The 280,000-nt window shown below is 45.5% G+C and overlaps 4 protein-coding genes across 15 annotated transcripts; 3 read left to right on the forward strand and 1 right to left on the reverse strand.

Annotated features, from left to right (window-relative positions):
• Positions 1 to 21,811: 21,811 nt before the first annotated feature.
• On the forward strand, positions 21,812 to 163,934 carry LOC142498794 (putative methyltransferase DDB_G0268948). Of its 4 annotated transcripts, XM_075607254.1 has the most exons (8): positions 80,651 to 80,867; positions 116,724 to 116,810; positions 117,145 to 117,252; positions 140,516 to 140,676; positions 140,889 to 141,102; positions 153,241 to 153,341; positions 162,273 to 162,410; positions 163,680 to 163,934. In XM_075607254.1, the coding sequence occupies exons 3-8, from the start codon at positions 117,145 to 117,147 to the stop codon at positions 163,765 to 163,767; spliced, it is 810 nt and encodes a 269-aa protein (XP_075463369.1). In that variant the 5' UTR covers positions 80,651 to 80,867; positions 116,724 to 116,810; the 3' UTR covers positions 163,768 to 163,934. The 4 variants fall into 4 exon arrangements, with proteins under 4 accessions (XP_075463370.1, XP_075463368.1, XP_075463371.1 ...); XM_075607255.1 differs by lacking the exons at positions 80,651 to 80,867; positions 116,724 to 116,810; positions 117,145 to 117,252 and adding an exon at positions 21,812 to 21,961; XM_075607253.1 differs by lacking the exons at positions 80,651 to 80,867; positions 116,724 to 116,810; positions 117,145 to 117,252; ... (3 more) ...; positions 162,273 to 162,410; positions 163,680 to 163,934 and adding exons at positions 21,821 to 21,961; positions 40,319 to 40,479; positions 40,694 to 40,907; ... (1 more) ...; positions 60,492 to 60,629; positions 61,587 to 62,278.
• Positions 30,785 to 34,064, reverse strand: LOC142498591 (uncharacterized). The gene is made up of 3 exons (XM_075606799.1): positions 33,669 to 34,064; positions 32,200 to 32,277; positions 30,785 to 31,836 (listed from the first exon to the last, which is right to left on the reverse strand). The coding sequence occupies exons 1-3, from the start codon at positions 33,943 to 33,945 to the stop codon at positions 30,785 to 30,787; spliced, it is 1,407 nt and encodes a 468-aa protein (XP_075462914.1). The 5' UTR covers positions 33,946 to 34,064.
• Positions 163,935 to 213,281: 49,347 nt separating the features above from the next.
• LOC142498793 (putative methyltransferase DDB_G0268948) lies at positions 213,282 to 238,190 on the forward strand. 5 transcript variants are annotated; one of them, XM_075607250.1, is made up of 8 exons: positions 213,282 to 213,502; positions 214,701 to 214,807; positions 215,144 to 215,251; positions 226,394 to 226,554; positions 226,787 to 227,000; positions 232,994 to 233,094; positions 236,361 to 236,498; positions 237,497 to 238,190. In XM_075607250.1, exons 3-8 carry the CDS (start codon positions 215,144 to 215,146, stop codon positions 237,582 to 237,584), a joined length of 810 nt encoding a protein of 269 aa, XP_075463365.1. In that variant the 5' UTR covers positions 213,282 to 213,502; positions 214,701 to 214,807; the 3' UTR covers positions 237,585 to 238,190. The 5 variants fall into 5 exon arrangements, with proteins under 5 accessions (XP_075463365.1, XP_075463367.1, XP_075463366.1 ...); XM_075607252.1 differs by having other exon boundaries at positions 214,720 to 214,807; XM_075607251.1 differs by having other exon boundaries at positions 214,774 to 214,807.
• Positions 238,191 to 248,349: 10,159 nt separating this feature from the next.
• LOC142498795 (putative methyltransferase DDB_G0268948) lies at positions 248,350 to 269,430 on the forward strand. Of its 5 annotated transcripts, XM_075607260.1 has the most exons (9): positions 248,353 to 248,544; positions 250,766 to 250,920; positions 251,899 to 251,984; positions 252,257 to 252,364; positions 257,944 to 258,104; positions 258,316 to 258,529; positions 262,339 to 262,439; positions 265,278 to 265,415; positions 268,149 to 269,430. In XM_075607260.1, the coding sequence occupies exons 4-9, from the start codon at positions 252,257 to 252,259 to the stop codon at positions 268,234 to 268,236; spliced, it is 810 nt and encodes a 269-aa protein (XP_075463375.1). In that variant the 5' UTR covers positions 248,353 to 248,544; positions 250,766 to 250,920; positions 251,899 to 251,984; the 3' UTR covers positions 268,237 to 269,430. The 5 variants fall into 5 exon arrangements, with proteins under 5 accessions (XP_075463377.1, XP_075463376.1, XP_075463375.1 ...); XM_075607261.1 differs by lacking the exon at positions 250,766 to 250,920 and having other exon boundaries at positions 248,351 to 248,544; positions 251,951 to 251,984; XM_075607257.1 differs by lacking the exon at positions 250,766 to 250,920 and having other exon boundaries at positions 251,880 to 251,984.
• Positions 269,431 to 280,000: the final 10,570 nt, after the last annotated feature.

Below are 280,000 nucleotides of genomic sequence, written 5' to 3' on the forward strand. Positions count from 1 at the left end.
TCGTGCGGCTGTCAGGGGTTGTGTGCGTTGCGTCAGTTCGTGTGTGTGTGAGTCAGTCAGTGTGTGCATGCGTCAGGTCAGTTTGTGTGTGTCAGTCAGTGTGTGTGTGTGTGTGTGTGTGTGTGTGTGTGTGTGTGTGTGTGTGTGCGCGCGTGCGTCAGTCAGGGTGTGTGTGCGTGCGTCAGTCAGGGTGTGTGCGTGCGCCTGTCAGGGGTTTGTGTGCGGTGCGTCAGTCAGGGTGTGCGTGCGTCAGTCAGGGTTTGTGTGCGTGTGTCAGTCAGGGTGTGTGTGTGCGCCTGTCAGGGTTTGTGTGGTGCGTGCGTCAGTCAGGGTGGTGCTGTGCGTCAGTCAGGGTTTGTGTGCGTGTGTCAGTCAGGGTGTGTGTGTGCGCCTGTCAGGGTTTGTGTGCGTGCGTCAGTCAGGGTGGTGTGTGCGTGCGTCAGGGTGTGTGCATGCATCAGTCAGGGTGTGTGTGCGTGCGTCAGTCAGGGTGTGCGTGCGTGTGTCAGTCAGGGTGTGTGAGTGCGTCAGTCAGGATGTGTGTGCGTGCGTCAGTCAGGGGGTGTGTGCGTGTGTCAGTCATGGGGTGTGTGCGTGCGTCAGTCATGGGGTGTGTGCGTGCGCATGGCAGGCAGTCGGTGTGTGTGTAAGTCACTCTGTGTGTGCGTCAGTAAGGGGTTGTGTGTGTGTGCGTGGCAGTCAGTCAGTGTGTGTGTGCATCAGTCAGTATGTGTGTGCGGGCGCCATTCAGTGTGTGTCAGGCAGTCAGTGTGTGTGTGTGTGTGTGTGTGTGTGTGCGCCCTCAGTCAGTGTGTGCGTGGTGTGCATCAGTCATTTTGTGCATGTGCGTCAGTCAGTGTGTGCGTGCGTGGGTGCGGCAGTCAGTGTGTGTGTGTGCGTCAGTCAGTCAGTGTGTGTGTGTGCGCTGTGCGTGTGCGCGTCAGTCAGTGTGTGTGTGTGTGTAACTGAGTGTGTGTCAGTGTGTGTGTCAGGTGTGTGTCAGTGTGTGTGTGCGCCAGTCAGTGTGTGTGTGTGTGTGTGTAAGTGTGTGCATCAGTCAGTGTGTGTGTGCGCCAGTCAGTGTGTGTGTGTGTGTGTGTGTGCACGTCAGTTAGTGTGTGTGTGTGTGTGTGTGTGTGTGTGTGTCACTCAGTGTGTGTGTGTGTGTCAGTCAGTGTGTGTGTGCGTGTGGATGTCAGGGGTTGTGTGCGTGCGGCTGTCAGGGGTTGTGTGCGTGCGTCAGTACGTGTGTGTGTGCGTGCATGCGTCAGTCAGTGTGTGTGTGTGTGGTGTGCGTGTGTCATTCAGTGTGTGCATGCGCCTGTCAGGGTTTGTGTGTGGGCGCCTGTCAGGGTTTGTGTGCGTGAGTTAGTCAGGGTGTGTGCATGCGTCAGTCAGGGGGTGTTTGCGTGCGTCAGTCATGGGGTGTGTGCGTGCGTCAGTCATGGGGTGTGTGCGTGCGTCAGTCATGGGGTGTGTGCGTGCGTCAGTCATGGGGTGTGTGCGTGCACGTGGCAGGCAGGCGGTGTGTGTGTGCACGTCAGTCACTCTGTGTGTGTGCACGTCAGTCACTCTGTGTGTGTGTGCATCAGTAACGGGTTGTGTGTGAGCATGGCAGCCAGTCAGTGCTTGTGTGCGCGTCAGTCAGTGTGTGTGTGTGCGTCAGTCAGTATGTGTGTCTCAGGTGTGTGCGTTAGTCAGGGTGTGTGTACGCGCGCCATTCAGTGTGTGTCAGCCAGTCAGTGTGTGTGTGTACCTCCTTGCGCCAGCCGGTGCTCCCGGCTGCGGGGGGGGGTGGGTTGTGGGGGGGGAGGTTACCTCCTTGCACCACCCAGTGCTCCCGGCCGCAGGGGGGGTTGTGGGGGGGGTTACCTCCTTGCGCCACCTGGTGCTCCCGGCTGCGGGGGGGGGGGGGTTGTGGGGTGGGAGATTACATCCAAGCGCCACCCGGTGCTCCCGGCCGCGAGGTTTGTGGGGGGGAGGTTACCTCCTTGTGCCACACGGTGCTCCCGGCCGCGGGGGGGTGTGAGGGGGGGAGGTTACCTCCTTGCGCCACCCGGTGCTCCTGGCTCAGCCGCGGGGGGCTTAACTGCTTGCTGGTGCTCCCGGCGGTAATACGGGGCCCCGATGAGAAGAGCTGAGTGGCAGGCGGCGGCGTGTGAGAGGCGGCGGGAGTTTTGCTGGCGGCGTGGAGGTGTGGAGGAGGCTTGGCGCCGGGGAGGCTGAGGTTTGCGGTGAGGGGTGGTGGGGGTTTTGCAGTGAGGGGAGGCTGGGAATTGTGGTGAGGGGGGGGTTTGCGGTGAGGGGTGGCGGGGGGTTTGCGGTGAGGCGGGGTGGGGGGTTTGCGGTGAGGGGAGGCTGAGGTTTGCGGTGAGGGGGGGTTTGCGGTGAGGGGGGGGTGGGGAGTTTGTGGTGAGGAGGGGCGGGGAGTTTGCGGTGAGGGGGGCAAAGGGGTGTGTGTGAAACACTGTTAGAGCACACCAGCCAATGAGAGGTGTGAAGGGCAGGGGTAGGGGTGAAGGGCAGGTGTGGGGGGGGGGTGAAGGGCAGGCGTGGGGGGGGTGAAGGGCAGGTGTGTGGGGGGGTGAAAGGCAGGTGTGGGGGGGGTGAAGGGCAGGCGGGGGGGGTGAAGGGCAGGCGTGGGGGGGGGGTGGAGGGCAGGCATGGGGGGTGGAGGGCAGGCATGGGGGTGTGTGGAGGGCAGGGGTAGGGGGGTGAAGGGCAGGGGTAGGGGGGGTGAAAGGCAGGGGTGGGGGGTGATGGGCTGTGGTAGGGGGGGTGAAGGGCAGGGGTAGGGGGGTGAAGGGTAGGGGTAGGGGGGGTGAAGGGTAGGGGTAGGGGGGGGTGAAGGGCAGGGGTAGGGGGGTGAAGGGCAGGGGTAGGGGGGGTGAAGGGCAGTGGTAGGTGGGGTGAAGGGCAGGGGTAGGGGTGAAAGTGAGGTACAAATTGTTGGCAGAAGTAAAATGTCACTCTCCACACACACACACACACACACACGACGGGAGTAAGAGGGGGTGGAGAGTGTTACTGGTGCAGATCCGAGGAAGCTGCTTGGCCCCCCAGCGGCCGGGGAGGTAAGGGAGCGCCGGGGAGGTAAGGGAGTGCCGGGGAGATAGCGCCGGGGAGGTAGCGCCGGGGAGGTAGCGCCGGGGAGGTAGCGCCGGGGAGGTAGCGCCGGGGAGGTAAGGGAGCGCCGGGGAGGTAAGGGAGTGCCGGGGAGGTAAGGGAGCGCCAGGGAGGTAATGGAGCACCGGGGAAGTAGCGCCGGGGAGGTAGCGCTGGGGAGGTAGCGCCGGGGAGGTAGCGCCGGGGAGGTAAGGTAGCGCCGGGGAGGTAATGGAGCGCCGGGGAGGTAAGGGAGTGCCGGGGAGGTAAGGGAGCGCCAGGGAGGTAATGGAGCGCCGGGGAAGTAGCGCCGGGGAGGTAGAACCGGGGAGGTAAGGGGGCATTGGCGGCTGGGGTAGGAGGGCCGCGCCACGCTTCCCCTCCATCCGGGAGCCGGTGCAGGGCAGCGCACGTGATGGGGGGGGACAGAGGGAGAGTGTGTGTGTGTGTGTGTGTGTGTGTGTGTGTGTGTGTGTGTGTGTGTGTGTGTGTGTGTGTGTGTGTGTGTGTGTGTGTGTGTGTGTGTGTGTGTGTGTGTGTGACCTTTGGCCCGTCACTCCGCCTCAGGCCAATGAGAGGTGTATGGGGGCGGGCCAAGGGAGCCATCTCATTGGCCTGAGGCGGAGTGACGGGCCAAAGGTCCAATGTGATTCCCGCTAGGGACAGGGAGACACATACAGACAGGGGAGACACATACGACGGTTTGAGAAATATATATATATATATATATATATATATATATGTAGAGGTATCAGTACCGTGTTAGCCGAGAGCTTCAATAATCAAAAAATAAATAGATGATACCGTTCTGTGGCTAACGAAATGCTTTTATTTGTGCGAGCTTTCGAGATACACTGATCTCTTCTTCCGGCGATGTTACAATGAATGAAGCAAGGATTACTTAAAAACAGTGTCTCTTGGAATGTTATCTGTGCTGGTCCTTCCTTGCTTCATTCATTGTAACATCGCCGGAAGAAGAGATCAGTGTATCTCGAAAGCTCGCACAAATAAAAGCATTTCGTTAGCCACAGAACGGTATCATCTATTTATTTTTTTATTTTTTTGATTATATATATATATATATATTTGGCATGGAAGCATCAGATAGATCATTCACACATGAGAAATCCTATGCTGTTTAGTTCACATGTATGCACGTGAAATATGTTCTCATACACACTTGATTATTGCACATTGTTCAGTATGTTTGGTGAACATTAATGAACGGAACTAATTGAATAAAAAGAAGAATAAGAAGAATGAGAAGAAATTGCCTAATTTTTTTTGGCTAATCTTTGTGATGAACGTCTGGTTGATCTTGCAGTAGGCTCATGTGCACGGTTTCTTGATCGTTGCCTTGTTCTTGACGTTGGATGCTGGGCCAGTGCCAATGGTTGATTCGGTGCCGGGGGTTGGGCCAATGGTTGATCCGGTGCCGGGGGTTGGGCCAATGGTTGAACCAGTGGCGAGGTTGGGCCAATGGTTGAGCCAGTGGTGGGGTTGGGCCAATGGTTGAGCCAGTGGCGGGGGTTGGGCCAATGGTTGAGCCAGTGCCAGGATTTGGCCCAGGGGAATAGCCTGTGCCATTTGATCCTGCTGTACCATTGCCTGTGTCTCTGGCTCTCTTTGTGTCTCTGGCTCTCTTTGTGTCTCTGGCTCGGATAGTAGCTCTAGATCGGATAGTAGGTCTAGATCGTATTGTTCCTCTGGCTCGCTTTGTGGCTGGGATTGTAGCTGTGGTGGTGGCTGTGCCTGGACATGTTCCACAACCCGTTCCATACATTTGGCTATGATCGAGAGGCTATTTGCCATGTTGTCCAGTGTCTCCTGTTGTTTAGTCATAAGGAGTGTCATGTGTTTCATTTCCTTATATATGTTTTGATTTGTTTTAGCCTGTCTGTCAGCAATATCTTGTTGCTTGGTCAAAAACCATGCCTCTAGGCTGGTGAAATTTGACAATGCTTCCGAACAAACCTGGTATCCCTGGCCCACTTGGATCTCACCATTGTCATCACTTTCTGGATTTTGTGTATCCTGGAATGCCATAAAATCAGGACTGGAATCTTCTACATCTGGGACAGGAATATGTGGGGTATCGACTAACATCGACTAAGTCATCATCACTTATGACACGTTGTTGTTGTTGTGTTGCTGACTCATCTGAATCCATGTCCTCAGCAATCACTTTATAATAAAAAACAAAATTTTACAATCAACATAATGACTAAGTAATTCTGTGCTCCTCTTTATTTGCCTGTACATCCAATGTTAATGCACATATTGTTAATCTATTTATTTGATATGTGCATCAACTTAATTACAAGCATGCTTTTTATAAACTGAGCAGTGACATGTGTAATGTTGCCATTTCCTGATCACATCATCTAAACAGATGATTGTAGTTTTATGTCTGTCTAAATGCTTGCATTTCTCAGTATTTCAGAATGAAATATTGATGTTAAAGCATACCTGTACGACTCACCTGGTGTCGAATGTGAGAGAGATGGCCCAATGTCTCTGTTCCACCCAATTCCAAAAATAAGGTGGGGAGTCATGATTGAATACATCTTTTCCTCGTACGAATGTAAATTCAATGATGCTGGAGGTCCGCCTCCTGTCCCACATGCAATGCGTCCGGCCAGTGACATCTTCCTCTTCAGTCGATGTTTAATGTCCCAAATCTTTTCTCACATGTCTCTGGGGTCCTTTTAAAGACACCTGATTCTGGCACTGCTCGGCATATCTCAGCCCACAATTTTGTTTTATGACTGGTCTTGGTTTTAGCTGTGTATATGTAAAAGTGTTAATATACATTTAAGTAGTGATTTTAATAATATATGGTAATATATTGCACAGTTTTACAACATGTACATATCATTACAGACACATATTAGGCTATGTCATGCGCGCATTCGTGACAAATTCAATGTGCCGGATCAGCTGCACACCACCATTATAGCATAAATGTTTATCAGCTCAATGTTACGTTACCCATGTCTTGCATAAACATTTATGTAATTTTTTATAGCATTTCTGTTAACACTGGGAGGAATTTACTGTGAGGGAGTCGGTAAGTACCATAGTCCCACTTTGTGGTGACTAGGAGAATGGGCCTGTAGAAGGGGTAAGTGACCACAACACGTTACGTTTCCCCTGCGTCTCACCGCACACACTTCCTTCCCTTTTAGGGATTTGCTTATCATATCCCTCACTTTTTAGTGATGTCACATTTCCCCCTTCCCTCACCATCCCAACCCCCTCCTGTAAATTGTATGTGATTAGAGTTTTTTGCCACATTGTCAATTAATGTTCTTCACTTATGCTCATTCATATATATCAGCATTTCAAGTATCATTGATTGTTTAGTATTCATTATGAGTGCGGGGAACACTTTTTATGTTCTATATGTACTTAGGAGACATTAGAGGTCTCTTCATTGTTCCCCAGCACCCACAACTTACCTATGTCAAATATGGTTCATACATTCAATAGTGCGGCCTATACAACATACTTTCTATATTATAATATAATAATTGTTAAAAAAATTCTTACATGATAATGATCCATAGAGTTGGTCAAAGGAAGACATGACACCTTCAACACGGATGTCATTTTCCCTATGGGTAAATCGGGGGTTTCTTAGGCCCTCCGTCCGCGCCTGGCGTGTTGATGGCCCTTCATCACTTCCATCCTCCTCCACATCACTGTTCGTATGGTGGACAGTGTCCCTCTCTCCCTGTCCAGTACTCCTGCTACCCTCACCCACCTGCACTCCCCCACCTGGAGTATCATCACGGGACATCCCGGCAAGGGACGTACCTGCCCTGGCAGGACAGACCGTATCTGTACATCCCACTTCTCTCCCATGCTCCCCCACTCCCACCAGCTACCGCACCTCCTCCACTCCCATGCTCCACCACTCCACCACTCCACCGCACCTCCTCCACTCCCACGCTCCACCACTCCACCAGCCACCGCACCTTCTCCACTCCCACGCTAAACCACTCCACTAGCCACCGCACCTCCTCCACTCCCACGCTCCACCACTCCACCAGCCACCGCACTTCCTCCACTCCCACACTCCACCACTCCACCACTCCACCAGCCACCGCACCTCCTCCACTCCCACGCCCCACCACTCCACCAGCCACCACACCTCCTCCACTACCATGCTCCACCACTCCACCAGCCTCTGCACCACTCCCACGTCCACTCCCACATCCACGTCCACTCCTACGTCCACGTCCACTCCCACGTCCACTCCTCTCTATTTCACTCAGTCACTCACAAATAACAAATATAAACCAAAATGACACACTAACAAAGTTCTTTCACAATAATAATACATAAATGTAGAGAAACAAAATATAATAACACAAGACAACTCACTCAATAATCACCAACAAATCACCAACTCTCTCCTCCTACTACCACCAAGTCCACTCTATCTCTCCTCACAACAACACCCACACTGGCTGAACAGAATGGACGCTTTATATAGGGTGTCCCTCCAAAACAGTGGCGCGAAAGTGTGATTATAATTGTTGTCATGTGCTTGGCTAAATTCATCACTTAACCATTTCAGCATTTAACCCCTACACTACCATATCCCCCAAAAAATATATATGACACACACACACAGTAATTTCCAACGATATTATATTGAATGGATTCACTCCTTCCATGGACTCTCCCACAAATACCCCCAGGAAACTAAGGGGATATACACGAACCATAATTGCCTTAGCGTGGAGATTACCAAATTAGTAACAAATGGTAATGTTTGCTTTTATAATACTGTCAATGAGCATGGGGTCTTCGGACCTGAACCGCATTGGTTTCAGCCTCGGGGACCCCCAACTTCAGGAAATACAGGCCCCTTTATAGGGTGCTGGTATCCCCTGCAGAATGTAAATGTCCCGGTCACGTGATGCGGAAGCTTTCAAACTGCAGGGGATACTGGCACCCCATAACTGGGCCTGTATCTCCTGAAGTAGGGGGTCCCCTTACCTGAAACCAATGCGGTTCAGCTCCGGAGACCCTCTGCTCATGTACACTATTATTAAAATGTATTTGTTTTGTGTACGATCGCCTGTAACAGCCTTGCATGGAGATGGCAAATCTCCATGCAAATGTTACATGTGCCTTTTTTTCTATCAGCTAGCATACGTAAAGTTAAAGAACGCTTGCAGGGGGAAAAAGCTTGCACGTACGATAAGCCAGTTTTTGGCCCGTCTGAGAGAAAATGGCCTCAAGGCCTTAGTGAATCGCGTCTCCGGCTTCACTTTGTATCGGACGTGATTTTTTATTTCAAACAGACGCAAAAGCACGGAGCTTAGTGCATAGTCCCCTATTTGTTTAAACCTATAAAACACACAACTATCCTATATACAGTGCAAAATATATCCAACCTCTGTGAAAAGTGCACTTACATAAACAAATGTCCAAATGAAAATGTCCTGCAAAGTAAGTCCACTTTGGAGAAAGTATCCACAGGTTAACTTGATCCAGATGATAGGTGTGTCTCTTAACACTTGTTCCAAATCGTGCTATACAGCAGTGCATTGCTGCATAGCTTGCCAGCTCCTGTTGTCTTTGTTAGGCAGATCTTCCTTCACTTGTCCTCTGTTGATTTCCTTGCAGGGGGGGGGGGGGTGTTTCACCAGCCTCTCTACTTCCAGCAGGCTGCGTCTCCTCTCCTGCTCCAGACGTGCACGAGCGGACGTGACCAGGCTCCAACAGCTGCGTGAGAATTGTGTGAGGAATTAGCTCTGCTCTCAGACAACTATGGTGGCTGTGAGTGCCCAAAACACATCAGACGCGTTTCGGCAATGCCATCCTCAGTGAGGAAGGACCTCAAAGAGGACCTCAAAGTCAAGAAGCACCTCCCGGAGAAGCTACGTGTAGAGGGTCCTGACAACCATCGCCTACCAGGCTGACTCAGAGTCAACCTCTGGATCCTAGAAGCTCATATTTCGTGCCCCAGAGAGACTATTCAGAGACATTTATACCCTCAATGGAAGAGGCTGAACTTCAGGACTTTGTTTATTACTCACCAGAGGGAGCTGCGGAAGAGCCGCTCCGACAGAGCCAAAGAATTAGACATCCTCCAAATAGGATGACCTACGATTCAATTGGGACACTTCATTATGAGGCTCAGCAGCAGGCTTGTAGCAAAGTGAAATCCGTTATAGTTATGTTTACGGAAATGAACAACCTCATATAGAGTCATATTGTGTTAAGTTGTACATAGTTTATTGTATTTTTATTATATAACTTTCTGTATTGTTGTGTTCCACGTTCCCAAGCGGAGACGTTGTTCTTTTCACCATGGGGAGAGTATCACCCAGGTCCCCTCTGGGCTTTCCCCTTGGGCCTCGGTCCCCCCCCCCCCTGGTTCCCTACTAACCTCCGCTGTCGTGTTGGAGGCTGCGGCTGGTGCGGGTGTCGCCAGACATCAGGGAGTGTGGTGTCGGACGTGCTGGTGATCCGCTCGCCGAGACTCTGCAGTGGCGCGGGTCAGCGGAGCACCACCATCTTAATGTGGCCACAGCCTTGCAATGCGGCTGGAGGCAGCGGCGGCGATAAAGGCGATGTGAGGATGCACAGAGTGCCCCTTGGAGCGGTGGCCACCAGGGGAATAGGTTTCAAGGGAACTACAGTTCCCAGCAGCATCCGGGGCTTATTACATTAGTATTAAATTGTTTATGGTGTATTGTATTGTATGACTTTATACAGCGCCAAAAGTGTACTCAGCGCTTCACAAAGAATACAGTACAGGGAATTATAATAATACAATAAGCGCAGCAAAATCAGACAATAGGAAAGGAAATCCCTGCCCCAAAGAGCTTACAATCTAAGTGGTATGATGGGAGACTTACAAAGACAGTGGGCGAGGCAATAAGTGCTGTAGATGGCAGTGCTTGGCCACAATGGGTGGTAGGAGTGACTGTGGGTGTGGGACAATAGCATGATGCTAATGGGATGCTTGATTTGTGGGGTGAGTTTTAATTTAGTCAGTATTAAATCAGAAGGTTAACACCATTTACAGGGGATGAGATGGCATGGAGGTGAGGGTGAGAGCAGGTGTGTATGTCTGGGTTCAGGCTTTGGGGAGATCCCCAGCAGCAGGAAGGAGTAGATAGAGGGTGTGAATAGAGGCTGTGTGTGGGTGCTTTTTATTGAGGGGTAAAGAAGTTGTTGGGAGAGAGGTGTAGAAATAATGGTGCAGTGTATGGGCACATGCATAGGTGGAGGGGAGGAGAGATAAAGAAATGTTGATTGGACGGAGTGGGAAAGTTGGAGAGAACAGAAACGTTCACAAAGGAGTGAGGAAACAAAAATCAGAAAAGGCAATAGGGAGGGCACAGTGAGATGCAGGAGGAGAGACTTCCCAGATATTGGAGGATAGGAAGATTACAAATAATCACAGCATTTAGCAAGTGAAGTTCTCACAGTTCCAAAGCTGTTGTTGTTATGGTGATCCACTCTCAATGATCCTGCTATTTTTTATATTGCTTTGTGATCAAATCTGGTGGATGGTGGTGTAATTTAGCATTTAAGTTATGGGGTCTCAGCTTAGTGCAGCTATACTGTTATGCAGCCATTTTAGGATTCACTACAGAGAATGAGTGTGCAATTTCACAATAGTATTAGAAAAAAAACACCATATGGGACCTGAAACTTTGTCTTTCCACTGTTCTTGGCTGTCACATTAAAGGAGAATTTAATTATGAACTTGTGAGTAGATCTCTACTTTGTATCTCTATTTTTGAGGAGACCTGCACTTTGGTGATGTCATTAAGCACTTAGGTAGGTTGTGGCGCCTCACCATAGTGCAGCGATCCTGTTAAGCAGCCATTTAAAAAAATTGTATTTGGCTTTATACTGTAGCGTTACTGATACATTCTGTTATAGAGGCAGGTCTTACCTCATCTGGTTCTGTTTTGTTAAAAAGTTCTTTAGAGGTGCCTGGCCCCTGCTTTCAGGTTCTGAGCTACTTACCAATTCTCCAATTAGCAACTATCTACCTGTTTACTTAGTCTATCTATTTATCTTACTTATTATTTTCGCTATCTTGCTCTCTATCTATCTATCTCTAGACTATATTTATGAATACATCTCTATTTTATTTGTCTTCTCTTTCTTTCTGCTCTCAGGGTGGCAATATAGCAATATAATACTTATCCCAATGGGAAACCCAACAATTCTATCAAAAACATGTTTCAGCACCTGCTACGCTGTCCTCCCACTGCGGAAATTGTATTGTATTGTATGTCTTTATTTATATAGCGCCATAAATATACATAGCGCTTCACAGTAGTAATAAATGTTGTAATCATATAAATAACAAATAATATAAATAATAGGTCATGGGAATACGTGCTTCACACATAAGAGTAACATTAAGGAAGAGGAGTCTCTGCTCCGAGGCGCTTACAATCTAATTGGTAGGTAGGGAGAACGTACAGAGAGAGTAGGAGGGAATTCTAGTAAGTGCGTCTGCAGGGGTCTGTATCATGTGTCCAGGATTATCCACAGTGCTATTCATATGCTTCTTTAAGCAAATGTGTCTTAATGTGGGTCTTAAAGGTGGATAGAGAGGGTGCTAGTCGGGTAGTGAGGGGAAGGGCATTCCAGAGGCGTGGGACAGTCAACGAGAAAGGTTTAAGGCGGGAGAGGGCTTTAGATACAGAGGGGGTAGAAAGAAGACATCCTTGAGAAGACCGCAAGAGTCGGGATGGTGCATAGCGAGAAATTAGGGCTGAGATGTAAGGAGGGGCAGAGAAGTGTAAAGCTTTAAAAGTGAGGAGGAGAATTGAGTGTGAGATGCGGGATTTGATCGGAAGCCAGGAGAGGGATTTCAGGAGGGGAGACACGGAGACAGATTTAGGAAAGAGTAGAGTGATTCTGGCAGCAGCGTTTAGTATAGATTGTAGGGGAGACAGGTGAGAGGCAGGGAGGCCGGACAGCAGGAGGTTGCAGTAATCGAGACGGGAGAGAATGAGGGCCTGAGTCAGAGTTTTGGCAGACGAGTAACAGAGGAAAGGGCGTATCTTTGTGATATTGCGGAGGAAAAAGCGAAACGTTTTGAATGTGAGAGGAGAATGTGAGAGAGGAATCGAGTGTGACCCCTAGGCAGCGTGCTTGGGCTACTGGGTGAATGATCGTATTTCCAACAGTAATGAGGTAGTAGGGCCAGGTTTGGGAGGAAGAATAAGGAGCTCTGTTTTTGCCATGTTAAGTTTCAGTCGGCGGATGGCCATCCAGGATGATATTCCAGAGAGACATTCAGAAACTTTGGTCTGTATAGCAGGTGTAAGGTCAGGGGTTGAAAGGTAAATTTGTGTCTCGTCAGCATAGAGGTGATATTTAAACCCAAAAGATGTGATTAGGTCACCTAGAGAGAGTGTGTAAAGAGAGAAGAGAAGGGGTCCCAGGACAGAGCCCTGGTGTACACCCACAGAGAGATCGATAGAGGAGGAGGAGGTGTTAGCAAAAGAGACACTGAAAGTACGATAGGAGAGGTAAGAGGAGAACCAGGATAGAGCTTTGTTCCGAATACCAAGAGTATGGAGAATGTGGAGGAGAAGAGGGTGATCCACGGTGTCAAATGCTGCAGAGAGGTCGAGTAATATGAGCAGAGTGTAATGACCTCTGTCTTTGGCAGCATGGAGGTCGTCGGTTGTTTTAGTGAGGGCTGTTTCAGTAGAGTGAGCAGTGCGGAAGCCAGATTGTAGAGGGTCTAGAAGAGAATAGGTGTTGAGAAAGCAATCGAGAGAATACAAGATGTTCAAGAAGTTTGGAGGCAAAAGGCAGGAGGGAGACAGGTCGATAGTTAGAAGGACAGGTAAGGTCAAGCTTGCTGTTTTTGAGCAATGGTATCACGGTTGCATGCTTGAAGGAGGATGGAAAAGTACCAGAGTAGAGGGAAGAGTTAAAGATCTGTGTGAGCATAGGGATTATAGAAGGAGCAAGAGGTTTTAGGAGATGGGAAGGAATGGGATCAAGAGGCAGGTGGTAGAGGGAGAAGAGGAGATCAGCAGTGACACATCCTCCTCCGAGATAGCAGAAAAAGAGTCCAGAAAGGCAGGAGGAGAGTTAGGATGCGGTGTGGGATGGAAGGAGGCAACAGATGGGATGTTCTGACGTATGGATTCCACCTTTTCCTTAAAAAAGTCAGCAAAGTCCTGAGGTAAGATGGAGGAAGAAGAGGAGGCAGCCGACAATGGTCTGAGTAGAGAGTCAAAGACAGAAAAGAGTCGACGTGGGTTAGACTTGTGCGTGTTGATTAGTGATGAAAAGTAGGTTTGTTTATCCTGAGAGGGCAGAAATGAAACAGGACAGCATAAATTTGTAGTGAAGGAAGTCTGCGAACGTATGAGATTTCCTCCAAAGGCGTTCAGAGGAGTGAGTGGAGGAATGCAGCATGCGTGTGTTGGAATTTAGCCAGGGTCTGGTGTGAGAAAGGCGAGGACGGCAGGGAGAAAGCGGGGCATGTAGATTAAGAGAGGAGGATAAGGCAGAGTTGCGGTTCCTGACCAGGTTGTCAGGGTCTGAAGTAGAACTGAGAGAGGAGAGGGAGGAGCGTAAAGTGGAATCAAAAGCTGGTAGGTTAATAGAGCGCAGGTTTCTGCAAAAACGAGGGCGAGATGGAGAGGGGAAGAAGCGTGATAGAGAAAATGAGATGAGGTGATGGTCAGAGAGAGGAAAATGAGAAATTGAGAAATCGGTGAGAGAAAAGTTTTTAGTGAAAACCAGGTCTAGGTAGTGGCCATCCTTGTGGGTGCTGGCTGCAGTCCACTGTTGCAGGCCAAAAGAAGAGGTTAGAGAGAGAAAGCGGGAGGCCCAAGGAAGAGAGGGGTCATCAATGTGGCAGTTGAATTCCCCAAGGAGAGGAACAGGGGAGTCTGAGGAGAGAAAGAAAGAGAGCCAAGATTCAAAGTGAGAGAGAAATGCAGAGGGGGGATGAGTGGAGGTAGGTGGGTGATAGATGACCGCCATGTGGAGTGGGAGAGGCAAGAAGATCTGGACTGTGTGAACCTCAAAGGAGGGAAAAGCAAGAGAGGGGGGAATAGGAAGGGTTCTGTAACGGCAGAGAGAGGAGAGCAGGAGCCCCACGCCTCCACCCCTGCCATCAGGATATGCAAATACTCAACCCTGTGACTTTTCAGAGCACACAGAACTTGGTGTAAACAACAAAAAAACGTGGACTGGACAATTCCACTAACTGCTGCCACTGAACTTTGACAAGACCCTGGGGCTAAATAATGAAATGAATACAGCTTTTACACCAGACTAGAAACAGCATGCCCTTTGCAAAGGCGTGGCACCAAATCTGCTCTTAACCTGCCTTTAAAGCATTATCCTAAGTGTGTGTTGTTTTTTAAATAAATCAGTTCTGTACTGAGACCAAGCATTATCCTACGTGTGTGTTGTTTTTTAAATAAATCAGTTCTGTACTATGAGAAAATACTTGTAGCATTTAAAAAAAAAAAACTATGATTGACTTTTTAATGTATTATAATGTAAGAAGCATTTTTTCTATAGAAACCATTTACAAAGTCACACCCCCATTCTCTTCTGGAACAGGCTCTGGCACAATCCTTTTGAGTCTTCTCTCTTGCAGTGCACCAATTGTATCTAGTAACTGCCTCGTCACATGATCTTCCCCACAGAACTTTGCATCTTTGGTCTTCTTCTGTTGCACTGAAGCCATTTAGTGAACCCCGAGACGAATCTTCGCCGATTGATCACAGGAGAACGGATCAATCAGCAACGTAGCTAATTACTTATCATTGTGTAGATTGTATTGATGTACATATTAAAGGTTAAAAAAATTCAAATTGACAAAAAAATGCAGCTTGGACTGCTGCTTTAACAGTCGTAATTAGGGCTCAAGTAAAAATAAACCAATCCCCCTGTAGCAGGGTTGATACTCTGTCTGACAGCTATACCTGGGCAACATATGTGTAGCTGCTGAGTCCAGCAGAGCAGTAGTGTTAAATCATCTTCAATACATTTTCACAGCTGCATATAATAATTCCACATCTGGTTTAGCACACAAAATAAATGATTATTTGTCTGAAGTTAATACATACATATACAGTATCATGTATATGGTAATTCACATTAAATATGACATATGCTTTTCAAAGAGGTTGCATCATCTGCTGTTCCTTCCACTCTCCATCCATAGAATCCTTTCTGATGTTATGCTGTCTCTCAGCTCCCTCAGCTAACTAATCTGACAATTCTGTTTTTCATATATAGAGTAAAACCTCATACACAGCCTCCTGTTTTCAGTATTATGACTGAATATGGTATCACAAATGTCTTTCTAGAAGCTTGGTCTACGTGACACAAAGTCACACCACCTTATCTTTCACATAAGGAGCTCAAACTATTATCAGAAATTATTTCGTCATAGTACTCAAATGTCTCAGAAACAGCTAACATTGAATGCTACTGTAGTGGATGAGAAGAGTACACAACACCCCTTCCCCACTGTGCTTCAGCTGGTTCGCCGGATTGTATGCACAAATAACCTCTTAAACTAATTAGAAATTAATATTTAAATTGAGAATATATGCACAATATGGCTAGAATTGATTATAAATGCCTAAAATAATCTGCTATACTACATTATGCCCTATCTTTTAGGCAGAGTATGGTTATTAGTAATATAGGGGATGTATGTATATCCATCTTTCACTCCATCCTTTTCTTGTAGCCAATAAAACTATATTAATTTTATTATTATTATCATTTAATTTTACTATTTATTGTAAACATTCAATTGTAATAGTGTCTTCAGGGATTGTAAATGTTTCTATCCCACTTTGTATCATGGACAATTGTAGCTATTTATAAGTGATTGCAACAGGGCCGCCAACAACGGGGGACAGAGGGCACTGGCGTCCCGGGCCCCGTTCCGATTCTGTTCCGATCCCCCCTGTTCCGATTCCCACCGTTCTGATTTCCCCCGTGTGTGTGTGCCTGGGAGTCAGAGTGTTGAGAGAGAGAGAGTCAGAGAGTTGAGAGAGAGAGTCAGAGAGTTGAGAGAAAGAGTCAGAGAGAGAGTCAGAGAGAGAGAGAGTCAGAGAGAGAGAGAGAGAGAGAGAGAGTCAAAGAGAGAGAGAGAGGGAGTCAAAGAGAGAGAGAGGGAGTCAAAGAGAGAGAGGGGGAGTCAGAGAGAGAGAAGGAGTCAGAGAGAGAGAGGGAGTCATAGAGAGGGAGTCAGGGAGAGTAGGAGAGAGTCCGGGAGAGTGGGAGAGAGTGGGAGAGAGTCAGAGAGAGAGGGAGAGAGTCAGGGAGAGAGTGTCTGAGAGAGCGTAGGAGAGTGTCTGAGAGAGAGGGGGAGAGTGTCTGAGAGGGAGTGTGTGTCTGTGAATGAATACAGACACCAATCCAAAGTCAGTCATAGTCACCCACTCACTCATCAGTCACCCACCCACCCAAGTGTCAGTCAGTGTTGTGTGTCTGCAGACAAAAATAATAAAGAATGGATACAGAGAACAAGAAGAGACAATATAAATATGTTTTGTTGGCCAATGAATACACATGCAAGTCCCAGTGAAAAACATGCCACCCCAATGAAAAAAGTTTGTTTGCAATAAATTACTATAGAAGGAAGCGTGAACCTATGAGCAGCCGCACCGGTTTTCTTATTCATAAGAATGCGAACGCAAGGGCTCATAGTGGAACCTTCTAACTTTCAGTAATCCCTGTGTGTCTGTGGTAGTATAAATCTTTGGATTTTATGAGGTTTTTGTGGCTAAAGTCAAGCATGGCGTGACCGGCTGGCGAACGCCGCAGAAATCAGTTGTGAACGTATAAGCTTTTCCTTCCATTTCCCCACATGCAATAAGTGGTTATAAATCATTTCCTGATATAAACTCAAGTTTCGGTGCCGGCAAGTAAAATTGTTGCACCCTTAATGCAGAGTGGCTAGATGGATTTGATACCCTAATACCCTAATTTTTCCTGAATGATTACCTGTGTGAAAGATAAACCATGCTAAGTATCACCTGTGTGCACAAATCACCATCCAAAAACTTGCAAGTACGTACGAAAACATGAATATTATTTGCTCACAGTGAAGTCAAAGGTCTGAAAGAAAGAGAATCAGAATCGCAGCAGCACAGAGCGTGCCCCAACTTTTTTCTCCAGCGCGAAGAATGTGCCAAGATAAGAAAGTTAACTCAAAAGCTCCAGAGCATCAGAGTAGTTTTCAATTCAGGTTATTTATGAGAATAAAGAAAGAGAAGGGAACTTTTATTAATATAGTTGAAGGGTAAAATTGTTGGGTAATAGGGGAGAAATGTTTTTTTCTTTTATTTGTTTGTTATTTTTGTGATGTTGTTTGGCTGTGTATGAGTGAAGTTTTTTGTATTGTGTGTGTTCTGTATTGTGTTTAACGAGTAAAAACACATTTCAATTTTATTTCTATAGGATAAGGAAATGTTTGGGAATATTTTGTGTTCAAAAATGCAGGTAAAAACTCATAAGCATTGTTTGAAGTATATATTGTATTGTATGCTTTTATGTAAATAACGCCATTAATATGCACAGCGCTTCACAGCAGTGGTGCACGTCGTAATCATATAGGTATCAAACGTAAAGGTAAGAGGTCATGAAATAAGTGATCCAGACATAAAAGTAACCGTTGAGCAAAGAGAAGTCCCTGCTCTGATGAGCTTACAATCTAATTGGTAGGTAGGGAGAGCATACAGAAACAGTAGGATTTGATTAGAAGCCAGGAGAGGAATTTCAGGAAGGGAAACGCAGAATCAGAGTTTAAAGAGTAGAGTGATTCTGGCAACAGCGTTTGGGATAGATAGTACGAAAGACAGGTGAAAGTCAGGAAGGCGGGATAGCAGGGGATTACAGTTATCAAGATGGGAGAGAATGAGGGTCTGTATCAGAGTTTTTAATAGTTGAGCAACAGAGGAACAGGTGTATCTTTGTGATATTGTGGAGGGAAAAGCGACAGTTATAGAAATGTTTTGAATGAAAGAGGAGAATATGAGAGAGGAGTTGGGAGTGACCCCTAAGCAGCGTGCTTAGGCTACTGGATGGAAGAGTCAAGAGTAATGTGGAAGGAGATAATAGGGTCAGGTTTGGGAGGAAGTATGAGGAACTCTGTTTTTGCCATGTTAAGTTTAAAGCGAAAATGGGCCTTCCAGGATGAGATAACAGAGAGACATTCAGAAACTTAGGTTTGTATGGCAGGTGTAAGGTCAGGGGTTGAAAAGTAAATGAGGGTGTTGTCAGCATAGTGGTGATATTTAAACCCAAGAGATGTTATTAGGTCACCTAGAGAGAGTGTGTACAGAGAAAAGAGAAGAGTGTGGTCCACAGAGTCAAATGCTGCAGAGAGTAATATGAGCAGAGTGTAATAACCTCTGTCTTGGGCAGCATATAGGTCATCAGTTATTTTAGTGGGAATTGTCTCCGTGGAGGGAGCAGTGCAGAAGTCAGATTGTAGAGGGTTAAGGAGAGAATGGGTGTTGAGAAAATGGAGCAAGCAAGAGAATACAAGACAAGTTCAGTAGTTAGAAAGACAGGTAGGGTCAAGCTTACTATTTTTGAGTCATGGTATAACTATTACATGTTTGAAGGAGAATGGAAATGTAGCAGAGTAGAGGGAGAAAGGAGATCAACAGTGATGGTGACACTCTTTTGAGACAGTGGAAAAAGAGTCAAGGAGAGCAGGAAGAGAGCAGGAAGCGGAGTAGGATAGGATGAAACAGAGGGAGTGTTCTGGTGTATGGATTCATCCTCTTTCTTAAAATAGTCAGCAAAAGTCCTGAGGTGAGATGAAGGAAGAGTTTGTGTGGGTTAGACTTGTGAGTGTTGATTAATGGAGAGAAATAGGTGTGTGTAGCGTGAGAAAGGACAGAATTGCAACAGGATAACATAAATTTGTAGTGAATGAAGTCAGTGAAACTATGAAAGTTCAAACAGAAGGCATTAAAAAGAACTGAGTGGAGGGAAATAGCATGAGCGTGTGGAGTTATTTGTGTGTTAAGAAGCTATATAAACCTCAGCTATATAAAAGCCCGTGGGTTAATTTTTGAGAGGCCATAAAAAATGTAGTTCTTAGGGCTCTGGATAAAGCTCCACGTATTTAAACGTTAAGCAAAAGTTCCAATCCAATTATTATTTTCAGGAAGAAGCCGTGGTGTGCCGTTATCTTATCTGTTCAGGGTCAATTGGCGAAACGCCCAGAAACAAAATGGCTCTTTGCCCGGAAACAAGCTTTGAAAATCATTTGTCTTTAGTCAGATGAATATGCAGAGTGTCTTTAGAATCATAAAGCTGACTGTGTGCTCAGCACTGTGCAAAGAGATTATATAAAGCAAGACATTAGTGTGAAGTCTTATACAAAATCATTTGTCTATTAACTGAATATGTGATGTATGTTATAACTTTTAACCATTTATTTTTTCCAAAAGGTGTCCGTAAGCAGTGGTTATTGTCAAAAGTGCTGTGTAATCTAGAATGGGTTTACCAGGAAGGGGGGAATTTGGGAGTCACCTCTCATTTGTGGGTGTGTCTTGTGCATAGGGTTAAATACAGGGGATACATAGTGGCAAAAGCAGTTACATAAGTGAACAAGGTATGCATTATATACAAGGCATTTCAAATTTTTTAGCAGAATAGTTACAGTGGAGTGTTGGGGTAAAAGCCAGATAGGGATTGGCTAGGGAAATTTGTATGGGTAAAATAATTGCTTAATTGGGAGGGAATATTTTTTCCATGACTGTGGATAGTATTGGGAGAAGAGAGATTGGCCTGTAGTTTGAGACAGTATTTTTTTGTCCCCACTTTTAAAGATTGGGACAAACTCTGGCAGTTTCCCAGGTCTTAGAGATATGGCCTGCAGACAGGATAGAATTAATTATGGAAGCAAGTGGTTTGGCAAGGGATGAGGCCCCAAAGTTTCAGGAACTTAGATTGTATCAAAGTCAGGTTCACATTGGCTACTTAGTTTTAATTTGAGGAACGAATTAGGAACATTAATATGGAATACCTCTGTCTATATGCGGATGCTAAGACAGGAGTAAACACATTGATACAAGAATTTATTCCTAGGTATAAATTATCTCCCTATGAGACACATATGGGATGACTTGTGACTATCAGCAGTGCAAAGGAACGAATTAAAGACCATGTTATTGGTAATAAAACAATAAGTTGTATGCAACTAAAAAAAAATTTTGAGTCTCTCTAGGCAACGTTGAAAGTGCACCTACTCGAGATGGGGTTAATAGTCACATATTTCCTGCGCAAGCATGCTCTTCATCCCAGGTGAAAAGGCCTAAAGTAGCCACCAATACAGCAATTAAAGTGGCAGAGTTCTTTTCCTGGACCCGAAGCACGTAAAGCTCGTTCCAGTTCCACCAAACGTTCCAGCGCCACCAAAGACCAAAGTCACCTAAAGCACAGCCGCAGCAAGTTAACGTCTTGCCGAGTCAAAACTCTAACCGTTAACCAACGAGCAAAATAAGACACCAGGCTAAGGCCCGGTTTTATCAGAACATTTCATTTTTTCAGAGACTCAATATTTTTATTCTTTAGAGTGTGTTAAGTTAGAAATTTAAGGTGTATGTACAATTGAGCCTTGATGGGAGGATTGGTTTCATGGAAGCGTGGCTTGTGAAAGCTCTTGTATGTGTTTTGGCAGTACTCATCACTCTCTATGTATGTGTCATGTGCAGCAAAACTTTGATCCAGAAGTGTGTTGCACCTCCACCGAAAGGAGGGGGTCACCCAGGGGCGTGTGTCAGCCACAAGGAAAGGATCATAAGTCAGCCATGTTGACCATCGCAGACATTGTCTGTTCTGATATTCTGAGTGAATGATGTATGCAATGCGTGCAGGGGTGAGGATCATGCATTTCGCTTCCACAGATACCAAACCCCCTCAATTCTCAGTAATAGAATGTTGTGATGATTCTGAAAGTATATGATGATAGATATAGATGCCATTTCCTTTATCTAGCAACTGCATATCCAAAGAAAGGTTGCTTGAATAAAATAAGGTTTGTAGTATTATGTGTATAATTTCTGTATTTTTCCAATTTTTTTAAGGGAACCTCTTTAAAGGGTGTATCACACTAGGAACAAGAATTGTTTCGAGTGTCTCCACCAACCAATGAAACCTGTGTAAAAATGTATGTTTAGTTAGATAACAATTTACAGGAAGGATGTAGCCTTAATTTTGCAGTTTTTAATTTCATCATTAAACCAAGAACAGGTTCAGATTAGGCTTATGGCCTTACAAAACAGGATTGCTTTAGACTATGTTTTAGCTTCAAAAGGAGGGGTATGTGTCCTAATTGAGGAACAATGTTGTGTTTTTATTGCAGATCAGAGTAGCAATGTGCAGCATGAACTAGATAAAATAGAAGGGATTCAAAAGAGGCTTAGAAAGGAAGTGGGGTGCTGTTTAAGACTTTTTGGGATGTGCATGCTCATCCTATTGCGCTGTGGGGAGACGAGAGACAATTGGGCAGCCAGTTTATGTTATCGCTTTCACACCCTATTCATATGTGAGCCAGTGTGTACGTGACACTGATACAATAATCAACTTAGATTGTTAGCTCTGCGGATGTGGCTTACATAGCTCAGTGTGCACTATCACTGTCTGAGCTATATAAGATTACAGTAAGAACATTTTAAGCTTTGTGAAACAGAATGCACTTTTATATTTTATCTACCAATCTTTGAAACTCTTTTAGATGGCGCTAATATTCTCAGACACAGAATATTCTGCTCATTATCAGAAATACATGCTCCCAGCTTCCGAAAAGATGGTGCAAATGATGCTATCTTATTTGATAACAAAGGTGAGTGGTTACCAGATTTGAGCTCTCTAATTGCTATATTCACTGCTCTTTCTCTGTTCCTTTGGATGGAGTAGGGCTCATTATATATCTTTGGCAGAGAGGGACACAGTCAAAGGTTACAAACCACGCCTTCTTCCTGGGGTGACCTCACAGCGCTAGTGCCTGCCCCTTTATACCGACAGCACGTTGCCATAGCAACTTCTTAGCGCTTCACGTTAAAGACATACTCATACATCCAAGCGGGAAGCAGCACTTAAAACTCCAGGGGTTAGACTTAAAGAACGGCAGAATATACAAAACCCTCATGGAGCCCAGAGGGACTAAAAGTATTAAAGGTGTATTATCCATCTTGCCTCCAGGCGCAACAGGGCTTTGTCCCAGTCCCCCCTTCTGATTGTTTGAGGGATACTATCTATTGCCTGGAACATTATACTTTCTGTGTCGCCTCCATGTTTCTCTCTCACATGGCGGGATAGTGGTGTATCAATAGCATTCCGGATTGTGCAAAGGTGTTCTAGCACTAATTCTAAACTCTCTTCAGGTTTTCCCCACATATTAAGACCGCAAATGCAGGTTGCCAAATAAATGATTCCCTTGGATCCACAGTTCATAAATTGTTTTTGTACAAATTGTTTGGTATCCGCCGAATTGCTGAAAGCACTGCTATTTTGCACAGATGGACAGGCTTTGCATCTATGGCACTTATAGCAGCCTTTGGTATTTTTCCCAGCCATGTTGTTTTACTTTTTTTAGTTGTTCTTGAGAAATGGTTGCTTACTAAAGTGTTCTTTAGATTTTTCGTCCTTCGCCAGGTGTTGTTCGGGTGTTTTTTCAGCACTTTTTTAAGATCTGTGTCGTTCAACAAGATATGCCAGTGTCTTTCAAGTGTACCAACTATATCTTTCCACTGTGCATTGAATGACGTAATGCATCTAAGCTCTCTTTGTGTATCTACTTTCTTTTGGTTGGTTAGCAGGGTATCCCTATTCGTTGTTAATGCCCTATGGTAGGCCTTTTCTATACAACTATTGCTGTAGCCACGTTCAGCAAAATTGGATCTCATTATTTTCGCCTGAGCTTTAAAGTCATCCAGATTCGTACAGTTACGACGTATCCTTAGGAACTTAGGGCCTCATGCAGTAAGCGTTGATAAGGGAAATATGGCCATGTTATAGCCAAAATTGGGTTTGAGATTCAGTAAGCGCCGATAAGTGCTTCATATCGCCAGGTTTCGGAGCCGATAATTTGGTTATGGCCAGTCGCCTGCCGATAAGCCTGTTTTCGACACTGATCGCCACTTTTTTAAATCGGCTGGATTCAACAAAAAAAAACAGCTTATCGGGGCTGATCGGCACTACGAAATTGAGATGTTATGGCCGATTTCTCCCGCCAACTAAAGTTGGCATTTTGGACGGGAGAACGATCGCTAAGGCTGCCGGAACGGCACTTAGAAAAAAAAAATCTTCTGTACATCAATGGAAGTCAATGGAGCGGGGACGTATAACAGTATAGTACTGTTTACGTTTCATTGCTCACAATACAAGGGGGATTTGCATTACAGTGTGGGGGCATTCCCTGCATTGTGTCACAGCTGACGTGTCTTATTTGCATAACATTCGACTTTTACATGTTTTCAGCATTTGCGGGTCACATTACTCATCATGTGATGATGTGGCAAGGGAAAATACTATACTACACTCTTAAAGGAGAACCTCACATCATATCACACATTTTACTCAACTCAGCGACAATTATTTACATGATGTCACACATGTCACACATGTCACACATACACAGTATATTCATCTTCCTTTACATTACACAATGCTTGTAATGTGACACGCATCTTTAAACGTTCATGTACATCTGTATTCTCATGTTTACATATACTTTTGGGTCCTCCCTATTTTCATGACGTCACTTATTGGACGCTCAATCACATTGCATGTTTACATTGTAACCGTTGCATTACAAGCACTTCAACCTAACTTATACGCACATGTACAGTAATTCATCATTGGGACACCTTGTAAACTCATTCTATACCAACTATCCTCCTTACACAAATGCATGCATATGCACACGACTATTCATTGTTGCCAACATGTCACAATAACATGGATAATTACACATGTTACACAAAACTTTTCCCACGTCAATCTCAGCCTTTTTGTCTCATTACATGACTGACTCTTGCGTTCACAAGTGTTACATGCATTGCACATGCAACTATTTATTTGCAAGCAATCTTTGTACAAAGCTTCACGTCACATCATTGCCAAATATCATCATTCCCTGCAGAATACACACAACAAATACTTAGAACAACAAGTGCACACAGCTTGCCACAGAAGTACTTTATTATGTTAATGTAACACCTTGCATTTTACTATGTCACCTGACATCATCACATACCTATTTAAAGGACGCACATTACCTGCTCATTCACAGCTACTCATTTCAAAATGTTGCGAATGTTTAGGAGACGCAGGAACATTCTTTTCTATGACATGCTTGCTGATCAAGAGAATGATATAGGGCAAGGTAGGGACACACCGAGGGACAGTGACAGTGACGCGGATACGACAGGGACAGGGAGAGGGACAGGCCGAGGGACAGGTAGAGGGACAGGAGATCAGAGGAGAAGACAGAGGAGACAAGTTGTGCCTCGTCCGCGTCTGTACAGGGAGAGAACCCTGTTAGATGGGATGAGTGAGGAGGAGATTGTAAGTCGCTATCGTTTGAGTTCAGCAGCAATCTTAGCTCTTTATGAGGAGATAAGGGGGGATTTAGATTTTTTCACAGCCAGAGGTCGTGCAGTCCCTGGGCTTGTTAAAATGCTGTGCTCATTACATTATCTTGCTTCCGCGTCATACCAGACAACTGTGGGCATAGTGGGCGGGGTCTCGCAATCTACATTCTCGCGGGCCTTGACCCAGTTTCTCTATGCACTCAATAGACGCGCTAGGAATTATATTCATTTTCCTACAGAGGCAACAGAGTGGCTGGAAGTCAGGACTGGCTTTTATAATATAGCAGGGATACCATCTGTGCTGGGTGCAATCGATTGCACACATGTTGCTTTGATTGCACCTAGTCAGAGTGAGCATGTGTACCGCAATCGGAAGCACTACCATTCACTCAATGTACAGGTGGTATGTGATGCCACGATGAGGATAATGCATGTGGTACCCAAGTTCCCTGGTTCCAGTCACGATTCCTCTATCCTGAGGAACTCTTCAGTCTTCCATGCGTTCGAAGAGGGACATTTTGAACCTGGTTGGCTGCTGGGTGAGTACATATTTACATGTTCTAACACAAAACACATGTTGATTTAGGAATGTTGGCATTGTACAATTTGATCACTAATGTCAGCTTATGTGTGCTCCATTCATTATAGGTGACTCAGGATACGGAATTAGGCCGTGGCTCTTGACTCCGGTGCTAAACCCTCAAACTGAAGCAGAGGACAGGTACAATGCAGCCCATATATCTACAAGATCTGTTATAGAGAGGACATTTAGCCTACTCAAGACCAGGTTTAGGTGTCTGGACAGAACTGGTGGGGCTCTTCTATACAAGCCTCAAAAAGTGTCTGATATTATCCTTGCCTGTTGCATTTTGCACAATGTTGCACTCAGGCACAATGTACAGTCAGACCTAGCTGAGGCTTTGGTAGACGAGCATCCCACCCATGTAGCTGCTGAAAATGAACAAACAGCCAGTGGTGGCCAGACACGACAGAATCTCATCAATTCATTTTTTTCTTGTAAGTACAAACTCATATGTTCCTAGTACTACTTTTATAGTTTAATTATGTTATATTAACAATAATGTTTCTTTATATAACCTTCTGTTAGGACACAGATGAATATGGGTTGCACACCTTTCTTTTCTCTGCTGTGTGCACAAAGGGATGTGGCACCGGTATGTTATTGTTGCACAGGTTATATAATCCCTCTTCAATTGTACTTTAGTTGTGTGTATGTGAATACAACTTGGGTAACAAAGCAATAATATTTTAGCATTGTGTTATTCCTTATGCTAAGACAAAACACATATTATGCCCATAATCATTCATGCTTCTAGTATGCTTACATACAATGTTATTGGTGCAGTGTAACATGTACATCCATATGATGTGTACACCAGGCTGATTTACATTTTGAATGTCATGAAATATACATGGTGTTGTACATTTAACACCAAATACACACTTTGCTGTGTTGTTTACGGTACTGAAGATGGCATGTCAATGTTTGCAATTTATATATTGTTCCTTTGCATTATAGGTATATCTCCAGTATGACTGATCATGGTATGTATATTTGCTGACATCTCTCATAAGATGTGGCTACCTCAATCTTCCTATAATTATTGGAACTAAAAACCCAACATATTGGTTTAAACACAAATGTTACATATATGTACTTTCTGTATCATGTATATGCATTTAGCTACTCTTGAGCTTTCATGTGCATTGTATTACAAAATGATTACTCACATTTCATCACATTTTATGTATGTTTCCTTATAATTTCCATTAATGTAATATAGAGGTGGTTGGAGAAAAGGGGATAACTGTACTTATTTGTTTACTTACGGGAGCACATTCATCACTAGCATAGACACACTTTTTAAGACAACTGTTTGTGTCTCTATCAATTGGTGTAGGATCCATGTATAACACCGACAAATGATAACACCAGCTTTATTATGGTAGCTTATATCATCATATTGACTATACTATGTATTTCTAAACGATTAATAAACACAGTAAACTATAGTTAGTTAGGTTAATGAAATATACACAGAAACGTACTTCATAACATGATGGTGATGTCATATTCAGAACATCATGCATTGGAGGGGACCATAACATCTGGCCAGTAACATTATTTGCTACAGTCCCAAACCATTTTATCTACATACCCATGTAACAAGAGATTTTAAAAATAAATGGCTACTTGGTTGTAAGTGTCCTTTACATTGGGAGAAGGAGTGGCTCACTGAGTAAAGACACACACTGGCACTGATAGTTTGAAGCAGGGGAGTCTGGTTCAATTCCCGGTGTGGGCTCCTTGTGACCTTGGCCAAGTCACTTTATCTCCCTGTGCCTCATGCGGCAAAAAAACATTTGTACGTTCCACGGGCCAGGGACCTCAGGCTGAAACATGTGTCTGTAAATCGCTGCGTACAACTAGTAGCCCTATACATGAACATGCTCATATTATTATTATTATTGTTACATAGTTTCGACAGTCATACGTTCCATTACATATTAGAATACACAAATGTGTTAGCAGAGTGGGAATGGTTGTTATATATAAAACACACCATGTCATAAAATGTTAGTAGTCATTAAAGAACACTCAATAAAAATTCATGAGGCACTCTTTTGCAACATCATTATGTTAATTAAGTGCTTATGCAATATAGGCATAAGGGTATCACATTTTTAATTGTTTGTTAATAAGCGCTGCAAGCAATATAAAATTAGTTCCATATGTAGTATAGTAGTCGGTGGCTCCTCCTCACAATCATCTCATATAAAGGTAGACTCTTCTGAAATCATACATTGATCCGATTGTATCTTCCCCGACATCTCTGAAATACAGCAAACACATGATGGTCAAAGATGGCACCTTACTAGATATGCATCCGTGACAACGCGTTACGCAGCTCTATATGATTGTGTAGATACACACGTCAGTCACTTATATGTTAGAAGTAAAACTGTTCATCAGTATGTAATGTTTCTTTAAATTTGTAGCAGGCATAACTATGTATAAGAAGTGAACGTTGCCTGTATACTGAAAGATGTGCGCGCACATCTTTGTGTGCGCACGCACTTCACGCTTGGCTCCACTAACTGTTAGCGCATGCGCAAAACAAAGCGTACGTTGTGCGTTCAATACATGTTGAAAATACCAGTAAACATAACATCTTTATTTCAAATACAATGAAGACGAAACTACATTCGTTCTAAACGAGTACATCTGTATTCTTTTTAAACAGACGTGTTTGAACAGAAAGCACGGCCGATAACACAATGCGCAAATGCAATACGTGTGACGTCATGTTAAGCCAGCGTGAAACGCACGCTAACACTCCTCCCACTCAATTAACATTCGGCTAACGCCCAGGGTACGCCTACAAACACTGAGCCGCACGCATCACACACTGCAGTTACCGTTACTATAACAAAACATGACAGCCAATAGGCTTTGAGGCGCGCACGTCGCTTGGGGGCGGGACTTACATCACTAATCATTTTTAAGGACGCCTTGGCCCATGACAAGGGTCCCACGTCATACGTGGTGGACCCGGTTTTCAATGTTGTAGATGTTGCATGATAACAAAACAGGTATGTGTTAGAGTAATGGTAAAATGTTGCTAATATGTTTAAAGGGATAGGAAAGTACGTATATTTATTCCGTCAGCAATGTGTACTACTCTTTCAGGTCCTACTATATTGTATTAGGAAACAATTTGTTTGTGATCGCTACATGTTATGCAGTCTGCAATGTTACGCTGTATCCACGCATTGAAAGTGAAAATGGTGGTTACAAAAAAAAAAAAAATTTAAACGCAGAGTCAACGCATAACGATTGTTATATTTACCATTCTTCTAGAATTAACTCTTCGCCTGGCTGCAACTGGTCGCTCCAGAAATGCAAGGCATTTTCATCCACGCTTAACCCAACCGCTGAATCCAGTATGGCACATATCTCCTCCAGGATGCGCTCATAGGAATCGCCACTGCTTTCTTCAAATAATTGGTCGGGAGGTAGGTTCATTTCTTCCGGTTCCCATTCCAATGCAATTTCAGCTGAAAGGCTTGGTACATAATCATAGTACTTTTGTTCTTGTACAATGTGGGTTTCAGGAATGGAGGCTGCAGATATTGCAGCACGTATCGATTCAAACGGATCAGTAGTAGCGGATACATTGCTATTGCCATTAGGAATAAATATGCCTTTCACGACAATATAAGTGCCGTCTTTCAGGAGAAATTGTTTTTCCGGGGCAATCTTCCAGAAACCATAGGTGTGTTGTAGCTTATCCTGGTCACGTTCAAAAAAGTCATTACTTGATAAAGTGAATCTTATTGAGGAATTAAAATTCCGTGCATGCTTACGGTCTTGGTAATAAGGATATTTTGCTCGAATGAAATCATCGATTTGGCGTGTGCTTGCTTTCTGTCCGCGACTGTTCAAGATGGCTTCACAGATCATGTACTTATACCCTAAAAGGGGATTAATATTGTTAACGAATTCATCAGCCATGTCTGAGTAGCACAAAAGCTGTGTGCAGGTCTGTGTTATTTGCTCATCAAAATGAATGTGCTGAATGGCTAACAAACTCCTGTTTTTCCTTGTCAAGGTCAACAAAACTAACTACTTTGACTCCTTATTTCAAACGCCAATTGGATTTGTTTGTCTAATTGGGTTAACAGTTGTGGTTCGTGATATGGGACTGTGGGAGAAACATTTCTCCTTCTTTTATCTCGTTTGTGAAAAACATCCCTAGACTGTGAATGCGTTCACATAGTGTTTTTTTGAAAACTAACAAAGACCAGTGTGTGAAAATATTTCTTAGCCAGGCATATCAGTAAAAACACACCTGCAAAAAGAAATGTTTTTTCCCCGCTTACATTTCTGTGTGTATGTGAAAGTCTGGTTAACTCCCTGTCTACATGAGTTTAAATACGTGTGTATATATATATATATATATATATATATATATATATATATATATATATATATATATATATATATATATATATATATATAAATATATCTCTTATAAAAATATATATATATTTATATATAATATTTTATTTTTTTTTATATTGCAGGAGTACACACAACATTGATGGCATTAAGTATACCTTGTATGAAACCTATTTAAATGGTGAGAAACATGATTGAATTAAGTAATAAACATTTGTTTAAGCACAATACTGTTAGAGTCTCATACTTAGGATATTTCTCAAACATTAGGCCTGTATTATTAAAATAGTGTTTTCACAAGGAAGCATGAAGTGTATTAGTTTGTGTATACCAGTTTATATAGTACTATATATATATATATATATATATATATATATATATAGTACTATATATATATATATATATAGTACTATATATATATATATATAGTACTATATATATATATATATATATATAGTACTATATATATATATATATATATAGTACTATATATATATATATATATATATATATATATATATATATATATATATATATATATATATATATATACATATATATATATATACTCACACACTCACACACTCACACACTCAGTGTGTGTGTGTATATATATTATTATACATTCTGAGATGTTATAGAAACGAACACACAACTGATTAAAGGACAAAATTACAATGGCCAAGCAAGGCAAAGGTAAGTAATAATTTACACATAATCCTGCTGTACACGTACAAGAAAGATGTTTGCACTTACTTAGGTGTTTTAATAATTGCATGTGACTAATATGCATATGCAATTCTTACATCAATTAACACACCCAAATGCAATGTTTTGCTGCAAAGTCAATGGCAGCTTCTCTAAACTTAGCAACTGGCTCCTGGTGGACCATTACTGAACAGACGATTACAACATAAATATTTATAACACAATTAATTATGAGTGTTAACATTTCCAAAACTTCACGTGTACAAGAACATAGTTGAAAGTTTGGAAACAACACAGTCTTCAGCATACATACAATAGTAATTAGATAATCTGAAGTCAACAAAACAAGGCCAAAGACATATTTTCTGAATTATAACATTTATTTTTTTTGTTCCTTTTGCGAGCGAGTAACAGGCCTGCTTGTTGTCTCTTGAATTTTCCTTTTTCTTTTGCCACCAACTTTAGGCACAACAGAGCCACTTTGAGTGGCCTCTGGCACTTCACAGGCAGGGCTTGTGGCCAGTGACTGTTCACCTACGGGGCTTGTGGCCAGTGACTCACCTACAGGGCTTGTGGCCAGTGACTCACCTACAGGGCTTTTGGGCAGTGATTCACCTACAGGGCTTTTGGGCAGCGATTCACCTACAGGGCTTTTGGGCAGCGATTCACCTACAGGGCTTTTGGGCAGCGACTCACCTACAGGGCTTTTGGGCAGCGATTCACCTACAGGGCTTTTGGGCAGCGACTCACCTACAGGGCTTTTGGGTAGTGACTGTTCACGGACAGGGCTTATGCCCAGTGACACATGTGAGCAAGTTGGTAGACACTGCACAAGTGATGGTTGGTCTGTTTCATGTGTGTCTTGTTTTGTTTTTGTCGCCTCCTTTGTAGGTGTCTGCTGCTGAATTTGTACAGATGGCAGCGGTAGGATGTCATCAGGAACCTGCACAGCAATGTCTGCTACTTGACCGGTAACATTTGGGCCTGGTGAATGAATATCAGATGAATGTGGTGAAAACTGACCTGCATGAACAGATCCTGGCTGGGAGGTGTTGAATTGTGGTACATTAGTCATTCTCCAGTAATTAGCTTGTGTTTGCTGAACAACTAATGCTTCGAATGAGGTGTTGATTTTTTGCAACTGTTTAGGCACTTCAATGAAGACTCTGTGGAGATGTGCCAATTGTGATACTGTTTCTTCCTGCAGTCCAATCATCCTTTCCAGCACTGTCATCATGTCTGAATGGCGACGATTTTCTGCGTCCACTATTTTTCCCTCTGAAGCTACAATTGCATCGTATGTGGAAGTTGATGGACGATTTGGCGGTACAACAGTTTCTATTGGCACCTCTTCATGGTCACATGATTGTATTTCAGTCTCTTCTGTGGCGTCATCCTCATCATACTCATCATCCTCATCACCATGATGTTCTAAAAAGAAATGTACACATTATTAAATGGCATGTTAATGTATGCTGTGTTACTATGTAATTGTACTGTGTCCTAAGTAACACCTAACATGTTAGCATACGTTTTATAACCTCATTAAAAACTACCTTGACTTACGAATAATGTTTGGACTCAGTATGAAATATGAATGAATGAAAAGTTGCTCTAAACTCAGAAGTCCTACATGATAATTAACATCACTAACACAATACATGTTGCCTTACACTTAATTTTCACTGACACTAAGTAATCCTATTTAAAGAAGATGTGCAAAACAAATAATGCACATGACAACATAACATATAGAAGAGCACATATTATATGGCCAGCAAATGATACACTCACCTTCTAGTAGTGTTGAGCTGGCTGACCCAGGTGAAGACACTTGTTCCATCTCAGGTGACACATGTCCTCCAGGGGCAACTATATATAACAATAACATAAGTTTTACATTTACATGTGTAAATATTGAACAAACACTTATTGTATGTTCTGTATTTATGATTAACTAACAACATCAGTTCCTTAACCGAAAATGTGTGTGAAAGTGAACATAAATAGTTGTAATAACACTGTACATGCCTGTGTACTTAGAATTTTTGAGTTCCCTAACATACAACATACTATGTTTCTGCAGTAATGCGTGAGGATAAATAGATTAAATGAGTACATAAAAATCATATGTTGTGTAGTGATATCAGTATCATAATGTACATAACTATCATGAGATGACCATTCACAATGGTTATCATGAAGGTGGTCATATTGCAAAAAGTGTTGTTTTTGGTAGAGGATATGTGTGGTACATTAATCGAAGATGTGGCACACCTGAATGTGGCTGTGACTCAACAAGACAACACATGCAGTGTGTGATAATGTGTCTTTCATAGTAGTTCAACTATAGATATGAGTGAACTAATGTGTGACGTACGCTTTGATAAGTAATGAGTTGTTGGGGCATTTAGTAGCTAGAGTTAAGCTTTCAAATGAGTGTGATTAACTTCAGTTGTGCTATTCAGGTTGTAAGAAAGGTATTCCCTTCCCCAAAAAGCCTAATCAGCCACACCTTTCAATGACTTGAAACAGGTGCAAATGGTGTGAACTAAGTTGACCGTGAAATGAGGCTGTAATTAGTGTGTGTGCTGAACCCCACCCCCTCTGTTGAAGTGTATGCTGTGATGAGATATTAATTGCAGCTGCTTTAACACAATGGTAGATGAGCTAAGTAGTCATCTGCAGTGTTTAAGTTATGAAAACAATGACATAACATATGATACGTGTGCCTCATTATGCTGTCTGTATATGACATAAAGCAAAAATGGACCTTTTCATAAGCAACTATAGATGTGTTAGTGCCAGTGATGTTTGTAGGCCGTTACATGCAATTTCTTTGATGCATGCTTAAAATAGGCAGTAATGTCATGTTTGTCGGAGTAAAATCAATAAAATACACAATAATATGATACATATTTCTGTTCTGTACCTGTAGCTACTAATAATTTCTCATGAACATGTGTTACACATGTGTACTACCCTGTTGTTCCCCATCTTCGCCCACCATCAATTGCTTCCACTGCAGCTATGCATTTTGGGAATTCACATGTAAATGAGCACGCAATGGCACGTGCTATATTAGTTACTGCTTTTAGTAGGACTACTACATATATGTCTATTTTGAGATATATATATACAGAATCAGACATATACATATATAGATGCAGGTATGCTTATATTGTGAAGACAGTATAAAAAGCAGTGTAAATATGCAAAATAACTGTAAGCAACGACACGCCTAGTACAGTAATATTTATCACCTGCTGGAAATTGTGACGGATAAATTCCAATGTCACGGTCACCAGCCAAGCCTTCCACGACGACGGTAAGTAATTTTGGCCGAAGCAGCTCCTCCAATGGAGTCAATATGAGACGTTGTGGTGTGGGCCCACCTCCAGTGCCAGTAGCATGCACGCGTTGGTCTTGTATTTTCTTTTTCAATTTGGACCTAATATCATCAAATCTTTTCCGACAATGATACTTGTCCCTGACACTATTCCCACAGGCATTGACACCAATGACTATTGTGTCCCACATTTCTTTTTTGCTTGCTGCACTTGTCCGCCCTTGAAAAACATATAAAAGATATGAGGTAAATTAATAATAATATAAGCACCAGTTTCCTACACTGCTAGCTGTTCCAAGAGATAGCAAACATGCTGTTTTATGTGTAATATGTGCAGCACATGAGCATTCACTACTAAACCTATACATGTAAGCAAGGTTGCATTCATATTGTATGCAGTTCTGGCAAATTGACCGCCTGTGTTTATTTGTCCTTGTAAGGCATGATAAAAAGCTGTGTTTCCACACTAATGAACATAGAAAGATATTGTGTACCCATATTTGCATATGAACAAAACTCAGATGACCTAGGATCACATGTATTTGAATAATAAATGTAAAGTTACACTTACCTACTAAATGTCCATAGAGACTGTCATAGTGCTCCAGAATGCCAGTGACAAGAGCCCTATTTTCCTGGTCATTGAAGCGAGGATTACGTGGCTTCTCCACACGTTTTTTCCGAGCAGGTTTAGGGTCAGAGCTTGGCTGGTGCTGACTGGACTCTCCTTCTTCCAATGGAAGAGCCTCCAAAAGCTGGCCACCAGCAAGCACGCCACCACCAGACACCCCATCAGCAACTGCGCCACCAGCAGCACTCCCAGCACCAGCACTCCCACTCCTAGCACCAGCACTCACACTCCTAGCACCAGCACTCACACTCCTAGCACCAGCACTCACACTCCTAGCACCAGCACTCCCACTCCCAGCAACAGCACTCCCACTCCCAGCAACAGCACTCCCACTCCCAGCAACAGCACTCCCACTCCCAGCAACAGCACTCCCACTCCCAGCAACAGCACTCCCACTCCCAGCAACAGCACTCCCACTCCCAGCAACACCACTCGGTGCACCAGCAACATCACTCCCCTGAACAGTACGTTCACTCCGACGCGTACTCCCACGAGTAGCACTCCCACTCCCACCAGCATCACTCTTCCCACGCTTTGCGGGCATACTTCCAGCACTCACAAAAAACAGACAAGAAATGTACAGGCAATCACACGACCCACTTCCACATATAAAACAAGACAAAGATGTAAACAAAACAACAAAGGACAAAGCTCACCCAATACACAACAAGTCTCTCAGTCAATATGCAAATCTTCAATCGTCCAGCTCTGTGCGTCTCTCTCTCTCTCTCACTCCCAACAACACAGAGAATGATTAGCAGTACACGTTGCCTTTAAATATGGCGCGCAATCAAAAACATGCTTGTTTCGCCTGATTCAGCAAGATTTGTGATTGTGCAACCTAACAGCACCCCGCCACGCACGCCGATACACCTGTGTGTGATCGGCTCATCATCGTGAGAGTGGGCGGATTTGTTTTCTGGTTGATTTTGCATGTATTCGGCACTTACTGCATACGGAGAGGGAAAAACGCCAATAACATGACTAATCGATAAGCTTGCCGATTTCACATAATCGTCGCTTACTGCATGAGGCCCTTAGTGTTCAAATCCTTAAAGCAATGTTCTACAATATGTGACACATTAACTTAAGATGTGTGTTTAAACCTATGAATGATTAGGTCTGTTGTTTTGCTGTAGACATTTAGTGCAACTTGACTCTCTTAAAGACATACTTACTTTGTTCTCTGTGCAATGTATTTATACTGGGACTAGTTGTTTCATATACTCACCTGAGCAGGTGATTTTGGTACACCTTTGAAACCTTGATTGCAGGTATCCAGCCAGAGTAGGTTGTTTTTCATGAGATGTTTTTCATCCCTTGTTCATTACCCGCCAGGTATATACTGTATAGTTGACGCCTAGAACTGTTTTTTTTTAACCTAAGTTTGGTCTACTTATTATTACAAGCGGTTATTTTATATTGGTCATTATTAAATGTTATGTTTTAACTTAATTTCACAAATCATCTATGGTGCGCCAAATAGGGAGACTTTCCTGTGGTATTTCTTTGTATTATATGCTTTGAACATTGAACATTGTACTGTGTTTCTTGAGTTAACAACATATCCATAAAGATAAACAAAAACAGCAGTTGTTACTAGGCTCATGGGCATTAAGGTAATGTCATGTTACTTCAGGATAATGCTATGTTAAATTAAAATAATGTGACAATACTTTTATCCCTTCAATACATGAAAAAAGTTATTTCAATTATCTTTTATACATTTTAAAATATATTACCCCCTTAGAAGCCCAATTACTCGATAACCATGGGCTAATGGTGTGATATACCTAGCGACATGCATATGTGGACTCAAGTATGTTGCCTAACAGCTGTGGAAATTTATACTTGAACGCATAGGGTGTATCAGGAATGAATTGGATACCTCGATCTCGTGTCACATCAGAGATCAACATGGAGATGCCAAAGCCCTAATTTTTACGGGAATAGATCAGATCATGCCAAATATCAGTAGAGGTAAATGGGATAAAAAAAACTCCTATTGAGGGAATCTCGGTGGATATACCATATACATACCATGTCCCTAAATGGACTAAATGAAGGGTTTATGTACAGTACACTCCCTTCATTCACTGATTTATATCCACTAAAGCTGATTATCTTTACATGCCACACTACAACTGTCCCTCATATATGGGATCACTAGTCTTTGTCACACAGAGGGAACAACGCACCCTTCAGTATGTGAATAAATACAAGTCACTGAGAAGCATCTCTAACATCGCTGTTTGAGCAAAGAGGAGGTGCAACAAACTTTGCATACTCATCTATATATACACTTTATATATATATTTTTTTTTAAGAGGCATCATAGTAATATTAGCCAAAACTTCTCTTAGTGATTTGTATTTATTCACATACTGTAGGGTATGATGTTTTCATTGTGGGCCAGTTATAGTGTGGCATGTAAAGATAATCAGCCTTAGTGGATATAAATCAGTGAATGAAGGGTGTGTACTGTACATTGAAGCTTTTATTAACCTGTACATTACCAGGAAAAGCACTCTGTATTAGATTTGTCACAATCATACTGCAAGCAAGCAAGTTCCCCTGAGAGTGCGAGATGCAATGGAGTGAGCTGTTAACCATTTAAAAGTGGGAGGGGGTGAGCTTCAAACTAGGTAGGAGGAGCCACCCTCCAATCAGCTAAGACCAGCTGAACAAGAATTGTAAAACATACAGCTCATATTGAACCCCCAAAATAACCACAACATATATATAAGCATATAAGTGCTTTTTTTCTGGTAATGTACAGGTTAATAAAAGCTTCAATCAGACTTAGAACTATGCAACTAATTTTGACAGATTTATTATAAATCATTCTTCCTGGTAATGCACAGGTTATTAAGAATTTATATTAGTGTTAGGGACCCTTGAGATGTGGTCTGCCGTGTAGTGGCTCAGGGGCTTACAACAATTTGGCCAAAATGTTAAACTAAAAGACCATTTTATTTAATAGATATCTATACAAATATATTTAGGCACTGTACCGTGTATAAGTTTCACTGAATGTGCACTGAGCTCTGTCTGTGTTTTATGGTATGTCTCTGGTTTTAAATATATATTGCCATGCTCAGTAGCACTCCTCTGTGACACTTATATGCGTATATATATGTTGTGGTTATTTTGGGGGTTCAATATGAGCTTGTAGGTGTCCTGTATGTTTGGTAACTTTATGGACCAGGATTTCACACTCATGAACCAGATTCCTTTGACCATCGGCCTCGAGGCCATAGACGGCCATCCCCTCCAGCTAGCGTTCATCTATCTGAAGACTGTTCCCTTCACACTTTCCACCTCGGATGGTCACACTGAGCGTATTATTTTTGGCGTCTTTCACTTGCCCACGGTCCAGGTCATTCTGGAATTACCCTGACTCCAGCTGCACAATCCGTGTGTTGATTGGATGGACAAATTGCCTATCGAGTGGGGTTCCTCGGTGAAGGATTCAGGGAAACTCTCAGTGACAACCCTCGCCGGCGTTGAGACGTCTGTCCCGTCTCTCTCCACTCTTCCTGGTGTTTACTACGATTTCAAGGATGTCTTTAATAAGACCCAGGCTGAGGTTCTATCGCCACATTGCTCGTTTGACTGCCCCATAGAACTAATTCCCAGAGCCACACTTCCAAGTCTAAATCTTACCCCCTTTCCGTGCCTGAGACCAAGGCTATGTCATCTTATATCCAAAAAAATCTCAAAAGAGGTTTTATCCGGAATTCCACCTCCCCAGCCGGGGCTGGGTTCTTTTTCGTGAAAAAAAAAGATGGCTCATTAAGACCTTGTATTGATTTCCGGGGTCTCAACAAGATCACAATTAAGAACCGGTACCCCATTCCAATAATCTCGGAGCTATTCGATCGGCTACAAGGAGCCACTATATTCTCCAAACTCGACCTCAGAGGGGCGTACAATCTGATTCATATCCAGGGAAGATGACGAGTGGAAAACCGCTTTCAATACACGCAGCGGCCATTATGAATATCTCGTGATGCCGTTTGGCCTCAGTAATGCCCCGGCCGTATACCAGGAGTCCATGAATTAGGTCTTTCGGGATGTTCTGGATATGTTCGTCATAGTATACTTGGATGACATACTTATTTTTTCCAAAAACCTAGAGGAGCATATCCGCCACACCAGGGTGGTCCTTTCTCGTCTTCGCGCAAACAAGCTCTATGCTAAGATGGAGAAGTGTCTCTTCCCCCAATATTCCCCAGCCTTTCTGGGCTATATCATTTCTGATAAAGGCTTCACCATGGATCCGGAGAAATTGAAAGCAATTCTGGACTGGCCGCAACTTAATTCCCTGAAAGCAATTCAACGCTTCCTCGGGTTTTTGAATTATTACCGGAAATTCATTCGCAATTTTTCTACCACAGTCTCTCCCATTACCGCCCTTACCAAAAAAGGGGCCAACCCCACTTCTTGGTCCCCTGACAGGGAGCTGTGTACCATTGGTAACTGTATCCCTCAGGAGGCTGCTACAAGCTTGCTGTGTGATGTTCGGCAATTTCGTGCCTACAGAGTTTTCCATCTTATCTGGCACCGCCGTGTGCATTCTCTGTATACATTCTGCTGATGGCCTATTAGTTCCACACTGCTGCCGACCATATTTAATCTGGTTTCACGCTGTTTACCATTCTGTGCTGTACCATATATGTAGCGGTGAACATATAGCTAGCATTACGCTATACTTCCCTGTGGATATATTACTATCATACATTAGGGTTGTGGATACCATTAATCCGCACTATATTATTGCTGAGAAGGGATTGTCCCGCTACTAATTCAGCTACAGTAAATAGCAGCAATCTTTACATTATACAGAGCACCTCACTATACACGTTAATGGATATTCTATTTGTAGGTAGATTTTGATGTACTATACCATTTCTAGTGTATACTGTAGATGTTGTCCTGCACAGGCTCAATCCACATACCACCAACCTGTGATTGTGTTGAACTTTACCTGTATGTACTATGATCTCCACCATTCAGTAGTTAGGAGTTAGATCAATCTATAGGTTAGAGTTGAACCAGGGTTAGGCTAATCCTTATGTCGAACCCAGGTCTGTTATTACTTCAACATCTGTTTTGGACCATCTCATATTAGAATTAGCTGGTTGGTTCCACGTACAGCAATCATAGGTTGGTTTGATGGGTATGCTGTGCCAGCGATTACATTCTATTACAGCACCAGCAGGCTTTATACTAGTAACATCATTGTAGAGGCACTCACTAGGTTCAGTTACTCTATCATGAGATAGGTCCCTTTAGGTGGTTATTTTGCATATTTACCTCCTATTATATAATGTGGTAATCAGCAACTATTTTGCATTACACCTTTAGTTCAACCTTACCACTCCTGTCCCACTCCCACCCTATTTTTATTACACCACACACATATTCATCATTATATATCTTTTATGTGTAGACTTTTTTTTAGCATTATACCTATTAAATGTTATGTTTTAATAGTCCCGGAGTGCATCTACCAATGAGCTTCTAGCTAGAGAGAGGGTGACAACACACCTTTCCCTCTAATTTCGGATAAATACTTTATTCAGCTCATCTGATGCACCCAATGCCAATCTAGGTATTTGTGGGCGCAACTCATAATTACAAACTACAGAAACTATCATCAGTGAGCAGTATATTCTTTTTGTGTCTCCAGGTTTTATAACTGCAATATTTTTTACTTTTTCTGACTTGTTTGTTAAAATATCCCAATGTGTTTCGAGCAGGCTGAACATTATGTTACTGATTTTAGTTAATACCCCATTAGCATTGAGGTTAACTGAGGCTAACCTCACGTAAAATGGCATAACGGAGCTTAGTGCATTAAGGTTCACGAGTTACAGACTCTACTCCCACCTCACTAGATGTCCCATTTTACATTCTCTGTATTCCAGAAAGGGAAACCATTTGAGCTGGCAGTGGATGTTGGCTGTGGGACAGGGAGATACACTCGACCAGTGGCCCCCCATTTTGAAAAGGTGATTGGACTAGACATCAGTGAGTCTCAGTTAAACAAGGCCAGAAGATCCACTTCAGAGAAGAATGTCTTATACCAGTGAGTCCTCTCATATGTCTTTTATTTGTACCCAGCGACTTGTTTACAGCGGCCTTTATCATCACAACAATGAGTTTCTCTACAAGTAGCTCCATGAATGTTATATAGTTATTTGTGTGACAACCTTTATTATTCTTGTGCTGTAAGATGCACGCCTCTGCGCTAATTATTGTTCCAAGTTTCACCTTTTACAGTGGGTCATTTCTCTCTGCAGCACATCACCAGCTGAGGAGATGCCACTGAAAGATGCCTCTGTGGACTTAGTGTTTGCAGGGCTTGCTGCTCATTGGTTCATCATAGACAAATTCATGCAGGAAGCAGCTCGAGTGCTGAAGCCTGGTGGCTGTCTGGCCTTGCATGCTTTCATCCCAATATTTGAGATTCAATATCAGGACGTCTCTGAGACACTGACAGCCATCATTACTGAGGTGGTTGGAGACTATCTGTTCTGGTTCCTTTATATCATTTGTTTCAGGTTTTGCAAATCCTCATTGTATTTGTTTTTTACTGACTTTAATGAGAAATGTACTTTTAACAGTACTACATGGTGAATGAGACATTGCCGTACTTGGTGTTCAGTGGTTAGCGAGAGGAATGTAAAACCCCCTTAGTCAATTCCCTTTGATTTATAACACAGATTTGTTAAGGATAACTATGAAAACGGAAGGAACCCTCTGACTCACTTAACCAAGTACAGAGATATACGTTATTTCTGTTACATTTACATGAATGTAATCTAGAATGGACAACTGCTTAAATAAGGGTTGTAACTCTTACATTTACTAAAGAACATAAGACTCTTCCTCAGAGTGATTCAGCTAAATGGATTCCTCTGTCAAATTAACTCTAATAATAGGCTAAAGCTGTACAATTCTGGGCATTATTGAAATCCCTGCTCTTTGATTGGTTAGAATTCCGGGCATTATTCATTCAGTAATGCCCGGAATTTTTGGCAACTTGCCAATTCACATTTCAGAGATGCAGGGGGCACGCTGAGAATTTGAAATAAAAAAACTGCCAAATTTAAAACTGCTAACAGTAAATACCTCTCCTGGTCCAAGCTCCAGCTGCATCCCTCTTCCTCTCCTCACACACAGCACAGCAGCATATGCAGGCTCTCTCACAGCTGCTAGTGCTGTCAGAAGCTGGTGGGTTCTAACTAGTAACTTTGTTACATGCAACAAAGTAATATTGTTTCCACAACTTGTATAGCTTGTGCTAAGGTAATTTTTATCTGGTTTTTATTTAGTTTGTAGTTAAAATCACTGTCCCCCAACTTCTCTTCCCCATCACCCCTTCACCCACCTCTCCCCCTCCCCTCCACTCCCCCCATACCCCCAACTTCTCCCCCCTCATCCCTTTCCTCCCCTCACCTGCCCCCTAACCTCACACCTCTCTTTATCTCCCCCACTAACCTCTCTCTCCCACCTCACCTCTCCCCCCACCTCTTTCTCTCCCCTCAACTCTCTCTTTCCCCCCTCACCTCTCTCTCTTCTGCTTTCCTGCACCTCCCCCTCTTTCTATATCACCCTCTCTATCTTCTCCCCCTCTCTTCTCCCCCTCTTTCCTCACCTCTGTTCTCCTCCCCCTCACCTCTCTCTTCTCCCCCCATCTCTCTTTTCTCCCCCTCACCACTCTTCCCCCCCTCACCACTCTTCCCCCCCTCACCACTCTCTTTCCCCCATCACCTCGCTCTCCCCCATCCCCTCACCTTGCTCCCCCCACCCCCTCACCTCGCTCCCCCCACCCCATCACCTCGCTCCCCCCCCACCCCCTCACCTCGCTCTTCCCCCACCTCGCTCCCACCCCCTCACCTCGCTCCCACCCCCTCACCTCACTCCTCGCTCCCCCCTCACCTCACTCTCCCCTACCCTCACCCCTCTTTTTCCCCTAACCTCTCTCTCCCTCCCCTCACCTCTCTCTCCCCCTTCACCTCTCTATCCCCCTCACTTCTCTCTGCCCCCTCACCTTTCTCTTTCCCCTCTCACCCCTCAGCTATTTCTCTCCCCCTCACCTCTCTTCTCCCCCTCATCTCTCTCTCTTGTCCCCCTCACTTCTCTCTCTTGTCCCACTCACTTCTCTCTCTTGTCCCCTTCACTTCTCTCTCTTGTCACCCTCACCTCTCTCTCTTCTCCCCCTCACCTCTTTCTCTTCCCCCCTCCTGCACCTCCACCCCTCTCTCTATCTCCCCCGCCTCTCTCTTCTCCACCCCCCCTCTCTTCTCCACCCCGCACCCCCTCTCTTCTCCCCTCGCCTCGGACCTTCAACTCTTCCAGCCAGCGTATTATTGGCCAGTAATGCCCTGTTCTTCTGGGATTATTACTTAATTATTCATTTTATTTATTGAAAGTACTCTCAATTCCAGACTCCTGGTTACTATCATACCTCATCTTATCACTGATATAATGCAGTATGGCACTTAATAGATTTGGGAGTATTTATTATGTTGCATTTCAGCAATACCTACAGTACACTGATACTTGTGGTTCATAATGAGAATACAATCTCCAATGACTGTCTCATTCCTTTGGAAGCATTATCTTTACCAAGCAGCATCGGTTGCCTGGAATTAAAGCACCGCCTTTCATCACCCTGTTCCCTTCTGCCTGCATTCATTATTGGGAGTTTTTTCAATGTCACTTACTTAACTACTCTCACTTTGCAGACCATGAACGTTCTTTTCAAATATCGAGATAAAACCAGTGACGTCATGAATAACCAGTACCGAGAGTTATTTGAGGCTGTACCATTTGCAGACAAACAGAGGTAAGAACATTATATCAGAAAAACAAGTCGGATAATTCTGTCTCAAATTAATAAAATGAAAATGTATAACAGGCAGCTTGTTGATATACAATGCCCAGGGTATTATTGGGAAGGATGAAGGATGCAGTTATTCCCTCAGAGCCCAAATTGTCTATATTCAATACAGTATGATGAAAATTTGGGTAATGCAATTAAAAAGGAACGCCACCCACCTAAAGTTGATATTTCTGGTGGCGGCTTTGATGCTGAGGGAACGTCACAAGCGTCAGCCCTCTAGTGTCCTTTGTGATATTCCCTTAATGTCATGGCTTTTTTGCTCTTCTCTTGGAAAGATAAAGGATCTGAGATCAAAGTCTCCCGTTAGTTAATTGGGGGAATGGGGGAAGGGAAGGAATAACTGTTGCAACAGTCTGATAGTGGTGAACAGGTGGCTGGGGCTAATGGTTGATACTGTACAGAAACTTGCCAAGACAAGAACAGGAGCCCTTTTAAACTACTGTAGCACTCTGTTCACTGAATAGTGACTGAATTAAAATATAACCTTTATTTAGTATGTACTTAGAATAAATGGGACATAAACAGACATGAAATACTAAGTGAACAAACACAAATAATAATAGGGATAATGTGTGTGTTCCACAATTGTAGGTATAGCCCTTAAAGAGTTATAGTTCAGCTCCAGCAACCACTGTCCTAAGACCTATATATAGTACAGTGGTTACTGGGGTTAGCCTACAGTTGGCAAAGACAGGTTTACCTGGCAAACATGTATTGCCTATATTGGTAAACCTGTGAGATAACATACGGCTTTTTTAAAGAATGGATACATCTAATCTCTCCCAATTTAAAGATCATATTCTTCAAAATTATGTAATTAAATTACCATCATATCTCAGAGACACGACGCATGTCTTGAATATGATCAAATCCTCCACTGGCAAGATGATTTCATCTGGGTCACGTGTGATGTGACCTCTTTATACTGTAATTAAACATGATCTAGGTGTTAAGATTATTGGATCAGGATAGTAACATAATGTATAATTTGAAAATATTTTTAATAGAAAGTATTAGATACATACTGACCCATAACAACTTTTGTTATGATAGTAAGTTCTTTCTCCAGACATGTGGCACAGCCATGGGACAAGTTTCGCACCAAGCAATAGCAAAAAAAGTCAGTGTGCGCTGTCCCTATAAATCCTCTCTCTTCTAAGTCTGCAGTTTTCCTCTTTGCTGCTCCCAATCTCATAATCAGCAGGGCACTTTCAAACACATAAATACACAAAAGGGGTGCAAAAAGAGAAAAAACAAAGACAATATTAATATTAAAATAGTACTTTATATGTCAAAAATAAAAAACATATAATATCCAAATATAAAAGAAACAGGATCAGATAGATCAAAAGGTAAGAGTACACACAAAGAGCATAAAGCTCTATGTTGAGAAACCCCCACACTGAAAGTGTCCTTAGATGTTATAAGGCAAAAAAGGATCCAACAGCACAGATAGAATATAGCTACCAGCCTTAACTTGCTTTGCAGTTATGCCTTACCCTCTTGTCTGTTTTGATTTCCTGTTGCTGACCCCAGACCATGACCCCGACCTCGCTGCTTTCTGCCTTCCCTGACCTCCACTTACCTCATCGACTTTGCACCTCTGCTGCCAGCCCTGACCTCTGCTTCCTTAGTGATAATGGTTACTCTTACAGGACTCTGTCCCTGGGTTGTGGTCAGTTTATTTGCATCCCTACCTCAGCCCTGCGGGTCCGCCTCTTAATTTGAGACGAGCACTGTCACAGTGATAAATGGGACTAAATTTGCTCCATCCATCCCATTTTTAGCTTTGTTCTTACTTTTCAAGCTAATAAGTTCCTCTCTATATTTTTTACTGACCATTTTCATGGCTTCAGACATACAGGTTTTGCTATTGTCTCTATCTCTAAATTTGTTTTTCAGAATAAAAATTTCTAATACGAAAAGACCTATCCTAACACAGCAGATATGACACAATTACAAGATCTATATGTTCTCATAACCAAATCTGAAACATCCAGTATACCTATCCAGAAAAACTAATTACAGAACCACTAGAACAGAATATATTGGAATAATGGTTATTCATGTGTTTCCAATATGATAAGTTATATTGCCTTGCTATAACGCTATTTTCATTTTTCAGGAAGATCCTTTGTGGTTCTATATGAAGACATTCTCTCTTTTTCTTTATATTTGTGATATTTACTATTTTTATTTAAGACTAGCTTTTGTACCCGGCTTCGCCCGGGAAATGTATCTCCCCGCCCCAAACACATCCCTCCCCCACCCCCCCCCCCCCCCGCGGGTACATCTTCCCCCGCTGCCGGCACATCTCCCCGCGCTTCTTTCCCCCCCACTGCCACCACATCCCCCCTGCCCCCGCTACCAGCACATCTCCCCGCGCTGCTTTAGACTGCGGTCACGCTGCCACTGAGATCGCTCATGCTTGAGACCAGTGACGTCACCAGCTCTCCAAGCATGAGCGATCGGCTGTCCTGCAATTTTTTTTAGAGCAGGAGCAGGGGGCGTGTCATTAGCTGGATAGGGGCTGTCTCTGTGTCTGTATGTGTGTGTGTGTGTGTGTGTGTGTGTCTCTCTGTGTCTCCATTTTCCCTCTACAACCTTCCCTCTACAACCTTCCCTCCCCTCTCTCTCCCCCCATTGCTCTCTCTCTCTCCCCCCATTGCTCTCTCCCGCCCCCTCCCCCTCTCTCTCTCCCTTCCACATCTCTCTCTCCCTTCCCCTCTCTCCTTTCTCTCCCACCCTCTCTCTCTCTATCCCCCTTCTCTCAATATTCAACCCTCCAACTCCATGTCCCCCTCCCCCTCCGTGTCCTCCCTCCCACTCTGTTTTCTCCCCCCTCCCTCACTCACTCTGTTTTCTCCCCCACCCTCACTCACTCAGTTTCCCCCTCTCTCACTCTGTTTCCCCCTCCCTCACTCAGTTTCCCCCCCCCTCCCTCACTCTGTTTTCTCCCCCGCCACTCTCACTCCGTTTTCTCCCCCCCACCCTCACTCTGTTTTCTAACTCCATTTTCTCCCCCCCTCCCTCACTCCATTTTCTCCCCCTCCCTCACTCACTCCATTTTCTCCCCCTCACTCACTCCGTTTTCTCACCCCCCCTCTCACTCCATTTTCTCCCCCTCCCTCACTCACTCCATTTTCTCCCCCTCACTCACTCCATTTTCTCACCCCCTCTCTCACTCCATTTTCTCACCCCCTCTCACTCCGTTTTCTCCCCCCTCTCACTCCGTTTCCTCCCCTCCTCACTACATATTCTCCCCCTCACTCACTTCATTTTCTCTCCCCCCACTCACTCTGTTTTCTCCCCCCCACTCCATTTTCTCCCCCCGACTCCGTTTTCTCCCCCCCACTCTGTTTTCTCCCCCCTCACTCACTCTGTTTTCTCCCCACCTCTCACTCCATTTTCTCCCCCTCACTCTGTTGTCTCCCCCTCACTCCCTCCATATTCTCCCCCCCACTCTGTATTATCCCCCTCACTCACTCAGTTTTCCCCCCCCTCCAACTCACTCTGTTTTCTCCCCCCACTCAGTTTTCTCCCCCCTCATTCAGTTTTTCCCCTCCCCCACTCAGTTTTCTCCCCCCACTCACTCCCTTTTCTCCCCCTTCACTCACTCAATTTTCTCCCCCTCACTCACTCCCTTTTCTCCCCCCTCGCTCACTCCGTTTTCTCATTGCCCTCACTCTGTGACCCCCCACTCACTCAATTTTCTGCCCCCCCCCCCACTCACTCTGTTTTCTGCCCCCTACTCACTCCGTTTTCTGCCCCCTACTCACTCCATTTTCTCCCCCCCTACTCACTCCATTTTCTCCCCCCCACTCACTACATTTTCTCCCCCCACTCACTCCATTCCCTCCCCCCCACTCACTCCATTTTCTCCCCCCCACTCACTCCATTTTCTCCCACCTCACTCCGTTTTCTCTCCCCCCCACTCACTCAGTTTTCTCCCCCACTCACTCAGTTTTCCCCCACTCACTGTTTTCTCCCCCCACTCACTCCATTTTCTCCCCCCTCTCACTCCATTTCCCCCCCCACTCACTCTGTTTTCTCCCCTCCCTACTCACTCCGTTTTCTCCCACCACTCCATTTTCTCCCCCCACTCAATTTTCTCCCCCACTCCATTTTCTCTCCCCACTCCATTTTCTCCCCCACTCCATTTTCTCCCCCACTCCATTTTCTCCCCCACTCCATTTTCTCCCCCACTCACTCCATTTTCTCCCCACTTCATTTTCTCCCCACTCCATTTTCTCCCCCACTCCATTTTCTCCCCCACTCCATTTTCTCCCCCACTCCATTTTTCCGACCCACTCACTCCATTTTCCCAACCCCACTCACTCCATTTCCCCAACCCCACTCACTCTATTTTCCTGACCCCACTCACTCCATTTCCCCAACCCCACTCACTCGTTTTCCCAACCCCACTCACTCTGTTTTCCCAACCCCACTCACTCCGTTTTCTCCGACCCAACTCACTCCGTTTTCTCTGACCCACTCACTCCATTTTCTCCCCCTCACCCACTCCATTTTCTCCCCCTCACCCACTCAATTTTCTGCCCCCCCCCACTCACTCTGTTTTCTGCCCCCTACTCACTCCGTTTTCTGCCCCCTACTCACTCCATTTTCTCCCCCCCTACTCACTCCATTTTCTCCCCCCCACTCACTACATTTTCTCCCCCCACTCACTCCATTCCCTCCCCCCCACTCACTCCATTTTCTCCCCCCCACTCACTCCATTTTCTCCCACCTCACTCCGTTTTCTCTCCCCCCCACTCACTCAGTTTTCTCCCCCACTCACTCAGTTTTCCCCCACTCACTGTTTTCTCCCCCCACTCACTCCATTTTCTCCCCCCTCTCACTCCATTTCCCCCCCACTCACTCTGTTTTCTCCCCTCCCTACTCACTCCGTTTTCTCCCACCACTCCATTTTCTCCCCCCACTCAATTTTCTCCCCCACTCCATTTTCTCTCCCCACTCCATTTTCTCCCCCACTCCATTTTCTCCCCCACTCCATTTTCTCCCCCACTCACTCCATTTTCTCCCCACTTCATTTTCTCCCCACTCCATTTTCTCCCCCACTCCATTTTCTCCCCCACTCCATTTTCTCCCCCACTCCATTTTTCCGACCCACTCACTCCATTTTCCCAACCCCACTCACTCCATTTCCCCAACCCCACTCACTCTATTTTCCTGACCCCACTCACTCCATTTCCCCAACCCCACTCACTCGTTTTCCCAACCCCACTCACTCTGTTTTCCCAACCCCACTCACTCCGTTTTCTCTGACCCAACTCACTCCGTTTTCTCTGACCCACTCACTCCATTTTCTCCCCCTCACCCACTCCATTTTCTCCCCCTCACCCACTCCATTTTCTTCCCCCCTCACTCACTCTGTTTTCTTCCCCCCTCACTCACTCCGTTTTCTTTCCCCCCCCACTCACTCTGTTTTCTCCCCCCCCCCCCCCTCCACCCCCACCTGGCACATCTCACATCTGACACACACAGCACCAAGCAGGCACAAACGCGCCCCCTCCCTTAGTAGCCACGCCCCCCACCCCTCTGCTCCTACACCAAAAATTTGCTGGACATTAGAATGTCTATAACTTGGGGGGTGAGTGACATTGGAAGCTCAAAATAGTTGTGTTGACCTACAAATCCGCAGCAGAATGTACTGTGAAAGTTTTGTGGTGCTACGTGGTGCCGTTTGAGAGATTTCAATGCTTCTGACATACAAACAATTGGAAAACAGAATCCAACTTAGAATTATAGTATAGATATGTATTCATTTAAGGATCTACTGGTTATGCCCGTATATTCTTTATGCAGTCATCTATGTGGTTCTTACATTTTTCTGTGTTGGATATTTGGATATTTTTATTCATGTTTTTTCAATATGATAAGTTATATTGCTCTGCTATGAAGCCATTCTCTTTTTCTCTATATTTGTGATATTCACTATTTTTATATACAGTAAGAAGTATTCATTTAAGGATCAATTGGTTATGTCCGTATATTCTTTAGGCAGCTACATTTTTCTGTGTTGCTGTACTGTATATCAAATTTGCATATATTCTATACACATTTGTTCACATCCATATCTGTTAAGATATATCATTTTGAGTATCCTACATTACAATTTATATATATTTCTTGTTCACATGGGACATTATATATACTGAGCCCTAATTGAACTTGGTGAAATGTTTGATGTTTTTAAATTCTACTTTTTTAGTACGAGATTCAATTCATTGCATCTCTTTTAGTCTAGGAAACATTAGGGTGTTCATGTTACTGGGAGGAGATTATAGAGATATGCCTACAGCTCATTTCCTTTATTTATACCTATTTTTGTTTTCCTTTTAATATTTTATTTAGAATATTTTATTATCACACCATTACATGGTGTTTTTGATGTTCAATGTTTTATGTGTATTGTTATATGTGTATTAAGTGTAGTCTTATTATTACCTATTTTTTGGTTATTTCTTTGGTTGTCTTGTCATGTTTTTAACATGTATGTTAATGTGGTATATCTTTTTTCTTTTTTTCATTTTTATGTCCGCTTTTATGTACGTTTTGCATGGCTATTAGGAGTTAGTAGTTAGTTGTACAGTTAGTAAGGCAGCTAATTAATTATGTATACGGTAGTATTCCAATTGGATAACATACCTGTAGATCCAAGTTCGGGTACTTAAATAAGTGCCAAGGGATTCTAAGACCAATGCCCCTGATGAAGTGTCAAGGCGACACGAAACTAGTTGTGGTGAGGTCAGGACAGCAACGGGGTACACGTGACGACAGAGACCCGGAAGGTTCCCCCAGAGTACACCACGAGGACGCCTATTGAAAGTTAAGGCTGGGAGCTATACTCCATCTGTGCAGCTGGATCCTTTTTTGCCTTATAACATCTAAGGACACTTTCAGTGTGGGGGTTTCTCAATATAGAGCTTTATGCTCTTTGTGTATACTCTTACCTTTGGATCTATCAGATCCTGTTTCTTTTATATTTGGATATTATATGGTTTTTTTTTTTTTTTTGACATATAAAGTACTATTTTAATATGAATATTGTCTTTGTTTTTTCTTTTTTTATATTATTCGCACCAAGCTATGCCAATATCTTCATGGGGAGGTGGAAGGAGGCTTACAACTGGGCCCACGGCCCGTTTGGTGCGAACCTGGTGCTATGGAAACGCTACATTGATGACGTGCTATGTGTCTGGAGGGCCAGTGAGGAAGATCTTGTCAAATTTAAGGATTATCTTAATACCAATAATTGAAATCTCCAATTTACATTTAACAGTAATAAAGTTGCAGTAGATTTTTCAGACCTTAATCTATTTGTAGAAAAGGGAGCAATAAAAACAAAGACATTCTACAATACAGTTGATGCGAACACTTATCTTTTGGCATCAAGCCATCATTAGTCCCGGTAGATAGAAAATATCCCACAGTGAAATTGCTCGCAGGAACATAATTTTGTGAAACAGTCAATTGATCTGAAAAACAAATTTAGAGACAATAGCAAAACCTGTATATCTGAAGCCATGAAAATGGTCAGTAAGAAAAATAGAGAGGAACTCATTTGCATGAAAAGTAAGAACAAAGCTAAAAATGGGATGGATGGAGCAAATTTAGTCCCATTTATCTCTGTGACAGTGCTCATCTCAAATTAGGAGGCGGACCCGCAGGGCTGAGGTAGGGATGCAAATAAACCGACCACAACCCAGGGACACAGTCCTGTAAGAGTAACCATTGTCGCTAAGGAAGCAGAGGTCAGGGCTTTCGGCAGAGGTGCAAAGTCGAGGAGGTAAGTGGAGGTCAGGGAAAGCAGAAAGCAGCGAGGTCGGGGTTATGGTCTGGGGTCAGCAACAGGAAATCAAAACAGGCAAGAGGGTAAGGCTGAGTCCATGGTGACTCAGCCCGTGCAGAGGCACGCTGAGGCTGAGGGAAAGCGGGTGCTTTCCCTGGCCTTTGTTAGCGCGCCATCCGGGGGCGTGTCGGGGGGCAGGCCAGTGACGTCATGGAGCTGGTTCGCCCTCATTGGGCGAACCGCTCACGTGATCGGCCCTGCGCACCTGTGAGTGTTCGAATTTAAAATTTTCCTAAGACCTACACTTCCGCACACATGCAGAAGCGTATGCGAGCCCCTACTAAAGCCGCTCTCATTGCGGCTGCAGGGGCTCACAGGTAAGTGAGAGCGCGCCTCAGCATGGGTCAGCACATAAGCGCTGACCATGCCCAAGGCCTAAGGCCTAACTGCAAAGACCAGATACAAATAAAAACAAGAACTGGGGTGCTCCCTGAATAAAACACGTAGAGCTAAATACCCAAGATACTGGCAAAGCTCAATAACTAAATAAGGACCAAAAAATACAGTGACAAACTGGCCCAAATAAGATGATGATACTGCTCGACCGAGAGAGGATCTTCCCTTGATCTCCATGAGATATTGATAGCCAGAAGTAGTGGAATGCAAACAATAAGAGAAAAACAGATATTCAATCTGGTGCTAAGAGCAGTCTGCTACACATACACAGACACGGACAGTTAGATGCTATAAATGCAAAGATGGATGGAAGGGGGGAGGGAGGAAGAGGGTGCAGGAGGGGGACAGGTCAGGATGGTGCAAATAATGAGTAAAATACAATAACACTCACACGACCATGTGTGAGTGATATTCATATCACATCCACCTCTGGGAGTAGCTGCCTGGATGTCCTTTCTGTTATGTACTGGTGAACTTCCACAGCGCCACAATAGGATGACAGGTAACCATAAATGGGTATCATTTCAGTTTATTAAATGCAGTAGGTACAAATATGAACTTACATTTAAAATCACGCACTCTAGCTAGCCACAGACTCCTTCTGGCCTCGTTGCAGTTAACCCGCACCACCGCGTCCAGTAAGTGGGACTGACAGCGGGGCAATCGGGAAAACTACGGTGACTGGCGGCGGACACACTTCCTTCCCACAACAGAACTATGCGTTTCGCACGCGGACGTTGCTTCGTTAGGTTCCCTGTTTTTGTCTGGGAGCTCTTGTTGTTCTACAGGGAAAAGGGAAGTACCTAGATTTAACTTACTCTAGGGAACGGGTGAGAAGAAGGGGCTAGGAGTCCCAAAATGTTGCTACCCTCATTCCCCTGTTTTTCCTTTCTCTTATTTTCCCCACCTTCCCTCTTTTCCTTGTCTCCTGTTTTGATTATATTGTTCACGTTTGTATATGTTTTGATTGTAGAAAGCTACTTAGTTCTGTGAGTTCTTTAACTAGGCTTTGCTATTTTTTGCATCTCTTGTTGTGATAATTACCTTTTATTATTATTATTATTGATAGATAGATAGATAGATAGATAGATAGATAGATAGATAGATAGATAGATAAGATAGATAAGATAGATGTAGAGGTATCAGTACCGTGTTAGCCAAGCGTTAATAATCAAAAATTAATAGACAATACCGTTCTGTGGCTAACTAAATGCTTTTATTTGTGCGAGCTTTCGAGATACACTGATCTCTTCTTCCGGCGATGTTACAATGAATGAAGCCAAAAAAAGGCTTTTAACTTTAAAACAGTGCATCCTGGAATGTGATCTGTGATTGATGTCTATCCCTCCCCCCTGTGCAGTATGCTGTTTTATGACTTGAGGTGTTAAATGGTCCCTGAATGTTAGTGATGTAAGAGTTTCTGTGTGTGTGTGTGTGTGTGTGTGTGTGTGTGTGTGTGTGTGTGTGTGTGTGTGTGTGTGTGTGTGTGTGTGTGTATAAATAAAAATGGTAAAGAGCCCACAGTGTATACAGCGCTTTACAAAAGGTGTGTGTGGAGTGGGAGTGTATATCAATGGTGTGGGTAGGTGTGGAAATGTAAGAAGCTGTGGCATAACTAAAAATTTATGTGGATACTATGTGGTCTTTATTGGTATATAGGAATGGAATTATATATATATATATATATATATATATATATATATATATATATATATATATATATATCTGTGTGTAAGAGACAGCTGTGTATATCTCGCAGTATGTATAGACATGGCTTATAGCACTCATGGGAAGAGAGTTCTCTCATGTAAGTAGTGACTCATAAAACTTCGGTCTCGGTTTAGGCCATTGCTAAGTGTCCCGAACAGTTGCATAAATTTGTATTCATGCAACTGTCTCTCTTTCGGTGTTCAAAGATTACCTTTGAGTATAGCCACATTCAGATCGTTCATCTTGTGGCCAGATTAAGAGAAATGTTCGCCGACCGGACTGTCACTTGTTCCGCGTGTTATGCTGTAGCGATGCAGATTCATTCTCTTGTTTAGCGCCTGTCCCGTCTCACCTATGTAGTAGCAGCGCCCTTGGGATTTCATGCACATGATGAGGTACACGACATTGCTGGAGGAACAGGTGAACCTTCCTCTGATTTTGTACTCCAGATTCCTGTGTGGTATTTGTATTGTGCCCACTGTGTGGAGCCTTGCGCAGGTTTTGCATCTTGTGTCCTGGCATGGTCTTGTCCCGCATTCAGTTGCACTGTTGAATACTTTACTCCTCACTGTCACGGTAGCTTATGACAAGATATAATGAACACCAAATATCTGGGTTGAACTGAACGAGGCTTAGATATAATAAAATATCATTTATTCCTTGAAAAAGGTGAACACAGCAATATAGTACAATTAACAGACAAGAAGGTAACACTTACTTAGGGTTGGGGGATGGAGAAGTATCAGCTACCAATTCTCCATCAATCCGGTGACATTCCAGGTGGAATCAGAAGAACAACTAAAAACTGTAGGGTGGACACAGTTTATATACCTGGGTAACCCTATTCTTAACATTGAATACAGACTATTGGTGAACAATTATCTGTATCCAATCCCTAACGTGGAGACACAAATTAACCCATGCCCTCCAGCTAGTTAGCCCATGTGTACTGGCACTCTGAGGATCTTATTTCTGTAGCCCCATAATTAAATCAGGGGCGACGACCCGTCTACCAAATGAAGTATCTGGCAGGAGCTTCATTGTTTGTAGGTGTAGACATAACACTTACAAACCACTCCAGTTTGATGTTCCTCCGCCCTCAGGTAACAATTAGAGTCTGTTGATCAGGACTTGGTTTGTTGATTAGTACTTAGTGTAAACAATCAGGGCAGTTACCTTTTGATCACAGTGCTTAGGCTCAATCAGCCGGCTGCCCTTCATGACCTATTAGCATAGCAGATGGCGTCTGTATTTTCAGAACAGATCCAAAATACCATACATATACACTTTAATATCTACACATATTAATAAGTTCCATTCTGGTGGGCTCAGTGGGTCGAAATTTGCCAGTTTTTAACGCCTACAGTGACTCCACATATTGGCCAAATATCAACTCTCTGCGACCTCCAGAACTGGAGATACAGAAATGCACTTTAAAACATCTTTAAAATACAGGATTCTAATGAAACATGGGAACAGGGGAACATACATTTTCATGACATGCCAAGGTGTAAACCACATTCCTGGACCGCAGTCCAGTTAACCCCTTGCCTCCCTGGGGAGGTCTGGGGGTGGCCAAATGGGGTGCAACCCCTTTAATACCGGGCCAATCCCCCTCTCCCTCTAAACTCACCATCATTTTCTTGAGATTATGGGGTTGTCTGTATGATAATAAGGGTGTTTCAGGGAAGACCTGTTGTAGTCTTGTATCTTCCTGGAGAATGGGTTGTAGTTCCCTGGCGATCTTGCGAGGGCTTCTAGGTGTGGGTTATATATGACAGCCGAACCTAAAAATCGACTCGCCCTTTAGCCCTTCCCCCTATCCCCACTCCTAGCCCCGCCCCCACTTTTAAAAAATGGAATACATTCTTAATAGGAATTGAGTGGGTGACAAGTTTGGGTAGCTGACTGGCTGACTGGCTGACAGACTGACTGGGTGGGTGACTGACTGGGTGGGTGACTGACTAACTGGGTGGGTGACTGACTGACTGACTGGGTGGGTGACTGACTGACTGACTGGGTGGGTGGGTGACTGACCTTTGACTCACTGGGTGGTTGACTTACTGGGTGGGTGACTCACTGGGTGGGTGACTGGCTTACTCACTGGGTGGGTGACTGGCTGACTCACTGGGTGGGTGACTGGCTGACTCACTGGGTGGGTGACTGGCTGGCTCACTGGGTGGGTGACTGACTGGGTATAAGGAATCGGGGAACACGTCCCCTATGGCGTGTTACCTCCTTACATTCCACTGCTGCACCTTCCGCTCCAGTCTCTAGCCATGTGCTCACACTCGCAGCACTTCAAGGCGTACCATGGAGCATAGCTCCACCCCCCGGATGCACCACGCCTCCCTCGCGTGCACACGTGATGTCGTGCGCCGCTCCCCAGCTGCGTGTCAAGTATCTCTATACCCACTTGTCTCCTGCAGCCTATCCCTGCCTCCGCAGAGGCCGGGCCTCCACTCTGCCTCCAGCCTCATTGGTTCCTGTTTACATAAAAGACTTTCACTTTCACCTTGCTGAGCATAAACCTGTGTAGCCTTGTGTTCCTGCGTTTTCTGTGCCTAGCCTTGTGCCTTGTTGCTGTCTCTCTGTCGCTTTCTTGTGTACCGACCCGGCTTGATTATAGGACCCCCTCTGGATAAAGACCCCAGCTGGACTATTGGGCCCGCTCTGGGTAACGACCCCATCTTGCCTCTGACTACCCGCACCTCTCTATCCCTGATCATGGTTTACGGACACTCTACCAATCTCCTAGCTCCAACCCTCGACCGTGGCACAACAGCCTCCAACCATCCCACTTGCTCTGCCCCGGACTCTGGCTAGTATCTGAACTAACCCGATCTCTCCAATCCAGACCCGGCTACTCTGACAACCCACTCTCCAGACGTGACCCCGCTGCTGTGGGTGCGCAGTTTCATACCTTCCCACCTCAGTACCGGGGTCCCGTCTTGTTTGTGGATACAAATACACCCACCACCCCAATACATATAAAAAATACACCCACCCCCAAATACATATTAAATCCCCACCATGCATATTAAACTAAAAACAGACTTACCGAAGACATGTGGTGGGGGCCTGCAGCACCACTAACGGGAGGAGCCTGCTGGCTGCTTCAGGCGGCCCACGGAGGACTAATTTCTGGGAAGATAGGATAGGGGGGGGGCTGCGAATGCACCCGCAGGTCCTTGCTGCAGACGGCCCGACTGGGGGGCTGTGGATTCCCCCACATGGGGTGACAATGGGCTGCATGGGGTAGAAAAAAGGGGGCTGCAAGGGGTGGCAAGGGGGTCGTAGGAGGTGACAAGGGGGGGCGCAGGGGGTGACAAGGGGGGCACAGGGGGTGGCAAGGGGGCTGCAGGTGGTAAACAAGGGTGGCGCAACCAGGTACCCCCCCGCCGCCGAGCCGGGTGCACCGGGTGGCGCAAGCAGGTACCACCACCACCCCACAACCCCCCCCCCCCCCTGCACAGCTGGGAGCGCCGGGGGGCCCCAGCAGGTACCACCACCATTCCCCCCGCGGCCGGGCCGGGAAGCCGGGAGCGTGAGCAGGTATCATCATCATCACCACCACCACCCCCCCCCTCCCCTCCTTCGCAGCAGGGCAGAGGAAAAAGCAGAGGGGAGGGGGCACACAATAACAAAAAACTGACTGTCTGAAACACACACACACTGACTGACACACATACACTGACTGACACACACACACCACACACACACACCACACACACTGACTGACACACACACATACACTGACTGACACGCACACACACTGACTGATGCGCGCACACACCCTGACTAACGCGCGCACACACAGAGTGCCTGAGACACACATACTGATTGACGCACACTGACTGCCTGACACGCGCACACACCCTGACTGACGCACACACACACACACTGACTGACGCACACATACACTGCCTGCCACGCGCACACACATACACTGACTGGCTGACACACACTGCCTGACGCACACACACACTGAATGGCACGCGCACACACACTGACTGTCGCGCGTACACACACCCTGACTAACGCACACACACACAGAGTGCCTGAGACACACATACTGACTGACGCACGCACATACACACACACTGACTGACGCACACACAAGCAATGACTGACTGCCATGCGCACACACACAACCCCTTACTGACGCACACACACACAGAGTGACTGACGTGCGCACACACACACCGATTGCCTGCCACGCGCACGCACACACCCCCTGAATGACGCACGCACACACCCCCTGACTGACGCACGCACACACCCCCTGACTGACCCACGCACACATACCCTGACTGACGCACGCACGCACGCACACACACCCTGACTGACGCACGCACACACCCCCTGACTGACCCACGCACACACACCCTGACTGATGCACGCACGCACACACCCCCTGACTGACCCACGCACACACACCTGACTGACGCACGCACACACACCCTGACTGATGCACGCACACACCCCCTGACTGACGCACGCACACACCCCCTGACTGACCCACGCACACACACCCTGACTGACGCACGCACGCACACACACCCTGACTGACGCACGCACACACCCCCTGACTGACCCACGCACACACACCCTGACTGATGCACGCACGCACACACACCCTGATTGACGCACGCACACACACCCTGATTGACGCACGCACACACCCCCTGACTGACCCACGCACACACACCTGACTGACGCACGCACACACACCCTGACTGATGCACGCACACACATACTGACTGACGCACACACACACACACACACACACTGACTGACGCACGCACGCACACACACAACCCCTTACTGACGCACACACACACAGAGTGACTGACGTGCACACACACACACCGACTGCCTGCCACGCGCACGCACACACCCCCTGAATGACGCACGCACACACACCCTGACTGACGCACGCACACACCCCGACTGACCCACGCACACACACCCTGACTGACGCACGCACGCACACACACCCTGACTGACGCACGCACACACCCCCTGACTGACCCACGCACACACACCTGACTGACGCACGCACACACACCCTGACTGATGCACGCACACACCCCCTGACTGACGCACGCACACAACCCCTGACTGACCCACACACACACACCCTGACTGACGCACGCATGCACACACACCCTGACTGACGCACGCACACACCCCCTGACTGACCCACGCACACACACCCTGACTGATGCACGCACGCACACACACCCTGACTGACGCACGCACACACCCCCTGACTGACGCACGCACACACCCCCTGACTGACCCACGCACACACACCCTGACTGACGCACGCACGCACACACACCCTGACTGACGCACGCACACACCCCCTGACTGACCCACGCACACACACCCTGACTGATGCACGCACGCACACACACCCTGATTGACGCACGCACACACACCCTGATTGACGCACGCACACACCCCCTGACTGACCCACGCACACACACCTGACTGACGCACGCACACACACCCTGACTGATGCACGCACACACATACTGACTGACGCACACACACACACACACACACACACTGACTGACGCACGCACGCACGCACACACACAACCCCTTACTGACGCACACACACACAGAGTGACTGACGTGCACACACACACACCGACTGCCTGCCACGCGCACGCACACACCCCCTGAATGACGCACGCGCACACCCCCTGACTGACGCACGCACACACCCCGACTGACCCACGCACACACACCCTGACTGACGCACGCACGCACACACACCCTGACTGACGCACGCACACACCCCCTGACTGACCCACGCACACACACCTGACTGACGCACGCACACACACCCTGACTGATGCACGCACACACCCCCTGACTGACGCACGCACACACCCCCTGACTGACCCACGCACACACACCCTGACTGACGCACGCATGCACACACACCCTGACTGACGCACGCACACACCCCCTGACTGACCCACGCACACACACCCTGACTGATGCACGCACGCACACACACCCTGACTGACGCACGCACACACCCCCTGACTGACCCACGCACACACACCTGACTGACGCACGCACACACACCCTGACTGATGCACGCACACACATACTGACTGACGCACACACACACACACACACACTGACTGACGCACGCACGCACACACACCCAGAGACAGACTGACTGACTGACGCACACACAATGACTGACGCACACACACACACACACTGCATGAAGCTGTAAAGGGGAGTGAACGAGCTGTAAAGGTGGGAGGGGGGGACTGGATTGATGTGAACGGGGGACAAACAGAGAGGGGGGAGACAGGGGATAAGAGAGAGAGGGGGGAGGACAGAGGAGAGAGAGACAGAGGAGCGGGAACATTACATCCCGGGCAATGCCGGGTCTCTCAGCTAGTATGTATATATGTGTGTGTGTGTGTGTGTGTGTGTGTGTGTGTGTGTGTGTGTGTATGTGTGTGTGTGTGTGTGTGTGTGTGTGTGTGTGTGTGTGTGTGTGTGTGTGTGTGTGTGTGTGTGTGTGTGTGTGTGTATATATATATATATATATATATATATATACACACGTGTATTTTTGTTCTACAAAATTTCAACTATAAAAATTCTACATTTTTTTTGACAAACATCGTTGCCATTGTTATTAGAGTGCTGGGAACTTCCCCCGTGTTATGTGTTGTAACTTTGGAGGAAATTAGGGTTCCTCTCTGTTCCCGTGCACCATTTCCCTTTTGATCTTTCAGTATGTTTCATTTTTAGGTGCTGTTAAAAAATATATACACAATGCTATTATTATTATTATTATTATTAGAGATGCCCATGACCATCAGTATTCTTCCTTCCAGTTAGATGAATCAGTCCCTGGTAAAGGGGGTCTAAATGGAGAGAAAGAGGTGATGTTGTAAGAGAGAGGGTGAGAGGGTGGGGGTGTGAGGGAGAGCATGAGATTGAGGGGGAGATGTGAGGGTATGAGGAAGAGGGGATAGGTGTGGGTGTAAAAGAGGGAGGGAGAGAGGTAGGAGTATAAGAGAAGAAGGGGGAGATATTGGGGTGTAAAAGAGGGAGGGAGGGAGGGAGGTGGGGTTGTGAGAGAGGTAGAGGTGTAAGAGGGGAGGGGTCCCCGGGAAAGCTGTCTGCGGTCCTGCACTTATGTATCCAATTTTTTCTATTGCAGAATCACTGACATACCAGTTATGTATCCGTTATCTCTAGCAGATATATTGGCATTTATTCAGTCAATTTACATGTACCAGGAATTCCTGAAGCAGGACAGGGATGGAGCCACAGAATTCCTGCAAAGAGTGGAGAAGAGGTAAAAGAATGTGATACGCGAGCAGAAAGTGTATTTAATCCGGCAATCCATTTGCTGATTATTGATAATAGAGATGGACGCGTTCTGAAGGACTACATCTGATGCGGCTAAAGTGGAGATGAGATCAGACTTGAAAGAAATGCAGTCTGTGGCATAACCCTCATGCTGATAAACCCCCAAATACGGGGGGGGGGGGGCAAGAGCGCAGGGGGGGCCCTGCCAGCCGGTGTTGTAAATAGGGCCCGACGGATAGCACCAAATCCTTGCATCAGCAGTGTGAGAAGATTTTGAGATTATGGGGCGGGAAAGGGTACAGCCCCCAGTAAATCATCATTAGAGTGGCGCAGGACATGGCTCCCCCTGAATTGGCAGCTGGAGCAGAGTGGGAGGCACGGCACCCCTGAATTGGCAGCTGGAGCAGAGTGGGAGGCACGGCACCCCTGAATTGACAGTGTGAACCCTGGTTAGGTCTCAGGTGGAGTGAGGGTAGGCAATGCCAGCGCATTGATCAGGTCGGCTGGAGGTGGGGGACACAACCTCCCTTGATCGGTTTGTGGGTGGAGTAAAAGCCCTGGCAGGTGGGTCTGTGCTGGCTGGAAGGGGGCCCAAGTACTCACTGAACCTGGCTGGACGAAAGAGCAATGGGCACTTTAGAAGAAACACTCTTCACCTCCCTTTCTGAAGTGGCCGCACACTTCCGCCATGCTGAAGCAGGGAGGAGGTGAAGGAGCAGGAAGGCCTGCAGATCAGTGTCAGCAGCATTGGCCGGGCAGATATTAATACCGCGGTAACAGATAATTTGAGAAATCGTCTCACCAGTATTTTGTTATTACTATGGTATTATTATCAACCCCATATTTTGCCCATCTGTGCCTGGAACTAGTTAGCAGGGACGCTATTGTCTATTTCTCTATTGTCACTGAAGGACTCCGCCAATCTCTTCTCTCCTCCCTGCAGGTTTCGTGACACTTTGGGAGAATCTTCTCACCAAGTCACATTGGAGTTTCACATGACATGTTACTGCATTCTGGCTTGCAAATCATAAGTTGGATTGAAGTACAGTATGTGAAGCTGGCGGTGTGAGAGGATGGAGATGTACTGAATACATTTGTGGCGGATCAATGCCAGCGCTTCGAAATTCTTCCCCTGTGTTTGTCAGCCTTTAAACTGCTATTAAAATAATCATAGTGAAATACAATTGAAAATAACTATGTCCACAATTTAAAAGGTTAAAGACTAAGGGTCATATTTACTAAAATATAATGCAACTTGTTGCCCAGTCAAATTAGAAGCAGTAAACAATCTAATGATTCACTCAATTGACCGGGTTGCATAGTTAGCACTCCTTGGGAAACATGGCTTTAAATGCATCATATGGGAGAGAAACTATTTCAGTTCTGGATTCCCAACACTTTCTTCAGCAAAGCTCCTTAAAATGACACCTGTGATCCCCCAACCTATAAATGACAAAAAAAAAAATACTGCTGTCTGATTGTTTACCTGAGCAGAAAACCACTGTCTACTCCTCCTTCTCCACCACTATTCTCATCATTCTCATACAAGAAGCCATGCATAAAGAACGGTGGGGAAATGAATAGCCACAAATATTCAAATCAATAAACTATACAATAAATTACATTTTATCCATCCATTCACTTGTAAGCATGTTTTGTTACAGGAATTTATCAGGGATAATTTCTCAGTTTAGTATATGACCTAAAAAATATCATCCTGAATAGATCATCTATTTTTTTCCAAAGCTGAAATATATCACGAATAACAATGTATTACTAAAGGTATATATTTATTGTGGCACTTTCGCAATTCTGCATGTGTTGTCAGAATAGAATTGCCTCTTTCAAATTGTAATCCATTAGAGTATTTATTTCTGAATGCCATGGTAGAGGTCAGGTAGAGTGCGGTGCATCAATGTTAGAGAAAGAACTCCAAGAATGGGACAAAGCTCGTTGGGCAACATGTTTATTTTTCTGCTGTATTCATACTAAAGTTACTCAGAATTGTACCCATTCCCTTCAAATACATCCATTGCTTAACTCCTAATGATAGACCCCAAGATCTACGATATAATGAGTACTTCAGTATTAGGTGATCCCTTTATTATTTGGGCTAACAATTGATCATTATAAGACAAGTTTGAGAGTTTCCTCTCTCTCCTTCAGGTCAAGCAATTCCGATATACAAAGGTTCCATGAAAAAGAAAAGAGAGCCATCTAAGGCAGATGATGTAGGAAAGGAATGGCAGGGAGAATATCGCAGCTGGACTAACATGGCTATTTCTACTTAATTCATGATATCATGACACAGGGTTCAGGATACCATCACCGCACACATACTTCACTTCTTCATATCAATTCAATTATATTTCTATTTGCATCATGCAGGTTGACAGTGATCGCACAACGTTTCAGGGGAGAACCCCCTCATCAGGTGTATTGACTACTCTAAGCTGTGTGATATGGTGCAATAAATACCTTAACATAACATACACCTCCTCCTTTCTCTTTGCACCCTATGAAAATGAGTGACGTCGCCATTTCTATGAATATTCAACACGAGCTCCACTGACGTCACACCTATGTATGATTAACATCCCTCGGGTGAAAAACACAGCATACAGCACATGTTTACCAAATGGAGTGTATAACTACAGCTACTGTATGTAATATATTATTACAATAAGGACAAATATGCCAATACATAGAGATATAAAGTCTTCAAATTTGTCACACTTAGTTCATATGATAATCAAATATCCCCTCTCAGGTGCACTCCAAGGGCACCAAGAAAATGCAGACCGGATCAGTAAGTATCAAGGAATGTTTATTGAGTATTCTGAATGATCATAAAGGAGGGTCTACAAGTGACAAAAAAGTGAATCAAGGCGCTAATTGGTGTGATGAAAATAATAATACAAGTGATATGTAAAAGTTGCCTAAGTGCAGTGGAGATTCTCACAACTCCACAAAAGTGACTTGCAAAGGGAAAAAGACACTCTGGCGCATAAATGATGATTGTAAGTATTGTGGTATAGCAAGTTTTCTGAAATAAAAGATGATACAATGATGTAACATAAAACAAAAAGGTATTTATTAAAATATACTAAAATAAGCATAAAAGCTCCCAAAAATTGGAGGAAAAAATAAGGAGACCTGTAACTTGATTAAGCTTAATCAACCCGCATCAGTGTGTGAAAGTATAATAAAACACAAATGTCTAAAGTAAACCTTAAATCTGGTCTTTTATATTGCACCCCTTCTACTGAATAAACTAGTAAACTTAGTCACAGCAACAAATAGGAATAGGGTTAATATGACCCACAATAACTACCGCTTGTAATTAAATCTCATGCATTTAGAGAATGTTAAAGTCCGTATGTAATGGTATTGCAAAAGGTAGCTATGACCTGGTAGCTGGAAGTTTTCAATATGTTATCTTTTGACACAACATAGTAGAAATTTGCAAAGTACTGTATGATAAATGCAGTACAGAGTGCTGAATTATATGTACTGGTAAAAATGATAATCCTGGCAGCGATGAGTGGAATAGCTGGTATTCAGATATTAGTCCTCTGATGCTGCATATAAGGCAATCTGGTGGGTTTTTATTGAGATAACAATATGTGCACAGTTACACTGTATTTTACTCACAGGCTCACAATGGTGGGCGTGTAGACCTCCACCGCAGGATTCAGTGCGGTTTTGCACTGGAGTTTGCTTACAATGCCTGCAGGTTTCTCCCGGTTGTGATGTTAGTTTGTGTCTGGTTACCTTTTTTCCAACGATGTCCTTACACCACCAGAATTACCGCAGCTGTCACTCAGCTCTTCATGTCGCGCTGTATGCTCCACTATCACTGCAATTAGATTGAATGTCCGATATCAACTTTGACTTTTTCCAGGGTCTGCTCCGGTTCGTTGCGTGTCCACCGCCGGTACACTGAGCAAGTGTAGCAACTGTAGTGTCTTACTCACATTTATCATATGATGTCTCCATTATACGCAAAATCGACAAGCAAACCAGGATATGGACAGTTGTATATTTTTGATTCAGGAGAAGCAACTGCAAAACGTTTAGAGAACTAATTAAACAGAGGCTGTAGTGAAAATGTAATGCTACAACTGGACTTAATGTTATGAAAAACGAATCCATTTGCTGAATCCTATAAACAAATGCATGAAATGAATGAAACCAATCTAACTATAAAGGTAAAAATTGTATTCATGGAAGACAAAAAGTGAATCCCTGTGCTTCTCCCTTTGGGATAGCAGTCAATGGGGAGGAGGAGCATGCAGCTAGTGCAGCTAGTGTATGGTGTAAATACCTATAAGACTGCTATCCCAAAGGGAGAAGCGCAGGGATTCACTTTCTGTTTTGCACATTTGTATGGCCAAATCCTTCACTAGCTGCATGCTCCTCACACGGAGAAGCGCAGTGATTATATTTGTTTTACATGATTTGTTGGGCCGATTTTAATCCTTAGCAGCACGCTCCTAGATGGCATTGTCAGAGACAATGGTGAAGCTCCTTCTGAACGGGACATTTGTATTGATCCGGAAGGTGATACAGGTCAACCCAGTTATAGCGTGATCTGCTACAATGAGGATCTGCTTTTAACGCGGTCAGAGTATGGCTCCCGATTTAAAAACGTCTCCAAGGTTTTTTTTTGTTTTTTTAAATGACATTCAATGCTTTATTGCTAATGGACACACACATAGATGGACACACATGGAGATGGACACACACGGAGACGCATACATACACACACAGCCCCCTACACCATGCGGGAATTGAACCCCTGGTACAGTACTTCATATGCTAGTAAAATTCTCTAACTGCTACACCACAGGATTGGTGTGATAAATCTGACTCTATAAACAAACTACTGCACAGTGCAGTCCATCACCATGATGGTGTAGCAGCTAGAGAATTGCACCAGCATATTAAAGATCATGGGTCAAAAATTGCTCTCAAAAGTCAAATTGAACTGTTTCCCCAAGTACCAAGCTTGGGAGAGCGTAAGTAGGCGCTGCGCACGCTGTCTCATTATGTGGACCCCGAGCACCATGTTATAATGTGTTTCAGCTGTACTTACTCTATCTATTTATCTGACTAATTATTCGTCGCTATCTCGCTCTCTATCTATCTCTAGACCACCTTTATGAATACATCTCTATTTTATTTGTCTTCCCTTTCTTACCTCTCTTAGGGTGGTAATATAGAACTTATCTCGATAGGAAACCCAACAATTCTATCAGAAACATGTTTCAGCACCTGCTACGCTGTCCTCCCACTGCGGAAATGCAAATACTCAACCCTGTGACTTTTCAGAGCACACAGAAAACAACAAGAAATTGGGGACTGCACAATTCCACTGACTGCTGCCACAGAACTTTGACAAGACCCTGGGGCTAAATAATGTAATGAATACAGCATTGTCACCAGACCAGAAACAGCATGCCTCGTTGAAAGGCGTGGCTCCAAATCTGGTCTTAACCTGCCTGTAAAGCTGCAGACCAAGCATTATTCTACGTGGTTTTTTTTTTTTTTTTAAATAAATCAGTTCTGTACTATGAGAAAATACTTGAAGCATATTTTTTTTAAACAACTATGAATGGCATTTTTATGTATTATAATGTAACAAGCATTTTGTTTCTTGAACAGGCTCTGGCACACCCTCTGTCCTTTTCTTGTAGCCAATAAATCTATATTACTTTACAATTATTGTCCTTTAATTTTACTATTTATTGTAAACATTCAATTGTAATAGTGTCTTCAGGGATTGTAAATGTTTCTATCCCATGCAGCTGAATGTTTCATGGACAATTGTCTCTATATACCTTGTAGCTATTTATAAATGATTGCCATTTAGATTTGGGCAACTACAAATAAGGGACCTCTGTTAAGGGGGATAATCACACCCAAGGCCTTGATGAAGAAAAGTTTTTCAAAATGCTTAGGGCGACATCTGGGACCAGCGCAATCTCAGGACTTGAAAATGAACAAAAAATACAGCTCACTGAAATAATGATATTGGTGTGATATGGGTGTGCCCTAAACGCCTAGTATGGCGTTGGGTGCAATTGATGAGCTGATAATTACAATGACTCACAACAGCCGGGAAGCGAGAGCATATTAGTACCTACGCTTACCAACTAGAAGCTCATTTGCAAGCGCACTCCTGGGCGGTTAAAACTTAACGTTTCATTTTTCACATGATAAAATAAGTTCTACATACAGAATATTAATAATAAACATACAATGTACTTATGCAGGGAGGGAATGGGGAGATGGAGTTGGGCTGAGGTTTATAACACTATAGCATATGCCTGAAATAAACCGGCAAAGCTAATTAACACCTGATATAGCCTATACTGTAGATATAGAACACAGGATCTCTGATTAACAACTGCTGTTGAAACTCTAATCACTATACCTCTATAGATGTGTTGTGCGGCATGGGGCGTAGCATACCGATCAAACCAACCTGTATTGTTGAATATAGCACAAAACAGTGTATAAAAACAACAAAAGGTAGCGCTAACCAATATGTGATAATTTATAATACAATGTATAACACCTTATGTATGGACTAATATACACACGTAAGGGGCTACCTAGTGATACAAAAAAAAACTGACCCCCTGGTCAGAACAAGTACATGGAAAATGAATATGTATCTGAAGGCGCCTGCAAGATCAATAGAATATAAAAAGGATATAAAAACCAAGCCTGTTTGATGGTCAGGATGTGGCTCCTCAAGGTTTGCTTAAAAGAAAGAAAGCACAACACATAGCGTGATACTGTTATGTAAAAGGACAAACAACACTTAATACAACATAGATCAGCTGAGAGAACAGATAGGTGAAAAATTAAGATAAAAACATTTAATAACACAATTCATATAACATATATAGACATATAAAACAATATGGACAATAAAAGAAGATAATTTATGCACACTGCAGCATCGGTGGTTTCAGATGTAATGCCCACTCACCAGACAGATGATGTAAGCAGGCAGTGGATATATTAGAGAGTATCCCCTCTCGGTGCTGTTAGCTGCTTCCTGCTCCTAGGCGTCTCCGTTGATGTGTGCACGCCAGCCGGCGTGTGGAAGGAGGATCTCCCGCAGCGCACTGGAGGGGACGCTCAGCCAATCCAAATCGGCAGCAGTAGTTCGACTCACTCGCAAGAGCAACCAGCTAGCTGAGTAGCAACAAACGCTGATTCGTCTTTGTCCTGGAGGGGAATCGCCAAACACTGTGATGCTGAGGTGCTAAAATTACCACCCTACGCGTTTCGAAAGCTCTCCGCTTTCTTCCTCAGGGGTATATGATAATAAAAGTCCATCAGGGTCCTTAAATAGAGCGCCCATGAATTAATTGAATTCATTTCACCTGCAGGCTTATGCACATGCGCATATGGGCGAATGAGACAGATCTTAGTCAATGTTGTGTGCTCAGACACTTGCGCAGTGAGACAGTTCATGCCAGTATATAATTGTGCTGCTGCGGTCTGTGGACTCAGCTGAATGACATACAAGACATACAAATGACTGATACATAACTAACTAATACAAAACAACATAGTATAATATAAAAGTGTAATGATATAACTATAAACATGTGATTAAATATAATGTGACCACTTGAAATAATAAACAAATGTGTGTTAACTATGGGTAAGCAGTGCATATAAGCGCTGTATGTGTGAGTGATATATAACCTAAGATAGAAATAAACTATAAATACTAGATGTGAAAATGAAATAACATTAGTGAATATATTTTATAATAAAAGTGAGAGTACTTGGTGTTGTGCATACAATGAATAATTCAAGGAAAAATACCAAATATACATACACTATACTAAGCTTAATATTACATGTGTATAAAAGGAGTATCTAGCTAATATTCAATAACAATGGACAAATTGCAAAAAATGGATACCATATAAATAGAATGGGTTGATGCAGTGCAGGACTATCCAACCAGGAAAGCTTTCAGATCGAAGTCCACGTTTAAGCCTAGTGGGGATAAGGTACGTAATTCGTAGATCCAAAAGGATTCTCTCCTCCCCAGCAGGCTCACAGCGTTTCCTCCTCTCCAATGTGGAGTAATACTTTCTATTGCGATACATTTTAGACCCTTATTGCGATACATTTTAAACCCTTATTGCGATGCATTTTAAACCCTTATTGCGATGCATTTTAAACTGTGCACTTGAAGAAAATGATTTGACACACTATGTGTAACTAAACCAGTTTTAATATTATATAAATGTTCATACAGACGTCTTTTGATGGATCTAGTGTCATACCCACATACTGCAGACCACATGGACATTCAAGCAAATAAATAACGAAAGAACTATTACACGTGATGTGTTGTTTAATTTTATAATTTTTAAGAGTATTATTAGATGTAAATTCTGATTTTTTTAATACTGTACTGGCAAGCAGTACATCTGTTGCAAGTGAAGTATCCCCCACAGGGGGCCATCTTATGATGAGTGGGTTGCAGCGAAGGACAACTTGGTGCCAGTCTTTGTCCTATATTAGGGGCTTTGGTAAATACAATATGGGGATGTTCTGGTAATATACCTTCTAATTCTTTATCCTTTTTTAATATTGGCCAATACTTTTTGAAAATCTTACATATATTGGGTGCCATTTGGTTAAACTGGGTTATGAATGCCAAATTGTCTGTTTTATTAATATTTTTCTTTTTATATTTCAAAAGACTTGTTCTGTCCATCGCTGCAACTTCAGTGATCGCTTTATCTAAATCCTGTGGAGAATACTTCCTTTCTATGAATTTATTTTTTAGAACCGCTGCCTGGGTATTGAACGTGTCCAAATGTGAGCTATTTCTTTTTAATCGAATAAATTGACCCTTCGGTATATTTCTGACCCATGTAGGGTTATGGTGACTTTGTGCGTGAAGGTAATTATTAGATTGTACAGGTTTAAAATATGTGTTAGTGTGAATACAATTGTCTACAACTGTTATTTCAAAATCTAGGTATTCTATTTTAGTGGGACTAGTGACAAAAGTAAATGTAAGATTATTATTATTTTTATTCATATATAATTGAAAATCATGTAGCTGTGCTAGTGTGCCTGACCAAATAAAAAATAATATCATCGATGTAGCGCTGCCAGAGCACCAAACTTGCACCATATGGACAGCCGGACCATATATGTTGTTCCTCCCAGCTGCCCATAAATAAATTAGCATAGCTAGGTGCAAATTTGGTGCCCATGGCGGTGCCACATACCTGTAAATAATATGATTTATTAAAAAAAAAAGAAATTGTGTGAAAGTATAAATTTAATGCCTAAAATAAGAAGATCTTTGTGTCCCTAGAAATAGACGGATCATTATTTAAAGTATTCAGAACAGCTTCACATCCTTGTTCATGGTTTATGATTGTGTATAAAGAATTAACGTCTGCTGTTACAAAATAATAATGAGGTTGCCCCTGAATGTCCTGTAGGGTCTGCAGTATATGGGTAGTGTCCCTCAGATATGAAGGTAGTTGAATAACATACTGTTGTAACTGTCTATCAATGTACTGGGATAAATGAGATGTTAAGGACTGAATGCCCGAAATGATAGGGCGACCGGGGGGAAATTGTATATTTTTATGTATTTTGGGTATTATATAAAAAAGAGGTAATTTGGGATACATATTGTAAAGAAAATCATATTCTTGTTTTGTAATTATATGTTGATCTAAACCCAATGTTAAGTAATTGAAAAGTTCTTGTTGATACTGTATAGTGGGGTTTGAGGGGAGGAGTTGGTAAGTAGACCTGTCACCTAAAATTCTCAGTGACTCCTTAATATAATAGGATTTATCCATAATTACCACCCCCCCCCCCCTTATCAGCCGGTTTTATAATGATGGTGTCATTTTCTTCAAGTGCACGTACAGTATGGTCAGTTTTTCGTCCTTGCTCAAATCATCTGTTTTAATTTTGAAATTACGGCTCTGGGTCTCTAAATCGTCAGTCACCATTTGAGCAAATGTGTCTATGAAGGGACCACTTACAGATTTGGGGAAGAAGGTAGACGGATTGTTAAAGGTAGTATATGTAGAAGTGGTAGTTGTAATTGGTAAATTGGTATTGGGATCAATTTTGGACAAAGCATCTCTTAGAAAGTATTTGTTAAGACATAATTTGCGTACGTAGCGTTGGACGTCTACGTATAATTTGAAACTGTCAGGTCCTGTAACTGGTGCAAAGGATAATCCTTTGGACAGTAATTTGCTTTCTTTAATAGAAATAGGGTGCTGGCTTATATTAAAAATATTATTGTATACGCATTTATTTAATGTTTTACTACTTTGCCCAATTTTTCTCCATCCTCTTGTTCCTCTACGGTGTTTTTCCTTTTTCTGTTGTCTTTTGTAGAGTTCTCTTTTCCCAATAAGTCTCTTATCGCTTCTCTTGCTTGTTTGGGTTCCCTGGACTGTCTCCAATCTAAAAAAGAGAATGTGGTTTTCTCTTCTTCATGACTGTGACTGGGGAGATGTTGTTCCCTGTCTAAATCAATAAGGGGTTGATACTTATTGTGGTGATGATATTGGTCAAATATATTGTCAATATCATTTCCTGGTATATGAACTAATGGAGTAGGAGGAACAGAGGGGACAGAAATCTTTGATTTATTAACACAAGTGCCCAATTTTGTATTGGATAGTGTATGAGATCTCTTAGAAGTCCTAGGGGTTATGAACTGCACTGGATCAGAAGATGTTTCCTTAGTACTCACAATGTTTTTTTTGTAAGTGGATGGTATTTTATGAGAATAGTCTTTATTGCATTTTTCACTTTCATGTTTAGGTTTTTTCCAATTTCTGTACCGTCCAGTTACATAATCGATTTTATCCCGTTGGAATTTTGTTTGTTTTGAAATAATAGTTTCCTTCTGCAATTTGTCCATTCTATTTTTAATTCTAGCTTCTAGCATAGGTAATTCACAATTATCTTTATATTTATCAAAATATCCCTTCATATCATTAATTTCTTTGTCCAATGTCTGAAGGCAAATTTTGCGTTTAGATATTAGTAAACGCATTAACTCAAATGAGCAATTGTCGAGTATGCGATTCCACTCGAGAATCACTCTGGAAGTCAGTAGTTGACTTTTTAAATAGCCGAAGACCCCGAGGAATACGTTTTTGTTCTATATACTTCTCGATTGTAATCGCATCCCACAATTGCTTATTTTCATTTACAAGTAATTTTTCTAGTTTGTCAGCCATTTCTTGCATATCATTTGAAGCATTATCAACCACAATAGGGATTTCTTCGTCTGAAAATATACTATTGATATCGATGTTTCTGCTGACTCTCTGAGCAAACAATTGAGACATATTTGGCTTGGAAAGCTGCTAACCTGAAAAGGGGAACTCACATAGAAAAACAACAAAAAGGTAGCGCTAACCAATATATGATAATTTATAATACAATGTATAACACCTTATGTATGGACATACAAACAAAACTGACCCCCTGGTCAGAACAAGTACATGGAAAAGGAATATGTATCTGAAGGCGCCTGCAAGATCAATAGAATATAAAAAGGATATAAAAACCAAGCCTGTTTGATGGTCAGGATGTGGCTCCTCAAGATGTGCTTAAAAGAAAGAAAGCACAACACATAGCGTGATACTGTTATGTAAAAGGACAAACAACACTTAATACAACATAGATCAGCTGAGAGAACAGATAGGGGAAAATTAAGATCAAAACATTTAATAACACAATTCATATAACATATATAGACATATAAAACAATATGGACAATAAAAGAAGATAATTTATGCACACTGCAGCATCGGTGGTTTCAGATGTAATGCCCACTCACCAGACAGATGATGTAAGCAGGCAGTGGATATATTAGAGAGTATGCCCTCTCGGTGCTGTTAGCTGCTTCCTGCTCCTAGGCGTCTCCGTTGATGTGTGCACGCCAGCCGGCGTGTGGAAGGAGGATCTCACGCAGCGCACTGGAGGGGACGCTCAGCCAATCCAAATCGGCAGCAGTAGATTCGACTCACTCGCAAGAGCGACCAGCTAGCTGAGTAGCAACAAACGCTGATTCGTCTTTGTCCTGGAGGGGAATCACCAAACACTGTGATGCTGAGGTGCTAAAATCACCACCCTACGCGTTTCGAAAGCTCTCCGCTTTCTTCCTCAGGGGTATATGATAATAAAAGTCCATCAGGGTCCTTTAAATAGAGCGTCCATGAATTAATTGAATTCATTTCACCTGCAGGCTTATGCACATGCACATATGGGCGAATGAGACAGATCTTAGTCAATGTTGTGTGCTCAGACACTTGCGCAGTGAGACAGTTCATGCCAGTATATAATTGTGCTGCTGCGGTCTGTGGACTCAGCTGAATGACATACAAGACATACAAATGACTGATACATAACTAACTAATACAAAAAAAATAGTATAATATAAAAGTGTAATGATATAACTATAAACATGTGATTAAATATAATGTGACCACTTGAAATAATAAACAAATGTGTGTTAACTATGGGTAAACAGTGCATATAAGCGCTGTATGTGTGAGTGATATATAACCTAAGATAGAAATAAACTATAAATACTAGATGTGAAAATGAAATAACATTAGTGAATATATTTTATAATAAAAGTGAGAGTACTTGGTGTTGTGCATACAATGAATAATTCAAGAAAAAATACCAAATATACATACACTATACTAAGCTTAATATTACATGTGTATAAAAGAAGTATCTAGCTAATATTCAATAACAATGGACAAATTGCAAAAAATGGATACCATATAAATAGAATGGGTTGATGCAGTGCAGGACTATCCAACCAGGAAAGCTTTCAGATCGAAGTCCACGTTTAAGCCTAGTGGGGATAAGGTACGTAATTCGTAGATCCAAAAGGATTCTCTCCTCCCCAGCAGGCTCACAGCGTTTCCTCCTCTCCAATGTGGAATAATACTTTCTATTGCGATACATTTTAAACCCTTAGGATCCTGACTGTGCACTTGAAGAAAATGATTTGACACACTATGTGTAATTAAACCAGGGAGACTGTGGAGAAGCCCATCCGAGACGGCGGCGGTGCGGTGAGCTGCGGCAACCACCCTTACACTCCTTATCACTTATACAGTGAATAACGCTTATATTGATTTTTAACATTGTGAGTGCACATTTTAATACTATATAAAGTTTATCCCTATACCATTGATCTGCACCATGGAGGTCTGTTTTTATCTTTCCATGTACGTTTGCAACTGACATCCCAGTCCTAGCTGCTTCCTGTATATGTCCAGTGAGATCCACCTGACTTCACATATCCCGCCACTGCACTTATCCTACTAACTTTCTGTGAGTAGGGAGCACACAGGGGCCAAGCATCATACCTCACCCTTGAACAAAATTGTTTGCACTTAGTGTGTTTTTTTCTTTGTTGTTCTTTCCCTACATGCTCCCCCTGGGTTGAGAAAATACATATTGATCATCTGGGACCAGTGAAGACAGTCCCTTCCAGAGGGTCTGAGCAGGGGGTTACAACCCATATTATACTTTTTTCACTATTGCACTATTTTTAGGCACTATATTATTCTGATTCACTATATGTGTGTTATATAGTCACTGTATTTTAAGTGATCACTAGTATTTAATTAGCGCCAGATTTTTCACCAATCACGTTGTCACATTGCACCTTTCTTTCTTTTAAGCACATCTTGAGGAGCCACATCCTGACCATCAAACAGGCTTGGTTTTTATATCCTTTTTATATTCTATTGATCTTGCAGGTGCCTTCAGATACATATTTCTTTTCCACATAACAGTGTATGCCTAATGCGTGTACTGCCACTTTAACCTCATAAGATATCTATTATCACTGTTAGCGCAACACAATGACAGGTTGGTGGTACGTGGATTGACTCTACGCCCAATGACGTTGACATACACAGCACACAAGTGAATAACCGGTATAGCTAATAGTGAATAAAAAACCTGGAAGCGGCTATGACTAAACACTCTGCTAGTAAGAAATGAGCAGCATTCACATGAAACTGTGGTAAGTGGACATGCCGTCCAAATATAATCAATACTGTTAATGTTATGTCCCATGCAAAGCAACTAGAATCAAACAGTGATATATTTTCCTAAGCAGAAATATGCTTCAAAAATTGTAGGCATTTATCATTTAAATGTTTGAACAAAATTGCCCGCAAGCTGTCAGTATTGATAGTATATATCAGCATAGACATAACTCAATGCATATCATGCATACATAGAACTGACTGACAAACACAGAGCAGCATAGAGACAGGCTTAACCCTTAAGCACAGAGTGGTAGACAGCTGCTATACCAGGATACGAACGCAGTTAAAACGAGTCTATAGCAGAGACAGAGATACAATGTACCAACAATACCACTCTCTCACTGATCCCTCCCTGGAGACGTCACCACGCCAAACGCCCTACGCGTTTCCCTCCTACACGGAGATTCTTCAGGCGCCAGTGATGAACAGCTGATGTCGGAAGCGTGTTTTTATAGCGTCACGGGTTACCATGGCAACCGGCGGCCAATCAGATGGACGCATAGTGTGATACTGAGTTGCAGCAACGCTTATATCGATCAGAAAAATACTGCATGTCACAAACTGCAATACAAAGAAGTACACACTAGAGGATAAGGGGTATATATAAAAAGGGGAGTAGGAAAGTGCAAGTTCACCAGTCACGGGAGTCATGTACATGGGATGAGGCTTATTGAAATCTCCGATGGTAATACAGAGCTTGCAGGTACTAGATGGCAGCTCTGTGATAGGTGGCAAATACCAATGGGCTAATAAATATTATAACGTACTTGATGATATGCTTATCAAACTCCTCTTAGTACACAATTTAATGCTGTCAATGCTTTCTTGCCAATAAATGAATATATAACAGTCGTTGTCAGAGTATGTTTAATTGTATCATATTGGTGAATGTATATATATAATACATCTAAGATGATCAAATAAATGGTGTATATGTGAAGCCCTCATTAAGGCCATAGGGGTTCAATGTTTTTAATTTATATATCCATTCAGTTTCACGTTTTAACAATCTGTTATTAATATCACCACCACATATGTTGTTTTTAATGTGGTCAATGCCAATAAAAGATATGCATTTGATGTCTCCTTGGTGAATGTTATTTATATGGCGAGCGACAGGGGTGTCTAATTTATTGTGAACAGAGTTGATATGTTCGAGTACTCGTTTTTTAAATTCCCTTATGGTTTTGCCCACGTATCTGAGGCCACACACACAACTGATAAAATAGATAACATTTATGGTTTTGCAACTAATATGGTGTCTGATATCAAATGTTATGGAATTGTCGATGGAAGTAAAAAACTTAGCAGGTGTAATGTGCTGACACGCCTTACAGTTCTTGCATTGCTAAGTGCCTTTTGGTGGTGGTGTTAACCACATGGGTAAAGTATGGCGTCTAAAATGGCTGTGCACCAAGCCATCATGGAAATTGGCTGATCTTCTACTGGTGATGCAGGGAGTTTCTTTTAAGACTTTCGTTAAATCATCATCCAATTTCAGGATGTGCTAGTATTTTGAGAAGATCATTTTGATCTCAAGCCACCTATAATTATAGGTACCAATGCATCGGACTTGAGTGTTTTGTGGTCTGATGGTAGGACCCAGCAGTTGAGCTCTATCACTGTCTCGGGCTCGATGGTAAGCATATTTAAGTGTAGCCATTGAGTATCCCCTATTTAGAAAACGTTCTTTGAGGTCTTGGGCCTGTAGATGAAATTCCTTGAATGTGGAACAATTACGACGTAGTCGTAGATATTGGCCAATGGGAATGCTTTTGACTAGTGATGGAGGATGGTGGCTCATAGCTGCCAGAAGACTATTGGTAGCTGTCTTCTTCCTGAAGATTGTGGTGTGCACAATACCATCTGCATCCTTACTTGTTTTCAGATCTAAAAAGGTAATCTCAGTAGCATTACATTCAAATGTAAGTTTTGATTAAAATCATTAACATTCAATAGAGACACAAATTCGACAAGAGCAGGTGCAGGACCGTGCCAAATCAACAAAATGTCATCTATGAATCTAATCCAGAGATCAATATACCTAGTATATTGCGCAAGTTTGTCACTGAACACATATTTGTCTTCCCACCAGCCCAGGTACAGATTTGCATATGTGGGTGCACATGAAGAGCCCATAGCTGTTCGCTGGGTCTGGTGATAAAGAGTTCCATCAAATAGGAAATAATTGTGACATAGGACAAATTTGAGAAGGTCAAGCATAAAGTTGTTGTGTTCCGTGTAACCTTGTCCCCTTGAAAAGAGAACATGACTACATACCTTCAAACCGTTGACGTGGATAATGCTAGAGTAGAGAGATTCTACATCTAGTGTGGCAAACAGAGTTTCGCCGTCACAGTTGATTCCATTAAGTCTCAGTAAGGTGTCTTTCATATCCCTAACATGGGAAGGGAGGGTAGTCACAAAAGGACGCATGAGTTTATCTAAATAGACACTACAGTGTTCTGTTAGATTATTATTGCCAGAGACAATGGGCCTACCTGGTGGTCTCTTTTGGTCTTTGTGAATTTTAGGCAATATGTAGAATGTTGCGACTGTATGTGTTTTAGGTGACAAATACTCAAGTTCCTTCTGGTCAATAATTTTATTGTCATGGGCCCTAGTCAAGATAGTTTGAAGTTCATTAATGAACTTGATAGTAGGGTCTCGATCTAATATGGTATAGCTTGTTTTATCTTTAAGAATGCGTTTGCATTCTTTTACATATAGATCGGTATCCATCACAATAATATTGCCCCCCTTGTCTGAGGGCTTAATTGTGATTACTTTGTGCGTCATTAAATCCCTGAGTGCCATATTCTCGTTTCTGGTAATGTTGTTCTGCATGTGTATTTTTGTTTTCATTCTCTCGAGATCCCTTGTGACGAGGTTTGTGAAGACCTCTACCTGGGGACATATCGACATAAAGGGGTTAAATTTGCTTTTTGGTTTACAATTAGAGAACGGACCTTCTTTATTCTCTGGAGGACATTCATTATCGTCCAATAATGACATAAGGTTTTGAATGTTAGTCTGGTCGGTTGCTGTGAGGCCAGTATTGTCAATTTCTCGTCTAGATTTTTGTGCATGAAATTTGTGTAAAAGCAGTTTACGTGAAAACAGGTTCATATCCTTAACCCACTCAAAGAGATTGAAATCTCTGGTGGGGGAAAAAGATAGTCCCTTCTCTAATAGTGAGATATGATGACTAGTGAGATTGATCTTAGACAGATTAAGATCTTCAACCTGCTGTCATCAACTGCTGTCATGTTTACTTCTTGCGCTGTCCTCGGCCTGCTTTGTCTTTTTGTTTTTTTCCCACCTCGCCTGGTTGGTCTCTTACGAGGGGGTATTCTAAAAAAGCAATACTGTTCGTGTCAGTTGGTAAGATCCCACTTGTAGAGGGGGAAGGGGCAGATGGTCTAGGTTCAGAGCTGCTAGCGGTTTCTGACTCTGCTTCTGAGGAAGAGTAAATAATAGTATTCTGCCTTCTCTTTTGGGATTTTTTGTAACTATACACCTGATGGAGACTATAATCAAGAGCATCCCTCTGAAATTTTCTGTGTTTCCTCTCTTTGATTTCATTCCTAAACGTATCTACTTCTCTTTGAAGTTTGGATTCCATTTCATCAAAGTCTTTGTGGGATCTAAAATCATCTAGCTTGCGTAATTGAATATCCAACTCCTTCTGTATATTCAATAACCTAGTCTGTTGGGTCTCAACCAGCAATTTAATAAGAGATTGTGAGCATGTTGTCAAAGTTGCTTCCCATTGCTGGGTGAATTCAACAGTAGTAATATGATATTACAAGAGGCCTATCAGGACTTGCTGCATCTGCTGTTGCAGCCTCCTGTGATCTCTCCTTCTACAGTGGAGAACTACCCCGATGGAATTCGGAAGTTTTCGGACGAGTGCACGTGATCCAGCGAACCAGCTGAAGCACAGTGGGGAAGGATCAAGGAAGTGCAGAGGACAGAGACAACCAGAAGCAGAGAGCCTGATACCCAATTTTGTGGGGTATATCCTGAGTCCATGTGCTGATTGCAGCACCCAAGATTGTAAGTGGGAATTTGTGATGATGCCCGTCTCGAATCAGGAAGCCGAACCGCAGGGCAGATGTAGGGATGCAGAATTATCGACGATAGCCCAGGGACAGAGTCGGTAAGCAGGCAGGAGGTCAGGGCTGGTGGCAGTGTTGCAAAGTTCAAGAGGCAGGTAAAAGGTCAGGGCAGGCAGAAAGCAGTGAGGTCAGGGTCACAGTCTGGGGTCAGCCAGGGAATCCAATCAGGCAAAAGGGTAAAGCATGACAGCGTAGACAAACAGGAGCTGCAAAACTTAGAACTTTGCTTGGTGATTTCCACAAGGTACAGCAGCCTTATAGAGCAGGCTTCCAGTAACCAAAATGGCTGAACTGGCCACAAAGGACAGTCAAGCTGGAAAATCCGAACTGCAACAAAACCCATCACAGATCTGCAGAATCCTTAAATAATTTTTCTTGATTTTATTCTACACCTATTGTAATAAAATAATCTGCACCATAGAAGGGGTGTTGTGCGCTCTTCTCTTCCAATACAGTTAGATTTTCTTCACCTTATGAGAGTTTGAGAATATTCTTGAAGAGGTAGCACCCACCCCCGATGGACTTTTTTTGGCTTTTAACCTATGAATTGACTGAATGTTATTAAAATTAAAAAAATGTAACCCACTTTTTAGGTATTTTTGTGCAATCTTAGCACTTTGTTTTTTATTGTATGTATAACATCGAATCCTATTCAGATAGCCCAAGACAGCTGTATGTCATATCATAAATCCCTGAATCTAACTATAGAGTTAGTCACACCTCTCTACTTCAAATAATCTCTTTGTCACACTATCAATCAAACATTCCTTGCTGTTAGAATGAATCTTATGTAGCATCTGTTTTATTAATCAAACAAAAATTAATTACAATGTAATAAATCAAAAAGTCTAACAGCTAGTTAACATATCAAGCTGAGTTAATTAGGGCAGGTCGCATCTGTATCATTTAGGCTTTAAAAAGGACAGCCTATTTCACTATGGGCTGTCTGTGTTCAGGGAGGCAACTTCCCTGCAACGAAAGCTCCTTTCTGAACAAGGGAGACACGCTGAAGCTCTGTAGGGAGAGAAGCCTGGATAAAGGTCTGTTTAAATTGGCACTCTTGCTCTTCTGCATATTGGACTTGAACTGGCCTTTCTGGGGAAAAGGCAAAGTCCTTATCAATGGCTGATGTTTTAATGTCTAAATAAAAAGCCGATATTCAGAGCAATCCACGTGTAATTGCATTGTTACTGCAACACACCTCCTCTTTCTCTCTAAGGCTGCGTTTATAGTGCCGGCGACAGCGGAGCTACATCGCGTCAAAACAAATGCATTGCCACCGTCGCGTGCGCTTATAGTAAGTTCGATGCAATGCGTGACAGAGCGACGGCTTGGTCGCGATCGCTGGAGGTTATCTCAATTAGATTTTTCCAGCGACCTCAGCCTGACGTCACCGTCGCTGTCGCGTCACCGGTGCTGGCACTATTAGCTTTGGCTAAGGTCCCAAAAGGGCATGCCTTGACCTAAAAACTGTGGGCCACATAGGAGTCACCATTCTCTCCTGTCTCTTTAATATTAACTTCAATACAAACTCTCACATCCACACAAACTCAACTCCCACAACCCCACCAAAGATCTCTCCCACACCGGCACATCAAATCCCAAAACTCCCCAATCAAAGCCCTCTACCACAACCTCACCAAGTCCCCCACCAAAGCCCTCTAGGACACCCCCACCAACTCAATTTCCCACACCAACTAATTCACCACAGTACACACCCCACACTCCCATCAACTCCCACAGCCTCCCTCTGTGTCACTCTCTCCTCCCTCTTTCCCTTCTTCTGCTCTCCTCACTCTGTCATGCGGCAACCACAACATCTCTGCTATCTTGCCCAGTAACATGATTGATGCAGAACTTCCTTAACTCTAGCAAATTGGTCATTATCCAGTAATTGGATGACATAATTGGATAACGTAAAACAGAAGATTGAACAAGAACAGTTTTGAGAATTTGCCCAGGAGAATCTCCTACGAGGTAGTGTATGCGTTTTCCATAAATCCTGGTGTTAGAGGGGTAACTGAAGAGAATGGGGGACCACTGGGGTTATTTATTTTTAACTTAAGAGATACCTCTTTAATATGACGGTTAATGTAAAGTTATGTTAGTGAAGGTCAGTATGAATCTAATGCCAAGTTTGAGTATAATTTAAATATCATAACTTTAAGTCCTCGTGTTAATCTTAACATATTTTAGTGGATACGAGATGTTATGATAACAAGTAATTGGCATGTCATTATCACTAACATCCATTATAGTTAAACACAAGACAGAGCACACTGCTCACTCATTTATTTGTAATTAACATTATATCCTTATTTTGTCAAAAATGGGTGCTACCTATGTACTCAAGTTAATGGATTTAACACATAAATGAAAGGCTGACAAAGTCAATCAGACATTCACAGAAAGTACATTTATGGTGCACACCACACTAATTATTTTATATTTTATAGTGAATATATTGTAGTGAAAAAAACATGATTAAGGGATAAAAATAAAACTAATAAAATCTAACACGTGGTGCTAAGAACTATAATTACTGCTGCCTTAAATCATCCGCCATTGACAGTGGTATGTTTGAACAACAGTAAGAGCTTTGCAATGAATTAATGCTCAGAATAGAAATACTGAAGACAATATATGCCTACTTCTTTCTGGCAGAATCATTACCTATGTGCTCTAATACAATTGACAGAGAACATGATCACCGAATGTCATAGACCCTAAGTTGTACCCATACCACATACCACTTCATTACTCGTCTCATGTACATATAAAGTTAATGGCCACAATATTGAATCATATAATTCCTGATGAATTAAATGGCTCTAGAATAACTGTAAGTTCAAATGAAACACTATTGCTATGCTGTTGTATAATGCCAAACAACCGTATGATATGCATAAAATTCCATGATTCTCAAATCAGTCAATCAACCAAGAGACCATACTGACATATAGGTGTTTTGTAACATTGACAGCGCAATTCAACCAAACGACATAGTTAGTTAGCAGCTCGTACAATATCAGTTGATATACTGTACATGGATGTATGTGTACATGAGTCCCTCATATATGCTACAACGCAGGATTGCAAGTTAGTAACAGTGCTGTGGGATCCCTCATCTTGCTACACTCGCATATGAGAAAGCTGCATGAGAGTCTCCGAGTGCAATGGCGACGGCAGTCAGCAGATCGGCGGCACCACGTGACATGGCGTCACCACGTCACGGCGCCCTATGCTTTTCTCTCCAGGCGGAGCTTCGTCAGTGGCAGGTGAATACAGGCAAAATCCCCCTACTGTGTTTATATAGTGTTCCTTGATTGTTAATGATAAACGCAGCTACAGGCTCAAGGATCATGTGACTACACATTGGCCCATTCAATTACCTGGATTGGGGATGTACAGATGCACAGGCTATCATAGGGCATTGCTATAGCGTCCATTCGTATGCTAATTATCCATTTGATGGCCAATGAGAGATAGCAAATGTGCAAACCCTGTTGTTTAAATTAAAACACTCTAAAATTGTAAACACTATGGTGGTATCATACTACTTTAATAAACAGTTGTAAAGAAAATTGAAATAAAGTTACTAATTATTTAGGAGATAATTGAACTGCACTATATGAATACGTGTATAATACACTAACTGGTGATATCCTGTCCAGCTATGGTGGGCTAATGTGTGACTGATGAGACAATAGCAATTATTTACCAAACTTATACACTACTCCAGGTTGTCATAATATAACAGGGCAACCCATCTATGCCATAGATACAGATATTGATGTTGATCATGAGGCTATATCACAAGATAAGCCCAAATGTATGTTGAAGCAAATATCTGCTACACAATATGAATATTTAAAGGGTACTCCACAAATGACAAGCAACAATTATATGAAGGGAGTAAATGTAAATTTCTCATTTAGACCTGTTGGATATAAGGTTTTTAAATGATATATCCACTCAGCTTCACGTCTTAAAAGCTTTTGGTCAATATCACCCCCTCGCATGTTGTTCTTCAGATGATCTACATTATGCCAGCAAATCTAAGACATCTTGGATCGCCATTATATGCTGAGTTAATATGGCGTGCTACTGGTGTATCTGCTTTATTGATTACGGAGTTTATGTGCTCCAGTACGCGTCTTCTAAATTCCCGTATTGTTTTGCCTACATATCTTAGGCCACACGTGCAACTAATGAGATAAATAACATTAAAGGTTTTACAATGAATGAAATGTCTTATCTCAAATTGTTTAGATTTATCTGCATTGTCAAATGTTTTTGTTGACTGCATACAGTATATTGGCACGCCTTACAGCATTTGCATGGAAAACAACCTTTAGGTGGAGATGATAGTCATGTTTTAGGTAGCCTTTTTTGGTGATGCCTATGTACAAGTTCATCTTTGAGGTTTTTGGACCTTCTGTAATGCCGCCACCCACGGCGCCTGCTGCGGCTCTTACCTCCGCTGTCGGGGTGCGCGGCGTCTGGTCCCATGGTCTCTCCTCTCTCCCTGCAGCCCCTGCTGCGCGCCGCCGGGGCAGACCCCTATGCGCGTCTACAGTTCCAGCTTTTCCTCCCGGCAGACTCAATCCGCCCATTCCGTCGCGCGCGTTGCGCGCACACGCGCCACTATGTCCATCTCCACTGCCGCCAATGTACTTGTTCCTCCCACACCTGTCCTGCATCCTGCCTCAGCCTATCAGCGCTCTACCTTCATCTGACATCACCACTGGGGTTCTCATTGGCTCCTGTCAGTATATAGTGCTACCAGCCTTGAGCTGATTGCTGAGCATAGTCAGTCTCTAGTTGTGCTTGCTTCAAGCTACTTCGCAGTCTGCTCTTGTCTTCCGTTACAGACCCTTGCTTGAATCTGGACTCCCGATCTCTGGCACCCTCGAACCCGGGCTCGCCCTACCGACTTCTACCTTCTCCTCTCCTCGACTTTGGCTTTGGACCCAGACTACTCTTGATCTCTCCGACCCCGAATCTGGCAAGTACCTCTACGACTCTACACTCTCCGGTCCCGAGGTGGGTCGACGCTTAAGCGAACACGATGGCCTGTTCAAGGAAGTAGAGTCTTGTCTCTCTCAAAATAACCAGCATATGGAACTGCCTAGACTCCGGTTCTGGTGGGAACTTTGTCGATCAGGCTTTTGCGGAGAAGATTCAGATTCCTCTGGTAGCCAAGGATTGGCCCGTGGGCCTTGAAGCCATTGACGGTAGGCCTTTGCAGCCCGCATTCATTTCACAGCAGACCATTCCCCTCCATCTTAAGATGACTGGTCACCATTCCGAACATATTCAGTTGGATGCCATCCACATGCCAGCTGTAGACGTGATATTAGGTCTTCCCTGGCTCCAGCACCATAACCCTATGAGTACCATAACTATGAGTACCTCGTGATGCCCTTCGGTCTCTGTAACGCACCAGCCGTCTTCCAGGATTTCGTTAATGACGTTATCAGAGATCTTCTGGATCAACACGTGGTGGTCTACCTAGACGACATCCTTATATTCTCCCAGAATCCCCTGGAACATACTCGGCACGTCAAACAAGTACTTCAGAGGTTGCGGGAGAACCGTCTGTTCGCCAAACTTGAAAAATGCCAGTTCCACCCGTCATCCACGTCATTTTTGGGTTACATAATCTCGGACACGGGACTCGCGATGGATCCTACCAAGGTGGAAGCTGTCTTGAATTGGCCCCGACCACTCTCTCTGAAAGTGGTACAGAGGTTCTTAGGTTTTGCCAATTATTACCGCAGGTTCATAAAGAACTTTTCCACGTTGGTCGCACCCATCACAGCCCTCACTCAGAAGAGTGCCAATCCCGCACTGTGGTCCCCCGAGGCCATCATGGCTTTTCAGGTTCTCAAGGAAGCCTTTGTCACAGCACCTATCTTGGTGCATCCTGATCCAGCACAACCCTTCACTCTCAAGGTGGATGCTTCGGACATAGGGGCAGGGGCGATCTTATCCCAAAGGAAGAACCCACAGGCCAGATTGCATCCCTGTGCATTCTTTTCTAAAAATTTCTCCGCAGCAGAACGGAATTATGACGTGGGTAACCGTGAGCTCCTCGCGATCAAGATGGCCTTGGAGGAGTGGCGTCACCTACTGGAGGGCGCTGAGTACCCCGTCACCATCCTTACGGACCATAAAAACCTCTTATATATTGAGACTGCCCGCCGCCTGAGTTGGTCCTCTTCTTCACCCGGTTCAACTTCCTTATTTCATACCTCCCTGGTTCTAAAAATACTAAAGCTGATGCACTGTCTCGTCCATTCTCTGTAGAAGACAAAACCGAAGACCCTCAAGAGACTATCCTTCCTCCGAAATGTGTCCTGTCTGCCAATACCTTTGACACACTGACGGAGATCACCAAGGTTAAAGATATAATCCCTCAGGGTCTCAGGGTGCCAGTTGGACGACTCTTCACACCCCCTACCTTCCACCAGAAGGTAATGCAATGGGGGCACGCCGCCAAAATGGCAGGTCATCCAGGGATCAAAAGGACTATTGACATCTTGCAACGAACCTTTTGGTGGCCAGGCATGCGCAAGGACATTCAACATTTCGTCTCAGCATGTTCCACCTGCGCACAGAACAAGATTCCACGGAATAAACCTCCAGGACTCCTGCAACCCCTTCCCATTCCCAATCGACCATGAGAACATCTCTCGATGGACTTTATTGTCGACCTCCCCAAATCTAAGGGTATGGACACTATACTAGTAGTGGTCGACCACTTTTCTAAACAAGCGCACTTTATCCCACTCAAAGGCCTACCCAGTGCCCCTAAACTTGCCGAGGTATTTGTGAGGGAAGTCTTCAGGCTCCATGGATCACCCCAAACCATAGTCTCTGATCGTGGGTCGCAATTTTTTTCGAGATTCTGGAGGGCCTTCTGTAAGAAACTTAACGTGGCGCTTCACTTCTCCTCTGGATACCACCCACAGACCAATGGTCAAACTGAACGAACCAATCAGTCACTGGAGCAGTTCCTTCGTTGTTTCATATCTGACTCTCAGGACAATTGGCTTGACCTACTCCCCTGGGCAGAATTCGCTCATAATAATCTCAGGAATGAGTCCACACTACAGTCTCCATTCTTTTCTAATTTTGGCTTTCATCCCTCCGCCCTTCCTCTGTCTGGGCCTAGTACAGGAGTTCCGGCCGCAGAAGAGAGGATTCGGGATCTTAGAGCTTCCTGGTCTAGGATTCAGGATAATCTCAAATGGGCCACGGCTATGCAGAAGAGGCAGGCTGATCGCCATCGTCGGAAACCACACAATTATGCCCCAGGTCAGAAAGTATGGCTATCTACAAAGAACATACGGTTGAAAGTCACATCCCCAAAGCTGGCACCCCGATTTATCGGCCCATTCTCTATATTGGAGAGGATCAATCCGGTTACCTACCAACTGAAACTATCTACAACTATGAAGATTCCCTCTACCTTTCATTGATCTCTTTTAAAACAGTTTATACCCAATCCTCAAATCCAACACAACGCACCTCCCCCCAGACTGGTCAATGGACAAGAAGAGTTTGAGGTACAGTCCATCCTGGATTCTCGTATCTCAAGAGGAGGGCTCCAGTATTTGGTGCATTGGAGGGGTTTTGGACCCGAAGAGAGGGCATGAATTCCGCAAGTCCAGGTACACGCTCCCAGGCTGGTCCGGGCATTTCATCTCATATTTCCGCTTAAACCTGGTAGGGATCGTCCGGAGTCTGACCCTGAACGGGGGGGATATTGTAATGCCGCCACCCACGGCGCCCGCTGCAGCTCTTACCTCCGCTGTTGGGGTGTGCGGCGTCTGGTCCCGTGGTCTCTCCTCTCTCCCTGCAGCCCCTGCTGCTCATGCGCGCCACCGGGGCAGACCCCCGCGAGCGTCTACAGTTCCGGCTTTTCCTCCCGGCAGACTCAATCCGCCCCTTCCGTCGCGCGCTTCGCGTGCACACGCCACTATGTCCATCTTCACTGCCGTTAATGTACTTGTTCCTCCCACACCTGTCCTGCATCCTGCCTCAGCCTATCAGCGCTCTACCTTCATCTGACATCACCACTGGGGGTTCTCATTACCTTCTCCTCTCCTCGACTTTGGCTTTGGACCCCGACTACTCTTGATCTCTCCGACTCCGAATCTGGCAAGTACCTCTATGACTCTACACTCTCCTGTCCCGAACCAGGCTATCCACACGACTCTGCTTACTGGACCCGCTCACGCGGCTGTAGGGCGGTGGTTTTCCTGTATCCCCACCTCGGCCTCGCGGTCCAGTCCGGTTTGTGGTGAGCACTCCTATATTTCTGTGACACCTTCTACTTGTGATGCTTGGAGTTTCTTTTAACACAAGGGCTAAGTCACTGTCAGATCTTAAAATATGCCAGTACTGGAGGTGCATACGCGATGGCAAAGAGTATGGTTGTATAACCTGAGAGTTATGTGCCCCGCTTAAAGACAATATTAATAAAAACCTTTAAAAACCAGCAAAAACAATCGGAAATAACTCTAACGAGAGAAGTAAGACTCAGGGATGTCGAAAAGAATTGCAAAAACCCAGAGGAAGAAGGGGCTACCTGACTACTTTGGCAGCTCCAGGATAAGCAAAGCGGATCCCATAATGGCGCCGGCTTCAAACCAGGGCTCAGATACTGAGCATGAAGGTGAAGAGGAAGAGAGCGACAACCCTGAGATGTTACCGGTACGGATATGTCTCTATAAAAGACCTGAAAATAATTTTACAGGCAGAGATCAAGGAACTAAGAAAAGAAGTTGGTAATCTGGGGGAGAGGACCGGACACCTAGAAACACAGCTAGATCTAACCACAAAAGCAACAACAAAAAATGAAAAGAAAACTGCAGATCTTCAACTGCAAATTAACTATTAGAGGGAGAGACAAGAGGACGCATAAAACCGGGACCGAAGAAACAATGTTAGGATCAGGGGAGTCCTGGAATCTGTGGGGGACTGAGAGGACTTTGTGTCCAGGTGGCTGGAGAATCTGCTCCCTGATACCCCCAAGGAGAAGTTAGAGATGGACAAGTGCCACAGAGCATTACGATCAAGGCCCCTGCAAACTGAACAGCCCCGAGATATAATAGTGCGGCTGCATCATTATAGTACCAGGGAGGCAGTGCTCCAGAGAACAAGATCCACTCCAGCAATAGAATTTGAGAGGGGCCATGTTGCAGGGTACATGCAACTACACACGCGGGTTTCTTGACAAGGCTTATTTATTTAGCCTTGAAAAATATACAGCACACAAAACAAAAATAGCTTTTCATCAGCAACAAAAGGAAAATGGCTTTTCTTCAGCAGACAGACAAAAACAGTTTCTCTTTAGCAGACAGTGTATATGGCAGTTGCCCTTTTCTATGCAGGGGACAGACAGTTCACAATTTATCTACTTTTCTAATCAGACCTTGTATCAGGAAATCTCTCAGCAGCTTTCTCCTCAACAGCCAGGCTCCATGTGTCTACAGCCTGGGTTTTAATACACTTTGATTAGGCAGCTGGGATCCAACTAATTGTCCTCAGGTTCCCAGCTGAAGTTAACCTAGTCAGTGCTGCACTGCAGACTAGACATAGGTTTTCCAGGCATATAACTGGTGGCTTTTATTTACCCTGTCACATTCCTCCCCAGTTAGTGTGTGGCTGGGGCTATGTACGGCTGAAGCCCGACCATCCACCCCTTCTCTAGAAAAGAAATCAGCATTTGCGTTCTCTTTTCCCGGCCTATGCTGAATCTCAAATGAGAAGGGTTGGAGGGCCATATACCACCTAGTCAATCTAGCATTGGAATCCTTCATGCTATTTAACCACTTCAGTGGAGCATGATCCATCACCAATAAATAAGTAAAATGGACTCCTGCCAGGTAATGCCTCAAAGCCTCGATTGCCCACTTTACTGCGAGGCACTCTACTGCGAGGCACTCTTTCTCAATCACTGAGTAGTTTTTTTTCCCTTGGGAACAATTTCTTACTCAGGAAAAGGATAGGATGTTAAACTCCCTCAAACTGTTGTGACAACACTGCCCCTAGCCCTATCTCTGATGCATCTGTTTGCACTATAAAAGGGCTGTTGAAGTCTGGGCTTCTAAGGATGGGACCCTCTGATAGACACCTTTTTATGTCCTCAAAGGCTCTCTGACAATCCCTTGACAACACCACTTGTGTAGGGGCACACTTTTTTGTGAGGTCCGTTAAAGGGGCTGCCACTTCCGAATAGTTGGGGATGAACCGCCGGTAGTACCCTGCTAAACCCAGCAGAGAGCGTACCTGCGTTTTTGTTTGGGGGGTCGGAACTTCTTTCAGGGCAGCTACCTTGTCGGCTAGTGGCCTTACTTTTCCACTTCCCACTGCATACCCTAAGTATTTGGTTTCCGCTTTAACCAAGGCACATTTCTTAGGGTTGGCTGTGAGCCCTGCCTCTCTTAGAGATTTGAGGACCGCTTTCAGCCTATTTAGATGGGCCCGCCAGTGTTTACTATAGATGACACTGTCATCTAGGTAGGCTGCGGCATAAGTCCTATGGGGCCTCAGTACCTTATCCATGAGTCTCTGAAATGTGGCTGGGGCTCCATGCAGTCCAAATGGCATTGTCACAAACTGGTATAAACCCATGGGAGTGGTAAAGGCTGTTTTGCATTTGGACTTTTCCTCTAAGGGTATTTGCCAGTATCCTTTTGTCAAGTCCAACGTTGATATATATTCCGCGTTACCAAGGGCGTCAATTAATTCGTCCACCTTTAGCATCGGATATGCGTAAAACTTGGATACCGCATTGACCTTTCGGAGGTCCACACAAAATCTTATCTTCCCATCGGGTTTAGGGACCATAATTAGTGGACTACACCACTCACTGCATGATTCCTCAATCACTCCTAAGTGTAACATTTCTTGTACCTCCTTCTCTACCAGAGCCCTACGACTTTCAGGCAACCAATAAGGACGGGAACGTACTTTTACCCCAGGTGCTGTCTCGATTACATGGGAAATTAAGTTAGTTTGTCCTGGTAAGTCAGAAAAAACATCCTGGAATTGTGTAATTATTGCTAACAAGTCCCCTTTTTGTTCAGAGGACAACTGTTTACCCATTGGGATTTTATCGTCACTCACGATGTTCTCCCGTGGAGGCTGAGGACCCAAATCCGTTTCCTCCTCCACCGGGTGGATGAATAGAGACTGCTGCATCTTCCAGGGTTTCAGCAAGTTCACATGGTAAATTTGTTTACCCTTCCTGGACCCTGGTTGAGCGATCTCGTAATCCACATCACCCGTACGGCGGAGTACTTCGAATGGGCCCTGCCATTTGACCAGGACTTTACTCTCGCAACTGGGTAACAATAACATCACCTGGTCTCCTGGGTTAAACACTCTCATGTGAGCATTCTGATTGTAATGTCTCTCCTGACTGTCCTCGGCTGATCTAAGATTCTCCCTGGCAAAATGGCCGACCACATCTAGGCGCTTCCTAAGGTCTAGTACACATTGCAGGGTATTCTTAGAAGGGGACTGCTGTTCCTCCCAGGACTCCTTTAGGAGATCTAGGATACCCCGGGGTTGATGACCATAGAGCAATGCAAATGGAGAGAATCCCGTGGAGGCCTGGGGAACTTCCCGCACTGCAAACAGCAGAAAAGGGAGAAGTTCATCCCAGGCTCTCTTCTCTGAATCTACAAATTTCCTCAGCATCCCTTTTAGAGTTCGGTTAAATCTTTCCACCAATCCGTCAGTCTGTGGATGGTAGACCGATGTCCGAACAGATGACCTCTAGTAACTTTAAGACATCCTGCATCAGTTTAGCCATGAAATTTGTACCTTGGTCTGTCAACATAACCTGGGGAAGTCCAACCCGTGAGAACAGTTCCAACAACTTGTTGGCTACTTGCTTCGCCGTTGCTGTTCTTAGGGGGAACGCCTCAGGATATCTTGTCGCTTAATCAACTATTACAAGGATAAACCTGTGTCCTTTCGCAGAAGGTTCTAGAGGTCCTACCAAGTCTACCCCAATCCTCTCAAAGGGAACTGACACCAAGGGTAGAGGAACCAAAGGGGCTGGTTTTTGTCCTTCTGGACTAGTTAGCTGGCACTCCGGACATGCTGCACATAGCTTAGCAATATCACTATGCATCCCTGGCCAATAGAATCGGGATGAAATACGGTCCAATGTTTTATCCCTGCCCAGGTGACCACCCCAAGGGACAGTATGGGCTAGAGTGAACACAGATTTAACAAACGCCTTGGGAACCAATATCTGTCTGGTGACCTCCCCTGTTTGTGTCTGCCTATTCACCCTATATAGGGTATCCTTTGATAGCTCAAAATGGGGGAATACTATCACCCCCTGTGCATCTAAAATCTGTTCATCAATTTTCACCACCTTGTCATACTGTCTAGCAAGGACTGGGTCTTACCTTTGCTTCTGGCGAAAGTCAGAGAGGTACAGGTCTGGTAAATCTCCAGGGCCCATATCCCCCTCCCTTTGGCCATCCCCAGCCATCACTTGTGACCTCTGACTACTAGAATGGTCACCTTGAGACCCAGATTTCTGCAACCAGCCCTGTTTGTCCAAGCGTCTTTGCTTCCGAGTCTTTTGAACCCGGTGTCTACTGAGAAAAAGGTCTGCCGAGAAAGGGAACAGTTTGCCAGGGTTCTCCTGAGCCCTAGAAGGAGGCTCCTCGTGAAGGACTGGGGCCATTAGGTCCGAAAAGAAAGGCCAGTCCTGACCGAGCACAACGGGGGCAGGGAGCCAAGGAGCGACTCCTACTTCGAGGTAAGCCTCCTGACCTTTTACCTGTAGCCGGATTTTGGCCGTCGGATAGCGTTTTACATCGCCGTGTATACATTCTATGCTCCATGGGGAGTCAAAAGAACACACATTTGGCGGTAACAGTTCCTGGAGGACCAGAGTGTTCCCAGAGCCCGAATCTACAAGGGCCTGGATGGTTTTCCCCCAATCAGGGCTGGAAGTAGCCAGGGCTTGTAATTTTCCCCAGTAAAAGCCGAGGCGACGGTTCTGCTGAATGAACAATCCATCAGTGGACAGTCCACATACCGGTGGCCTTGTTCTCCGCAGGCGGAACATGGGGAGGATTCCCTCGCAGGAGGGGGCTGTGGATAGCGCTCCACTGGACCGGTTACTGGAGACCAGGCATCTGGTGGGTCCTGTGGGCGATGTCCTTGGAAGTTCCTCTCACATTGCGACGAGACGACATCCGGAAGGGGATGAGGGTCTCTGTGGGGACCAGCATTTGGACTCCGTCCTTGCTGGAACGACTGCTCCTTCCATTGGACTTGGTGGTTCCGTGACAGGTCGTAGGTTCCCCATTGATCCGACCTCCCTCTTTGGGTGTCCGGAAGTACCGGTGAAGTCGGGTCCAGGGCACTCGCCTGCTGCTCAGCCCCAAGGAAGTTCTCCACGAGTCGGACCGCCAAAGCTAGGGTTTCAGCAGTGTGGCATTTTACCCACAAGCGTGCGGAAGGGGGTATTATTTGTAGAAATTGTTCCAAACCCACCTGCTCAAGAATTGCCTCCTTAGTGCACTCCTCGGGTTGTATCCAGCGCGTTCATAAGTCCAATAATCGCTGAACGAGGACCCGGGGTCTCATCTTAGCGGTGTACTTCATGTTCCGGAACTGCTGCCGGTAGGTCTCTGGGGTCAGACCTAAGTGATCCAGTATGGCGGCTTTTACTTGTCGGTAGTCCATGTCCTGATCTGCTGGGAGACCCTGATATGAGGCCTGGGCTTCTCCTATGAGGAGTGGGGCCAAAGCAGTTGCCCAGCGATCTGTAGCCCAGCCCTGAGCTTCGGCAACTCTTTCAAAAGTCAGTAAAAAAGCCTCTGGATCCCCGTCCGGAGCCATTTTCCTCAGGAGTACCGGGGGTTTGCTTGCAAGTTCTGGACTGGCAGACCCCTGGAATTGGGTCAACAGCTTGGCAATCTGCTCATCCTGTGCTGTTTGTAGTCTTTCATCTCTCTCCGCTTGCAGCCGGGCCTGCTCACACAGAAACGCTTTCAACATTTCTTCCATTCTTGTGTGTGTGTGTGTGTAGACCTTTAACTGCAGGAGCCTTTTGAAAAAAATCAAATCTCACTTCTTGACACCATATGTTGCACGGTACATGCAACTACACACGCGGGTTTCACAATTTATCTACTTTTCTAATCAGACCTTGTATCAGGAAATCTCTCAGCAGCTTACTCCTCAATAGCCAGGCTCCATGTGTCTACAGCCTGGGGTTTAACACACCTTGATTAGGCAGCTGGGATCCAATTAATTGTCCTGAGGTTCCCAGCTGAAGTTAACCTAGTCAGTGCTGCACTGCAGACTAGACATAGGTTTTCCAGGCATATAACTGGTGGCTTTTATTTACCCTGTCACATACCAGATTACTCATCTTTCAGGATCTGTCTCCGGGTACACTCCTGAGGAGGCGCAATCTAATACCCATCACAAAAATACTCAGGGATAAAGCCATCAGGTATCGATGGACCCTTCCGTTCGGGTTGATGGTGATCCGGAACGGGAGGCCAATCACCATGAGAGACCTTGAGGAAGGAGATGCATTCCTATAGAAGTTGGGCCTCAAAGGAACCCCCAATGCCACCGTGGGTGAAGCAGAAGCCCCATAACAAACCTGGTCGACAGCCGGAGGCTCACCCAAGGCCAGAACAGACAAGGGCTTGCCCCAGGATCCGAAGATGGTGGCAGCCACGAGGAGGCCATGGAGCCAAGCTGACACGCAGAACCCGGAAGACCAGGTTAAGCGGGAAGAGAGAGCGCGCCTACCACAGGTATGGCGCAAAGCTGGATCCAAAATGGCGGAGACCGGATATTCAACGGCCCTAAGAGGAGGAGCAGCGGCGGCCATCTTGGAAGGGGCGGAAGTGACGACAAGCAACTGACGAAGAAGGAAGATCCTGGAGAGGGGACGCCTCCAGAAATTGTGGTGGGGGAAGACCATCAGCAGAACCTCTGCCGAGTCAGCGGTGACCGCGAGAAAGCAGCACATCAGAGGCAGTGATATGGACAACCCCAGGGACTTTTAAAAGGGAGGGTAACGGACAAAAATGTAGCTAGAAAGGAAACGGGGAGTGTAGGCGGACGCTCACAGAGGTATGCAAGGAAGACTGATTATAGTGAAATTAAATAAGCCTTTTATTGCGTCTGTTTCCTTAACATCAGGAAACCATCCAAACAAAGGGTAAACAAAGCTTCTATTCACTTGGGAGTATTTCTAGTGAAATACTATGCAGTCCACAACTCCCTTAGATAAGCATGTCTCCCAGCACCAAAACATATAGCATGAAATAAGCAGATATAAGAAGTCTCATAAATGAAAGTCTTATCTGTTCCTTGTGGTTTGGAGGGAAATTCTTCTCTGTCCCTGCTTCAGCTCCCTTTTCCTCAGGGTGTGTCAGCATTCAGTTTTAGAAGTTTTCCCTGTGTCTTGAAAGCAGCTCTGCAGGGCTCAAGACTGTTTGTCTCCAAGTTCAGCTCAGGTGTGAGCTAAGGAGTCACTCTTCCTGTCTCAAAAGACAGGCTTTTCTAAGCCATCTAATCAGGCAGGGGGTGTTTGTTAATTGACTACCAGCAGTTAACCACCACACTGCTGGATTAGAGGCACATTACCTGAACAGGGATAACTCCCCTGTTACATACCTCCCCTGTTTGTGGGAAGCTCGGGCTTGCCACGGCCAAAGCCCATCCTTCCACTCTAATTCTAGATATCTCTGTGACTTGAATGAGAGTGGATGGAGGAAGAGAACCCTCAGTCCTGCTGGGATTAGAGCCCTTTCTCCAGTTTATTCGTGTCTCCACCTGAAGGTGCTTGAGATCAGCACTCCTCAGTCGCTCGAGGAGGACTTTTTCTAAGTATAGTCTTTTTGCTACGTGTGCGATTATGAGATTTCCCTCGCGTCTGGTGCTCATCTTATTGTAGGCATACTGTATGTCAGCAGTTGCAGAGCGTTTAAAAACAGCCCTTTGAGTTTTCCGCTCTTGAAGCTGTCTCTCTGCCCTTTTCCCACTCAAAGGGGTTGCTAGTTCAGCCTCTTTGGGGTTAAGTTGCAATTCTACACCCACTTCCAGAGAATGTCCCATCTTTTCAGCTTCATCAGCTAAGGATTCTTCTGGTTTTGATTCAGCACATGTACTGTACCTTCTTTTGTTGCCTGTTGGGTGGCTGAAGGTTTTGCTAGTGCTTGTTTAGGTGGTTCAAATTTTGCAACCTTGTCTTTCAGATGAGCGGTATTCCCAGCTCTCACTGTACCCTTGTCTTCATGGGTTTTTGAGGCTGTGGGATACTGACGATTAGTCAGGGTTAATACTTGTCCTTTTAGGACTGTAATCTCATCCGCGAGAGATCCCTGTTTTTTGAGTGCGTCTTGCAAGTCTCTTCTCAGGGAATTTATCTGCACGCTTTGCTTTCTCTGAGCTTGCTTCCACATTTTTATTGTATTGTGAAGCACTATGAATTTCTCTGCTCAGGCCACAGTTGCTCATTTTAGTTTCTGGACCTTCTTGTGCTCCCTTTTGTGCCGGGTCACCTGGGTTCTAAGCTTGGCCTCTAGCGATGCTTTGGTGATGCTAAGGGTAGCCTTCAATTTCTCATGCTGCTTTGCGGGGAAATACTGGGTCATCAGACGTTCCTGCAGCACTTGAATTTCTTTAACAGCCTGCAGATTTTCTTCCTGTAGAGTTTGCTGCTTCTCCTCGGTCTTCTCGAGGTGCATACGCAGACCTTGCAGTTGATTCTGCAGTTGGTGCTCTGCTTCAAACTTCTCACCTTCCAAAAGTCTTTTTATTTCCTTAAGCTCGTGTAGCTTTTCATTCTTTTCTTTGACTTCGTCTGTCAACTGAAAATTTTCTTCTTTCAGTTTTAAGTTTTCTCTTTCTAATCTTGAATTTTCTCCTTTTTCAGTCTCTGTACTATTCAGGGCCTCTTTGCAGTCCTCCTACATTTACGCACATCTGCTTTGAGAATGATAGTCTCCTGGATTGAGACTTCCTTCTCTAGGTTGAGGGTCTGAAGCTCCTTCTGAGAGACTTTGAGATCTGTATCAAGATTGACAATAGTTTCTTTAGATATGTCCAGCTCCTCAGTGAGACTGTGTAGTTCCTTTCTGGAAACTTCCAGATCTGTGCGGCAGCTGTTGGTCTCATGATGTGAGGCATCCAGTGCTCTGCGGAGTGTCTGAACCTCTTTCTGAGATACGTCCACCTCTGTCCGGACATTGTTGACCTCCTGTTGTGAGGCATTCAGCTCTATGCGAAGAGTGTGAACCTCTTGCTGAAAGACTGTCATCTGCTTCAGTGCCTCCTCATACTTCCGCTTCAGCTTAGTCATCATTTTATCAGATTGGCTTTGCTTTTCCTCCATGCCGGAAATAGTAGCGTTTGCAGTATCTAGCTCAGTCTTGAGATCGTCCAATTCTGTTCCAGATTCAGAGTACATTGCGAGCACCGTCTTCTGTAACTCAGCATTATCTTCTCTCTCAAGTTTCAATTGTTCTCGAAGTAGATCACAGTCACGCCTGGGAATTTTCAGGGCGTCTTCAGGGCTGGTCAAGGGATCGTCACTCACTGGTTCCGGCTCCGCTTCCCTGGGATGACTGGTTGAGGGTTCCTCACTGTTGGCACCGGACAGACACTTCTTTGGGGTACACGACTTCTGCCTTGGGCCCTCTGGATATTCGGTAATCCGCGGGACGAATTCTCCATTTTCTCTAGGCTGCAGGGCATCTCGGTCCCCCTTTTTCTCCACAGGATCTGCGGACGTGTCTTTTCCTTCCATGGTACATGAAGAACCGCTTTTCTTTTTTCGCCTTTTTGTTTTGGATGTTTCCGTCCCTTCAGGGATACTGGTGTCTCCATCTTCATTTGAAATTTTAGCAGCGTCACTGGATCCACCCGGCTGAAGGGGAGGTGACACGGAATATGGAGAGGAAGAGGGAAATAGGTAGTGGAAAGGCAGGTAAATGACAGCAAGAAAAGCAAAGCAAGTGATAGAGAGAAGAACAACAGTAGAAGCAAGTTAAGAAGGATAACGGCAGAAGATTATGAAAAAGCGTGAGAAGGAGGAAAGGCTTAACAGAAGGCAAGGGAACAGGTGAAGCAGACAGGGAAAGGGGAGGGAGGAAGAGAGAGAGGGGAAGAAGAGAAGGCACCAAGTTAAGTTAAGTAAGTCACATAATGGAAGGCAATGGGAAAGTGAGAGGTAAGAGGAGGCAGAGAGCCAGGAATAAGACAAGCAACACAAAGAGACACACGTGGGAAATAAGAGAGTTAATAGAAAGGTGAGAGAAGGGGAGAGGACAAGCGCGAATGGAGTAGAACAGGGAGTGAGGGAAAGAGAGTACAGAGGTAAAGAGAGGAGGATGGCACTCGGGGTGAAAGAAAAAGAAACCAAGCACTTGGACTGGGTGCAGAAAGTGTTTTAGTTAAGCAACAAAAATAGACAAACATTAGCAGCGGGAGCAAAGAAGGCTATAGTAATGTAGGCAAAAAGATCAAATGGGAAAAGGGGAGGGAACGAGGAGAGGGAATAAGTAATAACAAGATCTCAGAATAATAAGTTGAGGGAGTGGAGAATAGTCTTAATAGCTAAGTTGAGTTGGCGCATTTAGGTTAGAAGAAGAGTTACCAGAAACAGTTAGAGTTGAAGTTAGCAAAGGTTTTTTGCAAAGCAAGAGATTTTATAAGCGGGGCAGGGGTGCCGGAGGAAGAACCTGCTTCGCAGTCCATATGGGCCTACGGCTGGAGTCTGGAAAGGAACTATCCCAGGGATCTGGCGAAGTCCTTTGGGAGAAGAAGGAGGGGAAGGGGGTAGTGGAGGCAGAGGTTCGTGCCCCACCTCGGCCCTCCAACACCTAAAGGCAATGGTCTCGGAATCAAGATGGCTGGGCCGGGGTTCCGAGGACATTATTTGTATGTTATTTGTTTGGTTGTTCGTCTGTCCCAACCCAGTTTCCCTTTCGTATCTCTCTATTCCCCCCCTTACCCAGGCCGAAGGTGACAGAGGAGAGAGAAGAGTGAAAGAGTTGCCTCAAAGGTGGACAACAGAAGATACGAAGCCAAGTCACAACATAGGAGTAGACCAGACATACAGTACAGATGAGTAAATAAATAATCCTGATTTCACATAATGTAAAGGGATTCAATAGACCAATCAAAAGAAAAATTGCATTTAGAGATTATAACCGTAAAAAGGCTGATATTGTTTTCCTTCAAGAAACATACTTTTCAAAGAAAAATCACCCAAAATATTTAGACAAGAATTTTAGGTCATTTTATCTGGCCTCAGCTCCTGTAAAAAAAGGGGGAGTGGCCATCCTGATACACAATAGATTATCCCTACAAGTAGATAAAACATACATAGATACAGATGATAGATATATCAAATTAACGGGAACAATACAAGGTCAAGCTATCACGTTAGCCTCAATATATGCTCTATGTGAGCAAGCCCCTTTTCACACTCTTCTTTAATAAACTTCATAAAACTGCACGAGCTAGTATCTTTCTAGCATGAGACCTCAACAGAGTTTTAGATCCAGACTTAGACATATGCACGGGGACTAACCAATCACATAAACAGGACGTACTAACAATAACCCAGGGACTCCAAGATTGCCATTTAATAGACATTTGGAGGGAACAACATCCCGAGACGAGAGAATACACCTTTTTCTCTCACCCCCACAACAGATACAGTAGGATAGATTACTTCCTGGTATCAAATAGAGTGGTTCCTGTGGTCTCCCGTACAGGAATTCATGACACTTCTTGGTCGGACCATGCACCAATTGAGCTGCGGTGCACATTAAGCTCGTTGGACAGACCCGGAGCGAACTGGAAGCTCAACGAGCTCCTACTAAAAATCCCAGCATCAGAGGCGGAAATATGGGAAAAGATTAAGGAATATTTTAGGATAAATGAAGGGAGTGTATCATCACACTCCACACTTTGTGAGGCCCATAAGGCGACCCTTGGAGGGATCTTAATGAATTTGGCCGCTAAAAAGAAGAGGGAAAAAGAGAGTCAGATAAAGGAGCTGCGGGAGAGATTGGCGCACCTCTCGGCACTTCACAAGGAAAACAAAAAGGGTGACACCCTGAAGGAGCTCTCTGACACTAAAATCAAACTTAATCTTTTGCTATCCTCCCAGGCCGAAAGGAAGTTGGCCTGGTCTAAGCGTTAGTTTTGCGAAAAAGCCAACAAGCCAGATACCTTACTTGCCAATAAGCTACGTAACAGGCTTCCAAATTATTGTATCTCATCAATTCGAACACAGGGGGGGACCTCACCTCCAATCCTAGAAAAATAGTAGATTAATTTAAACGGTACTACGAGACTCTCTATGATGGAGATGCAAAAGATAGGTGAGAGATTAAAAAGGAGAAAATTTAAAACAACTTACCGTAATTTTCTTTTCCTGGAACCATGGCAGTGGGCACCATTGGGTTAATCCCTTCTCACTCTAGGTAGGACAGGAAGTAGACTTTTGCAGGTAGGCCATATAAGGCCCCTCCCTCTACCTGCACATTAGTCTTACGATTCTTCCATAGCTGAAAATATATAACTGATAGGCATTAGACATACATAGGGAGGGTAACTATGTGCCCACTGCCATGGTTCCAGGAAAAGAAAATTACGGTAAGTTGTTTTAAATTTTCTCCTTTCTTGATCACCCTGGCAGTGGGCACCATTGGGACATACCCAAGCAGTGAATTTTTTTAGGGAGGGATACATCAGAATAAACACCACCAGTTAATGCCTTATCAGTTTGACCTTTATCAATACACCTTATACTTATTTCACTACAGATTCTAACACTCTACGACCAAAGCTTGCGTCAGCTGATGATTGTACGTCTAGTCTGTAGTATTTCAAGAATGTATTGAATGAGGACCAGACTGCCGCTATGCATATCTGTCCTGGTGTATCCTGGGCTTTAAATGCCCATGAAGTAGACATAGCCCTTGTAGAATGAGCTTTAATGTTCAAAGGTTTATCTTGTCCTTTGCTTTCATAAGCCTTTTAATAGGAGACACTATCCACTGGGAAATTGTCGTCTTTGATGCTTCTTGACCTTTCTTCGGTCCCTCTGGAATTGATGAATAGTCTGTCTGACTTTCTGATATCTCGCATCCTTTCCAGGTACACTTTTAGACATCTTACCACGTCTAATTTGTGTAGTCTTACTTCTTTCTTATTCTTTGGTTCTGGACAGATGTCGGAATCACAATTTTTTGATTCATATGGAACTGTGATACAACTTTTGGCAGGAATTGATGTACTGGTCTGAGAACTGCCTTGTCTTGATGTATGACTAGGAATGGTTCCTTGGCTGATAGAGCCTGTAGTTCTCCCACTCTCCTTGCTGAGGTGATTGCTATCAAAAACGCCATTTTCCATGATAACCATTTTAAGCCTATCTCCTGTATAGGTTCAAACGGAGCTGCTGTTAGTACATCCAATACTAGGGACAAGTCCCATGTAGGTACCCTGTTCTTGATTTGAGGCCTTAACCTTTTAACTGCCTGAAAGAATCTGATGATCAATCTTTCCATTGCCAGATTTCTTTCCAACAAGGCTGATAGTGCAGACACCTGTACTTTCAATGAGCTAAGACTGAGACCTTTCTCAAATCCTTTTTGCAGGAACTCCACAATTGATACAATTCTAGGTGAAAGGAATTCTGTTTTTCTTTTTCACACCAATCGCGAAAGCAAAGCCAGATTCTATGGTATACTTTCGATGTGGAACTTTTCCTTGCTTGTAAAAGGGTTTGGATTGTTTTGTCTGAACAACCTTTCAGTCTCAATGTTTCCTGCTCAATCGCCATGCCGTCAAACCCATTGTTTGGCATTCAGATGACATATTGGCCCCTGTCGCATCAACCCTTTGCGATCTGGTATGTGCCATGGTGTATCTACTGCCATATTTACCAAGTGTGTGAACCAAAGCCTTCTTGGCCAGTAGGGTGCTACGAATATCACCTCTCCTTGGTCTTCCCTGATTTTCCTGATTTTTTTCGGAATTAGGGGAATTGGAGGGAACAGTTATGCCAACTTGAAGTGTCATTTGAAACTGAGAGCATCTGTACCTTGTGCGCTTGGATGAAACTGTCTGGCACATTAACGGCGCTATATAAATAAAGACATACAATACAATACAATACAGTAGTTCCTTACCTTGCGGTTTTGGTGTGTCGCCATGAGATCTATGTCTGGCTGACCCCATCGCTCTACCAGTTCTTGAAACACCTGTGGATATAACGCCCATTCTCCTGGGTGTATGATGTTCCGACTTAGAAAGTCTGCTGTGACATTTTCTAGTCCTGGGATATGTATGGCTGTAATTTCCGACAAGTGGCGCTCTGCCCAAAAGAGGATTTCTGCTGTGAGGTTCATCAGCTTTCTGCTCCTGGTTCCTCCTTGTTCGGCTATATACTTGACAACTGACCTGTTGTCTGATTCTATTTTTATACAGCCACCTCTTATATGGTCTTGGAAAGCTTCTAAGGCCCTTTGTACTGCTTTTAATTCCAGCAGATTTGATGGAAGATGCTTTTCCTGGTTTGTCCAGGTTCCTTGCACCAATGTTTCTCCCATCTGGGCACCCCAACCTGTGTTGCTCGCATCTGTTGTACTTCTTACCCAGTGCATTGGGTGTAGTGTTTGTCCTTTTTCCAGGTTTCGGGTATCTTCCCACCACTTTAATTCCTGTTTTGTGTGTGGGTGTAACAAGATTCTTTGTCTTGTGTCCTTGTGATTCCCGTTCCATTGTTGCAGAAAATTGTTTTGCAGTGGTCTCATATGTATTGCTGCCCATTTTGTGACGCTTAATGTTGAAGCGAATTTCCCTAGGAGCTTCATGCATTCTTCTGCTGAAGTCCTGGTAGCTTTCCTGAGCTTCTTTGTTGCATGGCTATGTCTTGCCTCTTTGCGTCTGGTAGTCTCACTTCTCCTTTTGCTGTATCAAATTCTACCCCCAGAAATCTTAACAGCTGAGTGGGCATGAGATGGCTCTTGTCTCTGTTTATTAACCAACCGTGGTGTTCCAGGAAGGTTATTACCATCTTCTGGTCTTGCTGGAGTTTCTCCAGACTCCTTGATTTTACCAGGATGTCGTCCAGGTATGGGTATATTTCTACCCCTCTTTCTCTTATTTCTGCCACTACAGGGGCTAGAACCTTTGTAAACGTCCTTGGGGAAGTTGCCAGACCAAATGGCAGTGCTGTGTACTGATACTGATATTGATTTACTGTAAACCTTAGGCATCTTTGGTGTCCCTTTGCTATGGGCACATGTAGATAAGCATCTTTTAAGTCTATCGCCACCATCCAGTCTCCTGGTTGTACCTCTTGAATAATCAGGTTCAACGACACCATCTTGAATTTTCTTATTTTCAAGAATAAATTCACATTTCTTAGGTCTAGGATTGCTCTGTACTCCCCTGTAAGTTTCTTTACTAGAAAAATTCTGGAATAAATTTCACTTCCTCTTCCTGAGGTACCTTCTTTATTACTTCTGCTTGTAATAATTTCTTTAAAGCCGAATTCATCTGCCTTCTTTTTTCCTTGGACTGTATCCATTTTATTAAGCCCATATTTCTTATTGGCATCTCTCTGAATTCTATACTGTACCCCTGACGAATGGTCTGTAATACCCAATTGTCCTGTATTGTTTGGGCCCATGTTGCAGAAAACTTCTTCAGTCGCCCACCTACTGGCAACTGTCACGAAAAAGCCGGTTCTGGCCGCCCCTCCATGTTGTTTGTCTTGGAGATGACCTGCCAGGTCTATATGCCTTTGCTTCCTTATATTGGTTTCTATTAGCCTGTTGGAAACCGAATCTTCTGCCCTGTTTTCCTGAGGTAAAAATGCTCTTACCTCCTGATGCTTTTGTTATTATTGCATCCAGTTTGTTACCGAAGAGGAACTCACCTTCAATGGTAATCCACACAAGTTGTTCTTTGATGCTGTGTCAGCCATCCACTGTCTGAGCCATAAAGCCCTTCTTGCTGATACTGTCAGCACCATAAATTTGGCTGCTCATTTTACTTCTGACAGTGCTTTAAGAATAGCACTTCTTTCCACACCTTTGTATATTGCTTCTTCAATGTTGGCAATCCACACTCGCATAGCCCTTGCTGCTGACGTAGTTGCTATGGCAGGTTTGAGGATGTTCCTGCGGTAACGTATGCTTTCTTCAATACGTATCCATCTTCCTATCCATAGCGTCCTCCAATGACGCAGGTTCCTCTATTGGAATTGTGGTCTTTTCTACTATTCTGGAAATAGCAGTATCCACCTTTGGGCTGACATCCCAAAATGTTACCTCCTCTTGTGGGAATGGATACATCTTCCCAAACCTTTTAGGCGTAAATACTCTGGCGTCTGGTTGCGCCAACTCCACCTGAATGAGGTCCTTAATTACTTGGATAGGAAAGACTCTACCTTTTTAAAGCAGCAGCAGCAGCAGCAGACTGCTTAGCTTTGTCAAACAGCAGGCCAGTACAGAAACTCTTGAAGCAGCCAGGACACTGTTTGTCTCGCCCCAAAAAGTTTATCTTTTTTGTGGGTTAACTCCTCAGTGTCTTCCAGTTCCAAAGCCTGTATCATGGCTTTGATGAGTGGATCCACCCTTTCTACATCAAATTCAGATTCCTCTTACTGAATATCTTGATCTGATGAATCCATTTCACCCTCTGACACATGAAAACAATCAATGTCAGACTCATATGAAGAAAAACATTTCCCCTTATCCAGACTGGTCTGGGATCTAGATCTTTCCTGCGCAGGGTTAACAGCTTGCTGGACTGCCGCATCAACACTCTGTTTAACAGCCTCCTTCATCAATAAGGAAAGTGCTCATTTGTTCATTGGTATCACCTGCAGGTGCCTTAAGACAATCTTCACATAATTACTTCCCTATTAGGGCTGGTTTCTCACAAGCTGAACACCATTTAGTTTTCTTAGCAACCTTTCATTTATGTTGCAGGGATTCCCCCGTCCCTTTTGAAGATCCTGCTTCTGGGAGGGTAACCACCGAACTAATTTATAAAAACAAAATAAATACTAAACATACACCCTAATGTATATAGACCATCTCTCTTTCCCATGTAGAACTAAAAACTAAGGACTCACCTAGTCTTGGGAACTGAAGTTTTGGGTGTTTCCATATCAAAACCATTTCCAGCACTTGGCTTCACCCTGCTGAGCGTTCCATGCTGCAGCTGTCACTCTCACACACACACAGTGTGTTCGTCGCTTCTATGACGTCATCAAGTGCTCGTGCACGGCCCGCGTGTCTGTGCACGCATCTACCGTCCGGAACCTCACGCACGCACTCCCGTGCGGCCGCGTGCACTGTTCCTTCTACCGCAGCGTTCCAGACGCTAGCGCGGTCAATTTGAGCCTTTTCTCCGGCTCGCAGCTATGGCTGCTCCCCCCTCCGCGTGTAGCGGGCTCCTGGGATACTTTTACCGCAGCGTACCAGACGCTAGCGCGGTCAATCTGAGCCTTTTCTCCGGCTCGCAGCTATGGCTGCTCCCCCCTCCGCATGTAGCGGGCTCCTGGGGTACTTTTACCGCAGCGTACCAGACGCTAGTGCGGTGAGTCTGGGCCTCCCCGGCTATCAGCTGCAGCTGCTATGCACCCCCTCTGTTTACCTTCGGTTGGTAACGGGTTTTTTGCACGTAAGCTTCCCCGCCTGCGGCTGCAGCTGCTCCCCACCCCACGGATGTAATGGGTTCCAGGGGCTCCCCTGACTCTAAGGGGTCTCCGTCTTGCCACCAGCAGGGCGCGTCGATCGGAGCTTCAGGGCAGAGAGGCTGAGACCCTGGATATCTGCACTAGGTGCAGTAGGTGAGTACCTTACAAAATAAAAAATCCTACTCCTAGCTGTGAGGACAGGAAAAAGACTAATGTGCAGGTAGAGAGAGGGGCCTTATATGGCCTACCTGCAAAAGTCTACTTCCTGTCCTACCTAGAGTGAGAAGGGATTAACCCAATGGTGCCCACTGCCAGGGTGATCAGGAAAAATACCTAAAAGAGGCACAATTACCCAAATTGAGCAGAGAGGAGAGGGTAGCGTTACAGGGGGACTTTACACTAGAGAAGCTAGCCGAGGTATTAAAATCACTCGAGCCAGCTAAGGCCCCAGGCCCAGAAGGCTTCTCAAATTTATATTATAAAAAATATCTTAAAATTCTAGCTCCACACTTATTGAAATTATTTAATGAGATACTCGCAGGGGCCTCCTTCTCAGCTCAAATGCTCCAAGCCTCAATCTCACTGATCCATAAACCTGGAAAGGACCCAGCAGACTGTAAGAGCTACCGGCCCATCTCCCTGATTAATTCAGACATAAAAAAATTCTCTAAACTATTAGCCAACAGGGTGGGTCTCGTTCTTCCCAGATTAATACATCTGGATCAGGTAGGGTTTATTGGAGGCAGACACGTAGCACACAATACCAGACGAATAATAGACTTAATCGACCTGCCAAAAAACAAAACATCCCGTCAATGGTACTAAGTCTGGATGCTGAGAAAGCCTTCGATAGGATAGACTGGCCCTACTTAAGAGAAACACTGGGAGAGTTTGGCTTTGAAGGATGCGTACTGGAGGCCATATTAGCACTATATAGCGGCCCTACGGCGAGGGTAAGACACCAGGGCTTCCCTTCTGAACAACTCAATATTTGTAGTGGGACAAGACAGGGTTGCCCCTTGTCCCCTCTGTTATTCGCCCTCCGTATAGAACCCCTTGCAGCACACATCCGATTGAGCCCAGATATTTCAGGGATAGATGTAAAGGACCAGTCCCACAAAGTAGAGTTATACGCGGACGACGTGATCCTGACGCTGTCAAAACCACTCACCTCTCGGCCAATGTCTTCGAGATTATGGGGAAATTTAATCAAATTTCGGGGTTTAAAATTAATCAGACCAAATCAGAAGCCCTCACTATAAACCTACTGTACAGAGACCGGTAGAAAAATTGATTGAAACAAACTTTAATATGAATGTTATCCCAGGTCATACTGGGATGGTTCGTATATTTGTATTTTGGTACTAAACACTGTTATGTGTCATTTTGTACGACTTGTACCAAATAAAAATGAAAGTTGAAAAAAAAAAAAGATATGCCAGTTCTTTGCAAATATTTTCTTGATGTCTTGCCATCTGTGACTATAAGTTCATATCTGTGACTATAAGTCTCTCATGCACACCGCGGATGCTACAATATAGCTAAGTACTCCAGATTAGCAACAACTAAACACACGGTTACTTTGCCATTTATCAGTGCTATACCATCACTGTCACTAGAGTGAGTGAGTCCAAAGTAAACCTTGGCAGTGATGTTGTAACTGTGCTGCTTTTAAAAAGCAGCTTTCTCATATGTGAGTTTAGCAAGATGAGGGATCCCACAGCACTGTTACTAACTTGCAATCCTGCGTTGTAGAAAATATTATGAGGGACTCATGTACACATGCATCCATGTACAGCAAGCATGTCAAACTCAAAGGCTAACACAGGCCAAATAAACAAGGTTTAAGTTTATGTGGGCCGCAAAAACACAAAAAAACTTCCATTTTCAAAAAAACGTAGGTTTATTGTACAGTATAAAGTATTAAAAAAAAGAACCTGACTCTGACTCTCCCTCTCCCTGACTCTCCCTCACTCTCACTTACTCTCCCTCACTCTCACTGACTCTGACTCTCCCTCTCCCTGACTCTCCCTCTCCCTGACTCTCCCTCTCCCTGACTCTCCCTGACTCTCCCTGACTCTCCCTCTCCCTGACTCTCCCTCTCCCTGACTCTCCCTCTCCCTGACTCTCCCTCTCCCTGACTCTCCCTCTCCCTGACTTTCCCTCTCCCTGACTGTCCCTCTCCCTGACAGTCCCTCTCCCTGACAGTCCCTCTCCCTGACAGTCCCTCTCCCTGACTCTCCCTCTCCCTGACTCTCCCTCTCCCTGACTCTCCCTCTCCCTGACTCTCCCTCTCCCTGACTCTCCCTCTCCCTGACTCTCCCTGACTCTGACTCTCCCTGACTCTGACTCTCCCTGACTCTGACTCTCCCTCTCCCTGACTCTCTCTGTCCCCCTCTGACTCTCCCTCTCAGTCCCCCTCTCCCTCTCTGTCCCCCTCTCCCTCTCTGTCCCCCTCTCCCCCTCTCTCCCCCTCTCTCTTTCAGACACACACTCTCTCAGACACACACACACTCTCTCAGACACACACACACACACACACACACTCTCAGACACACTCTCTCTCTCAGACACTCACTCTCTCTCTCAGACACTCACCCTCTCTCTCAGACACTCACCCTCTCTCTCAGACACTCACCCTCTCTCTCAGACACTCACACTCTCTCTCAGACACTCACACTCTTTCTCAGACACTCACACTCTCTCTCAGACACTCACACTCTCTCTCAGACACTCACACTCTCTCTCAGACACTCACACTCTCTCTCAGACACTCACACTCTCTCTCAGATACTCTCTCTCTCTCAGACACTCTCTCTCTCAGACACTCTCTCTCTCTCTCAGACACTCTCTCTCTCTCTCTCAGACACTCTCTCTCTATCTCTCTCAGACACTCTCTCTCTATCTCTCTCAGACACTCTCTCTCTCTCTCTCAAACTCTCTCTCTCTCAAACTCTCTCTCTCAAACTCTCTCTCTCAAACTCTCTCTCTCTCTCAAACTCTCTCTCTCTCAAACTCTCTCTCTCTCAAACTCTCTCTCTCTCAAACTCTCTCTCTCTCAAACTCTCTCTCTCTCTCTCTCAAACTCTCTCTCTCTCAAACTCTCTCTCTCTCAAACTCTCTCTCTCACACACACACACACACACACACACACACACACACACACACACACACACACACACACACACACACACACACACACACACACACACACACACACTCAGATACACACACTCAGATACACTCACAGAGACTCTCTCAGACACTCCCTCTCTCAGACACTCACTCTCTCAGACACTCACTCTCTCAGACACTCACTCTCTCTCAGACACTCACACTCTCAGACACTCACACTCTCAGACACTCACACTCTCAGACACTCACACTCTCAGACACTCACACTCTCAGACACTCACACTCTCTCTCTCAGACACACTCTCAGACAGACACACACTCTCTCTCAGACACTCTCTCTCTCAGACAGTCTCTCTCTCTCAGACACTCTCTCTATCAAACTCTCTCTCACACACACACACTCAGACACAAACACACACACACACTCAGACACATGCACTCAGACACACACACTCAGATACACACACACACTCAGATACACACACACACACACACTCAGATACACACACACTCAGATACACACACACACACACTCAGATACACACACACTCAGATACACACACAAAACTCAGATACACACACTCAGATACACACACACACTCAGATACACACACACACTCAGATACACACACACACACTCACACAGACACACACTCACAGACACACACACAGACACACAGACAGACACACACACACACACACAGACACACACAGGAAATCGGTGCAGGAGGGCAAGGGGGAAGCAAGGCAGGCATGGAGCAGTAGTCATCTGACTTGCTCCATGCAGCAGGAAGAGGCAGGCAGCAGGAAGAGGCGGGCCTCACTATGCAAGCTCCGATAGAGCTGGCTCCGGGCCAAAAAAAATTCTGGCAGCGTGCCAACACGCGCCAGCCAATCGGGAGAGGGGGGAGGTTTTTTTTTTTTCTCTTTGGAGAAAGTGCGCGCAGCGCGAGTTAAATATTGGTGAGCTGGGCCGCAAATATGTTCATTGTGGGCCGAATGCGGCCCGCGGGCCGCGAGTTTGACATGCTTGATGTACAGTATATCAACTGACATTGTAGGAGCTGCTAACTAACTGTAAGGAATCCACTCCTGGCTTTGATTATAGCTTTTGCAGACTTCTGCAGTTGCAAAAGTTTCCTCTGGCAATCAATGGCATATGTGCTGCTTCTCATTGCAGCTTCTGCCTGTGCTACATCATTGGAGGAATACTCACACACCCTCCTCCTGTGATTGGATCTCCGCCCTTTATATCCTTGGTGTTGGCACTGAAACAGTGCCGAGCATAATCTCCTACCTGGGACGTTACTGTCTCTGCCACAAACCGCCCCAGGCCTCTCTCCTAGCGTTCTTACCTTCCAAGTTCCTGAGTATCCAGAGGCCTGTTCTTTCTCCTGTGCTGAAGCGTGTTGCCAGCACCGGTACCTGCTGCATTCCCTCCTACCAGTGGCTACCCTTCCTTTCCTGCGGCCTGCTGCTATCCCCTTGCAGTGGCCTGCCTTGGACATCTGCGCTGAAGCGTTGGTTCTTCCCGACGCTGCCCTGCGGTGAACTTCGGCCAGCCTGCTGTCTCCTCCTGCTGAGATCGGCGTCATGGGCCGAGGCCGCTCCTCGCGCAGAAGCCACTCCCGCGCTCACGTTCCTAAGCTGAAGCGGGGATCTCCTGTCTGCTTGTTGCCGATTCCTTGCTACGACTACGACCACCCGGATGTCTTCTATCCTGACCCTGCTTCGGCCATCGATTGTCCTGTCTTCTCCTACCCCGACTTTGGCTTCAATAACGACGATGCTGCCTTCTCCAATCCTGACCCTGCGATGTACGACTACGAACTGCGCACTCCGGATCAGTCTGCGCGGACTAAGGTCGGTGATACTGTAACCCCACCTCAGCCCCGCGGTCCGGTCCCGGTTTGTGGCGAGCATCGGCGTAACACTAACTATGTCGTTTGGTTGAATTGCGCTGTCAATGTTACAAAACACCTATATGTCAGTATGGTCTCTTGGTTGATTGACTGATTTGAGAATCATGGAATTTTATGCATATCATACGGTTGTTTGGCATTATACAACAGCATAGCAATAGTGTTTCATTTGAACTTACAGTTATTCTAGAGCCATTTAATTCATCAGGAATTATATGATTCAATATTGTGGCCATTAACTTTATATGTACATGAGACGAGTAATGAAGTGGTATGTGGTATGGGTACAACTTAGGGTCTATGACATTCGGTGATCATGTTCTCTGTCAATTGTATTAGAGCACATAGGTAATGATTCTGCCAGAAAGAAGTAGGCATATATTGTCTTCAGTATTTCTATTCTGAGCATTAATTCATTGCGAAGCTCTTACTGTTGTTCAAACATACCACTGTCAATGCGGATGATTTAAGGCAGCAGTAATTATAGATCTTAGCACCACGTGTTAGATTTTATTAGTTTTATTTTTATCACTTAATCATGTTTTTTTCACTACAATATATTCACTATAAAATATAAAATAATTAGTAATGTAAGTATGCAGAAACAAGTTCCGAGTATCGGTGCTCAGTAAGCCAAGGAAGCATGATTGTAGTGTAATAAAGTCCTGAATGATAAACATAGTGTAATGTTAGACAAACTCTGAAAAATATCCAGTGAGACTCCTAGGCCCAGTGCATAGAATTCTCATATTAGGGATTGATGAGATAACAGTTCATGTGGTGATGACGGACAATATCTGAATATGTAATCCTGTCAGAGTATGCCACTAGACCACTCACCCTGGAGTAGCACTTGTGTAATTGGCAGCTCATCCTTGATGTGTGCATCACGCCTGTCAATAGGAAGGAAGGTAATCCAAAGGATCAAAGCGGAGCACAACTGTTAAAAAGATGGGGACTAAACACCAGCAAAAAGGTTAAAAATTGTAAACTTTTATCCATGGTATACGAGGAACACAAAGTCAAGCACTCTGACGCGTTTCGGGCAGCAAGCCCTTTGTCAAAGAGTATGTTCGCGTCTGATCATACTCCCACTGTTATATAGGATCCTCCGCCCCAAACGGTGAGTGACACGAGATGGAATGGCGCGAAAACCTCTGCGGGCAAATCTAACTGGCGGAACCAGTCCACCAATCAACAGCCCGCAGTCGGACGCACCTCCCATATGTGCGGGGGATCGTATACAACAAAGCAGGAGCTGAGTACAAGATTCAAAATTCACAAGCATTGAACAATTCACATAAAATATATTACTAACAATGTAACAAAAATATTAAAACAACCAACTAACTTAATACGAGGAGGAATAGTACAGGGTAAACGGTTTCTTCCCAGAGTAGGGCTCTAAGTCTAGGAAGTCCCTTATGCAACAGTGAATCAGCACTAATACTTAAAGTATAAATGGTGAATAAAACAAACATCCACTGCTGCGGAGGAAAAGAGGCATATTGTGGTGGAACATAAACAGAGGAATCAATGAATAGAACCTCTAATTAAATGTTCCACCACATGGAAGATAAACAAGTATACATATCAGCTCAATATTGATATATATATATATATATCGCAATAATGCATCCATACACAAAAATAGAAAAGATGAAGTAATGATTGATACACATTCAAGCTTTATATAAATGGTCTGTTAATGATCAACTGAATGCATATTAACTATCCATAGAGAAATAATAAATAAATTGAGCTCATGATGACAAATATTGGATAATGGAAAATGATTTCGCGTGATCTTGCACCCTAAAAATAACGGAAAAAGATAATAGTCACCAGAAAAAAGTGGCTACATTAGTCTTTAGCATAAGAGCTCTACTCCATCTCTAAGTAGACAGAAAATCCCAATGTAAATATATATCAACTTGCAAAATTCATGTCAAGGGCCCTAAAGTATAATAGAGTATATTCCTAACTTAAAATGACCCCCATAATAAAACAGGAGCCATTGGTTTTCCTCTTAATATATAAAGATCCAAATGACGATAGACTTTGGGATGATATATCAAAAGGTTCCGAGATAAAATTCATAGATGAGAAAACATAACAAGAGTATTATTCTACATAGATGTGAAATCAAAACTCTATGTTCTACTACAGTTGTGATGACCATGCTAAAATGGTCCCCAATCAGGGAAGGTCTACCTATAGTCACTGTACCCAAAACAGGGCAGAGACATAATTTCAAAAAATGTTTAAATTCCCAATCTATATTCATGCCCTTGGGTGCCAGAGTCCCAAGGGCATACATCCAATGAATCTCTTTACAATTGAGGAGGGCTTGTCTATCCCCTGCTCTCACATTAGTGTGTAAATGTTCTATCGCACTAAATGAGAAGGTACGCAATGACCCTTCTGGACAATAGGTGAAGTGGCGTGCCACCGGGAATCTCTCATCTTTATTTTTAATACTCCTCACATGTTCACCTATTCTCACTTTGAGTGCTCTAGTGGTCCTTCCCACGTATCCACTACCACATGCACATTTGAGTATTTAAATAACATAATTGGTGTTACATGTTATAAAGGAACCGATATTATGTCTCTGACCTGTATGTACATTTCTAATGGATTTCTTAAGTGTCGCATATCTACAGAAATTACAATTACCACACCTAAAAAAGCCCTTCGGTGTATTCTTAATGGTATCTTTTTTCGGACAAAAAACGCTCGGTGAGATATGACTCCCATTAGTTCTCGCCTTTCTGACGACTATCCTTGGGTTGGACTTAGTGTAACTATCCAGTCTTTGTCCAATCTCAAGATCTCGCAGTGTCTATTTAGGATGGCTCTTATTTGTTCAGCTTGTTTGGAAAATGTGGTTATGAATAACGGTGTCTCTTTATTCGAATCAATCTGAGAGTATACCTTCCCCTTTTTGTTACTATGTTTATTTGTTTTTGCTTTATCTAATAGTTCAACACTTTCAGTGTGTAAAGCCTGCTTAAAAAAAGCCTCAATGTCACCATCACTATAGCCACGATTTTTACATCTCAATCTTAGTTGTTCGGCCTGTAATAAGAAGGATTCTTCAGTTGAGCAGATCCTTCTCAGTCTTAGGAACTGTTCTTTGGGAATGCCCCTAATTAGTGATCTAGGATGGGCACTGTTGGCTCTAAGCAGGGAATTACGGGAATTCTCTTTTCTGAAGACATTGGTCTGTATTTTCAAATTTATATCCACATAAAGATGTAAATCCAGATAGTCTATTTGAGTATCATGATGTACATGAGTAAATTTAAAATTATACACATTATCATCCAGCTATTCAAAAAAAGTGAAAAGTGTCTGTAAGTCCCCACACCAAATTAATATTAAAACATCTATATATCAACGATAAAAAACAATATAATCTCTGAAAGGATTGCTGTCAACGAAAATGTGTACAGTTTCCCAGAAGCCCATGAAGAGGTTAGCATAGGAGGGTGCGAAAGATGTGCCCATAGCTGTGCCCTGTGTCTATAAATAATATTGTTTGTCAAATAAAAAGTAATTATGTTTGTCACGGTAGCTTATGACAAGATATAATGAACACCAAATATCTGGGTTGAACTGAACGAGACTTAGATATAATAAAATATAATTTATTCCTTAAATAAGGTGAACACAGCAATATAGTACAATTAACAGACAAGAAGATAACACTTACTTAGGGTTGGGGGATGGAGAAGTATCCAATAGCAATTCTCCAACAGTCCAGTGATATTCAAGATGGAATCAGAAGCACGACTCCAGCAATCCAGTGACATTCAAGATGGTATCAGAAGCATAACTCCAGTACAACTAAAAACTGTAGGGTTGACACAGTTTATATAGTTTTATACAGTTTTACCTTTGCCAGTTTTTAATGCCTACAGTGACTCCACATATTGGCCAAATATGAACTCTCTGCGATCTCCAGAACTGGAGATACAGAAATGCACTTTAAAACATTATAATACATGCTTATAATGAAACATGGGAACAGGGGAACATACATTTTCAAGGTACAACAAGGTGCAAACCTCATCCCTGGACCGCAGTCCAGTTAACCTCTTGTCTCTCTGGTGAGGTCAGGGGATGGCCATATGGGGTGCAACCCCTTTAATACCGGGCCACCCCCTTTCTCCCTCTACAATGTTGTAATAAAAACATAACACAATCTAGAATAAACGTGCTCTGTACTAAGTGTATATTAGAATGATTCAAAAAATGACTAATTGCTCTAGTGCCCAATGTGTGATCTATTATCATGTATAACGAGGTCACATCAAGTGTGACCCACATGTAAGTATTGGACCATGTGATGTTTTGAATATCTGAAAGTAAATCAAGTGAGTCCCTCAAGTAAGAGGGAAGTTGGTTCACTATTGTTTGCAAAAAAGAATCCACGTACCTAGAAAGACCATCTCCCAAAGATCCAATGCTCCATATGATAGGTCTGCCTGGGGGGCAGACCAGAGACTTATGGATCTTTGGGAGATGGTGGAAGATAGGTACTGTGGGGAATGGATTATAAAGATATGTAGACTCTTGTTTTGACAGAACTCCCAACTTTCTGCCCAGATCAATCAGATCCTGAATCTCTGCAAGGTTGGGCAGTGTGGGATACTTATCCAATTTGCAATATGCCTGCATGTTATTCAGTTGTCTGAGAGCTTCAGAGTGATTGGCATTAATGTGCATCACCCCCACTGCCACTCCCTTGTCTGCATTCTTGATTATACAGTTAGTACCGCTACGGTTGTGAAGGGGTTAAGTGCACCCGCTACCCCCTCGCAAGCCCTAAACAACCACCGATGGGGCTAATACCCCCTTCACCCACCCCCACTACCCACAATAAAAAAAATTCACACACAGCAGCAGCAGCACAATTAATAAATAAATCTAAATAAATAAATAAATAAATGAATATAAATAAATACATTTAAAATACATTTTTATTGATAGTGTAGATGTGCAGAGGGTCTCCGGAGCTGAACCGCTGTGGTTTTAGGTCTGGGGACCCCCTGCTCCCCGAGATACAGGCCCCTTTAGGGGGTGCCGGTATCCCTCTGCTCTGCTTGGTTTACAGGCCGCGATCACTTGATCGGGCCCTTTAAACGCAGAGGGATACCGGCACCTCATAAAGGGGGCTGTATCTCGGGAAGCAGGGGGTCCCCCGACCTGAAACCAACGCGGTTCAGCTCCGGAGACCCCCTGCACATCTACACTATAAATAAAAATGTATTTCAAATGTATTTATTTATAGTCATTTATTTATTTATTTAGATTTATTTATTTATTTTTTGGCGGCTGCTGTGTGTGAGTTTTTTTTTATTGTGGGTAGCAGGGGTGGGTGAAGGGGGTATTAGCCCCAACGGTGCTAGTTTAGGGCTTGCGGGGGGGGTAGCGGGAGGGCTTAACCCCTTCATGACCGTAGCGGTATTAACTGCTACGGTCGTGAAGGGGTTAAGTGCACCCGCAACCCCCCCGCAAGTCCTAAACTCACACCAAGGGCCAAATACCCCCTTCACCCACCCCCGCTACCCACAATAAAGCGAGCACGGTGAGTTAACCCCTTCATTGCCTTAGCGGCTATCCGCTATGGTAATGAAGCAGCATTTCTGTATTTTAATAATATTGTGCAGGAGCAGGGGGTCCCTGAGCATTAATTTCTGGCTCAGGGAACCCCCTGCGCACTGTACAATATTATTAAAATACAGAAATGCTGCTTCATTACCGTAGCACATAGCCGCTAAGGTAAGGAACGAGTGTTTATTTATATATGTTTTTTATTCATACTGTACATGTGCAGAGGATCTCCGGAGCAGAAACGTTTTGGTTTTAGGTCTGGGGACCCCCTGCTTCCCGAGAAACAGGCCCCTTTAGGGGGTGCCGGTATCCCTCTGCTTTGTTTACAGGCCGCGATCACGTGATCGGGACCTTTAAACGCAGAGGGATACCGGCACCTCATAAAGGGGGCTGTATCTCAGGAAGCAGGGGGTCCCCAGACCTGAAACCAACGTGGTTCAGCTCCGGAGATCAACCTGCACATTTACACTATCAATAAAAATGTATTTTAAATAATTTTTAATGTGCCGATGTTTGCGCAGAGAGAGCAGCGGTTCTCTCTCTGCTGCAAACACATCTCGCCCCCCGGCCTATAGTATCATTGATGTGCATATACAGTACTGTATGTGTATGTTAGGGGTTATAGGGGTTGTTGTTATACAGTATATATATATATATATATATATATATATATATATATATATATATATATATACATATACATATATATACTGCATTACAATTCATGAATTTATGCCATCTGGCGGTCACGCGAAGCATTGCAGCCTAGTAAATCCTGAACCATTATTAATTAACACATCAACCGCGCGTCTGCCGTGTAATGCGCCTTGCTGGGAAGGCAAAAGGAGCCCGGCATGCTCCAGGTGAACAGAGTGGCATTCCAGGAACATGCCAGGTACATGCCAGTGATTAGTAAGAATAAATGCTGCCGCTGCTGTAATGTCCTTTCTATTTTTAAGGGAATAAAGGTGCTGTCGTTCCTGTCTAGAGATATTACTGTATCATAGGTCGATTTGGAGAAAGTGAAACCCCTGGCCAGAATTTGGAGATCTTTCTCAACTAGTTTCTCAAAGGTCTCCAAATGTGGTCCCTTAGTAAAAAATGGACAGAATACAGATCTACTTTTGAAGTCAGTATGTTTACTATTCCTCAGAAAAGTTCATTGTTCCTCTGCATCTGGAACCTGTATCTCATTGGATTCTTGTTCTATGAGTAAATCATTCATATCTTGGAGGAAATTGTACTCTCTAAATGATAGTCTGCCGTCACGAGCACCGTCAGCCAGGGAGCCTAGACAGCTATTGTCTATGCTATCTGGCGGAAGGCGCCTGCGAATGTAACAAGTACTGTCTTCAAACTCTAATTTAACCTGTTTATTTATGAAGTGCTTGTTCTTATTTTCAGACATATTACCAGCCTGTTTTGTTGAATCTGAGCCTTTTTTGTCTTGGAACAAGGGGACTAAGGACTCCTTTGCTGTAAGCCTTTAAGGTAACCCTAACAGTAATCCTGGTGGTGGAATAGGGGTGCTGTTTAAGAATTTTTGGGATGTGCATGCTCATCCTAGTGCACTGTGGGGAGGTGAGAGACAATTGGGCAGCCAGTTTATGTTATCGCTTTCACACCCTATTCATTTGTGAGCGAGTGTGTACGTGACACTGATACAATAATCAACTTAGATTGTTAGCTCCGCATATGTGTCACATACAGCTCAGTGTGCACTATCACTGTCTGAGCTATATAAGATTACATTAAGAACATTTTAAGCTTTGTGAAACAGAATGCACTTTTATATTTTATCTACCAATCTCTGAAACTCTTTTAGATGGCTCTAATATTCTCAGACACAGAATATTCTGTTCGTTATCAAAAATACATGCTCCCAGCTTCCGAAAAGATGGTGCAAATGATGCTATCTTATTTGATAGAAAAGGTGAGTGGTTACCAGATTTGAGCTCTCTAATTGCTATATTCACTGCTCTCTCTTTCTCTGTCTGTGTTCCTTTGGATGGAGTAGGGCTCATTATACTGTATATCTTTGGCAGAGAGGGACACAGTCAATGGTTACAAAGTGACATGTAAATGTCTGTTAAATCAGGGAACATTGAACACAATACACTGTGTTTCTTGAGTTAACAACATATCCACAAAGCTATTGATAAACAAAAACAGTTGTTACTAGGCTCATGGGCAATAGGGTAATGGCATGTTACTTCAGAATAATCCTATGTTATCTTAAAATAACGTGACCTTACTTTTATCCCTTCAATACATGAAAAAAGTTATTTCAATTACCTTTCATCCATTTTAAAATATATTACCCCTTTAGTAGCCCAATTAATAGATAGTAATGGGCTAGCGGTGTGATATACCTAGCGACATGCATGTGTGGACTCAAGTATGTTGGCAAACAGCTGTGGCAATGCATACTTGAACACATAGGGTGTATCAGGAATGACTTGGATTCCCCGATCTCGTGTCACATCAGAGATCAACATAGTGGAGATGCCAAAGCCCTAACTTTTCCGGGAATAGAGCAAATAATGACAAATATCAGTAGAGGGGAACGGGATAAAAAAAAAACTTCTAATGAGGGAATCTGGTTGGATATACCATTTACATACCCTGCCCCTAAATGGACTAAATGAAGGGTTTATGTAAGTACACACCCTCCATTCACTGATTTATATCCACTAAAGCTGATTATCTTTACATGCCACACTACAACTGTCCTTCAAAAAAAGGATCACTACTCTTTGACATACAATGAAAACCTTGTACCCTACAGTATGTGAATAAATACAAACAGGGCCGCCAACAGGGTGGGTCTGTCGAGGTTGGCGTCCCAGGCCCGGTGAATCAGGGGGCCCGGCCACCCGGGCTGTCGGCTGCCGAGCCCGTGTCAGAAAAAATAAATAAAGGCTGTGTCTGTTTAAAAAAAAAAAAATAATAATTTTAAAAAAGAGGAGAGGGTGGTGCTTTGGAGAATGCCAGGCCGCAGGGGATTGGAGGATGTCAGGGGGCGGGGCTTTGGAGAATGCCGGGCCACAGGGGATTGGAGGATGAATTGTTCTTTCCTTCCTACTGCAAGCCGGGCCTCCACTTCCCTCAGCACCGCCCCCTCCCTCTCTCCTCCAGTTCTGCAGAGGGGGGCTTCCATCTGCATCGCCCCTCTGTCCCTCCCTTCCATAGGATCCGCGGGCCTGCTGCACCAGGCACCAATTCTGCACCAGCCATGCTGTTCAAGCATACCCATCCACGGGCCCCAGGTAAGCCCACATGCCACTTTATACCACCCTCCCAGGCACCTTACTCACCCCATGGGGAGAGCGGCCTTATTTTTATGTATGTGTGTGGGGATAGGGATTATTGTGTCTGTCTGTGTGTGTCACTGTCTGTGTGTGTCACTGTCTTTGTGTTTCACTGTCTGTGTGTGTGTGTCACTGTGTGTGTCACTCGTTGTGTGTGTGTCACTCTGTGTGTGTCACTCTGTGTGTGAGTGTGTCATTGTGTGTGTTTGTCACCTGGTGTGTGTGTGTCACTCTGTGTGTGTGTGTGTCACTGTGTGTGTGTCTCGAGTGTGTGTGTGTCACTGTGTGTGTGTGTGTGTGTGTGTGTGTGTGTGTGTGTGTGTGTGTGTGTGTGTGTGTGTGTGTGTGTGTGTGTGTGTCACTCTGTGTGTGTGTGTGTCACTGAGTGTATGTGTGTTTCACTACCTGTGTGTGTGTCAAAAGTCTGTGTGTGTCACTGTCTGCGACATCGCGCGCCGCAAACAAATGGCCATACCTCTATGATGCAGGATGGAGAGCGCACGATCGCATGCACGTACGTTTCTCGGCCAGACAATTTTGTATTTGCCGCACGATGGCCATGTCAGGTGCGTGGATCAGCCAATGAGGGCGAACCTCTCACGTGACGCCATATCTCCCTGGACCTCAGTGCAAGTTTCGTACGTGACACGTGCGCAGCGAGTATAATCGCGACCTTATTCTCTGTCGTCCCCTTTTTTTTTTGAGAACATGGCATATTTAAGAGGGTATGAAGTGTGTGCTGCCTTGCTGGCAGAAAAACAGATTTTTTTTTGAGAATGTTTGATTTATCTTTGAAACATTAAAAAGTATGTATCGAATTGTGTAACCTGTTTTAGGAAGTTAAATACTGTAGTCCTTATTTTTCGCAATGTGTGACGGAGTATCCAGCATCCCCTTCCTTAAACTCCCTGTTTCTTATTAAAATAAAGTTTATTATATAATGCAAACCTTTTACAAATTATTTGCCAAGATTTGTATGTGCTAATAAGTAAAGGATTCACTTTCACTGATTATTCTAAGTTTATCTTGAATTCCAAGATTTTCAAGAATGCCAAGATCGTATCTATTAATTGAGGAAAAGCTGCTTCAGAGTTTGATATAAGGAACAGCATACAGTACCTATCTTCAAATGCAGGGTCTTTTAGTTCCTTTCTCCGTGTTATAGAAGTTGGTCTAACGTAGGGTAACCAGACGTCCATGGTAAGGGGGTAGAGAGAGAGACTGGAGGAAGGGAGAGAGAGTGAGAGACACTGGGGGAGAGGAGAAAGAGACACTGGGGGGGAGGAGAGAGAGACAATGGGGGAGAGGAGAGAGAGACAAGGGGGAGAGAGCATTAATAATACAGCATAAATGAGGACGCTTTTAGACAAATATCATAATGTATTTTTAAGTGATGTAACTTGTTTTATAAATAATCTTTTAATGTGTCCCAGTTTTTACTTTTGAAAATCTAGTCACCCTATCCCCAGGCCCTACCTACTGGCATCCTATGACCCCCCCCCCCACCGGAATTTTTCCCCTGCCCCACCCAATACCGGCCATCCGCTGCAGCTCTTTTCCTCCAGTGCAGTGGCACTCAGGCCTTGACGCTCCCAGCTCCCGCCCCAGCCAGTCTCCTCAGGCCCAGCCCCCCCACCCAAGCAGGCCCTACCAGCATCCTTTGCCCCTCCCAGGCCCTACCAGAATCCTACGCACCCCCCAATCGGCATCCTCCGCCGAGTTGTCCCCCCCGTTCCCCCAGGGCCGGTTGAAGCCTCCCCTTGCAGGCCGAAGGACCCAATTCCCAAATCTTTAAAAGCGCGTCCCAATAATATTGGTGATGTGCTGGCTTTGTATCTTCTATCTCAAAAAGACTGTGCACCTCTTGAAGTCAAATCACCTCCCTTGATTAAATGAAAAATGCAAAGTAGTGTATACTGATTAAAAATGTATCTCTCACGCAAAAGTGAAAATACACTCACATGGTTTCAAAGGTAACAGCGCCTTAAAAACAATCAATGGAGCTGCGACTGGTCAGGATCTCCGGGAGTTCTCTCTGTCCTCTGCTCGGTCTCCACCACTCCTTCCCGTCCCGCACTTCCGTAGAATGTCCCGGTTTGATCTCGGCCAGGTGTGCGGATCACGTCGTGTCCTACTTGCCACACGTCACATATACCACTCAACGCGTTTTACCGGGCTTGCCGGTTTCATCAGTAGTGGTGATGGTGTCTCTCAGGTGGTAATAAATACAGAGTCTCCTATACTCATTGGTGGAGCTAAACAGTGTCTATCTGTAACCAATCTATGCTTGATTACTGTGTATCCAATACTAAATGACAACAAAGTATATTAGCATAAAAATGGAGTGAGTAGTAGGACTGGGTGAATGAATGGCCAATAGCACTCAGGAAATAATTATACAAATACAATACAATCAGTATAATTTAACCCTCTTAGCATGACATGCATATGAGGTTCAAAAACCTATTTAATAACAACAATAAAAATAAAGATAAACATATATTAAAAGGTACATATTTTCTAAACAGCTACCCTAACAATACAAAATGCTGGAAAACAGAAGAAAAAAGGGGATTAGACATGAATAGCATGGATCAAAGATCCAGACGTCATTACAGAAATGCACTCAGTTCAAAATTGACATTTAGCCCATTAGGTGTCAAACATCCTATTTCATGAATCCGAAATGTCTCTCTTTTTAAGAGATCTTGACCTCTATTACCCCCTTGCCAATGTTGTGCTACCAATTCTATACCTTTAAATCTAAGACCTTTAGGGTTCGCATTGTGTACCTGAGAGAAATGTTTAGAGACGCTGTGGGTCATAAGCTGTTTTTTAATATTTCTGACGTGTTATAAAATCCGAACACGTAGGGGGCGGATAGTTTTGCCAATATATTGAAGCCCGCAAGGGCACTCCAGGAGGTATATGATAAATTTAGACCTACAGTTTATGTGTTGGTTAATTTTAAAAGTTATCTCTGTCTTATTGGACTTGAAACTGTCTACTACCTGACAGCTGAACTTGCACGCAGTGCAACTGTTACAGTACAGCTGAAGTAGTCTTTAGGCAATTCCAGCCAATTTGAGGTAATTTTTTTCCCCCTTAGAGTACTCGGAGTAATTTTATTTTTAATATTTGGTGCTCTTTTAAATATTACATGTGGTCTATCAGAGATATGGCCTGCTAGGATTGGGTAATTTTTTAATATGTGCCAATGCCTGTTGAGGATCTTCTGAATTTCCCTGTATCTTTATTGTATTGGGTTACAAAGGGAGTGTCCATTTTTTTCTGTATAGAGTTTGTCTTCTTGGAGCCTAGCAGCGATTTTCTTTTCAACGTAATCGGGCTTTTTTTAGCGCTAAATCCATATTGATATCATAATTTCTGTCTTTAATTTTTTTTGTAATAATCTCGTCTTGCTCCAAGAAAACACTATCTTCAGAACAATTTCTTTTATCCTTCTATATTGGCTGAAGGGGATATTTCGAATCCATTTATCATGGATTTATCATAGTGACAGCTATTTACTATAGTGACTGTAGACTTTAGTTATTGCTATTGACTTCCTTGAAGTATGTCTTAGTCTTAATTTTATCATTCTCAATGTATATTGTGAGATCCAGAAAATGAGCCTCTGATTCACTCACAATAGACGTGAAATTGAGATTGACTGTATTGATATTAATATTTTTCAGGAAATCTTCTAGGCTGTTTCTTGGGCCATTCCATATGAAGATATTTATTTATTTTATTTATTTATTTATAAAATATTTTACCAGGAAGTAATACATTGAGAGTTACCTCTCGTTTTCAAGTATGTCCTGGGCACAGAGTAAGACAAATAATACATGGTTACAAATACAGTTCCATATTATCGTCTATATATCTATTCCAGGACACTAGATTCTCCCCAAGTCCTGCCCAAGACCAAATGTGGTCCTCCACCCATGCACTCATGAAGAGGTTGGCGTAACTGGGGGAAAATCTAGTGCCCATTGCTGTACCACACAGTTTTAGCTAGAAAACCTCATAAACCAGATTTTTTTTCTTAAATATTAATATAAAAACCTGATATTCCTGAAGAAGGCATAGGTACGCCGAAATGCGTTGGATTATTGAATATTGATTTTTAATACACCAGAGGCTCTTCTAGTGGGTAGATGCCCGCTGAGAGTCAAGCTAAAGATTGCATAAACCAGGGACTCGAGCCTGTTTGACTGGGTGGACACAACGAGGGGAGCTCCAAGCATCCTGTAGCCCGCCCCCTGACAATGGAAGTGCGTAGTGGAGTGGCAGGAGGGAGGAAGCTGACTCCCAGCAGGACGCCATGATACCAGCAGCCGAACCCCAGACGGCAGTGCGACACCCCCCGAGTGGGAACACCCGAGGGACGAGCGCAGCAAAGGGAGAGGCAGTGCCAGCAACTTCGGTTCCTGAATCGACTCCTTAGGATACGTGCAGCACCATTGATTCGGGGGGGGGACCTTCCTTGTGCTACAGTGGGCAGCCCAGGTTTATAGCCATACCGGGCCATCTTCTCTCAACACCCACACAGGCAAAAGTTTTTTGGTTCTTTTATTCATCTTTAGTTATTTAGTATAACCTCATTGTTACATACTGTGTTGTCTCTTTAGTGTATAACAAACTTATTGCTGTTTGTTTATTCTTGTCCACCATTACATCTGCTGTTTACCATTAGCGCTCCTGTTTCTCTTTTTGTTTGTTCCTTTCTACATCCAGGATTGGTGATCTGTGGTTTTGGGGCAGCTTACAGTCAGCATTGTATATTTACATTTTTTTCACATCTATATCAACCAATAGACATTCTACCTATTGCCCTGTTACATCTATGGACAGTGGACTTTATATAGACTCTTTGTAAACCCACACTTTGTTGTTTGTAATTTTACTACTATACATTGTGCCACGGCAAGGTTAGCACTGGTTCTGATTATATCTGTACTTCCTTAGGGACTAGTCCATGTCATTGTCATCTGCTATATGTTGCTGGTACTTGCTGAGCAACTAATCACCTGCTCATCCACATACAAGCACCATATAGCTCAGTAATCCAGTTAGTGGTGTATGCTTTACATTGTCCCTCTTCACAGGCTCTGGTTCTGTGTAGCGCACTCAGTCCCACCCCCCTCTCCTATTTGCTTTTACTCATGAAGAGGTTGGCGTAACTGGGGGCAAATCTAGTGCCCATTGCTGTACCACACAGTTTTAGCTAGAAAACCTCATACACCAGATTTTTTTCCCTTTAATATGAATATAAAAACCTGATATGTAAATCCGGCAGATAGCCACTTTTTTCCGAGATTCTCTTCACTGCGCTCCACACCCATTATGATTGATGGAGGTGTATAGACAGTTACGTTTGTTGTAACTAAAAAATAGCACTTTTTCCATTCAATCTTATCCAGCATTAGAAGGACATCACAAGTATCTTTCAAATAAGATTTTTGTTCTTTTACAAGGCCTATTATTTCTAGCATAGGGTTCATTATCTCCAACCTATCAGAATTCATAGATAGCTTCTTACAGAAATATGTAAAAGAACAAAAGTCTTATTTAAAAGATACTGGTGATGTTCTTCTAATGCTGGATAAGATTGAATGGAAAAAGGGCTATTTTTTAGTTACAACAGACGTAACTGGGTTAATCCCTGATGAAGACTACAAGTTGAAACGCGTAGGGTGATGCTTGTGGAGAGAGTACTGACTGAGGATCAATATTGCAGTTTTTATCCTTTTTGCTGGAATAATACACCAGTTGCTGGCTAACGGGAAAACAGAGGATTTCTTGTCTGAGTGCCTAACCCTCCGTGAGTGCTTCACGATAGAGCCAGAGGTGGATCTCGCGAGACGCGAATTGAGCTACCCCATGTGACGTGGCAGTGGTGGTGTGGGAGGACAAGCCGGGTACGGAAAATCGAGTACTGTGTTATACAGCTCCGGTTTCATCTCAACATAAACGGTCACCGGAGTGGGTAAGCAAGATCTCCATCTAACGCACTGTTTGTAAATATATTGTGATTACCCCACGGGCTATATACAGCAACTATTGGAGGATAAGCCAGGAATATATTGGCCATCTACAGAGTTATTTACGAACTTAGTACTCTAGTCCCAACCACCCAGAAGATCGTCACTGTGGATGGTAAGGAGGACTGTGATTTTAAAATTGCTGGCATAATATCTATAATCCATACGCATTGCTCTATAATTGCACTCTATGGCTATAAGGGTTCATATACAATTACTGTGATTTACATTATTGATATGATAGAGAACTCTCTCCCTTGTATTTTGGTTATCTGCATTTTTTTATAGCTTAGATAATATTTCTGTAGCTCATTTTTAATAAATTGTATTTTATTTAATTTTTGCACGATTTATCTCTGACTTACATTGGTATAGGACACAATTTCTATTTTTATTAGTCCATTGGATTAGATGCTGACGCCTGGGTGAATTTTTGTTCCTGTGGAAGCGGTGGAGTATTGTGTTAATTGGCCATTACCGCATTTTCTGAAGAGCTTTATATATTCGCATCTTTTCTCCTTAGAAATCATTATATAAACTGCCACGAGTATATCATCTCCAGTTGGAAGTGCTTTCTTTATTACTCACACAGATGCACTATTTCCTTATTTTAATTTTCCTTCCTTTATATCTCTGCGCCTAGGTCATTTGCGATCATTTATTCTTTCGACCACAGGGAGTCGTGGACCTAAGTGGCAGCATTGTTAAGTAGGGATAGATAGGAACTGGTAGCACCTCCCTCAGTGTATTATATGGTGATATAATTTTCACAGATATAAAGGTATGTTTAAATTTGAATTTTGTTGCGCTGATTGTTCTTACACACACACTCACACACACTCACACACACTCACACACACTCACACACACTCACACACACTCACACGAATATTTCCATTTGCTTTACGCTTTGCTGTGGAGGGTTTTTGTCACTTTTTTTACCCACCATAACTTAACTAAGTATGGTAAACCCCATCCTCAGTGCTTCATTGCATAGCCAGTTAACCAACGGCACACTGATGAGACCTATTAAAGTCAAAACGGCTGTCTGTGGGTGGGTTTTCTGGCTATGCATTTAACCCTGGCTGTGCTTAAAGCTGTGACCATGCAGCAAGCTTAAGCCTATAGGGAACCATGTTAAAAATTGTTTTCAAGCAAAAGGTGACACTGTGTGCCCATTTGCATGTCATTTCCCAGAATCACTTGCTGCAGTGGAAGTGCTGTGTGCTGGGTGATAATAGTGAAAGTGGGGGTGAGAAATAGGGATGGGGGGGGCTGTACATCCACAGCAACACAGAGGAGGAAGAGGATGCTGGGGGGGGGGAGGTATAGGATGGCACAATAGCAGGGAGGACTGTGGCAGGACGGCCTGTAGCCGAGGTCAGGGAACAGTCCACACGTGTAGTTTCAGGATAAATGAAAACTTCAGTGGCTTTATTTCTCCACAGCAACATAACATGCGGGTACACTGTCCATTTAAACAAAGCAAATCCTGCTCCCCATTGGGAGAAACTGACTAACACAGCAGGCCTATCTAGCAGGCTGGCTGGCTAAACCATAACCAAACCGTAAGAGTCTTTTAAGCAGTCAGAAAAACAAAGGAACAAGTCTTACTTTGGTTGCAGTAAGTAGTGTGCTGTATCCGTTTGGCTAGCAGCACATATATCCGTGTGCTCTGGTCTGAGAGAGACAGCTACTGCCAGTAACAAGATCCTTTTCTACCTTGCTGGCTATCAGGTGTCAGCTTACATCCTGATTACCTATCTTCCACCTGAGTTAACCCTTATGAGTGCTGGATGAAGCACTCAGACATATGTCTCCCAGGCATAACTGATAGGAGTTGACTTCACTCTGTCACATACCTCCCCTGTTTGTGTGTGGCTAGTGTCCCACATGGCTAAAGCCCGACCCTCCACTCCTTCTCTTGACAAAAATTCAGCATTTCCATGGTCCTTTCCAGGTCTATGCTGAATATCAAAAGAGAAGGGTTGGAGGGCCATATACCACCTGGTCAACCTTGAGTTTGTGTCCTTCATGGTGTTTAACCACTTCAAGGGCGCATGGTCAGTGACCAGGGTGAAGTGTACTCAGGTGACATAATGTCTCAAGGCCTCAATTGCCCATTTTACAGCGCGGCACTCCTTCTCAATGACGGAATACCTCACTTCCCTTGGGAACAGCTTCCGGCTGATGAACAGTATGGGGTGTTCAACACCATCAAATTGCTGAGACAGCACTGCTCCCAGTCCTACCTCTGAGGCATCCATCTGGATGATGAAGGGCTCTTTAAAATCTGGTCTCCGAAGAGCGGGGCCCTCTGACAGGCATTTTTTAAGCATGTCAAAGGCGTCTTGGCACTCCCAAGACCATTTAACTTGGGTCGGGGCACTCTTTTTTGTCAGATCTGTTAGGGGTGCAGAAATTTCTGAAAAATTGGGGATAACCCGCCTGTAATACCCTGCTAACCCCAAAAGGGCGCGGACCTGTGTCTTTGTCTGTGGGGTGGGGACTTCATTTATGGCGGCCACCTTGCTAGCTAGTGGCCTTACTATCCCCCCCTCAATGGCATAGCCCAAGTATTTTGTAGTGGATTTACCCAGGGCACATTTTTTGGGATTTCCAGTGAGCTCTGCTTCTCTTAAGGATGTTAGGACTGCCCTTAACCTTTTTATATGAGACTGCCAGTGTCTGCTATAGATGACAATGTCATCCAAGTAGGCCGCGGCATATGCCCTATGGGGTCGTAGTACCATGTCCATTAACCTTTGGAACGTGGCTGGAGCCCCATGTAACCCATATGGCATAGTAACGAATTGGTATAAACCGAGAGGGGTGGCGAAGGCAGTTTTGCATTTGGATTCTTCCGCTAGATGTATCTGCCAATATCCTTTCGTTAGATCTAGGGTGGAGATATACTCTGCTTTACAAAGCGAGTCAAGCAATTCATCCACCCTAGGCATTGGGTATGCATCAAATCTGGATACAGCATTTACCTTTCGCAAATCCACGCAAAACCTCACCTTCACATCTGGTTTAGGGACCAACACTATAGGGCTACACCATTCGCTGTGGGACTCCTCGATCACGCCCAATTCCAACATGTCTATTATCTCCCTCTCTACCAGGTCTTTTCGGCCCTCTGGCAATCTATAGGGACGGGACCGTACTTTTACGCCAGGTTCTGTCTCAATCCTATGGGACACTAAATCAGTCTGCCCTGGCAGCTCAGATAAAACATCTGGGAACTGGTCACATAATTCTAGTAGGTCTGACCTTTGTTCCGTTGTTAACTGCCGTCCCATGGGAACCTGATGGTAATTGTACGTACTACCCTTTGGAAGCTGTGGACCAAATCCGTCTCTCCTTCCCGAGGGTGGATGAACAGCGATCTCATCATTTTCCAGGGTTTCAGGAGATTCACGTGGTAGATTTGTTTACCCTTCCTGGACTCTGGTTGAGAGATCTCATAGTTCACCTCCCCGGTGCGGTGGAGAACTTGGAAAGGACCCTGCCACTTCGCAAGGAGTTTACTCTCTGATGTCGGTAGTACTGTAGTAGCATCACTTGGTCCCCAGGTTGGAAGACCCTCAAGCGAGCATTTTGGTTGTACTGCCTCTCTTGAGCAGATTTGAGGTTTTCCTTAGCAAACTGACCTATCATGTCTAGGCGGTTTCTAAGATCTATGACATACTGAAGGGTATTCTTGGAGGGGGAAGGCTCCTCCTCCCAGGATTCCTTCAGTAGGTCGAGAATACCCCGAGGTTGGCGTCCATATAGGAGCTCAAACGGGGAGAAGCCTGTGGATGATTGGGGAACTTCTCGTACCGCAAACAACAGGAAAGGGAGAAGTTCATCCCAAGCTTGCTTTTCAGTGTCCACAAACTTCCTAAGCATGGTTTTTAAAGTACGGTTAAACCTCTCTACGAATCCATCAGTCTGAGGATGGTAGAATGAGGTCCGGACGGATTTTACCTCCAATAACTTCAGGACATCCTGCATTAACTTTGCCATGAAATTTGTTCCCTGGTCAGTTAACATTACTTGGGGAAGTCCTACCCTAGAGAACAGTTCTAACAGCCTGTGAGCAACCTGTTTAGCAGTGGCTGATCTCAGAGGGAAGGCCTCAGGATATCTGGTGGCATAATCTACAACAACGAGTATAAATTTATGTCCCTTCGCAGAGGGTTCTAAAGGTCCGACCAGATCTACCCCAATTCTCTCGAATGGGACGGCTACCAAGAGCAGAGGGACCAAGGGAGCCGGCTTCTGTCCTTTTTGGCTAGTTAACTGGCATTCAGGACATGTCTCACATAGTTTCATGATGTCACCATGTATGACTGGCCAGTAAAACCGGGACGAGATGCGGTCCGTGGTCTTATCTCTGCCCAAATGACCACCCCATGGGAGAGTATGGGCTAGGGTGAACACTGTTTTAATCAACCCTTTAGGGACTAGCATCTGGCGAATGACCTCCCCTGTTTGTGTAACCTTATTCACACGATATAGGATGTCATTCAACAGTTCAAAATGTGGAAACCCTTTTACACCTTGTTCATCCATTATCTTGTTGTTGACCTGTACCACCTTCTCATATTGTCTAGCCAGAGCTGGGTCCTCCCTCTGCCTCTGACGGAAGTCAGGAAGATCCAGGACTGGCAAAATTCCCGTATCTATCTGTTCCCCACCCAGGTCATCCCCGGCCATGACCTGCAGTCCTTTGGGCTGACTAATGTTACCAAGAGTCCCAGCCTTTCTTAACCAGTCCTCTTTTTCCGCACATCTCTGTTTACGTGTCTTTGGGACGTGGTGTCTACGGGGAAAATCTCTGGGGAAAAAGGAAACAAGTCTCCGGGCTTCTCCGGCACCAGAGAAGTAGGCTCCGTAGGAGTAGGGGCCAAGAATGTTTCGAAGTAGGGCTAGTCTCGGCCAAGTAGAACAGGAGCAGGTAGCCAGGGAGCAACTCCCACTAGTAGGCTAGCCTCTTGATCCTTGATACGCAGTAGAACGTTCTCCGTTGGGTATCTCTTTGTATCCCCATGGATACATTCGATATTCCAAGGAGAGTCATAAGATAGTCTGTTGCTTGGAATTAGGCCCTCTAGGATCAGGGTTTTTCCAGATCCCGAGTCCAGCATGGCTTTTACTTTTTTCCCCTCCAGAGATGCTGGGACTAACCACGGATTGTGGTCCCCCCGGAGACAAGCTGTGGCAGTGGTTCTGCCATATGAACAGTCCATCTCATCATCTCCTGAGTCCGCAAACTCGGTCGTCAGCGGAAGCTCTCGACGGGGCTTGGTGTTTTGACCTCTCCGCTGTTGGATGGGATCCTCCCTTCTGGTTGGTGGGGTTATCCTCTCCACCGGATGGGTGACAGGAGTCCATGTTCTCGGGGAATACTGTGGGTGGTGGCCTCCCTTGAGTGATCCAATGGCCTCGGACCCGGGACGGGCGTCTCTGCGGGAGTTTGTACCAGGAACCCTCCGAGATGGGAAAGGGTCTTCCGATCGGGTTGACTGGATCTCCCGAGCTGGCGAGTTGTAGACCCCTCGATTGTCTGCTCTCCTGCCTATAGCATCAACGGAAGCAACTGGTGTTTGCACAGACCATTCCCAGCTATCCTGTTGGGTGTCGTCGCCAAGGAAGTTTTCCACCAAGTGGACCGCTGAATCCAGGGAAAATGCAGCGTGTCTTTTTACCCAGGAGCGGGAGGAGGGGGGCAGTATCTGTATGAACTGCTCGAGCACAAACTGGATCTCTGCCTGGGTATGCTTCTCCGGTTGTATCCACCTGGTACATAAGTCTACTAAGCGGTGGGCTACGACCCGGGGTCTGTCTCAGTTTGTATATTTGACTGTCCGGAACAGCTGACGGTAGGTCTCTGGAGTAAGGCCTAGGCGATCCAGAATAGCAGCCTTTAGTTGCTGATAGTCCATGGCCTCGTCTGCTGGAAGAGCCTGGTAGGCTGCCTGAGCTTCTCCTTTGAGGAGTGGAGCCAGAGTCGTTACCCAGCGATCAATTGTCCAGCCATGGGCCGTGGTTACCCTTTCAAAAGTGAGGCGAAATGCCTCTGGGTCTTCGGTTGGCTTCATTTTATGCAATATCACCGGTGGGTTATTTGGAATCTCTGGTCTGCCTGGGGCTCGGCCTTTGACCAGCAGTTGGAGTAGCTTTTCCTCTCGCCGGGCCTGTTGCTCATCTTGCTGGGCTTGTCACTCTGCTTGCTTGGCCTGCCATTCTATTTGCTGGGCCTGTTGCTCAGCTTGTTTCTCTGCTAGCTGGAGCTGTTGCTCAAGGAACTGAGGAAAAAATGTCTCCATTTTTTTTTTGTGTGGCCCTTCAGATACAGGGGCCGTCCGACATCCCACTTCTGACACCACCTGTGGCAGGATGGCCTGTAGCCGAGGTCAGGGAACAGTCCACATGTGTAGTTTCAGGATAAATGAAAACTTCAGTGGCTTTATTTATATTACACTGCGGCGATCAGAGAGTCACGCCACATTTGGAGAACCCGGGCTTACCCCCCCCATCCCCCCCCCGGCCACAGAAGGCCTCCCCATGCTTTGATACCCATACCCCCCCCCAAGGGCCCCATGAGACCCAAATTGACATGAAAAGAACTTGAACAATGCAAAGATACCTTGGTTCACAACCCATGCTAAATCTCCAACCATGGGCCGCAGACATAAAACTCTAAAATAATATCGGCTAAAAAGAACAATGGGATTCCTAGGGGCTTATATGTTCAATGTTCCAAGCCGATAGCAAAACCTAAGAATGGGAGTCCCTCCCAGTTCCCTCCCCCCCCCCCTCACATCCTCCCCCCACCTCACATCCCCCCCCCACCCCACCCCCCCTCCACAATCCCTCCCCCCCCACAATCCCTCCCCCCCCACCTTCCCTCCCCTCCCCACCTTTCCTTCCCCCCCCACCCTCTCTCCCCCCCCCCTCTCCCTTATGCTGTAGCCGAGACAGGCTGCTGCCCAAGACTCTACCATAAATGTGCCAGAACACTTGACAAGAGTACTCAGATGTTTATGTCAGGGCGAAATCATCAGGTTCTCATACAGATGCTGCTGTATGGGTCATTTTAAATCATTTACATGTTACCTACTGCGCATGACGAAACAGGTCTGCCACGCTGCATGCCTGGACCACATCACAGTATAGGTGAATCCAGGCTTGCTATGGTACACCTCAGGATCATAGTGCAAGGGGTATTAGCGCGATTGTGTTGTGTTCCATGTCAGACCTATATTGTTATGTATGCCAAGGTAGATTTGATATATTATATACCAGGATTGCGTAGCTATGTTAAAACAGCGCCGATGTATTACATGCCATGACAATAACGATGTGTAGGTTAAAGCAGGCTTATTATGTAACCTATCAGGAACACTTCTCTGTATATGTTAATCAGACAGCTGATTGTGTACTAATAATAGACTACGTATATGATACTACACACAACGCATACAGATCCAATAAAATAAGTTAACCCAGGCTTGCTATGGTACACCTCAGGATCAAAGATCAGGAGGTGTTGGCGCGACTGCGTTGTGTTTCGTGTCAGACCCATATTGTTATCTATGTCAAGGTAGATTTGAAATATCATATACCAGGGTCACATCGCTATGTTTGTACAAGCAGACTGGACGTATTGCATGCCATGACAATAACGAGGTGTAGGTAAACGCAGGTTTACTATGTTATCTACCAGGAACATTCGTCTGTATATGTTAAACCAGAAATCTGACTGTGTACTAGTATGGGCTATGTTCAGGATGCTACACACAACGCATACAGATCCAATAAAAGTTAGACCTAAGCCATAACTACTAACATCGAGGAGAGAGAAAGTTAGGACGCCCCCCCCTCAACTCCCCCCCCCCCCCACCCTCACCACTCGCCCCTGCACTCCCCGCCCTCCATCGCCCTAGTAGAACGCTGCCAACCGGCCCTAAGTAACCAACAGAGAAATACGCACCCTTATATACCTCACCAAAATGGTAAAATAACCCGAGCTATACAGCCAGCGTAAACGACTTCAACACTCGCAACCTGAACGTCTCTTCGGGTGCTTACCCTTCCCCCCTTATTCCACCCGCCCCCCCCCCCTTATAAACCCCCCCATACAAGTAAAACACGACGCATTCCAAAACCAAAACATGACGACAGAAAAGGGAAAAGCGCAACACACTAGCAACCTAGGGTCTAGACCCCTCTGTTGCACGCCGGTCACTGGTGCCGGAACCTCCCTAGATGGGCACATCTGCCCAAATGCCGGCCTTCACTAGGTCTGGCAACACAATATTAGGACCTGAAAAGGCCCTAATCCTATCTGCTCTCTATCCGCTGACTCTGTCCCAGCGGATCTTTTCCCACCCTCCCTCCCCCCCATACCCCCCTCCCCTCTCCCCCCTCCTTGGCACCACACAAACAACTACCAAAGAAAATATAGACAAGACACACCCCTACCCCATAAACAAAGCAGCTCTCGAAGTAATACATACCTAGGACATAAAAGCAAGATCCCCTCCAGTGGGAAGGGGGAGATCCTGAGTCCTCAAGCCACAAAAAAATCACAATGACATCCACAGCCCCAATAAAGATCTGCTCACTGAATGTTAAGGGACTCCAAAATAATAGAAAACGGAGACTGGCACTCAACGACATGAAAAAAACAGGGGGAGACATCATATTCTTGCAGGAGACCCACTTCACATCACAGGACCCCCCAAATTTATTCAAAAAAATATTCCCGACATGCTTTTTTGCATCATTTAGTAGTAAGAAGAGGGGTGTGGCTATCCTTATCAGACAAGGCACCCCATTTAATCATGTCAGAACAACAATGGACCCAGAGGGTAGATTCCTAATGGTATATGGCTCCCTAGCGGGCTCGGCAATCGTCCTGATCAATGTATACGCCCCAAACGAGAACCAAACAGAATTTTTACAAGCTGTTCTCGAGGGTGTTGACCCGGGATATCTGTCGTCGATGATAGTGGGAGGAGACTTAAATATGGTCTTAAACCCTACCGAGGACAGATCAACCACCATGGGCCCCCCCCGCAAAACCCACTCCCAGATCAAAGGGAAAAGGTTCAGGGAAATCATGAGCGAATTCTCACTGGTGGATGTCTGGAGAACCCAACATCAGGGCCAGAGAGACTATACATTCTACTCAGCACCTCACCAGACTTACTCTCGAATAGACCACATTTTGACCACCAAAAATGTGATGGCGGCAGCCATAGAATCAGACATTGGCTCAATCACATGGTCAGACCATGCCCCGGTCACCTTGACTCTGTCAGTCCCCTTTGAAAAAACAACAGCGTACACCTGGAGACTGAACGATTCACTACTAAATAACCCAGAGATTGAGAGAGAAATCAGATCCTCACTTAAGGACTATTTCTCCCTCAATATGGGAACAGTCTCCTCTCCAGCAATCCTATGGGAAGCCCATAAGGCAACTATCAGAGGGAAATTTATTTCCATCGCATCCCACAGGAAAAAAGCCCGCCAAGCGCTAATCAAAGAACTCGCAGAAAACATAAAAGCAATAGAGCAAGCTCATAAAGCACATCCCTCAAAAAAAATATACAAATCATTAATAGATGCTAGAACAAAGCTTAGACAAACCCAGCTGGAGGACGTTGAAAAGGCCCTCAAATGGACCAAACAACAATATTATGACAAAGGCAACAAGGCCGACAGACTCCTAGCCAGTAAATTAAGAGGGATACAAAAAAGATCCCAAATAACGGCGATCAAGAGTAGGTCTGGTGAGATTCAATATAGTGAAAGCAAGATTGCAGCGGAATTCACAAGATATTACACAGAACTATACAACTTGAGAGCTAAAAACGGCCGACCTGTACCGATAGCGTCAGAATCTATAACTCAATACTTAAATAAATGCCAACTCCCCTCACTGACGGAGGAGGAAAACACAGTCCTCAACGCTGAGATCTCAAAAGAGGAACTGGAAGAGGCGGTCAAATCACTAAAGCTCACTAAATCTCCTGGCCCTGACGGTTTCACAAATATTTACTATAAAAGATTCTTGCCAACCCTCTCCACGCATCTGCTAAAAACATTCAACCATTTTATGGAAGGGAATCAAATCCCCCCAACAATGTCTCTAGCCAATTTGGCTATAATACATAAGGAAGGCAGAGACCCGATGCAATGTGGAAGCTACCGTCCAATCTCCCTCCTCAATAGTGATCTCAAACTATATAGCAAAATTTTGGCAAACAGGCTAAACCCAATATTACCGAGGTTAATTAACATCGATCAAGTAGGATTTGTCGCGGGGAGACAAGCCTCAGACAATACCCGAAAAATAATTAATATCATTGACCATGTTCACCTAACAGGCACCAAAGCACTCCTGTTAAGCCTGGACGCAGAGAAGGCGTTCGATAGAATAAACTGGCAATTTTTGGACCAGACTATGCGCAAATTTGGCTTTAAAGACGCATACTTAGAGGGGGTCCGTAGACTATATCAAAACCCGTCAGCTACAGTAAAACTACCAGGGGGCAATAACCAGAGATTCGAGATAACAAATGGGACTCGACAGGGATGCCCTCTATCTCCTCTCCTCTTTGCGCTAACGATAGAACCACTAGCATCAGCAATACGACTCAATACGGACATCCAAGGAATAGAAATTGGAAACAGGCAGCACAAAATCTCCCTATTCGCGGATGATGTCATACTAACCCTTTCCAAACCCCAAATCTCCCTACCCAACCTTCAAAAAGAACTCCGGGATTTTGGAAAAATCTCAGGATATAAAATAAACAATGATAAGTCAGAAGCCCTAAATCTAAGCCTGCCAGAGCCAGAGGTGAAACTCCTCAAACTAAACTTCAATTACCGTTGGAGCTCCTCTTGTATCAAATACTTGGGGGTTAAGATATCGAGGACCTACCAATCCCTATACCAACATAACTATCCGACCTTATTCCATAAAATTAAACAAGATTTAGAAAAATGGGGAGGTTATCAAATATCATGGATCGGGAGAATGGTCTCGGTTAAAATGAACATACTCCCTAGGTTATTGTATTACTTCCAGACTCTCCCGGTCCACATCCCTGGCTCGGAACTGAAAAATATCCAAAAACTAATCTTCCACTTTATTTGGCAAGGTAAAAAACCTAGAGTCCCTAGAACAGTTCTCTTGGCCTCAAGGGGGAGAGGAGGACTGGGAGTCCCAGACATCACAAAATACTACCTAGCTGCCCAACTGCGACAGGTGGTAGTCTGGAACGCAAACCCAAACCAATATTGTTGGCTGGATATAGAAACACAATATGCCGGAACGCCTTCACTGCCAGCTTGCCTTTGGTCCCTGAACAAGGAGGACATGCAGAATAGCAAATTCAAACTAGGCCCAATGAGACACACATGGGAGACCTGGACGAAAAGCAAACTCAAGTACAAGCTCACAACACCACAATCCCAACTTATACCGATTCACAAAAATCCGAAATTCCCACCTGGCTGTGAGCCCAGACAATTTGACCAATTTCAAATCAAAAACATCAAGGTGATTGCCGACCTCTTGAGCCTCGGGGAGTTCCTGAGCTATCAAAACATACAAACCAAATATGGAATAATAGGACTGAACGTGTTCAAGTACTTACAAATTCGACACTTTATCCAAACAATATCCCCAACATTGAAATTTCCCCCTCTCACAGGTTTTGAGCGGCTCTGCAGAGAAACAGCTCACCAGAAAGGTCTAATAACACAAATATGTGCGGAGCTAGAGAGGGGCACAGAAGCCCCCACACATGACTATATGCTGCATTGGGCAGCAGAATTGGACATAGTTATAGACCGAGAGGATTGGGAAAGTATTTGGGAAAATGCCTCAGGAACTTCTATATGTACCACAATCAGAGAAAATATTTACAAAATAATGTTCCGCTGGTATCTTACCCCAGTCAGACTAAATCAAATCTACCCACTGGCATCCGATCTATGTTGGAGAGGCTGCGGTCAAAAGGGGGACATGGCCCACATTTGGTGGACATGTCTGGAAATTCAGAAATACTGGGAAACAACACAAAAATTAATAGAGGAGGTCACAGACCTCAAAATACCTGTTGAACCGCTGACCTACCTGTTGGCCAAGCCCCTAGACTATCTGGACCGACCAACAGGAAAATTAGTCTCCTTCATCCTCACGGCGGCTAGGTGTGCGGTGGCAGCCGCCTGGAAGAAAGTGTCTCCCCCCTCAAAACAAACAATAATAAGAAGGGTGCAAGAAGTAATGGACATGGAGAGATTGTCTGCTTTCCTTAAGAGGTCTTCTACCTCATTCACTAATATTTGGGATCCATGGTACACCCACATGGCGCTCCTAAGACGAAACACCCCTTAACAGATCAGAGGTCCAATGGACACCAAGATCCAAACCAGAACTGCCAAGAAGCTAGGGAAAAAGACCTTTCCCCATTACACCCTCCCCATCCCCTCCCCCCACCCCACTCCCCCTCCCTTCTCTATCCCCTCTCTGTTTCCATGCTCACGCCGCCCCGTTGGACCACATATGGTCAAGGAGACGTTGAGCCTTTCCTCTTTTCTTCCCAGTTAAGAAAAAAAAAAATGTGTATTAGGCGGGCTTACTGTTTGTATTATCTATACCCTGTAATGTCATATCTGCCTAATAAAAAAAATTGAAACAAAAAAAACAAAGCAAATCCTGCTCCCCATTGGGAGAAACTGACTAACACAGCAGGCCTATCTAGCAGGCTGGCTTTCTAAACCATAACCAAACCGTAAGAGTCTTTTAAGCAGTCAGAAAAACAAAGGAACAAGTCTTACTTTGGTTGCAGTAAGTAGTGTGCTGTATCCGTCTGGCACATATATCCTTGTGCTCTGGTCTGAGAGAGACAGCTACTGCCAGTAACAAGATCCTTTTCTACCTTGCTGGCTATCAGGTGTCAGCTTACATCTTGATTACCTAACTTCCACCTGAGTTAACCCTTATGAGTGCTGGATGAAGCACTCAGACATATGTCTCCCAGGCATAACTGATAGGAGTTGACTTCACTCTGTCACAAGGACCCTTACAACAAATTCTGATAGTGTGCGAGAAGCCCCATGTCTGCATTAAGTCCACTTGTTTGGGTATCAAAGAGTCTTCTCATTCGGAGCTCAAATGTTTTCCGTTCTTGGGTGCGTTTGAACATTCCATTGAGGATTTTGATTTTTGAATCATTTATGGAATGATCTGGTTGTGAGAAATGATGTCCCACTGGTGAGCAGTATCTTCCTTCTTCGTGGTGAAGTATGGAGTGTCTGTGCATATTCATTCTGCCTTGTAGTTTTTGGCTGGTTTCCCCAATGTAGCATCCTTGGTCACATTTGTTGCATTGAATCATATACACTACATTCCTGGATGTGCAGCTGTATGATCCTTTAACATTGAGTGTTCCATGGTTGTGTCTGGCTGGGGGATCTTGGCATATAAGTTTGCAGAGTTTGCAACGTGTGTTGTTGCACGGTTTTGTGCCATTATCAGTGTCTTTAAGTTTGTTGTGAAGTTTTCTGTTGACTAATTTTTGTTTGAGATTTGGTGGTTGCCGGAACGCAAGAATGGGAGGTTTGGGAAAGATTTCTTTTAATGTCACATCCTCTTCGAGCATGGGTTGCAGATCTTTGATTATTTTTCGTATTCCCTCTAGGGTAGGGTTGTATGTGGCCGCTAGTGGTATGCGTGTGGTAGGTTCTCTCTGTCTGTATTGTAGCAGGTGTTCTCGTGGGGCTTTTAGTGCAGATGTAATAGTTTTGGCAATGGTCTTAGGTTTGTATCCCTTCTGTCTGAACGATTCGGTCAGGGTTGTGAGATGCCTGTTTCTCTCTTCAGTGTCAGAGCATATGTGGTGGTATCTTATAGCCTGGCTGTGTATATTCTGATGAATATCAGGTGTGCGGAAATATAGAGATAAAGAAAAAATATTTCTAAAATCTGCAGCCCCAATGCTGGTTTTAACACAAAAAACACAATATCAATGATATAAAAAGCATCCGGCGCAATATAGAAATATAACAATTTAAGGAAGATTGCAAGGTAATTATGACTGTAATAATTGAAGAAAAATGTTATACTTATAATGATCCCAAGTATCAAAACAAGGAAAACACTAACATTACATAGATAGTATACCAGCAAACAAGCAACATTGTTTCATATAGAATGAATTGCCTGAAAATAGGTTAAAAATGGAATGTATAGGTTGATTCACAATGTCTTTGTATCTGCTCATGAGGAGTTCAACATTCTTGAGCTTTGGGGTAATATGAGTCTTATATGTGGGACCAGTACTTCTTATTCTTAATGTCTCTGGATAAATTGGAACAGGGGACCTTCACGCTGTTGGCACTTGCCTTCAGATGTAATATATCTGTTAATTAGACACAGCAGCGCCCCGGCTATATGCCGAGTCGTAATCCAATCCCAAAATCTACAACACAAACCTCCACCTGGTGCTCTACATAGCGTCCCAGGAAAGTGTGGGTACTGAGTACCTGATGGTCTCCTGATGTTTCTCTGGCACCGCTCGATCGCGTCTCCCTTTGATCGCTTCTGTCTGTCTGAGAGTGGCTGTGTGCGTCTCTGTAAGTGGCAGTTCACCGCATTCAGCTGTGTCTCCCCTCCTCACCGGTAGCATTTCAACTTCTCATCTCGGTATCAGCGACGCCTACGTTTGACTGTCCTCGCCTGTTCTCACAGCAATGCGCACATGCAGGTGCGCAGGAGCTCCACGAACACAGCTGCTATTCAGGGAATTATACAGAGCTTTCAACTCTGCCTCATCAGGTGTCTCTGATAGTGACTTATCAATAACCACTAGGTCAAGCCTATCTATACTATTTAGGAATAGAGAAGTACTATTATTAATTCAGTACATAATCCAAATCTCTCAGCCCTCGTAGCATTTCAAGACACGTTTAGTCACACTGCAATATTCTTCTATTTCAGTTCCCGCTAAGTATCTTTCAATGTGAATTATCACACGTCGGAGCACATTATACCAAGCAGCAACATTATATCTTTACAAATGTTTATTACAGATGTGGTAAGAGTTTAACTGTGATCCCCTAACCAATATCACCACAGGCGCAGGCAGCTAGTCACTACAATCATAGCTTCGCTGGGATCCTTGTCACTATATATTTTAGATTGTTTGCAAATCTCTTTACAAAGCTGAATGTATTTTAATCAAATGAATTAAAATATGTTTCATTATGTTCTGTACTAATATACATTATCATACATCAATCATATCAATCACATGGGACCATTCCTTATATGATTTGTATAATTGTGGTAATCAAATTAGGTAGTGCACCTAAGTAAGAGGAATCACCTTTCCTTTCAGCTAGTTTTTGTATACCATTTCTAATCCTCTGCTAGCACCCATTGTTAGCCATTTTTAACCTATCTAATCCTACAGTAATTATCTGTGCTGTTGAAGCGAAGTACTTCCTATCCCCCTTTTCCCAATACAGTGAATCAGATATTTTCTTATCCCGTTTTTCGTCAGTGATTCCTCCAGGTTTTATAACTGCAATCTTTTTAACTTTTTCTAACTTGTTTGTTAAAGTATCCCAATGCGTTTCGAGCAGGTTGAACATTATGTTACCGATTTGAATTAATACCCCATTAGCATTGAGACGTTAAATGAGGTTAACCTCACGTAAAATTGATTAAATGAGCGTAATGTATTAAGTCCCATGAGTTGCAGCTCCACTCTACTCCCACCTCACTAGATGTTCCATTTTTTCATTCTCTGTATTACAGAAAGGGAAACCCTTTGAGCTGGCAGTGGATGTTGGCTGTGGGACAGGGAGATACACTCGACCAGTGGCTGCTCATTTTGAAAAGGTGATTGGAATAGACATCAGTGAGTCTCAGATAAACGAGGCCAGAAGATCCACTTCAGAGGATAATGTCTTATACCAGTGAGTCCTCTCATATGTCTTTTGTTTGTCCAGCGACTTGCTTACAGCGGCCTTTATCATCACAACAAGGAGTTTCTCTACAAGTAGCTCCATGAATGTTATATAGTTATTTGTGCGACAACCTTTATTATTCCTGTGCTGTAAGATGCACGCTTCTGCGCTAATTATTGTTCCAGGTTTCATCTTTTACAGTGGGTCATTTCTCTCTGCAGCACATCCCCAGCTGAGGAGTTGCCTGTGAAAGATGCCTCTGTGGACTTAGTGTTTGCAGGGCTTGCTGCTCATTGGTTCATCATAGACAAATTCATGCAGGAAGCAGCTCGAGTGCTGAAGCCTGGTGGCTGTCTGGCCCTGCATGCTTTCATCCCTATATTTGAGATTCAATATCAGGACGTCTCTGAGACACTGACAGCCATCATTACTGAGGTGGGTGGAAACTATCTGTTCTGGTTCCTTTACAATGTAATCTAGAATGGACTACTGCTTAAATAAGTGGAGATTCCGCACGAAGCAGTGTATCAGAGCACATGCTTAAATAAGGGTTGTAACTCTTACATTTACTAAAGAACATAAGACTCTTCCTCACAATGTGATTCAGCTAAATGGATTCCTCTGTCAAATTAACTCTAATAATAAGCTAAAGCTGTTAAATTCTGGGCATTATTGAAATCCCTGCTCTCTGGTTAGAATTCCGGGCACTATTCATTCAGTAATGCCCAGAATATTTGGCAACTTGCCAATTCACCTTTCAGAGATGCAGCGGGCATGCGCTGAGAATTTAAAAGAAAAAACCTGCCAAATTGAAAATTGCTAACAGTAAATACACCTGAACCCCGTTATAACGTGGTCCTCGGGGTCCACCAGATATGACCGAGTTATAACCGAGATCACGATTTTAAAAAAAAATGGCCGCCGCGATAAGGGGTTCCATGTCCACCGGAGGGGGAGAGCTGGGATAACTCTCCCAGCTCTCCCTGAAGCAAGCGTTGCAGCGGTACCCCAAAGCAGGACTTACCCACAGCAGCCGTAGCTGATCTGTATCCTGTGCAGAAAAGCTGTAAGTCTGCGAGAGGGGGGGAGCGGAGGGAGGATCTCACACTGTCTGGGCCGGGATGTCAGCTGTCTGTGTGAGAACCCAACCAGCTCCCTTCTCTCCTCCCTCCCGGCAGAGGTACAGGGAGGGAGGGGGGAAAGGTGTGTGTATGGGGTGATGGGATGTGCAGGAAGGGGGAATGTGATGGGCAGGGGGGATGGGATATGCAGGGGGTGATGTGCAGGCAGGGCAATGTGGTGGGCAGGGGGGCTGGGATATGATGTGCAGAGGGGGTGATGTGCAGGTAGGGGGGTGATGTAAATGCAGGGGAATGTGATGGGCAGGCAGGGGGATGTGATGTGCAGGCTGGGTGGGTGATGTGCAGGCAAGGGGATGTGATAGGCAGGGAGGATGGTATGGGATTTGCAGTGGAGTATTGTATGTGTGTCGGTCCGTCAGTCAGTCCGTCCGTAAGCAATAAAGCTTTAAAAAATATAGCTTTTAAAAAACGGGAGTCACACTCACACCAAGTTATAAGTGGATCCGTGTTGTAGCGGATCACGCTATAACAGGGTTGAGCTGTACCTCTCTTGGTCCAAGCTCCAGCTGCATCTCCGTTCCCCTCCTCTCACACAGCACAGCTGCATATGCACGCTCTCTCACACAGCTGCTAGTGCTGTCAGAAGCTAGCAGGTCCTAACTAGTAACTTTGTTACATGCAACAAAGTAATATTTCTTCAACAACTTGTATAGCTTGTGATAAGGTAATTTTTATCTGGTTTTTATTTAGTTTGTATTTAAAATCACTGTCCCCCAACTTCTCTTCACCATCTCCCCTTCACCCACCTCTCCCCCATACCCCACTTCTCCCCCCTCATCCCTTTCCTCCCCTCACCTCACCCCTCTCTTCCCCCTCACCTCTCCCTCCCCCCTCACCTCTCCCTCCCCCCTCACCTCTCCCTCCCCCTCTCCCTCCCCCTCACCTCTCTCTCCCCCTCACCTCTCTCTCCCCCTCACCTCTCCCCTCTTGCAACCTCCCCCTCTCTCTATCTGCCCCCTCTCTTCTCCCCCCTCTCCTAACATTTCTCTCCCACTCTCACCTCTTTATTTTCTATCCTCTTGCACCGCCCCTCTCTCTATCTCCCCCTCTCTTCTCCACCCCCTCTTCTCACCTCTCTTTTTCTCACCCCCTCCTCTCCCCTCTCGTCTCCCCCCTCACCCCTCCATTCCCTCCCCTCAGCTCTCTCTCCTCTCTCACTCCCCACTCACCTCTCTCTTCACCCCCTCACCTCTCTCTCTTCTCGCCTCTTGCACCTCCCCCCTTTCTCTATGTCCCCCCTCTCTTCTCCCCCCTTTTCCTCACCTCTCTCTTTCTCCCCCCTCTCCTCAACTCTGTCTTCTCCCCCCTCATCTCTCTCTCCCCCTCCTCACCTCTCTCTTCTCCCCTCCCAAAAATCTCTATTCTCCACCATCACTCTCTTCTCCCAACCCTCACCTCCCTTCTCCCCCTCACCTCTCTCTTCTCCCCCCTCACCTCTTTCTTCTCCCCCCTCACCTCTCTCTTCTCCCCCCTCACCTCTCTCTTCTCCCCCCTCACCTCTCTCTCTTTTTGCCTCTTGCACTCCCCCCCTCTATTCTCCCCTCTTTCCTCACCTCTCTTTCTCCCCTCTCTTTACCTCTGTCTTCTCCCCCCTCATCTCTCACTCCCCCATCAACTCTCTCTTTTCCCCCCACTCTTCTCTCCCACACCTCTATTCTCCCCCCACCTCTCACTTCTCCCCACCCTCACCTCTCTCTTCTCCCCCCTCATCTCTCTCTTCTCCCCCTCACCTCTCTTTTCTCCCCCTCACCCCTCTTCCCCCCCTCACCTCTCTCTTCTTCCCCCTCACCTCTCTCTTCTCCCCCCTCACCTCTCTCTTCACCCCCTCACCTCTCTCTTCACCCCCTCACCTCTCTCTCTTCTCACCTCTTGCACCTCCCCCCTTTCTCTATGTCCCCCCTCTCTTCTCCCCCCTCTCCTCAACTCTGTCTTCTCCCCCCTCATCTCTCTCCCCCTCCTCACCTCTCTCTTCTCCCCTCCCAAAATCTCTATTCTCCACCATCACTCTTCTCCCTCCTCACCTCTCTTCTCCCCCCTCACCTCTCTCTTATCCCCCCTCACCTCTCTCTTCTCCCCCTCACCTCTCTCTTCTCCCCCTCACCTCTCTCTTCTCCCCCTCACCTCTCTCTTCTCCCCCCTCACTTCTCCTCCCTCACCTCTCTCTCTTTTTGCCTCTTGCACTTCCCCCCTCTATTCGCCCCCCTTTCCTCACCTCTCTTCTCCCCTCTCTTTACCTCTGTCTTCTCTCCCCTCATCTCTCTCTCCCCCTCCTCACCTCTCTCTTCTCCCCCTCGCACCTCTCTCTTCTCCTCCCTTCACGTCTCTCTTCTTATCTTATCCCCCCACACCTCACTTCTCCTCCCATCAACACTCTTCTCCCCCCACTTTTCTCCCCCCACTCTTCTCTCCCACACCTCTATTCTCCCCCCACCTCTCACTTCTCCCCACCCTCACCTCTCACTTCTCCCCACACTCACCTCTCTCTTATCCCCCCTCACATCTCTTTCCCCCCTCACATCTCTTTCCCGCCTCACATCTCTTTCCCGCCTCACATCTCTTCTCCCCTCACCTCTCTTCTCCCCCCTCACCTCTCTTCTCCCCCCTCACCTCTCTCTTCTCCCCCTGTCACCTCTTTCTTCTCCCCCTGTCACCTCTTTCTTTCCCCCCTCATCTCCCTCTTCTCTCCCTCACCTCTCTCTTCTCCCCCTTCACCGCTCTCTTCTCCCCCCTCACCTCCCCCCTCACCTCCCTCTTCTCCCCCCTCACCTCCCTCTTCTCCCCCCTCACCTCCCTCTTCTCCCCCCTCACCTCCCTCTTCTCCCCCCTCACCTCCCTCTTCTCCCTCTCACCTCCCTCTTCTCCACCCTCACCTCCCTCTTCTCCACCCTCACCTCCCTCTTCTCCCCCCTCACCTCCCTCTTCTCCCCCCTCACCTCTCTTCTCCTCCCTCACCTCTCTTCTCCTCCCTCACCTCTCTTCTCCTCCCTCACCTCTCCTCCTCCCTCACCTCTCCTCCTCCCTCACCTCTCTTCTCCTCCCTCATCTCTCTTCTCCTCCCTCACCTCTCTTCTCCTCCCTCACCTCTCTTCTCCTCCCTCACCTCTCTTCTCCTCCCTCACCTCTCTTCTCATCCCTCACCTCTCTTCTCATCCCTCACCTCTCTTCTCCTCCCTCACCTCTCTTCTCCTCCCTCACCTCTCTTCTCCTCCCTCACCTCTCTTCTCCTCCCTCATCTCTCTCTTCTCCTTCCTCGTCTCTCTTCTCCACCCATGACCTCGCTCCCCCCTCAACTTGCTCCCCCTACCCTCACCACTCTTTTTCCCCCTCGCCTCTCTCTCCTGCCCTAACTTCTCTCTCTCCATCTCACCTATTTCTCCCCCCATCACCTCTCTCTTCTCCCCCATCACCTCTCTTCTGCCCTCCTCACCTCTCTCTTCTCCCCCTCACCTCTCTCTTCTCCCCCCTCACCTCTCTTCTCCCCCCTCAACTCTCTCTTCCCCCCAGCTCTCTTCTCCCCCTCACCACTCTCTTCCCCCCAGCTCTCTTCTCCCCCTCACCACTCTCTTCCCCCTCACCCCTCTCTTCCCCCAGCTCTCTTCTCCCCATCATCTCTCTCTCCCCCTCACCTCTCTTCTCCCCACCCACCACTCTCTTTTTCCCCCTCACCACTCTTCTCCCCCCACAACACTTCCCTTCTCCCCCCTCAACACTCTCTTCTCCCCTCATCTGTCTTCTTCCCCCTCACCACACTCTTCCCCCCCCTCACCACTATTCTCCCCCCACCTTTCTCTTCTCCCCCCTAACCTCTCCCTTCCCCCCTCACCTCTCTCTCTTCCCCCTTCATCTCTCTCCCCCCCACCTCTCTATTCTCCCCCCATTCTTTCTTCTCCCCACCCTCACCTCTCTTCTACACACTCACCACCCTCTTCTCCCCCTGTCACCTCTTTCTTTCCCCCTCACCTCTCTCTTCTCCACTTCACCTCTCTTCTCCCCCTCACCTCTCTCTTCTTCCCCTCACCTCTCTCTACTCCCCCTCACCTCTCTCTACTCCCCCTCACCTCTCTCTACTCCCCCTCACCTCTCTCTACTCCCCCTCACCTCTCTCTACTCCCCCTCACCTCTCTCTACTCCCCCTCACCTCTCTTCTTCCCCCCTCACTTCTCTCTTCCCCCCTCACTTCTCTCTTCCCCCCTCACTTCTCTCTTCACCCCCCTCACCTCTCTCTTCACCCCCCTCACCTCTCTCTTCTCTCCCCCCACATCTCTCTTCTTCCCCTAACCTCTCTTCTCCCCCCTCACCTCTCTTCTCCCCCCTCACCTCTCTCTTCTACCTCACCTCTCTCTTCTCCCTCACCTCTCTCTTCTCCCTCACCTCTCTCTTCTCCCTCACCTCTCTCTTCTCCCTCACCTCTCTCTTCTCCCTCACCTCTCTCTTCTCCCCCACCTCTCTCTTCTCCCCCACCTCTCTCTTCTCCCTCACCTCTCTCTTCTCCCTCACCTCTCTCTTCTCCCTCACCTCTCTCTTCTCCCTCACCTCTCTCTTCTCCCTCACCTCTTTCTTCTCCCTCACCTCTCTCTTCTCCCTCACCTCTCTCTTCTCCACCCCTAACCTCCCTTTCCACCCTCAACCCCTCTTTTTCCCCCTCACCTCTCTTCTCCCCCCCTCATCTCCTTCTTATCCCCCCTCACCTCTCTCTTCTCTCCCCCCACATCTCTCTTCTTCCCCTCACCTCTCTTCTCCCTCTTTTCACCTCTCTTCTCCCCCCTCACCTCTCTTCTCCCCCCTCACCTCTCTCTTCTACCTCACCTCTCTCTTCTCCCTCACCTCTCTCTTCTCCCTCACCTCTCTCTTCTCCCTCACCTCTCTCTTCTCCCTCACCTCTCTCTTCTCCCTCACCTCTCTCTTCTCCCTCACCTCTCTCTTCTCCCTCACCTCTCTCTTCTCCACCCCTAACCTCCCTTTCCACCCTCAACCCCTCTTTTTCCCCCTCACCTCTCTTCTCCCCCCCTCATCTCCTTCTTATCCCCCCTCACCTCTCTCTTCTCTCCCCCCACATCTCTCTTCTTCCCCTCACCTCTCTTCTCCCTCTTTTCACCTCTCTTCTCCCCCCTCACCTCTCTTCTCCCCCCTCACCTCTCTCTTCTACCTCACCTCTCTCTTCTCCCTCACCTCTCTCTTCTCCCTCACCTCTCTCTTCTCCCTCACCTCTCTCTTCTCCCTCACCTCTCTCTTCTCCCTCACCTCTCTCTTCTCCCTCACCTCTCTCTTCTCCCTCACCTCTCTCTTCTCCACCCCTAACCTCCCTTTCCACCCTCAACCCCTCTTTTTCCCCCTCACCTCTCTTCTCCCCCCCTCATCTCCTTCTTATCCCCCCTCACCTCTCTCTTCTCCTCCCTCACCTCTCTCCTTCCCCCCTCACATCTCTTCTCCCCCCTCACATCTCTATTCTCCCCTCACCTCTCTATTCTCCTCCCTCACCTCTCTATTCTCCTCCCTCACCTCTCTCTTTTCCTCCTTCACCTGTCGCTTCTCCTTCCTCATCTCTCTTATCCACCCCCTCACCTCGCTCCCCCCATTAACTTGCTCTGCCCCTACCCTCACCCCTCTTTTCCTTCCTCGCCTCTCTCTCCATCCCTCACTTCTCTCTTCCCCCTCACCTATTTCTCTCCCCCCTCACCTCTCTCTTCTCCTCCCTCACCTCTCTCTTCTCCCCCCCTCACCACTCTCTTCTCCCCCCTCAACACTCTCTTCTCCCCCCCTCAACACTCTCTTCTCCCCCCTCAACACTCTCTTCTCCCCCTCAACATTCTCTTCTCTCCCCACTTCTACCCCCTCACCTCACCCTTCCCCCCCTCACCTCACCCTTCCCCCCCCTCACCTCTCTCCTCCCCCCACATCTCTCCCCCCACATCTCTATTCTCCCCCCATTCTTTCTTCTCTCCCCCCTCACCTCTCTTCTCCCCCCTCACCTCTCTTCTCCCCCCTCAATAATCCTTTGTCCCCCCTCACCTGTTTCTTCTCCCCCTGACACCTCTTTCTTTCCCCCCTCACCTCCCTCTTCTCCCCCTCACCTCTCTATTCTCTCCCTTCACCTCTCTCTTCTCCCACTTCACCTCTCTCTTCTCCTCCACCTCTCTCTTCTCCTTCCTAATCTCTCTTCTCCACCCCTGACCTTGCTCCCCCCTCAACTTGCTCCCCCCTATCCGCACCACTCTTTTTCCCCCTCTCCTCTCTCTCCTGCCCTCACTTCTCTCTCTCCATCTCACCTATTTCTCGCCCCCCCACCTCTCTTCTCCCCCCCATCACCTCTCTCTTCTCCCCCCCCTCCCCACTATCTTCTCACCCCCACCTCTCTCTCTTCTCCTCCCCTCATCACTATCTTCTCCTCCCCTCAACACTCTCTTTCCCCCCATAACACTCTCTTCTCCCCCCTCATCACTCTTCTCCCCCCCTCACTACTCTCTTCTCCCCCTCAACACTCTTTTCACCCCCTCAACACTCTCTTCCCTGCCCTCCTCACCTCTCTTCTCCCCCCTCACCACTCTCTTCTAACACCCTTACTTCTCTCTTATTCTCCCTCAATTCTCTTTCCCCATCACCTCTCTCTTCCCCCCATAACCTCTGTCTTTTCCCCCTCACCTCTCTTCTCCTCCCCTCACCTCTACCTTGCCCCTGCGCCCCTCTCTCCTCCCCCTCATCTCTTTCCCCCCACCTCTCTATTCTCCCTCATTCTTTATTATCCCCACCCTCACCTCTCTTCTCCACCCCTCACCTCTCTTCTCCCCATCACCTCTCTTCTCCCCCCATCACCTCTTTCTTTCCCCCCTCATCTCTCTATTTTCTCCCTCACCTCTCTCTTCTCTATCACCTCTCTCTTCTCCCCCACCTCTCTCTTCTCCCCCACCTCTCTCTTCTCCCTCACCTCTCTCTTCTCCCTCACCTCTCTCTTCTCCCTCACCTCTCTCTTCTCCCTCACCTCTCTCTTCTCCCTCACCTCTCTCTTCTCCCTCACCTCTCTCTTCTCCCTCACCTCTCTCTTCTCCCTCACCTCTCTCTTCTCCCTCACCTCTCTCTTCTCCCTCACCTCTCTCTTCTCCACCCCTAACCTCCCTTTCCACCCTCAACCCCTCTTTTTCCCCCTCACCTCTTCTCCCCCCCTCATCTCCTTCTTATCCCCCCTCACCTCTCTCTTCTCTCCCCCCACATCTCTCTTCTTCCCCTCACCTCTCTTCTCCCTCTTTTCACCTCTCTTCTCCCCCCTCACCTCTCTTCTCCCCCCTCACCTCTCTCTTCTACCTCACCTCTCTCTTCTCCCTCACCTCTCTCTTCTCCCTCACCTCTCTCTTCTCCCTCACCTCTCTCTTCTCCCTCACCTCTCTCTTCTCCCCCACCTCTCTCTTCTCCCTCACCTCTCTCTTCTCCCTCACCTCTCTCTTCTCCCTCACCTCTCTCTTCTCCCTCACCTCTCTCTTCTCCCTCACCTCTCTCTTCTCCACCCCTAACCTCCCTTTCCACCCTCAACCCCTCTTTTTCCCCCTCACCTCTCTTCTCCCCCCCTCATCTCCTTCTTATCCCCCCTCACCTCTCTCTTCTCCTCCCTCACCTCTCTCCTTCCCCCCTCACATCTCTTCTCCCCCCTCACATCTCTATTCTCCCCTCACCTCTCTATTCTCCTCCCTCACCTCTCTATTCTCCTCCCTCACCTCTCTCTTTTCCTCCTTCACCTGTCGCTTCTCCTTCCTCATCTCTCTTATCCACCCCCTCACCTCGCTCCCCCCCTTAACTTGCTCTGCCCCTACCCTCACCCCTCTTTTCCTCCCTCGCCTCTCTCTCCATCCCTCACTTCTCTCTTCCCCCTCACCTATTTCTCTCCCCCCTCACCTCTCTCTTCTACCCCCTCACCTCACCCTTCCCCCCCTCACCTCACCCTTCCCCCCCTCACCTCACCCTTCCCCCCCTCACCTCTCTTCTCCCCCCTCACCTCTCTTCTCCCCCCTCAATAATCCTTTGTCCCCCCTCACCTGTTTCTTCTCCCCCTGACACCTCTTTCTTTCCCCCCTCACCTCCCTCTTCTCCCCCTCACCTCTCTATTCTCTCCCTTCACCTCTCTTCTCCCACTTCACCTCTCTCTTCTCCTCCACCTCTCTCTTCTCCTTCCTAATCTCTCTTCTCCACCCCTGACCTTGCTCCCCCCTCAACTTGCTCCCCCCTATCCGCACCACTCTTTTTCCCCCTCTCCTCTCTCTCCTGCCCTCACTTCTCTCTCCATCTCACCTATTTCTCGCCCCCCCACCTCTCTTCTCCCCCCCCTCACCTCTCTCTTCTCCCCCCCTCCCCACTATCTTCTCACCCCCACCTCTCTCTCTTCTCCTCCCCTCATCACTATCTTCTCCTCCCCTCAACACTCTCTTTCCCCCCATAACACTCTCTTCTCCCCCCTCATCACTCTTCTCCCCCCCTCACTACTCTCTTCTCCCCCTCAACACTCTTTTCACCCCCTCAACACTCTCTTCCCTGCCCTCCTCACCTCTCTTCTCCCCCCTCACCACTCTCTTCTAACACCCTTACTTCTCTCTTATTCTCCCTCAATTCTCTTTCCCCATCACCTCTCTCTTCCCCCCATAACCTCTGTCTTTTCCCCCTCACCTCTCTTCTCCTCCCCTCACCTCTACCTTGCCCCTGCGCCCCTCTCTCCTCCCCCTCATCTCTTTCCCCCCACCTCTCTATTCTCCCTCATTCTTTATTATCCCCACCCTCACCTCTCTTCTCCACCCCTCACCTCTCTTCTCCCCATCACCTCTCTTCTCCCCCCATCACCTCTTTCTTTCCCCCCTCATCTCTCTATTTTCTCCTTCACCTCTCTCGTCTCCCTCTCACCTCTCTCTTCTCCCCCTCACCTCTCTTCCCCCCCAGCTCTCTTCTCCCCCTCACCTCTCTCCCCCCTCACATTTCTTTCCCCCTCACCTCTCTTCTCCCCCTCACCTCTCTCCCCCCTCACCTCTCTCTTCCCCCCTCACCTCTCTCTTCTCCCCTTTCACCTCTCTTCTCCCCACTCACCACTCTCTTCTCCCCCCTCACCTCTCTATTCTCCCCCCCTCACCTCTCTATTCTCCCCCCCCCTCACCTCTCTCTTCTTCCCCTCTCCACCTCTCTCTCCTCCCCCTCGCCTCTCTATTTTCCCCCCTCTGCCCTCATCTCCCCCATCACCTCTCTCTTCACCTCCCTCACCTCTCTCTTCTCCTTCCTCATCTCTCTTCTCCACCCTTCACCTCCCTCTTCCCCCCTCACCTCCCACATCCATCCCCTCACCTCGCTCCCCACACCCCCTCACCTTGCTCCCCCCGTCAACTTGCTCCCCCCTACCCTCACCCCTCTTTTCCCCCCTTGCCTCTCTCTCCACCCGTCACTTCTCTCTCTCCCCCTCACCTATTTCTCTCCCCCTCACCTATTTCTCTCCCCCTTCACCTCTCTTCTCCCCCTCACCTCTCTTTTTTCCCCCTCACCACTCTTCTCCCCCCACAACACCTCTTCCCTCCCCGTCAACACTCTTTTCTCCCCTCACCTGTCTTCTTCCCCCTCACCTTTCTCTCTTCTCCCCCTCTCAACACTCTCTTCTCACCCCACAACACTCTCTTTTCCACCCTCCTCACCACTATTCTCCCTCCTCACCACTATTCTCCCCCCACCTCTCTTCTCCCCCCTAACCTCTCCCTTCCCCCCAACCTCTCCCTTCCCCCCTCACCTCTCTCCTCCCCCTCATCTCTCTCCCCCTCACCTCTCTCTTCTCCACTTCACCTCTCTCTTCTCCCCCTCACCTCTCTCTTCTCCCCCTCACCTCTCTCTTTTCCCCCTAACCTCTCTCTTCTCCCCCTCACCTCTCTCTTCTCCCCCTCACATCTCTTCTTCCCCCTCACATCTCTTCTTCCCCCTCACCTCTCTTCCCCCCTCACTTCTCTTCACCCCCCTCACCTCTCTCTTCTCCACCCCATCACCTCTCTTCTCCCCCCCACCGCTCTCTTCTCCCCCTTCACCTCTCTCTTCTCCCCCCCCTCACCTCTCTTCTCTCCCCCTCACCTCTCTCTTCTCCCTCTCACCTCTCTTCTTCACCTCTAACCTCCCTTTCCACCCTCAACCCCTCTTTTTCCCCCTCACCTCTCTCTTCTCCCCCCCCCTCACCTCTCTCTTCTCCCCCCCCTCACCTCTCTTCTCTCCCCCTCACCTCTCTCTTCTCCCTCTCACCTCTCTTCTTCACCTCTAACCTCCCTTTCCACCCTCAACCCCTCTTTTTCCCCCTCACCTCTCTCCTCCCCCCTCACATCTCCTCCCCCCTCACATCTCTTCTCCCCCCTCACCTCTCTATTCTCCACCTTGCCTTTCTATTCTCCTCCCTCACCTCTCTCTATTCCTCCTTCACTTATCGCTTCTCCTTCCTCATCTCTCTTATCCACCCCCTCACCCTCTTAACTTGCTCCACCCCTACCCTCACCTCTTCTCCCCCCTCAACATTCTCTTCTCTCCCCTCACCTCTCTCTTCTCCCACCTCACCTCTCTCTTCTCATCACTCACCTCTCTCTCTTCTCCCCCCCTCACCACTATCTTCTCCCCCCTCAACACAACTCTTCTCCCCCCTCACCTCTATTCTCCCCCCTCACCTCTCTCTTCTCCCCACTCACCAATCTCTTCTCCCCCCTCACCTCTCCCTTCCCCCCTCAATTCTCTCTCCTCCCCCTAATCTCTCTCCCACAACTTCTCTATTCTCTCCCCATTCTTTCTTCTCCCACCCTCAACTCTCTTCTTCCCCCCTAGCCTCTCTTCATCCCCCTCACCTCTCTTCTCCCCCCGTCACCTTTCTTTCCCCCCTCACCTCTCTCTTCTCCTTCACCTCTCTCTTCTCCATCCTCACCTCTCTTCTCCACCCCTCACCTCCCTCTTCCCCTCCTCACCTCCCTCATCTCGCTCCCCCCACTCCCTCACTTCGCTCCCACCCTAAACTTGATTCCCCCCTACCCTCACCCCTCTCTCTCCACCCCTCACCTCTCTCTTTCCCCTCACCTATTTCTCTCCCCCCTCACTTCTCTTCTCCCCCTCACACTCACTTCTTTTATTTATTGAAAGTACTCTCAATTCCAGACTCCTGGTTACTATCAAACTTCCTCTTATCACTTTGAAATAACGCAGTATGGCACTCAATAGATTTTGGAGTATTAATTATGTTGCATTTCAGCAATACCTATAGTACACTGATACTAGTGGTTCATAATGATAATACCATCTCCAATGACTGTCTCATTACTTTGTAAGCATAATCTTACCAAGTAGCACTGGCTGCCTGGAATTAGAGCACCGCCTTTCATCACCCTGGTCCCTTCTGCCTGCATTCATTATTGGGAGTGTATTCAATGTCACTTACTTGGGCACTCTCACTTTACAGACCATTAACGTTCTTTTAAAATATCGAGATAAATCCAATGACATCATGAAGAACCAGTACCGAGAGTTATTTGAGGCTGTGCCATTTGCAGACAAACAGAGGTAAGAACATTATATCAGAAAACCAAATTGGATCATTCTGTCTCAAATTAATACAATGAAAATGTATAACGGCCAGCTTGTTGATATACAATGCCCAGGGTATTATTGGGAAGGATGAAGGATGTAGTTAGTCCCTCAGAGCCCAAATTGTCCATATTCAACATGATGAAAAGTTGGGTAATGTAATTAAAAAGGAACGCCATCCACCTAAAGTTGATATTTCTGGTGGCGGCTTTGACACTGAGGGAAAGTCACAAGTGCCAGCCCTCTAGTGTCCTTTGTGATATTCCCTTAATGTCATTGCTTTTTTTGCTCTTCTCTCGGGAAGATAAAGGGTCTGAGATCAAAGTCTCCTGTTAGTTAATTGGGGGAATGGGGGAAGGGAAGGAATAACTGTTGCAACAGTCAGATAGTGGTGAACAGGTGGCTGGGGCTAATGGTTGATACTGTACAGAAACTTGCCAAGACAAGAACAGGAGCCCTTTTAAACTACTGTAGCACTCTGTTCACTGAATAGTGACTGAATTAAAATATAACCTTTATTTAGTATGTACTTAGAATAAATGGGACATAAACAGACATGAATATACTAAGTGAACAAACACAAAAAATACTAGGGATAATGTGTGTGCCACAATTGTAGGTATAGCCCTTAAAGAGCTATAGTTCAGCTCCAGGAACCACTGTCCTAAGACCTATATATAGTACAGTGGTTATTGGGGTTAGCCTACAGTTTAAATGGCAAACATGTATTGCCTATATTGGTAAACCTGTGTATGGATAACATATGGTCTGTTAAAGAATGGATACATCTAATTTCTCCCAATTTATAGACATATTCTTCAAAATTATGTAATTAAATTACCGTCATATCTCAGAGACACGACGCATGTCTTGAATATGATCAAATCACTCCACTACAAGATGATTTCATCTGGGTCACGTGTGACGTCACCTCTTTATATACAGTAGTTAACATGATCTAGGTGTTAAAGCGATTAAGAGTATTGGATCAGGATAGTAACATAAAGGACAATTTGAAAATATTTTTATTAGAAGGCATTAGATACATACTGACCCACAACTACTTTTGTTATGATAGTAAGTTCTTTCTCCAGACATGTGGCATGGCCTTGAAACCAGGTTCACACCAAGCTATGTCGGTATCTTTATGGGGATGTGGAAGGAGGATTACAACTGGGCCCACGGACCATTTTGTGAACCTGGTGCAATGGAAACGCTACATTGATGACGTGCTATGTGTCTGGAGGGGCAGTGAGGAAGATCTTGCTATATTTAAGGATTATCTTAATACCAATAATTGGAATCTCTAATTTACATTTAACAGTAAAAAAGTTGCAATAGATTTTTTATACCTTCATCTATTTGTAGAAAAGGGAGCTATAGAAACAAAGACATTCTACAATACAGTTGATGCGAACACTTATTTTTTGGCATCAAGCCATCATTAGCCTGGTGGATAGAAAATATCCCACAGGTACAATTTCTAAGGCTGAGTCCATGCTGCCGCTGAGCTCGCTCATGCTTGAGAGCGGTGATGTCACCAGCTCTCCAAGCATGAGCGATAGGCTGTCCTGCAACTTTTTAGAGCAGGAGCGGGGGGCGTGGCTATTAGGGGAGGGGGCCTGTCATTGGCTGAATAGGGGCTGTGTGTGTGTGTGTGTCTGTCCATTTTCTCTCTACCCCCTTCCCTCCTCTCTCCCTCCCCCATTGCTCTCTCTCTCCCCCCCATTGCTATCTCTCTCCCCCTTCCCCCCTCTCTCCCCCTTCCCTCCTCTCGTTTCCCTCCCCCCTTGCTCTCCCTTCCCTCTCTCCTTTCTCCCCCCCTTCTCTCCTTTCTCCCCCTACTCTCCTTTCTCCCCCATCTCTCCTTTCTCCCCCATCTCTCCTTTCTCCCCCACCTCTCTCCTTTCTCCCCCACCTCTCTCCTTTCTCCCCCACCTCTCTCCTTTCTCCCCCACCTCTCTCCTTTCTCCCTCACTTCGTTTGCCCCCCCACACCACACCACACAGGGGCTGTGTGTGTGTGTGTGTCTGTCCATTTTCTCTCTACCCCCCTTCCCTCCTCTCTCCCTCCCCCATTGCTCTCTCTCTCCCCCCCATTGCTATCTCTCTCCCCCTTCCCCCCTCTCTCCCCCTTCCCTCCTCTCGTTTCCCTCCCCCCTTGCTCTCCCTTCCCTCTCTCCTTTCTCCCCCATCTCTCCTTTCTCCCCCATCTCTCCTTTCTCCCCCACCTCTCTCCTTTCTCCCCCACCTCTCTCCTTTCTCCCCCACCTCTCTCCTTTCTCCCCCACCTCTCTCCTTTCTCCCCCACCTCTCTCCTTTCTCCCTCACTTCGTTTGCCCCCCCACACCACTTTGTTTGCCCCCCCACACCACTTTGTTTACCCCCCCACACCAGTCCGTTTTGCCCCCCCCCCCACACCACACTAGTCTGTTTTGCCCCACCCACACCACACCAGTCCGTTTTGCCCCCACCCCTGCACCACACCAGTCCATTTTGTCCCTACACCACACCAGTCCGTTTTGCCCCCCCACACCCCACCACTCCATTTTGCCCCCTACACCACACCACTCCATTTTGCCCCCCCACACACACACCAGTCTGTTTTGCCCCCCCCCCCAACACCAGTCTGTTTTGCCCCCCCCACACCCCACCAGTCTGTTTTTCCCCCCCCACCCACACCACACCAGTCTGTTTGCCCCCCCACACCACACCAGTCCATTCCCCCCCCCCCTTCCACTTCTCTCAGCTAGAAATCCCATGTTTGTGTTTACAGTAGTGACAGGGCATTAGAACACGCCCTCTCTCTTCCCATTGGTCAGAGCAGGGTCATGTGACCCTGCTCTGAGCCTGAAAGTATCTCTCCAGTGTCTCCTCAAGCACAAAGCTTGGGAGAACGTGCGTGCACACGCATGAGCACCCACGCAAAGCGCAAGCATGAACGGGAGGATTCACAGAGGTAAGCGCGCTAAGCGCCAAGTGCATAGCGAGCTCAGCGCCAGTGGGGACTCAGCCTTAGAGTAAAAAGAAATTGCTCGCAGGAACATAATTTTGTGAAACAGTCAATTGATCTGAAAAACAAATTTAGAGATAGAGACTATAGCAAAACCTGTATATCTAAACCCATTAAAATAGTCAGTGAGAAAAATAGAGAGGAACTCATAAGCATGAAAAGTAAGAACAAAGCTAAAAATGGGATGGATGGAGCAAATTTAGTCCCATTTATCACACAATATAATACAGTGGCTCTGAAAATTACACAAGTATTTAATAAACACTGGGATATATTTCGGGGAGATAAGAAACTTAGTTCAATATTACCTGAATGTCCTCAGATTATCTTTAAAAGGGCACATCATTTAAAATTGAACTTGGCCCCTAGCTGTCCTATTAGTGCTATAAAAGACAAGAACAATATGTGTTAAATGACCTGAAAGGGTACTATACATGTTCCAATTGTATTGCATGTAAATATAGTGTGAAATGCAAGAATTTCAAATCTAACATCACAGGTAAAATATTTGAGATAGAGTATTTTATTAATTGCAGAAGTATATTCACTATATACCTGCTAGAATGCCCATGCGGGCTACAATATGATGGGAGGACTGGTAGGCCCCTAAAAAAGAGGCTGGCAGAAAATGTCTATAATATTTTAACGGGTGCTCGCCACAATCTGGACGGAGATGTTAATATACACCGACCAACAACCACGACATTGAGTCTGGAGTGCAGAGTTGTAGTCGTGTAGCCGTGTCAGGGTTGGAGAAACTAGAATAATTGTGACACTCGCCATGGTCAAGGGTTGGAGTAGTAGAATGGTCGTGGTGCTTAGCCGGGATCCAGGAGTATAGACGATGGAAGTCCAGATGCAAGACGAGGTCAAGGATCAGAGAAAACGGAGGTCCAGGTACAAGCCGAGGTCAAAAGGTACTAAGAGAACAAGACAGGTAGTAGAATGCACTAGGCAACAATACAAGGCAGAAGATAGAGAAATGAGACCGCTTCCACCATATATATCTAGTAATGTGTATACAATCAATTATAGCAGGTGCTTTGGGGACAAGGTAATGCTTATTAGATAGTTGATCTAAGACAGATCAGAAAAGATATCCCCTATTTCAAGCACTCATTGCTGGATAATAGTATAGAGACTGTATTCAGTCTAACCGATTATTGCTGTAAATCAGTCTATTGACCCTTTGAGAACCGGCAAGATCAGTAAAAATAATAAAGTTTTATTTCATAATCACAATATTAAAAACACATATATAACATAGTAAAATTCCCATAATAAGTGGTATGCAGTAGGCTGTATCCACACCTGTTGGTCATGGATTAGTATGGAGCCTAACCAGACTGACATCAAATATCACTCTAATAGTATCTGCTCAGGGCTGGCAAACTACTGATAATACTGTATGTGGCATAAAAGGTTGCCCGAATAATTTACATTAGAGTATATAAGTATGAATATCCCCAATGTATATCTGTATCGTGATATACTTTTCAATCACATTAACCGCTGTATACCCAATACCTCAGAAGGAAATTAGTGCACACAAATCATTGATGCGTCACAACACCTAATAGGTGTACACAGTGGTATATATATTCTTTCAAAAGGTAGATACGCAAACACCATATATCTTCGTCATAAATTCCATTCAAGGGCTAATGCACCTGTGGACGGACGTTCACAGAGGTACACAATTAGGAGGCTTTATAATGTGAAATTATAATAGGCTTTATTGTGCCTGTTCCTTTTCATCAGGAAAATTATCCAAACATAGGGGGGGGAACAAAGCTTCCATTCACTTGGGAGTAATTCTAGTGAAAACACTATGCAACCAATTCACATCTCCCTAGTCAAGCATTTCTCCCCAGTTCCAAACATAGTATGAAAATAAGCAGATATAAGCAGTCTCTTAATAATGAAAGTCTTATCTGTTTATCAGCTGTAAAGTAAGCTTCTCTGCTCTCCTGGAACCGCACTGAGCGTGCACAGAAAATCAGCATCCAGGTTTTAGAAGTCTTATTTGGGCCTTGTGTCTTGAAAGCAGCTCTGCTAACTTTGGCAGAGCTCAAAACAAGTGTGTCTCCAAGTTCAGCTCAGGTGTCAGCTAAAGAGTTCTCACTTCCTGTTTCAAAAGACAGGCTTTCTAAGCCATCTAATTCAGGCAGGTGGTGTTTAGTAATTAACTACAAGAGGTTAACCACCACACTGCTGGATTAAAGACACATTACTGAACAGGGATAAGTCCCCTGTTACAGCGCCGAAAAGTGGAAACATATCAATGGTACAATTATTCTCTGATGATCCTATTATGTGTCTATTAGCTTATTCTGGTGATAAGAAGTAACTGTGTTGTATCAGTATCAAACCAAGAAGAATAAGCCAAGTTGGTACTTAGAGACTCCAATCAAGAGATAACCAAGACATGAATCACTTGCACAATGTCAGCATACAGTAGGTGTGTGGGAGATTTGATCACAGCAGATCTCATGTGAAGAGCAGGGGAAACCTCAGATACAAGCCTATTAGTTCTCCTGAGCAGGGAGATGTTGCCACTTCTGATGACGGCACATGGGTGACGTCTCACGTAACCCGACGAACGTTTCACGCGTACACCGCGCGTCTTCAGGGGGAGGAGTTAAATGTCCCTGATCTCCCTTGTATCTTTTATACTCTCCTAGTGGAGGGGGCGTAACTTTCAGCCGGATAATCAGGGTGGGGTCAAAGTCTGTGATCCGATTGGACCAAAATGGAGTGGATTTAATTTCATTTTGAACTTCTAATGTATCTTGATATTAGAGACGCCTAATATGGTGTAGAATATTAAATTAATGCTAATGTTATGTAGGGCAAAATATCCAGATAAGTATTGGATGTGGGACCTAAAACATATGGAGTTACACATGTCTTCAGTTCAATAACAACACTGGTCATTGGGCGTATATTATATAGTTTTATTTTAAGACTCACTTTGTTTGTAACATACAGTAGGAGGATTCCCTGGTATTAGGCCACTGCATAGCATCCAAGCATAACGGGCCGTTTGACATTGTATGGTAGGGTAGGAGACTCCCACTTGATGACGTCATTATATCACCACGGCAACTGCAGGGTTTAAAAAGCCGGCCTATTCAGGGCACCTCCCACCCCCGAAGAAGTTCCTTTGTCTTGGAATGAAACGCGCGTCGGGATGACGTCATAGCGACGTCGGGTGTACCACAGACTCACAGGAGTTTGTTCATGGTTGGCCTATAACAGTAACTTGACAGTTACACTTTGATGTGGGCCACAGATGTGGATCCCACTAGCAAATGATATGGACTATTATGTCTATTTATCCTGTGCTGGTCAGAGCTGACTACGAGTGGATGCAGAGCTATTTCTACATAACAGGTAGTGTCTGTCGGTATATCATTATATCGGGTGTCTGTAAGTAGACTGGGCTGTGCATACACCCGGCTGGACTACAATACTGGCCATTAGGGCTCTTAACCAACTTACACTTACCTTATAGCAACGCTTATCCCCAGATAGTTTTTCACACAATCACTGGGGTTCCCCTCTGTCTGGGATTACACTGAGTTTATCTGTGCAGGCACCAATGCCATGTGCAACACACAGGCATAGCTATATAGTGTCAACTGAGCTAGTGCTACCTGGTACCATTGTATCTCATCGCTCCACAGGATTACTGTGTATTTGTGCAATTACCCTTTAGGGACTTAACACAGTATCTATACACAGTGCAACTATGTGAAAATGCTATGTGATACATGTTCACATTTAACTGCAAGTTACATCCAGCATGAATGGCTACTTAAAGGTATATACCTATGCCATTTGATCACAAGAGAAATCCATATTTAGGATTTCCCTAGTACATCGCTTAGGTTTTAACTTTTTTCTATGTTTACCCCACATAATTATATCAATAAATAATTTATTATTTTTATCCAGTAGAGTTGAGTGCATCACTTAGGGTTCATTTCTCTCCCCCTCCTATACCTAAGACATATATATCAGATGATACAGTATGTTATTGACCAAATATATAGGATAGACCCCCGACATACATATCCGGAGATGTATTATTAACCAATCACCTTCAGGACAAATATAGTTTGAATTATGGTATAGGGTAATGCATATCCTTTAGGGGAGGAAGTGTGCAAGTGTAGGAGTGTTTAGTCCACTATGTGATCCACCCCTATTGGTCAATGTGAATTCAAATATTATTATAAAAAATATTAACTACCTCTTAAGTAATGTGAATCGTTGTAAAGGTAAAAGTTGGAGGTCAAAATGTGATCCTAAATTAGTATTAAACTAAATAAATCGTGAATAATTAATAGATACGTGTGACCTATCTATCATGTGATTAATAAAGGTATATATATAATAGTAATAAAAGACAGAATAATGGATGTATGGTGTAGGAGTGAATGAACCATTAAGTGATCTGCCCCTATCGGTCAATACAGATCGAGATGGAATTAAAGACTGTATACCCGAAACCCTTATATGATCCCTTTGAATATAGATGTAATTGTCTGTCCTTATTGCAATATTGTTTGGTCTCTGATATAGGTGTCATATCACATATCCCTTTTAAATCAGTTAACATCTGATAAGGTGAAAAAAGGTAAGTACCTGGATCCCGAGAGGTTGGCATTGGATTTACAGGAAGGGAGAATAGATAAACCCTTCATTAAGTCCTTGTGGGAAAGGGTTTGGAGTAAAAAATCCAACGACATTCCTGTTGTAGGAGTCATTTATCCCAATCCCCACCTCTAGGATCTCTAGGGACATGTTCTATGCCACAGAAATGCATAACTTTAGGATCTCCCTTATGATCTTGAATAACATGTCTAGCTATGGGAGTGTCTGTGGCATTACGTACATTCCCTATATGTTCCAATACCCTCGTTTTCAGCAATCACATGTCATAAGGTAGATAATACCGTATGACAGGCAGTTAATGAAATCCTTAATTTCAAAGGTTTCCGTGTAGGTGGAGTTGGAAAACTGTTTTGTGACAGGCATAAACTGACAAGCTTTACATTTTGAGCAGGGGAAGGACCCCTGTGGTTAGTGCCCAACCACGTTCTTTCTTGTTGTTTGCGAAAGTGACTGTGTACCAATCTGTCTTTGATGTTTTTGTTACGTCTGCATCACGTAGTAGGTGTATCTTGGAGAATTTTGCATAGATCTGCATCCCCTAACAGAATGTGCCAATGTCTTTGCCTCCACCTGGTTGCAGTATGTCCTGACTGGCACTGAGTTTAAAGCAGGGGAACATGGTTCAATTCATGGTGTCGGATCCTTGTGACCTTGGGCAAGTCACTTTATCTCCCTGCACCTCAGGCACCAAAAAATAGATTGTAAGCTCTACGGGGCAGGGACCTGTGCCTGCAAAATGTCTCTGTAATGTGCTACGTAAAACTAGCAGCGCTATACAAGAACAGGCTATTATTGTTTTTATTATTATTAGAGATGCCCATGACCATCAGTATTCTTCCTTCCAATTAGATGAATCAGTCCCTCGCAAGAAAGGGGGTGTAAGTGGAGAGAAAGAGATAGAGGTGAGGTTGTAAGAGAGAGGGTGGGGTGTGAGGGAGAGCATGAGATGGAGGGGGAGATGTGAGAGTATGAGGTAGGGGGGATAAGTGGGGGTGTAAAAGAGGGAGGGAGAGAGGTCGGGGTATAATAGGAGGGGCAGTTGGGGGTGTTAAAGAGGGAGGGAGAGAGGTGAGAGAGTTGGAGGTGTAAGATGGGAGGGGTCTTGCAAGGCCTCCAGCACAAGGGGGAGGCATCTAAATTCTAGTCCTGGGCCCCAGAAAAGCTGTCTGAGGTCCTGCACTTATACTGTATATCCTATTTTTTCTATTGCAGAATCACGGACATACCAGTTATGTATCAGTGTTCTCTAGCAGATGTATTGGGATTTATTCAGTCAATTTACATGTACCAGGAATTCCTGAAGCAGGACAGGGATGGAGCCACAGAATTCCTGCAAAGAGTGGAGAAGAGGTAAAAGAATGTGACAAGAATGTGACGAGTGTGCACAATGTTTATTAAATCTGGCAAGCCCTTTGCTTATTATTGATAATAGAGATGGACGCATTCTGAAGGACTACATCTGATGCGGCTAAAGTGGAGATGAGATCAGACTTGAGAGAAATGCCGTCTGTGGCGTAACCCTCATGCTGATAAACCCCGCAATGCGGGGGGGGGAGGTGAGAGCGCAGGGGGACCATGCCAGCCGGTGTTGTAAATAGGGCCCGACGGATAGCACCGAATCCTTGCATCAGCACAGCAGTGTGAGCAGATTTTGGGATTATGGGGCAGGAAAGGGTACAACCCCCAGTAAATCATCATTAGAGTGGCGCGGGACATGGCTTCCCCTGAATTGGCAGCTGGAGCAGAGTGGGAGGCACGGCACCCCTGAATTGACAGAGTGGGAGGCACGGCACCCCTGAATTGACAGTATGAACCCTGGTTAGGTCTCAGGTTGAGTGAGGATAGGCAATGCCAGCGCATTGATCAGGTCGGTTGGAGGTGGGGGACACAACTTCTCTTGATCGGTTTGTATGTGGAGTAAAAGCCCTGGCAGGCGGGTCTGTGCTGGCTGGAAGGGGGCCCAAGTACTCACTGAACCTGGCTGGACGAAAGAGCAATGGGCACTTGAGAAGACCAGGCACCAGGACACCTTACCTCTGTCTGTGAGCAGCATGATAAACTCTTCACCTCCCGTTCTGAAGTGGCCGCACTCTTCCTCCATGCTGAAGCAGGGAGGAAGTGAAGGAGCAGGAAGGCCTGCAGCTCAGTGTCAGCAGCTTTGGCTGGGCAGATATTAATACCGCGGTAAGGCCTTGCCCCTGCTGCCTACTGCAGCGCCCGCTGTGGCGGACGCTGCACGGACGACAGCCCTCCCCTCAATGGCGCCAGGCCCGCTGCAAGGGGGGGCCACAGAGCAGGACTCGCGACGGAGCGCTAAGCCACGCCCCCCGGCGGTTCAGCCAATGAGGGCAAACCTGCCGGGTGACATCATGGCCACGCCCCCGTCACTCCCCCCCCCCCCCCCGATCTCTCTTCCTGCAGTGAGCTGCAGACCGGGGAATCGGCTGCACGCGCCGCCAATCTAGCGGGCGCGCGTTGCAGTGGAGTTACCGGGGCCTTCGCCTAACAGAAAATTTGGGAAAAAGCCTTGCCAGCATTTTGTTATTAATACTGTATTACTATAAACCCCGTATTATTGTCACTGAAGGACTCCGCCAATCTCTTCTCTCCTCCCTGCAGGTTTCGTGACACTTTGGGAGAATCTTCTCACCAAGTCACATTGGAGTTTCACATGACATGTTACTGCGTTCTGGCTTGCAAATCATAAGTTGGATTGAAGTACAGTATGTGAAGCTGGCGGTGTGAGAGGATGGAGACTTACTGAACACATTTGTGGCGGATCAATGCCAGCGCTTCGAAATTCTTCCCCTGTGTTTGTCAGCCTTTAAACTGCTTTAAAATAATCATAGTGAAATACAATTGAAATTAACGACTACAGGTCATATTTACTAGAATATAAAGCAACTTGTTGCCCAGTCAAATTAGAAGCAGTGAAGTATCTAAAGATTTTTTAATTCACAGGTTTGCAAAGTTAGCACTCCTTGGTGCATATGGCTTTAAATGTGTCATATGGGAGATAAACTATTTCAATTCTTTCTTGAGCAAAGCTCTTTAAAACGACATCTGTGATCCCCCTACCTATAACAAAAAAATACTGCAGTCTGATTGTTTACATGAGCAGAAACCACTGACTATTCCTCCTTCTCCACCACTATTCTCATATCAGTAAAATCCTTCATGCAAGCAGCCATGCATAAAGAACGGTGGGGAAAATAATAGCCATAAATATTCAAATGAATAAACTATACAATAAATTACATTTTATCCATTCACTTGTATGCATGTTTTGTTACATGAATTTATCAGTGAAAATGTATCATTTTAGTATATGACTTAAAAAATATCATCCTGAATAAATTATATATTTTTAAAGTGAAACTTCTTTAGTGGCGTTAGTGTATTGATTGGAGACGGAAGTCAGTTGTGACGGAAGTGACATCACTCCTGGCAGAAGAGGCCGTGAGTGTTGTCAGCTTCCACAAGGAGTAGTCAGCGTGTCCAGTGCTCTGGCCTCTCTCCCCGCTTCGCACACAGCTGCTGCCCGGGCCCCCACCGAGTGATGCATGTCTACCACCTCCCCTCTTCGGCTGGGACCTCCGTCGGGGAGAGGGGGGGGGGCTGGAGAGGCAGTGATGCACCAAACACCGCCTGCATGAGTGGTGCGCCTGTCCCCGTCCACCAGTGTGCCACCGAGCATTCCCCCCCATGTCCCTGTACCTCCGCTGGGGTTGCTGGCTGCAGCAGGACATACAGCCGTGTCCACAGCTCCGCCGGGGGGAGAGAGTGGGGGCTGCTCCAGCCATGTACCTCCACCGGGGGGTTGGAAAGGGGGCTGCACAGGAGACTCAGATAGAGCCCCCCCCCCCCCCCCCCGTATCCGCAACTCTGCCGGGGGTGGGAGGAGTCAGGAAAGAGGGGGGTAAGAGACAGAGAGACATACACACAACACACAGAGAGAGACACACACACACTGACACACATACATACACTGACTGACACACTGACTGACACACACAGAGCCTGACACACACACTGACTGACGCACACACACCTGTGGTGCGCCGAACATCACCCCAGTGATGCTCACTCCCAGTGAGGCGCAGAGCACCCCCCCTCCCCCCCCCCCCCCCCCCCCCATGTCCCCGTACCTCTGCGGGGTGCTGGCTGCAACAGGACAGAGGAGTAGGAAACAGAAATAGACTGCCCAGCGCTTCCTTAATACAGTGCCACAGCACCACCCAGTGGTGAAAAAATATAACAAGCAAATGCAAGAAAGGGAAAATATGCAATATAAATAATGTAACAACGGTAAAAAATATATAATCAAAGGACCATTCAACCTTAAGAGGGAAAAGCCACAATCCTCTAGAGAACAGAAAACGCAAGAGATGAGGGAGTGTGTCCTAGATTTGACCAATGGTGTTCTGCAGCAGCTTCAGATGATGAACTGCCTGGTAGCCAAGCTAGAGCTGGTGGGGAAGAAAAACGGGAAGGGGGGGTGGGGGGGGGGGGAAGGAGACAAAGAAGCGGCTGATGGTGTAGTAATATAAAACATCTTTAATAAATGACACATAAAAAAGCCCCCCTGAGGGCGTACTCACACTCCGTACTGCCACTCAGGGCACATAAGGGTATCTTCCACTCAACGTGTTTCGCAACAAAGCAAGTTAACCCTATCTTGCGAAATGCGTTGAGTGGAAGAGGAGGAGGAGGCAATCTGTTCCCGGTTGATCGTGATGCCAGACACAAACTCCAGTCAAGCTGCACGAGAACCCCAGCGGCCGCTTGTGGGGACCGTCAGAGACTGCCAGAGACGGAGGAGACGCACACCGGACAGCATTGGCTGTAAAGATACCCTTATGTGCCCTGAGTGGCAGTACAGAGTGTGAGTATGCCCTCAGGAGGGCTTTTTTATGTGTCATTTATTAAAGGTGTTTTATATTACTACACCATCAGCCCCTTCTTTGTCTCCTCCCCCCCCCCCCCCCCCTTCCTGTTTTTCTTCCCCACCAGCTCTAGCTTGGCTACCAGGTAGTTCATCATCTGAAGCTGCTGCAGAACACCATTGGTCAAATCTAGGACACACTCCCTCATCATTTGCGTTTTCTGCAACAGGACACACACAGCCGTGTCCGCAGCTCCGCCAGTGGGGAGACTTAGACAGAGCCCCCCGTGTCCGCAGCTCTGCCAGGGGTGGGGGGGAATCAGGAGAGAGGGGAGGCAGTACAGAGAGACACACACACACACTGACACACACACACACACACACTGACTGACACACACTGACTGACTGACTGACTAACTGACACACACTGACACTTACACTGGCGACACACTTTATTCGAGCTCGGCTAGTCCCACGAATTCGGGTATACCCAGGTGTATTGAGGTTTGTGACTGTTTTCTGCCCGAGTGCATTGGGTTATTTTCCAGGCAGGGATTGAAGCATTTGATTCCCGCTGGCTGCAATACTGCACAGTATATATATATATATACTGCATTACAATTCATGAATTTATGCCATCTGGTAGACACGCGAAGCATTGCAGCCTATTAAATCCTAATCATTATCATTTAACAGATCAGCCGCCCGTCAGCCAGGCATGAACCCAGGCTGGGAAGGCAAACGCAACGGGGCTTGTCAGAGGTGAGGAGCGGCGCATTCCAGGTATCTGCCAGGTACATACTGGGTATTTGCTCGAATAAAGTGTGTCGGTGCAGTAAAACAAGAGTTCTCAGGTATCACCCAAAATTAGTTGGTAACATTGCTTAGCCTCTGAAATTAAAGTAGATGCAAAAGAAGTAGAGCACAGCCAAATAGGAGAAAGGAGAGGTTTTTTTTTGCTTTGGGACCTCCAATAAAGTTTTTTTTGTACCTTGGATCCTCTCCTTGCTCCTATTTGGCTGTGCTCTACTTCCTTTGCATCTACTTGGATTTTGTCAGCAGCATCACGTCAACACAGACCAGGAGGTGATTGTGAGTAAATGCTACCATTATTCTATGCCTTATTGATACTCCCAATTAAATTGAGTGTTGTGGTTTTCCACTTACACCCGGTTCTCAGGGAACACAATTCCTGTGATGCCTATATGGACATACTCATTGATTTATATTGAAGATTAATTCATCTACCCAAGGTCTGGGATTTATTACAATTGTGAACAGCCTGGTACTTGAGCACTCTTGTCACACTTCTTACTAGTCTCTGAAATTCCAGTTCAGCCATGGTGGATCTTAGTGCTTCTTCTTTCTGTATACACTTCTCAGATCCCCGGCCAGGGATATGTCATCATATGCATCCCGATTGTGATAGTTTGCAAGGGCTATACCATGCAAGGATTTGTACAAGGGGGATTCTTCTGACCCATCTCCCAGGATCTGTACTAGGTAGATTCCTCTGTTACTTCTTGGAGGGCCATTATTTGTGGAGAGGGTCCGAGGCACTCGGCAAGTAGCAGTTTACCAGACACAAAGATGACATACCCTTTGAAGAGACAAACAACAATTAGAATCAGTCCTTGGGCAATTTTTGCTCTGAGAGATCCCAGCCATGTACTTAGACCAAAGAAATCACTACTCAACCTAGCTTCACCATCTCATCCTATATTTGTTATAGCCTTCTGGAGAGTCTTCACCTTATCAAGGTGCTTCCTTATATCCATACTCCTAGCCTCAATCCAGGTACAACATTCTGCCCCAATGGTTTTACACAAGCCCCCTCTGTCAGCCAATAACATATCAAGGCCTAGCTGATGGGATAACTTTTCCTGACAGCATCTAAACTAGGGTGTTGATTATTATTATACCAACTATTGTTACGGCACAATCTAAATTGTTTTCCCCCATATGCCTTTATATGAATCTTTCCGTCAAGATTCCTTGACCCAGTGAAATTAACATATCTCCTAAATACATCATGTCCAGAACTACCGTAGTCCTATTCGGGCAAGCTTCGGAGATGAAGAGCAGTAATTGGAATTGCGACAGGCATTTTTTGGTTGTATGTATTATTGAAAGTGGTCACAGTGTAGTCCCAATATATTAATAGGACTCTCAGGATTAGGTACCACCCTAGAGAGAGCTATTGGGGCCGGAAATATAGTCAGGTTAGTCCTTTTTAAGGGGAGCTCGCAGCACTCGGGTAACACTGTAAAACTATGATCCTAATGATAGGGCCACAAATGGTGATGACTGTGCAGAATGCGGTAAGTGTGTACTTACCAAGCACTTGCTCAGCTTCTCTTTGAGGCCCATAATGTTGTGCAATGCTACAAGTAAATTTACTGACCAGGCTCTTTTTCACTTGAAAAGAAAAGTATTTGGTACTGTATCTCTAGATTTGTTTTGTCTGTCTGTTTCCTCCAGGGCTTCCTTGTAATTCTTTTGTTTAGTTAACCAACAAAGAAAAATAACCACACAAATAACCCCTAATAGTAACCCAGATCCACTGATCTGTTTAGTAGTTTCCAATCAGAGTCCTGAGCCAGGTGTTAGCATCTGAAATGTTAAGCATAGAAAAAATGTTTAAAAAAATGTGAGGTTAATACAGTATACAACAATTCAGCAATAGTATGAAGATTTAAAGTTCTTATTCTTTTGGTTCAAACTTGAGTAAATGTCTTCTAGTTCTTTAAGAAACTTGTGTAAATGTCTTTTAGCTCTTTAAGAAACTTGTATAAATGGGCCCTTTATGGGGGAGACCACTTTACAATGAGTCACATGGACCCACGAAGTGAGCTCCACAACCTTGACAGCTATATTTGTAGTAAGCAATACTTGGTACGGGCCCTTCCACCTGGGCTTCAATGCATGTTTTCTTTTAAACGATTTAGCCATCACCCAGTCTCCAGGCTCGAGAAGGTGCACTTTCAACTTTGACCTCTAACTTTGACCTGTGCATGGAGAGACTACAAAAAATATATTTCATTGCCAATAACATGGTCCTTAGTTAGTGTCATGGGAGAGGGGGTTTGGCCCGGTATTAAAGGGGTTATACCCCATTTGGCCACCCCCTGCTCTCACCTGGGAGGCGAGGGGTCAACTGGAATGATGTCCAGTACTGTAGTTATGCCCCTGCTTCAGCACCAACTGTGTATCCCCCTGTGAATATGTATTGATCCCAATCCCGTGTCTGCACCAACACATGCACTGGGATCTATGCGGGAGGGAAAGGGTTAATGTTAATTCTGTGTTTATGGCCCTTTGTCCCTTTTCCCGCCTTTGCAGGCTCCATTTTGCAGTTTCTCCATAGGTCGCCATTGGGGCTCAATACAATCCTATGGAGATTACGGCGATTTGGGCCCGTTTCCGTAGAAGACCTGCAGGTGGCGCTCGAGAGGAGGAGCGGCGTTCCCCATTGAAAGTGAATGGAGTAATGCATTTCAATGGGGATTCCTGGAAGCCGACCTCCGGAGACGAGCTGGCAGCTGCCAGGCCGCAAAACCGCAATAGCGGCAACATTGTCAAAAAAGAGCTTTGAACGCACAATTGGCGTGGGAACTAGGGCCTCGGTCAAGTTCACGGCCAATGGGCGTGGGAACTTTTGTTCTACTGCTGCGGCAGACTTTATTCTAAGAAATCACCGGTTTGTACCTGGCAGGATCCTGGAATGTGACACTGTTCACCTGGAGCATGCCGCGTTCCAAGACAGGGGTGATGCCCGGCTGACGCGCGGCTGATGTGTTAATTTATAATGGTTCAGGATTTATTAGGCTGCAATGCTTCGCGTGTCCGCCAGATGGCATAAAATCATGAATTGTAATGCAGTATATATATATACTGTACAGTATATATATATATATATACTGTATAAAAACAACCCCTATAACCCCTAACATACAGTACTGTACACATACAGTACTGTATATGCACATCAATGATACTACTGTATGGGCCGGCGGGGGCGAGATGTGTTTGTAGCAGAGAGAGATCCGCTGCTCTCTCTGCGCAAACATCGGCACATTAAAAATTATTTAAAATACATTTTTATTTATAGTGTAGATGTGCAGGGGGTCTCCGGAGCTGAAGCGCGTTGGTTTCAGGTTGGGGGACCCCCTGCTCCCCGAGATACAGCCCCCTTTATGAGGTGCCGGTATCCCTCTGCGTTTAAAGGTCCCGATCACGTGACCGTGACCTGTAAACCAAGCAGAGGGATACCGGCACCCACTAAAGGGACCTGTATCTCGGGGAGCAGGGGGTCCCCGGACCTAAAACCACAGCGGTTCTGCTCCGGATACCCTCTGCACATGTACAGTATGAATAAAAAACATATATAAATAAACACTCGTTCCTTACCTTAGCGGCTATGTGCTATGGTAACGAAGCAGCATTTCTGTATTTTAATAATATTGTACAGTGAGCAGGGGGTCCTCTGAGCCAGAAATTAATGCTCAGGGGACCCCCTGCTCCTGCACAATATTATTAAAAATACAGAAATGCTGCTTCATTACCATAGCGGATAGCCGCTAAGGCAATGAAGGGGTTAACCCACCGTGCCCACTTTATTGTGGGTAGCGGGGTGGGTGAAGGGGGTATTTGGCCCTTGGTGTGAGTTTAGGACTTGCGGGGGGGGTTGCGGGTGCACTTAACCCCTTCACGACCGTAGCAGTTAATACCGCTACGGTCATGAAGGGGTTAAGCCCTCCCGCTACCCCCCGCAAGCCTTAAACAACCACCGTTGGGGCTAATACCCCCTTCACCCCCCTACCCCCCCAGTACTCACAATAAAAAAAAATCACACACAGCAGCCACCAAAAAATAAATAAATCTAAATAAATAAATGAATATAAATAAATACATTTGAAATACATTTTTATTTATAGTGTAAATGTGCAGGGGGTCTCCGGAGCTGAAGCGCGTTGGTTTCAGGTCGGGGGACCCCCTGCTCCCCGAGATACAGCCCCCTTTATGAGGTGCCGGTATCCCTCTGCGTTTCAAGGTCCCGATCACGTGACCGCGGCCTGTAAACCAAGCGGTTCTGCTCCGGAGACCCTCTGCACATGTACAGTATAAATAAAACACATATATAAATAAAGAATCGTTCTTTACCTTAGCGGCTATGTGCTATGGTAATGCAGCAGCATTTCTGTATTTTAATAATATTGTACAGTGAGCAGGGGGTCCCCTGAGCCAGAAATTAATGCTTAGGGAACCCCCTGCTCCTGCACAATATTATTAAAAATACAGAAATGCTGCTTCATTACCATAGCGTATAGCCGCTAAGGCAATGAAGGGTTAAGGCAGAATAAACAATAAATACATTACATACATATTTTTAATGTGTGTGTGTGTGTGTGTGTGTGTGTGTGTTAAACCTCCTTGCCTTCACTGTAATCTATGTAAAAAACCCTCCCCCTATTGTGTGTGAAGCTTCCCTGCCTTCACAGTAATCCAAATAAAACCTCCTCCCCCTATTGTGTGTGAAGCTTCCCTGCCTTCACTGTAATCTATGTAAAAAAAAACTCCCCCTATTGTGTGTGAAGCTTCCCTGCCTTCACTGTAATCTATGTAAAAAAAAAACTCCCCCTATTGTGTGTTTTAAACCTCCCTGCCTTTACTGTAATCTATGTAAAAAACCCTCCCCCTATTGTGTCTGCTAAGATTCCCTGCTTTGACTAATCTGTGTAAGCCCCCCTCCCCCTATTGTGTCAGTTAAATCTGCCTGGCCTGTGTTTCTGTGGGTGCAGTGTACTGTATGTAAATGTGGGGAGGGGGATCCCGTGTAAATAACCACACCAACACCCACTACCCACTACCCACCTGCACATGGCCCCTCCGCTGCTGCAAAAAAGAGACAAAAATTAAAACATACAAAGTAATGTCCCCTAACCCCTTAATCACCATAGCGGTTATTAACCGCTACAGTCATTAAGGGGTTAACCCACCCTCACCCACCACTCGGGATACCTACATACCCTCCCACACTAACCCCCCCCCTGTGAGACCTAACCACCCAGTACCCACAAGGGAGGCCTACCCACATACCGTTGGGGAAACAACCGCCCCCCCCCCCCCACCCCCAGTACCCACAATAAAAACAATACAGTGACCCACAATAAACAGCATTCTATTTATTAAATACATTACCCACCCCCTGTGCCCCCCCATAAATACAAGATTTATCCTTTTACATTCAGGGTTCATAACGCAGCCCCATGCGAGTCCCCGGTGGGCTGACGGGGCACCTGGCAGACCTATAGTTTACCAGCAGCCCTTTTTACACAGGTTCTGGAGGCCTGCTGGTGGATCCCGCCAGCACCATGGCCCCCAGGTGGTCTCCTTGGGTCACCGTGGGCCACAATTGGGTCCCCACGGTAGGCCCGCGGATGTCTGGGAGCCCCGGGTCAGACCCACAGGTGTCTGCGGGGCCTCGGGTGGTTCCCTCGCGGGTCTGGGGAACTCACGAGTGCTCACTACGGGTCCGCGGTGCCCCCACAGAAGTGGAACCACACATCATCATCCCCGCACCTACGGGTCGGCGGTGCCCCCACAGGAGTGGGACCACACATCGTCATCCCCGCAGACTACGGGTCGGCGGTGCCCCCACAGAAGTGGGACCACACATCTTCATCCCCGCATGTGTCACCCGTGGAACCACCAGTCTGCTACCCTTGGGAAACCCGAGGATTCCCACAGGTGGTCTCCAGAGGTCCCACACAGAACCACGGAACCAACCCTGAATGTAAAAAAAATAAACCTGGCCTATACATTCAATACATACACCCTCCCCCCAACACCTACAGTACAATAATGTGCAAAATAACTATTATCCAGATATGGATAATAGATTAATTGCCCATTATTGAAAACATTAACTAGCATATTCAAATAAATAAAGTACTACTGACCTCATCAATACGAAGTGTCCGTCGCCAGCAACCTCCTTGTCTTGCCCACAACATACATAGCAAATACAAAGCCAATACATTGCAAGTACATTCAGATATCAATTAACCCCTTAAACACCTTATCAGATAATAACCGCAAAGGTGATTAAGGGGTTAAGCCACACTGGCCCGATACCCACCCTTCACCCATGAATTTGTACAGTGGCTTCATCATGCAACTATATATATATATATATATATATATATACTGTATATATATACAGAGAGAGAGAGAGAGAGAGAGATATACAGTATATATATATATATATACACAGTATATACACACGATGAACCAATATACTGTACAAATAAATGTAGAAGGGTTATCAAAACCATACTGTCCTACAACCAAACACTTCTCCATACAGACACTACATTAAAATTAATTTCCTTTAATAATCCTAACTGATCTCACAATATATATCATCACAAACCAATGAAAAGCCAATGAAACACCTCACATTCCAATATAAATGATGCATAAAATCTATGCACCATATACATTCTGCAAATGAATCAACCAAGTAAACAAAAATCAATTAGCAATCATTATTTACATCCCTAAACAATTCACACTCCATCCCGAACAATGAAACAATTAACTAATTCACGCCTGGAGCAGAACAATTTAGCCTGTGAAAAAATATAAGTACCAACCAAAATACAACCTTTAAAACCAAGGCTATCGCTGACCTGACCTCCCTCAAACACACAATACAATACCAAGGAATACATCTATCTAATTTTAAAATACTTTAAACTCACAATAATGCATAGCAGCATAGACAAATTAATTTAAAACACATCAAATCAAGCTTTTAAAACAACATAATTTCTTACCCTGTATGTATATATCTCTCTAGTCATATATACATACATACATACAGTGGCAAGAAATGATATACCACAAAAAAAAAAAAAATACACATGTTAAAAAACCTTTTGAAAAAATTAACAAGTTAAATAAAATACATTTCTTTAGTTCACTTACCATTACTTGCCCCCACGACTCCCGTTGAACACCTTACTCACGAACCAATCCACGATCAGGAACCCATAAAATAATAAACCATAAAAAAATAAACATTAAACTAAAAATCCAAATCAATCCACGGGTCTTCTACTTGTAATCCATCTTCATCTGTATTCTTCATTCTTCTATCTCCTTCCAGCGGGGCGGGGTCTTCTCCCTGTCTGTGGCCACGCCCTGGTCTTCTTTTTCCGCGGAGGTCCTTCCTCTGCGGCGTCTGGCTTCAAAATGAGACGACATAGGCTTTTAAAGGCCTATGACGTCACATTTTTCGTCATGGTTCCCACGGCCCTGATTGGGCCATGAAAACCATGTGTTTTGGCCGACAAAAAAAAAATGATGACGTCACTTAAAGGCAATGAAAGCACAGCCAATCAGAATGGCTTTGCTTCAATTGCCTTTAAGATGACGTCATTAAAAGACACATGGCCATCCACACATGGTACGGTAGCCAATCAGAGCGTGGGAACTCCATCCCTACTCTGATTGGCTACCATACCATGTGACAGGTTTTCATTGACGTCACATCCTTTCTCCCCCAAGCCTCTGTCACATGGTACGGTAGCCAATCAGAGTAGGGATGGAGATCCCACGCTCTGATGGGCTCTAGTACCATGTGTGCACGGCCATGTGTCTTTTAATGACGTCATCTTAAATGCAATTGAAGCAAAGCCATTCTGATTGGCTGTGCTTTCATTGCCTTTAAGTGACGTCATAATTTTTTTTTTTTGTCGGCCAAAACACATGGTTTTCACGGCCTAATCAGGACCATGGGAACCATGACGAAAAATGTGACGTCATAGGCCTTTAAAAGCCTATGTCGTCTCATTTTGAAGCCAGACGCCGCGGAGGAAGGACCTCCGGGCAAGAAAGAAGACCAGGGCGTGGCCGCAGACGGGGAGAAGACCCCGCCCCGCCCCGCTGGAAGGAGATAGAAAAAAGAAGAATACAGATGAAGATGGATTACAAGTAGAAGACCCGTGGATTGATTTGGATTTTTAGTTTAATGTTTATTTTTGTATGGTTTATTATTTTATGGGTTCCTGATCGTGGATTGGTTCATGAGTAAGGTGTTCAACGGGAGTCGGTGGGGGCAAGTAATGGTAAGTGAACTAAAGAAATGTATTTTATTTAACTTGTTAATTTTTTCAAAAGGTTTTTTAACATGTGTATTTTTTTTTTTTTGTGGTATATCATTTCTTGCCACTGTATGTATGTATGTATATATGTCTAGAGAGATATATACATACAGGGTAAGAAATTATGTTGTTTTAAAAGCTTGATTTGATGTGTTTTAAATTAATTTGTCTATGCTGCTATGCATTATTGTGAGTTTAAAGTATTTTAAAATTAGATAGATGTATTCCTTGGTATTGTATTGTGTGTTTGAGGGAGGTCAGCGATAGCCTTGGTTTTAAAGGTTGTATTTTGGTCAGTACTTATATTTTTTCACGGGCTAAATTGTTCTGCTCCAGGCGTGAATTAGTTAATTGTTTCATTGTTCGGGATGGAGTGTGAATTGTTTAGGGATGTAAATAATGATTGCTAATTGATTTTTGTTTACTTGGTTGATTCATTTGCAGAATGTATATGGTGCATAGATTTTATGCATCATTTATATTGGAATGTGAGGTGTTTCATTGGCTTTTCATTGGTTTGTGATGATATAGATTGTGAGATCAGTTAGGATTATTAAAGGAAATTGATTTTAATGCAGTGTCTGTATGGAGAAGTGTTTGGTTGTAGGACAGTATGGTTTTGATAACCCTTCTACATTTATTTGTACAGTATATTGGTTCATCGTGTGTGTATATACTGTGTATATATATATATATACTGTATATATATATCTCTCTCTCTCTCTGTATATATATACAGTATATATATATAGTTGCATGATGAAGCCACTGTACAAATTCATGGGTGAAGGGTGGGTATCGGGCCAGTGTGGCTTAACCCCTTAATCACCTTTGCGGTTATTATCTGATAAGGTGTTTAAGGGGTTAATTGATATCTGAATGTACTTGCAATATATTAGCTTTGTATTTGCTATGTATGTTGTGGGCAAGACAAGGAGGTTGCTGGTGACGGACACTTCGTATTGATGAGGTCAGTAGTACTTTATTTATTTGAATATGCTAGTTAATGTTTTTAATAATGGGCAATTAATCTATTATCCATATCTGGATAATAGTTATTTTGCACATTATTTTACTGTAGGTGTTGGGGGGGAGGGTGTATGTATTGAATGTATAGGCCAGGTTTATTTTTTTTACATTCAGGGTTGGTTCCGTGGTTCTGCGTGGGACCTCTGGAGACCACCTGCGGGAATCCTCGGGTATCCCAAGGGTAGCAGGCTGGTGGTTCCACGGGTGACACATGCGGGGATGAAGATGTGTGGTCCCACTTCTGTGGGGGCACTGCCGACCCGTAGTCTGCGGGGATGATGATGTGTGGTCCCACTTCTGTGGGGGCACCGCGGACCCGTAGTGAGCACTCGTAAGTTCCCCAGACCCCTGAGGGAACCACCCGAGGCCCCGCAGACACCTGTGGGTCTGACCCGGGGCTCCCAGACATCCGCGGGCCTACCTATTCAATTGTGGCCCACGGTGACCCAAGGAGACCACCTGGGGGCCATGGTGCTGGCGGGATCCACCAGCAGGCCTCCAGAACCTGTGTAAAAAGGGCTGCTGGTAAACTGTAGGTCTGTCCAGGTGCCCGGTCAGCCCACCGGGGACTCGCGTGGGGCTGCGTTATGAACCCTGTATGTAAAAGGATAAATCTTGTATTTATGGGGGGGCACAGGGGGTGGGTAATGTATTTAATAAATAGAATGCTGTTTATTGTGGGTCACTGTATTGTTTTTATTGTGGGTACTGGGGGTGGGGGGGGGGGTGTTTCCCCATCGGTATGTGGGTAGGCCTCCCTTGTGGGTACTGGGTGGTTAGGCCTCACGGGGGGGTTAGTGTGGAAGGGTATGTAGGCATCCCGAGTGGTGGGTAAGGGTGGGTTAACCCCTTAATGACTGTAGCGATTAATAACCGCTATGATGATTAAGGGGTTAGGGGACATTACTTTGTATGTTTTAATTTTTGTCTCTTTTTTGCAGCAGCGGAGGGGCCATGTGCAGGTGGGTAGTGGGTAGTGGGTGTGGGTGTGGATATTTACATGGGATCCCCCTCCCCACATTTACATACAGTACACTGCACCCACAGAAACACAGGCCAGGCAGATTTAACTGACACATTAGGGGGAGGGGGGCTTACACAGATTAGTCAAAGCAGGGAATCTTAGCAGACACAATAGGGGGAAGGGTTTTTACATAGATTACAGTGAAGGCAGGGAAGCTTCACACACAATAGGGGGAGGGGTTTTTACATAGATTACAGTGAAGGCAGGGAGGTTTAAAACACACAATAGGGGGAGGGTTTTTTACATAGATTACAGTGAAGGCAGGGAGGTTTAACACACACACATTAAAAATATGTATGTAATGTATTTATTGTTTATTCTTTCTTAAACCTTCATTGCCTTAGCGGCTATACGCTATGGTAATGAAGCAGCATTTCTGTATTTTTAATAATATTGTGCAGGAGCAGGGGGTTCCCTGAGCATTAATTTCTGGCTCAGGGGACCCCCTGCTCACTGTACAATATTATTAAAATACAGAAATGCTGCTGCATTACCATAGCACATAGCCGCTAAGGTAAGGAATGAGTTTTTATTTATATATGTGTTTTATTTATACTGTACATGTGCAGAGGGTCTCCGGAGCAGAACCGCTGTGGTTTTAGGTCCGGGGACCCCCTGCTCCCCGAGATACAGGCCCCTTTAGGGGGTGCCGGTATCCCTCTGCTTGGTTTACAGGCCGCGGTCACGTGATCGGGACCTTGAAACGCAGAGGGATACCGGCACCTCATAAAGGGGGCTGTATCTCGGGGAGCAGGGGGTCCCCCGACCTGAAACCAACGCTCTTCAGCTCCGGAGACCCCCTGCACATCTACACTATAAATAAAAATGTATTTCAAATGTATTTAATTATAGTCATTTATTTATTTATTTAGATTTATTTATTTATTTTTTGGCGGCTGCTGTGTGTGAGTTTTTTTTATTGTGGGTAGTGGGGGGTGGGGTGAAGGGGGTATTAGCCCCAACGGTGGTTGTTTAGGGCTTGCGGGGGGTAGCGGGAGGGCTTAACCCCTTCATGACCGTAGCGGTATTAACTGCTACGGTCGTGAAGCGGTTAAGTGCACCCGCAACCCCCCCGCAGTCCTAAACTCACACCAAGGGCCAAATACCCCCTTCACCCACCCCCGCTACCCAGAATAAAGCAGGCACAGTGGGTTAACCCCTTCATTGCCTTAGCGGCTATACGCTATGGTAATGAAGCAGCATTTCTGTATTTTTAATAATATTGTGCAGGAGCAGGGGGTTCCCTGAGCATTAATTTCTGGCTCAGGGAACCCCCTGCTCACTGTACAATATTATTAAAATACAGAAATGCTGCTTCGTTACCATAGCACATAGCCGCTAAGGTAAGGAACGAGTGTTTATTTATATATGTTTTTTATTCATACTGTACATGTGCAGAGGGTCTCCGGAGCAGAACCGCTGTGGTTTTAGGTCCGGGGACCCCCTGCTCCCCGAGATACAGGTCCCTTTAGTGGGTGCCGGTATCCCTCTGCTTGGTTTACAGGTCACGGTCACGTGATCGGGACCTTTAAACGCAGAGGGATACCGGCACCTCATAAAGGGGGCTGTATCTCGGGGAGCAGGGGGTCCCCCGACCTGAAACCAACGCGCTTCAGCTCCGGAGACCCCCTGCACATCTACACTATAAATAAAAATGTATTTTAAATAATTTTTAATGTGCCGATGTTTGCGCAGAGAGAGCAGCGGATCTCTCTCTGCTACAAACACATCTCGCCCCCGCCGGCCCATACAGTAGTATCATTGATGTGCATATACAGTACTGTATGTGTACAGTACTGTATGTTAGGGGTTATAGGGGTTGTTTTTATACAGTATATATATATATATATATATATACTGTACAGTATATATATATACTGCATTACAATTCATGATTTTATGCCATCTGGCGGACACGCGAAGCATTGCAGCCTAATAAATCCTGAACCATTATAAATTAACACATCAGCCGCGCGTCAGCCGGGCATCACCCCTGGCTTGGAACGCGGCATGCTCCAGGTGAACAGTGTCACATTCCAGGAACCTGCCAGGAACGAGTGTTTATTTATATATGTTTTTTATTCATACTGTACATGTGCAGAGGGTCTCCGGAGCAGAACCGCTGTGGTTTTAGGTCCGGGGACCCCCTGCTCCACGAGATACAGGCCCCTTTAGGGGGTGCCATTATCCCTCTGCTTGGTTTACAGGTCGCGGTCACGTGATCGGGACCTTCAAACGCAGAGGGATACCGGCACCTCATAAAGGGGTCTGTATCTCGGGGAGCAGGGGGTCCCCCGACCTGAAACCAATGCGGTTCAGCTCCGGAGACCCCCTGCACATGTACACTATGAATAAAAATGTACAGTACTGTATGTTAGGGGTTATAGGGGACGGCTTTAAAGATAACAGCTCGCAAACGCCCCCATGTGTTTTTACACGGCATTGCAGTATTGCAGCCAACGGGAATAAAATGCTTAAATCACAGCCGGGAAAATAACGCAATACACTCCGGCCGAAAACAGTACAAAATCGAACATCACCGGGATATACCCAAATTTGCGGAACTAGCCGAGTTAGAATAAAGTTGGTCGCCTCTGTAGGACACCCAGAAAAAAAATTATTTTTGCCCCTAGACCCTAGGAACCCCCACACTCGACCACCACCTGGTCCGAGGATTAAGGACCCCCGTAAAGGGTCGCACTCGCCACGAGGGTCACGCCATTGACTCTAATGGTAGCGGAGGTCCCATTGAATCCTATGGCGGCGCCGGCCCATGCATTTCCTATGGAGGCGCCGGCCATATTGATTCTAATGGAGGAAAGCCGCATGGCTTTGAAAAGGCTATGTCCGAAAGTATATAAAGTGTAAACCTATATCTCCGGTTCTGAGTACCAGAGGGCTGGGATTTTGGTCGCATGTAGTCACTGCTCCGGCATGACTCCATGGCCATTTCCAGCCCTCTCTGATCAACCAGACGGAGTATGGGCAAATGTGAAAACTGTGATTTTCCCATTGACTTCAATGGCGGAGTTGCTCCATTGAAAGCCTATAACGGCGGAGTCCATTGATTTCAATGGGAGAGTGAAACGCAGAGATTTCTTTGCGCTTATAGCGGAGAATCCTGCATTAAAGTTAATAGGGGATTTTAACTGATTTTTGGTATCTCCGGTTCTGGGGGTTGTGCAAGGCTGATATTTGGCCACTATGGCAAGGGTCCTCCGGCATGAGGACCTGGCAAATTTCAGCCCACTCAGACCCACAGAACGGATTATTTTAATATGTGTAGATATAAAAGAATGTATTGTATTTTGGGTCCAGGGTAAAAGCCCGGGAAGGTTAGAGCCCATATGGTATGTTAATGCTCAGGGGGAACACAAGTGATCTACAATAAAAACCCCTGATCAAAGGCTCCCCCCCCCCTGCTTGTATATGCTACAACAAAGCAGAGCAGCATGTGGGTACTTGAGATAAGTGTTGTGTTTCACACCTTGGAACAAAGGGTTTCCTATCCCAAGCAGACTGGGCGACGCCAGTCTTGTGGGTGGGGGGGGCTAGGGAAATTAGCCCCTGATTAGAATAATGTCCACCCAGTGGGCAGGTATTACTTTTCCTCTCAAGTGAGGTGGCAAGGAGGGATTGGGTGCAGATAATTGTCCTCCAATGACTTGCACTCAATGCCAGGGTATAGGATTGAAATCACATATAAACCAGTGTCAGCCCTATACCCAGTGTCTTTTGTGTCTTTCGCGATGTCTTCATTTGAACCTGTATTGCTGAATGAATTGCCAATCCTGTACCTGATTGCTTCATTGTCCAACCATTAAGTAAGTGTCTATACCTTGTCTGTTATTTGTATCATCTTGTGTGTTCTCCTTCTTTAAGGAATAAACTATATTTATTATATCTAAGTCGTGTTCAATTCAACCCAGATATTTGGTGTATATTATAACTTATCACTAACTACCGTGACAGTTAGTTCCTTTGAACTACTGATAGTCTTAAGTCTTCCCGTATGTGTCTCATAGTGAGATAATTTATGTTCCTCTGTCTGAGTAAACATTATATGGTAATCTATACCTAAGATACCTCAGCATGAATTTATGAAGGATAGATCATGCCAAACTAACCTTATTTGTTTCTTTGAGGGGGTAAGTAGGAATTTAAACCAGGTTAATGCAGTTGATGTGGTCTACTTAGATTTTGCAAAGGCTTTTGATACGGTTTCACACAAGAGGTTGGTGTACAAAATAAAGCAAATTGGACTCAGTAATAATATATGCACCTCGATTGAAAACTGGTTAAAGGACAGACAACAGAGGGTTGTTATAAATGGAACTTTCTCAGGTTGGGCTAAAGTTGTGAGTGGAGTACCTCAGGGATGGGTACTGGGACCCCTGCTTTTTAACTTGTGTATTAATGACCTTGAGGTTAGCATTGAGAGCAAAGTCTCCATCTTTGCTGATGATACTAAATTGTGTAAGGTAATAGAATCAGAGCAGGATGTAATTTCTCTTCAGAAGGACTTGGAGAGACTGGAAACTTGGGCAGGTAAATGGCAGAAGAGGTTTAATACAGATAAATGTAAGGTTATGCATTTGGGATGCAAGAATAAAAAGGCGACTTACAAATTAAATGGAGATATATTGGAGGAATCCTTGATGGAGAAGGATTTAGGAGTGCTTGTAGACAGCAGGCATAGCAATAGTGCCCAAAGTCATTCAGTAGCTGCAAAGGCAAACAAGATCTTATCTTGCATCAAACGGGCAATGGATTGAAGGGAAGTAAACATAATTATGCCCCTTTATAAAGCATTAGTAAGACCACACCTTGAATATGGAGTAAAATTTTGGGCACCAATCCTAAGAAAAGACATTATGGAACTAGAGACAGTGCAGAAAAGAGCCACCAAATTAATAAAGGGGATAGACAATCTAATTTATGAGGAGAGGCTAGCTAAATTAGATTTATTTACATTAGAAAAGAGGCGTTTAAGAGGGGACATGATAACTATATACAAATATATTCTGGGACAATACAAGGAGCTTTCAAAAGAACTATTCATCCCACGGGCAGTACAAAGGACTCGGGGGCATCCCTTAAGGTTGGAGGAAAGGAGATTTCACCAGCAACAAAGGAAAGGGTTCTTTACAGTAAGGGCAGTTAAAATGTGGAATTAATTACCCATGGAGACTGTGATGGCAGATACAATAGATTTGTTCAAAAAAAGGTTGGACATCTTTTTAGATGGTAAAGGTATACAGAGATATACCAAATAAGTATACATGGGAAGGATGTTGATCCAGGGATTAATCCAATTGCCAATTCTTGGAGTCAGGAAGCAATTTATTTTTCCCCTTATGAGATATTATTAGATGATATGTCACTGGGGTTTTTTGTTTGCCTTCCTCTGGATCAATGAGTAAGTATAGATATAGGATAATGTATCTGTTGTCTAAATTTAGCATAAGTTGAACTTGATGGATGTAGTCTTTTTTCAACCTCATCTACTATGTAACTATGTACTATGTAACCATGTAGGGATACATTCCTGGATCTATTTCTTTACCACTGTCTTAACATCCGCATGTAGACAGGAGTATCACGGGAAACAATTATCCCCACTTTTGTTCACATGCAAACCATGTACCATGTGAACAATGTATGACATAAAGGATGATGGCATTTAAAACATTAGCGGCTAAGATGCACACTTGGTTGCTCGATCTACAGCAAAATTAACCTGGGGAATGTGGTTTTTGAGATTTGTACAGTAAGTGCAGTGATTTGACAATAGCTACAGCTTATGGTAAAAATAAAATCTGGATTGCTCAGAGATACATTCTTTAAAATGAGAGGTTATTGATGAGGGTTCAAAGTGGGACACCTTTGGAGAGAAAATGGTAAAAAGTTATAAAATACGTCACATATTCAGTTATATTTTCTGTAGAAAAAATTATTTCATATAGGACTTCACACTAATTCCCTATATTGTACTCGTTGTGAAGCACTAAGCACACTCCTGGCACTATCCAAATAAAGACATATACATTCTTAGTATTAGTCTATTTAATAAATAAAATAATTTCAGAACCTGCTGTTCAATTCTGAGCATATAGCCAGCTAGCTGTCTGGGCGTTCTGCCAAATGTCCTTGGGCAGGACAGATACTAAGTTTTCAGTATTCCAACTATTAATTGCTGGTTTCTAACATACACTTTTACATACTGAGCAGCTCAAAGTTTAAAATGGAGCTTCTCCCACAGCCCAAAACAGGTTAAAATTTTCATGGCATCCCAAAAACAAGAAAATTTAAATAGGACATTGTCAAGAGGCAAGACACCCTTAACATATAATTTAAACAGTGTGCTTGTGATCTTTGGGCAGCTTAAAAAAATCCCAAACATATCCTAACCAGAAGAAATAAAATTGTAATCTATTTACTGGTTACACACAAACAGAAAACACAACACAGAACACAGACACAAAACACAGACACAAAACAAACAGAATTTCACACTTTTCTCATACACAGCCAATCAACTTTACAAAAATAGCTTTAAACACATATTTCTCACCTTATTCTAATAATAAGAAAACAAAATAATTTGATCCTGCAAACTAAATTAATAAAAATGTCAGTTTCTTTTCTTATTATCATAACAAACGTGCTTTTAAAACTAATTTGAATTGAAGCTTCTGAGATTCTAGTTCACTTTCATGTCTGGAATGTGTTCTGCCCGTTATTTCTGTATAACGTGTTCACCTGAATCTGTATGTTGAAATTGAGGGGGAAAGAATGTCATTCTGGTTAAGGAAACAAATTGCCTGGCCAGTACGATAAACATCCTTATTTTTCCAAGGACCGGGCCGATTACAAAAATGGTAAAGATCAAATGATTTTCCCAAATTAGCCCTTTCTTTATCCTCCTCTCTCTCCACAGACACCCAAACTCTCCTCTGCCCAGTGTTGATTAGTTTGTGTTGTAGTGGGGGTGTACACCTTTAAAATTAAACTTCATCGCAAGCAATTAATTATATTCCAATTTAGTACGATCTTGCAAGTTTTGGGATGGTAATTTTGAATACATATAAGCCAGCGTTCCCATAGTTAGATAGTTACATAGTAGATGAGGTTGAAAAAAGCATACGTCCATCATGTTCAACCTATGATAAATGTAGACAACAGATACGTTATCCTATATCTATACTTCCTTATTGATCCAGAGGAAGGCAAACAAAAAACCCCAGTGACATATCATTCAATGATATCTCATAAGGGGAAAAATACATTTCTTCCTGACTCCAACAATTTGCAATCGGATTATTCTCTGGATCAACATTCTTCCCATGTTTACTTATTTGGTATATCCCTGTATACCTTTCCTTTCTAAAAAGATGTCCAACCTTTTTTTGAACAAATCTATTGTATCTGCCATCACAGTCTCCATGGGTAATTAATGCCATATTTTAACTGCCCTTACGGTAAATAACCCTTTCCTTTGTTGCTGGTGAAATCTCTTTTCCTCCAAACTAAAGGAGTCCTTTGTACTGCCCTTGGGATGAATAGTTCTTTTGAAAGCTCCCTGTACTGTCCCCGAATATATTTGTATATAGTTATCATATCCCCTCTGAGACGTCTCTTTTCTAATGTAAATAAATCTAATTTAGCAAGCCTCTCCTCACAAGTTAGATTGTCCATCCCCTTTATTAATTTGGTGGCTCTTCTCTGCACTCTCTCTAGTTCCATAATGCCCTTTCTAAGGAGTGGTGCCCAAAATTGTACTCCATATTCAAGGTGTGGTCTTACTAATGCTTTGTAAAGGGGCATAATTATGTTTACTTCCCTTTCATCCATTGCCCGTTTGATGCAAGATAAGATCTTGTTTGCCTTTGCAGCTACTGCATGACTTTGGACACTATTGCTAAGCCTGCTGTCTACAAGCACTCCTAAAATCCTTTTCCATCAAGGATTCCCCCAATTTATCCCCATTTAATTTGTAAGTTGACAGTTTATTCTTGCATCCCAAATGCACAACCTTATATTTATCTGTATTAAACCTCACCTGCCATTTACCTGCCCACATTTCCAGTCCCTCCAAGTCCTTCTGAAGAGAAATTACACCCTGCTCTGATTCTACTACCTTACACAATTTAGTATCATCAGCAAAGATGGAGACTATGCTCTTGATGCCAACCTCAAGGTCATTAATAAACAAGTTAAAAAGCAGGGGTCCCAGTACCGATCCCTGAGGTACTCCACTCACGACCTTAACCCAACCTGAAAAAGTTCAATTTATGACAACCCTCTGTTGTCTATCCTTCAACCAGTTTTCAATCCAGTTGCATATATTTTTACTGAGTCCAATTCGCTTTATTTTGTACACCAACCTCTTGTGTGGAACCGTATCAAAAGCCCTTGCAAAATCTAACCTTGAGAAAGTCCTTTACGGATGAAACGCGTAGGTGCGTTCCTCCCATTGTATTTTTATCTACTGACCAATAAAATAATATTTTTATAACTTATCCCCATTTGGAGTTACCCTCATTTTTTGGCGCTACACTAGCTGGAAGCTGCTGGGAATCGCTGCTGTGCTCCTCTTCATCTCTTGCTGCTTGCAAAATCTAAGTAGACCACATCAACTGCATTACCCTGGTCTAAATTTCTACTTACCTCCTCAAAGAAAAAAATGAGGTTAGTTTGGCATGATCCAACTCTCCCACAGGGGATTCATTCAGGTCAAATATTTAGGGTGTTCAGGTCTGTGTTTACAGTTCTTGTCAAGGGCACAACAATTAATTGATGGTACAGAGATTTAATCTTCTGTATCAGAACCTGACTCATAGCCACTTATTGCTGTGGGGAAATGAACGATAAGATTTATGCTCGCATGCCCGACTCTGAAGCGTCGATTAGCCGGGCAATACCAAGCATAAACTCAGCTACACTGCCTCATGGAAATCTGGAGATTGTATGCTACCATAAAGACAAAGGGACTACTCAATCAAACAACCCATTTTAACATATTTCACCTTACAACCTAACAAAACATTTTGGGGGGAAAAAACGAATTTTCACTTACCTTGAATTTATACATAAGGCATGTTCCCCACTGAGATTTGCAATACTTGAGAGCCTGAGATTCTCAATCCCGGAGGGGAAGATCCGTCTTGTTTTAGGCAAAAACAATCTGGGGGGGGGGAGGACCAATGGACTGTGACCTTGGTTTCTCTGGTTATCTCTCTTATGGGGCTCTGCAATTTCTGGCAAAATGTCCTGACTCTTTGCAATTATAACACCTGCAATTATCTGTCCCTTCGTTAATCCCTATCCTGTGACGCCTCTTGTGTCCTATCATGTACTCTACTTTCGTTAACCGGTCTGGTTTGAGAAAAGAACACAGTTTGTGTCTTTTCTTCTTAGCTTCCCTGCTCCTTTGCATTCTCTACCCCAGAAGCAATTTCTGACAATCTTTTACAGTATGTTCCCAAACAATACACACAGTCCCTACTTGCATCCCATTTTCTGCATGTAAACCTTTCACAAAAAGCCTCAATACCTCCATATACCTTGATTATTTACAATAAACTATCAGCAAATTCACTTGCTGTTTCTTAAATGCAGCAGTTATAACACCTTTTTATGGGGAAAATGAGGATTCTAATATCATTTGGAGTTCCTATTTTGGGACACTCCTGTTCCTCATCAGAATTCGTTTGATCCATTTTAACCTAAGCTATGTTTCCCTGTGAGATTCGCAATACATGAGACTCCATGAACTTCTCAGTCCCACAGGGAAAGATCCCTCTCTCAATTAAACATTTGCGCAATTGTTCTATCTTATCGTTATCATATGTCCCACTCCTTGGGCCAAGGGTGACTCGTTTTACTAGTGATCCCTGACCACTTTTCCAGAAATGTACCCACTGGGGAATCATACAATTGTATGATACAAAAATTGGGTGATCCCTTGGGTGGGCCCCTTTCTGGTTCCACAGAGGATGAATTTCTTATTAAAGTTACTGCAGTTTTACACTATATTCCTTTAGTCACAAAGACAATCCTTTAGTCACAAAGACAATCCAATATATATATATATAATATATATTTCTGAAAGTGTCCTATGTGTCCGTGTCTGTATGTGTCTCCCTGTGTCCCTAGCGGCAATCTCATTGGACCTTGAGATTGCTCCCTTGGGCTGCCTGCCCCCGCAAACCTCTCATTGGCCTGAGGTGGACACACACACACACACACCACCCGCCCCACCTACCTCCTCCTCCTCTCCCGGGTCTCCCGCTTTCCCGTGCTTTTTCCTCCTCTCCCCCCCCCCCCCGCTACAGTCAGCGGCGGAGCGAGCGCCCGAGACACAGTGAGGGACTCTCACCACCCATAGGCCTCTCCCTCACCCACCACCAGCTCACCCCCCCCCCACACACACACAGAGCACACGGCTCTCCCCTCACCCGGCGCTCCCCCCCCCTCGGCGCTCCCCCCCCCGGCGCTCCCCCCCCCGGCGCTCCCCCCCCTTGCCCCCACACACACAGAGCACGCAGCTCTCCCCTCACACAGGCTGCTCTCCCTCACTCCCCCCTCACCCCCACACACAGAGCCCGCGGCTCTCCCCTCACACAGGCCGCTCTCCCTCATCCCCCCCCTCACCCCCACACACAGAGCATGCGGCTCTCCCCTCACACAGGCTGCTCTCCCTCACCCCCCCCTCACCCCCACACACACAGAGCACGTGGCTCTCCCCTCACACAGGCCGCTCTCCCTCACCCCCCCACACACAGAGCACGCGGCTCTCCCCTCACAAAGGCCGCTCTCCCTCACCCCCCCCCTCACCCCCACACACACAGAGCACGCGGCTCTCCCCTCATCCGGCGCTCCCCCCCACCCCACCCACACACAGAACACGCGGCTCTCCCCTCACACAGGCCGCTCTACCTCACCCCCCCCTCTCCCCCACACACACAGAGCACGCGGCTCTCCCCTCACCCGGCGCTCCCCCCCCCCCCCCCCACACACACACACAGAGCACACGGCTCTCCCCTCACACAGGCCGCTCTTCCTCACCCCTCCCCTCACCCCCACACACACAGAGCACGCGGCTCTCCCCTCACACAGACCGCTCTCCCTCACCCCCCCTCACCCCCACACACACAGAGCACGCGGCTCTCCCCTCACCCGGCGTTCCCCCCCCCACACACACACACAGAGCACGCGGCTCTCCCCTCACACAGGCCGCTCTCCCTCACCCCCCCCTCACCCCCACACACACAGAGCACGTGGCTCTCCCCTCACAAAAGGCCGCTCTACCTCACCCCCCCCCCTCACCCCCACACACACAGACCACGCAGCTCTCCCCTCACCCGGTGCTCCCCCCCACCCCACACACACACAGAGCACGCGGCTCTCCCCTCACACAGGCCGCTCTACCTCACCCCCCCCTCTCCCCCACACACACAGAGCACGCGGCTCTCCCCTCACCCGGCGCTCCCCCCCCCCACACACACACACAGAGCATGCGGCTCTCCCCTCACAAAGGCCGCTCTCCCTCACCCCTCCCCTCACCCCCACACACACAGAGCACGCGGCTCTCCACTCACACAGACCGCTCTCCCTCACCCCCCCCCCTCACCCCCACACACACAGAGCACGCGGCTCTCCCCTCACCCGGCGCTCCCCCCCACACACACACACACACACAGAGCACACGGCTCTCCCCTCACACAGGCCGCTCCCCGTCCCCGAGGGCGCTCCTCTGGCTGTCTCCGCCTCTCCTCCGGCTATCTCCGCCTCTCCCCGCGAGAGGCACAGCACCTCCTCACCGGAGCGTCTCAGCCTCGCCGTGGAGGAGCCCGAGGTGGAGGAGGAGGGCGGCCGGTATCCAGAGGAAGAGGAGCACGGCCATGTGCAAGGTGAGTAAATGCAGGGGAATGGGTTATATAACGCGTCCCTGACTCCCCCTGCTCTTTGCCCCCCCTGCTCTCCCTCCCCCTGCCCTCCCTCCCCCGGCCCTTTGCCCCCCCTGCCATCCCATCCCTGCCCTTTTCCCACCCTGCCCTTTGCCCCCCCTGCCCTCCCTCCCCCTGCCCTTTGCCCCCACTGCCCTCCCTCCCACTGCCCTTTGCCCCCCTGCCCTTTGCCCCCCCTGCCCTCACTCCCAATGCCCTTTGCCCCCCTGACCTCCCTCCCAATGCCCTTTGCCCCCTGCCCTCCCCCCTGCCCTTTGCCCCTGCCCTTCATCCCCCTGCCCTCCCTCCCCCTGCCCTTTGCCCCCTGCCCTCCCTCCCCTGCCCTTTTTCCCTCTGCCCTCCCTCCCCCTGCCCTTTTCCCCTTGCCCCTCCCTCCCTGCCCTCTTGCCCCCCTCCCTACCCTCTTGCCCCCCTCCCTCCCTGCCCTCTTGCCCCCCCTGCCCTCTTGCCCCCCTCCCTCCCCTCTTGCCCCCTCCCTCCCTGCCCTCTTGCCCCCCTCCCTCCCTGCCCTCTTGCCCCCCTCCCTCCCTGCTCTCTTGCCCCCCCTGCCCTTTGCCCCCCTCCCTCCCTGCCCTCCCTGCCCCCCTCCCTCCCTGCCCACTTGCCCCCCTCCCTCCCTTCTTGCCCCCCTGCCCCCCTGCCCTTAGCCCGCCCGCGCCTCCCTGCCCTTTAGCCCCCCCGCCCCTCCCTGCCCTTTGCCCCCCCCACCCCGCCCTGCCCTATGGCCCCTCCCTGCCCTTTGGCCCCCCCGCTCCTCCCTGCCCTTTGGCCCCCCCACCCCTCCCTGCCCTTTGGCCCCCCCGCCCCTCCCTGCCCTTTGGCCCCCCCGCCCCTCCCTGCCCTTTTGCCCCCCCTGCCGCTCCCTGCCCTTTGCCCCCCTGCCCTTCCCTGCCCTTTGCCCCCCCCGCCCCTCCCTGCCCCTCCCTGCCCTTTGCCCCCCTGCCCTTTGCCCTTCACGCCCTTCCACGCACCTTGGCCCCCCGCCCTTCCACGCCCCTCCCCCCCGCCCTTCCACGCCCCTCCCCCCTGCCCTTCCACACCCCTCCCCCCCCCCGCCCTTCCACGCCCGGGCAATGCCGGGTATATCAGCTAGTATATATATATATATATATATAATATATATATATACAGCTGAACCCTGTTATAACGCAGTGCTCAGGGTCCACATAATGAGAACCCGTCATACTGTAACAGGGATTGCAATTTTTTTTTTAAATGGCCGCCATGATCAGGGGTTCTACGACCACCATAAGGGGAGAGCTGGGTTAAATCTCCCAGCTTTCCCTGAACCCAGCGTCGCAGTGACACCCCCACGCAGTGTGTGTCAAGCAGGCTCTCCCAGCAGTGCAGGAGAATCCCGTGGTGAGTGGTGAGTGGTAGGAGGATCTCATGCAGTCTGGAGAAGCCGGGGTGTTTTAGCTGTTTCTGTCAGAGTTGCCCAAAGCCAGGCCCCCCTGTCTCCTCCCCCCGGCGGAGTATTGGGGAGAGGGGGGGTGTGTGTGTGTTGCAAATGTTCCAGCTACAGGGGGGGTACGTTCTAGTTGTACATTACAAGGCAACACCACAGCCTCCTGTGTGGTCCCAAAGTTCTGTATTTGTGTGATTCTCTTTGGGTTAGGTAACCCAGACGAAGGTCCCTTTGGGGACCGAAACTACCATAGTGTTGTGGCCGGTGCTTATACTTTGAATACTTCGGTTTCAGAGAGACAGAGTACATACACACCTCTAGAATTCTAGTATTGCTATAGGGGCTATACTAACTAAATAGTGAGACGAACCTACAAAAGGGCTAAGTCAACACCAAGACACCTGCTCCTACAGGACAAAGTCCAGACCAAACAAGACAAACTGATACGGATAATTGGCACCTACAATAATCAATGGCAGAATATTAACTAAATTTTTAGGAAACACTGGCATATCCTGATTGCTGATCCGGACCTCAAAAAAGTTCTTAAACCCTATCCAAGCATCACAGGCAGGCGCCCTGATAATCTAAGGGACATCCTTACACACAGTCACTTTGAGCAACATGTCAAACCCACATGGCTTCCCATGAGACCAATGGGTACACACAGATGCTCGCAGTGTCGAGCCTGCAACCATGTCAAAATTACCAAGAAATTTAAAAACTGGAATGACTCAAAAACATTCCCTATCAGAACTTTTAATAATTGTAATACCACCGATGTGATCTACCAAATTGAATGTTCATGTTCTAAAAAATACATTGGAAAAACAAAAAGACAATTTAAAAAGCGGATTTTAGAACAGTAGTGATAGTGATATCAGAAATAAACTTGATAAACCTGTCGCACGACATGTACATGAACATCATAACGGGGACCACAATGTTCTGCAATTTCTTGGCATTGATCATCCTATCCTGGGCAGTAGGGGCGGTGATTGGGATCAAATACTTCTACGCCGTGAAGCAAGATGGTTCTACAATTTAGGGACACTGTACCCAAAAGGACTCAATGAGGGATGTCTTTTCAATTCTTTTATTTAATTATAAAAGTGCAGATAGGCTACAATGGTGCCAACATTACTAATTGCCATGATACCATTCTTCTAAACACTCATTTGATATGGCTACATTTAATATGAGATGTACACCTGTTAACAATGTGTCCGTTTTTCCAGCAACATTGTCAGAGGGCATTTGAGTTTGTCAGCAGTATTGGGCTCTTAACATAAGGCTCTATGGGTCAAGTTACCTGGCAATGTGTCTACCAATCACAGACACTCTCCTATGAATCTGCATCAACCAATCAGTGCTACGCATGATGCATAAAATGATCCAATAAGGTCCCACTCACTAGCCCGCCAGTCCTGAGAAAGCAAACGTGAAAAGATCGTCGACGAGGGCTTTTTATTTATTGTCTGTGGTAGTATCAGCTGACTACATAGATAGCTAGCAGGGTTAGATTTGTATACATAAGGTTGCGATTTCTGAGGCGAATGGCTCGTAACGCCATCAATATACTGTAGTCTTACCGGATAGCAGCTTCAGTTACTTACACTGACCACATTCATCAGCTGCAAGACTCGGCTGCAGGCGCTTTCCTCCGTGCAGAAACGCGGAGACTCACAGCTGATATATCGGAGGACTTAGGCCTCGTTCAGGGTGCTGGCTTCGGAGGGAGGGCGTGCTGCCGTGCGTGCTGCCGTGAGAAACAAAGTATGCAAATAAGAATACTGGTTGTCAGGGTAGCAACTGCCCTGTCTCCGAAGCCAGGAGTTGAAGCTGGCTAGTTTCAGTAAACGAAAATTTCGTTTTTTGAAGCTGCAGCAGCGTCACTGGGACCTAGGCAGCCAATGAAATCATTCTTCAGAATGATTTCATGACTGCAACCTCGATACTTAACATGCCGTGTGTAACCCCGCCCCCTCCTCAACGCTGAAAAGTCTGCTGGGGGATAAACACAGATCGCCCAGCAAACTGCCGCCCTGCCTCCCTCCCGCCCTCCCTCCGAGTCCTGCAGCTGGCACCCTGAACGAGGCCTTAGGCTCTGTATACCAGAAACACTTCAGAGGTCTATTTCACCTGACTCTAGCAGACAACAGCCCTTACTTACCCTTACCCGGGCATTGAAACATTCTGCAGCATATGAGTGGTGAAACTTTGCCGGGCTACTGGAGATAAAAGGCTCTGCATGTACTAACTGCCAGACAGGCTCTAGTCACGTGGCGGGAGCAGACAATAGCCTCAGGACACTTACATAGCTAATTTTATACTTCGATCTAAGCAAGTACTTCATTTCTGCTTCATATGATCTCAGCATAGATCTCACGCGATCTCACTTTACATAGTGCCATTTACCAATAGAGTATATGGTTTAACACTACTTATACTCCCCCTTCTGGCCAGAGGGAAGTATGACATCCTATGTCTAATTTTGTGTGAGAAAACGTGATATAAGGCGCTAACAACTCTATATAAAAAAGTGAAAAAATTATAGTATAAAGTGTTAAGTGATGAAAATGAATAAATTATCTAAACACCCAGCTCAAAACCTCTCTGGTGGGACCTGTTTCACGGGTTCCAAGGTTAAGCAATTTCTCAAACATCCAGGGGGAGCATGTAGGGGAAAAAGAGAACAAAATACACAAATATAAGTGCAGACGTATCTAAAATCAAATAGATTGATAGACTGTGTCTTGGCTCATATAGTTGCTCTACTCACAGGACGTTGGAGTTTTAAAAGGCAGTTGGCAAATAGGGTTGCCACCCATGCAGATAACTGTAAACAGGACCCCCTCTCGAATTCTCCGTCAGCAGTAATAACATATAAAATGAGAGAGAAAGCTACATTGTGCGATCAAATTGGTAAACTTTATGTATAAAAAATGGGTAAAAAATGCGCACTTACAATGTGCCAATTAAAAATAAGCGTGTATCACACAAAGGTGAATTGGAGGTTTCCCGAACTGCTCACGGCCTCCCTTAGGTGTTTGGCTGGCTTCCACAGCTCTGTGTCCCGAATCGGAGCTTCCCTCTTTGCGCCCGTCCGGATGTGTGACGTCACGGCTGCAGGGTAGGTTTGCTACGGGTCGCCTCCAAGCCCAAAATTGGTCCACTCAACGCGTTTCGCCCAGCTAGCAAGAACTGTTGTCGGCTTCGTCAGGAGTATCCTATGTCTAATACCTGCTAACTACAGTCCATTCTTAGAGGACTATGAGCTAAATGATGCAACCACAATAGAGACCGACATTAGGGGTCCAAGATATACAAGCTGTGATCAGCCTAATGTTGGCTTTTTTCCAGCTCAGACTCCTAGAGAGTATCTTTTATATGTAGCTCATCCAAGAGGCTTATTAGAGTATTTATTTAGTGCTTTTTACCCTGTGTTTAGAGACTACTGCAGCAGTTAGGATAACAGCCTAGAAGATTATAAATTCTTATTAACATCTGCATTAGCAAGTGCTCACATTAAGGCTTGGATGTACTTTCATTTTATCCATTATGTTGCACCATTTATTTTATCATTACTTGATTAAAGATTATTCTTCAAGGTCAGCAAGATCAGCGCAATTTAACGCGTCCAGCGCAAGCGCTACCAAGGCGCGAGCTGCCGCAGAAGCCGCACGCGCTAGGGCCGAATATGGTCGTAAAGAGGCAGCCATAAGAGCAGAAAGAGCGCGCATAGAAGAGGAGGAGCAGGAGGCGCATGCGCGACGGCTGGCTGCATGGACGTGTGAGTTATAAGCTCCGTTCACAGCCGGCACGAAAATAAATAAATAAAGCACAAAAACCACGCCGACACTCACCGGAAAACCCCCATAGCCCGCCGAAGCTGCAGGGATGTCAAGGGCAACGAGATCGAAGCGGACCTCGTCGGTCTTAACAGACTATTTTGCCAAAGGAGAAGCGGGCCGCGCCAAAAACCACGAGGGGCCTATACATAGCGGCTCCGAGTCTGAAGGGGAAGATGGGGCTGATCATGAAAGGGACGACCAGATAATGCGACGACGGGATATGCGGGAGTTCTGTATGGACATAAAACGCTGCTTTCAGTCTGAACTGACCGCTCTGAGGGCGGATTTAGGCAGCATAGGGATCAGAACAGACTCCCTTGAAAGGAAACTTGACTCCTCCATTAAGGCCCAACAGAAAACCGAAAAAAAACTTGCCCAACTGAAAGAGGAGATGCGGGACCTCGCCGACAGACAGGAGGATGCAGATAATCAGGACCGCCGAAACAATGTGCGGATCCGGGGGGTCAAGGAGGAAGAGACGGATCCGGAGGATTTTGTGGCCAGATGGCTCAAGCAGCTCATGCCAGAGAAGTCGGAGCGAGACACCCATCTAGACAGGTGCCATAGAGCCCTGCGCTCGAGGCCACAACCAGGAGGCCCCCCTCGCGACATCATAGTTCGCTTCCATTTCTTCAGGACCAAAGAGTCCTTCTGCCAACTGACCCGGAATGAGGCACTATTTGAAGGCCATAAGATGCAAGTCTTTCAGGACATCTCCCCCGCTAACCTCTTCAAACGGAAAAAAATTACACCTATCACAAAGTTACTACGCGATGAGGGGGTTCGCTACCGCTGGTTATACCCATTTGGCCTGATGGTGATCCGCAATGGCGTCCCACACACCCTGCGGCAGCTGGAGGAAGGGGGGAGTTTCCTGGCCAAACTCGGGCTGCAGGATAAGGCCCCTGCAGAGGCAACTACTGAGTGTGCAACCCCAGACCCAACATGGAGGGAAGCTGGGAAATCTAACAAGAACCGACAGCCTCGGAGTCCTAAGTGAGGAGGGCTGGAGGCAAAGGAGAAAACTCACAACAAAAATAAAATTAAATCGTTAAATGAAAATTTACCCACGACACAAGGGTAAACCGGCTCACCTGACATTGCCACAGTTCACACAGTTTGCAGCGTTACGGCTCTAATGTTGAGAGCCACCTGAGGAACCTGTTGTTCCAAGATACATTTACCTCCAAGCTGCCTCCGCAGCCCAGCAGCAGTGTTCCACGTCTGGCGGCCATTTTGGATCCTCTCCGACTGATCATTTGGCAGAGGGCGGTACCTGGTGACGTCACAGGGAAGGAACTGAAAAATCCCGCGAGAAGGCCTGTAGGGAGACGATCGGGACCCTCCAAGATGGCGGCGACACTGACCAAAGGGGGAGGAGCCACAGCGCAAGCATACGGAGGCCGAGCGGAGCGCTGGAGACACCCGAGGAGGAGGATGCCCGGGCCTAAGAGTGACACGGGGCCACACCAGACTGGGAGCGGGAGAAGGGAGGGAAGAAGGGGGAGAAGGGAGGGAAGAAGAGGGAGAAGGGAGGGATGAAGGGGGAGAAGGGAGGGAAGAAGGGGGAGAGGGGAGGGAAGAAGGGGGGAGAGGGGAGGGAAGAAGGGGGAGAGGGGAGGGAAGAAGGGGGAGAGGGGGAGAAGAAGGTGAGAGGGGGGAGAAGGAGGAGAAGAGGGGGGGGAAAGGAGGAGAAGAGGGGGGGAAGGAGGAGCAGAGGGGGGGAAAGAAGGAAAAGAGGGGGGGGGAAAGAAGGAGAAGAGGGGGGGAAAGGAGGAGAAGAGGGGGGGAAAGGAGGAGAGGAGGGGGGGGAAATGAGGAGTAGAGGGGGGGGGAAGGAGGAGAAGAGGGGGGGGAAAGGAGGAGAAGCGGGGGGCTGGGAGTTAGACACAGAAAAATTGCATGTTGACTGCATGTTGAAAACAATTCCAAGGCCCCAGAAAGGGACAACGGGAGGCAGAACAAGAGGTCAAGGGGGACCGAATAAAAGCTATGGGGGGGGATTCGAGTTAGTTATAGGGGGGGAGGGGAGCTGGAGGTAAGTTCGGTTATTTAGTTAGGAACGCGAATAAGTTGGGGGGGGGGGGGTTTGACGGTAGAGTCAGTTCTTTAGAAGTGCTAGAGGATAGCTCATGTTAAGAGATACCACGCACATAATGGTACAATTTGTCTGCCGGCGGGGGCTTAAGTCTGGCCGTCACTGTGCGTCTACAGACTCGGGCCGGGGCGGATGCCCAGGTAGCCAAGAAAGTCCTTGGGAGAGGCTGGAGCGGAGGAGCCCTGTGGAGGGGAGGAGGGAGCCAGGGGCACTGGAGGAGTTCCACCTTCCCGAAGGCAAGGTGGGGGCGGTGATCTGGGACCATTATTGCCTCACCCACATTGCTGATCATATCAATGTTGTTTTTTTCCCTTTATGTGTCCTATGTCCCATATGTGTTCTCCCTGCCCTTCCCCTCCTACGGCCAAGGAGGCAACCCGCTGACATTGAGCGCACCGCTGTGCACTGCAGAGAGGCCGAGTACTCCCGGGGGGCACCGGACACCCCAACCTACGACACACAGGACAAGAGGTGAGAACACAAGCACCTCATGCCATTAACATTTATCTCACACAACGCCAAGGGGCTGAACTGCCTGCGTAAGCGAAAAATAGCGCTCACTGACTATAAACGTAAGGGCGCGGACATTGTTTTACTACAGGAAACACACTTCAGCACCACCAGTTTCCCCAAATATTTTGATAAGCAATTCAGCAGGTTTACTTAGCGTCCGCAAGGGTGAAAAAACGCGGAGTAGCAATACTGATACATAATAGGGTGGGACTGGTGGTGGATGAGGTGAAGAAGGACAAGGAGGGTAGGTTCCTGTTACTCGCAGGGTCCATTAACCAGCAACCGATCACGATCGCAGTAATATATGCCCCTAATGGACAAGACCCGGCCTTCTTCGCTTCATCCTTTGAAACTATACGCAAACACGCTAAAGGCGCATTAATCATAGGGGGAGACTTTAATACAGTATCAAACGCAGCCCTAGATCGCTCGGGTCCCTACAGGCGCCGGACGGATCCTGGATCCAGGGCCCTCGAACAGGGATTGCGGGATCTTCAGCTGGTCGACATATGGAGGGAACACCATCCCCTCACTAGAAACTATACTTTCTACTCACACCCACACGACTCATTTAGTAGAATCGATTACTTCTTTGTCTCTAGTAGACTGGTCCCAAAGATCGCCCACGCGGGAATCCACGATATTTCGTGGTCCGATCACGCACCAATAGAGCTACGGTGCACACAGATAGGACTGGACAGGCCAGGAGCAAACTGGAAATTAAATGAATCCCTTTTAAAAATCCCGGATCTACTGCACCGACACACTTTATTCGAGCAAATACCCGGTATGTACCTGGCAGATACCTGGAATAAGCCACTACTAACCTCTGACAAGCCCCGTTGCATTTGCCTTCCCAGCCTGGGTTCATGCCTGGCTGATGGGCGGCTGATCTGTTAAATGATAATGATTAGGATTTAATAGGCTGCAATGCTTCGCGTGTCTACCAGATGGCATAAATTCATGAATTGTAATGCAGTTTATATATATATACTGTGCAGTATTGCAGCCAGCGGGAATAAAATGCTTCAATCCCTGCTTGGAAAATAACTCAATGTACTCGGGCAGAAAACAGTCACAAACCTCAATACACCTGGGTATACCCGAATTCGTGGGACTAGCCAAGCTCGAATAAAGTGTGTCGCCAGTGTACAGATCAGGATTGGGGACGAAATCCAAACATTCTTTAGAGAAAACAAAGGAAGCGTTAGCTCTCACATAACCCTCTGGGAGGCACACAAAGCAACAATAAGGGGGAATCTGATCAGTATTGCGGCCCGCAAGAAAAAAGAGAGCAATGCTAAAATCAGGAAAGAACACTCGGAGCTAAAGACACTATGGGATAAATATAAAATCGCCCCAGACCCTGCCACCCGCCAACTGATTGGCGACGCTCAGACTAAACTAAATCTACTCCTGGCCTCTCAGGCGGAGAAGTCGTTAAGTTGGTCTAAGAGAAGATTCTTTGAAAAAGCAAACAAACCAGATACCCTGCTGGCTAACATGATTAGCGCTAAAACCAGTAATTATAATATCCAGGCCCTACGGCTGGAGTCAGGCGACACCACGGCCAACCCCAAAAAAATTGTAGCGTAGTTCAAAACATACTACGCGAAACTATATGACGGGGACAAAGTAGCCCATTCGGCTGGCACGGACAAAGCCCTGAAAGATTTCTTGAAGGGCTCGAATCTACCGGGCCTGAGTAGGTTGGACAGAGAGGCAATGGGTAGTGACTTTACAACGGAGGAAATATTGGAGGTTATCAAACACCTAAAACCCTCTAAAGCCCCGGGTCCCGACGGTTTCTCGAATCTTTATTATAAGAAATTCGGAAAATTCTTAACCCCGTTCCTTCGCAACATGTTTAATCAAGTATTGGGAGGTACCCCTTTCCCCCAACATATGCTCCAAGCGTCCATCTCGGTAATACACAAACAGGGAAAAGACCCGTTGGACTGCAAAAGCTACAGACCTATATCCCTGATTAATTCGGACATTAAAATTTACGCCAAACTCCTGGCCAATAGATTGGGTCTCATCCTACCCAGACTGGTGCACCCAGATCAAGTCGAGTTTGTCCCGGGTCGACAGTCTTCAGACAATACTCGACGAATCATTGATCTGCTAGAAATAGCCAATGCCAGATCAATACCAGTTATGGCGCTCAGTCTGGATACAGAAAAAGCGTTTGATAGGATAGACTGGCCATACCTTGAGGCCACGCTTGGAGCGCTTGGGATGGGAAAGAAATTAACTAAGGCAATTTTCGCCCTCTACGAGAAGCCGTTGGCAAGGGTTACCCAACAGGGGTTCGTCTCGGACCCCTTCCAAATTAAGAGCGGAACAAGACAAGGCTGCCCGCTCTCCCCCCTCCTCTTTGCTTTGTGTATGGAGCCACTGGCCGCCCACATACGCGACAGCAAAGACATCACGGGTATAGACATTGGAAACCAGTCACATAAGGTGGCACTCTATGCGGATGACGTGTTCCTGACTATATCTAGACCCCTTACCTCTCTGCCAAACCTTTTTGACCTGTTGGGGAGATTCAACAGGATTTCCGGATTCAAAATAAACCAGTCCAAATCTGATGCTATGAATATTAATCTCCCCACGTACATGGAGAAGCTGATCGCCATAAATTTCAATTTTAATTGGCAACCGAAACACATTAGATACCTGGGGATCAACGTCACCAAGTCTTATAATACGCTATATCAGGCGAACTATCCCAAATTGGCACAGACTTTGAGAGGGGACCTCAAAAGATGGTCCACCCACAATATTTCGTGGATCGGAAAGATCCACTGCGTTAAGATGAACCTGCTTCCACGCATCCTATACCTCTTCCAAACCCTCCCAGTGCAGATAGGATTGAAGGATTTCCTCTCACTTCAATCAGCTATAGATAAATTTATCTGGGGAGGCAAGAAAGCGAGGGTGGGAAAATAAATTATGCGTAAACGCACGGAAGCAGGAGGGCTGGCGGTACCTTGTTTGTTGTCCTACTACAAAGCGGCGCAATTATGCCAAATCGTGCAATGGCACACGAATCCAGACTCAAAGAGATGGGTCGCCCTAGAAAAGGAGATTTTCTCCCCTGTGGCTCTGGAACATTTAATCTGGCTCCCCAAAAAGGCACGTATTAGTGCCAAAATGCCGCTATCCTCCATGACCAACTCACTCTCGGTTTGGGAGGCCACACGTATGAGATGTAGTCTGACCCATAAAGCGTCAGGTATGACCCCACTTTGGGATAACCCACTTTTTGCTCCGGGCCGGACCAGCGCAGACTTTACTATCTGGAAAAAAGGCAAAATAAACAGGCTAATAGATCTGGGGGGAAAACGAGGCGTTCAGACATTCGATCTACTTAAGGAATACCAAAACATCCCCAACGCCGAGTTCTTTAGATACCTCCAGCTCAGAGCGTTTTATCAATCAGTGCAGCCCCACATTCCAATGACAAATTTTGAAAAACTCTGTCGATTGGGGACATCCACCAAGGGACTCACATCGCAGATGTACGGGGAAGTGATCGGTTCTAGTAAGACAGTGACGGACAAAACAGGATACATGATTAAGTGGGAAAAGGACTTAGGGGAGGAAATTGATGTAGAGGAGTGGACAAAAATTGTGACGGCGACTTCGAAAAGCTCAATGTGCACGACTTTGAGGGAGAATGCATATAAAGTTATGATGAGATGGTACCACACCCCCACTAAATTAGCTAAATTTCTGCCCAGCTACTCCCCATTGTGCCCAAGACAATGTGGACAACAAGCAGACCTGTTACACATGCTGTGGTCTTGCCCCAAACTTACGCCGGTCTGGGATTCAGTTAATGATTGGCTCAATAGGATCCTCGGCACATCCACCCCCGTAGACCCATGGCGGTTCCTTTTGAACAGGCCGCAAAAAGGTCTCTCCAGGGGAGCAAATAAACTGGCGGTACATTTCGCAACGGCGGTGAGGGGGGAGATCGCAGCACGCTGGAAACAAAATGAAATCCCAATAATCGCAAAGATCAGGAACCGAATTTGGTCAGTTTGCCAGATGGAGAAATTGACGAGTCTGGTCAATGACACTGGCACAAATTTCTTAAAAGTCTGGTCACCATGGTTGGCACAGGCAGACATACAGGGGGTAGATAGGGCCACGATTTGGCATTGATAGACGTAAAATGCATTCTCCCTTAAAGAGGCCCTGAGACACCTAGACGGTCCACGAGCACACGCAGTTCATGGGAGGATAGAGAGTGTGAGGTACACCGGTTGCCCACCGAACTCTCGGCTTTCTCATATGCAGAGAGCCAGCGGTCACACGTTTAGAAGCGGAACCTCGGTCGGCCCACCCCCCCCCCCCATCTTTCCCTCCCGGCTGGGAGCTAAATGTGGTTTGTCGGTTAGTCTGTTTGTCTCCCCGTTTGTCCAAAGTATACAGACACTACACATGCTGCATGTTTTCCAATTGCAGAAGGCACGTTTCCCTCTAATGTTTACCATGAATGCATGACATGTATGTACTCACACAATTCAAAATAAAAAAAATTAAGTTGAAAAAAAAAAAAAAAGAAGAGGAGGAGCAGACAGCCGCTGCCACTGCAGCCGCCACTGTGCGTAGGAAGGCCGAATTGGACACAGATCTAGAAGCCCTAAGCAAGGAAGGGTACACGCTACCTGGATAGCCACAGCCGCAACATTGATCCACACGCCAGTGCGCATACGGATGCACTACATCAGGCTCGCAATCCAGGTACACCCACAAGGGAAAACACAGCCCCTCACACTGTCTAGCAGTTATCACGCGTCCACGCCAAGGAATAGGCGACCGCAGGGACACTCCCGGCAACTATCCCAGAACGCGACCAACACACCGATGCCTCAGGCCTGACAGACATGGGCAAGTACATGATCTGGCGTGACATGGTGCAAACAGGACTTACCAACTTTGACGACCGTGCCGAGAACTACCGAATATGGAAGTTCACATTCAAAGACGCAATCAAGAGCCTGGGCTTCCCTGCAAGGGAAGAACTTTGCATGCTGACCAAATGGCTTGGGAAAGAATCCATAGAGCATGCGAAGAGACTCAGGGCAGCAAACGTGAACCACCCCCAAGTAGGTCTTGACCTAGTATGGGAAAGGCTAGAGGAATGCTACGGTAGCCCCGAAGCAGTGGAAGACGCACTCTTCAAAGAGTCGACGACTTTCCTAGAATCACAGCCAAGGACTACTCGAAGTTACGAGAGCTTGGAGATCTGCTGCAGGAGCTGGAGTTTGCAAGAACAGACCAATCTCTGTCAGGTCTCAACGTCCTAGACTCAGCTCGTGGAGTGAGACCCATCTTGGAGAAGCTACACTACAACCAGCAGTGGGATTCAGCCGGTTCGCACCGGTTCGTTCAAACCTGTACCTAAATTTTCCTTGCGAGAAGGGAGAGAGCAGAGCTTCTGCTAAGGGGCTGGGCAGCTTGCTCCATCCTGATTGGCTGCATTACACAGCAGCAGCCAATCAGGAGGAGGTGGCAGGAGCCTGGGGGTGGGGCCAAAGAGCAGAAAAAAAGCGTGCAGCAGAGAGAGGTGAGGCTGTATCCTGCGTGTCTCCTGCGTGTGCTGTGTGCTGTGTGTCTCCTGCCTGTGTCCTGTTTGCACAGGTTGTAGGCTGCACTTATTTGCAGTGGTTCCCTCCCCCTATCTCTCACCCCTGTGAGATGTGAGGGGGTCAGGGAGAGATGTGAGGGGGTCAGGGAGAGATGTGAGGGGGGCTGGAAGACATGTGAGAGGGGACTGGAAGAGATGTAAGGGGGCTATGTGAGATGTGTTTGGGAGAGGTGGGGGGTGCTGGGAGAGATGTGAGGTGGCTACAGTGGCGGCCGCCTTTATCCTCCTGCGGCCGCCACCACAGGAATTTTAAAACCACGGAGGCGCGCGGCTTTTTTTCGTCAGGTTTCCCGCGCCTCGGGCGCTTTCAATGATAAGCGCCATTAGCGCTTATCTGATGATGCGGCCGCCGCGCGGGAAACTCCAGAAGAAATGGAGAAAACCCCCGCATGTATCCCGGCAAATAGAAGGATAAAGGCGGCCATAACAGTATGTAAGATGTGTCTGGGTCAGATGTGAGGGGGAGGGGGGGGGCTGGGAGATATGTGAGGGGGGGGGGGGGCTGGGGGAGATGTGAGGGGGGGCTGTGTTCTGTGCAGTTGCCTGCTTGTGTAGTTTGCATGTGTCCATTTGTGTTTGCACTGGTTGCAGGTTGCACTTATTTGCACTGGTTCCCACTGGTCTCTCTAACCCCCCCCCCCCCCCCTGGTCTCTCTAAGCCTTACCCCTGGTGTCTCTTCCCCCCCTGGTCTCTCTTTTTCTCTCCCCCCCCCCCCCGTATCTCTCTCTCTCTCTCTCTCTCTCTCTCTCTCTTTTTTTCTCTCTCTCTCTTTTTTTTCTCTCTCTCTCTCTCTCTTTTTTTCTCTCTCGCTCTCTTTTTTTTCTCTCTTGCTCTCTTTTCTCTCTCTCTCTCTCTCTCTCCCCCCCCATGTCTCTCTCGTCTCTCTCTCTCTTCCTCCTCTTCTCCCCCCCCTCTCTGTGAGAGAGAACCTGTTGCTAATTTTGAATCCCACCACTGCCTACAACCAAGAAAGATGGACGTCACAAGGCTCCAAATACAAAAGGGAGAAGCAAGTCGCCCTCCCTCCCTTCTCATTCTTTTTGAGCTTTATCCGCGAAGCGGCAAGGACAAGAAACGATCCCAGTTTCATCTTAGGTGCGCAGACCACATACAGTGCAAGCAACCTGAGGAATGAAAGGCTAGCGGCGCGATACGGTAACACCAGAACACCTATCTCGTTCCACAGGACGGACGTGTCCCCCATGGCCCAAACAACTTCCGACCAGTCGGTCGCTGGAGACAAACAGGAAATGTCCCATACACAAGAAGCCACACCCACTTAACAGGTGCTTTGGGTTCAGGATGAAGTCCCTTGAGCAGGGGTCGTCAAACCGCGGCACGCGAGCCACTTGCGGCTCTTGGGGCACGTCTGTGCGGCTCTCCTCATGATTTGGATTTGCGGGGCAGGCACGATGCAGAAGCATCCAATGGAGAAGAGAGCGGGAGCGGAGCCCACACACCCCGGCAGAGACAGAAGTCTGCATCCTGCCTAATAAGGTAAGGACAGCATTTGTGGCCTCGAATAAGATGATGATTGGGGGCCAGATGATATGATGATGATGGGGGCCAGCCAGCCTGATGTGATGGGGGGGGAATAATGATGGGGGGGCAACCTGTGTGATGGGGGGGAATAATGATGGGGGGCAGCCTGATGTGATGGGGGGGGGGGAATAATAATGATGGGGGCAGCCTGATGTAATGGGGGGGCAGCCTGATGTGATGGGGGGAATAATGATGGGGGGGGACAGCATGATGTGATGGGGGGGGGATAATGATAGGGGGGGCAGCCTGATGTGATGGGGGGGAATAATGATGGGGGGCAGCCTGAAGTGATGGGGGTGAAAAATGATGGGGGGGCCAGCATGATGTGATGGGGGGGAATAATGATGAGAGGGCAGCCAGATGTGTTGGGGGGGGAATACTGATGGGGGGCAGCCTGATGTGATGGTGGGAATAATGATGGGGGGGGCAGCCTGATGTGATGGGGGGAGGGGAATAATAATGATGGGGGGCAGCCTGATGTGATGGGGGGAAGCCTGATGTGATGGGGGGGAATAATGATGGGGGGGGACAGCATGATGTGATGGGGGGGATAATGATAGGGGGGCAGCCTGATGTGATGGGGGGGAATAATGATGGGGGGCAGCCTGATGTGATGGGGGTGAAAAATGATGGGGGGCCAGCATGATGTGATGGGGGGGAATAATGATGAGAGGGCAGCCTGATGTGATGGGGGGGGGAATAATGATGGGGGGCAGCCAGATGTGTTGGGGGGGAATACTGATGGGGGGCAGCCTGATGTGATGGGGGGAATAATGATGGGTGGGCAGCCTGATGTGATGGGGGGGGGAATAATGATGGGTGGGCAGCCTGATGTGATGGGGGGGAGGGCTTGGGGGTATATTTTATATGTGTTGGCGAGGTGGGAGTATTTTTTATATGTACATTAATTTTGAATCCGCACCTCAACCAAGTTGCATTACAAGTTATAAGTCTGCTAATCACAGGTATTGTTGCCATTATAATTTTTTATATAAAAAATGCAAGCGTCTCATGCATGCTTTTAATATTTAAAAATATTACTTTTATAATCATGTATTTATTATATTTAATATTTAAAAAAAATATTTTTGACGCCCTCCAACATGGCTACAAAAAGAAACAAAGAAAAAACGAAGATGAACAGCGTGAATTTTAAATGGAATGGACTGAGTCTTTCGCGTTTATCTCGAACTTAGATGGCCTTCCGACCTGTCTTATTTGCCAAGAAAAACTGGCGCATAACAAGAAGTCAAATTTGGAGAGACACTTCAAGACAAAACACAGCTCATTCGCGAGCACATATACTGTCGGTGACACAAGAAAGAAAGCAGTTGAAGAACTTCGGAAAAAATATGAAAAATCAAGTTCTGTATTTAGTTCCTGGATGCAATCTTCCAATAATGTTAATCTTGTAAGCTGTATCGTGAGTATCGTGAGTCAGGAAATCTCTAAGAGAGGAAAACCATTCACAGATGGTGAGTACATAAAAAGTTGTTTTATTAATGCATCTGAAGTACTTTTTCGGAATTTTAAAAACAAAGAAGAGATTCTAAAAAATATTAAAGAGTTACCGTTATCTGCTAATACAGTAAAAGATAGAACTGTTAAAATGTCTTGAAATGTGACCAACCAACAAGTCGAAGATGTAAAATTGGCTTCATATTTATCAATTGCGGTAGATGAGTCTTGCGACATAACGCACACCGCCCAAGTTTCCCTTTTTGTGCGCTATGTAACATCTGGGTGTCCTAAAGAAGAACTTCTGGGATTATTGCCCCTCAAGGGCCAAACGCGTGGAGAGGACATAGCAAAAGCGGTCACTGAATGCATGGGAAAAAAATCACATCACACTAAATAAAATTGTGTCAATTGCAACCGATGGGGCAAAAAGTATGACAGGGGTGAAAAAAGGATTTGTTTCAATTTTAAAAGGAAAAAATAATCACGAGGTACTTACGTTCCATTGCATAATCCACCAAGAAGCGCTTTGTGCACAGACATTTCCAGAAGAAATTGGTAAAGTTATGGAATTGGTCATTAAGATTACCAACAGCATTGTGGCAAAAGCGCTTACCCATCGTCAAGTTAAAGAGTTTCTGAGTGAAATGGATAACGAATATCAAGACCTTCTCCTGCATAACAAAGTGCGATGGCTTTCAAGAGGTGATGTTTTAAAGCGTTTTGCTTCTTGCTTAAACTAAATTAAAATATTCCTCGACAAAAGGGATGTTTAATATCCAGAATTAACAGACGACCAGTGGTTGCAAAAATTTAATTTCATGGTGGACATCACAACTAAATCAGTTCAATCGTAAATTACAAGGAAAAGGAAACACTACGTTTTCGATGCTAGAAGAAGTTAATTCGTTCGAAAGGAAACTGGTTCTTTTTGCTGAAGATTTAGAGAGGGGAACCTTAATTCATTTTGAAGAATTGTCAAAATATCGCCGAGAAAACAATGCACTCATTAACGTTGATTATTTCAGGACAGCTATTATAAATATGAGGGAATCTTTTCTGCGAAGATTTCAGGAATTTAAAAATAGTATAGCGACCCTAGCTTTTGTTACAAATCCTCTCACTGCCAATGTCAACGAATTACATTTTTCTCCATTTGATATTGACACGGGCACTTTTTTTTTGCAATTGGTGGGCTTAACGAGCAAAGAGATATGGAGCTCCAAATTTGTACGTCTTGATACTGAACTTGAAAATTTTGAGAAAGAAAAATGCAATCTAATTTCACAACACAAGTGGGCTGCTCAAAAAAATCTACAGAAGGCAGACACAATGATTTTTAATACGTGGAATAGCCTTCCGAACTCATATGATCAGTTGAAAACATTTACATTTGCTGTTCTTACCATCTTCGGCTCTACATACTGTATGTATGTGAACAATCATTTTCAAGCATGAATCATGTAAAGAGTATATTAAGAAGCCAAATAACCGATGAGAACTTGGAGTCGTGCTTAAAATTAAAAACTACAAGTTACATACCAAACATACATAAACTTTCCAAGGAAATGCAAAATTGTTCGCATAAGTTTTAAGGAATGCTTGTGCATTATGTGTCATTTTTTTCTGTTAAATTGTAAATGTTTATAATGTTAACAATGTCAAGAAATATATTTTTTGAATATTTACTTTAGTTGTATTCAGGAAACCTTCTCCATTTAAATAAATAAATACTTATAACGTGTTATCAATTCACTGTCTTCTTAAATCAACCGTACTTGTAAAAATATATTTTGAAAAATTCTAAATCATTGTTCTACTCATATTTGGCTCTTTTGGACTAAGAGTTTGATGCCCTAGAGGAATGCAAGAAGTTACTCGGAGAGTTCGGAGTTTGCTTCAGGTGCTGCGATTCCACAACTCACCTAGCCAAAGACTGTAAAAGAGCAATTAAATGTGCAGTGTGCAAAAGTGACAAGCACATAACATCTCTACATCCAGAGGCGCTGACACTCCACCAACTCAACAACCCATCCTCCATAGCGGAGCATGGCGGGGAGGAAGGAGAGCCAACATCTGTCACGTCTCAGTGCACCAAGGTTTGCAGAAAAGGATGTGACAATAGGTCCTGCTCCAAAATATGCCTTGTCGCAGTGCACCCCCAGGGACAACCTGAGAGGGCTATTCGGATGTATGCAATCCTCGACGATCAAAGTAACAGATCATTGGCGAAGATGGAATTCTTCAACTTATTCAACGCACAAGACAATGCCTCACCCTACACACTCCGAACCTGTGCAGGGTTAACTGAGACAACAGGGAGAAGAGCAGGTGGCTACATCATACGTTCAGTTTCCAACGTTTCGCTTTCCGCGGATGCGTTTTCCGACAGCGCATAATCCAGTAAAAAAAACTCATTATCTGCTGCGGTTTTCACGCATCCGACGGAAACCGCCACCGGTTAACATGGGTCCCTCTTTCCGACTGTCCCACATCTGACGCGGGTTTGCGGGACGCATTGTGTCGGAAAAGCTACTACCTGTACATCTCTATTTTATTTGTCTTCTCTTTCTTTCCAGTCCCAGGGTGGCATTATAGCACTTATCCCAATGAGAAACCTGACAATTATATCAAAAACATGTTTCAGCTGTGAAAGCGTGAATAAAAAATACAAGTTAAGATTCAATATAAATAGAATAACGAGTGAGTTTATTGGTGTACAGGTGCACACAGGAGACAGCTTATAAACAAAGCTCTCTGACAGGTATATGGCATACGATATATTTATACCCTAATACTAAAGCTCACGCCCCCTTTATGGGGTGGTTTGTACGTCATAGAAAATAATTGAAAATGTATAAGAAAAAACAAATGAAAATGAGAAAGTCAGCTAAAATCATTATACAAGCTCAGTAACCTTTCCCCATATACGCATCTGGGGTTTCATGCATTCCTTACGGGGGGTGCAGTGAACATGTGATCTAACCTCCGTCTCTGTTTGTACCTGCTACTTTAAATGTGAGAAGTAGTTGCTATCTCTAATCCCACGTAACATGGCCTAGGGCTATCTCAAGTCTGTACACATGTCACGGAAAGGGGGTGGCTGGCCCGGTAATAAAAGGGTTACACCCCAGCTGGCCACCCCTATCTTCGTGGGGGAGGCGAGGGGTTAACTGTGATAATGGTTAGATGGCCGGGGGGGTGGTGAATAAGATGATGATCGGGGGCCAGTGGAGATGAGATGATGATGGTGGGGGCCAGCCAGCCTGATGTGATGGGGGGAATAATGATGGGGGGGCAGTCTGATGTGATGGGGGGGGGGAATAATGATGAGGGGGCAGCCTGATGTGATGGGGGGAATAATGATGGGGGGCAGCCTGATGTGATGGGGGGGAATAATGATGGGGGGGGCCAGCATGATGTGATGGGGGGGGGAATAATGATGGGGAGCAGCCTGATGATAATGGTTAATATGTATTTATATTACCCTGCCTCAGTACAAAGTGTATTCCCCTTTAGTTGCAATGTATTTTCCTGATTACATGTGTTTTTCCATGAACATAGTGATTCATCGCTCACCTAATAGTAATAGGTAAAAAACTTAGTGCATAGGGAAAATTGAACTATCTGATACTTGAACAAGTGACCACCGGGGGTCACTATAAGCCCTATAGATTTGCACTCTAAAGTTGAGCTTCCATATGTTGTGGTTATTTTGGGGGTTCAATATGAGCTTATAGGGGTTCTGTATGTTTTGCAATTCTGTTCAGCTGTTCCCAGCTGATTTGGAGGGTGGCTCCTCCTTCCCAGGTTTGACGCTCACCCCCACCCATTTTTAAATGGTTAAAGCTCACTCCATTTCACCTTCCACACTCATGGGAACTTACATGCAGTTTGACTGCGACAAATCTAATAGAGTGCTTTTCCTGGTATTGTACAGGTTAATAAGAGTTTCAATCAGACTTAGAACTATGCAACCAATTTTGACAGATTAATTATAAATCATTCTTCCTGGTAATATATAGGTTATTAAGAATGTATATTAGTGTTAGGACCCTTGAGACATGGTCTGCCTTAGAGTGGCTCAAGGGCTTACGACACTTTGGCCAAAGAGTTAAACTAAAAGACCATTTTATTCAAAAGATTATATATATATATATATATATATATATATATATATATATATATATATATATATATATATATATATATTATACACTGTACCGTGTATTTGTGTCAATGGATGTAGCACTGAGCTCTGTCTGTGTTTCATGTTTTGTCTCTGGTTTTAAATACAGGAAGGCCCCGCTTCTCGGCGCTTCGTTATCCGGCGTTCCGCTTATCCGGCGGCGCCGAGAAGGGGGCCGCCATTTTAAACTGCAGTCGCGCATGCGCAGAACGGGCGGTTGCGCCCGGCGCGCATGCGCAGACCGCCGGTGCGCACGCGTACCATAGTTTGCGTGCGCAGACCATAGGCCGCGCATGCGCAGAACGGCGAAAAACGCCGTTTTGTGCATGCAGGGAACTGAAAATTGCCGGATCCGCTTTCCGGCGATTTTCACTTTACGGCAGGACCCTGGAACGGAACCCGCCGTATACCCGGGGCCCTGCTGTATATATTGCCATGCTCAGTAGCACTCCTCTTTGACGCTTATATGTGTGTGTAATATATATATATATATATATAATGTATGTATGTATGTATGTTGAGGTTATTTTGGGGGTACAATACGAGCTTATAGGGGTTCTTTATGTTTTACTTGTATTAAGTGCCATCATTCACACTTAAAGTCAGAATTTCCCTGTCCAGATCCCCATCTGGCAGACTTGGAGACGTCAGCTTTTTAGATTGGGGCTAAGGAAATGGTTCTCTGACTACAGGAAGGCCAACCCCCTATAGGCAGGTACTATCTTGCTTCCCACGTGAGTTTGCAAAAGGTAATTGTACCCAGGTAATTGTCATCCAATGCCTGAGTCCCAATGTTAGGGATAGAGCCCAAATCACATATAAACGATTGCAAGCTCTATGCCCATTGTCTTTCGTGTCTTCATTCTTATACCTGATGCCTGATGAACTGCTAACCTGAATCCTGGTTATTTCATTGTCCCTTCCCTAAGTAAGTGTATATATTATGTTTGTTATTTGTCCAATATTGTGTGTCCACCTATCTTTTAAGGAATAAAATCTCTTTATTATATCACAGTCGTATTCAATTCAACCCAGTTATTTGGCGTATATTATAACCTTGTAAGCTACCGTGACAATACAATACTCCCGTCCTTTGCAGCTGGCCAGGCGAGTATCAACAAAATTTGCTGAGAGCGAAATTTTCTTTCAAACCCAAGCTGTCCTTCCATTTCATGCTTCCAAGCAAACAAACACCAAAATGGATGACACACAGAGACAGAACACATCAACATGGATGACATACAAGGACAAGAACAGACAAACAAAATGGCTGACAAGCACAGACAAACAAAATTGCTGCTAAGATCCTAGTGCTGTTTACTTGAGAACCCCCTATGTCACTTTCTCACATCATCTGCTACGCTGTCCTCCCACTGCGGAAATGCAAATACTCAACCCTGTGACTTTTCAAAGCACACAGAAATTGGTGTAAAAAATAAGAAATTGGGGACTACACAATTCCCAGTGCTCCAGGGACTAGGCCAGAGGTAAACCCCCAGGGCCCAGTTAGTCCCCTGAGACACTGTAGAGAAGTAACTGTATGGTATAGGGAACTGCCTTAAGACAGGGACTCCTTCACTGTACTCATATAGAGAGAGATGCTGCAGGATAGTGCCTGACTGTCATTAAGCAAGTAGCTGAAAGAGTATCTGACTCCATAGCAGAAACTGTTTGCAAAGGATCATCCGGCTGGGGATCCCTCCCCTGGGGAGTCAGATTGTGTATCCATTCCTGCAGGGAGCATGCATCGCGCCGTGGTATCACGTTGCAGAGCTGCTTATCATCCAAGGATTATCCTGGTTAGGACAGTAACCAGGGAGGTAGTATAAGTGCACCAACGAGCCCCAAAACAGGGAAGCGCTATCCCTCACATTCACATTAACTTTATAGCTGGTGGACACTCAGAGGTTAAGTGCCCTGGCACATTAGTACACCAAGGACAAAGGGTGAGGTAATGATGGACACTTGGGTTGAAGGGATGGTATGCATTCAGGGGATGCAATGTTATCCATATGTTGTAATGATGTATTGAGGTTATGCAAATGAGAGTTTCACGGAAGTACCGTACCTGCTTAGTAAATACTGTTTATTCCCAGTGTGTGTATTTACTGTATGATTGGTCTGGTGAGGGCACCCTCCCACCACCCTCCCACCACCCTCCCACCACGCTGGGATCCCTCATCAGTGGAGGCGCTGCATCGAGTGTAAGTACACCCCAGGCTCCCAGTGGCGGAGGTTCAGGCCTCTTGTTAGCCTCACAGGTGACCGCAGCACCGGTAGTTATAGTACCCCAGGGGTACACCAGCTACATAACTGTAGTTAGCCACACTTATTTACCTCAAATTATCTCTTTGCCACACTATCTACCAAACATGCCTTGCTGTCAGAATGAATCTTAAATAGCATCTGTTTTATTAATCAAACTAAAATTAATTACAATGTAATAAATCAAAAAGTCTGCAGCGAATGCTCCTGTCTGAACAAGGGAGACACGCTGAAGCTCTGTAGGGAGAGAAGCCTGAACGAAAGCCTGTTTATATCGGCACTCTTGTTCTTCTGCATGCTGAACTTGAACTGGCCTTTCTGGGAAAAGGGCAAAGTCCTTATCAATGGCGGATGTTTTTTTTTTGCTAAATAAAAAGCAGATATTCAGAGCAATCCACGTGCCGTTGCATTTTTACTGCAACACACCTCCTCCTTCTCTCTAATGGTCAGCTCAGACAGAACGCGATGCGATGCGTCCGTCGCAATTTCGGGTTGTTCGGTGGGAGTTTTCAAACTGAAAATTCCACTGATGGCAAAGTGCAGCTTTGTCGCTGCGACATTTTGCCGCCACAACCTGAATTTAAATTTGGTGCTACTGTCGCGTGACGCGAGCAGGTTCAGCCAACAGAGGTGAACCAGCTTCGTGACATGTCCGTTACACGCCCCTGCCATGTCCCCAAATGCCACGACCCAACGCCTGCAGTTTGAGCAAAGATCGCTGGGCTGCAGGAGCGCGCAGCGGAGGCGCGAACGCAAGCACGGTCCCGCAGCAGCCTGTCTGAGCGAGCCCTAAGGCTCTAAAGGGCATGCCTTGACCTAAACACTGTGGGCCACAAAGGAGTCACCATTCTCTCCTGTCTCTTTAATATTAACTTCAATACAAAACTACCACATCCACACAAACTCAACTCCCACAACTCCACCAAAGATTTCTCCAACACCGGCACATCAAATCCTAAAACTCCCCAATCAAAGCCCTCTACCAAAACCTCACCAAGTCCCCCACCAAAGCCCTCTACCACAACCCCGCCAGGTCCCACATGAAAACGCCCTCTAGGACGCCCCCACCAACTTAATTTCCCACACCAACTACTTCACCACAGCCCACACCCCACACTCCCCTCAACTCCCACATCCTCCCTCTGTGTCACTCTCTCCTCCCCTCTTTCCCTTCTTCTGCTCTCCTCACTCTGTCATGTGGCAACCACAACATCTCTGCTATCTTGCCCAGTAACATGTTGATGCAGGACTTCCATAAATCTAGTAAATTGGTCATTATTCAGTAATTGGATGACATAATTGGATAACGTAAAACAGAAGATTGAACAAGAACAGTGTTGAGAATTTGCCCAGGAGAATCTCCTACGAGGTAGTGTATGCTTTTTCTATAATTCCTGATGTTAGAGGGGTAACTGATGAGAGAATGGGGGACCACTGGGGTTATTTATTTTTAACTTAAGAGATACCTCTTTAATATGACGGTTAATGTAAAGTTATGTTAGTGAAGGTCAGTATGAATCTAATGCCAAGTTTTAGTATAATTTAAATATCACAACTTTAAGTCTTTGTGTTCACCTCAATTTATTTTAGTGGATACGAGATGTTATGATAACAAGTAATTAGCATGTCATTATCACTAACATCCATTATACAGTAGTTAACACTAAGCTGTTAACAGGAGAATACTTGGCTTACTGTTATGTTATTGTCCAGTGAAGATACACCGTTATTGGTAATATGACTAAGTTAGGGGAACGCTATGTGGACCTGGGCCTTGGGGCTTTAAGATGACAATTAAATAGAATCAAACATATTTGGGAGGCCTCTCTTAGCTGGGGATAGTTAAACGTCTATCATATAGAGAGAGAATCCACCGGCCATGGATTAAATCATATTTACCACTTCTTGCTGATCTTTTACTATTCATGTCTCACCATTTGTGGGACTTGTAAATAAGTGGAATGTCACAGCTTCTAAGGTTATAAAAACTTCATTATTCTAAAGCTGAAGTTTTATGGTTAGCTGGAGATTCTACAGTCTCCCGTTTATCAGAATTTATTTTTTATATCGCACCTTAAAAAATGTTACCAAATATTTGGTTATTATGATTCCCGTACAGTAGACAATTAATATAATCTAAATATTAAACCCATATGAACTAGAATTTCAAAACAGCTTTAAGATTGGACTCGCCTTCCTCATGTGACACGCGGCGATAATTAAAATGATAATTTTTCCCAAAAGGACACATCCATTGCAACTCCTATACTTTACTGATTAATAAAACTGATATTTCTGTAGTAAATAAAAGCTTCGCTCATTTTATTTGGATGGAAAAATAACATAGTATTTATCTTAACCGATTTTATTTATTAACTGATGTGGGAGGAATGTATTTCACAAAAGAAAAAATGTTAATTTGGCATGTTTAGTTCAATACGCAAGATACTGAATTTGTACCTCTATTGGGTGTTTTGTATAGGCACTGTAATTATTTTTGTTCTATTGAATGTAAAATGTAACAAGTACTGTCTTCAAACTCTAATTTAACCTGTTTATCTTTGAAGTGCTTGTCCTAATTTTCAGACACATTACCACCCTGTTTTGTTGAACCTGAGCCTTTTTTTTTCTTGGAACAAGGGGACCAAGGACTCCTTTGCTGTAAGCCTTTAAGGTAACCCTAACAGTAATCCTGGTGGTGGAATTGGGGTGCTGTCTAAGACTTTTTGGGATGTGCATGCTCATCCTAGTGCGCTGTGGGGAGGCGAGAGATAATTTGGGAGCCAGTTTATGTTATCGCTTTCACACCCTATTCATATGTGAGCGAGTGTGTACGTGACACTGATACAATAATCAACTTAGATTGTTAGCTCTGCGGATGTGTCTTACACACAGCTCAGTGTGCACTATCACTGTCTGAGCTATATAAGATTACAGTAAGAACATTTTAAGCTTTGTGAAACAGAATGCACTTTTATATTTTATCTACCAATCTCTGAAACTCTTTTAGATGGCTCTAACATTCTCCGACACAGAATATTCTGCGTATTATCAGAAATACATGCTCCCAGCTTCCGAAAAGATGGTGCAAATGATGCTATCTTATTTGATAACAAAGGTGAGTGGTTACCAGATTTGAGCTCTCTAATTGCGATATTCACTGCTCTTTCTCTGTCTATGTTCCTTTGGATGGAGTAGGGCTCATTATATATCTTTGGCAGAGATGGACACAGTCAAAGGTTACAAAGTGACATCTAAATGTCTGTTAAATCAGGGAACATTGAACAATACACTGTGTTTCTTGAGTTAACAACATATCCACAAAGCTGGGAAGGTCTGATCCGCCCTCGTGCTTTCTTGGTGTTCGGGTGTTAATCAGCATCACCCCTTTGCAGCTACTGTGTGTGGAAGTCCTCCCCACTTCCACCGAAGACAGGCTCCATGGACAGGATACACAAAAGAGAGACAAACACAGAGCACACCAAAGGTGAAGGTAAGGTATAATCAGCAAGTGTGAACTTACATTTAAAATGTCTGCAATTCAGTGGATTGTATTGAAGGTGTCTGTGTTACCCGATTGTTTGCCTTTACTGACCTTTAGAGCAGACTCAGTTTTTGAACAGTACGCCCCGAGCGCTGGGATCAGCTGTTCATTGGTGCCGGTCTGTCACTTCCGGGTTCGCGTGTCCCATATTGTGTGGTCAGACCCGGCTCACTGCTTGTTCTTAGCTCAGGTCTCAACCTCGATTGGCGGCAACTTCATAGGGCATCAGATTATGCTCTTACCACTGCGCGTTTCACACACGTGCTTCATCAGGCTGGAATTATTTGCAACCATATCCGGTTGGATATACCCTCTGCTTCAGCAGAATTCAATCTATATTAATTGAAAGGTCTTTTGGGGATATCTCTTACAATGATCACAACCATACTAAAGGTCTTTTATATATGGCATAATAGTCAGATTGAAGTAGATTATCTGCAAACTATGTTATTTTATCGGATATGGATTGGCAGAATCTAACACCAGCCAATTTCTTAACTGCATTAATAATAGATATAACAAAACCGAACTACTCAGTAAAAAGTTTCAGAGGAACATATAACTGAAGAAGATGTGCCTAATTTACCTACTCAAATGGCTAGCTTGTACAAACTACTTGAAAAGGAAATCAGATCATGGTGGGATATGGCCACTCTTGACTTCAATCTGACTATTATGCCATATATGTGGTTCACGGTTTTATAAAGTTTAATACTGCTTTGGCATAGATATCGGTATAAATGACCATTACTATGGTTGTGATACACACAGATTGGCTGTGATCATTGTGATCATTGTAAGAGATATCTCCAAAATACCTTTACAATTAATATAGATTGAATTCTGCTGAAGCAGAGGGTATATCCAACCGGATATGGTTGCAAATAATTACAGCCTGATGAAGCACGTGTGTGAAACGCGCAGTGGTAAGAGCATAATCTGATGCCCTATGAAGTTGCCGCCAATCGAGATTGAGACCTGAGCTAAGAACAAGCAGTGAGCCGGGTCTGACCACACAATATGGGACACGCGAACCCGGAAGTGACAGACCGGCACCAAAGAATCCAGGTGATCCCAGTGCTAGGGCGTACTGTTCAAAAACTGAGTCTGCTCTAAAGGTCTCTAAAGGCAAACAATCGGGTAACACAGACACCTTCAATACAATCCACTGAATTGCATCTACTATATATTTCTCAAACGGGACACGAGAACCCGGAAGTGTCAGACCGGCGCTGACAAACAGCTGATCCCAGCGCACAGGACGTACTGTTCAAAAACTGACTCTACTCTAAAGGTCTCTAAAAGCAACACAGACATCTTCAATCCAATCCAATGAATTGCAGACATTTTAAATGTAAGTTCACACTTGCTTATTATGTATTGCTGATTACACCTTACCTTCACCTTTGGTGCGCTCTGTGTTTGTCTCTTTTTTGTATATTCACAAAACTATTGATATATAAAAACAACAGTTGTTACTAGGCTCATGGGCATTAGGTAGGGTGACCAGATTTTGAAAATGAAAAACCGGGACACAAAAAAAATTATTAATACAACAAATAATATTACTAAAAAATGAAAATTATAATGATATTTATCTAATAGTGTCACCATTGATGCTGTATTATTCATTCTACCTCTTCCCATTCTCCCTCTACCTTCTCCCCCATTAGGGCCGCCAACAGAAATCATGGCCCCCCCACAAAGCAAAATCTACTCGCCCAACCAAAAAATCTGCTCGCTACCTAGCCCCACCCCTTAAAAAAATGGAATAAATTCCTAGTAAGAACTAATAACAGGATTCATTTTTTACATAACAGTTTATTGTACAACACTATACTGTAGTCCTTGTTACGTGTGTGTGTGTGTGTGTGTGTGTGTGTGTGTGTGTGTGTGTGTGTGTGTGTGTGTGTGTGTGTGTGTGTGTGTGTGTGTGTGTGTGTGTGTGTGTGTGTGTGTGTGTGTGTCGGATGACCTCACCAATTGGAGAAAAAAAACCCAGATGTGAATAATTTTGAACTGGAGGGGGGGTGTTCCCTACCTGTCTTCCGATGTCTCCCGTGTGAAACTTGAGAGTCAGATCTGGAAAAAAGCAGTATAGGTTATTTCGGTGTAGGTATAGTGCAGTTAAGATAAGACAGAGAGAGAGTGGGTGACAGACACATAGTGAGAGACAGAGACACAGAGTGAGAGACAGAGACACAGAGTGAGAGAGAGAGAGAGAGAGAGAGAGAGAGAGAGAGAGAGACACACACAGACTGAGAGAGAGACACACAGAGTGAGAGTGAGAGAGACACAGAGTGAGAGAGAGAGAGAGAGACAGAGTGACAGGGAGACACACAGAGTGTGAGAGAGACACACAGAGTGAGAGAGAGACACAGTGAGAGTGACAGAGAGGGTGACAGACAGGGTGACAGAGAGGGAGAGAGTGGGTGACAGAGAGAGAGAGAGAGATAGAGTGGGTGACAGAGAGAGAGAGTGGGTGACGGAGAGAGAGAGTGGGTGACAGAGAGAGAGAGAGTGGGTGACAGAGTGAGAGAGAGTGGGTGACAGAGAGAGTGGGTGACAGAGAGAGTGGGTGACAGAGAGAGAGAGAGATAGAGTGGGTGACAGAGAGAGAGAGTGGGTGACGGAGAGAGAGAGTGGGTGACAGAGAGAGAGAGAGAGTGGGTGACAGAGAGAGTGGGTGACAGAGAGACAGAGGGAGTGACAGAGACAGAGGGAGTGACAGAGACAGAGGGAGTGACAGAGAGGGAGTGACAGAGAGAGAGGGAGTGACAGAGAGAGAGGGAGTGACAGAGAGAGAGAGAGGGCGACAGCGAGAGAGAGTGGGTGACATAGAGTGAGTGAGAGAGAGAGGGTGGGTGACACAGAGGGAGAGTGGGCGACAGAGAGAGAGTGGGGTTCATCAGGCAAAAATTATTTGCAACCATATCCGGTTGGATATACCCTCCTCTTCAGCAGAATTCAATCTATCTTAATTATAAGGTATTTTGGAGATATCTCTTAAAATTATCACAATGATCACAGCCATAGTAATGAGAGTGGGTGACAGAGAGAGAGTGGGTGTGGGGTGGTTGACTGACTGACACTTGGGTGGGTCGCTGATTAACTGACACTTGGGTGGGTGGGTGACTGGGTTGGTGTCTGTAGTCTCACACACACACACCCACACTAGGAGGGGGGCAGTCACACACACACACTGGGAGGGGGCAGTCACACACACACACACACACTGGGAGGAGGGCAGACAGTCACATTATATACAAGGCATTGCATTGTCCCCAAGCATGGATGTTTAGGTCAACCGGGTGGGTAGTGGGGGAGGGTGGGCTAACCCCTTAACCACCTTAGCGGTTAGTAACCGCTAGAGTAATTAAGGGGTTAGGGTACATTAGATTGTCTTTTTTTTATTCTTCTGTATTGTTTGTAGCAACGGAGGACTTGGACAGGATGAGGATGAGGACGGCCTTTATCGTGGAAGCCTGGCAGGAGTGAGTATTGTATTGTATTGTATGTCTTTATTTATATAGCGCCATTAATGTACATAGCGCTTCACAGTAGTAATACATGGGGTAATCAAATAAATAACAGATAATATAAATAACAGATCATGGGAATAAGTGCTTTAGACATAAAAGTAACATTTCGGAAGAGGAGTCCCTGCCCCGAGGAGCTTACAGTCTAATTAAGTATAAGATTATTTACTTTATTTCTGCTGCTTATTGCATTTTAAATGGGCAAATGCACTATTAGCCATATCTGGATAATAGTAATATTGCCCATTACTGTAATGTACTGTATGTGTTAGGGGGCGGGGGGAGGAGGGTGTATTTATTTAAAAGTATTGTTTCTTTTTGGGGGGGGCACACCATTGGTACCGCAGGCCAGCGGGGAGACCCGGACTCCCGCGGGGTCACCTTCAGCCGGGGACACCCGCCGGCCTGTTGTATGAACGGTGAACACACACACTTTCCCAGCTAGCTCAAACTCCTACACCCACCACAGCATGAATATATATTTATGCCAAAAAGAGAGCTACTGAGCGTGGCAAATGTATACAACAAAAGACAGAAGTGCCCAATGCTACATCCAATTGACAAAACATATATGGTAATAAGTATAAAGTTTAAATACTTCAACAATAATAGTAATTACTTAGTTATTTAGTTAAACCCTTTGGCCAAAGCGTCGTAAGCCTGCATACCACGTCAAGGTAAACCAAATGAATGCAGGTCCTACACTAAAACTGTGAACCCTTCCTTTTACCTCTGTATGAGGGGAAGCAACCACAGTGAGTCCTGTCCATTCAGCAAATTCCAGAACCTCCCAAGTTAAAAAGGTGGGGAGAGGTTACCAGTCAGAAATTGATTAACACACACACATTCCCAGCTAGCTCAAACTCCTACACCCACCACATCATGAATATATATTTATGCCAAAATGACTGCTACTGAGCGTGGCAAATGTATACAACAAAAGACAGAGGTGCCCAAGTATTTAAGTAAAAAAAATAGTAAAATTACTATTATGATTTAAGTATTTAAACTTTATACTTATTACCATATATGTTTTGTCAATTTGATGTAGCATTGGGCACCTCTGTCTTTTGTTGTATGAATGGTGTGCCTGAAAAAAAGGTAAACAAAGCTTTTTTGTCTATATCCAGCTCCTTTTGTGCCAGCCTTTAACTTGCGCATTTTTTCTGGCGTGCTTTTAAAGCACGATTGAGTTATCCCTGCTTAGTGAATCCCGCTGACTGGCAAAAAATGGCGCGTTTGTCGTTTTTGCCTGATCGGCTGGATTTTTTTCACAGGGCTGAAAAAATGCCTTTTAAGGCCGATAAAGCGCTGTTATCACTGCTTAGTGAATCACACATCAGGCTGTATCGGCCTTAAATGTCACTTTGCGGTCTTAAAAGCAGTTATCACAGCTTAGTGCATAGCTCCCTTAGAGTCTGTCCTTAATTCCCTTGGCATATTATCAATGCATCAGATACTGTATATGGCGTCTGTCCTTTATTCCCCCTGCACTTTTTTGTTATAATTGTGTTATATCTCTTAAATTTATTATTGAGAGTAAATAAGTTGTTGGGTTTTTTTTCATTAATTTTCATTTTATGTTAGCTAATAATCATTATAGTTCCTTTTTATACATATTGTTTTTTTAGATAACTGCAGTGTGTCAATATTTTGTATGCTGATAATTCAACATGTAGTTTTTTTACTCTGATCATTGCTGCAATTAGCCCACGATTGAATCAGCGTTATATATGGGTTGCAACGAACTCAGGGGAAAACAGGGAAGGGGGAGGGGGGGAGGGGGGGAAGGGGGAGGGGGGAGGGGGGGAAGGGGGAGGGGGGAGGGGGGGAAGGGGGAGGGGGGAGGGGGGGAAGGGGGAGGGGGGAGGGGGGGAAGGAAAGGAATTAACCCTCGCGACTGCTGAACACTAGGTACTGTGGTGCTGCTATCAGGGGTGAGCAATAACTAACACTAGAAGAGAGAAAGAACCCCAATGGAGAGCACTCAAACAGCAGCGCAATACGCAGTAAATGGAAGGGGAGTAGTTACAGTGAGTTGAGGAGTGAATGTAATAAAATACTTTATTTGGAGTCTTAACTCAACTAAAATAAATGGAACGCTAAGTTGCCAGAGTAGATTTGACTCATAATGGGCCAAAAGCGCAGCGAAAATAATAGTGTATCAATAATAATAATCAATAGTGTATCGGCCTTAAATGTCACTTTGCGGTCTTAAAAGCAGTTATCACAGCTTAGTGCATAGCTCCCTTAGAGTCTGTCCTTAATTCCCTTGGCATATTATCAATGCATCAGATACTGTATATGGCGTCTGTCCTTTATTCCCCCTGCACTTTTTTGTTATAATTGTGTTATATCTCTTAAATTTATTATTGAGAGTAAATAAGTTGTTGGGTTTTTTTTCATTAATTTTCATTTTATGTTAGCTAATAATCATTATAGTTCCTTTTTATACATATTGTTTTTTTAGATAACTGCAGTGTGTCAATATTTTGTATGCTGATAATTCAACATGTAGTTTTTTTACTCTGATCATTGCTGCAATTAGCCCACGATTGAATCAGCGTTATATATGGGTTGCAACGAACTCAGGGGAAAACAGGGAAGGGGGAGGGGGGGAGGGGGGGAGGGGGGGAGGGGGGGAGGGGGGGAGGGGGGGAAGGGGGAGGGGGGAGGGGGGGAAGGGGGAAGGGGGAGGGGGGAAAGGGGGAGGGGGGAAAGGGGGAGGGGGGAAAGGGGGAGGGGGGAAAGGGGGAGGGGGGAAAGGGGGAGGGGGGAGGGGGGAAAGGGGGAGGGGGGAGGGGGGGAAGGAAAGGAATTAACCCTCGCGACTGCTGAACACTAGGTACTGTGGTGCTGCTATCAGGGGTGAGCAATAACTAACACTAGAAGAGAGAAAGAACCCCAATGGAGAGCACTCAAACAGCAGCGCAATACGCAGTAAATGGAAGGGGAGTAGTTACAGTGAGTTGAGGAGTGAATGTAATAAAATACTTTATTTGGAGTCTTAACTCAACTAAAATAAATGGAACGCTAAGTTGCCAGAGTAGATTTGACTCATAATGGGCCAAAAGCGCAGCGAAAATAAAATGTACCAGGTCTCATGTGTACAGTATTAGCTAGTACCCTTGATGATATATGCAGGGTAAAGCCAGATGACTCGTTCAACCACTGGGGTCTGTGTCAGCTGTAGTAAAGCTACAGATATTGCAACCTATCTCAAGTATAACGTCACAAGGACAGGTGAGTGTATGTATTGCCTGTTCATATAGAGTAGCAGGATAAATAATCAAGGTAAGTATCCGCAGTGGTATACCAACACAAGACCAAAAATCAGACAGTATTGTCAGTAGCCAGTAGTAAGGCAAAGCAGCTCAGTTGGTCACTGCTACTATCCCCAATGGAGAGGGGACTGCTGATGCGGAAGGACACCGTTACAGCAGTGAACAGGTTACACACATTCAATCAGCATGGCAGTATAGTCAATGTCCTGAATGGATATGTCTACTTTGCATGCACAAATCAAGCGTCTACTAATCCAGTGAGTTGCAAAAATAGAACAGTAGTACACAAGTAGTGTCTACTTACACTTGAAAAAAATGATAAAAAGAACATGAGACTCTGATAGGATAAAAATGGCAGGAACCGTGGTGGTGCTTAATAGCTGGTGCTTAATAGCCCTACACCAACTTGCTAGTGCCTGGTGTAACAGGTATTGCCACAGTTGCTGCTCGAGATACAAATAGTAAGCTTAATGCTTGTGTCTAGCTCTGTGTAGGGTAGCTAGTTTGGGCTAGGACGCGCTCCGATCACAAGCGTTGGTCCCGCCCCCTTTTTATACATATTGTTTTTTTAGATAAATACAGTGTGTCAATATTTTGTATGCTGATAATTCAACATGTAGTTTTTTTTTACTCTGATCATTGCTGCAATTAGCCCACGATCGAATCAGGGCTATATATGGGTTGCCAGGCAACCTATAGGGTATATATAAACATGTCCATTGACTATTTTGCATACTCCTTTGAAAAATTCGATGTGTAGAGACGAAACATGTCAGGAATCCAGGAACGACGTTGCGACGTCATCACGCAGGAGTGCGGTGCTGGCTGAATCGCGCTTGCAGCTTAGCTGGAAGCCACGAGATTTGGAATCCTCTGCAGGCAGAGTCTGTAGTTTCCGGAGTGCAGCTGGAGACGTGTCCCGGTTCCTGCTGGCTGCTGTATGCACCTAGAGAGGATCTTCACCGCGGATTCATATAGTTGGCGGTGATATTTGTAGTCACAATTGTTTGATTTTTTTACCTAACTCGTGAGTGAGCCTTTTTCCTCCCTCCCTATTCACCTCCAGAAAATGCATTTTTTACGCTATGGGCCGTGCACTTTGACTTTTCTTTCTACTGTATATAATAATAAGAAAATATACATAGGACAACAACAGTAAGTATTAGAGACTTATAAATCAAATAACAAATAGAATAGAATCAATACAATGAAAATGAAGCATTTTTGATATCAACAACTAACAATTATTCACTATATTTTATGACCTGCATAAAATATTATCTTTACGTTTGGGTTCCCCAACAAAATCACCAGAATCCACATTGAGGCAAGGATTCATCTAAACAAGTTTAGTTTATATTTTGTTCACTTTTTACTTTTAAATTGACTCATTTTACTGAAACTCCGTTGCTCCGGCTCTCTCAGTAAGATAGGTAACCATGGTAACTCCGGCTCTCTCAGTTACCATGGGTAACCATGGTAACTTGTTGACATGACGGACATCTCAACATAAGCAACAGGTCTCTGTAGCCTGTGCAACCCCCAAGGAAGCCACCAGGTGGCGAAACACATGTCGGTTTTTTAATACGTTAGACGTCATCACTGACGCTACATTGGTGAGGGGTCTGAGAGTAGGAGTAATTTCAGGGGCAGATCTCCTCCTGAGCTCCTAGGTGCCCCTGATTGAGTGATTTTGTTCCAGGAATGAATAAGAAGATGTCGGAGATAACCTCTTTTCTCTACCTGGTCTCCCCCTAGCCCTACTACCATTTACCACCTGGAATTATTTCAGATATTTTTCGAATTAAAGGTGTTAGATAGGCATATTAATGGGATATGGAAGATGGGTTATATTTCTCATTAAAAAGAGACATTATATTTATTATTTATTTAGTATAATGGTTTCAAAATATCACCAAGGCAATTAATTTAGCTTCCTAATAGTGACTTATCAATAACCACTAGGTCAAGACTATCTGTACTATTTAGGAATCCAGAAGTACTATTATTGATTCAGTACAACTATCATCCAACTCTCTCAGCCCTCATAGCATTTCAAGGCACATTTAGTCACACTGCAATATTCTTCTATTTCAGTTCACATTAAGTATCTTTCAATGTGAATTATCACACGTCAAAAAGCACATTATACCAAGTGGCAACATTATATCTTTACAAATGTTTATTACAGATGTGGTAAGAGTTTAACTGTGATCCCCTAACCAATATCACCATAGGTGCAGGCAGCTAGTCACTACAATCATAGCTTCCTGGGATCCTTGTCTCTATATATGTTAGAGTGTTTGCTATTCTCTTTACAAAGCTGAATGTATTGTAATCAAATTAATTAAAAGATATGTTTTAATATGTTCTGAACTAATATACATTATCATACAATCATATCACTGACAAGCAACCATTCCTTTTATGATATGTATAATTATTCTAATCAAATTAGCACCTAAGTAAGAGGAATCGCTTTTCATTTCAGCTATTTTTTGTATGCCATTTCTAATCCTCTGCTAGCACCCATTGTTATCCGGATTTAACCTATCAAATCCTAATTTTTCGTGCTGTTGAAGTACTCCTTATCCCCATTTTCCCAATACAGTGAATCTGATATTTTCTTATCCTGTTTTTCGTCAATGATTCCTCCGGTTTTTGAAGTGAAACTTCTTTGATGGCACCTATAGAATTTTGATGGGAAAAATCTCTTGGTTGGTAACGAAAATCTGTGATGGAAGTGACTTCATGGGCTGGAACTGGCCACGCATGCGCAGAAGCGGCCGCTGTACTCCGCACATGCGCAAAAGCATCCGCGGTACTCCGCGCATGCACAGAAGCATCCGCTGTAGTCCGCGCATGTGCAGAAGCAACCGCCTTACTCCGCACATGCGCAAAAGCACCCGCCGTACTCCGTGCATGCGCAAAAGGGGGTGGATGCCTTACTCCACGCATGCTCAGAAGTGGACACCATACTCCGCACATGTGCAAAAGGGGCCGCCTTACTCCACGCATACGCAGAAGCCGATGCCGTACTCCATGCATGCGCAGAAGGGACCACCCGACTCCGCATGTGCTGAAGGGGAAACACACACACAGGAGACACACTGAAGGGGCGATACACACACACACAGAAGGAGCGATACACACACCACTGTTACCAGAGGAATTACAAGTAAATATAAATATAGAAGTGCAAATAGCAAACATTTTAGAAATTTACCATTTATAACAAAAAAGGCAGAAGTGGGAAAACATGAAAGGTGTTTACACATAGAACACATGAATTGTATATAGATTAATATAATATAGTAACTGTAATTATTATTATTATTTTAAAACGGGGTGTTTGCCGGGCATGCGCGTTATAAGTCAAACTTCTTTGCGTTTTGTCACTGAAATTGTTTTTTATTTTTATGATTTACATTGAATGAAAGACTTTTGAGAGTAACGGCATTTAGATACTTTGCAATCCAAAATATATGCATCTTACTTTAGTTATCATAAGTCAATTATATCATGTATTACAAGTGATAGTATGGACATTTCAACACACAAATAAATAAAATAAATAATACTTTCAAATCTCTTTTATTAAATTAAAAACATCACCTTTGCAAATACATTCTCTGTGACAAAACACAAAGAAGTTTCACGTCCAATGTGCATGCTCAGCACACAACTTGTTTGTTAAAGTATCCTAATGCGTTTCGAGCAGGCTGAACATTATGTTACTGATTTTAGTTAATACCCCATTAAAATTGAGGTTAACTGAGGTTAACCTCACGTAAAATGGCATAACGGAGCTTAGTGCATTATGGATCACGAGTTACAGATCCACTCTACTCCCACCTCACTAGATGTCCCATTTTACATTCTCTGTATTCCAGAAAGGGAAGCCCTTTGAGCTGGCAGTGGATGTTGGCTGTGGGACAGGGAGATACACTCGACCACTGGCTGTTCATTTTGAAAAGGTGATTGGAATAGACCTCAGTGAGTCTCAGATAAACGAGGCCAGAAGATCCACTTCAGAGGAGAATGTCTTATACCAGTGAGTCATCTCATATGTCTTTTATTTGTGCCCAGCGACTTGTTTACAGCGGCCTTTATCATCACAACTTTGAGTTTTTTACAGGTAGCTCCATGAATGTTATATAGTTATTTGTGTGACAACCTTTATTATTCTTGTGCTGTAAGATGCATACCTCTGCGCTAATTATTGTTCCAGATTTCTAATTATTGTTCCAGGTTTCACCTTTACAGTGGGTAATTTCTCTCTGCAGCACCTCATCAGCTGAGGAGATGCCACTGAAAGATGCCTCTGTGGATTTAGTGTTTGCAGGGCTTGCTGCTCATTGGTTCATCCTAGACAAATTCATGCAGGAAGCAGCTCGAGTGCTGAAGCCTGGTGGCTGTCTGGCCTTGCATGCTTTCCACCTAAAATTTGAGATTCAATATCAGGACGTCTCTGAGACACTGACAGCCATCATTACTGAGGTGGGTGGAGACTATCTGTTCTGGTTCCTTTAGATCATTGTGTTTCAGGTCTTGCAAATCCTCATTTTGCTTTTATTTGACTAACTTTAATGAGGAAATCTACTTTTAACAATACAACATGAATGAGATATTGCTGTACTTAGTGTTCAGTGGTGAAAGTGAGAAATGTAAAACTTCTCCTTAGTCAATTTCCTTTTATTATAGCACTGATATGTTAAGGATAACTATTAGGGTGACCGTTCGTCCCGTTTTTGCCGGGACAGTCCCGGTTTTTGCTGGGCTGTCCCGGTTGCCCGTCCGTCCCGGGAATGTCCCGTTTTTTCTCCCTGGTGCGCGGGGGAGTCGGCGACGGTGCGCGGGGGGGTGCGCGGGGGAGTGATCAGCGGTGCGGGGGGAGTGAGCGGCGGCGCCGAGGAGGAGGATGCGGCAGCCGGGTAGTATTTTTTTCATGTTAGAATGCCGGGGGGGGGGATGGGGGGGCTGGGCTTAGAGAGTAGAATCAGGGATTGGTTGGAGGTCAGAGGATCTCGGGGGTGGGGCTTAGTACCGGGCCGGATGGAGTGAGCTGCTTCTCAGTGAGAGAGAGGTAGTGTGTGTGTCCTGTCTGTATCGTGTGTGTGTGTGTGTGTGTGTGTGTGTGTGTGTGTGTGTGTGTGTGTGTGTGTGTGTGTGTGTGTGTGCTGTCTGTCTATGTCTCCTGTCTGTCTGTGTGTGTCCTGTCTGTCTGTGTGTGTGTCTCCTGTCTGTCTGTGTGTGTCATAGGAGTAACTGAGGGGAAGGTATGAGGAGGGAGAGGTATGAGGAGCTGAGGGAAAGGTATGAGGAGGTAGAGATATGAGGAGCTGGGGGGAAGGTATGAGGAGGGGAGATATGAGGAGCTGAGGGGAAGGTATGAGGAGGGGAGATATGAGGAGCTGAGGGGAAGTTATGAGGAGGGGGAGATATGAGGAGCTGAGGGGAAGGTATGAGGAGGGGGAGATATGAGGAGCTGAGGGGAAGGTATGAGGAGGGGAGATATGAGGAGCTGAGGGGAAGGTATGAGGATGGATGGGGAAGGTATGAGGAGGGTTGGGGAAGGTATGAGGAGGGGGACGGGAAGGTATGAGGAGGGGGTGGGGTAGGTATGAGGAGGGGGAGGGGAATGTATGAGGAGGGATGGGGAAGGTATGAGGAGGGGGAGGGGAAGGTATGAGGAGGGGGATGGGAAGGTATGAGGAGGGGAGGGGAAGGTATGAGGAGCTAAGGGAGATATGAGGAGCCAGGGGAAGGTATGGGGAGGGGAGGAGGGATGGGGCAGGTATGAGGAGGGATGGGGAAGGTATGAGGAGGGGGAGGGGAATGTATGAGGAGGGGAGGGGAATGTATGAGGAGGGGGAGGGGAATGTATGAGGAGGGGGAGGGGAAGGTATGAGGAGGGGGATGGGAAGGTATGAGGAGGGGAGGGGAAGGGAAGGTATGAGGAGCTAAGGGAAATATGAGGAGCTAGGGGAAGGTATGGGGAGGGGAGGAGGAGGGATGGGGCATGTATGGGGAGGGATGGGGCAGGTATGAGGAGGGGGAGGGGAATGTATGAGGAGGGGAGGGGAAGGTATGAGGAGGGGGAGATATGAGGAGCTAGGGGAATGTTTGAGGAGGAATGGGGCAGGTATGAGGAGGGGAGACATAAGGGGGGTGAGGGTAGGTATGAGGAAAGGATGGGGAGGGAGAGGTATGAGGAGAGGAGGTATATGGTGAGGAGAAGAGGGGGAAGTATGAGGGGGCAGGTATGAGGAGAGGAGAGGGAAGTATGAGGAGGGGGGGCTGTGTGTGTTTGTCACTGTGTGTGCACATATATTGGGGAGGGAGGTTGAGTGTGGGGAGGGGAGAAAAATACATGGGGGTGGGGGTGTAAGAGGGAGGGGGGAAGGAATGGGTGAGAGGGGGGGGAGGAATGGGTGAGAGGGGGGAGGAATGGGTGAGAAGGGGGGGGAAGGAATGGGTGACTGGGGAGTGTGAGGTGAGGTGAGAGTGAGGAGGTGTGTGAGAAGGGGGGGTTCTCGCAAGGCCGCCGAAACGTGGGTAGAGGGCCCCGGTGAAAACGTTCTTCCTGGGCCCCAGGAAAGCTGTCTGCGGCCCTGCATGGGAGTGATGTCACTGACTGCCACGAGGAGAGCAAGAGACCCTATTTTGCAAAGTGTAAGGTCAGGAAGGTCACATTTTTAAAAGTCTTAATTTTAATTAATGCCTAAAATTTTTTATTTAATTTTAATTTTTCAATTATTTTAATTTTAATTAATGTCTTCATTATTTAAATACCCACAAACACACACTGCAGGGCCCACCTCCTATACACACAGACACACACTGCAGCCCCCACCAACGGGACGCATTAAGGTGCCGAGGCATCACGTGATGCCACATTGTCATGGCAACATGTCACCGCCTGACGTCAGTGTCTCGTTGTCATGACAATGGGATGCGTCACGTGATGTAATTTGTTTTATAAAAAATTTTTTATTGTGTCCCGGTTTTTCATTTTGAAAATCTGGTCACCCTAATAACTATGAAAAAGGAAGGAACGCAAATCCAATCAAATCAGCTTTCTTGGCATCACGAAAGAACATGTGAGTACAGAGGATAGACTAATTGGCACTCACCCACACCGTACAACAGCCCCACCTAGTGGTGAAATAAAGGGGAGTAGGTTACACACAAAATGTGTGAAAATCACATGCAATGGTATAAGTACAAGAAAAAGAAAAAGGCTGTCATAACCACTCGACCTCTAACAAAGGAAAAGCCAGGCTCCTCCAAGAAGACGGATACATGGAAGAGGAGGGAGTGTGTTGTAGGCAGTGGACCACTGTGGGTTAACAGCTTCCTGGTAATTCCATGGTTGCTGCAGTATAGCTGGTGATAGTAGGTAGGGTAGAAGGCGATATGGGACTAATAGTGTAGTATGTTTGAAAAGAAACTTTAATACATAACATACACATAAAAAGTCCCTCCTTAGGGCACATTCACATTTTAGTTCTGCCACGTAAAGGTATCTCTACTTTATCTTTGCAGTCTGGTTCGTCTGCTGCTGGGTTCCGGTGTGCGTCTTTGCCACCAGTGTCTGCCGCGTGTCTCCCCCGAAAGCTGCCGCTGGGAGTGACACTGGGTTTGCTGCAGGGCTCTTACGTCACTTCTTTCCGGTTGTCGCGGTTTTCTCCTCCTTCCTCCTTTCTTCCCTCAACGCGTTTCGCTAGGTTTCGGGGGAGACACGCGGCGGACCCAGGCGGCAAAGATGTGTATGTCATGTATTAAAGTTTATTTTTAAAGATACTACACTATCTCCTTCTACCCTACTCTACCCTACCTACTATCACCAGCTATATTGCAGTAACCAGGGAATTACCAGGAAGCGGTTAATCCACAGTGGTCCACTGTCTACAACACACTCCCTCCTCTTCCGTGTATCCATCACAAAAGAACATTTCAGTATTGACAAAGCATGAATAATAGGGGGTAGGGCAGGGGTGCGCAAACTTTGTGTACTGCGCCCCCCCTTCCTGACAGCCGTGTGATTCCCCGCCCCCTTACCAAAAATCCGGCATCAAATGAGGCACGGGTCATTTGACATGCGTTGCCATAGCGACGTGTCACCAAAGACAAGATAGGAGACACTGCAGAGGCCTCATGCGATAACCCGGCACTTAATTGAAATGCCGTGAGGAAGAGCGCCGGCCCTCTGCAGCCACCGCACCCCACCAGAAAAATGTTGCGCCCCCCAATTTGCGCACCCCTGGGGCAGGGTACAATGATTACACAGTACATGAATAATAGGGGTTAGGGTATAATGGTTACACAGTACATGTGTAACAGGGGGTAGGGTATAATTATTACACATTACATGGGTAACAGTTACACACAGGGATGTGGGTGTTAGTGGGCGTCTCAGCCTGTGACAAGTGCTGATATAGTGTGCAGCCAGTTCTGCTGGGGTTTCATCTTCGCCCAGAACGATTGCTATTTTTTGGTTCTGTTCTATATTATTAAAGTTCTGGATAAGAGCTGTGAGTTTCTCCAGGTGGGCACTCCTCACTTCAGAGTATTTTGTGCAGCGCAGCAGGAAATGTGTTTCATCTTCTACCTCTCCTAGCTCACATCGCTGGCACAGTCTCATCTCCCGGGGCTTCCAGTTCTGTCTGTGTCTGCCTGTGTCTCTCACACACCTCTCCTAGCTCACATCGCTGGCACAGTCTCCCCTCCCGGGGCTTCCGGTTCTGTCTGTATCTCTCACACACCTCTCCTAGCTCACATCGCTGGCACAGTCTCATATCCCGGGGCTTCCAGTTCTGTCTGTATCTCTCACACACCTCTCCTAGCTCACATCGCTGGCACAGTCTCGTCTACTGTGGCTTCCAGTTCTGTCTGTGTCTGCCCGTTTCTATTTCCAGGCTGTGGGCACTCATTCTGTTCTGGCCCAGATCTGTCTCTGTTTGGTGTCTTTTACCTTCAGAAGTCAGGGTGCCAGAGTGTATTCTCTCTGTAGGCTGTGGTAGGTCTCCAGCTTCTTTGAGCGCTGGATATCATTTTCCCACATAGTCACATATTGCTCCTTCACTTCGCTGGCAATTGAGTTGATTTGTTTTTTCGGCAAGTTGGTGATCTGTGTGGAGTTTTGTTCTTGGAGTAAGAGGACAAGTTGTTTGATGGCACAGGGTTTAATGAGGAGGTCCTGGCTTCTCATTGCTCTGTGGCAGTAAGACTGTGGATGGCTGTTGTCTTGAGCCCAGAATGTCAGTGCTCTCTTCTGTTTAGTGAGCAGTAGAGGAAAGCAGCCCAGCTCAGCCCGGCATGCATTGTTTGATGTACTCTTGTGTACTTGGAGAAGGTGAGTCAGAACATTTTGACTCACTTAGCAAGTACAAAGATATACGCTATTTCTGTTACATTTGCATGAACAGTGTAAAAAAGGGGGTATGAGGCGCTTCTAATAAAGGTGCAATAAATATAAACTTGTGAATAATAAACCTTTTATGAAACAGTGCTAATTAATTATACTGTAAGTGAATAATAGTGAACTTCGCTGCTCAACCCTCTAAGGAGAAGATCCAGTTCCTCTTGTCGTTGATTGTTGGGAGAAGCTTGTGGGGAGCGCAGATATCACCATATGTGGGGAAAGAAATATATATAGTGTAGTATGTTCTACAAAATAAACAATCTATTCATAGAATCACGATTGGGAACTCACACTTTCCCAGTGAAAGATCAGCAGTGGATATAATATTGAAGACTCTGTCAGTGTGAAGTGTCAGGAATCAGCAGGACAAGTGTGTCATCTTTTCTCATTGAGGGACTATCCTGCTGATTCCTGACACTTCACACTGACAGAGTCTTCAATATTATATCCACGGCTGATCTTTCACTGGGAAAGTGTGAGTTCCCAATCGTGATTCTATGAATAGATTGTTTATTTTGTAGAACATACTACACTATATATATTTCTTTCCCCACATATGGTGATATCTGCGCTCCCCACAAGCTTCTCCCTACATTTGCATGAATGTAAGCTAGGGTGGACAACTGCTTAAATAAGGGTTGTAACTCTTACATTTACTAAAGAACATAAGACTCTCCTCACGGTGTGATTCAGCAAAATGGATTCCTCTGTCAAATTAACTCCAATAATTAATATAATTTATTTAAAGTGCTCTCAATTGCGGACTCCTGGTTATTATCATACCTCATCTTATCACTCTGATATAATGCAGTATGGCACGCAATAGAGTGATTTTGGAGTATTTACAGTATTATATTGCATTTCAGCAATACCTACACTGATACTTGTGGTTCTAATGGTAATACAATCTCATGACTGTCTCATTTCTTTGGAAGCATTATCTTTACCAAACAGCACCGGCAGCCTGGAATTAAAGCACCGCCTTTCATCACCCTGTTCCCTTCTGCCTGCATTCATTATTGGGAGTTTTTTCAATGTCACTTACTTGACTACTCTCACTTTGCAGACCATGAATGTTCTTTTCAAATATGGAGATAAATCCAATGACGTCATGATGAACCAGTACCGAGAGTTATTTGAGGCTGTACCATTTGCAGACAAACAGAGGTAAGAACATTATATAAAAAAAACAGGTTGGATAATTTTGTCTCAAATGAAAATGTATAACGGGCAGCTTGTTGATATACAATGCCCAGGGTATTATTGGGAAGGATGAAGGATGCAGTTATTCCCTCAGAGCCTAAATTATCCATATTCAATATGATGAAAAGTTGGATAATGCAGTTAAATAGGAACGCCATTCACCTAAAATTGATATTTCTGGTGGCGACTTTGACACTGAGGGAACGTCACAAGCGCCAGCCCTCTAGTGTCCTTTGTGATGTCATGGCTTTTTTGCTCCTCTCTCGGGATGATAAAGGGGCTGAGATCAAAGTCTCCCGGCTACAAAAGTGGTGCAAAGAACAGCACCAAATTTCTGAAGGAAAAAAGTTCCATCGGAAACATTGTGATTTTTGCCTTGCCGCATTTCCATCAGCCTGGACTCTCCAGAGTAACTGCTTGTGGAGAAACCGGCACCCTTCCCTCCTTTGCACTCCTCTCAACCTTAGATAGTTTGTGTATGCAAGGTGAGAAATACTGTAGTATGGAAAAATAGTTACTACTAATAAGCTTGTGTTACTCATACTTCACTCTAACTACTGTTAAAATCTTTGGCTCATGTTTTATTTGACCAAAACAAAAGATGATACCAGCACTCCTAGATAGGTTAAGTGTGGTTGGTTTGAGGATTCGCCATTCTGGCGGCTGGAGACCTTCTCCTCACCTGAGAACCCCTGCCATGACAGACCCCCGGGATGCGCGCTCTCATGGTCCGGTAACGCGCGCCCGGACTCTGTTTCCAAGCCCGCCTCCGCAAAGGCATGCGGCACGTTCGTTCTCCCAGCCTCCCTTCTAACCTCCTTCCCAGTCTCCGCCCCCGCTCCTGTGACAGACAGGCCCGGCGCAGGAGTGACGCGCTTCCCGGACTCCCCCCATTGACCCCAGTGACGTGCGCGTATCGGCGCGCGTTCGGTACCGCCTCAAACTCGGGCACGCCCTGCAGAGGGACATGAACGGTGCGCAAGTGCCCCGCGACCAGGTCGCCAGTCATCCACATCGGCAACACGTGCGACACATAGCTCTGCCTCTGCTTTGAATCGGGCTGTGTCATAGGGCACACCTGTGTGACCCAGCAGCCTTTAGGATTCCCTCTTCTGCTCCGCCCTGGCTCTCCATTGGTTGGTGGCTCCTTAAATAGCTGCGTTGCTCATTTACTCATTGCTGAGCATAACCTTATGTGACGCTGTACCTTGCTGCATCCTGCCTTGTACCTTGCTGCATCCTGCCTTGTACCTTGCTGCTTCCGGCCTTGTTCCTGCTGCATCCTGCCTTGTACCTTGCTGCATCCTGCCTTGTACCTTGCTGCATCCTGCCTTGTACCTTGCTGCTTCCTGCCTTGTACCTTGCTGCTTCCTGCCTTGTTCCTGCTGCATCCTGCCTTGTACCTTGCTGCTTCCTGCCTTGTACCTTGCTGCTTCCTGCCTTGTTCCTGCTGCATCCTGCCTTGTACCTTGCTGCATCCTGCCTTGTTCCTGCTGCTGCCTGACCCCTGGTTTGTAATTGGACTCCGCATTTGTCCTCTCCTGACCTGGCTTACATACGACCATCCTGAATTCTCTATTCCTGACCTCGGCTATCCTCGCAACGATTACTCTCCACTCACTCACTGGTGTGTGAACCCCGACAATCAAAATAAGGGGGTAGCAGAGCTGGTCAAGTAACCTTTCCCTGGTTAGCTAGTCTCCATTGGCCCTTAAGGCAGGGGTGTGCAAACTTTTCAGTGTGCGCCCCTTCTGCTCTCCCCCCCCTGCTAGCACCGCCTCCCCCCCACCCCCGACCCTTACCTGGTGTCCGGCGTCTTCTGACGTCAGCAACCACAACGTCACATGACCCTGCGGCGTCATTTGTTACCATGCCGACGCAGTGTCATTTGATGCCGGAGACTAGGTAAGGGAAGTTACAGAAGCCTTGTGAGCGCTCCCAAGCATTTAATTTAAATGGGTAAGAGCGCGGGGCCTCTGAAGCAGGTGTACCCCCTCAAAATAATCTCGGGCCACCCCTGCGGGGCGAGCCCTTCAGTTTTCGCACCCCTGCCTTAAGGTATGGTAATACAATGGGGTCATAGTAAATTGCAATTCGTATGTCAGGCAGTAAAACCTGTATGGCCCTGGTGGAAAGTTTGAGTTTGAGCAGAGATTAGCCCTTCAGTAGCCTGGGTACCTAATGTGTTAACGAGGGAGAAGGATCATTGTCCTGGTCCGTCACGTATCCAGAACGTACACTGTATTACAGCTAGCGGTTAGTGGGAACAGGGACCGGGGAAGGGAATCAGGAAGCCCATGGATAGAGCTGACCTGGTTGTTAGAAACCGGAGACCAGTGTGCCATTGAGCCTACTGAAAGGGAATTAAAAAAAAACTCCCCCTTCCACGCAGCGCTACAACATATCTATATGAAAGTTAATAGAGCACTGTGGTAGCAACCGATCATGGTGGAGCACTCAAGTGGAGGCAGCAGCACAGTAGATACCGCAGACTGCAGCAGACGCCTCAATATGTAGACGTGCGTCCCAGCACCGTAGAAGTGATGGTCCATGGTGGAGTGCTGGAGCAGGGGTAAAAATAGAGCAGGTACTGCAACAGCAGTGAACGCCTCAGTGTGCAGGCGTGCGTTTCTGACGGCCGTTTTGCAGTTACGTGCTTTGTCAAGAGTATTTACCACATTTTGCTCTCACTCGTCCTACCTCCTGCAATTGTGCAAACATATTGTATTATTCTTGTGTGACAACGAGTGCATGAAATCTGAGGACTCTATGGCTCTCTGCCTCCACCTGGTTGCAGTAGATATCAGTTCTCTGCTCTCATGTTTTATTTGTGAGGAGAAGCCCATGACCATCAATATTCTTCCTTCCAGTTAGATGAGTCAGTCCCTGGTAAAAGAGGGTGTAAGGGGAGAGATAGAGAGGTGAGGTTGTAAGAAAGAGGGTGAGAGGGTGGGGGTGTTAGGGAGTGGGTGAGAATTAGGGTGAAAGGAAGAGAGGGAGGAAGAATTAGGAGGTGTAAGAGAGGGAGGGGGGAAGGTGGAACTGTAAGAGATGTAGGGGGGAGGTGAGGGTGTAAAAGAGGGATGGAGAGAGGTTGGGGTGTAAGAGAGGGAGGAGGAGGTCTTGCAAGGCCGCCAACACACGGGATGGGCCAGTGTAAACTCTAGTTCTGGGCTCCGGGAAAGCTGTCTGAGGTCCTGCACTTATGTATCCATTTTTATCTATTGCAGAACCACTGACATACCAGTTATGTATCCGTTATCTCTAGCAGATTTATTGGGATTTATTCAGTCACTTTACATGTACCAGGTATTCCTGAAGCAGGACAGGGATGGAGCCACAGAATTCCTGCAAAGAGTGGAGAAGAGGTAAAAGAATGTGATAAGTGTGCAGAAAGTTTTTTTTAAATCTGGCAAGCCCTTTGCAGATTATTATTAAGGGAGGCTAGAGATTGGGGTCAAATTCTGCTCCGGCTGATACCTCTCTGTCTCACTGCTGTTTGATGTGGGGGCGGGGAAACAGGGAGGGTTCGTCTGTATGGAGTGTTGGCCCCGCCCCAAAAAGCAGCGAGGGAGAGAGGGAGAGAGGCAGAGACCAACACTCCCCACAGACAAACCCGCCCTGTTTTCCCACCCCCAGAGTGGGAGGCACGGCACCCCTGAATTGGCAGAGTGGGAGGCATGGCCCCCTGAATTGGCAGCTGGAGCAGAGTGGGAGGCACGGCACCCCTGAATTGGCAGCTGGAGCAGAGTGGAAGGCATGGCCCCCTGAATTGGCAGCTGGAGCAGAGTGGGAGGCACGGCACCCCTGAATTGACAGTGTGAACCCTGGTTAGGTCTCAGGTTGAGTGAGGAAAGGCAATGCCAGCGCATTGATCAGGTCGGTTGGAGGTGGCGGACACAACTTCCCTTGATCGGTTTGTAAATGGAGTAAAAGCCCTGGCAGGCGGGTCTGTGCTGGCTGGAAGGGGGCCCAAGTACTCACTGAACCTGGCTGGACGAAAGAGCAATGGGCACTTGAGAAGACCAGGCACCAGGACACCTTACCTCTGTCTATGAGCAGCATGATAAACTCTTCACCTCCCGTTCTGAAGTGGCCGCACTCTTCCGCCATGCTGAAGCAGGGAGGAGGTGAAGGAGCAGGAAGGCCTGCAGCTCAGTGTCGGCAGCATTGGCCGGGCAGATATTAATACCACGGTAACAGAAAATTTGAGAAAGCGTCTCGCCAGCATTTTGTTATTACTACCGTATTACTATCAACCCCGTATTTTGCCCATCTGTGCCTGGAACTAGTTAGCAGGGACGCTATTGTCTATTTCTCTATTGTTGCTGAAGGACTCCGCCAATCTCTTATCTCCTCCCTGCAGGTTTCGTGACACTTTGGGAGAATCTTCTAACCAAGTCACATTGGAGTTTCACATGACATGTTTCTGCGTTCTGGCTTGCAAATCATAAGTTGGATTGAAGTACAGTATGTGAAGCTGGCGGTGTGAGAGGATGGAGACGTACTGAACACATTTGTGGCGGAACAATGACAGCGCCTCGGAATCCTTCCCCTGTTTGTCAGCCTTAAAACTGCTATTAAAATAATCACAGGGTTGTGAAATACAATTGAAAATAACTATGTCCACAATTTAAAAAGGTTAAAGACTAAGGGTCATATTTACAAGAATGTAAAGCAACTTGTTGCCTAGTCAAATTAGAAGCAGTAAACAATCTAATGATTCACTCAATTGACAGGGTTGCAAAGTTAGCACTCCTTGGGAAACATGGCTTTAAATGCATCATATGGGAGAGAAACTATTTCAGTTCTGGATTCCCAACTCTTCCTTGAGCAAAGCTCCTTAAAATGACACCTGTGATTCCCCTACCTATAAATGACAAAAAAAAATACTGCTGTCTGATTGTTTACCTGAGTAGAAAACCACTGTCTACTCCTCCTTCTCCACCACTATTCTCATCATTCTCATAGAAGAAGCCATGCATAAAGAACGGTGGGGAAATGAATAGCCACAAATATTCAAATCAATAAACTATACAATAAATTACATTTTATCCATCCATTCACTTGTAAGCATGTTTTGTTACAGGAATTTATCAGGGACAATTTCTCAGTTTAGTATGACCTAAAAAATATCATCCTGAATAGATTATCTATTTTTTTTCCAAAGCTGAAATATATCACGAATAACAATGTATTACTAAAGGTATATATGTATTGTGGCACTTTCGCAATTCTGCATGTGTTGTCAGAATAGAATTGCCTCTTTCAAATTGTAATCCATTAGAGTATTTATTTCTGAATGCCATGGTAGAGGTCAGGTAGAGTGCGGTGCATCAAGGTTAGAGAAAGAACTCCAAGAATGGGACAAAGCTCGTTGGGCAACATGTTTATTTTTTAGCTGTATTCATACTTGTAACGCGTAGCTTACCACAAACGAAGCGTGGCCAAGGTGCTGAGGTAGGGAATTGGTTAACGCCGACCCACAGCCACGCGGGCACGCCTAGGATGTAGAGTAGTCGTTCAAGCCAGGTCAGGGTTATAGATTGGAGAATAGTATAAGTACTTGCCAGGTTCAGGATAGGAGAGTATCGGATCGTTGGAGTACTTAGCCAAGGTCAGGACTGGAGACAGGAGAATTGTCGTTCGTAGCCGGATCAGGAGAGGTGCGGAATCCAAGAGACAAGCAAGGTCAGGCAACAAGAGGTTAATCAGCAAGGCAAGGTCACAGGAACTCGAATGCAGCAAGGCACGGTGTCACACTAGATTATGCTCAGCAAAGATTGAAGGCAGCAGCAAGGTATATAAAGGCAAGGCCTCCAGGGCGGAATCAGGAAGTAACCATCGATAGGCTGCTGGTGCACAGAGGTGTGCCCTAGGATGCAGCCTAATCAGGGATGGGGGCGGAACCAATTGCGCGCCGACCCGCATGCGTCACGGAGGATGGGGTGGAGCCTGGAGCGCGCATCACTCCCACGCCAGTTCTGGATGTCCTTAGAGCAAGAGGGGGCGGAATCAATCGCGCGCCAACCCGCACGTGTCACGGAGTTCGGGGCGTCACTCGCACGCCGGTCCTGTCCATCACCATCTTAGTTGACAGATTCGGGCACACTTTACACTTACTGCACTTATAATTACCTCTTAATCCCAAATGTGACCTCATAGTGCCATCATTAATGCACTATGCAGAGCGTACGTAGTTGACTGGGAGCCAGTAACCTTTTTAGATTCTGTGCTTTTTTATATACAATTTTGTGTTTAGAATGAATTAATGTACCCAAAACTGGGTCAAAAGAGAGGACATTCCAGTGTTTATTTATCGCCCTTTGAATGGCTTTATGTTTATCATTAAACTGAGTAATAAACACTGGAAAGTTACCTTTCTTGGCCTGATGTGTAAGTGTGACATCAGTTGGCGTAGATGCAGTGTCAACACCACTGAATGTGTCCGTACGGCGGCTATTTCTTTTAGACTTTTTACCTTCATACTTTAAAAGATGCTTTCTTTGAACGAGGTTAGCTTCATCTATTGCATTGTCAATAAGTTCCTTATCGTGCTCCTTTTGTAAACTGTGCGAGACTTAGACTTACAGTCTAATTGGTAGTTAGGGAGAACGTACAGAGACAGTAAGAGGGCATTCTGGTAAGTGCGTCTGCAGGGAGCCAAGCTTTATGTATCATGGGTCTAGTATTATCCACATGATACATATAGCATGATCAAAGTCCTAAACACCTTTTTTTGGTTCCGAGGCATACAGTACTGCACTATATTGTGTTTTTTATTTCTTCATTTTTTGGTTCTACAATCTGCGCTCCCAGAGTCTTGGACGTATATTTATTAATACCAACTGGAGAGATTCTGGGAAATTAAGTGTACCTAAAATTGTAATGTCAGAAACATGCTATGTTAGCCACAGATGAGGAGGATACAGATATAGTCACACGCATACATCCTCCCTGACAAAGGATTGCCTCTTTAAGTGAATGGGGCTTTGCACAATTTAGTAAACAGAGCTTCATTTGTTCCACTACTTAGATATGTGTAAACTAACTAATAACATCCCCCCTCCCTCCCCCCGTAATCCAACAAGTGCGTGTACATTTTGTAAAGCTAATTATTGGACCGTTGAACTAAACAGGGCAAAGAAATACACACAGTTTTGTCATGATGGGAACGTTTGTCTGGAACCTTTAACAGAAGCACCTGAACTATTAAAAAAGCTAGTGACAGAAGTAACACCAGAAGCACAAAATGACCCCGAGATCATACCAGAAAGTACAATTCTTTTCTATCTTTTGCATCAATGGGAACTGAAATAAAGGCACCTACTGGACATGGACCTTACTCCATGTACTTAATACAAGGTCACATTTATCATATGGTGTCTCCATTATACGCAAAATCGACAAACAAACCAGGATATGGACAGTGGTATATTTTTGATTCAGGAGAAGCAACTGCAAAACGATTAGAGAACCAATTAAACAGAGGCTGTAGTGAAATTGTAATGCTACAACTGGACTTAATGTTATGAAAAACAAATCCATTTGCTGAATCCTATAAACAAATGCATGAAATGCATTAAACCAATCCAACTATAAAAGTAAAAATGGTATTCATGGAAGATCCTGAACTAGACCTATAAGAAGATATAATGCCCCTACATCCAAACTGAAGTTGCAGCTATATATGTCGGAGACGATGGCAAATCTACTGCTGAACGGAACATTTGTATTGATCCGGAAGGTGATACTTGAAAAACTATATCTCCTATGTAAAGGAACTGTGACCCGATGGTTTACCCATTATTATTTCCATACGGAGAAAGTCACATGAACATAGTTACTCATCGCTCACCTAGTAGTAATAGGTAAAAAACTTGGTGCATAGGGAAAATGAACTATTTAATACTTGAACTAGTGGCCACCAGGGGTCACTATAAGCCCTATAACATTGCACTCTGAAGTTACAACATCCAGTTATAGATGTCGTTAATGAATGGATATTGTATATTTAATAGGACCAAAAGAGGGATCCAAAAGACCCCATAGCAACAGACTCAAAAGCGTTATTAAAATAAAAAAATAATAAAAAATTATTAAACCAATAAACAAAACACACGAATAGGGAAACATGTAGACAACGGATATAAAATCCCCAACTGGAGAGACAGCTGAATATAGGGTAAGCTGGTATCTAAATATAACCTATGCTCATAAGGAAAGGTGTCCCATAAGTATATAAGGTATTGGAGGTATAGAGGGTGGAAAGAGATGTATATACAGATATACTGTTAAGCTTCACATAAAGGTTAGATTGCCTTGATAGTGATTATAGCCACCCAAAATAGCGCATGTTAGGTACATAGAAAGGTCTCTCTCCATATGAGTATCTTTCTCATTGTATCTAAGACCATATACATTGATCACAAATGGATATACGTACAGATACTCGTGTATCTCGTGACCAGGGGAGGTGGTGTACCTCGAAGGTGCAAGTATAGCAAAATTGCCACGTTACCTACGGGTCGCGTTAGTGTGGCACTAATAGCATTGTTACCTTCGTATCCACTTAGGTATGGCCAGGGAGAGGAACCAAGTAAATTTCTATGTCCAGCGCTATACCACCTTATCTTCAGACCCCATGTAAACAGACCGTCCCTTCCTGGTGTACGTCATGCGTCTGACGTCACCATAACCCATGAATAATATAGAGGACTGTTGGATGCAATAGAAGCAAGAGCTGAAAATGAGTACGTACAGTAAGAGCAGGAAAAATTATTATTCTTCCATCTACGTGTTAAGGAAGTCCACGATATATGCAGCAAAACTATCAGGATGCAATGGCAATAGTGGGTACATTTGGAAAGACAGACCTATTCATAACTTTTACATGTAACCCTACTTGGCCTCAAATTTTAAACGCAATGTCTGGGACTCAAAGACTACAACACCGACATGATATAACTGTGTGTGTTTTCAAAATCAAACTGCAAGAGAAACTTGACAATATTCTAAAAAGAAATATATTTGGTGTTGTAATCGGCTACATCTATCTATGTTATAGAATTTCAGAAAAGTGGGTTACCCCAGGCACATATGCTGCTCACACTTGATGCAAACTCAAAGGTCAGAACCAAAGATGATATCGACAAATATGTCACCACTGAAATTCCTAACAAAGAGATAAACCAAAGACTATTTGAGATTGTAACTAAATGTATGGTACATGGACCCTGTGCAAATGTAAATCCAATATCACCCTGCATGAACTTGCTGTAAAGGATTTCCAAAAGAGTTCAATCAACAAACCAAATAGAATGTCAATAGATCTCTGATATACCGATGAAAAGAAGGAATTACAGCTCAAATTGGAAAATATACCATAGACAATCGATGGATAGTTCCTTTTAATCCGTGGCTCTCAAAGAAATTCAATGCGCATATCAATGTGGAAGCATGTGCATCTGTTAAGGGTAGAATATCTTTACAAGTATGTATATAAAGGACATACTGTAATGCTGCATCCGTTAAACTCCAAAAAGAGTCCGCAAATGGTGTTCTTGAACATGATGAAATACTTACTTTCCTTCATGGAAGATATGTTAGTGCTCCGGAAGTGATGTGGCACTTAAATGAGTTCACGTCTGAAAAATTGCACACAACTATACGATTAGCTGTTCATCTGTCAGATCAGCAACAAGTAATCTGTAGTGAAGGTAATGAAGCAGCTTTACACCGAGAACTGAGAAAAAAAACTATGCTTCCAGCATTGTTTGAACTTAATCAAATAGATAAGAGCTCTGAACTACATGGAAATACCGAAACATTATACTTTCGACAAAACTGTTGTCAAATGGAAACGCCGTTTGAGAGGAAGAAAAGTGTCATAGATAGATGCCGGTCGTAAGCATTCAAGATAGTAGTATGCGCAAATAACGTTCACTAACACGTGTTGTTAGAGCTAAACGTTTTCAAGTCTCAAAACTGTAAATGGAGTAGTGTGAGTATTGGACGTCGGTCCCGCCCCGTGACATGTTGAGTGACACGCCTCACTGAGGGGGTGCACAGGAGTCGTGTTGCCAGGCTGGGGGACACCTCATGGATCGGGCTTAGGCCTCACCCCCCGTGACATCTCGGGTGACGCTCCTCGCGCGTACGCAAGCGCCACATTACTCCTACCAGGACCGAACCTAGGCTCCGCCCCGGAGGACTTTCCTGTTCACACTACACGCCGGCGCCACATTACCAGGGATGCGCAAAGGGTTAATACTATCAGCTACTACACACCTACGATACACTCCGCCCCTGACTATCAGTGGACCGTCTATCTCTAATTATTCATTGCTCACAGGCTGGAGTGAATCTCCCATTGTTCCTTATACTGTATGCTCAGCAAGCCCTGATGCAAATTGGCTGAGCATAAACTTTGTTTATGTTACGTAGTGCTTGCCTCACGCATCCTGCTGCCCTGCTGTTGCTCTGTGCATTCTGTCTTGTTCTCTTGTACCTTTTGACCTCAGCTTGTACATGGACCTCTGCCTTCTCTGACCCTTGACCTCGGCTTGCATTTGGACTCCCACCTTCTCTACCCCTGGACCCTGGCTACGTACAACGACCACCCGACTTCTCCCATCCTAGACCACTGCGAGTATCATGGCCATTCTGACCACTCCTACCCTGACCCGGCTACATGACCTTCACTCTGCACTCCGGATGCGGTTACGCAGTTGTAGGTTGGTGTTTACCAATATCCCCATCTCAGCCTCGCGACCCCGTCCTGTTTTTGGTGAGCACTCGTTACAAATAGAATGCAACACATTCCAAAAAGCCTGTCAACAATTAGGCCTTCTAATGGACGATAAGATGTGGCACGACACTTTTACTGAAGCAAGTGAAACAAGAATGCTTATCTATTTGAGACATCTGTTTGCAATCATATGTGGCTTTGGAGAACTAGAAAACGTATCAGAAACATATCAGGGAAAATCATAAACAATCATTAAGCGAATACTTGATCAGAAACGAAGCCCCTGTACGCTCTTACAGAAATCAATGAACTATTGCAAGCGTATGGTCTCAATTTGAATTTTTTTTAAAGCTGCCCTCAGTCGGAATGCTGCCAGTATCTCTGCATTCAGAATCCTTCGACATTTTAGCAGGACAGGGCAAAGTGATTCTAAACACAAAAAAACTGAACAATGATCACCGCCATGTTGTTTATACAATGTTAAACGCAGTGCATGATGATTCCGATGATACCAATAAGTGCTTTTTCTTGGATGGTCCTGCTGGAACAGGAAAAACTTTTGTATACAGTAGGGCCCTGCTTTACAGCGTTCCAATCATACAGCGTTTCATAATGTATACCCATATTCATTAGGTTTGGCGCTTGTTCCAACCCTTCCACTCTCCCTCCACTCCTAAACTCACCCCCCTTCCACTCTCCCTCCCCCTCCACTCTCTCCCTCAACTATTCCTTCCCCCCCTCCACTCTCCCTCTTCCTCCCCCTTCCACTCTCCCCCTCAACTGTCCCTCCACCTAAACTCTCCCACCCCCTCCAATCTCTCTCCCCCTCCACTGTCTCTCCCCCTCCACTCTCCCTCTCCCTCCCCCTCCACTCTCCCCCTCCCCTCCACTCTCCCCCTCCACTCCCCCCCTCCTCTTCCTCCCCATCTCCACTATACCCCTCAACACTCCCTCCCCCTCCATTGTCCCTCCCCCTCCACTCTCCCTCCCAATCCAATCTCTACCCCTCCATTCTCCCTCTCCACTCTCTCCCTCCCCTCCACCCTCAACTCTCCCTCCCCCTCCAATCTCCCTCCCTTCCAATCTGCCTCCCCCTCGACTCTCCCTCCCCCTCCAATCTCCCTCCCCATCCACTCTTCCTCCCCCCTTCGCTCTCCCCTCCACTCACCCTCCCTCCTCCCCTCTCTCTCCCCCCTCTACTCTCCCTCCCCTCTCCACTATCCCCTTCTCCACTCTTCCTCCCCCGCTTCCAATCTGCCTCCCCCCTCCACTCTCCCTCCCCCTCCAATCTCCCTCCCCCTCTACTCTCCCTCCCCCCTTCGATCTCCCCTCCACTCACCCTCCCTCCTCCACTCTCTCTCCCCCCTCCAGTCTCCCTCCCCCCTCCACTCTCCCTCCCCTCTCCACTATCCCCTTCTCCAATCTTCCACCCGCGCTTCCAATCTGCCTCCCGCCTCCAATCTCCCTCCCCCCTCCACTCTCCCTCCCCACCTCCACACTCCCTCCCCCCTTCGCTCTCCCCTCCACTCACCCTCCCTCCTCCACTCTCTCTCCCCCCTCCACACTCCCTCCCCCCTCCACTCTCCCTCCCCTCTCCACTATCCCCTTCTCCACTCTTCCTCCCCCGCTTCCAATCTGCCTCCCCCCTCCAATCTCCCTCCCCCCTCCACTCTCCTTCCCCCACTCCACTCTCTCCCTTGACTCTCCCTGCCCCTTCCACTCTCCCTCCCCCCTCTACTCTCCCTCCCCCTTCCACTCTCCATTCTCCCTCCCCTCACCCCCCCTCCACTCATCCTCCCCCCTCCACTCACCCTCCCCCCTCCACTCACCCTCCCCCTCCACTCTCTCTCCCCCCCTCCACTCTCCCTCCCTCCCCCCTCCACTCTCCCCCTCTCCACTCTTCCTCCCCGCTCCCCCTCAACTCTCCCTCCCCCCTCCAATCTCCCTCTGCCCTCCAATCTCCCTCCGCCCTCCAATCTCCCTCCCCCCTCCAATCTGCTTCCACTCTCCCTCCCCCTCTACTCTCCCTGACCCTCTCAACTCTTCCTCACCCTCCACTCTCCCTCCCCTCCACTCTCCCTCCCCCCTCCAATCTCCCGCTCCCTTAACTCTCCCCTCCACTCCCCCTCCACTCTATCTCCCCTCCTCCACTGTCCCTCCCCCCTTCCACTCTCCCTCCACTCTCCCCCTCTCCACTCTTCCTCACCCCCTCCCCCTCAACTCTCCCTCCCCCTCCAATCTGCCTCCCCCATCCAATCTGCCTCCCCCTCCACTATCCCTTCCTTCCTCCCTCTCGCTCCCCCCACCACTCTCCCTCCCTCCACTCTCCCTCCCTTCCTCCCTCTCCCTCCCCCACAACTCTCCCTCCCTTCCTCCACTCTTCCACCCTTCCTCCCCTCCCCCTCTCCCTCCCTTCCTCCCCTCTCCTTCCCTTCCTCCTCACTCCCTCCCCCTTCCCCTCTCCCTCTCCAGTCTCACTCCCCCCCTTCCTCCACTCTCCCTCCCTTCCTTCCACTCCCTCCCCCTTCCACTCTCCCTCTCCAGTCTCACTCCCCCTCTCCAGTCTCACTCCCCCTCTCCAGTCTCACTCCCCCTCCACTCTCACTCTCCTGCCTCCCCCTTCCTCCCCTCTCCCTCCCTTCCCGCCACTCTCCCTCCCTTCCTCCCCACTCCTTCCCCATCCACTCTCCCTCCCCCCATTCCCACTCCCCCTCAGTCTCACTCCCCCTCTCGTCTCACCCCCCCCTCCTGTCTCCCTCCCCCCTCCAGTCTCCCCCCCCACTCCACTCTCCCCCCTCCTCCCCTCTACACTTTCCCCCCTCCTCCCCCCTACACTTTCCTCCCCAACCTCCCCCTTCCACTGTCCTCCACTCCTCTTCCCCCTCTCCACTGTCCCTCCCCTCTCCACTCTCCCCCCCCTCCAATCTCCCCCCCTCCTCCAGTCCCCCTCATCCCCTTCTCCACTCTTACCTCCCTCCTCCCCCTCTACACTCCCCCTCCACTCTCCCCCTCCTCCCCCTTTCTACTCTGTCCCCCTCCTACCCCCTCCTCCCCCTCTCCAGTCCCCCCTCAACCCCCTCTCCAGTCCCCCCTCATCCCACTCTCCCCCTCCAGTCTCCCCCCTCATCCCCCTCTCCACTCTTACCTCACTCCTACCCCTCTCCACTCCCTCTCCACTCCCCCCTCCACTCTCACCCCCTCCACTCTCTCCCCCCTCCTCCCCCCTCCACTCTTCCCCCCCTCCACTCTTCCCCTCCTCCACTCCCCCCTCCACTCTCCCCCTCCTCCCCCCCCCACTCTCCCCCACTCCTCCCCCCTTCACTCTTCCCCTCCTCCACTCTCCCCCCTCCTCCCCCCCTTCACTTTCCCCCTCTGCTCCCCCCTCCACATTCACTGTCCCCCTCTGCTCCCCCCCTCCCCCCTCCACTCTCCCTCCCCCTCCTTCCCCGTCCACTCTCCCCCCTCCTCCCCCCTCCATTCTCCCTCCCCCTCCACTCTCCGTCCCCCCTCCACTCTCTGTCCCCCCTCCACTCTCTGTCCCCCCTCCACTCTCCGTCCCCCCTCCACCTCTCCCTCCATCCCCCTCCACTCTGCCTCCCCACTCCTCCCTCCTCCCTCCCCCCTCCACTCTCCGTCCCCCCTCCTCCCTTCCCGCTCCACTCTCCCTCCCCCTCCTTCCCTCTCCACTCTCCCCCCTCCTCCTTCCCTCCATTCTCCCTCCCCCCTCCATTCTCCCTCCCCCTCCACCTCTCCCTCCATCCCCCCTCCACCCTCCCTCCATCCCCCCTCCTCCCTCCCCCCTCCACTCTCCATCCCCCCTCCTCCCTCCCCCCTCCTCCATCCCCCCTCCACTCCCTCCCCCTTCTCCCTCCATCCTCCCTCCCCCCTCCACTCTCCCTCCCCTTTCTCCCTCCCTCCCCCATCCACTCTCCCTCCCCCTTATCCCTCCCCCTTATCCCTCCCCCTTATCCCTCCCTCCTCCCCTTCTCCCTCCCTCCTCTCCCTTCTCCCTCCCCCTTCCCTGCCCCCTCCACTCTCCTGCCTCCCCCCCTCCACTCACTTCCCCCTCCACTCTCACTTCCCCCTCCACTCTCCCTCCACCCTCCCCTCTCCCCGTCCCCTCCTCCCCCCCCTCCACTCTCCCCCCTCCTCTCCCCATCCACTCTCCCCCCCCCCTCCACACCCCTTCCACATCCCCCTCCACCCTCCCCATCCACTCTCCCCGTCCACACACCTCCTCCTTCTCTCTAAGGCCCCTTATGGGCATGCCTTGACCTAAACACTGTGGGCCACATAGGAGTCACCATTCCCTCCTGTCTCTTTAATATTAACTTCAATACAAAACTACCACATCCACAAAAACTCAACTCCCACAACCCCACCAAAGATCTCTCCAACACCGGCACATCAAATCCCCAAACTCCCCAATCAAAGCCCTCTACCAAAACCTCACCAACTGCCTTTCCCACACCCCATACTCCCCTCAACTCCCACAACCTCCCTCTGTGTCACTCTCTCCTCCCTCTTTCCCTTCTTCTGCTCTCCTCACACTGTCATGCTGCAACCACAACATCTCTGCTATCTTGCCCAGTAACATGATTGATGCAGGACTTCCTTAAATCTTGTAAATTGGTCATTATTTGCCCAGGAGAATCTCCTACGAGGTAGTGTATGCGTTTTCCATAAATCCTGGTGTTAGAGGGGTAATTGATGAGAGAATGGGGGACCACTGGGGTTATTTATTTTTAACTTCAGAGATACCTCTTTAATATGACGGTTAATGTAAAGTTATGTTAGTGAAGCTAATGCCAAGTTTTAGTATAATTTAAATATCAGAACTTTAAGTCTTTGTATTAACCTTAATATATTTTAGTGGATACGAGATGTTATGATAACAAGTAATTAGCATGTCATTATCACTAACATCCATTATACAGTAGTTAACACTAAGCTGTTAACAGGAAAATACTTGGCTTATAAATACATTGAATGCCACAGCTTCTAAGGGCTGTTACATGCAGCGTGCGGCTGTGCACGTGCCACATGCTTTTCCTGTTTATAGAGCCGGGAGCTGCAGGTAATGTGTATGTGTGTGTATGTGTGTGTATGTGTGTGTATGTGTGTGTATGTGTGTGTATTTGTGTGCATGGGTTGTGTGAGTGAAAGAAAGTCCTAAATAAGATTTTTTTAAAGAAAAAAAAAGTTTAATAAATATTTTTTTTTTAGTTCTGCAATCATTGACACACACACACACACACACACACACACACACACACACATCCATACATACACATATCCACGCATACACACACACACATACACACATTTGAGCGCAGGCAGCGGCGCGAAAAGATGATTTTCCTCATCTTCGCCGCTGTCTGTCGGCTCCCCTCTCCCTGCCGTGCGCGCGCGGCCCTTGTATAGAAAGGCTAACTAACGTCAACCAACTAAAATTCCGCGCACGCGCACGGCGTAGCACGCGCCCGGCACTATAGAATGTGCCTAAGGTTATAAAAACGTATTTTTTCTAAATCTGAAGTTTTATGGTTAGCTGGAGATTCTACAGTCTCCAGTTTTTAAGAATTATTTTTTTAGATCGCACCCTGTTACCAAATATTTGGTCATTGTGACACACCGTAGACAAGTTATATAATCTAAATATTAAACCCATACATAGTTACATAGTTACATAGTAGATGAGGTTGAAAATAGACATACGTCCATCAAGTTCAACCTCTGCTAAATTTAGACAACAGATACTTTATCCTATATCTATACTTACTTATTGATCAGGAGGAAGGCAAACAAAGAACCCCAGTGTCATATCATCCAATGATATCTCATAAGGGGAAAATAAATTCCTTCCTGACTCCAAGAATTGGCAATCGGATTAATCCCTGGATCAACATATTTCCCATGTATACTTATTTGGTATATCCCTGTATACCTTTCCTTTCTAAAAAGATGTCCAACCTTTTTTTGAACAAATCTAGTGTGTCTGCCATCACAGTCTCCATGGGTAATGAATTCCACATTTTAACTGCCCTTACTGTAAAGAACCCTTTCCTTTGTTGCTGGTGAAATCTCCTTTCCTCCAACCTTAAGGGATGCCCCCGAGTCCTTTGTACTGCCCGTGGGATTAATAGTTATTTTGAAAGCTCCTTGTATTGTCCCTGAAAATATTTGTATATAGTTATCATATCCCCTCTTAGACGCCTCTTTTCTAATGTAAATAAATCTAATTTAGCTTGCCTCTCCTCATAAGTTAGATTGTCCATCCCCTTTATTAATTTGGTGGCTCTTCTCTGCACTCTCTCTAGTTCCATAATGTCTTTTCTTAGGATTGGTGCCCAAAATTGTACTCCATATTCAAGGTGTTGTCTTACTAATGCTTTGTAAAGGGGCACAATAATGTGTACTTCCCTTCCATCCATTGCCCGTTTGATGCAAGATAAGATCTTGTTTGCCTTTGCAGCTACTGCATGACTTTGGGCACTATTGCTAAGCCTGCTGTCTACAAGAACTCCTAAATTCTTCTCCATCAAGGATTCCCTTTTTATTCTTGCATCACAATTGCATAACCTACATTTATCTGTATTAAACCTCATCTGCCATTTACCTGCCCACGTTTCCAGTCTCTCCAAGTCCTTCTGGGGAGAAATTACATCCTGCTCTGATTCTATTACCTTACACAATTTAGTATCATCAGCAAAGATGGAGACTTTGCTCTCGATGCCAACCTCAAGGTCATTAATAAACAAGTTAAAAAGCTGGGGTCCCAGTACCGATCCCTGATGTACACCTCTCACGACTTTAGCCCAGCCTGAAAAAGTTCCATTTATGACAACCCTCTATTGTCTGTCCTTTAACCAATTTTCAATCCAGGTGCATATATTAATACTGAGTCCAATTTGCTTTATTTTGTACACCAACCTCTTGTGTGAAACCGTATCAAAAGCCTTTGCAAAATCTAAGTAGACCACATCAACTGCATTACCCTGGTCTAAATTCCTACTTACCTCCTCAAAGAAACAAATAAGGTTAGTTTGGCATGATCTATCCTTCATAAATCCATGCTGACTATTACTAATAATTTTATTTTCCATTAGGTATTCCTGAATATTATCCCGTATTAAACCTTCAAGAAGTTTCCCCACTATTGAAGACAGGCTTACAAGTCTGTAATTCCCCGGTTGTGATCTAGCTCCCTTTTTAAATATAGGCACCACATCTGCTTTACGCCAATCTGAGCCTGTGGAAATGGAGTCCTTGAATATTAAATATAATGGTTTGGCTATTACTGAGCTTAACTCCTTGAGAACTCTTGGATGTAGGCCATCGGGACCAGGTGCCTTATTTACTTTAATTTTTTCAAGTCGCTTATGAACTTCTTCCTCAGTTAACCAATTGTTCATTAATATGGAGGTTGTGGCTTCCTCCTGCGGCACTACTATTGAACTTGATTCTTCCCTGGTAAACACAGAGGCAAAGAATTTGTTTAATACCTCAGCTTTTTCCTTATCTCCAATAATCTGCCTACCCATCTCACACTGAAAGGGTTCTATATTTTCTTTTCTCATTGTTTTGTTATTAAGGTACTTAAAGAACTTTTTAGGGTTGACCTTACTTTCTATTGCAATCCTTTTTTCATTATCCATTTTTGCTAATTTGATTACGAAATAGAATTTCCAAACAGCTTTAAGATTGGACTCGCCTTCCTCATGTGACTTGTGGCTATAATTAATTATATTTTTTCCTTTACTAAAGAATAAAACTGATATTTCTGCAGTAAATAAAAGCTTCGCTCGTTTTATTTGGATGGAAAAATAACAAAAAAGAACAAATGTTAATTTGGCATGTTTGGTTCAATACGCAAGATACTGAATTTTGACCTGCAGTGTGTGCTTTGTATAGGCACTGTAATTATTTTTGTTCTATTGAATCTAAAATGTAACAAGTACTGTCTTCAAACTCTAATTTAACCTGTTTGTCTTTGAAGTGCTTGTCCTTATTTTCAGACACATTACCACCCTGTTTTGTGAAATCTGTGCCTTTTTTTTCTGGAACAAGGGGACTAAGGACTCCTTTGCTGTAAGCCTTTAAGGTAACCCTAACAGTAATCCTGGTGGTGGAATTGGGGTGCGGTTTAAGACTTTTTGGGATGTGCATGCTCATCCTAGTGCGCTGTGGGGAGGCGAGAGATAATTGGGGAGCCAGTTTATGATTGTTAGCTCTGTGTATGTGTCTTACATACAGTACAGCTCAGTGTGCACTATCACTGTCTGAGCTATATAAGATTACATTAAGAACATTTTAAGCTTTGTGAAATGGAATGCACTTTTATATTTTATCTACCAATCTCTGAAACTCCTTTAGATGGCTCTAACATTCTCCGACAAGGAATTTTCTGCGTGTTTTCAGAAATACATGCTCCCAGCTTCCGAAAAGATGGTGCAAATGATGCTATCTTATTTGATAGCAAAGGTTAGTGGTTACCAGATTTGGACTCTCTAATGCTATATTCACTGCTCTTTCTCTGTCTATGTTCCTTTGGATGGAGTACAGTAGGGCTCATTATATATCTTTGGCAGAGAGGGACACAGTCAAAGGTTACAAAGTGACATCTAAATGTCTGTTAAATCAGGGAACATTGAACAATACACTGTGTTTCTTGAGTTAACAACATATTCACAAAGCTAGAAAGAATGCACAAATGCGCACCAGGGATTAGTTGATGGTAATTTATTAAAAAATACACAAGTACTGAGAGGATCCAACCCCACCTCAGCTACAAATGCTAAACAGCTATAAACTCAGTATTATTAGAGAGTGCTTCGTCACGTGGTGCGAAACGCGTAGAGGTCACGACAGGTCATCCTGCGCGTGTTTCCTGACAAGCTGAGACGGAGCCTGCAAGAGGCACAGGCGGTGTGTTCCATCTTCACGGTGCCGAGATCCGGATCCTTTGCGGTCACCGTGAACCCGCATTCTGCCTTAGTGTAAGTGTCCGTCTCCCCTTGCCAGTTGTTTATTATTCTATGGCGGTTTCATTCCAAATCGTTAGATAGACTTTGCATTTATTTGTTTTATATTTTCCATGTATTTTACTGTGGTTATTTGCTGTGCCGCTTAGAGCTTAGGTAGCATTGGAGGCACTCTCTAATAATACTGAGTTTATAGCTGTTTAGCATTTGTAGCTGAGGTGGGGTTGGATCCTCTCAGTACTTGTGTACTTGCTACAAATGCTAAACAGCTATAAACTCAGTATTATTAGAGAGTGCCTCCAATGCTACCTAAGCTCTAAGCGGCACAGCAAATAACCACAGTAAAATACATGGAAAATATAAAACAAATAAATGCAAAGTCTATCTAACGATTTGGAATGAAACCGCCATAGAATAATAAACAACTGGCAAGGGGAGACGGACACTTACACTAAGGCAGAATGCGGGTTCACGGTGACCGCAAAGGATCCGGATCTCGGCACCGTGAAGATGGAACACACCGCCTGTGCCTCTTGCAGGCTCCGTCTCAGCTTGTCAGGAAACACGCACAGGATGACCTGTCGTGACCTCTACGCGTTTCGCACCACGTGACGAAGCACTCTCTAATAATACTGAGTTTATAGCTGTTTAGCATTTGTAGCTGAGGTGGGGTTGGATCCTCTCAGTACTTGTGTATTTTTTAATAAATTACCATCAACTAATCCCTGGTGCGCATTTGTGCATTCTTTCTTACTTTGTTTTTCAGGGTGCCATCCCCCCTCCTCTAGGGGGGACCACCTTGAAGTATGAGCCTTTTGGGAGACGCTCCATGCGCGTGCTGCAAAGGGATTGTCCACATTTTACTACAGCACGAGCGCTGAATATCCTGCTTTTTCTATATTCACAAAGCTATTGATAAACAAAAACAGTTGTTACTAGGCCATGGGCATTAGGGTAAGGGCATGTTACTTCAGGATAATGCTATGTTATCTTAAAATAACGTGACCTTACTTTTATCCCTTCAATACATGAAAAAAGTTATTTCAATTATCTTTTATACGTTTTAAAATATATTACCCCCTTAGAAGCCCAATTACTAGATAGCCATGGGTTAGCGGTGTGTTATACCTAGCGACATGCATATGTGGACTCAAGTATGTTGGCAAACAGCTGTGGCAATGCATACTTGAACACATAGGGTGTATCAGGAATGAATTGGATACCTCGATCTCGTGTCACATCAGAGATCAACATGGAGATGCCAAACCCCTAACTTTTCCGGGAATAGATCAGATCGTGCCAAATATCAGAAGAGGTGAATGGGATAAAAAAAAACTACTAATGAGGGAATCTCGGTGGATATACCATTTACATACCCTGTCCCTAAATTAACTAAATGAAGACAAAACAAACAAATTGGAGTAGCGTCTTAGGAAGCTAGATAAGGATAAATCAGCTGTGTAAATCAGATAGAGTTAACAAGGCTATTGACCAAAGAATCCCCAAAAGGGCGAATTTGTGATAAAAACCACTGGAATCTATAGCAAAAATAAAAAACATGAAACATAAAAAATAAAATAAAAACCAGATGTCAGTTGAAATTCCAAAAAATGTACTTAGTTCACTGGAGTTTTGCTGCCCGTATATAAGGATCACCAAATCCCAAGGATATCCGCAGAAAACAAGAAGAAAAAACAGGCGCACTCCTAGTGTGATAAAGTATAAAACAGTATTTATGGGATAAAGTATACAATCCCATAAATACTGTTTTATACTTTATCACACTAGGAGTGCGCCTGTTTTTTCTTCTTGTTTTCTGTAACTAAATGAAGAGTTTATGTACAGTACACACCATCATTCACTGATTTATATCCACTAAGGCTGATTATCTTTACCTGCCACACTATAACTGGCCCTGATAAAGAGGGTCACTATATATAATATATAAAATAAGAAAATATACGTAGGACAACAATAATAAGTATTAGAGAGGTAAATCAAATAAGAAATAGAATAGAATTAATACAATGCAAATTATGTGTTGATTATATAAATAATTAGCAATTATTCACTATATTTTATGAGCCCTGCATTAAATATTATCTTTAAGTTTGTGTTCCCCAACAAAAACATCAGAATCCACATTGAGGAAAGGATTCATCCAAATAAGATAAGTTTATATTTTGTTCACTTTTTGCTTTTAAATAGACTCATTTTACTGAAACTCCGTTGCTCCGGCTCTCTCAGTGAGATAGGTAACCATGGTAACTCCTGCTCTCTCAGTGAGACGCCGAAGGGTAACCATGGTAACTTGTTGACATGACGGCCATCTTTACATTAGCAACGGGTCTCTGTAGCCTGTGCAACCCCAGAGGAAGCCACTAGGTGGCGAAACACACATCGGGTTTTTAATACATTAAACGTCATCACTGACGCTACATTGGCGAGGGGTCTGAGAGAAGGAGCAATTTCGGGGGCAGATCTCCTCCTGAGCACCTAGGTGCCCCTGATTTTGTGATTTTGTTCCAGGAATGAATCAGAAGATATCAGAGATAACCTCTCTTCTCTACCTAGTCTCCCCCTAGCCTACCACCATTTACCTTTTACCACCTGGAATTATTTCAGACATATTAAGAATTAAAGGTATTAGGCGTATAAATGGGTTATGGTACTCTTGCTACCAGTATTTGTAACAAAGCTCTATCCAGCATCTCCTCTTACCTCTCCCATCGTACTTACAGTGTCTCTTTTGCTAACACCTCCTCCTCAATCGATCTCTCTGTGGGGATACCACAGGGCTCTGTCCTGGGACCTCTTCTCTTTTCTCTGTACACACTTTCTCTAGCTGACCTAATCACATCTCTTGGGTTTAAAAATCACCTCTATGCTGATGACACACAAATTTACTTTTCAACGCCTGACCTTACACCTGCGATACAGACCAAAGTTTATGAATGTCTCTCTGCGATATCATCCTGGATGGCCCTCCGCCGACAAACTTAAGATGGCAAAAACAGAGGTCATCATACTTCCTCCCAAGCCTGGCCCTACTACCTCCTTCCACATTACTGTTGGAAATACTATCATTCACCCAGTAGCCCAAGCACGCTGCCTAGGGGTCACACTCGACTCCTCTGTCACATTCTCCTCTCACATTCAAAACGTTTCTAAAACCTGTCGCTTTTTCTTCTGCAATATAACAAAGATACGCCCTTTCCTCTGTTGCTCGACTGCTAAAACTTCGACTCAGGTCCTCATTCTCTCCATCTCGATTACTGTAACCTCCTGCTGTCCCATCTTCCTGCCTCTCACCTGTCTTCCCTACAATCTATCCTAAACGCTGCTGCCAGAATCACTCTACTCTTTCCTAAATCTGTCTCAGCGTTTCCCCTGCTGAACTCACTCTCCTGGCTTCCTATAAAATCCCACATCTCACACTCAATTCTCCTTCTCACTTTTAAAGCTTTACACTCTTCTGCCCCTCCTTACATCTCACCCACCCAGGCAGTCAGTCACACACCCAGGCAGAGTCACCCACCCAAAGTCAGTCAGTCACCCACCCAGGCCAGCAGGCAGTCACCCAGGCAGGCAGTCACCCATACAGTGTCAGTCACCCACCCAGACAGTCAGCCACCCAGGCAGTCAGTCACCCACCCACCCAGGCAGTCAGTCACCTACCCAGGTAGTCAGTCAGTCATCCCAGGCAGTCAGTCAGTCACCCACCCACCTAGGTAGTCAGTCAGTCACCCAGGCAGTCAGTCAACCCAGGCAGTCAGTCAGTCACCCACCCACCCAGGCAGTCAGTCAGTCACCCAGGCAGTCAGTCAGTCACCCACCCACATGCCTTCCATTTCCCCTCCACAACTAGCCCCACCACCTGCCAATTGAAGCCCCTCCCCCCCTTCGGCCGGTTGAAGGCTCCACCCCTCCCACCTGGCCGGTTGAAGCATGGGCCGGTTGATGGCTCCCCGACCAGTTGAAGGCCCCCCATGGGCCAGTTGAAGGCTCCCCCCTACAGGCTAGTTGAACCCCCCCCCCCACCGCAGGCCAGTTGAAAGCCCCCTTGCTGACCGATCGAAGGCTCCCACCGCGGACCGGTTGAAGAGAGGTACTGTAATTCATTTTAGTCCCATACTGTACTTTACCCCTTAGGTTCATACTTAACCCCCCCCCCCCCCCCGGCCCATACTGAACCCCCCCCAGGCCTTTTGTCACCTTGGATGTAGCATTGGGTATCTTTGTCTTTTGTTGAAAATATAAAAATAAACAGATTGCATTGTAATGTTTTTTTCCATATTACAATAAGAACACAGTTAAGTAAAAGTTGTGCGCTAAAAAAAAATTTTCTCTTGTAGGTGCGCTATGGGTTGGGGGTGGGGGAGGGGGCTCCTTTCATTGGTCCTGGGCCCCATGATTTCTGTTGGCAGCCCTGCAATCATAGCACAGCTGGAATCCTTATCACTATATATTTTAGATTATTTGCTATTCTCGTTACAAAGCTGAATGTATTTTAATCAAATTAATTAAAAGATGTTTTAATATGTTCTATACTGATATACATTATCATACATCAATCATATCAATGACATGGGACCATTCCTTTTATGATATGTATAATTATTCTAATACATTTAGGGAGTGCACATAAGTAAGAGGAATCACCTTTCCTTTCAGCTATTTTTTGTACAGTATGCCATTTCAAATCCTCTGCTAGCACCCATTGCTAGTCAGATTCAACCTATCTAATCCTAATTCTCTGTGCTGTTGAAGCAAAGTACTTCCTATCCCCCTTTTCCAAGAACAGTGAATCTGATATTTTCTTATCCCATTTTTCGTCAGTGATTCCTCCAGTTTTTCTTTTTAACGTCTTTCGGAATTGTTTGTTAAAGTATCCCAATGCGTTTCGAGCAGGCAGAACATTATGTTACTGATTTTAGTTAATACCCCATTAGCATTGAGGTTAACTGAGGTTAACCTCACATAAAATGGCATAACGGAGCTTAGTGCATTAAGGTTCATGAGTTACAGACTCTACGTCCACCTCACTAGATGTCCCATTTTACATTCTCTGTATTCCAGAAAGGGAAACCATTTGAGCTGGCAGTGGATGTTGGCTGTGGGACAGGGAGATACACTCGACCGGTGGCCCCCCATTTTGAAAAGGTGATTGGACTAGACATCAGTGAGTCTCAGATAAACGAGGCCAGAAGATCCACTTCAGAGAAGAATGTCTTATACCAGTGAGTCATCTCAAATGTCTTTGTTTGTCCAGTGACTTGCTTACAGCGGCCTTTATCATCACAACAATGAGTTTCTATACAAGTAGCTCCATGAATGTTATGTAGTTATTTGTGCGACAACCTTTATTATTCTTGTGCTGTAAGATGCACGCCTCTGCGCTAATTATTGTTCCAGATTTCAACTTTTACAGTGGGTCATTTCTCTCTGCAGCACATCCCCAGCTGAGGAGTTGCCTGTGAAAGATGCCTCTGTGGACTTACTGTTTGCAGGGGTTGCTGTTCATTGGTTCATCCTAGACAAATTCATGCAGGAAGCAGCTCGAGTGCTGAAGCCTGGTGGCTGTCTGGCCTTGCATGCTTTCCGTCTAATATTTGAGATTCAATATAAGGACGTCTCTGAGACACTGACAGCCATCATTACTGAGGTGGGTGGAGACTATCTGTTCTGGTTCCTTTACATCATTGTGTTTCAGGTCTTGCAAATCCTCATTTTGGTTTAATTTTACTAACTTTAATGAGAAATGTACTTTTAACAATACAACATGAATGAGATATTGCAGTACTTAGTGTTCAGTGGTGAGAGTGAGAAATGTAAAACTTCTCCTTAGTGAATTCCCTTTCATTTATAACACAGATTTGTTAAGAATAACTCAAAGGAAGGAACTCTCTGACTCACTTAACCAAGTACAGAGATATATGTTATTTCTGTTACATTTACATGAATGTAAGCTAGGATGGACAACTGCTTAAATAAGGGTTGTAACTCTTACATTTACTAAAGAACATAAGACTCTTCCTCACAGTGTGATTCAGCTAAATGGATTCCTCTGTCAAATTAACTAATTATTAATATTATTTATTGAAAGTGCTCTCAATTCCAGCCTCCAAGCTACTACCTCAAGATACCTCATCTTATCACTCTGATATAACGCAGTATGGCACTCAATAGAGTGATTTTGGAGTGTTTACCATGTTGCATTTCAGCAATACCTACACGGATACTAGTGGTTTATAATGGTTACATAGTTACATAGTAGATAAGGTTGAAAAAGACATACAGTTAGGTCCGGAAATAATTGGACACTGACACAATTTTCATAATGTTGGCTCTGTACGCCACCACAATGGATTTGAAATGAAACAACCGAGATGCAATAGAAGTGCACACTTTTAGCTTTAATTTAAGGGATTGAACAAAAATATCGTAAGAAACGTTTAGGAATTGCAGCCATTTTCATACACAGTCCCCTTATTTCAGGGGCTCCAATGTAATTGGACAAATTAACACAATCATAAATAAAATGTTCATTTTTAATTCTTTGTCTAGAATCCTTTGCAGGCAATGACTGCTTGAAGTCTGGAACGCATGGACATCACCAAACGCTGGGTTTCCTCCTTTGTGATGCTTTGCCATGCCTTTACAGCAGCTGTCTTCAGTTGTTGTTTAATCATGGGTCTTTCTGCCTTAATTTTTGTTTACAGCAAGTGAAATGCATACTCGATCGGGTTGCGATCAGGTGATTGACTCGGCCATTGCAGAATATTCCACTTCTATGCCTTAAAAAACTCCTGGGTTGATTTCGCAGTATGTTTTGGGTCATTGTCCATCTGTAAAGTGAAGCGCCGTCCAATCAACTTCGCTGAATTTGGCTGAATCTGAGCAGACAATATATCCCTAAACACTTCAGAATTCATCCGGCTGATTCTGTCTTCTGTCACATCATCAATAAACACTAGTGACCCAGTGTCATTGTAAGCCATGCATGTCCATGCCATCACACTGCCTCCACTGTGTTTTACAGATGATGTGGTATACTTCGGATCATGAGCCGTTCCAAGCCTTCTCCATACTTTTTTCTTCCCATCATGCTGGTACAGGTTGATCTTAGTTTCATCTGTCCAAAGAATGCTGTTCCAGAACTGGGCTGGCTTTTTAAGATATTGTTTGGCAAAGTCTAATTTGGCCTTTCTATTCTTGAGGCTTATGAATGGTTTGCACCTTGTGGTGAACCCTCTGTATTTGCTCTCGTGAAGTCTTCTCTTTATGGTAGACTTGGATAATGATATGCCTACCTCCTGGAGAGTGTTCTTCACTTGGCTGGATGTTGTGAAGTGGTTTTTCTTTACCATGGAAAAGATCCTACGATCATCCACCACTGTTGTCTTCCGTGGAAGGCCAGGCCTTTTTATGTTGCAGATCTCACCAGTGCGTTCTTTTTTCTCAGAATGTACCAAACTGTTGATTTGGCCACTCCTAATGTCCCTGCTATCTCTCTGATGGATTTTCTTTTTTGCAGCCTAAGGATGCCCTGTTTCACTTGAGAGCTCCTTTGACCGAATGTTGTGGATTCACAGCAACAGCTTCCAAATACAAATGCCACACCTGGAATGGCTCCGAGTCCTTTGTACTGCCCTTTGGATGAATAGTTCTTTTGAAAGCTCCCTGAACGGTCCCCAAATAATTTGTATATAGTTATCATAGACGCCTCTTTTCTAATGTAAATAAATCTAATTTAGCTAGCCTCTCCTCATAAGTTAGATTGTCCATCCCCTTTATTAATGTTACGCCAGTGCTGCCCGCAGACCAGACTCGTCCCTTATACTGAGGTAGGGACGTATATGTGCACGCACCTGCAGCAGAAGGAGCATGTCCGGAGTGTGGTGTTTTGGCGTTGCCAGGCCAGGTGGGAATAGGTGTAGCAATACTTGCCGGTACCGGTAAGGAAGAGACGTAGTTGTTGCCGTTAGCCAAGGTCAGGGAGAGAGAAGATCTGAGAGGTCGAGGTCCAAGCTGTGGTCGAGGGACGAGAGAAGCAGCAAGGTCAAGTGGGAGCTGGGGTCCAGAGCCAGAGAGGGAAGTCCGCCAAGCCGGGTCGCAACCTGAATAAACGAAGAGCAAAGGGAGAGCCAGAATAGACGTCCGCAAGTAGAGACTATGTCGAGCAATGTGAGAGAGGCAAGACAGGTACTATATACTGCGGCTGACGAATAGGGAACGGATGCAGTCTTGGAGGAACATGAGGAGCTGTTCTCGATTGGTTCATATGATAGGCAGCCAGGTGGGGAGCTTTAGGATTAAGTAGCAGCCAGTGTGAGAATTGGGGACGTGGTTTCACTGCTAGTGCAGTGAATAAATTATCCTTGCCCGGCGCACGCTCTGGAAAGTCGGAGCTCATTTGATTGCCCTTTTGCAATTTTTGTTACATTCCTTATAATTCTGATACGATGCCTTCGTTCCTTGAGACTTATATAAGCTAAATGCCTGCCTCTTCTTTTCTATTTCCTCCGCTACCAGTTTATTTAGCCACATTGGTTTTAACTACTTTCTTTTATGCTTATTACCCAAGGGTATACACTGATGTGTGCTTTTCTAACAATGTTTCAAAGACTGCCTATTTATCCTTTTCCCTGCAAAAGCATCATCTCAATGTATTACTTGTAGATTAGTCCTCCGTTTATTAAAATCTGCCTTTCTAAAGCTTAAGGACTTTGTTGAACCCAAGTAATCTGTTTTTTTGATAATTTATTTCAAATGAGACCATGCTATGATCACTGTTACCCAAATGTTCCAGAACTTAAATATTTGCTATTACTTCCTAATTGTTTGATATTAACAAATCCAGTATTGTCCCTCTCCTGGTTGGTTCCTCAATAATTTGGGTCATATAATTGTCTTTAAGCACCCCCAAAAACCTGTTTCCTTTTGTTGTAATGCTAATCTCATTCTCTGGATATCTCTGGATAATTAAAATCACCCATTATGCAAACATGACCAAGTTTTGATGCATTCTCCATTTGCAAAAGTATTTTAGCTTCCTCAATCTCAATTTGGTGGTTTATAGCATATTCCCACAAACATTTTCTTTTTACTTTTACCTCCACTGCTAATTTCTATCCACAAGGACTCTACATTTTCATCATTCCCATCATAAACATCTTCCCTTATAATAGGTTTTAGATTCGGTTTAACATATAAGCATACTCCACCTCCTCTTCTATTTGCTTGATCCTTCCGAAAAAGGGAATAACCCTCTAAATTAACTGCCCAGTCATGAGTATGGTAATACTGTACAATCTTATGACTATCTCATTCCTTTGTAAAAATTGTTTTTAAAAAGCAGCACCAGCCGCCTGGAATTAAAGCACCGCCTTTCATCACCCTGTTCCCTTCTGCCTGCATTCATTATTGGGAGTTTTTTTCAATGTCACTTACTTGACTACTCTCACTTTGCAGACCATGAACGTTCTTTTAAAATATGGAGATAAAGCCGATGACGTCATGAATAACCAGTACGGAGAGTTATTTGAGGCTGTACCATTTGCAGACAAACAGAGGTAAGAACATTATATTAAAAAAAACAGGTCAGATAATTTTGTCTCAAATTAATCAAATGAAAATGTATAACGGGCAGCTTGTTGATATACAATGCCCGGGGTATTATTGGGAAGGATGCCGTTAGTCCCTCAGAGCCCAAATTGTCCATATTCAATATGATGAAAAGTTGGGTAATGCAGTTAAATAGGAACGCCATTCACCTAAAGTCGATATTTCTGGTGTCGACTTTGACACTGAGGAAACATCACAAGGGCCACTAAAGGGCTGGTGGTGACTTTGACGCTGAGGGAACGTCACGTGCCAGCCCTCTAGTGTCCTTTGTGATATTCCCTTAATGTCATGGCTTTTTTGCTCTTCTCTCGAGAAGATAAAGGGGCTGAGATCAAAGTCTCCCGGCTACAAAAGTGGTGCAAAAAACAGCACCAAATTTCTGAAGGAAAAAAGTCCCATCGGAAACATTGTGATTTTTGCCTTGCCGCATTTCCATCAGCCGTGACTCTTCAGAGTAACTGCTTGTGGAGAAACCGGCACCCTTCCCTCCTTTGCACTCCTCGCTACCTAGGATAGTTTGTGTATGCAAGGTGAGAAATACTGTAGTATGGAAAAATAGTTACTGCTAATAAGCTTGTGTTACTCATACTCCACTCAATATACTGTATGGACACAGATAATTAATATTTTTGGCTCATGTTTTATTTGACCAAACCAAAGACTCCTAGATACGAGAAGTGTGGTTGGTGGACTAGGGAAAGGAGGTACATACAGTAAGAATACAGATAACTTATATCTACTGCATCCCGGTTGAGGCAGAGAGCCAGAAAGTCCTCAGATAGCATGCACTCATTGTCACACACAAGAATAACACAGTATATCTGCACAATTGCAGGAGGTATGATGAGTGAGAGCAAAACGTGCATACGCTTATAACAAGAGATACTGTACCCTAGAAAAAACTCAGTGAGAAATAATAGGAATAATATGTATCGCTACATAATACAGTTTTAAAAATGGGTTGATATAGAAATCTATATGCAGCGACACTGCTGTTGAGCAATACACAGGGAGAGTCACCTGCAATGGGTGGGGTGGCTGATTGCTGTGTATTGTGAGGAGTCCTGCAGTGAGGGTAGCTCAACTGATTTACACTGCAGTATGTGCAACAATGTCCAGCGTACCAGTCAGGATCGGACACATACACTGTATAGTATCAGGGAAAGGATTCTTCAAGGGGTGTGCAAACAGAGGGTGAGGGGTGTGCAAATGGGGGGGGGTGCAAACAGAGGGTGAGGGGTGTGCAAACAGAGGGTGAGGGGTGTGCAAACAGAGGGTGAGGGGGGACGATGACGTATATTTTCTAAGGGGGGGACCACGATTACAGAGGCCTTGAATTTCCAGGGGGGCAGTTACAGAGGCCCCGCGCTCTTCCCCACATCCCCGACATCCTTTGACACAGAGACATTGGGAGGGGGGGGCACAAACGCTGCGGCTCCCAGGAAGGGGGCCGCAGCTCAAACAGTTTGCGCACTGCTGTATCAGAGCACAGCAGCCTGGGATCAATAGCGCTCTCACCGCTCCTCGGCGTCTTCTGTGTCTCACGAGCCGGTTCACGCACTTCCGGGTTGAGTCCCTGGATTACAAGGAGCAACAGAGGCAACACTGTATTGGCGCCCTCCACAGCTCTCCTCTCACTCTACGCGTTTCATCGGCTGGCGATTTCATCAGGAGCCAGCCGATAACGCGCAGTGAGAGCGGAGAGCTGTGGAGGAGCCTGCTGAAAGGGAATTCCTAAAAAAACAAAAACCCTCCTCCTTACCGTGCCGCGCTACAACATATCTATATGAGAGTTAGTAGAGCACTGTGGTAGTATGACTGGCGAAGTACACGTGACACGGCTGCCACTTGAAATGGCATCTTCAGTTGTCTCCTTCAAGTGTAGCCGCGTTAATGCTGTACTTCGCCGCCAAGAGTCATTTCCAGTTTGAAATCTCCCATAGAACGAACCGAAAGAGTGACGAACGTTCGCGCGCACGTCACGTTGCATCCAGTCTGATCGGGGCCTTACTGATCATGGTGGAGCACTCGAATGGAGGCAGCAGCACAGTAGATACCACAGACTGCAACAGACGCCTCAATATGTAGACGTGCGTCCCAGCACCGTAGAAGTGATGGTCCATGGTGGAGTGCTGGAGCAGGGGTAAAAATAGAGCAGGTACTGCAACAGCAGTGAACGCCTCAGTGTGCAGGCGTGCGTTTCTGACGGCCGTTTTGCAGTTACGTGCTTTGTCAAGAGTATTTACTACATTTTGCTCTCACTCGTCCTACCTCCTGCAATTGTGCAAACATATTGTATTATTCTTGTATGACAACGAGTGCATGAAATCTGGGGACTCTATGGCTCTCTGCCTCCATCTGGTTGCAGTAGATATCAGTTCTCTGCTCTCATGTTTTATTTGTGAGGAGAACCCCATTACCATCAATATTCTTCCTTCCAGTTAGATGAGTCAGTCCCTGGTAAAAGAGGGTGTAAGTGGAGAGATAGAGAGGTGAGGTTGTAAGAGAGAGGGTGAGGGGGTGGGGGTGTGAGGGAGAGCATGAGATTGACGGGGGGAGAAGATGGTGTAGAAGAGGGAGGGGGAAAGTTGGCGGTGTAAGAGAAGGAGGGAGAGAGATGGGGGTGTAAAAAAGGGACGGAGAGAGGTTGGGGTGTAAGAGTGGGTGGTGGGGGGGGCCTTGCAAGGCCGCCAACACACGGGATGGGCCAGTGTAAACTCTAGTCCTGGGTTCCGGGAAAGCTGTTTGAGGTCCTGCACTTACGTATCCATTTTTATCTATTGCAGAACCACTGACATACCAGTTATGTATCCGTTATCTCTAGCAGATTTAATGGGATTTATTCAGTCAATTTACATGTACCAGGTATTCCTGAAGCAGGACAGGGATGGAGCCACAGAATTCCTGCAAAGAGTGGAGAAGAGGTAAAAGAATGTGACATTTTTTTTTCAATCTGGCAATCCCTTTGCAGACGAGGCAAAATCTCGTTTCTGCTTCCAGCTCAGGCTTGAGAGAAAAGCAGCCGGTAGTGTAACCATCGTGCCGTTAAACCTCTCAATGCAGAGGGGGAGGGGCTGCCAGCTGGTGCTGGAAATTGGGCCCAACGGAGACTAGAGATTGGGGTCAAATTCTGCTCCGGCTGATACCTCTCCGCCTCACTGCTATTTGATGTGGGGGCAGGGAAACAGGGAGGGTTCGTCTATGTGGATTGTTGGCTCCGCCCCAAAAAGCAGCGAGGGAGAGAGGGAGAGAGGCAGAGACCAACACTCCCCACAGACAAACCCGCCCTGTTTCTCCACCCGCCATGGCTCACTGAGCAACTCCGAGGAAAAACTCTTGGAATTATGTGCAACACTGTGTGTGTGTGTGTGTGTGTGTGTGTGTGTGTGTGTGTGTGTGTGTGTGTGTGTGTGTGTGTGTGTGTGTGTGTGTGTGTGTGTGTGTGTGTAGAACTGTGTGTGACACTGTGAATTGTGACACTGGAATTGTGTGACACTGGAATTGAGAAATTCTGTGTGTGGTAATGTGGAAGTGTGTGTTTGTGACACTGGAATTGTGTGTGACAGTGTGTGGAATTCTGTGTGTGTGTGTCTGTGTGAGGAGGGGTAGAGTAAAAAGGGAGTGAAACAAAGAGGGAAGATAACTACATGGAGGAGTGTGAGGAAGTGAGAGCAAGGTGGGTGTGAACGGTGGGTGCTCGCAAGACCGCTGACATGGTGGAAATAATTTATTTTATATTATTTAGGGGCCCTTAAAAAAAATTTGCAGGGTGGCCCAAAAATGTAGTTACGCCACTGATTCAACGAGAATGGTTCTTTTCACTGAATTTCCCTTCTTAACTCTTTCATTGCTCCTGGACATCTCCCACATGGGTCCGATGCTGTGGTAGGATCTGGGAGAGGTTGATTGCTGATTAGTACCTGCTACATGTGTAGAAAGGTCCCCCCTCTCCTGCTGGCTTGTTTCCTCTGACGCAGGGGATTGAATGTCTGGTTCTGACATCATCCCTGGTGTCAGAAGAGGTAGAATCAGCAGGAAAGAGGGAGCCTCCTGTACATGGAGCACTGCAGGTGACTCTGATCAGTGGTTATCTCCCCGCGGACCCTACCAGACAACTGGATGTACTGTAGGGACTTGTGGGGGGAATATCTAGAAGGCAGATACAGAAGGGGATGGTCCATCCTTCCCCCCTGACCACCACTGCCCTCAGAGTACCCCCCACCAAACTTATCGGAGCAACAGAGGGCTTCGGAAAACCAGGGGTGGGAGAAGGAGACTCACTTTCTTAGCATGTCAATTTTAATAATATGTATATCTGAGCCTACATACAGTATGCACACACTGTCTATGCAACAATACATGTGCTACGTCTTTCTGTGTGCCGTGGAAAGATGTAGCATTGTACATTGGAAGGGAAGAACCAGCTGAGCATAACATGGGGAATTGCACCAAATTACTATCCAATAATATCATGAGGACTTGATTGCAGAGGGTTATTAAAGGCATGTAAAAATGCTACCGTAGTACAGAGGACCATTAAGCATTTCATGACCAGCATTATCCTTATAAAGAAGGTAGGAATCAGAATTCAAAGCAGATCTAATACACTGATTAACCAACAGACAAAGATTTTTATAGCTCGACAGACCCAACCCACTGTATCAAGAATTCAACACAAAGTCTCAGCCAGATTTGATCTTGAGGGTAGGGTTGGGTGGTAATAACAAAATCTCACAATGATGATATTTAAAAAATGTATTGTGAGAAGTATGTTGGGTAGAAAACTATGCCAGTGTATATGTTTGCCACTGTCAGTGTGTGTATGTGTCAGTCAGTCATTATAGCAGTCTCTGTGTCTGCCTCTGTAAGTGTGCCTGTGTCACTATAGCAGTCGGTGTCTGTCAACAGTCAGTCTAAGGCCCCTATTCTGTGAAGTGTGAAAAGTCACACAGAAAGCTCCAGTGAGTTCAATACGGATATACTTGTGATTGTACCGAATCCCTACATCAGCCATGAGAGCAGATTACGGGGTGTGGAATCATTAGAAGAGTGGCGGATGGCATGGCCCCCCTGAATTGGCAGAGTGGGAGGCACGGCACAGCTGAATTGACAGTGTGAACCCTGGTTAGGTCTCAGGTTGAGTGAGGAAAGGCAATGCCAGCGCATTGATCAGGTCGGTTGGAGGTGGGGGACACAACCTCCCTTGATCGGTTTGTAAGTGGAGTAAAAGCCCTGGCAGGCGGGTCTGTGCTGGCAGGAAGGGGGCCCAAGTACTCACTGAACCTGGCTGGACAAAAGAGCAATGGGCACTTGAGAAGAGCAGACACCAGGACACCTTACCTCTGTCTGTGAGCAGCATGATAAACTCTTCACCTCCCGTTCTGAAGTGGCCGCACTCTTCCGCCATGCTGAAGCAGGGAGGAAGTGAAGGAGCAGGAAGGCCTGCAGCTCAGTGTCGGCAGCATTGGCCGGGTAGATATTAATACCGCGGTAACAGATAATTGAGAAAGCCAGCATTTTGTTATTACTGCCGTATTACTATCAACACCGTATTTTGCCCATCTGTGCCTGGAGCTACTGTAGTTAGCAGGGACACTATTGTCTATTTCTCTATTGTTGCTGAAGGACTCCGCCAATCTCTTCTCTCCTCCCTGCAGGTTTCGTGACACTTTGGGAGAATCTTCTCACCAAGCCACATTGGAGTTTCACATGACATGTTTCTGCATTCTGGCTTGCAAATCATAAGTTGGATTGAAGTACAGTATGTGAAGCAGGCGGTGTGAGAGGATGGAGACGTACTGAACACATTTATGGCGGAACAATGACAGCGCTTTGAAATTCTTCCCCTGTGTTTGTCAGCCTTAAAACTGCTATTAAAATGATCACAGTGTTTTGAAATACAATAACTATGTCCACAATTTAAAAGGTTAAAGACTAAGGGCAGGGGCGAAGCTAGACGTGCTGACCCCAGGCAACATTTTCTTTCAGGGCCCCATTATAAGTGAACTTATTCCGTTGATTCTGGAGTTTTCATCGTGCCCCCCCAAGCGTGTTGGCAGCCCTTCAAGCCCCCCCTCTTTTACACTCCTCAGTCTTCTCATGTATTTCTCTCCCTCCTCTTTTTCCCTTCCCTCAACCCTTTTTCCTCTTACACTCTCCCCCCTCTGCTATCACTCAGTAACCCGCCGCTACTCAATCCAGCTCCCTCAATCCTCCTCACATTCATTTCCCTCTCTCCCCCCCTACAATACAGTACCCCCCCCCGCACAATGCACACACACACACTACAATAACCTCCCCCACACACACATACACACTACAATAACCTCACAACCTCCCACACACACTACAATAACCTCCCCCCCACACACTACAATAACCTCCCCACCCACACACACTACAATAACCTCCCCACCCACACACACTACAATAACCTCCCCACCCACACACACTACAATAACCTCCCCACCCACACACACTACAATAACCTCCCCACCCACACACACTACAATAACCTCCCCACCCACACGTACTACAATAACCTCCCAACACACCACAATAACCTCACACACATACACACACACACACACACACACACACACACACACTACAATAACCTCCCAACACACCACAATAACCTCACACACACACACACACACACACACACACACACACACTACAATAACCCCCCCCCCCCCCACACACACACTACAATAACCTCCCCACCCACAGCAGTGATTCCCCTACCTATAAATAACAAAAAAATACCGTTGTCTGATTGTTTACCTGAGCAGAAAACCACTGTCTACTCCTCCTTCTCCACCACTATTCTCATATCAGTACAGTCCTTCATACAAGCAGCCATGCAAAAAGAACGGTGGGGAAAATAATAGCCACAAATACTCAAATCAATAAAATATACAATAAATAAAATTGTATCCATCCATTCACTTGTAAGCATGTTTTGTTACAGGAGTTTATTAGTGATAATTTATCAGTATAGTATATGACCTAAAAAATATTATCCTGAATAGATTATCTCAAGTTTCCAAATGATTAACGTGCGTGCGTGCGTGCGTGCGTGCGTGTGTGTGTGTAAAAAGTATATTATTGCGCAATACCAAAACACCGCCTAATTACATGTGAAATATGTGACATGTAATAATCCTGATAAAATGCTGCTATAATGTCTAAGGTCCCACACAAGTACCTCAAGGGAGAAACATGGAAAAAGATGACATAAGCACAAACAATCAAGAAATAAAACCAGTTAAATATATAAATGGGGACGACAATCTGATTCCCAGTGAGTACAACCAGAGATCAAAAGTCTCATTGATATGATGCACTTGAAAGACGATCCTGGAAATGAATAAAGGAGCGAAATAGTGAGGTACTGTATAAAAGATTTTAGTACGCAAAAGATAAAATGCCACTTACAATCTGGCAGAAAAACATTGCATTTTGGGATATAACCTGGCGGCAGCAATAGGCATGATGTCGGTGGACGCCGCTTCTAAGGATGACTGTATCAGATGGTAGAGAATCTCCACTGCCACAGCACCAAGTGTTGATTCTTTGCCTCCTCGTCTCCAGCCGATGACGTCGTGGGGCTTGACTGCGCTTATGCGCTTGATTGGAGACCACAGAGCTCTGTGTGCGGTAGTAGCAAACTGTTTTGAAATAGTTAGCCACTATATTATAGCAATGGAATCTGTAGAGCAGCTCAGCAGGGAACCCAACATTAACCCTACGAGTTTCGCTTATAAAAAGGCTTCCTCAGGGGTGAAAAGTTTCACTACCACTGATGTCACACCTATGTACGATCAACATCCCTCAGTTAGAGAACACAAAGATATCCTACATGTTTGCCAAATGGAGTGTATAACTACAGCGTGTAATGTATTATTACAATAAGGAAAAAGGATCCAATACATAGAGATATAACGTTTTCACATATGTCATACGTGGTTCATATGAGATTCAAATATCCCTTCAACAGTATTCCTCCATTATGGGTATTCCATAGTAATGTCCATAGTTCAATACGATAAGCTCTTACTCTATGCTAGCAACAGGAAAAAAGTTCAGTGCCATAGATAATTTGAGATAATCGGTCCATTTTTTCAGCCAGGCGTGAAACCCCACTGTTAGTTATTCAATTGATACTTTTTTGTTATAATCATCAAATAGAAATACAGTCCAACTTGCGAGCACATTCACATGTCATACAGGTCTGCAACTCTGACTTTCACTATTACCTCTTAGCATGCAATGCTTCCACTGCAGCCAAGGATTCTGGGTAATGATATACAAATGAGCACAGACAGTGTGTCACTTTTTACTTCTTATCCATTTTAACATTGACCCCTATAAACTTATGCCTGCCGCATTGCACAGCTTTTTCAGCACAGCCTGGGTTAAACAAGCGCATGTCTCCACCTTTTGGGTCTCATCAGTGCAGGGTTGGTTACTGGCTATATAACATGAAGCTGGTACATGGGTATAATCAGACATTAAATAACTTAAGGTGGGTTAAAAAAAAAAGTGGCAAACCCCTTCACCGTAGGAAATACGGAGTAACACTGAAGCATTTTCACAGAAACTATACAGATTGAAATGTTACAGCTCGAGTAATCTTACAAATGTGCAGAATATACAAGGTAGCACCGATGGAGTATATACAGTACTGACTCCAGTTCCAAAGTGCAGGGAAATAGTTTAAGGAGAGGAGAATCCCGCTTAGCAGCCACCACCACATAGACAAACACATTCTTCAAAATTCACATCTCCTCCTAGACAGAGGTACAAAGTACATGTCTACTCACAAGTTCATCATGCAATTCTTTGTTTATTGTAACAACCAAGAGCAGAGGAGGAACAATGTTTCAGGTCCCATGTGGACCTCTCATCAGGGGATGAAAGGTCCATATAAACGTAGGTCAGGTTTCACGTTCCCACCGCATGTTACACCCAAAGCGTGTTTAGTTTGATTTACTTCAGGGCAACGCCATGAATAGCAGAATGATGCCTTTTATAATATTCCCATGGGTGAAAGTGACTTTGGTTTGTAAATAGAAGAATAACACTATAAATACAGGTTCGTATTATATTCCATTTGACATAAAATAGTGCATATATAGTTCTTCATTGAGACCCGTATGACGGACAGTATCAAGAGAGAATATACAGTGACTCTGCTTGTTGCAAATTTACATCATAATTGCCACCTCTAATGCCTAATTTAACCCTATCAATACCAAAAGCCTTTAAAAATGACTTATTGCCACCATGGTCGGTTAAAAAATGTTGTACAACCGAAGTAATAATTTTACCTTTAATTTGATTTGTTTTTACATTTTTGATGCTAGATATATGTTCCAATACTCTCCTACGCAGATGTCTGATAGTCTTGCCTATGTACATCAATTTACATGTACATGCTGGTCAATATATTACATGACATTGCTACAGTTAATATATGTCAAAACTTTATAAGGCTGCGTCCATAGAAGGACAAGCAGCGCTGGGCCGTGCGGACGCTCCGTGCTGAGCCCCGGCATCCTCAATGAGGATGTCTTTAAAGGGGGCTCACGCAAGCGTCCGCAGGAGTGCTGAGGAGTTGGATTTTTCAGCCGACAGCCAAAGCTGTTTTTCAGTGCGCTGTCGGCTGAAAACATCCAATCAGCGCGAAGCAGCGTCAACGTCACGGCGCCATGACGTTGGTGCGTCGCAGGCTATTGGCCCAGTAATACATTGAAAGTTACCTCTCGTTTTCAAGTATGTCCTGGGCATAGAGTTATGATGACAAATAATACATGGTTACAAATACAGTTACATAAGTGAACAGGGTATACATTATATACAAGACATTGCATGCAAAGTTAAAGATAATATATATTATAGGCGTATGTAACAGTTACAGACCAGATTAAAATGTGCGACAGTGTAACGCCTATATGCCCGCAGACCTGGCCAGTCCCCAGTACTGAGGTGGGTAAGGGTATAACACGCACCCACAGCAGTGAGTGCGTGCCCGGAGTGTGGTAAGGTGCGTTGCCGGGCCTGGTGAGAAAAGGATTAACGATATACTTGCTGAGTCCGGGGTGCCAGAAGTCGGAGGGTTAATGTCCAAGAGCCTAGGGGCAGGGGCAGAAGAAAGCAGCGTAGTGAGGTCCAAAGCAGAGTCCAGGGGTAAAGAGGTACACGTAGTCAAGCCGAGCCGAGATCAATCCAAGGGAATCCAAACAGAGGCAGGAACAGGAACAAGGAGCTGAAACAGAGAGCTTGGCAAAGTCACTGTACTGTACACAGGAGCCACAGAGAAGCTATGCTGAGCGACGACGAAGAGGGCAGACTGGGGTTATAAGGGAAGGAGGACCAATGGTAGCAAGGGGTAGAGCAGAGGCTTGGCTGGCAGCTTGCAGTGATAGGTCCAGGTGAGCAGGAAGGGAGACAGGAGAATGATACCTGGTAATAGCCTGCAGCCAATGGGGGGAGGCGCCAACAGCACGGGGGGGCAGGTAAGAGGATCTGGTGCGCGCGCCTTCTGTAAGGCTGCTGTGCGCGCGCTCCGATCGCGTGCATGCAGATGCGGCGTGCGCCGCGGAGGAACGGCTCGGCGTGAGATAGGTAGGATGTTGAGGGAGCGGGGAAACGGGGCAGGGAGCCGCCGTAGGGCCAGAGGTGACGGGGACCCGCTGAGAGGCGCGTGTCCCTTGATCCTTTACAGACAGCTTTAGTTTTGAAACAACTTAGACTGGTGGCGGCTGGGAGAGTCTCCGGCAGATTGCTCCAGTTGGTGGTTGCACGGTAAGAGAACCAGGAGCGGCCGGATACTTTGGTGAACCTTGGGACCATAAACAGTCTTTTGGCGTCAGATCTCAGATGATAGGTGCTGCATGGGGTAGGGGTGAGGAGCTTGTTCAGATAGGTGGGTAGCTTGCCCAGAAAGTATTTGAAGGCAAGACAGGAAAGATGAATGTTGCGCCTAAACTCAAGTGATGACAAATCTAGTTCTTTCGCAGTGATGTGTGTTGTAGTTGCATTGGAGAACAAAACGGCATATTGAATTTAAGAGGGTATCAAGTTTGCTAAGGTGGGTTTGGGGTGCCGAGCCGTATACTATGTCCCCATAGTCGATAATTAGCATTAGCATCTTCTGTGCGATACGTTTTAAGACCAGCAGACTTAGGGAGGATTTGTTCCTACTAAAGTACCTAGTTAAGTAAAGTACCCTTAGTTTGGCATAGGTTTTGGATGTCAGGGTATCAATGTGCATACCAAATGTTAAATGGGAGTTAAACCATATGCCCAAGAATATACTACCTCCACCAGAATAAATCAAACCCAGATAACTTCTGGAAGGTTATCAACAATATATTCCAGCCTTCTTACCATCAACAAACAAGTAATATCACTAAGGGGGATACTAATGGAACACAAGGAGAAATGGGAGCACAGTATGAGGGAAGGTTGGTTGAAGGTGTATTTTCTTTCACTGATGATCAATGTGGTGCAAAACACCTCTATTGAACCGTTAGTCTACGAGGTAAACTCCTGGGGTGGGTGACACACATGAAATATAGTGTGTAGGTGGATGAGAGAATAAATAAATAACTCACACGGCCTTGTGTGAGTTCTATCACATCAAAGTTTCTTTAACTGCTGAATCTCCCTTTGGAATGCAGATTCTTCTTTCCGTCTTTGTTCCTCGATGTCTCTTGAATGTTCTTCGTTGGATGAGTGGCTCCTTCACAGTGATTTATTTCTCATAAAAATGAAAAGGCAGTTAGATGCACATGCGTAAATATTAACTGCGATACAAGGAGAGATTGTGAGGCAATATATTATCGCAAATTGGTGCTGTTATAATAATGTCTCACTCACACGGCCTAATGTGAGTGTTCTCCTATAGCGATATCTTGTTATCACTCGGGTCAAAGATTGACAAAGTCTTCAGATGGAGGAATCTGTGGCCATCTTGCAGCAAATTGCAGATGAGTACAGAAAATAGATCTAAGGGTCACCTGGTGATTTAGGTGGGGGAAGGGATGCAGAATGATAAATAAATCCAAATACTCACACGGGCCAGTGTGAGTACACACTTGTAGAAGTTTCTTTAGGCTTCTGGTTCCTGTGGTGGAAACCTCCTATGTGCTATGGTGAGGGGTGTAGATAGACTATGGGACACTGAGGTCTACGGAAGGTGTATACTTTATTGGGGGATAAGCAATAAAACAAAGACAATGGTATACAATGGAAAATGAATGAATGCTAAAAACAAAGAAGCAACTGTTGCTTCTAAGGATCAAACGAGCCTGAGGAAGCACTGCATAGGGCGAAACGCCTAGCTCTGCATCCGAGACAGTCTGCAGCCATCACAGAGGAGACAGAGGTGACGTGGTAACTTTCCATCCGGACGTGGAAACAAGGGATCCCTTACCACTAACCACTGAGTGACTCCCCTTGCTGTTTGCATTTCTCTTAGAAGCAACAGTTGCTTCTTTTACACCTTCAACCTACCTTCCCTCATACTGCGCTCCCCCATTTCTCCTTGTGTTCCATTACCATTAAGGGTCCTGGATAGATCCTGTTGGGGTTCCGAGTCACACGAGGACATCTCAAGACAATTACGCAATACCCAAAGGCTGTATACACCCTTCTTACTTTTTTCTAGTCATTTATAGACCCACTGCACACTATGGATAGAGAGAGCGCCCGGGTACTTTTCCAATTAAGGGGGATATTACTCTGACAAACCCCACTGACATTGCAAATGCATTCAATGATTACTTTTTGGGGTGTGCCACTAACTTATTAGCGAAAGGCAGCCCAAACCACAAACCTGAATCTCATCCTGGGAGTACCCACATAGCCCCACCCCCTCCCAACACGGCCCACAATTTTCAATTTGGCCCAGTATCCGAAGAGGAGATTACACAAGCGCTCCTCAAATTAAAACTAAGCAGCTAATGTGGACCTGACTTACTACAATCTAGGTTCCTACGACTTGGTGCCCCAGCCATTGCCAAACCAATTGCTTCCATAGCCAACTCTATCCTGTCTGCAGGCCATATCCCTAAGACCTGGAAAACTGCCAGAGTTGTCCCAATCTTCAAAAGTGGGGACAAAAACACTGTCTCAAACTACAGGCCAATCTCACTTCTCCCAATTCTATCCAAAGTCATGGAAAAATGTGTCCACTCCCAATTAAGTGATTACTATACCAAGACAAATTACCCTAGCCAATTCCAATCTGGCTTTCGCCCCAAACACTCCATGGTAACTACCCTGCTAAAAGCTTGCAATGAAATCCAGTGTGGAATAGAACAGGGACAACTCATTGGTGCAGTATTCCTATATTTTGCAAAGGCCTTTGATACTGTTGATCATGCTATCCTGCTTAACAAACTCCAGAGCTCTGGAATAGGGAAGCATGCTTTAAACTGGTTTCAGTCCTACCTATCAGGTAGATCCCAACATGTGTCCATCTCAGGCTCTAACTCTAACCCCCTGGATATCACCTGCGGTGTCACGCAAGGCTCTGTTCTGGGGCCTACTCTTCTCAGTGTTCATCAATGATCTTCCCACAGCTTGTAAGGAGGCCTCAATACACATGTATGCAGATGACACAATCCTGTATGCACACAGCCATAGCCTCTCCGACCTTCAACACATACTTCAATCTGACTTTTTAAGACTTGAAAATTGGATTTCCCAAAACAAACTGTTTTTAAACACTGACATTACTGTAACAATGGTATTTGGGACCAAGACTAAATTTTTAAAGCTTCCAGCGACTGAGCTCCAGATTAGAACCAACCCTAACACCACCCTAACCCCTGTCACTAGTTTTAAACACCTGGGCTTATGGTTTGACTCTCACTTAACATTCGGGATGCACATTGATACCCTGACATCAAAAACCTATGCCAAACTAGGGGTACTTTACAGGAACAAATCCTCCCTAAGTCTCCTGGTCAGAAAGCGTATTGCACAGCAGATGCAAATGCCAATTATTGACTATGGAGACATAGTATATGGCTCGGCTCCTCAAACCCACCTTAGCAAACTTGACAACCTCTACAATTCAATATGCCGTTTTGTTCTCCAATGCAACTACTGCTGCGGCCAAGTTTATTCGAGCATTTGCCCGTTCTTGGCCGCAGCAGTAGCCTGGCGCGCGCCCGAGTGTGACGGGCGCGCGCCGAAGCAGCGGAAGAGCGCCCTCCGATCGGGGCGCTCTCCCTACCGCTGCCGGGTCCGCCGGGTCCCCCGGAACCCCCTGCCGCCGTCCCGCAGATCGCGGGACACCAGGGCTCCCTCGGGGAGCCCTGTACACGCGTGCAGGGGCGCAGGCTCCCGAAGACGCGTGACCGCGCGTCTATGACGCGCGGCACGCCGAGGGGCGGCCACTAGCAAGCCGGGAAATCTCCCGGCTTGCGGTACCGACCACACTGCAATAAAGTGTGTCGGTACTGTACAACACACATCACTGCGAAATGCTCAAAGAACTAGATTGGTCATCACTAGAGTCTAGGCGCAAAGATCACCTTTCCTGTCTTGCCTTTAAATACTTTCTGGGCAAGCTAACCAGCTATCTCAGTGTTTCCCAATCTGTGCGCCGCGGCGCTCTGGTGCGCCGTGGCTTGCCTAGAGGGGCGCTGCGATTAGCCTCCCACCATCACTCCGATTATCCCTCCCCACCATCACTGCTTCATGCCGGCCGGGCCGCAGGGGATTGGCTGCAGGCAGAGAGGAAGCCGGGGGCGGGGCTTCCGCTTTGTACAGAGCACACGGTGAGTGTGTGTGTCTGCCTTCCTGCTCCTGGCTCCTGTGGCTGCGCGGTGTCCCGTTCCCTTCTGCCCCGGGTGATAGGAGAAGGTAGGGGGGTGATAGGAGAAGGTGGTGGGGAGGGGAGGGAGAGAGAGGTGTACATTTGCCTGTCCAGTGACTGTGTGCAGGGAGCTGCCTGCACGGATCGCATGCCTTTCCTCCCCTCCTCCCCAGTCACTCACATCCGTCGCTGCCTCTGCTGTATTGTATTGTATTGTATGTCTTTATTTATATAGCGCCATTAATGTACATAGCGCTTCACAGCAGTAATACATGGGGTAATCCAATAAATAACAGATAATATAAATAACAGATCATGGGAATAAGTGCTTTAGACATTAAGGAAGAGGAGTCCCTGCTCCGAGGAGCTTACAGTCTAATTGGTAGGTAGGGAGAACGTACAGAGACAGTAGGAGGGAGTTCTGGTAAGTGCATCTGCAGGGGGCCAAGCTTTATGTGCCATGTGTTCAGAATAGCCACAGTCCTATTCATATGCTTCTTTAAGCAAGTGTGTCTTAAGGTGGGTCTTAAAGGTGGATAGAGAGGGTGCTAGTCGGGTACTGAGGGGAAGGGCATTCCAGAGGTGAGGGGCAGTCAATGAAAAAGGTTTAAGGCGGGAGAGGGCTTTAGATACAAAGGGGGTAGAAAGAAGACATCCTTGAGAAGAACGCAAGAGTCTGGATGGTGCATAACGAGAAATTAGGGCTGAGATGTAAGGAGGGGCAGAAGAGTGTAAAGCTTTAAAAGTGAGGAGAAGAATGGAGTGTGAGATGCGGGATTTGATCGGAAGCCAGGAGAGGGATTTCATGAGGGGAGATGCTGAGACAGATCTAGGAAAGAGTAGAGTGATTCTGGCAGCAGCGTTTAGGATAGATTGTAGGGGAGACAGGTGAGAGGCAGGAAGGCCGGACAGCAGGAGGTTACAGTAATCAAGACGGGAGAGAATGAGGGCCTGAGTCAGAGTTTTAGCAGTCGAGCAACAGAGGAAAGGGCGTATCTTTGTTATATTGCGGAGGAAAAAGCGACAGGTTTTAGAAATGTTTTGAATGTGAGGGGCAAATGTGAGAGAGGAGTCGAGTGTGACCCCAAGGCAGCGTGCTTGGGCTACTGGGTGAATGATCGTAGTTCCAACAGTAATGTGGAAGGAGGTAGTAGGGCCAGGTTTGGGAGGAAGTATGAGGAGCTCTGTTTTAGCCATGTTGAGTTTAAGGCGGCGGAGGGCCATCCAGGATGATATAGCAGAGAGACATTCAGAAACTTTGGTTTGTACAGTAGGTGTAAGGTCGGGTGTTGAGAAATATATTTGTGTGTCGTCAGCATAGAGGTGATAATTAAACCCAAAAGATGTTATTAGGTCACCTAGAGAGAGTGTATACAGAGAAAAGAGAAGAGGTCCCAGGACAGAGCCCTGGGGTACCCCCACAGAGAGATCAATAGAGGAGGAGGAGGTATTAGCAGAAGAGACACTGAAAGTACGATGGGAGAGGTAGGATGAGATCCAGGATAGAGCTTTGTTCCGAATGCCAAGAGTATGGAGAATGTGAAGGAGAAGAGGGTGGTCCACGGTGTCAAATGCTGCAGAGAGGTCGAGTAATATGAGCAGAGTGTAATGACCTCTGTCTTTGGCAGCATGGAGGTCATCAGTTATTTTAGTGAGGGCTGTTTCCGTGGAGTGAGCAGTACGGAAGCCAGATTGTAGAGGGTCTAGGAGAGAATAGGTGTTGAGAAAATGGAGCAAGCGAGCGAATACAAGACGTTCAAGGAGTTTAGAGGCAAAAGGCAGGAGGGAGACAGGCCGATAGTTAGAAAGACAGGTAGGGTCAAGCTTGCTGTTTTTGAGTAATGGTATGACTGTTGCATGTTTGAAGGAGGATGGAAAGGTTCCAGAGCAGAGGGAGGAGTTAAAAATGTGCGTGAGCGTAGGGACTATAGTAGGAGCAAGAGGTTTTAGGAGATGGGAGGGAATGGGGTCAAGAGGGCAAGTGGTAGAGGGAGAAGAGGCGATCAACAGCGACACATCCTCCTCTGAGACAGTGGAAAAAGAGTCAAGGAAGGCAGGAGGAGAGTTAGGAAGAGGTGTAGGATGGGAGGAAGAAACAGAGGGGATGTTCTGACGTATGGATTCCACCTTTTCCTTAAAATAGTCAGCAAAGTCCTGAGCGGAGATGGAGGAAGGAGAGGCAGCGGAGGGTGGTTTGAGTAGAGTATCAAAGACAGAGAACAGTCGGCGTGGGTTAGACTTGTGCATGTTGATTAGTGAAGAAAAGTAGGCTTGTTTAGCTTGCGAGAGGGCAGAGTTGAAACAGGATAGCATAAATTTGTAGTGAAGGAAGTCTGCGAGAGTATGAGATTTCCTCCAGAGGCGTTCAGAGGAACGAGTGGAGGAACGCAGCATGCGCGTGTGGGAATTTAGCCAGGGTCTAGGGTTAAAAGGGCGAGTGCGGCAGAGAGAAAGCGGGGCATGTAGATCAAGAGAGGAGGACAAGGCAGAGTTGTAGTTCCTGACCAGTTTGTCAGGGTCTGTAGCAGATCTGAGAGAGGAGAGGGAGGAGTGTAACGTGGACTCAAAGTCAGGTAAGTGAATAGAGCGCAGGTTTCTGCAGAACCGGGGTGTAGATGGAGGTGGCGAAGTTGAGAAGCGAGATAGAGAGAATGAGATGAGGTGATGGTC

This window comes from Ascaphus truei, chromosome 7 (assembly GCF_040206685.1).
Source record: "Ascaphus truei isolate aAscTru1 chromosome 7, aAscTru1.hap1, whole genome shotgun sequence".
Classification (NCBI taxonomy): domain Eukaryota; kingdom Metazoa; phylum Chordata; class Amphibia; order Anura; family Ascaphidae; genus Ascaphus; species Ascaphus truei.

What these genes read in the sequence shown, in the direction of transcription:
- LOC142498793 (XM_075607248.1), top strand. Translation starts at nt 225,238, where the DNA reads ATGGAAGTGACTTCATGGGCTGGAACTGGCCACGCATGCGCAGAAGCG. An exon ending in GAGGAGAATGTCTTATACCA is followed by an intron (nt 226,555 to 226,786) that starts GTGAGTCATCTC and finishes TTCTCTCTGCAG; the next exon opens with CACCTCATCAGCTGAGGAGA. An exon ending in TGACAGCCATCATTACTGAG is followed by an intron (nt 227,001 to 232,993) that starts GTGGGTGGAGAC and finishes CTCACTTTGCAG; the next exon opens with ACCATGAATGTTCTTTTCAA.
- LOC142498795 (XM_075607262.1), top strand. Translation starts at nt 252,257, where the DNA reads ATGGCTCTAACATTCTCCGACAAGGAATTTTCTGCGTGTTTTCAGAAA. An exon ending in TATCTTATTTGATAGCAAAG is followed by an intron (nt 252,365 to 257,943) that starts GTTAGTGGTTAC and finishes TCTGTATTCCAG; the next exon opens with AAAGGGAAACCATTTGAGCT. An exon ending in CTGCAAAGAGTGGAGAAGAG is followed by an intron (nt 265,416 to 268,148) that starts GTAAAAGAATGT and finishes TCCTCCCTGCAG; the next exon opens with GTTTCGTGACACTTTGGGAG.
- LOC142498591 (XM_075606799.1), bottom strand. Translation starts at nt 33,945, where the DNA reads ATGTGGGACACAATAGTCATTGGTGTCAATGCCTGTGGGAATAGTGTC. An exon ending in TCCGTCACAATTTCCAGCAG is followed by an intron (nt 32,278 to 33,668) that starts GTGATAAATATT and finishes TGTTATATATAG; the next exon opens with TTGCCCCTGGAGGACATGTG. An exon ending in CAGCTCAACACTACTAGAAG is followed by an intron (nt 31,837 to 32,199) that starts GTGAGTGTATCA and finishes ATTTCTTTTTAG; the next exon opens with AACATCATGGTGATGAGGAT.
- LOC142498794 (XM_075607255.1), top strand. Translation starts at nt 21,854, where the DNA reads ATGGCGCTAATATTCTCAGACACAGAATATTCTGCTCATTATCAGAAA. An exon ending in GAGGATAATGTCTTATACCA is followed by an intron (nt 140,677 to 140,888) that starts GTGAGTCCTCTC and finishes TTCTCTCTGCAG; the next exon opens with CACATCCCCAGCTGAGGAGT. An exon ending in CTGCAAAGAGTGGAGAAGAG is followed by an intron (nt 162,411 to 163,679) that starts GTAAAAGAATGT and finishes TCCTCCCTGCAG; the next exon opens with GTTTCGTGACACTTTGGGAG.